The sequence below is a fragment of the Aquarana catesbeiana genome, linkage group LG03 (genome assembly GCF_042186555.1).
Source record: "Aquarana catesbeiana isolate 2022-GZ linkage group LG03, ASM4218655v1, whole genome shotgun sequence".
NCBI classification, from domain to species: Eukaryota; Metazoa; Chordata; class Amphibia; order Anura; family Ranidae; genus Aquarana; species Aquarana catesbeiana.
The window spans coordinates 283,855,165-284,136,291 of NC_133326.1; the positions used below are offsets into that span (position 1 = coordinate 283,855,165).

The following is a 281,127-nucleotide window of genomic DNA, read 5'->3' on the forward strand; positions in this document are numbered from 1 at the left end:
ATTTAACTCCTTCGCAAAACATGACTTAGTACTTGGTCGCAAAACCCTTGTTGGCAATCAGAGGTCAGATATTTCTTGTAGTTAACCACCAGGTTTACACACATCTCAGGAGGGTTTTTGCCCGACTCTTCTTTGCAGATCCTCTCCAAGTCATTAAGGTTTTGAGGCTGACGTTTGGTAACTCGAACCTTCAGCTTCCTCCACATATTTTCTATGGGATCAGGGTCTGGAGACTGGCTAGGTCACTCCAGGACCCTAATGTGCTTCTTCTTGAGCCACTCCTAGTCATGTGTTTTGGGTCATTGTCGTGCTGAAATACCCACCCACGAGCGATTTTCCATGTCCTGGCTAAGGGAAGGAGGTTCTCAACCAAGATATGATGGTACATGGCCCTGTCCATCGTCCCTTTGATGCGGTGAAGTTGTCCTGTCCCCTTAGCAGAAAAACACCCCAAAGCATAATGTTTCCACCTCCATGTTTGACGGTGAGTATGGTGTTCTTGGGGTCATAGGCAGCATTCCTTCTTCAAACACAGCGAGTTGAGTTGATGCCAAAGAGCTTGATTTTGGTCTCATCTGACCACAACACTTTCACCCAGTTCTCCTCTGGATCATTCATTAGCAAACTTCAGACTGGCCTGTACATGTGCTTTCTTGAGCAGGGGGATCTTGCGGGCGCTGCAGGATTTCAGTCTTTTACAGCGTAGTGTGTTACCAATTGTTTTCTTGGTAACTATGGTCCCAGCTGCCTTGAGATCATTGACAAGATAATCCCGTGTAGGTCTGGGCTGATTCCCAATCATTCCCATGATCATTGAAACTCCACAAGGTGAGATCTTGCATGGAACCCCAGACCGAGGGAGATAAAATAAATTGTCAGTTTCTTCCATTTGCGAATAATCGCACCAACTGTTGTCACCCTCTCACCAAGTTGCTTGGAGATGGTCTTGTAGCCCATTCAAGCCTTGTGTAGGTCTACAATCTTGTCCCTGACATCCTTGGACATCTCTTTGGTCTTGGCCATGGTGGAGAGCTTGGAATCTGATTGATTTCTTCTGTGGACAGGTGTCTTTTATACAGGTAACAATCTGAGATTAGGAGCACTCCTTTAAGAGAGTGCACCTAATCTCAGCTCTACCTGTATAGACACCTGGGAGCCAGAAATCTTACTGATTGATAAGGGATCAAAAACTTATTTCACTCGTTAAAATGCAAATCAATTTATAACTTTTTTGAAATGCACTTTTTTGGATTTTTTTGTTATTCTGTCTCTCACTGTTAAAATAAAATTACCATTAAATTAGACTGATCATTTCTTTGTCAGTGGGCAAATGTACAAAATCAGCAGGGGATCAAATACTTTGTTCCCTCACTGATGTCTAAATACTTCAACCCAGCTCATGGACCTCCTTCATTGATATTCCTGAAGGTTATCTGTTCTAATAGTCAGTTTGCAGTAGGCCAAGTGTTTCTCAGCTGATAGTGGGATTGATTTACTAAAATTGGAGAGTGCAAAATCTGGTGCAGCTGTGTGCATGGTAGTCAATCAGCTTTTAACTTGTTTTAATTAACCCTTAATTTAGAATGCCAGGAGGTGGGGCAGGGCTTATGGTCATGTGACCGCTGTGATTGACTGTCACGCCGGTCACGTGATCGGAAAGCTCCCGACCGCAAGCCAAAAATGGGAGCTTTCCGTTATCCGCCGCTAACTGTTCTTGGCACGGCCTATTGCACATAAATATGCAGCCGCATATTTGCGTGTGCTCGGCTCAAAGAGGTTAAGCTTTGACAATAAAATCTGGAAGCTGATTGGTTTTTATGCTGAGCTGCACCAGATGTTGCACTCTCCAATTTTAGTAAATTAACCCCACAATGTCCTCCTGAAGTCACAGGTGAACTTTAAAAGCGATCACTGGTCAAATTTGTTTTTCTTGGCTTTGGATTAAGTAGGGTAGAGTAAACAATTTGTCAAGTTTTTATTCTTGACTGTGTCCCCATTTGGGGATATTCTCCCTGACTTCTTGTCCTTGTGATATCCATACAAGAAATTGGGGGTGCAGTTGTCACTGGGACATGAAGATGTCGACAGTAATAAAAAATATTGTCAAAAGTTCTAAGCCATACTAGAAATGCATAGTGTGTTTGTTTTTTTTTAAACCTTCACTTCCCATTCATTCCAGTGCGTCTTTTCACACTGGGGCGGTGCGCTTGCGGGTCGTTCCGAAAAGTCCTGCAAGCAGCATCTTTCAGGCAGGTTGGGAGCTCTGTATTTAGAGCTCCCAAAACGCCCTGCCCATTGGAATGAATGGGCAGAGCTTTCATAGTGCCTTAAAAGTGCTTTGAAAGTGCTGCAAAACTGGAGTTTATAACCCTTTTTTCTGGGTGAAAAGCGCTGCTAAAACGAGCGGCGCTTTAGCGCCAATGGCTGGGCGCTGCAGTGTGAAAGTCTTAACTTCCATTTATTCTGCAAATGACATGGTGCTGCACCTGTGATCAGTTATGATGCCAGCCATTTGATGGCTTTACGGTTTACACAGGGAGGACTCCGTTGAGATCTGCAGGGCATCTGTCCGCTGATTGGGTCAATGTCACATCTGTGTCCACAGAGCAGACATGGACAGAGCTGGCCCGCTCTATGGGTGGCCGGTAGTAAACGGATTCCGCTGTCCCTTTACACTCGCCGGTCCATACGGACCTTCTGATCAGGTCCACCTGAAAAACTGACAGGTGGACCTGATTGGACCATTCATGTGAAAGGGGCCTTAGGTTTTATTTTATTAGCCTGCAGGGCAGGAGGGTGTCAACAGGACTACCCATGGAACGAAGTTTATCAAATTCATCAGGAACCAGCTGAAATTTGCAAAGTGTATGGCCAGTTTAAGGCCCCTTGTGAAGTGGTCTGTGTTTGGCCAACCTTAGTAATATGAAACTTTGAGGAACAAAACCAGCAATATTAAAGCTTTGAGGCAGCAGTATTACCCAGATCGTTTGGTCTTTGTTCTGGAGTAAAGGGGAAACTGCACATAAATTGGCATGGAAAAGTATTTTTCTCCTATGTGAAGTTTTTATGTTCTTACGCACATTTGTGATGATCTTTGCAATGCAAGTTTTTGCACATTAAACTACATTTGATAAACTGGATCATACAGAGTACGTGATGAGTATTGCATGAGTATTTCACCTGATTTTTTCTATGCCCATTTTTCAATGTTATGTTTACAGCTTGTGATCATGTAGTGGTGCCTTATGTTGTGAGAGACTGTAATCTGGTGTGCATTTACAATGGAGATGTATCTGTAAGTAGACATCCTGCAGCTCTTGGTGTGGAGTGGAAGGATGCTTGTTCAAATGTTATTTGTTTTCTAATCTGTAAAACAAAATGGTGAATAAAAATAGATCTTTCTAACAACTCCTTGTGTTGAACTTTTTATGTATAGTTTCATTTGGGGGCTCCCTAATTTTTAGAAGCAGCAGACAAATGAATTTGCTGACAGTAATCAGTTTTGGAAGGACTTACTGTAAAGCATTTCATACATGTACATCTGAAATAGGGTTTACATACACTTAAAAAAAAAAAAAAAAAAAACACACGATCAACATTTTATTTTCACACTTTTAGTCATACCAATATACTGTATATATAAAAGTATATTTGTTAAGCTCTGTTCAATAAGTGCAAAAAGTACCTGTTGACTCTGCCAGAAATCTTGTGAGCTAATAACTTCCTGTACACAAGGATTGTGGGAGATGAGACAAGTCTTTGAAATCTAAAGCATGTGGTGCCTACCTTATGTCTGTTATATTTCAGAGACCGTATTGTCAGGTAGGACTAGAATTTCTGGCACAGCAACAGTTAGTTATTGTTCTGCATTTACAGCACTGGAGGACTTTAAACATCTGTCCTAGAAACCCATGACTAGCTGTCAAAATAACTTGTATTGGACAGCAGGAGTGACTGTCAAACTGCAGCGGCACCTGTGTAAAATTAAACTTGCAGCTAGTTTCAATGTGAAAATACAGTTTATGGTTTACCCTTAATACTTTAAAAAAATGAATTACTTTTTTTTTTTTTGTAGTGCAAAAAGAAAGCATACCAGAAACATTGTTTTAGTGTCATTTTTCACAGTGCTTAATAAAATAAAATACATTTTGCAAGATAATATTGCCAAAGGGAAGCTTAGCTTAGTTGTAACCATAGACTTATCATGGCAATGTAAAAGTTGCTTCAGTACATAAGGGGTATAAAAGTATCAGAGCTAAAGTTGTTAAAGGGATAAAACATGGGGAAATGTGCACTAAAAAAGATTCAAGTCTTGCTTTGGCATGTTTTAAAGCGCAACTACTCTGCATCTAAATACCACAAAAACACAATTTAAATAATTTTTAATACTCAAACCAAACTCATCCATCCATGTTTTATGTTACTGTGAGATCACTTTGATAAACACCCCCAAGCATTTTTGCCCATTGCCATCTTGAGGAAAGGCACATAATATATGTAGTTTTTACTTCCTGGAATCCATCTGCCCTTAGCTTAGACGTGCAGGGAGGGGGTGTGTTTAGCTGAGAAAACCCCTCCTAAAAGCTCTGTGGATGTATGACATCACTTGCCTAGGCCTGGCAACCAGGAAGTAACTGAAGGAATGTTAAAAAAAAATAAAGTTAAACATTTGTAAATTATATACTTTCCTACATATCTATTTACTAATGCTATCAGCATAGGGATTGCAAATAGTCAATGTTGACTGAAAGAATGAAGTTCAGCTCTATGCTGAATTTAAAAAAAGAAGGAAGGGACTTTGGACTTTCTAGACACAGTAACACAAAATAAATTACAAAAAATATTTATTGAAAAAAGCATATATAAAAAACACTGATTATAAAAGCCACAAATCGTCTAAATGCATGAATGCTTAATAAAGTTGCTGCTGTACTGAACCATCTATATAGATAAGAGCTCGGACGTGTGGATAACCATCCAAGGTAAGTAAGGGTCCGAGAGTATGGCTGGACAGTAGATCAACGGTAAATTAATTCAGATTGGAAATGTGCTCAACATGTTGCGCGTGCCTATGCTGAATTTGTCCTCTGCTAATAAGAAAAAAGGCAGATTTCTCTGTTGCAATTTCCAAATCTTTTGATGGTTCTTGTCAACTTAGGACAGTTTAGTTGGGCCACACCTAAATAATGGCCACAGGAATTGCAAATGACAACATCGCACCACTAAAGTCCTCAAGAGATCAGAAAAAAAACTGGCAGGTGGTTAAATCTCTCCACCATCTCCAAAAAAGAGAAAAACGTGTTTTTGGTGGACTGGCTCTAAAATTGAATCATAACAAGTACAAGCCGGCAACTCAACAGCTTCTTTATTGGAAAACTTTTATTCAAGCATCATAGCAGTTTCATAATACAAAAACTGACGTGTTTCGGCCCAAGCCTTCATCATAGCATGAAAAAGGCTTAGGCCAAGCGCGGCTGAATTTTGCATTATGTAACTGCTATGATGCTTGAATAAAAGTTTTCCAATGAAGAAGCTGTTGCGTTGCTGCCTTGTACTTGTTATTGGAACCAGTGCCAATTTAATTAGCCAGAGCACCGACTACTCTGCACTATACAGCAGTAGATCTTGGGTGAGTTTCCTCTTGATAAAATGGAATGTGTGAGTAAAAACTACAAAGTTTGCTGCAAAGGATAGTTTCAAGTTGATACACCAAGCTTAGTGTTGCTGATATCACTTCCTTTTTGACAAAACAATAAACCAGTGTTAATTTCATTGTCAAAGTTTTCGTCAGCTACCCTTTTTACAGTGATGAAAACAAAACAAAAACTACACCACATTTTTGTCCACTGATGAAAACTGACGAAAATCAATGCCGTTTTTTTTTAAACTAAACGAAAATGTGATGGAGGGTCGTTTGCCCATGTTAACGTCTGGTTTCCCTGGAGCTCCGTCTGTGTAGAGCCTATTAGTGTAAGTCCGTAGCGTGCTCAGCAGTTAGCACTGTGCAGTATTACAGGCGTCCTCAGATGTTCCGTCCAAACTCTAGAGCAGCACTGTGCATTACAGGCCTCCTGACAAGAGTGCTGACTCATGACCGTCCAGAGCAGAGCACTGTGAGTGTGTACAGGCCTCCTCAGACCACCAGCATCCAGAGCCCTGTGCAGCATTACAGGCCTCCTCAAACCACCTGCGTCTAGAGGACTGCAGCATTACAAGCCTCCTCAGACCACCGGCCAAAACACTGTAGAATTACAGGTCTCCTCAGACCTCCATCCAGAGCACTGCCCAGTCACTGCACAGGCCTCCTCAGACCACTGTGCAGCTTTACAGGCCTCCTCAAACCACCTGCGTCCAGAGCACTGAACACTGTGCAGCATTACAGGCCTCCTCAGACCACCGGCCAAAACACTATAGCATTACATGGCTTCTCGGACCCCCATCCAGAGCACCGTGTGCATTACAGGCCTCCTCAGACCACTCTCCAGAGCACTGTGCAGCATTACAGGCCTCCTCAGACCCCCATCCAGAGCACTGTGTGCTTTACAGGCCTCCTAAGACCACTGTCCAGTCACTATGCAGCATTAGAGGCCTCCTCAGACCACTGGCCAGAGCACTAGTGCAGCATTATAGGCCTCAGATCACCAGCGTTCGGAGCACTGTGCAGTATTACAGGCCTCTTCAGACCCCCGTCCAGAGCACTGTGTACACAGGCCTCCTCAGACCACTGTCCAGTCATTATGCAGCATTAGAGGCCTCCTCAGACCACTGGCCAGAGCACTGGTGCAGCATTACAGGCCTCCTCAGATCACCAGCGTTCGGAGCACTGCAGCATTACAGGCCTCTACAGACCCCCGTCCAGAGCACTGTGTGCAACACAGGCCTCCTCAGACCACTGTCCAGCATTACAGGCCTCCTCAGACCGTCCAGAGCACTCACTGCGCATTACAGGCCTACCAAGTTCTCCCTAATTCAACTCCACAGATACAGAAACACTCCAATGATGGGCCAAGTCAAGCCAGTGCATCACAGCAAACTATTTGTACTACTCTTTTAAGTGCACAAAATACAAACTCTAAGCAACAACAGGCACTGAGGCCAGGGAGGAGGTCATAGCTAAATGGATTGTGAGCACTGGATTAACAGTCAGACTGATCTGCTGCTCTATGCGACCGCACACTGCTCCGATATCTTTAGTGTTGCAATGGAAGACTTGAAGACGTTCATTATTGATCTTGCTTCATCAAAGATTCTCTTAACACTTGCCTCCTTCTGCAATATCAACATCTTATGGCAATAGTTTTACACGAGATACAAATAAAGTGGAAAAATAACAAAAGATACACCAGTAGAGCAGATAGCCCCAATATCAATCATCTCATATACATTTGATTGACTGCAGTGTCATCATGTAAAAAAATAAGAATGGCTCACCGCAGAGCATCAATTTTGGACACAGTCTGTGTCACTTTCCGTCATGGGAGAGTCTTCCTCCCTAGAGTTGGGTGGTTCGTCTGCTGCTGTAGTAGTTTGTTTAAATGCTTTCACCATATTACTCCTACTGTCTGTTATCACTGTTAGGATCCTACTCTTTGGTATGTCCCACTCGTGCAAGCATTTGTCCACAGTGATTTGACTGTGCAATGTGTGGGTGCGCTACTTGTACAAGGGCCAACAATATATATGTGTTTAGGTTTATTTTGATAAATCAACAACAGAAAAGTAGCATTCACTTATAGCAAGGAATGAAGCTGTGACTCAAAAAAAGGCTATATTTTTGTAACAAAACTTGGTTTTACAGAGTAAATACATTATATGGAACGGCTAATCTGTGTCTGTGTAGTTTGTTCAAACCTTACCATAAATAATAACATATTAGGTTTTTTTTTTTACTCCAGGAGTGTATAATGAGTTCTGAAATTCTAGAAAAATGCTTAAATAATGTATTACAATTTTGACGAGGAGGATGTGATGTGCACAGGTGTAGAAAGAGGGGCCTGACAGTGGGGTGGAGGAGGTAGCGGAGGAACAGGTGTGCAAGGATGAAGGCGGGAGGGTCAGCGTGGGGTGAGAGCTTACGCTGGGCCCGGTCAACCCGCTGTTTGACACCGTAGCCATCTTCAGCTTTCAACAGGGGTCCCACACCCGAAGAGGACGCGCTACAGGAGAGCAAAAGTACAGGTGGAAGGTGGCAGGAAACCTCCCGACCCGCCTTGAGGGGTCGAGCGCTCTGAACGGTCCTCCCTCCGGAGCCCGGGCTCCCAGAAGCCCTTCGGTTCGCTGCCCACCGCCCGCTCCCCATGAGATCCGGTACTTTTTGGATACCTCTTACCTCTCTATCCTTCAGCCATAAGAGCAGCAGAGCGTAGACCGGAGGGACGGTTACTGGCTGTAGAATATCCAAGTGTATGCACGGAGCAGAGGACACACGGAAGCCTGTTGAATTGCAGAGCCCGGAGCCAGCACAGAGATCACAGAGGACGTCCCTGCCAGCCGAATAGCAGTGGAAAACCCGATCTGTAAGCCTGTGACCCCCGAACGCAGGGCGACCCAAGGTAGGACTACTTGAAGTTGAACTTTTGTGCAAAGATTTTTTTGTCAGCCACCTTGGGGATCATACGGGGGGATTAGCAGAGTAGATTAAAGCGGCAAGTGGCACAGGTAGAGAGTGCAAGAAGAAAGGCTGAGCAGAGGGGAAAAGGAATATGAAAGGCCGCTCCCACAGAGTGGCAGAACCCAAAAAACCAAGAGACAGTTTAAATACTAGCAACATTCAAAAATATTTAAAAGAATCCCAAATTAAAAGCCCAAGTATGGATAATAAGCAGCAAAGCACAAAAGACAAAAAGAAAGACTCTATGAAAAACAAAGGTGCGGTGGGGGGACCCCTAGAGGCGACATCTGTCCAGGACATGACCTGGAATTAAGCTCTGAAGTAAGCTTGGAGGCATTCCCAACAAAAACCGAGATGCAAGATATGTTTGCGAAACTAGAAAATGTACTAAAAGCAGAGGTTCTTGATATAAGGACAGATCTGGGAAACCTCCTGAAGCGGGTGGAAATGGTGGAGGAGGTAACAGAACAACATACGCTTAAGATTGAGGATTTAAAAAAATCAAGTCAAGAATCTTCAGACAGGTCAGCGGGAGTTGCTCCTAAAATTGGAGGAACAGGAAAATCAAAATAGGAGACAGAATCTAAGAATTAGATCCATCCCAGAGCAAAGAGGGGAAGATCTGTTCGCCATAATGAAAGAGATATTCAACCCGCTTTTAGGAAGAAATAAAGAAGAGGATTTAAAACTGGATCGGGTTCATAGGATAAGAAAGCCCCCAAATATAAAAGAGGATACACCTAGAGACATCATTGTGAGGTTTCACCAATATGAGGATAAAAACAAGATCTGGAAAAGCCTGAGAGGAGTCCAAGCGGTGAAATACAATAACAGTGACATACAGATCTTCTCGGATCTTTCTGCCAGAACTCTAGCAAGGAGAAGACATCTAAGGCCGCTATTGGATGTTCTGAGGGGGGCAAACCTGAAGTACAGTTGGGGCTACCCTCTAGCACTCGTGGTAACGAAAGAGGGGAGAAGTTGGAGACTAAATCAATTAGAGGACTTACAGGACTTCTGCAGGAATTTGAATATAGAGGTTCCTCTAATTCCAGGCGATGTGTTTTTCTGATGGATGGGAGGGGGGCGGGAGGGGGTATGGAGGTAGGGATGGTTAATGGAAAGGGGGTAAAAGGAAATAGGTGATGGAATAGAAATACTGTGCTCCGCCCTCCTCGGCCCATAGAAATGGGGGGAGGAGGGAGAACCAACCCACCCCACTGGAAGAGCTCAACCCTAATGCACGGGGGGTCGTAGGCATCGAAAGAGGTGAATTAGATGTCTCGGCCCCAAGGTCAGGAGATGGGAGGGGGGAGGGTGGGGTGGGGGGGATGGGGAGGGGGGGAGAGAGGTGGGGACCCCCGCAGATATTTTGTACTATATTTTCTTTTCGGGCAAGAATCCCCGGTCAAAAGGGGGAAAGGTGGAGGCGCCCTCGATAGTTACGGGAGAAAGCTCAAAGAGTAGTGGAAATGGAAGTTAGGTGCTTGTCGTATAATGTAAAAGGGTTAAATTCCCCAGGGAAAAGTAGTAAGGTGCTAAAAGAAGTACAGAGGTATGGCGCAGATATTGTTTTTTTACAGGAGACGCATCTGGTGCAGGAGGAAGGCATTAAGCTCGACACAAGGAATTATCCTGCCTGGATTTACTGTGATACACCAACCAAAAGGGCAAAGGGAGTGGTTATCGGGTTCTCCCAACGGACCAAATTTACACTGTTAGATAAGAGGGTGGACATAGAGGGGCGCTTTTTGTTTATTAAAATAAAACTCGGGGGTAAGATATATACATTGGCTAACATCTATTGCCCAAATAGAGACCCGATCAAATACCTCTCCCGGACCCTGAATAGGTTGGTGGAATTCCGAGAAGGGGAAGTGATTCTGGCAGGGGATTTTAATCTCTGTATTGATCCGGCCTTGGATAGGTCATCTGGAATAGGTGGGGAGGGCCATAATCAGTTGTCAAGTCTTAGGCGGAAATTACATGACAGCCACCTGATTGACGTTTGGAGGGTGCAGCACCCTAAGGAGAGGGATTACACCTTCTTTTCCCTGGTCCATGGGACCTATTCAAGGCTGGATTACTTGATGGTGGACCACAGCTTGTTGGACTCAATAGCGGGATCGAGGATAGAGACTATGACTCTGTCAGATCATGCCCCCGTAATAATGACAGTAAGGTTAGAGGGTCTTCAGAAGATCCCCTTTACATGGAGGTTAAATGAAAAACTCCTTGAGAAAGATAATATCGTTGAGAGAATCCAGCAGGAGATAGACGAGTTTTTCCTTAATAATGACTCTGAGGAGATCCCGGGGGCGGTAATATGGGAAACTTTTAAGGCTTACATAAGGGGGGTCTCAATATCGATGGGGGGAGACGAAAAGGAGGTACTTTCTGAACTAATTATTAAAAGGGATGAGTTGAGGGAATTAGTAGCAGAAGATTCTTTTAAAATTAGAAACAAATACCTCAAAAACTTTCATCAGAGGGGGAACAAGGTGGGGAAACACCTGGCAGCAACCGTAAGGAAAATGAAGGGCGAGAACTATATAGAGAAGATTAAAAACAAAAAAGGTGAAAGTAGATACACTACTAGAGATATAGGTGAGGAATTCAGACAGTTCTTTGCATCTCTCTATTCGGTGGGGTGGAGTGTAGTGAGTGGGGAAGAACACAAGTTGGCCGCATTTGCTGACGATGTACTCTTTTATATCTCTAATCCGAGAATCTCTATACCAAATTTGTTGGCTATCCTGAGACAATTTAGTGAGCTCTCTAACTTTAAAATCAACTTAGAAAAGTCAGAAGCGTTAAAAATCAACATTAATAAACATGAAGCTAGTAGACTAGCCGAGGTGTTCCATTTCCCCTGGAGAGATAATATAAAGTACCTGGGGGTAAAACTAGCAAGTTCCAGGGAAAGATTGTATAAGTTGAACTTTATACCCCTCTTGAATGAAATCAGAGCAGAAATAAAAAGAATATTTTATTGCCCTGTCTCATGGATTGGGCAAGTTAATATCGTGAAGATGGTGTTAGCTCCTAAGGTGTTATATAAGATGCAGATGCTACCCATTCCTATACCGCAAGATTTCTTCAGAATATTGACAGAAGTAATAAGTAGATACGTTTGGGATAAAAAAAAAGTCTAGGATAGCGTACACAGTGTTGAGTAGAGAAAAAGCATGGGGGGGGGGTTAGCTATCCCCGATTTTAGAAACTATTACAAAGCGATTGTTATATCACGGGCACTTGAGTGGGGGAAAAATAGTAAAAATAAAAGATGGGTTAATTTAGAGTTGGGGTTAAGCAATGCACGGTTAAATCACATGATATGGAATCCTCCGTGTCAGAGGAGCTTAGGGAAAGAAACGCACTATATAACGCACCTTACACTTAAAATATGGGACCAGATGCACCAAATTAATAAGTGGGAGTATAATTCCCCCTTGATTTTTTTAAAGGATAACGTGTTCTTCCCCCCCAGGGATGGAGGAGGTGGGAGGAAATTGGATATTGAATAAGGAAGCACAGTTAAGGGATATTATTAATGGAGGAAAAATTTGCACACAACAGGAATTAGAATCACAAAGGGATTTTTTGGTACTAAATGGGTGGAGGTATTGGCAACTCAAGCACTTTGTTCGAAGTCTGCCGGGTCCCTTAAGGGAAGAAGCGGATTATAGAGGGATTTAGAAGCTATTTTGTAGGGATTTGGTAAAGAGGAAGATTTCTGAAATTTATAAAATTTTGATGAGTAGAGGGTGGCTAGAACCACCGCCATTTTTAAAAAAATGGGAGGAGGAATTGGGAGTAAACTGTAGTAGTGAAACAGCGAAGAACATCCTGGGGGCAACGCATGGAACGGCATCTGACATGAAAACGATAGAGAGCAACTACAAGTGTTTAGCTAGGTGGTATATGACCCCGGTGAAGTTTAGTAAATTCGCTACGGACAGGTCACCCAACTGTTGGAGAGGGTGTGGGACACCGGGAAATATGGCGCATCTTTGGTGGAATTGCCCCAAAATTAAACTATTCTGGAAGGGAGTGATCGGGATAATAGAAGAGATAACGGGTAAGGTTATCAAGTATAACCCCTGGGATTGCCTGTTCCACGGGTCGGAGGGAGGAAAAAAAAGGTACAAATCCTCTTTAATGCCGGTGCCGTTAAATTCAGCAAAGAATGTAATCCCAAAGAAATGGCAGGAAGTGGAGGCCCCGAAGATCAGGGATTGGATCACTAGAGTGAATGAAACCTTCTTATTGGAGAAAGCAGAGGTAGAAGTTCAAGCAGATAGGGACCAAGAGGATGAAAGGGGCAAATGGGGCAGTTGGGTGGCTTTCAGAAAATCTAAGCGATATGTTGAAGTCATGATATTGTAATTTCCTTTCTGATGTCCGAACTCGAGCGCCCATGAATTGACATGACCACAGAGGAAGTGAAATGTCTGCGAGGGAAGGGGGGGGACGGGAAGGGGGGGGGACGAGAGGGGGGGGAGGGAACAATGGGGGGGAATTTTTATACAACTTAAGCTGAATATTTTGTAAAATAAAATAAAGATATTAAAAAAAAAAAATAATGTATTACAATTTTAACTAAGCACATTTGATTTTAGTCGACTAAAATGTACTGGAGATTTAAGTCCACTAATTATGACTAAAACCATTGCAGATGACTAAAATGCGACTAAAACTAAAATGGCATTTTAGTTAAAAGATTAAAATATGACTAAAACTAAATCGAAATGTGCTGCCAAAATTAATACTGCAAACGAAAATCCACAGTTTTTCTTTGGCTACAGATTGCCACTTCTGCCTTCAGGTAGTATTCAATTTGAATAAGGCTTGATCAATGCTACATCTTCACTCCTTGGATCACTAGTTGCTGACTGCTGGAATATATTTAAGTAAGGCTGCTATGTTCTTTTACAGCATTTCTGGTGAATAATATTGCTGCCTTTAACAAAGGATGATGCAAAGGGGGAAAAAAATAAAAATAAAAAACCCTTTACCCTGGATCACTACAAATCTGATTTGCTTCACTTCCTCACTATAAAGCTGGCCATACATTATAGAATTTTCTTATTCCATTTTCTTTAGATTTACCTTCAACCATGTAGTGCAAGGGCCTGCCTGCATACAAATTGAAAGTGTTTAGGTTTGATCACATATTATATGGTTTTGGTAAATCTAAAGGACAATTCTACAACACAATTGTATAATATCATATAATATAATTAAGACCTTCTTTCTAGCCTGTGGATTTCTTTGTAAACTAAGTTTACTGGTTCATGTATTCAGTCTGCACAGCAAAAGATATAATATGGTGCAACATTACATTTTTCGCTTTTGTTAAACACAATATTAGAAAATACATTTAATAAAGTTGGTTTAAAAATATCATAGTCAAACACTGTAGGCTTTTTTTTGTTAATCAGAATTTCATATATTACAAACAACATACAAATAAAATATTTACAAAAAAACTATAAACAAAACAATTAATTTAGGAATCCTATACACAACACACTATTAAATTTCAGCTGACTCTGCAGGGTAGCAAAATACTGAAGATCTGTTTGTCTCATAAGCTTCAGTGTAACAGGAAATGGCAGTTTCTATTTGTGAGATCCATTGTTTCTGTAAAATATATAGAATATGGTAATATTAGGCATGGCATTTATCCAGACTTGCTCTCATTTGTTAAGAGTTGTGGATGTGCAGTTTTTATTTCAAGTCTATCTCTGGTCCATCCCCCTCCCACACTACCCATTAACCTGTCACTGTGATGTTTGCCCTTACTTACCAGTAGTAAGGCATGGGAGGTGATAGGGCAACAATTGGCTTTACCAGAAATCAGATTCTGCAGGTTTAAGGGATCAGAAAGCTGTTAAAGGTACATCCAGGAGCCTGCATTTATTCAGGTAACCAGGGATTGTAAAGTCAGAAGGTTTTTTTTTCTTAATGCATTGTATGCATTAAGATAAAAAGCCTTCTGTGTGCTGCAGCCCCCATCCTACTTACCTAAGCCCAATCTCGATCCAGTGATGTTGCACGAGATGTAGTTCCACTACACAAAACAGGTAAGTATACAGTGGGGCAAAAAAAGTTTTTAGTCAGCCACCAATAGTGCAAGTTCTCCCACTTAAGAAGTTGAGAGAGGCCTGTAATTGTCATCATAGGTATACCTCAACTATGAGAGACAAAATGTGGAAACAAATCCAGACAATCACATTGTCTGATTTGGAAAGAATTTATTTTCAAATTATGGTGGAAAATAAGTATTTTGTCAATATCAAAAGTTCATCTCAATACTGTGTTCTATATCCTTTGTTGGCAATGACAGAGGTCAAACGTTTTCTGTAAGTCTGCACAAGGTTGTCACACACTGTTGCTGGTATGTTGGCCCATTCCTCCATGCAGATCTCCTCTAGAGCAGTGATGTTTTGGGGCTGTTGCTGGGTAACACAGACTTTCAACTCCCTCCACAGGTTTTCTATGGGGTTGAGATCTGGAGACTGGCTAGGACACTCCAGGACCTTGAAATGCTTTTTATGAAGCCACTCCTTCGTTGCCCGGGCGGTGTGTTTGGGATCATTGTCATGCTGAAAGACCCATCCACGTTTCATCTTCAATGCCCTTGCTGATGGGAGGAGGTTTGCACTCAAAATCTCACGATACATGGCCCCATTCATTCATGTACACGTATCAGTCGTCCTGTTCCCTTTGCAGAGAAACAGCCCCAAAGCATGATGTTGCCACCCCATGCTTCACAGTAGGTATGGTGTTCTTTGGCTGCAAATCAGCATTCTCTTTCCTCCAAACAGGACGAGTTGTGTTTCTATCAAACAGTTCTACTTTGCTTTCATCTGACTATATGACATTCTCCCAATTCTCTTCCGGATCATCCAAATGCTCTCTAGCAAACCTCAGATGGGCCTGGACATGTACTGGCTTAAGCAGGGGGACACGTCTGGCACTGCAGGATCTGAGTCCATGGCGGCGTAGTGTGTTACTGATGGTAGCCTTTGTAACGTTGGTCCCAGCTCTCTGCAGGTCATTCACTAGGTACCCCCAGTGTGGTTCTGGGATTTTTGCTCACTGTTCCTGTGATCATTTTGACCCCATGGGGTGAGATCTTGCGTGGAGCCCCAGATCGAGGGAGATTATCATTGGTCTTGTATGTCTTCCATTTGCTAATTATTGCTCCCACAGTTGATTTCTTCACACCAAGCTGCTTGCCTATTGCAGATTCAGTTTTCCCAGCCTCGTGCAGGTCTACAATTTTGTTTCTGGTGTCCTTCGACAGCTCTTTGGTCTTCACCATAGTGGAGTTTGGAGTGTGATTGTTTGAGGTTGTGGACAGGTGTCTTTTATACTGATAACAAGTTCAAACAGGTGCCATTAATACAGGTAATGAGTGGAGGACAGAGGAGCCTCTTAAAGAAGAAGATACAGGTCCGTGAGAGCCAGAAATCTTGCTTGTTTGTAGGTGACCAAATACTTATTTTCCACCATAATTTGCAAATAAATTCAATCAGACAATGTGATTGTCTGGATTTGTTTCCACATTTTGTCTCTCATAGTTGAGGTATACCTATGATGACAATTACAGGCCTTTCTCATCTTTTTAAGCGGGAAAACTTGCAAAATTGGTGGCTGACTAAATACTTTTTTGCCCCACTGTAACATGTTTATTTTTAACAAAAAAATAAAAAGACGAGACTTTGGTAGCATTTTAACCACTAGCTGACCTGCTGCCCTAATTATACTGTGGCAGGTTGGCTCTCCTGGGCAAATCACCGTAGCTGTACGTCGGCCCTTTAAATAGGCAGGGAGGCGCATGTGCCTGCCGTGTGACGTAGGAGCTAATGCACGTGCCTGGCAGCCGCGATGTCCGCCGGGCACCTGTGATCGCTTCTGAGTAAGAGAGAACGGGGATCTGTCAATGTAAACAGACAGATCCCCCGTTCTGTCAGGGAGAGATTAGAAACAGTGATGTCTCTCTAGTCCCAGTCACTACACTGCCCTCACAGTTAGATACACCTCCCTAGGACACACTTAACCCCTTGATCGCCCCCTAGTGTTAACCCCTTCCCTGCTAGTGACATTTATACAGTAATCCGTGGGTATTTTTAGCTCTGATCGTTGTATAAGTGTCAATAATCCCAAAAAAGTGTCAAAAGTGTCCGATCTTTCTGCCGCAATGTTGCAGTCCTGCTAAAAATCACAGGTTGCCTCCATTACTAGTAAAAAATTAAAATAATAAAAATGCCATAAATCTATCCCCTATTTTGTAGATGCTATAACTTTTGCACAAACCAATCAACATATTTTTACCAACAATATGTAGAATACATATTGGCCTAAACTGATCAATAAATTTGTTTTTTAAAAAACTTTTGGAAAATTTATTATAGCAAAAAGTAGGTAAGATAGGTTTTTTTTGTTTTTTTTTTCAAAATTGATTTTTTTGTTTATAGTGCAAAAAATAAAAACCGGTGATCAAATGCCACCAAAAGAAAGCTCTATTTGTGGGACAAAAAATACAATTTTGTTTGGGTACTGTGTCGCACGACCACGCAATTGTCAGTTAAAGCAACGCAGTGCCATTTCACAAAAAATGGCCTGGTCATTAAGGGGGAATATCCTTCTGGGGCTGAAGTAGTTAGGGGTGCTATGTCATTTCAACCATGTCAAGAAACTTTCTAGTGGGATGCTGGCAGCCTGCCTGCTCCACCTGATGGAGAGACCCATCCAGAAATACAAGGTTTCTCTTGCATTTCTGGTCCTGGCTGCTGCTTTGTTATACCTGGTAACTGTTCTTATGGTCTTTTGGGGCATTTCCCCCGGAAAGCCAGCTCAGGCAGCCAAATACACGTCAACCTCTGTTTTACGTTAAAATGTATATCTTCTTAAACTATTACATTTGTCAGCCTCAAGAAGTTACATTTCTTGGTTCTATGTAATGCAATTCTTATGCTCATACATATGTTGAGAATGTAGAACTATGATGCATTTACTAACTCTCTGCTCTGGACTTCAATGTAGATGTTACAAGTTATTCTCTAAGAAGCTTTTCTATAAATAAAGAATTAAAAAATATGTAGAATACATATTGGCCTAAACTGATCAATGAATTTGTTTTTTAACCACTTGCTTACAGGGCACTTAAACCCCCCTCCTATCCAGACCAATTTTCAGCTTTCAGCGCTGACACACTTTGAATGACAATTGCGCGGTCATACAACACTGTACCCAAATGAAATTTTTATCATTTTTTCCCCACAAATAGAGCTTTCTTTTGGTCACCTCTGCGGTTTTTATTTTTTGTTAAAAAAAATGTAAAAAGTCAGAATTTAAAAAAAAAAAAAAAATTTTTTATATTTTGTTATAAAATTTTAAAAAGGGTAATTTTTCTCCTTCATTTATGTATGCTGATGAGGCGGCACTGATAGGTGGCAGTGATGGGCACTGATTAGTGGCAATAATGGGCACTGATCTGGTACATTGATAGGCAACACTGCTAGGTGGCACTGATTGGCACCACTGGTGGGCATTGATAGGTGGCACTTGTAGGCATTGATAGGTGGCACTCATGGGCATTGATACGTGGCACTGGTGGGCACTGTGTGCACTGTCAGGTGGCAATGTCAGATGGCACTGGCAGTGGGTACTGGTGGCACAATTGAGGCATTATTGCCTCTTCCTCTTAAGGACCGATGTCCCTTGCTGATGAGTCGGTGATCGGCCTTTTTTTTCTCCTCGCACTGTCAGCGCGAGGAGAATAAAAACCTGATCACAGAGCTTTTGTTTTGATCATGTGATCAGCTGTCATTGGCTGACAGCTGATCACATGGTAAGGGGCCGGGACCGGCCCCTTACTTGGATCGGTGATCACCCGAGTCTCAGTGACTCGGTGATCACAGCACGCTCCGCGCGTGCACAGGGGAGGCAGTCATATGACTGCCTCCCGGGAATTCAGGTCCGCGCTGTAGCCGTCATTTAGCTATAGCGTGGATATCAAGTGGTTAAAAAACTTTTGGGATATTTATTATAGCAAAAAGTAAAAATTGTTTTTTTTGTTTATAGTGCAAAAAATAAAAAACGCAGAGGTGATCAAATGCCACCAAAAGAAAGCTCTATTTGTGGGGCAAAAAATACAATTTTGTTTGGGTACTGTGTCGCACGACCACGCAATTGTCAGTTAAAGCGACGCAGTGCCATTTCGCAAAAAATGGCCTGGTCATTAAGGGGGCATATCCTTCTGGGGCTGAAGTAGTTAAAGTCTCTCTCTGGTCAGGGGTGCTATGTCATTTCAACCATGTCAAGAAACTTTCTAGTGGGATACTGGCAGCCTGCCTGCTCCACCTGATGGAGAGACCCATCCAGAAATACAAGGTTTCTCTTGTATTTCTGGTCCTGGCTGCTGCTTTGTTATACCCGGTAACTGTTCTTATGGTCTTTTGGGGCATTTCCCCCGGAAAGCCAGCTCAGGCAGCCAAATACACGTCAACCTCTGTTTTACGTTAAAATGTATATCTTCTTAAACTATTACATTTGTCAGCCTCAAGAAGTTATATTTCTTGGTTCTATGTAATGCAATTCTTATGCTCATACATATGTCGAGAATGTAGAACTATGATGCATTTACTAACTCTCTGCTCTGGACTTCAATGTAGATGTTACAAGTTATTCTCTAAGAAGCTTTTCTATAAATAAAGAATTAAAAAAAATAAAAATAAAACCACGTTCTAAGCATAACGCTCCCTAGAATTTCTAAATTATATTTAACCACTTGCTGCACCAGCCAATTCTGACACTTTTCACATACATGTAAAAATCTGCATTTTTTGTTCACCTAATTACTTAGAACCCCCAAATATAATTTCTAAAAGCAAAGGCACTTGAGAAAAAAAAAAAATGTCAGTTGTTGCAATATTTTGTGCCAAAAAATATTTGCGCAGCAGTTTTTCATGCACAATTTTTTTTTTTTGGGGGGGGGGGGGGGGCAGCACACTTTAACCTCTTCCCATCCAATGTGCGTACAGTATATATACATTCTTGGATGGGAGTGGTGACAGCAATGACCGAGATATCATTTTTTAAGGCCAGCAATTTCCTGCAAGGTAAAAGCGTTTTGTTTTTTTTTGCTTTTTTTGTTTTTAGGTTTAAGAGACCTGGCAAGCACATAGTAACCAGATTTGGGTCCTGTTTAGATGAACACACAGGAGCCTTTACACATACTGGATGTTTTGATTAGTGCTTCTTTTTTTTTTTTTTTTTTTTACAGTATCACTATCCATTATGGTACATCACACTATAAAATAGGAGAGCTTGACAAACCTTTTCAGATTCCGTATGCGTTTGCATAATGAAGGCAGCGATACACTGCTGATAGCGATTCTCATGCTGGATTAGGAAAGCATTCCTCATTCCATATACTATTGAAGACAGAAGGAATCAGTAAATTAAGCCAATATAACAAGTTTACAGCTATATGTTCTTTAAGTATGGGTATTCTTCTGTATAAAAGCAAAAAAAATAGGATTTTTGTACTCACCGTAAAATCCTTTTCTCTGAAGTTCATTGACGGACACAGCACCTTTAATCTTGACCTTATGGTTATATCGCCACCTTCAGGAGAGGACTAGGCAGAACATGTAAAAACAGCAAAACTGCACAGTACCACCCAGGGGGCGGTCCTACTGGCTATAACTCCTCACTCTGCTTTCAGCAGCTCAGTTCGTCAAAAAGCAGTACAACATAAATAAGAGGGGTGGGTGCTGTGTCCGTCAATGAACTTCAGAGAAAAAGATTTTACGGTGAGTACAAAAATCCTATTTTCTCTTTCGTTCATTGACGGACACAGCACCTTTAATCTTGACCTTAGGGACGACCCCAAGCAGTGTAAAAAAAACGAGGGGTGGGAACAACAAGAAAACAAACTCCACCCATAACAAAAAGAACCCCTCAACAGAGGAGTTGCAACCTTAAACGGCCGCCTGCAAATCCTTGCGGCCGAAGCAAGCATCTGAAGATGCGCTCACACCAACCTTGTAAAATTTAGTGAAAGTGTGAACGGATGACCAGGTCGCCACCTTACATACCTGGGAACCAGACGCTTGATGTCGGAAAGCCCAGGAGGCACCAATTGCCCTGGTAGAATGTGCCGTGACAGGAAAGGGGGGCGCCCACCCCCTCATGGCATAAGCCTGAACCACGACCTGTCTGATCCACTGAGAAATGGTGGCCGGCGAGAGCGCCAGGCCCTTCTTCGGACCAACCACCGATACAAACAGCGAGTCCAACCTCCGGAAAGGAGCTGTAGCAGACAAATACACCCGCAGAGCCCGGACCACGTCCAAAGAATGCAAAGAAACCTCTTTGGGATATGACGGCCAAGGACATAAGGACGGAAGTACAATGTCCTCATTTAGATGAAAGGCCGAAACAACCTTTGGAAGAAATGAAGGCTGCGGACACAGCACCGCCTTATCCTTGTGGAGGATCAAGTAGGGAGACTTGCATGACAAGGCCGCCAACTCAGAAACCCTCCTGGCAGATGTAATAGCCACTAGAAACACTACTTTCTGAGAGAGTGTCAATAAGGGAATCTCCCTAATGTTTTCAAACGGCGGTTTCTGAAGCACAGATAGCACCAGATTCAAATCCCACAGAGGCAGCGGTGGTCGAACCGGAGGGGCCACATGCCGAACCCCCTGAACAAACGTACTAACCAATGAATGAGTCGCCAAAGGGCGCTGAAAAAGGACAGCCAAAGCTGATACCTGCCCCTTAATGGTGCTTAAAACAAGTTTCTGATCCACTCCTCGCTGCAAAAACAGCAGGATCCTGGAAACTGAATATGTATGTGGGCGCCACCCCATCTCCTCACACATGGAGATGTAGGCCTTCCACGTACGATGATAAATCTTCCAAGAAGAGGACTTCCATGTTCAGCATAGTGGAGATTACCGAATCCGACAGTCCTCGGTCCCTTAGCACCTGGCTTTCAACAGCCATGCCGTTAAAACCAGCGATGGTGAAGCAGAATGAAGTATTGGACCTTGCGACAGAGGGTCCTCTCGCCACCAAGGAACATCAGCCACCATTCTGACTATGTTGGCGTACCAAGGACGTCGAGGCCAATCTGGGGCAATCAGAATCACCGGAATCCTCTCGCCCTCCACTCTGCGTAGTAGATGGGGTAAGAGTTTGAGCGGGGGGATAATGCCCCCATGGAGCCACTAACTCGTCTGACGCATCTGCCCAGGGGTTTCTTGCCCTGGCCACAAACCTCTGTACCTTCTGATTGAGCAGAGAGGCCAAGAGATCCACATCTGGTGTGCCCCACCTTAGGCATATGAGCTGAAACACATCCAGATGTAGCAACCATTCCCCCTGGTCCAGCATCTGACGACTTAGGTAGTCCGCATGCCAGTATTCTACGCCCGGAATGTATACGGCCGACAGAGCCGGCACGCGCCGCTCTGCCCACTGCAGGATGTGAGCGACCTCCAGTGCTGCAGCCAAGCTCCAAGAAATCCCCCTGATGGAGTGCAGCGACGACAGAGCGAACTGATTCTATCCTGAACCATTGAACTTTCACAAAGCCGTTGAGGGCCTTGAGATCCAGGACCGGACGGACCCCTTCCTTCTTTGGGACTACAAACAGATTGGAGTTTAATCCCTGAAACCTTTCCGGTGTTGGCACAGGTACTATAACCCCGCGCAGCAGCAGGCCCTGTACTGCCCCGAACAGGGCCTCCCGACCAGCCGGAAGAAGATTAAGGTTGGAGGGAAAAAAATCTGTCTGGCGGACAAGAAAGAAACTATCTTGTAGCCTGATGAAACCAGTTTGCAGACCTACTGGTCAGAAGGGAGGGAGGTCCACCGAGCAGCAAACTCCCGAAGGCGACAGATTTGCTCAAAGGCTTGTTTGGCTTGCGAAACCAGGGATGCTTCTGTCCCTCAGCAGGCACCTTGTCAGACTGGGAACGCTTACCTGCTGACCCGGGCGCGCGATAAATCCGCTTCTGAGTGGAAAAGGAGGGCCCCTGCCTAGGGTGTGGCTCCTTACTCTTTCTGGACTGTGGGAGCAAAGTACTCTTCCCCCCAGTAACATTCTTAATAATGTCATCCAGTGAGGCTCCAAACAGCCTCTCCCCCTGGAAGGGCAAATCCGGCAGCGCTTTCTTAGAAGTCTGGTCTGCAGACCAGCATTTAAGCCAAATCAGGCAACATATCACCACTGCTGATACTGAGGCTCTAGAAAGCAAGGGGGTCGTATCTAGGGCCGAATCACAGACATACTTCAGGCCCTGCACCAACTGGTCTGCCAGTTTTACGCAGACCGGGGAAACCTGTTGCTTCTCCAACTCGCGGTGCAACAACTTAGCCCATTCAGTAAGCCTCCTAGCTGCCACAGACTGAGGGGCCCCCCCGCAGGACTCACCACCCTGGCCCAGGTACTGCGCTGTGCTGCCGCCGTCCGCTCTCCCTGTGCCAGCAACGAGGTGTTCTGAGTAGTTTTGCGTTGTTCCAGACTGAACCAGCCACACAGCGCTAGAGTAACACAAACTGAGGCTACTAGAAAATGGCCGCCGGCCGCCTCAGGAAAACGTCTGAGCGCGCTGGGAAAATGGCCGCCGTACTACAAGAAAATGGCCGCGGTTAAGAAACTGGCTACGGCTACAAGAAAATGGTCACAGAGCATGCGGCGGCCAGTTCCCACATGGCAACTCACAGCTATTCACAAAAAATGGCCCAAAAAACAGGAGGACGAGCAGACCACCAACCGCCCAGCGCAGCCCCCTGCCAGGACCCAGAGCCCCCCCTAGAGGACCCCCGGCCAGGCACGAGCTGCTCCATCCTGCCGAGACAGGTGGAACCATACTTACCCCTCCTGCAGGGACTGCTGGACGCATTCCACAGACAGACCCATCACCCAAGCAGTATGGGGTGGCTGTCGGCCACGGGACACTGTGACTTGGACAGCAGTAGCCCGGTCACATGTGTGCCCCGAAGCATATAGCTTGCTGGCCACCCCTGGATCAAACGGGACATGTCTTGGCCGACCCAGCGCGTAGCTAGGGTCTGCTCACGCTCGATGACCAGGCTGGAGAGACTACCAGGATCTATATTATCCAGCCTGTCACCCAGCCCGGCTGTTGATTGTAGATCACAGGAATCAAAAAAGAAAAAAATTCCAAGGACCAATGGTCCCCACAGGGAGCCAGGTCCTTCTCCTATACTAGGCAGAAAAAAACTGAGCTGCTGGAAGCAGAGTGAGGGGTTATAGCCAGTAGGACCGCCCCCTGGGCGGTACTGTGCAGTTTTGCTGTTTTTACATGTTCTGCCTAGTTCTCTCCTGAAGGTGGCGATATAACCCTAAGGTCAAGATTAAAGGTGCCGTGTCCGTCAATGAACGAAAGAGAAAAAAAAATTTTCACTCCAAAATATATCCTTTATAAAAGATACCGTGCACATTCATACTTGCGTACCTGTAACATGGAAGGCATCAATACTTTTTATGCTTAGCCTGTCTAGTGGAATAGGCTGGTCTAAGACTTTGCAGTAACCGCCTTCTTTCACTATGCTCTGCAGCTCTGGGTGTAAAGACGGGTACATTGTACAAGCTTCTATATTTGATGTTTTCTGGAAAAAATAAAAAAGACACAAGACAATTAAAGTTAAACGCCCTTCTCACTGCCTATCCTTGCGATAGGCCCCAACATTAAAGCAGAACTATATCCAAAAAATGTTTTGAATAGAGTAGGGAAAGGATTAGAACCAGCTTTATTGCTCTATGGGTCCCAATTGAAATTGCCCATACATTTTTACCTGGTGACCACAAAAGAACTGTGGGTAAATCCTCCAAATAGGACAGAGAGGTCAATAAACGCCTGATAGAGATTCTAAACATTTCCAAAAAAAAAACATTTGGCTGGAATTCCACTTTAACACCCTACCCAAAGACAAATGTCAATAATTATCTTGATTCTATGCTCACAATTCTAATCCATCTCGAATACAATGAACTGATTACTCTGACCAGACATTGTCCAAATTTTGATAATCTCCCATTACAGAGATTGTTAGAGCACACTCACTATGCATGAAAATGAAAATGCATTTAAATGTAGATATTACAATCATTTATATGTGGCTAGTTTAGGATTGGATTTTAAAATATAGGACATGCTTCATTTTTCTGCATTACACATGTTAAGCAAGTCCACTGTGAAAAGTAAAACAAACATGCATGTATCATGCAATTGTGTGCATTTTCTTCAACACATCTGCACCAAAGAAAATCTGTGCTCTGAATGTTTCTCCCTCGCCGTACAAAATGAACAAAAATTTGCATTACTGTGAATGCATAAGAGTGGAAAGGCCCCTCATAGAAAGTACAGCCGGTCATAGACGGTGCAAATTCCTTTCCTGCAATTACAGGACGAAAATACTAATACATTTACTGTTTTTCTATGCCAAAAACACTGGAAGTCTCAGGCCCCACCCTCCTTACCCCTATGGCTTAAAGGTGTTGTAAACCCTCGTGTTTTTTCACCTTTTAATGCATCTTATGCATTAAGGTGAAAAAACACCTGGCAGTGACCGGCCCCCAGTCCCCGCCCCCCCCGTTTTAATTACCTGAGCCCTGGAATTTCCCACGGTGGAGACATGATCTTCCTCTGCCCAGGGTTCTCAGCTCTTGATTGGATAGATTGATAGCAGTGCAGCCATTGGCTCCCACTGCTGTCAATCAAATCCAATGATGCAGTGCTGGGGGGCGTGGCCGAGCCTGGCATTCTGTGTCTATGGACGCCGAATGCTAGATTCGGGAGCACGCCCGCAAGGTAACCCTCTGTGAGAGCACTTCTCCTAGGAGGTTATACGATGCGGGGAGGAGCTACCAGCGCCACCGGGGGACCCCAGAAGAGGATGCTTGGGGCCACTCTGTGCAATACGAACTGCACAGTGGATGTAAGTATGACATGTTTGTTATTTAAAAAAAAACTCAAAGCTTTACAATCACTTTAATCTTTTTAACCAAGCTATACCTACTGTATGTATGTTATGTCCTGAGCGGGGACCTTCTTTTTTTGGTACACTATCTGGTATGGTCATGTATGAATAATCCCATATTTTTTCTTCTGTATTGTTCCGAGCTGCGTCTTGGTGCTGTGCCTTGCTGGGCACATTTTTTTTTTCCTTTGTTGTTAACACACGGGAAAAAAAATTATGAAGCTACCCTTTAAAAAAAGAAACTATGATGTCTGCATCATATCAGTGTTGTGTGAAAAGATTGCAATGCCATTTTCCCAAAATTGAACCAGAAATTGAATTTTCAATCAAGGATAAATACAACAGAAATGTTTAACATGCAAGGGAAACCCAAAACATCTCTTGCAATTGAAAGAATTTTGCATGGAGAATTGGTTACAAATTTACTGAGTCAATATCAGACATTGGTGGACAGTTAGGCTCGGTTCACATAGGGGCGACTTGTCAGGCGACCTAGTCGCCTGACAAGTCGCCTCCCGTTCTGTGCTACGGAACCGTTCTAATAGGAGCGACGCAAGTCGCTCCGACTTAGAAAAAGGTTCCTGTACTACTTTGGGGGCGACTTGGGGCGACTTGCATAGACTTCTATACAGAAGTCGTTTTGCAAGTCGCCTCAGAAGTCGTTTGCAGGTCGCCTCGCTGAGGCGACCTGCAAGTCGTGCCGCCCCTGTGTGAACCGGCACTTAGGCAACATGCCTACAAGAAGTCATTTCTGCTACAGGGGGCAATATCGCCTTCTAAAGCCAAGGATGTACTTACTTTTTCCACATATATCATTACATCTATTGGTATTTTTGTTGAATAAATAACTGCAAAGACAATTTTTACTTCTGTTTATTCCAAGTATATTTTCTGTAGGCACTGTTTAAATGAAGATCTAATGTTTGCCTGTTCAAAAATGTAAAAGCTAAGACTTTCCATGTGGTGTACTTACTTTTTCACATTACACACATATGTTGTGAAAAGGTATGTAAACAGCATAGATTTTAGAAAACTGAAATTATACAAAAGAAATGTAATTACCCTTTTGTTGCGTTTAATTTTTGTTATCAGCAGCAAGTCATCAAACAGGAGCAGGTATACATCAAGAAGACGTGTGCTTTCTAAAGAGAATAGAATCATATGCAGTGAGATGTATATTTTGATAAGGTGCTCCAACTGGTCATCACGATTCACAAAGGCTACATTCACACTAGGCTTCCTCATTTGGTTTAAATGATAGTCTTGCAAGCTTCCCAAAAAAACAAAACTAATTATATATGTACCAGAAACAGTGTGTGTGTGTGTGTGTGTGTGAGGTATTCAAAGACCAGCTGCTAGCACTGATCACATCCCCATATGCATGTGCACAAAAATAAGTATATAAGAGTGCAGCGCTGAATCATGAAATATAAACAAATATCAAAAATCATTAAAACAAGCAACATATAAGTGCATAATTAAATGTCCATACAATAAAGTGCAAAAAAGTCCATATCAAAACTGAAAATTCCACAAATGGATGTTGATTGATGAAGAACTAAAAGTAATAGTGAAATCCTATATATAAAGCTTCCAGACCACCAACGAATCACATCACTTATGCTCCCCTCCAATGGGTATAGGCTCACCTCTGGGAGTGCGACCCCCCAACTAAGCAGGGTCAAAAATGCCCGAGATCGAGAGCTGATCGAGATTTTGGATGTGCAGCTCTATGTTGCGCTTTAAACTCATGTCCGTATTAGTGTGGTGCGCTGGAAGCGCCCGCATACTGTGAGTACCCTGTATATTTTAATAAACGCATGTTAAAGTGTTTTAAACAATTCAAGCACTATTTGAGTTTTTTTTCTCTGCATATACTCTGCTGCTGACATACTGAGGAGGAGATCTTGGGAGAAGTTTTAGAAGCCAGCTGTGTTGGATATCTCACTTAGTCCTGGGGTGGCTCACATGCGTTTTAGGCTGGCCATACACTATACAATTTTCTGATTCAATTTCCTTTAGATTTACCTTCAACTATGTAGTGCAAGGGCCAGTCTGATTGCATACAAATTGAAAGGGTTTAGGTTTGACCTCATATTATATGGTTTTGGTAAATCTAAAGGAAAGTTGAACAGGAAAATTGTATAGTGTATGGCCAGCTTTAGACCCTGCTTAGTTGGGGGGGTCGCACTCCCGGAGGTGAGCCTATACCCATTGTGGGGGGGGCACGAGTGAGGTGATCATTGGTAGTCTGGAAGCTTTATATATAGGATTTCACTATTACTTTTAGTTGCTCATCAATCAACATCCATTTGTGGAATTTTCACTGTTTTAATGTGGACTTTTTTGCACTTCCTCATTTGGTTTATTTAAACACAGGAGAAATGAGCTAGGAAGTATAGACTTTATACTTCCCAGATCAAGATCTCCTGCATTTAATCGTACTTGCAGTTACATGCATTTAGACACGTTCAGAGTATCTAATCTGCCTCTGGGCGCACAAAATTTGTATTTCTCTAAACACAGATCAACAGAATGCACCTGAATGCAAGTAAACGCACAGTGTGACTCTTATCAATTAAGTTTAACTTTACTTTTAAGGTCGGCCATACATGGAGCAAATTTCTTTTGTGCAACCACAGGTTGCAAGAAAGCAATTTGCCCAATTCCCCCAACAACACAGACAGTGTTGATGCAGGAATCCCTCCTGCCTGGGTCATTGTCTTCTCCTGGCAGGGAAGAGAAGACAGTGATTATCGCTAGCGGCTATAGCTGCCTTTAGCGATAATCTCAGAATAATCCGGCAGGCTGGTTGTACCCAAGTTGATCGATCAATGACATTTAGCCTACCCATTAACAGTTCGAATCCCGGACGATTCCTGCTGAACCAGCCGAGATTTGAACCCTGTATGGCCGGCCTTGTTTTGAACATGCTTAGCATATGTTCACTAATGCTGATCTTGAGATATTAGTAAAGATCCATTTCAATACAAATTTAAAGAAGCATATATGAGAAAGACATTAAGAATTACCCTCATTCCCCTTATTGATTTGGCTCCAAGAAATGGGAAAAGTATTTTTTCCATAAATAGATACTCCTATAAGGCTGGCCATACATGGTTCAAATCTCAGCCGGTTCAGCAGATACGAACCATTAATGGGAAGACTGAATGTACCAAGTTGACTGATTGATCAACTGTCTTCTCCTGGCGGTAAAGGCCCCCCCCCAGGAACAGCCAATCGCTCGGCAGGAGGGATTCCCATCAGCATTGTCTGTGTTGATGGACTTGCAGACCCATGGTTGCAGAAAATAAATTTGCACCGTGTATGGCCTTTTTCTAGCTCAGCAGTAGAAAAAAACAACAACCGGAGTGCATGTAAAACATATCATATACAGTGCATCCGGAAAGCATTCACAGTGCTTCACTTTTTCCACATTTTGTTACGTTACAGCCTTATTCCAAAATGGAATAAATTCATTATTTTCCTCAAAATTCTACAAACAATTCCCTATAATGACATTGTGAAAGAAATTTGTTTGAAATCTTTGCAAATTTATTACAAATGAAAAAATCCCATGTACATAAGTATTCACAGCCTTTGCCATGACACTCAAAATTGAGCTCAAGTGCATCCTGTTTCCACTGTTGATCCTTGAGGCCAGATTCACACTGGTGCGACACAACTACTTTGGATCCGACTTTGCCCTGCGACTTGAAGCCAACATACGTCCGACTTTCAATGAACGGGGATCCGACTTGGATCCCCGTCAATACCAGGCACTGTGTTTGGTATGAATCTTGAGGGGGAACTCCACGCCTCCTCCAAGAGCATACCAGGCCCTTCGGTCTGGTATGGATTTTAAGGGGCACCCCCTACGCCAAAAAAACGGCATGGGAGTCCCCCCCAAATCCATACCAGACCCTTATCCGAGCATGTAGCCCGGCCGGTCAGGAAAAGGAGTGGGGACGAGCGAGCGCCCCCCCCCCCCTCCTGAACCGTACCAGGCCACATGCCCTCAACATGGGGGGGTGGGTGCTTTGGGGCAGGGGGGTGCCCTGTGGCCCCCCCACCCCAAAGCACCTTGTCCCCATGTTGATGAGGACAAGGGCCTCTTTCCGACAACCCTGGTCGTTGGTTCTCGGGGTCTGCGGGCTGGGGGGGTTTATCGGAATCCGGGAGTAATGCGGTGTGCGCGGAGCGAAACGACTTATGGGGCATGGTCACCGGGTGATGTAATCCGGTGACTCCGCCCCTTATGACGTCACATCCCATCGTGCCCCGGGCGGTGACATCATAAGGGACCCGGTGACCACGCCCCATGCCTATATATATAAGTCGTTGCACACCGCATTACAGTGGGAGAGAGCGTGTCAACATCAGAGGAAGAGAAGAGGGATGAACACGACGGAGAAGACCAGGCCACCGCTAGCAAAAGAGCAGGCAAAAGAGCAGAAGATAGCGGAGGAGCCTGGCATAAGATACCGGAGAGCGGGAGAAGAACCGGAGAGCGCGGAGAAGAAGGAAGAGACCCCCGAAGTCAGAAGAAGACCCCCGGAGCTGCCTAATAAATTACTTTAAAAACCTGTCTAGTGTGTTTTTTTATTGACACTTTTTTTTCCTAGGTGAATGGGTAGGGGTACGATGTACCCCATACTCATTCACATAGGGTGGGGGGCCGGAATCTGGGGGCCCCCTTATTAAAGGGGGCTCCCGGATTCCGATAAGCCCCCCCACCCGCAGACCCCGACAACCAATGGCCAGAGTTGTCAGGAAGAGTCCCTTGTCCTCATCAACATGGGGACAAGGTGCTTTGGGGTGGGGGGGCTGCAGGGTGCCCCCCGCCCCAAAGCACCCACCCCCCCATGTTGAGGGCATGTGGCCTAATACAGTTAAGGAGGGGGGGGGCGCTCACTTGTCCCCACTCCTTTTCTTGACCCGCCTGCGTGCTTGGATAAGGGTCTGGCATGGATTTAGGGGGGACCCCCGCACCGTTGTTTTGGCGTAGGGGGTTCCCCTTAATATCCATACCAGACCCAAGGGCCTGGTATGCACTTGGAGGGGGAACCCATGCCGGTTTTTTATTTAAAATTTGGCGCGGAGTTCCCCCTCAAGATCATCTGAGCACAAGTCGCATGCCAAGGTCGGATCATGCAAGACGTCGATCCGACTTTGATCCGACTTCAATGATATTCAATGGGCTGAAGTAGGATCAAAGTTGGACCAAAGTAGCACAGGGAGCATTTTTAAAGTCGGACCGACTTGTGTCGGACCAGTTAAGATGGCTCCCATAGGGAAACATTGATTTTCACACGTCATGCGACATGAGCTCCCAATGTCGGAGCGTTTGCCGCACCAGTGTGAACCCGGCCTAAGATGTTTCCACAACTTGATTGGAGTCCACCTGTGGTAAATTCAGTTGATTGGAAATGAATGGAAAGGCACACACCTGTCTATATAAGATCCCACAGTTAACAGTGCATATCAGAGCACAAACCAAGCCATGAAGTCCAAAGAATAGTCTGTAGACCTCCGAGACAGGATTGTATCGAGGCACAGATCTGGGTAAGGGTACAGAAAAATGTCTGCAGTATTGAAGGTCCCAATGAGCACCGTGGCCTCCATCATCCATAAATGGAAAAAAGTTTGGAACCGCCAGGTCTCTTCTTAGAGCGGGCTGCCTGGCCAAACTGAGCGATCGGGGGGACAAGGGCCTTAGTCAGGGAGGTGACTAAGAACCCAATGGTCACTCTGACAGAACTCCAGCGTTTCTCTGTGGAGAGAGGAGAACCTTTCAGAACAACCATTTCTGCAGCACTCCAGCAATCAGGCCTGTATGGTAGAGTGGCCAGACCAAAGCCACCCCTCAGTAAAAGGCAGATGATAGCCTGCCTGGAGTTTGCCAAAAGGCACCTGAAGGATTCTCAGACCATGAGAAACAAAATTCTCTGGTCTGATGAAACACAGATTGAACTCTTTGGCCTAATTGGCGTCATGTCTGGAGGAAACCAGGCACCACTCATCACCCGGCCAATACCATCCCTACAGTGAAGCATTGTGGCTGCAGCTTTATGCTGTGGGGATGTTTTTCAGCAGCAGGAACTAGGAGACTAGTCATAATTGAGGGAACGATGAATGCAGCAATGTACAGAGACTTCCATGATGAAAACCTGCTCCAAAGCGCTCTGGACCTCAGACTTGGGCGAAGGTTCATTTTCCAACAGGACAACGACCCTAAGCACACAGCCAAGATAACAAAGGAGTGGCTATAGGATAACTCTGTGAATATCCTTAAGTGGCCCAGCCAGAGCCCAGGCTTGAACATATCTGGAGAGATCTGAAAATAGCTGTGCACCGATGCTCCCCATCCAACCTGATGGAGCTTGAGAGGTCCTGCAAAGGAGAATAGGAGAAACTGCCCAAAAATAGGCGTGCCAAGCTTGTAGCATCATACTCAATAAGACTTGAGGTTGTAATTGGTGCCAAGGTTCTTTACCAAACTATTGAAAAAAAAGCTGTGAATACTTATGTACATGGGATTTTGTTGCTTTTTTAATTTTTAATAAATTTGCAAAGATTTCAAACAAACTTCTTTCACGTTGTCACTATGGGGTATTGTTTGTAGAATTTTAAAGAAAATAATTCATTTAATCCGTTTTGCAATAAGGCAGTAGCATAACAAAATGTGGGAAACGTGAAGCGCTGTGAATACTTCCTGAATGCACTGTACGTAAACGGAGGTATGCTTGGAGATAACTAATTCCTTTGAGGTGCAAAGAAACACCAGAAGCCCAGCACAACACAATGGCAGCTGAAGGCCTGCAGCATGTCTCAGCAATCAATACCTAGCATTTAAGACAAGGTGCAAACTTATGAGCCAGAAACTGTATAAATGTCCCAAAAGTGCATAGCATGAATATTTTGGGAATGCTGGTGATAATCCCTGCAAAAGTAATAAAAATACCTGTGTCCCATTGCAGAGATTTCCCTACACTTCCTGACAGCCAAACAGGAAGTGAGAGGAAATCTCAATAAATGACAGGAATATTTTTGAGGACCCCCAGGTCACAAAAACTAGTGTCCCCATTGGAAGATTTCTCCTCTCTAACCAAAACTAAAAAGAAAAATTTTGCCTATATTTATACTTTAAGTCTACAGGACATGAAGTGAAGAAATATCCTCTTAAAGTCTAACTAAAGGCAACATTTTTATTTACATTTTTTTGGTTTTGGAGTGGCGAGGGATTAGAACCCGTGTCACTTTTTATTGCGATCTGCATCACTGTTAGGGAGATTCCCCCTGCCTATTTGTCCTGCTTACCATTATCATTGAAAGTAAAAGGAATCGCACATTTTGGGTTGTCCCCAGAAAAGTAATAGAGGGGAAATCTTCCAATGGGGACACTGGTTCTGATGACCTATGGGGGCCCCCAAGGGATTCCCTTAATTTGCAGGGGTTTCATGTGACTTCCTGTTTTGCTATGGGACAGCAAGTGAAGGGGAATTTCTGCAATAGGACACGGATGGCAAAAAAAAAATATCTGACAGGGGTTATATATCCCTTGCATACTCTATCCAAATTAAAAACAAAAAGGTTTTGCCTATAGTTCTACTTTAATTACACACACATAGCCAAAAAAAAAACTACCCCCACTCTTTCTAAAATGCAAAAAATTATAAAGTTTTGACTTATAATATCAAAAAAGTGGTTCTTAGGCCCCTATGTCACTGTTAGATAAGAACATGTGTCCTAGTGTCTTTGCTTTATATAAAAAAATTAGATTTCTACCTGATTTCACAGCACCTCCCAGCGCTCACATGACTCCTCGGCTTTCTCCTCTTCCCCGTCTGACAGCTTCAGCCGGGGAGGAGGAGGAGAGAGCCGAGCAGTCACATGAGCGGTGGCAGATGCTCTGAAATAAGGTAGAAGTCTGCATTTTTTTTTTTATAAAGACCAGACACTGGGACACATGTTCTTATCTAACAGAGGGGATGGTATAAACATCATATAGTTTTGTAGCAGCGGGGAGGGGAACAGAGCGGCGCTAGTGAAAGCCGACAGGCAGGCAGGGGAGGGGTGAGAGAGGACAGAGGGAGATGAAGGGGATGAAGGAGGCACGTAAACTGACCAGTGTCAGCGCTTAGCAGCCATGATAAACCGTGGTTAGCTTACAGGGGGGAGGGCAGAACCAGCAAGGATCAGCCAAGTATTTCAGGTGATAGAGAGGCCCAAATTACACAGCACAAGCACTATGCTGTATAACATGCTTTAAGGGAACAAGATCCTTTTTTTTTTGTTTGTACGGTAACAAACCCTTTAAATTTTTGCACAGGGAACAAGCAACTATTGGAGGACAGGTTTTCAATCATGTTCATTTACACACCTGTAAGGGTAAGCCTTCCTTCATAAAGAAGCTGTCTGTTTGGTGAAGATAACATCGTCTCCACGTTCGACTCTTTGAAATAGTTTTTAAGGCCCTAAAAAAAAAAAATCCAAAAAGCAATCAAACCAGTTTTACAGATTTGAGATCAACTGAAATGTTCATAGTAAAAGAAGACCCACAAATATTAGATGACTGGGTTCTATTTTTTTATTTTTTATAATGATACAGAAAAATGCAAGCTCCTTTTCCTGACCAATACCAGACCTACAATACCTGGGGACTTAAATGATGAGCTCACTTTTTCTTTTTTTTTTTCTAAATTCCAGCTTTCCTATGTACTGATATACCATTAATGTACTTCTTTTTCCAAAAATAAAAAAAACAGCTTTCCTTTTATTCTACACATGCTTACTTCATTGTCTTTATTGGCTGCTCGATTAGTTCTGCCTTACTTCCTGGACAGACTTTAGGTCATGACACAGGAAGGAGTTGACCAGCTGATTTCATTAGCACACCCTGCATCATCTACCCTCAGCTGGTCAACTCCTTCGGGGAATCAGAATCTTGCAGTCCTTTTACAGCACAGCTCAGACTGGAAAAAGAAAGCAGCACAAGGAGCAAATCAATTGTGCTTTATTGTAAAGAAGAAGCTTATTGGAGGAGAGCAGAGTGACAGCAAGCTCATCAGTCTGCTTCTTCTCCATTCACTGTCCAGTAATAGGCTGGGAAAGTTATAAGACCTGTAAGTGTGCTGACGTGCAGCAAAGAAAAATAAGGTCTTCCCCCCTGCCTTGCAGTGCAGTGCTGTGTGGCAGAGTTGTGTAAATGTCAGGAGTGGATGAAATACAAATAAATACTTTAGCAGGTCAAACAGTTCCCAAGTCTGTATTTCATCTATGTATTTGGCCATTTGCCTGGAGTTTAACTTAAATATCACTATTTAGTGTTCAACACAAACGTCTATAAAATACCTCAGGAATAAAAAATCTTTTATCTCTCTCCCACAAGCAGGGCCACGCAATCACTTCCTGGAGTTGCTTGAATTTCTGTGACTTGTCCAGCAATTTCACTTTTCCTTCAAGATCTCCTACAATACAAAAGGTAAATCACTGTGATACCTTACACAAAGCAGTCTTTCCATACTCTATGCCATACCAGTAGTTCATAAGTGACATGGGACAACCTTCATAAATCTTGAAATAGCCACAGCAGAAGGTGTGTATGGTTAGAAAGAAGTCTGTGGGGACTTTCCAAGGTCCACAAGTGATTCAGTACATTAACATCAGTTGCGCAAATAGCAATTTTTGACCAGTTCAGATGCATGATCAATCTAAAGTGGAACTCTAGCCAAGGTGTTTCGGTTTTGATTGTGTGTGAAATAGTAAAACCTCTGATATTAATTTCTGTCTGTTTCCTTGCTGCTGAGATTTTTCCTCTATTCCTGTACAGATTAAAGGGAAAAGGGGGGTGGGGAATCCTTTCATCCCTTGAGTTGTGATTCTGCAATATGAACATTTTAAAGTGTTACTGAAGTTAGAATTTTTTTTAAAATTAAAATAACAAACATGTTATACTCATCTGCTCAGTGCAGTAGTATTGCACAGAACGGCCCCCGATCCTCATCTTCTTGAGTTCCCAGCGGCATTCTTGGCTCCTCCTCTTCTTTGTGTGTCCCCATAGCAAGCTGTTTGCTATGGAAACACATGGTGCCTACTCGCTCCAGACCTGTGTGTCTATGGAGCTGCGCTCAACTGTAGCTACAAGGAATATCTCCTAAACATGCACCGTTTAGGAGATATTGACTCTTTCTCCAGCCGGTGACATCACCGGCACATGCGCTCTGAAGGGGCGGCATACCCATGCTGTCTCTTTAAAGCTCTGTGCCGTGTTGCGGCTCGGCCAAACAGCTGGAGCCTGCAAATCCAAAATGACCGGGTGAAGATGGAAGCCCTATCAGTGGTGACAGCGTGCCACTGGAGGGCTTTGTTTTAAGGTAGGTCTCTCAAAACGTGCTAGTATGCGATGCATACTAGCACATTATGCGCTTAACATGCAGGGAGACTTTTTTTTTTTTTCAATATTTATGAGTTTACTTCCACTTTAAGTTCCACTTCAACAAAGCTACTGACTACCGATGTACAAGGTAAATCATTAGTAAAACTATATTCAATTAACCTTTAGTTTTGTGTTCTGCAGGAAGTTCAGGCTGAATGTCTGTTATAACCAGGCTTGATAAGAGACATGAATCATACCACAGAACAGGGTTGCTGGGCAGACTCAAACACTGCTTTGTTTTTGATCCTATGGCAAGAACTCCACTCCTGGAGACGGCATTGTTCATAAATGAAGGCGTGGATTATAGTCTAGATCTCTTCTACTAGAGGCTATTACACAATGGGGCATAAAATGATCCAGTACAGATTTAATCCTAAAGCCTGGACAGAATGTCGGTAGACATTTTCCGGTTAAAAAAAAACGGCTGACATTCTGCCCTTGTGTATCTCAGTCTGTCCGACAGCAGCCGACCGACTCCTGATTAGCGCTCTCAGCCAAATGCAGAGAGCGCTGATCGGAGTGTTCTTGCTGAGAGGCCGTCCCCGTCAGAACACAACAGCTCAACGGGGGAGATCGCTGAACTAACCTTGCATAGTTAGTACAGTGTTTACAACGCTGGGTTGCATAAAAAAAACTAATAGTGTGTACCCGACTTAACTTATATATGCAGATCTTATATACAGTATTTTAACTAAATTTTATCTCTTTGCTCTTGTTATCAGGACATACAGTATGTCCATTGTTTTTCTTTTAAATATGCTTGGGGCTGTTTCACATTACTTACTGATTGAGCTTTCCACCTTTTCCTTCATTGAATAGATGGATACCTTTTCTTCTGCATCACTACTTCTTTTCCATATATTCTTAAGGAGCAGGGGATATCGGGTCAGCCGATGTAGTGGAGCCACCAGCAAATCAGTGAGATGAAGTCGTTTACACTGCTCCTGTTGCTCACACCACTGTAAAAGCCATTATCACTATTAGATGTGGACAGAATATTGATTTTCTAGCAGTTTTCAGTACAGAGAGTGATCCCCTAACCCAAGTCCCTACGTTGATCAGATTAGATTGTACAGTGTATGGTGAGCTTTACAGACGTCCAGGGGCACACTTCTCTTGTTTTCAATTCTACAGCTCTGATCCATATAGGCTGTTATGCGATTGCTCAGCTTCTGCACACTCTGCCAAATGAGTGATCAATGCAAGAAGGTACAAAACAATACATCAGCAGAGGAAGGTCCTGGCTGTGTATTCAGTGAGAATGGTGTTTGCTGATTGTATGCGAGTATGGGCAGGCACAATCTCCGGGAGGGGGAGGGCAGGTGCAGGGTGTGTCAATGAGGTCAGCTGCTGAACTCCTTTCTATGTCTTTTAACAGTTTTCCCATCCCAAGTGTTGGATAACAGGAAGTAATGGAGGGGTTTTCTATGGAACACACTGGAAGTTGAGGTAAATTCTGGCCTAGAAGACAGGGAAAGTATTTTCTTTTTCTCAACAGAGGTACATTACATTAATGGTATATTTGTACATAGGGTATCTGGAATTTTTTTTAAAAAAAGGTGAACTTAGCCTTTAACCTGTGACTGGATTCCCTCTCAGCAAACTGTTTAGCAACCATACCAACTGCCATTACGGGAACAATCTACAAACTTGTATAAGCTCACACGTTTTTTAGGGAAAAGTACATACACAGAGGGGAATTTTTTTCTTAGTGAAAATTAACAATACTTTATCTTTAACACCAGATGGTGATCACATTTGTGCTCAAAAGTTTACATACCCTGGGAGAATTTATGATTTCTTGACTATTTTTCAGAGAAGATGAATGATAACACAAAAACTTTACTTTCACTCATGGTTAGTGTTTGGCTGATGCCATTTATTATCAATCAACTGTGTTTAGTTTTTTTAAATCATAATCACAACCGAAACTACCCAGAAGACCCTGATTAAAAGTTTACATACCCTGGTGATTTTGGCCTGATAACATGCACACAAGTTGACACAAAGGGGTTTGAATGGCTATTAAAAGGTAACCATCCTCACTTGTGACCTATTTGCTTGTAATTAGTGTGTGTGTATATAAAAGGTCAATGAATTTCTGGACTCCTGACAGACCCTTGCATCTTTCATCCAGTGCTGCACTGAAGTTTCTGGATTCTGAGTCATGGGGAAAGCAAAAGAATTGTCAAAGGATCTGCTGGAAAAGGTAGTTGAACTATATAAAATGATAACCAAGGAATTGAGAATGCCAATCAGCAGTGTTCAAACTCTAATCAATAAGTGGAAAATTAGGGGTTCTGCTGAAAACAAAGCACGGTCAGGTAGACCAACTAAAATTTCAGCCACAACTGCCAGGAAAATTGTTCGGGATGCAAAGAAAAACCCACAAATAACTTCAGGTGAAATGCAGGACTCTGAAAACATGTGGTGTGGCTGTTTCAAGATGCACAATAAGGAGGTACTTGAAGAAAGATGGGCTGCATGGTTGAGTCGCCAGAAGAAAGCCATTACCACGCAAATGCCATAAAGTATCCAGCATCAAGCCTCAAACCTTCTGGCACAAAGTCATTTGGAGTGATAAGACCAAAACTGAGCTTTTTGACCACAACCATAAACGCTTTATTTGAAGAGGAGTCAACAAGGCCTATGATGAAAGGTATACCATTCCTACTGTGAAATACGGAGGTGGATCGCTGATGTTTTGGGGACGTGTGAGCTACAATGGCACAGGAAATTTGGTCAAAATTGATGGCAAGATGAATGCAGTATGTTATTAAATACTGGAGGAACATTTGCAATCATTAGCCAGGAAGCTGCGCATGGGATATACTTGGATATTCCAACATGACAATGATCCAAAACACGAGGCCAAGTCGACCTGTCATTGGCTACAGCAGAATAAAGTGAAGGTTCTGGAGTGGCCATCTCAGTCTCCTGACCTCAATACCATTGAGCCACTCTGTGGAGATCTCAAACGTGCAGTTCATGCAAGACAGTCCAAGAATTTACAGGAACTGGAGGCTTTTTGCCAAGAGGAATGGGCAGCTTTAACATCTGAGAAGATAAAGAGCCTCATCCACAAATACCACAAAAGACTTCAAGCTGTCATTGATGTTAAAGAGGGCAATACATGGTATTAAGAACTGTGGTCTGTAAACTTTTGATCAGGGTCGTTTGGGTAGTTTCTGTTGCCATTATGTTTTAAAAAGAGTAAACATTGTTGATTGATAATAAATGGCTTCAGCCAAATATTAACCATAGGAAAGAAACGTTTTAGTTTTATCATTCATATTCTCTGAAAAATGGCCAATAAATCATAAATTCTGCCAGGGTATGTAAACTTATGAGCACAACTGTATGTAAACCGGAACAAAGCAACCAGCTGGATTTCATCTTTTACTTTTTAAGAACAATTATAAATGGCAGACATGACCAGTATAGAGAACAGTATGAGGCAGAGCATTTTCAGCCCATTTCATTAAATTGTCTGCATTTCATTGTAATTTTCTTCTCAGCCTTAGAACTGCTAAAAGGAGTAACAAAACCTGTTCCTAATTATGGAAAATATTGTATGGGGGTCAACATAGCAGGTACATTATGTGCAATGGAAAGAAATACTTTACTTTTATATATGCTGCAAAATCTTCCCTTTGCTTCAGGGTCTCCAGATAGATGACAGCAGATGTGTAATTGAGGCAGTAGATCTGATGACTTAAGCAGAGATTATCCTTGAAGTACTGCAACATCAAATGAAAAATCCAGCATTAGCCAAAATCACCAACGTATCTGACATATTACAAGCTGTACTTTAAGTGTATGATGTATACTTTACATCATACACTGCTGACATGATTCCTAAATCACAAAACAAAATAAAAAAGACAATAAATGCATTATTGTAATAGTAGCAATGCATTTGTTTAATTAACCGCTTCCGGAACGCCCACCTCATTTATTGCGGCAGGGTAGCCTGGCTGCGCAAAACAATGTACCTGTACAATGTCTCTTCTTCCGGTTCTGGGGCGCACATGCGCCGCCGGTGACCTGCTCCCACTGTAATTGGACACGCCGATCGTTGACAGGAGAGGCAGAATGGCGGTCTGTAAACAGACCGCCATTCTGTCACAGAGAAAAATGGAGATCTTGTTTTTCTGCTAAGCAGAAACACGGATCCCTGTTTTCCTCCAGTTAAGCCACCCCCCACACAGTTAGAAAGCGCTCCCTAGGAACACACATAACCCTTTGATCGCCCCTGATGTTAACCCCTTCCCTGCCAGTGTCATTAGTACAGTGACAGTGCATGTTTTTTAGCACTGATCACTGTATTAGTGTCACTGGTCCCCAAACAAGTGTCAGTGCCTGATTTGTCCGCCACAATGTCGCAGTCCCACAAAAAATCACTGATCACCGCCATTACTAGTAAAAATAAAAATGTCATAAAAATATCCCATAGTTGGTAGACACGAAAACGTTTGCACAAACCAATCAATATACGCTTATTGGGATTTTTTATTGGATATGTAAAGTAAAAAAAATTTTTTTTTTTTTTTAAATTGTCAGGTTTTTTTGTTTATAGTGTAAAAAATAAAAAACGCAGAGGTGATCAAATGCCACCAAAAGAAAGCTCTATTTGTGGGGAAAAAAGGACATAAATTTAATTTGGGTACAGCGTTGCACGACCGCGCAAATGTCAGTTAAAATAACGCAGTGCCGTATCGCAAAAAATGGCTTAGTCATGAAGAGGGTGAAACCTTCCCGGGCTGAAGTGGTTATGTTTTGCTGTAAAACCTGACATGGCAGCTGATTACAACAGTTTATACGGCCTTGACCAGATTTCACCCAAATGTGACAATTTGACAGTTTACAGAGTAAAATTATTGCAACAGGTACTCTCATTCCCCGTACACACGGTCAGATTTTCCGACGGAAAATGTTCGATGGGAGCTTGTTGTCGGAAATTCCGACTGTGTGTAGGCTCCATCGGACATTTTCCATCGGAATTTCCGACACACAAAATTTGAGATCTGGATCTCAAATTTTCCGACAACAAAATCCGTTCCTGTAAATTCCAATTGTGTGTACACAATTCCAACGCACAAAGTTCCACGCATGCTCGGAATCAAGCAGAAGAGCCGCACTGGCTATTGAACTTCATTTCTCTCGGCCGTCGTACGTGTTGTACGTCACCGCGTTCTTGGCGATCGGAATTTCCAAAAAGATTTGTGTGACCATGTGTATGCAAGACAAGTTTGAGCCAACATCTGTCGAAAAAATCCATGGATTTTGTTGTCCGATTGTCCGATCGTGTGTACAGGTCATTAGTGTCATCTGGCTGCTAGGATTTCAGATATTTCTTTCAACAACAATGCAGAGACAAGCTGGAGTCACTATTTTGCTTTTTAGTAGCTACTCATTTTTATAATTAAAAAAAAAAAAGTGACGATGTGTATTTGAACATTAAAAGCAAATACCTTTTTGGATAAGCTCCTTGTACTTTGTGAATCAATGTAAGGGTGCACTTATGGTGGCTAAGTCAGAACACGAAAGACACATAGCGGAGGAGAGCAAAAAAAAATCCCAAGAAATTCTTTAAGTAAATAAACAGTAAAAGAAGGAGGACAGACCATATTCTCCCCATAAAGAATAAGGAAGGGAATCTGGTTACAAAGGATGGTGAGATGGCAAAGGTATTGAATTTATTCTTCTCCCTAGTCTTCACAAGGGAATAGGGGGCTTCAGTAACCAAAACTGCCGTGCTTATCCTCATGGCACATCACAGGAAGCAACCCCACGGCTAACAGAGGACAGAATTAGAAATAGACTTGGAAAACTTAACATTAATAAGTCACCAGGACCAGATGGCTTGCACCCGATGGTCCTTAGGGAACTCAGTCACATAACTGACTGGAATGGTACCAGCTGATTGGAGAAAAGCCAATGTGGCACCAATATTTAAAAAAGGGCCACAATACATCCCTGGGAATTACAGACTAGTTAGCCTAACATCAATAGTATGCAAGCTCTTGGAGGGGATGATAAGGGACTATATACAAGTTTGTCGTAATGAAAACGGTATCATTAGAAGTAATCAGCATTGATTCATGAAGAATCCTTCTTGCCAAACCAATCTATTAACCTTCTATGAGGAGGGGAGCTGCCATCTAGATAAGGGGAGGCCCGTAGACGTGGTGTATCTGGATTTCGCAAAAGTATTTGACAGTTCCCCATAAACGTTTACTGTACAAAGTAAGGTCCATTGGCATGGACCATAGGGTGAGTACATGGATTGAAAACTGGTTACAAGGGCGAGTTCAGAGGGTAGTGATAAATGGGGAGTACCCGGAATGGTCAGGGGTGGAAAGTGGGGTCCCCCAAGGTTCTGTCTTGGGTCCAATCCTATTTAATTTGTTCATAAACGACCTGGGAGGATGGGGTAAACAGTTCAATCTCTGTATTTGCGGACGATATTAAGCTAAGCAGGGCAATAACTTCTCCGCGGGATGTGGAAACCTTGCAAGTAGATCTAAACAAATTCAACTACATGGCAGATGAGGTTTAATGTGGAAAAATTTAAAATAATGCATTTGGGTGGCAAAAATAGGAATGCAATCTACTCACTGGGGGTAGAAGCTCTGGGAGAATCAAGGATGGAAAAGGACCTGGGGGTCCTAGTAGATGATAGGCTCAGCAATGGCATGCAATGCCAAGCTGCTGCTAACAAAGCAAACAGAATATTGGCATGCATTAAAAAGGGGATTAACTCAAGAGATAAAGCGATAATTCTCCCGCTCTGCAAGACTCTAGCCTGGCCGCACCTGGAGTATGCCGTCCAGTTTTGGGCACCAGTCCTCAGGAAGCATGTGCTGGAAATAGAGCAAGTACAAAGAAGGGCAACGAAACTAATAAAGGGTCTGGAGCACATTAGTTATGAAGAAAGGTTACGAGCACTGAACCTATTCTCTCTGGAGAAGAGATGCTTGAGAGGGGATATGATTTCAATTTACAAATACCATACTGGTGACCTCACAATAGGGATAAAACTTTATATCAGAAGAAAAAAAATATTTTGTCATTCACAATACAGGATATATGCCATTCAATAGAAGAAGGAGCATATCATTGGTATTGAGACATAAATTAATAAAGTTCTCATTCAATGATATTCTGCAGGTCAGTATAGTGCATACAGAACCATGTAAACCAGAAGTACAAAGATTGACATATATATGATGACATAGCGTAACTAAGAAGAAAGACTTATGCCTCGTACACACGATCTGACTTTCCGACAACAAAACCGTGGAATTTTGTCCAAAGGGTGTTGGCTCAAACTTGTCTTGCATACACACGGTCACACAAATGTTGGCCAACAATTACGAACGTAATGACGTACTATGTGTTTTTTCAGCTCTTTAGCGCCACCCTTTGGGCTCCTTCTGCTAATTTTGTGTTAGTAGAAGTTTGGTGAGTGTTGATTCGCGCTTTTCTTTTCGCGTTTTTCATTTAGCGCTTTTCAGTTCGTTTCTGCATGGCTGTTCGTCAACCAACCATGTAGTGCGGAATCGGAGGAGATAACGTGTTATTTATTATTGGCTTTGGAGTTATTGCTTTGATATTATTTTTTTGGTTGAATAATGATTTGATTTGGTATATTTTCTATATTTTTGGATGCATAGAATGCACGTTTTGGTTAAAGAGGAGGGCCCATCAAACAAAAAAAAATTAAAAGTCAGCAGCTACAAATACTGCATCTGCTGACTTTTAATTGGACACTTACCTGTCCCAGGGTCCAGCGATGCGGGGGATCGAAGCCCCGCTCGTCTCCCCCTCCGTTCAGCGGCGCCGGCATTGCAACTGTGGGCACCGGGCTGTGGCTTCACAGCCTGGCACCCACTGCGCATGCGCGAGCGGTGCCGCGCGCCGTGATTGGCCGCTCAGTCACCTGGGACCTGTAATGGGTCCCAGATGATTGACAGGAGGGAGGGAGCAGAGCCTAGCCCTTCCTGTGCCGAATGGGAAGTGATGTCACCAGCCCAGGCACTGGAAGAGGCAGACTACGAGGGACCCCCTAGCAACAGGCATTTAGAGGTAAGTAGAAAAAAAAAAAAAATTCCAAATGTTTTTTTTTTATTTTTTTTAGGCACAGTCATGATTTTTTTTTTTTTAGGGTGGAACACTTCTTTAAGTTCTATTGGCAGATAGCATGTCTATTTTTTTTTTTTTTTTTAATGCACAAAAAAAAAAAAGTCTAGAGGATTAATACTTGGCTATATGTTTTACTTCAAATGACAGTTTGGGAGTAGGCAGTTACATTTAAAAAATACAATGTAAAATTGACAAGGGACACCAACATAGTTGTATCTTTGATTTTAAAAACTATAGTGGTGTTGTGGTAATTTGCACAAATTAAAAAAAAAAAAAAAACAACAACATAATATTATTCTTGATATCACTAGAAAAAAAAAGCCTTTGAAAAAATTTGTTTACAATAACTCCATCAGTATCACCAGCAAATCAGCTTCATTATTATCCCATTAAAGAAGAATAGAATTGTGCGCTGAATTTGGAGATTTCATCATTTGCCACGTCACGAATGTTAATTCTCCATTACAAACGCTAGTTTACAAAACTGATCGCTTCTGCTTCCGAGCATGCGTGTTTGTACTTTAGACTTTTGTCCGACTGACTTGTGTACACACGATTGGAAAATCCAACAACACACATTTGTTGGCGGAAAATTTGAAGACATGCTAGCCAAAGTTTGTTGGCGGAAAGTCCGACAACAACTGTCCAATGGAGCATACACACGGATGGATTTTCCGCCAACAGCCTGACATCCAACATTTCCCACTGGAAAATTCGATCATGTGTACGGGGCTTAACAGTTTAACCTATCCAAACTCTCAGAGCCCCGAGGGTAAACCAAAAAGAAGCAAACACAACCCACCAAAATCACCAATGCCATATGGGATCCTATGTAGTGTGAGACCTAGTCAGCCACTATTCTGGACTTCCTACATCATTCACCCCTGTAGGAGCCTGTCTCTAATTAGCTGATCCAGTGCTAATCCCCGGACATCCAGTCAGGCCTGCCACATTGAGTAGAATTTACATGAGACATTTCTATGTTGGCATGTCAACTTTTCCCATATCAATAATTTATTAACATGCTCTACCCACTGCCGCCTGGTGGGCACCCTGGGAACAATCCAAGATTGTGCGATCAGTTTACGTGCAACATACAGCAGTCGCAAAACCACAGTGTGAGCTTGCGGAGTTAGGGACTCCTTGTCCAGGGCACCCAGCAGGCACACAACCAGGTCACGTGTGATAATAAACATAAAAACCTGAGAGATCATGTGAAGAACCTCCTTCCAGTAACGGAAAAGCTTGGGGAACTTCCAAATATAAATGAGGTCGCCGTGATCTCTCTTGCACTTCGGGCAGAGGGGGGTATTGCGATTCCTCCATCTATGAAGTTGTACAGGAGTTCGGTGTACTCTATGTAGCAGATATAAATGGGATAATTTTTGAGAGGCAGATACTGACACCAAAGGGGCAGAGGTCAGGTAAAGATCCCATGTCTCCCCATCTATGGCACCTATATCCTTTTCCCAGCCATGTCTGCAAGGCAGCTTGGAGGAATCCTGTATAGCATTAAGGAAAATATTATAACTTCTAGAAATCATTCCCTTTTTATCGTCTTCCATAAGAATCCCCTGTATTAGAGTATGGTCAGTTACCTTAAGTTGAGCACATCTTGATTGTATCCGTACGGCATGTCGTAGTTGTAGGTATTTGAAAAAGTGGTTACGTGGGATACCAAACTCTGCTTGCACCTCCATAAAGGATTTGAGGCTTGGCCCGTTATATAACTGCGATATAAAGCGAAGTCCCGCCCTTTCCCAATCTCTAAACCCCCTGAGTTTCAATATCTCTCTATAGTTCAGATTTCGCCAAAATGGAGTATGAATTAGAAAGTCCCGTATTCCCAGCATCCGTTAAACATATGACCGTAGAGTCTTCAATAGGGTCACTGTGGGGGCCTTAGTGTCCAAGTGCATGAATCCCGCTTCCAAACACGCAAGGGCGGAGGCATCATCACCTGGTGGGCTCAGAAGTCTACGAATAAGGTCCATTAAGTCCACCATTCCCCAGGCCCCCAACTGTTGCAGCTGGGAAGCGAGGTAATAGGCTCTAGAATGAGGAACCACCAGTCCCCCCTGATCTTTGCTATATTATAATGTCGACAGACTAATCCGAGCTATCTTTTTACACCAGATCAGTTCTCTGAATTGGGAGTCTATCCTGGCAAACCACTGTCGGGGAACCCAGAATGGAGAGTTATTGAATACATATAATAATTGTGGTGCCCATACCATTTTGATGAGGTTAATCCTCCCCACCACTGATAATGGTAGTTTACACCAAATAGTAAATTTTTCACGAAATTTACAGAGTAGGGGAGTTAGATTAAGTTCAATGTATTGAGATGGGTCTGGGGTAACCTGAATGCCTAGGTAGCGAAAGGAGGAGACCACTTGCACTATTTCTGCACACTCAGGGAGGGGGGCTGTTATAGGGTCTATAGGAATCAGTACCGACTTGTTCCAGTTAATGGAAAAGCCTGATAATGCGCCAAAGGCCTCAATAAGGTAAACCCAGGTAAAGTAGGGTATCATCGGGGGCATGTCCAAGATGGCGCTGGGAGAGGATGTCTAGCGTCGGAGCTCCCTGCGACCAGCTTCTTCTCCTCCTGATCTCGGGTGCAGAGTGCACTGAATGCACCGGACATTGTTCCCCCCGGCCTCGGTACCACCTCTGGGGTATGCCAAAGTGAAAACCACAGCCTGCCACCCGACGCACAGCCCTGGTAGCTGCTGCCACAAGCAAGGCCGGAGCCGTGAGCTTGCCTGCTAAGCCTGTTCACATGGCTGCACAGACGGAGGAGATAGTCAGCCTCTGCCACGGCGGCTGAGTTTACGGCAGTGATGCAGGCGATCACCAATCTGACAGACAATATTGATCACATTCAGACGAATGTGGAATTCATCCGTAAGGATCTCGACTCCTTCGCGGCCGGGTGTCTGAGGTGGAACAGAGGGTGTCGCAGACTGAAGACACGGTACGTGACCATGTTGCTGATTTACATACCCTAAAGACTAAGGTCAAGGTGCTAGAAGCACGAGCTGAGGATGCTGAAAACCGCAACAGGCGGAACAATTTGCGCATTATCGGACTCCCTGAAGGGGCTGAGGGCTCCAATGCTACCACCTTTACTATGCGCCTCCTGCAGCAATTGTTTCCCTCAGCACGGTTTTCTCCATTTTTCACCGTGGAAAGGGCCCATCGTATACCCTCCACTAGGGGGCCTCAAAGAGCGCCACCTCGCACCTTCATTTTTAAGTTGTTGCACTTCAGAGACCGTGACCTGGTGATGAGGGAGGCCAGAGCCCTGGGAGAGTTGCATTTTGAGAATGTTAAACTGCTGCTTTTCCCGGATTATTTGTTGAAAATGCAGCGTCAGAGGAAATCATTTGATTCAGTGAGAGCGAGACTCCGGTTGGGGTTGCTATGTTGTCTGTTTGTGTTGTTTTGTTTTTCTACAAGTGGTGTTATATATGCTACTCTGGGATACCATACTCTACCTGTTATGTGTGGTGGTCCGAGCTCTGCTCCTAACCCTATCTCTGTTCATCATGTTGAACCTTAATTTGACTAGTGATTATGGCTAATTGCACTATTGTCTCTTAGAACACCAGGGGATTGAATTCCTCAGTGAAGAGGTCCCTGGTTTTTCAATTTCTGAAATCCTATCGCCCACAGATTTGTATTCTGCAGGAGACCCACCTGACTGGGATAAATTGTTGAGTTTTAAGAAAGAGTCACCATTACCACACCTCCTATACCAATTACTCCCAGGGGTTAGCATCCTGGTTCATAAATCCCTTCCCTTTCGACTACTGGCGTTGGAGCTGGACCCCGACGGCCGCTATGTTATATTACATTCCATGTTGGATAGCACATATTAATTTATTGTAAAATGTATTCTTTTCTGTAACTGTACAATTTTTGTTTGAATTATGCTTTTTATTAGACTGTCTATATATGTCTAACTGTGTCTATCTATCCTTGTACTATGTCCTAGGATGAACTCTATTAAACTTTTTTCCACCAGTAGTATCTTGAAAATCCTTTGGGAATAGAATGTAGAGGAATTACCCTAGACGTTACATTACACCATGGACTATCGATACAGTACTGGCTTCAGGTTAATTTTATTTGATCCTGATCAATTAGCCTATATACCCACTGACATGCCTCACGCAAAGTCCCGCTTCTATCCTCTCACTTTTTTGTACCAATAACATACTATGTTACCTATATATAATTTGTTTTATTGTTTAACAAAGAGCTTATGTTTATACATCCTTGTACATGTAACCAATGGACTTTCATTTTATTGTGCAATCAATAAACCTTTTTGACAAGAAGAATCTCTTCTGTCATAAAAAAAAAAAAAAAAAAAAAAAAAACACACACACACATCTGGGAACAGATAACATCAGAAAAAAAGAAAAAACCCCTTTGATATGGTGATCATATTTCATGTAGAAGCAGAGTGTTGCGACTTAGCAGCTCGAAGTTCTCCTTCCTCCTGATCCAGCCATTGTGCCACAGAAGTAGGACAATCAGAGAAGTGGATCTCTCCCAGCGCAACAACCCAGAGGCGTGCATGATACAGCATGGCACATTGTAGATTAAGATCTCAGAGCCTCTTGTTCACATCTATGAACTTTCCACGCTGTTTTTGTAGTTACGCAAAGAAGTCCAGGAATAGCAATATTTTGGAGTTGTCTATAGCCATAGCGCCACTCATGGTTCTAGCTTTGGAGAGTATAGTATCCCTGTTCTTGTAATTCAATAGTTTGAACAGAAACAGGCACGGGTGGTTGCCCGGTGGCAAAGGGCGTGTTGGGACCCTATGCGCCCTCTCAACTGCAAACAGGTGGGAAAAGGTATCTTTGCCATAGGTAGAGAGAAGCCATTGCTCAAAAATGACAGGATTTTTGCCCTAAGCCCACTCAGGAATACCCAGGGCGTGCACATTGTTGCGACGCATGCGATTTTCTAGGTCATCCAGGTGGGTGGCATGCTGGGCTGTGAGATGACAGTTGTAGTTTAGATCCCTTTACATGGGGGCCATATCATCCTCCACTGTGCTCACTCTGCCTTCAAGGGCAGAGGTGCGCTCCCGCAGTTTTTGCATATCATGTCGCACAAATGAGATTTCTGCCTTCACCCCTTTAAGTTCATCAGCGAGGGCAGAGATAGACATATTGCAGGACATTACAGCAGAGAATATATCACATACAGTGGGCTCCGGTTCCTCTGCATCTGGGCAAGATGCACGTGGCACAGCAAAAATGTCTCCAGGAGTACTCACTGTTCTCCACTCAGTGGGTGTTCTGCCTGCATCCTCAAGCGGGATGGTGTCATCGGTCTTGGATTGACCCCCTGAGACATCTCCCTGGGCAGAGGAGGAAGGCAGGTGCTCTTTGGGAGTTCTCCCACCGAAGAGGAGCTTCTGAGCAGCTTCTGAGCAGCTTCCTTGTATTTCTCCTTGGAGGAGCGTTGCGACCAGGCGCCATCTTGGACAGGATCCTCCATGAGGCCTCGGTTGTCTCTGAGCCATTTTGCCATATCAGCAGTGACAGTGGAGTAGCGGGAATGTGGGTCACAGGTGCTTGGACGCCGGTAATGTGGAGCTGGGGCCCGTAGAAGAACAATTTCAGGTGGGTACAGGATAATAGCACGGATTTTCGGCGGAGAAGGAGACAGATGCAACCAGCTACATCCGCTGCTCAGCCACACCTCCCGCGGAAGGGAGTTTAATAAGACACGTGGCCACTCATTAAAATTAGAAGAAAAGAGGTTTAACTTTAAACTACGTAGAGGGATTTTTTACTGTAAGAGCGGCAAGGATGTGGAATTCCCTTCCACAGGCGGTGGTTTCAGCGGGGAGCATCGATAGTTTCAAAAAAATATTAGATAAGCACCTGAATGACCAAAACATACAGGGATATACAATGTAATACTGACATATAATCACACACATAGGTTGGACTTGATGGACTTGTGTCTTTTTTCAACCTCACCTACTATGTAACTATGTAACCAGCTGTATCACCCTCCTCCCTGTAGGAAATCCACCTGATTAATATTTTTGATACTGGTGCCCACAGTAACTTCTTTTAGTTATGATATATGATGAACAGTCCAGTTGCCATGCTTAGGTGCCAAAATGCACAATTAAAGTAAACATAAAATCAAGTATAGCTTCAAACATTTCAGAAGAAAATCAAAGCACCTCAAAGAAACTCAGAAGTAGCCTTACAACCAGAAGATAAATTATAACCAACTCAGACGTTAAGCTGGGTATATACTAGTGCAATTCCGTTTTTCAAATCACTAGTGGGGTCAAATTAAACTGCAGTGATGAGAAAATTCGAAGAGGCGGGAAGGAAAACATTTCTTAAATGTATGAATTTCTAACAATATATATGGTTTTCGTTTGGTAAAGTCCCTTCAATCCAAAAATAAAATGTTAAAAGTGAACACATTTTCATTTGAAATTCTACTAGGGTATACCCAGCTTTAGTTGAAAGCATGTTAAAGTAACACATTTGCATACTGTATTCAATTTGCTTCAGAGTAACTTACATCATATTTAAAGCAAGAATAAATGGTTTGCAGGATCTTCAATGTGCTTTCATTTCCAACCTCAGAAATGAGGTTGCAAAAATTAGCTATCGGTGCTGTAGTCAGAGCCTAGATCGCAAAATGCGTTGGGATACATATTACATTTTAACAAACATGTTATTGAATAAAAATCATGAATTTGAATTGACTGTGTGGATTTCTTCCTGAGGTTGGATATGAAGGCACCTTGAAAATCCTGCATACCATTTATTCTTGTTCAGATTTGCATTTTTGGAAAATGGATATACCCAGTTCCAAATTGTTATACACCATATTTTTCAAGGCCTCTTTTTATAGCACACGTACTGGTAATCATGCTGCATCATCTATATGTACTCCTATGTCTTAGTTATTATTATACAGGATTTATATAGCACCAACAGTTTGTGCAGACCTTTACAAAATTAAGGCAGGCAGTACAGTTACAATACAGGAGGAATTAGAGGGCCCTGCTCATTAGAGCTTACAATGTAAAAGGGAGGGTCAAGTGATACAAAAGGTAATAAGTTTAGGGGAAGAGCTGAAGGCAGGATAGGCTTCTCTAAAGAAAAGGGAGCAAGAAGATGGGTTTTAGGGTATAAGGATTGGTCCAGCGAGGGCTTTTTAAATATGGGGGTGACCAGTAACTGTTTTAGTGGGTCAAAGAAGATGCTAGTAGAGAGGGAGAGAATAAAGATGTAAGTAGGAGCCTGTAGGATAGAGCAAGGTGACTGTAGTATTTGTGAGGGAACAGGTGGTTTGGTCCAGGGAACAGGTGGTTTGGTGGGCATTAGAAAAAAGTTTAGCAAACTCCTCTATAGTAGCAGGGTTAATTGAGAGATGTACAGTATTGGGTGTGGTATGAGACTGACCTTTGTTAGCAAATCTGCTAGTGATAATGAGAAAGTTGTCGGTAATCCCAGTTCCTTGCTTTCGATCATATTAAAAAGGCTGGTGGCAAAATTCAGGCTCTCCTAGAGAATAAAACATATATAAACATACCTCAATTAGGGGTGTTCGGTAAATGTACAAAGTGAAGATTCCCAGCATCTAACCTTAGTAACTGAAATCTTTTTTTAATGTAGGGTTCTGCACATTATGCTTTCACTTTACACTTTCCTTATAAACATACACTATATTACCAAAAGTATTGGGACACCTGCCTTTACACGCACATGAACTTTAATGGTATCCCAGTCTTACTCCGTAGGGTAATGATTAAGCACATTTCTGTTGTCTGAAACGCGTCTACCGTGTCTTCTGGTGTTATTTTGGATATCTTGATATTCCAATAAACTTTACTTGGAGCCCACATGAGGTGCAGCCATTTCTTATTTTGACAGGTTCAATATTGAGTTGGCCCACCCTTTGCAGCTATAACAGCTTCAACTCTTCAGGGAAGGCTGTTCACAAAGTTTAGGAGTGTGTCTATGGGAATGTTTGACCATTTTTCCATAAGCGCATTTGTGAGGTCAGGCACTGATGTGGATGAGAAGGCCTGGCTCGCAGTCTCCGCTCGAATTCATCCCAATGGTGTGCTATCGGGTTGAGTTCAGAACTCTATGCAGGCCAGACAAGTTCCTTCACACTCGCTCATCCATGTCTTTATGGACCTTGTTTATGCACTGGTGAGCAGTCATGTTGAAACAGGAAAGGGCCATCCCCAAACTGTTCCCACAAAGTTGGGAGCATGACATTGTCCAAAATGTCTTGGTATGCTGATGCCTTAAGAGTTCCCTTAACTGGAACTAAGGGGCCAAGCCCAACCCCTGAAAAACAACCCCACACCATAACCCCCCCTCCACCAAATGATTTGGACTAGTGCACAAAGCAAGGTCCATAAAGACATGGATGAGCCAGTTTGGGGTGGAGGAACTTGACTGGCCTGCACAGAGTCCTGTCCTCAACCAGATAGAACACCTTAGGGATGAATTAGAGCTGTGACTGCGAGCCAGGCCTTCTTGTGCACATCAGTGCCTGACCTTACAAATGCACTTCTGGAAGAATGGTTCCCATAGACACACACTCCTAAACCTTGTGGACAGCCTTCCCAGACGAGTTGAAGCTGTTATAGCTACAAAGGGTGGGCCAACTCAATATTAAGCCCTTGGACTAAGACTGGGACGCCATTAAAGTTCATGTGTGTGTATATCCAGGTGTCACAAAACTTTTGGTAATGTAGTGTATTTGACTGTTTGACCTTTTAACACAAGAATGCCAATTAAAATGTTAAGATTTGCTTAACCAAATATAATCTACTTTTTAATTATAATTCAAAATTAGGGATGCACCGAAAGGGTTTTTTGGTGTCGAAACTGATAATAAATCTTCCTTGATCCCGAAAACCGAAACCGATACCAAAACAGCACCGAAACCAAAAGTGACGGTTTTTAAAAAATATTTTTATACAGGAGATGGTCGGAGACTGGGGACATGGTACAGGAGATTGTCAGAGACTGGGGACATGGTACAGGAGATTGTCAGAGACTGGGGACATGGTACAGGAGATTGTCAGAGACTGGGGACATGGTACAGGAGATTGTCAGAGACTGGGGACATGGTACAGGAGATTGTCAGAGACTGGGGACATGGTACAGGAGATTGTCAGAGACTGCAGACACATTACAGGAGATTGTCAGAGACTGGGGACATGGTACAGGAGATGGTCAGAGACTGCAGACACATTACAGGAGATGATCAGAGACTGGGGGCATGGTACAGGAGATGGTCAGAGACTGGGGACATGGTACAGGAGATGGTCAGAGACTTCAGACATGGTACAGGAGATGGTCAGAGACTTCAGACATGGTACAGGAGATCGTCAGAGACTGCGGACATGGTACAGGAGATGGTCAGAAACTGCAGACACATTACAGGAGATGGTCAGACACTGGGGACATGGTACGGGAGATGGTCAGAGACTGCAGACACATTACAGGAGATGATCAGAGACTGGGGACATGGTACAGGAGATTGTCAGAGACTGCAGACACATTACAGGAGATGATCAGAGACTGGGGACATGGTACAGGAGATGGTCAGAGACTGCAGACATGCTACAAAAGATGGTCAGAGACTGGGGGCATGGTACAGGAGATGGTCAGAGACTGGGGACATGGTACAGGAGATGGTCAGAGACTGCAGACATGGTACAGGAGATGGTCAGAAACTGCAGACACATTACAGGAGATGGGCAGACACTGGGGACATGGTACAGGAGATGGTCAGAGACTGCAGACACATTACAGGAGATGGTCAGAGACTGGGGACATGGTACAGGAGATGGTCAAAGACTGGGGACATGGTACAGGAGATGATCAGAGACTGGGGACATGGTACAGGAGATGGTCAGAGACTGCAGACACATTACAGGTGATGGTCAGAGACTGGGGACTTGGTACAGGAGATGGTGAGACTGCAGACATGCTACAAAAGATGGTCAGAGACTGCAGACGTGGTACAGGAGATGGTCAGAGACTGGGGACATGATACAGGAGATGGTCAGAGACTGGGGACATGATACAGGAGATGGTCAGAGACTGGGGACATGGTACAGGAGATGATCAGAGACTGCGGACATGGTACAGGAGATGGTCAGAGACTGCGGACATGGTACAGGAGATGGTCAGAGACTGCAGACATATTACAGGAGATGGTCAGACACTGGGGACATGGTACAGGAGATGGTCAGAGACTGCAAATGTGGTACAGGAGATCAATGCAGCCTCACCAGTGTCCATCAAATGCAGCTTCACAAGTGCCTGTCAGATGCAGCCTACCAGTCAGTTGTAGCAGCCTGTCTTTGTCCGTCATGCAGCCTCACCAGTGCCTGTGTCCATATGTAGCAGCCCACCAGTGCCCATGCCATGCAGCCTCACCAATGCCCATGCCCATGCTATGCAGCAGCCCACCAGTGCCCATGGCATGCAGCCCGCCAGTGCCCATCATGTACAGCCTGCCAGTGCCCATGCTATGCAGCCAGCCAGTGCCCATCATGTACAGCCTGCCAGTGCCCATGTTATGCAGCCTGCCAGTGCCCATGTTCTGCAGCCTGCCAGTGCCCATCATGTACAGCCTGCCAGTGCCCATGTTCTGCAGCCTGCCAGTGCCCATCGTGTACAGCCTGCCAGTGCCCATTGTGTACAGCCTGCCAGTGCCCATGTTCTGCAGCCTGCCAGTGCCCATCCTGTACAGCCTGCCAGTGCCCATGTTCTGCAACCTGCCAGTACCCATCATGTACAGCCTGCCAGTACCCATCATGTACAGCCTGCCAGTACCCATGTTCTGCAGCCTGCCAGTGCCCATCATGTACAGCCTCCCCAGTGCCTGGTAATGCTATGTCATGCTGTGTGTCAGATCTGAATCCCCGTGCAGCCAGTTTCATCCCAGTACGCCCCTCGGAGTCTCCCCTCCCTCCTCCTCCTCCTCCTTTCACTCCTGTCCTACACAGCCTCCCCAGTGCCTGGTAATGAATGTCACGCTCACACGCTGTGTCAGAGCTGGATCTGAATCGCCGTGCAGCCGATGTCCCGCCTCCTATGACACATGGCACAATGATTCCTAGCATTGGATCAGAGTGCCAACTATCACAAGAGGCGGTCTAGGAGACGGGACATCGTTACATCGGCTGCACGGCGATTCAGATCTCTGACACACAGCGTGTGAGCGTGACATTCATTACCAGGCCCTGGGGAGGCTGTGTAGGACAGGCGTGAGAGGAGGAGGGAGGGAAGACTCTGAGGGGCACGCGGGATGAAACATGTGCGAAACCCGGCGGGATGGCCCCGCCCCTTACTTCGGCACCAGTATCGGCAAGAATTCTCTTTCGGCTTTTTGCCGAAAGGGCCGTTTTCGGCCAATATGTTTCGGTGGCCGAAATTTCAGTGCATCCCTAAAAAATTTAGAAGACTGGAAGAAATCTCTAAGTTTGAATTTAAAACATCTAAGGAAGGCTGAACACAGATGATGTCACTTTAATAAAGTTTATTTCACCAGACTGGACTAGACCAGACCAACACCTCTGATGTATTTCACCCCTATTAGACTTAAAGTGGATGTAAACCCAATTTTTTTTTTTTTTATCATACTGTAGAGTATAGGATTTCCTATCATTTGAGCCCAGTCTTGCCACACAGAGGTAATCCATCTCTGAGCAATCCTCTTTTATTGTTCAGTGAGAAAAATCTTGACAAACTGAGAAAAACTTTGTCAAATCCTCCCCCTTGCTGTGAGTGACAGGTGATTTACATCTCGTGCACTAGCCTAAGACACAGGCATTATTTTTTAATTCCCTCCCCCACTCCTTTCTTCAGCAGCTCTGCAAGGATTGGCTGTTCCACACCTCACCATGATTTGGCATGCTGAAGTCATGTGGTTACTTTCCTGTCTTTTCACTGGATGTTAGAGATCATAGCATAGCATGTTCAGTGTAAGAAATACACAGGAGAAAATGCATATTGACAAGGGGAGTGTAGAGGTGGGCGGGGAGTCTACTGACATCACGACTCCACCCACCGAGCTCCAGACAACAGACCCGCCCACAGAATCTGCAGTTTTCGGGTCTAATAACAGACAGAGGAGACATTTGACAGGTAAAGATACATGCAGGAGGCATGTATATCCTTATAGATAACCCCTATGGCAGTAGTTTAGAAAGGACGACATTGGGTTTACATCCACTTTAATCATAGAGAAACATATATGATTAAGCCCAATATCAATGAAACGTGTCAGAGTGCAGTGCACATGCTCCGAGAACATCACCAGCTGAAGCAATAGTGAATATCACCTAAGTGCTACATGTTTAGGAGATATTCTTTGTACCTACAGGTAGGCTTTATTAGAAGCTTACCTGTAGGTACAAGTGACTGAGAAGTAGTAAATAATTTTCTATTGAAAACAGTCGTAGCCTCCCTGGCGGTTTTCCCGAGTGTGGCTCGGGGTTAAAATTCAGTACCATTAGCGGTAACCCCGAGCCACACTCGGGATCGCATTGCAGGATCCTGGGGCGGCGTTACTTACCTTGTCCCCGGGATCCTGCGATGTCCCCCGCAGTGTCCGAGGGCTCCGTCCTCCTCCGAAGCCTCTCCATGCCAGGCTCCGTTCCCTGCGAGCGGCGCGACGCACGGGGGCGGAGCCTGGCGGCAAATTCAAAAAACTGTCAAAATCATAACACATACAGTACTGTAATCTTACAGATTACAGTACTGTATGAAATGATTTCACATCCCTTTTGTCCCCAGTGCTCTGGCCCATGCCCTGCATGCAGTTTTACATGATATACACTGTTCTTTCTGCCTGGAAACTGGAGATTGTCCATAGCAACCAAAAAGTGTCCCTTTACGTCAAAAGTGGCTTTAGACCAGCTAGAAAACAGCGATAATAAATTAGAACACTTGCAGAATTGAGCGATAGTGAATTGTGGGGAAATTTATTTTATTACTATTTTTTAAAAATTTTTTTAATTATTTATTTTTATTTATTATATTATAATTTATGTTTTTGTGTTTCAAACTTTATCATACCCGGGATATCTACTAGACTCTGGTTTGGACAGATTTAAGTGTGTTATTGTTAAGATTTACAGACCTACAATATAAAATGCCAAATTTCCATGCAAAATAATTGTACCGCTTTCAGCACCTAAAATCCGAAATAATCATACCGCCAGGGAGGTTAATATAGTAATCACACAACACAGAATGAAGCAGACTAGCATGGTTTTGGTTCAGGTAGGGTTCAGTTTAAGCTGAATTTTAAAAGATTAGTCCGTATGCATGTATTGTCAATTCTTAGAGAACTGGTCCTTTCACAACATTACCAGACATCGGCTGTGCACAGGACAAAATACATTCTGGACAATCAAGGAACGCCTACATGCACCAATCCAGTCATCTCAGGATCAGATTTGGGTAGAGGATTAGGTTTTCCCTATATATAATCCCATGCAGTTAGGTCTAAAGCAACCTAATAAAAACAAATTACTACCCATCAACCAATCCTAATTATACATAGAACATGCCAGTAAGGTGTCTTACTATCTCAGCAGCAGTTGTCTATATGTAAATAAATGGTATTTATTAAGGAAACATAGCAGGAAACATATTTACCTGGTTCAAATCCTCCAAATTAGCAAACAACCTAACCAGATCCACATCCAACAGAAGATCATTGTTCTGTAAGTGCTTTAGTCCATGAAAAAATATCTATAGCATAAAAAAGTAAAAGCATAAGTGCAGTGTTGTCATAAATGATATACAATATTTTTCATTAGCCGATAATAGAAGATGAATACAATAGTATCTGAAAATATTTAAACATGGAATGGTCCATTGCAAAGGTCTCAGACCAATGAAACCCGAGTTCTAATTCATTTTGCTTGTTGTGTGTGTATAAAGCTGGCCATACACTAGTAGATTTTTGTATGAACATTCATATGAAAATTCTCAATACATTTGCTAATGTCGTTTGGAAGTACTTCAAATTTTCTTTTACCATTCGATTTTGGAGTAAATGGACTTTCCCGAATAAAAACCACATTCATTTTTAGAAATTTGTTAGTTAGTTAAAAAAAATGTTCCATCTCGCTCTTTCAAATTTTCTTGTCACTGTGGTCAAAAACAAACATTGATTTGACCCCACTAATGATTAAAGTGGAGTGCGGGCCATTTTTTTCTTTTTTAAATAAACCCCTGTGACAGTCGCCGCTTGTACATTACAAATCGGCATGTGCTGTATAATATAGTTTTCGCCTTTGTGTAGGTCTTAGGACTTACTTTAAACTCCTGGTCCAGCAAGCAGCCATCCCGATTGTGGACATATGAAGCCTGCTGGGACTCTCTTCCAGGATTAGGTGCAGCTGGCTACCCAGAATGCACCTCCCGATCTTGTGCATGTGCAGTGGGAACGAATCACTGGCCACTGTGTGTATAGTAGGTAAAATAACAGGATACTAGCAGCAGGGAGATGCTCATTGATTCCTGGGATTATTGACACTGCCATCCCAGGAGCCAATGGGAAAATGGAAATGATGTACCTCGCTGCGGGGAGGATGGACGGAAGTACAGCCTTTTCCCTCAACAAAATGTAAAAGATAAAAAAATAAATAAAAAACTATCCGAAAATGAATGGGGATGCAGTCGGCAATAATTGCAGCCGATGTTGTAAATTAGGGTGGAACTCCACTTTAAGAAAACCGAATGAATGTTCTTAAAATTAAACAGAATTCTGCTAGTGTGTGGCCAGCTAAACTCATATGTGTGCATGCTATATTGATCCCATTCTTCAGGAAATTTGTCATTTTTCAGGAGAAAGCCATTCCAAATCTCTGCTGAGCAAGCATGTTAATACCTATGGCGAGGAGCAGAAGTGGAATATATTGACACCTACTGGAGGAATCCTTCAGCAGATTATCTCTGTACAAGAAAATAACACTTGGACAAAGTTTTCGAACGTGTCTGATTTTTTCTATCCTTGAGGTCTGTTGGTTGAGTGTTCAACTGGCCATATCCAAGATAGTGTGGAAATCAGTTGAACTGGGCAACTATCATCTATCAGTATCATCATTCAGTTGGGGAATCATTATTATAGCAGATTTCAAAGGGATTCCAATAGTATGTCATCACCAACATAACGAAAAGAAAGATCGCTGTCTGAATACTCAGGGATGATCAAAAACAAACCTTCTATAGCCAAATCACCAACAAGGAAAGCTGCCCATTTTCAGACCAGTCTGTTATTGAAGAACTACTAATTAATTCCTTTAATTACTAGTGTACAGTACAACAGCAATTTAGCCCTGTAGTAATAGCTAATAGCTCTGCAGTTTTCCTGTTTCTTTTTGGCAAGATGTGGCTGGGTGGAGGGAGGAGCGGGATACCAAAGTGTGAATGACAGACACCTTATTGTGAGTAATATTTTTTTTATGTTGGCCTGCCAGTGGATCGAAGATCTTTCTCAGATGCGAATCTAATATTCTCAGTCTTGTGAATTCAGACAAGATTTTCCTTTCTACTATAGTTCAAATTAAAATGGCAGTCATTTGAAATGACAGATAATGATAAATTGATTGCATAACCCACATTTTGGGAAAGGAAGGTCAACATGACTTCAAAAGTTCCAAACTTCCAGAGTTCAAATGAAGCTGAATGGCCAGAAAGGCAGATACGATTGTATAAAGGCTGATCACTATGTATTTGCAGCTCCTGTACATTTGTTTCTGTTGTCCTCCCCACACTTCCATAATTCCTACATCTGTCAGATTTAGCCATCACTGTAAATAGGCGAATCTGTTGCAAACAAGATGCCTGTGTTGTAGTGTGACAGAATCTAGCCATGTATGATATGATTGTATGAGCATGAGCTATAAACACCTACAGACTTTATAAAGTGGATAATATCACTACATGGGGATTTTTTAAAGTATGATTTTTGTCTTTCAATAGTCTATTTTTACCCCATGATAGAGGCAATATATAGGTTTCGCAATTCACATACAGTGGGGAAAATAATTATTTGATCCCCTGCAGATTTTGCAAGTTTGCCCACTTACAAAGAGATGAAGGGTCCATATTTTTTGTCATAGGTGTATTTTAAATGATAGAGACAGAATATCAACCAACACTCCAGGGTGTTATTGAGTTGCAGTTCAGTAAGTAAAATAAGTATTTGATCCCCAAGCAAAACATGGCTTAGTACTTGGTGGAGAACCCCTTGTTGGCAAGCACAGAAGTAAAATGTTTCTTGTAGTTGGTTACCAGGTTTGCCCACATCTCAGGAGGGATTTTGGTCCACTCTTCTTTACAGATCTTCTCTAAATCCTTAAGGTTTCTTGGCTGTCGCTTGGCAACTCAAAGTTTCAGCCCCCCCCCCCCATAAAGTTTCTATAGGATTAAGGTCTGGAGACCTAGGCCACTCCATGACCTTAATGTGCTTCTTCTTGAGCCACTCCTTTGTTGCCTTGGGGTATGTTTTGGGTCATTGTCATGCTGGAAGACCCATCCACAAACTATCGAGCGATTGATGGTTATTTTTTATTTCTTTCATTTGCGAATAATCACTCCAACAGTTCTCTCCTTCTCACCAAGCTTCTTGCTGATGGTCTTGTAGCTCATTCCAGTCTCGTGCAGGTCTACAATCTTGTCCCTGATGTCCTTTGACAGCTCTTTGGTATTGCCCATGATAATGAGGTTTAAATGGAAGAAAGATTCTGTGGACAGGTGCATTTTCTACACATAACAAGTTGTTGTTAGGATCACCTTCTTAAATTGACAGGACTAATCTGTGTACCACATGAGCACTGTAAAACAGTCTGTGGGAGCCAGAATTATTGTTGGTTGGTAGGGGATCAAATACTTATTTTACTCACTGTACTGCAACTCAATTTATAACATTTGTATAGTTTTTTTTCTGGATTTTTGGTTGATATTCTGTCTCTATCATTTAAAATACTTATATGACGAAAATTATAGACCCTTAATTTCTTTGTAAATGGGCAAACTTACAAAATCTGCAGGGGATTAAATAATTAATTTTCCCCACTGTACAGGGCTATACAATACAGCTGAGAATGTTTATAAGTGTGCTAGGATCATATGGCAGATACATTGTTCAATATATATCTGACACCATTTAATAGGTTATAAGCACAGTCTAGAAAACATTCCCACACCCTATACAATTGGAAAACTACTTTCAAAATCCAAACATTAAAGGACATTCAATGAAAAAAAAATGTGTAACTAAACTCACCATTTTCAGAACTAGTAAATGCTCCAAAAAATAAGTACATTCAGAAGTAAAAAGCTCCCATACAGACTGTTTTCTTTTCCTATTTACTGCACTAGGAACCCCCTTAGGTTCAATATCATGCATGTTTCTGAATTCCTCCCAAGTTTTATCCTGTATTTAGAAGAAAAGCATAATAAATTATGATGATCTACCAAATAAATTAAACATTTTTTACAAATTATTGAAATCTGAACAAGGATACAGTAAAACTAGTTAAATGTGAAAATGACCAAAAACAGAATTATTCTGGCAGGATATAAATCTAACCATGGCTCTAGATATGCACACAAACAACATTTATGTTAATTACAATCATACATGAACTTAAAGCGCATCTGTGGTCAAAATGTAAAATTGTATATTAATTTCCACATTGTATTTTAATTTATTTCTAGCCTACTTCTAATAATCTGTCATTTGTAAACTTACTTTGTGATGTTCTCTACGCATTTACTTACCTGAATTTTGTGACACCTATTTACTATGGCAACTACTGCTGGGTCACAGAAATCCCAGAGCCTGCTTTCTGAACTACAGGGGTTCTGAGCAGCAATTGCAGGAGGCAGAGTCAGTACAGGAATTACTGTTTGCAGGCAGCAGGTACCATTGGATTTGTAATCCTTAGGAATTGGAATATGAATTGAAAGTAAACAGCAGAAGAGAAGCTTAAAAAAAACATGAAGGGGGTCCAAACAGTTGTGGAAAGAGATGGCCAGCTGACAGGCAGCAATCACAACATGAAAGATTTTTCAAGTAAACTTATATTGGATTGTCAAAGATAACTATTGTTTGTATTGTTATTACAATGCCGATGTTATAGAATGAAAGTGTATACTGTGACCATAGAACTCCTTTAAAACTACAATGATTTGTACTTAGCATTAATATTATTATTTGTGCATAATATTTATTAAAGTTCAGCCATAAGCATTTATGTACATTTTGGATAGAGGAGGAAAAGCTTAGAGCTTATGTTTGTGGCCTTTTGGGAGATTCTTCTTCACTGACCATTTATGTAATTGTTAGCTGATCATAAAGTGAAGGGAAATCTGCATACAAACCACATGAAACCTCTAGCCAAAACAGAAAAATACATTTTGGCTAGAGTTGGACTTTAATAAAACTCAGAATTTCCAAATATATATTTGTTATTTAAATATTACAGTATATTATTAGCCACTTAGGCTTTGCAACGATACCTTGACATTGTAAAAACTGTATTCACTGAAATCTGGTATCTTGAAAGAAGACAGGCAGTTTTCCAAATCTGAAATCTGTTTTTGTTTCCCTTTGATAAACTGAAAAGAAAATAAGCAACAGGCATGACATTTTTACAGTACAATTACCTGCTGACGTACAGTATAGAGTATTTTAATCTTGTTAATAACCCACTAATGATTAACAAATCAACCAACCAGATTTGAGCCTAATTCTGCTTTCACACTGATACGGTGCGGTTTGACCACACTGCGAGAGCAGCGCAGTGTACAAGTGAGTTAGCTGCACTTTCCCATAGAGTTCTATTAGGTCCTACAGTTTTGGTGCACTTTCTGAAAGCTCACAGCAGGACCTAATATAGCTCTATGGAAAAGAACAGCCAAACTGCACCAAACCCATGGGTACACTGCTTATTCTCATCTCTATGATATCTGAAAATAATTCCTAGCTGTTGGACCCCCTTGTACGACCCTATATAAAAAGAGCAAACAAAAAAAACTAACCTAAAGGCTATCAGTGTGGCACACCAGACTGGTATTTCCAAAACAAGAGGACTGCAAATATGCACACCCTGGTCTATGCTGATATCACCCTGTATGTCCTTTAACCCTGGCAGTGCTTGAAACTGGGAGCTCAAAAATTCCCTAAGCTTCAAAAAAAACAGTCCAATGATTTTTAAACAAATAAACTTTCATGGTAGAGGGTATTATTATTATTATTTGTATACAGGTTTTATATAGCACCAACAGTTTACACAGCGCTTTACAACTTGAGGGTAGACAGTACAAATACAATACACTTTAATACAGTAGGAATCAGAGGGCCCTGCTCCTTAGATCTTACAATCTAAGAGGGATTTTTACTTTAAATATCATTCCCATTTATATCCAAGTAACAATAAAGACCATTGTTAAAACAAAAACATAAAAAAAAAATGAGATACTCACTGATGTTTTCTTAGAGAAAGGCCATTTTGGTTTCTTAGCATCTAGATAAAAATATTGTGTTATTAATGCCTTCATTTTCACCATCGACAGTACTTGTTTTATACTTGATAAAAAATAATAATAGTGCGTTAATTATTATAAATTGAGAAGTAATTGGAATGCCCAAAAACACATAGTGAGATATTGTGAATAGATGGTACTATATATACAAAAGGACACCAATAAACAAAAAATTGTTTAAACAAAAAATTCACATGCAATCCAAGGTTATTATGCAGATTCTTCTGCGATAACCGTAAATTATTTCACTCCAGGATCCATGCCACACAATAATGTATGATTTGAAAAAAGATTAACACCGCTACCTCTGGGTGCATCGCCTGCTTACCTCATCAATAGACCCACTTGGGTCAAATCACGCTTTAGTGATGTACGTAAAGGATCAACCACATTGGAACAGACCATCCGCTGTTAAGATATAGGATCCTGTATATTCCTCTCTGTACACATTGGGATCCACTCCTTGGGGTTAGATGCTCAAAACAAACGAAAAAGCATCATTGCGCAAGATTGTAAAAACAATGCTTGTTTATTTAAACACAAAATAGTTCACACACTTGGTATATCTTCATTCCCTTGAGAACATCACATGACCTGTGATGCAACACGTCAGGAGGAGCCAGTGACGTCACTTCCGGTGGCTCGTATCCTTGGAAGCACGATGAGGAGGAGAGCTGTCTATGAGCGTTTTATCATAACACGATATACCAAATGTGAGTGGACTATTTTTTTGTTTACATAAACAAGCAATGTTTTTACAATCTTGCTCGATGATGCTTTTTTTTTTGCTTTGAGCATCTAACCCCAAGGAGTGGATCCCAAGGTGTACAGAGAGGAATATACAGGATCCCTTTACTTAACAGCGGATAGTCTATTCCAATGTGGTTGATCCTTTACCTACATCACTAAAGCGTGATTTGACCCAAGGGGGTCTATCAATGTGGTGAGCAGGCATTGCACCCAGAGGTGGCGGTGTTAATCTTTTTTTTTTTAATCACACACTTGTAATAATATTGTGTGGCAGGGAACCTGGAGTGAAATAATTTATGGTTATCACAGAGGAATCTGCATAATAACCTTGGATTGCATGTGAACTTGTATATAGCACATTTTTTCAAATATATTTTTATAATTTTTTGTTTAAACATTTTTTTGTTTATTGGTGTCCTTTGTATATATGTACCAACGATTCACAATATCTCACTACAGATGTGATTTTGGGCATTCCAATTGATTCACAATTTATAATGAATAGCACACTATTATTATTTTTATCACATATTTATTATTGGTGTTAGATCACTATCAAATAGTTGCAGCTGCTCAATATAACCACAATCAGTCCTTTTACATAGCAGCACTTGGGTATTTTATTATATACTTGTTTTATACTACTGGTATAATAAATCTGGAGTAATTGCTTTCTGTGTGTCATTACGGTATAGCTTGCCATCCTAGGAATATGTATTTTACCTAAAAAACACACTGACCAAACTGTCACCTAGATAATATCAAAAGTAGTAGTGTGGAACTATAGAACACACAACTTTTTTTGTCTGTTAAAAATAATTACAAGAACAGAAAACTTCTTATCCCCAAAATAGAAAAAGATGCTACTGGCATGACACACTTTAGTGTTCTGACCACTGGAAGCTGGAGAGGGTAATCAATGATTCCCTCAACCCCTCTCCTCAATACATTCTTATCCTCTTCCTTCCCCCTTTTCCCTACATACCCTTTCCTTTTTCATCCCTCCTCCTATTTCCCCCATTTATTTTTTTCTTTTCTTTCTAGTCCCCGAGAGTAAGGGGACCCACTTAATCTTTACCGGCTTCAGCGTGACACAGCCAGAGGAACTTGGAAGAGTCGGAGCCACTTCCTAAACATGGTTTGTTAGCACTAGATCCGTGGCATCTCACCCCTGCGTTTCTGCTTCAGCACAATAAGTTATGGTGAGATTTATAGAGAAAGTTGTTCCTCTATAGGCCAGGATTAATAAAGCCCACTCTTCCAACTTCCCCATTTTTCTTTTTTGTTCTGTAGTTCTTCCCTCACTCTTCTAGAGCATTTACATCTAAACATCATTACCCCAATGGAGAATATGTTTGCTGCTTAGAGATGTTTAGTCATGTTATATTTCTGTCTGGTTGATACCTACCCATGTGACTATACTCATAGAGTCATTTGTGTCTATGTACTATTCAAAGCTTTTCAATAAAACATTTATGTAAAAAAAAAAAAACAAAAAGAAAAGGATGACTCAGAGACCACCGTGTGAGTTTACTGTTTACTGAACCATTAGGGCAAACATAAGACAAGCAAAACATTAACAAGAAAGCAAACTTGTCAAAGCATTACCAATTCAAAAGAAGCGTATCAATAAAAAATATTCCATGTGAACATGTGACAAGCTCTGTCAAATTTGGCTGTAGGTGAGCTTCACAGGCACATAGAATAGTGCGTACAATCGTTGTCACATGTGAGTGCTGTTCTATGATGCGATACACCATTAGCACAGGTTGTAATGATAAGCCCAGGGATGCGTCAATGACAGTCTAGGTTTACAGGAAGTATTTGGCTGACTCTATATCTTTCAACTAGGTGTGGTGGCAACCAGTGGCAGAGGAGATCACAGTATTTTTCAAAGCTAGAGGGCAAAATCATGCTGGGGCTGAGCTTTCGGACAGAGCAGGAAATAATTAGAACCTCTGGTCATATTATTGCTGTCTGTGTCCCCAGTAAATTCACCCTCTTGAACTGTATACTGCTCACTGTCACAGGGACAGAAAGTGATGGGAAATCCAAAAGTTTAAGTTTTACTAGAACCTGAACTAAAAGGGGAAATCTTCCAATTGAGACGCTTGTTCCATTGATAACTGTTTTTCTCTCTCTTCCTGTCTTGTCTCAAAAACAGGAAGCCAAGGAAAATCTCCCTAACAGGACATATAAAACAGAAAATAAATCAGCAGGGATTCCACCCTTCCCTACTCTATCAAAAAAAAAAGTAGTTTTGGCTATACATACGGTTTAGGTGAAAACTGTGGGGGAGATTTACTAAAACTGGTGCACATAGATCTGTCACCAATCAGCTTCTAGATTTCATTATCAAATCTTAATTGAACAAGCTGAAGTTAAAAGCTGACTGGTTACTATACACAGCTGCACCAGATTCTGTGCGCACCAGTTTTAGTAAATCAGCAGACCCTCCTTATGTCCAAAACATCAGCAGACCCAAAAACATAGGCAGCTGAATTTATCTGCAAAACTTAACTTGTCTTTTTTTCAAATCTTTTATTGAAAGAAACATGAGAGCACGGGTCACAGCATTTACAGTTACATGAAAGGTGGCAGAAAGAATAAACCTCAGGTAGGGTAAAACAACATATCATGTCATGTACAGAGTGGCTAAATACGAGGATGCAAAATATAACAAGGATACATTTCGCTCTTAATAAGTAAGAGTCACCCTATGGCGTTTCTAGAAGATCATGGTTGTAGACCTCCACTACTAAATGCCTAAGTGTCTATTCCATTGCCTTTTAAAGTGCAGCAGTAAGTGACCCCGTGGGCTCCGTCTCAACTTTTCTAGATATTATAAACCGGTGCATAGAAACTAATTCTATAGACACTTTCAAAAAGCATAGACATAGGAAAAGGAAGAAGGGAGAGTTAGGAGGAGGTGAAGAGAGCCACCAAGGCCCAGAGAAGAGTGGAAGGTTGGGGGGGGGGGGTAGAGTGGGGAGGGAAGAGGGAGCGGTAAGGAGGAACGGACAGGGGAAGTGGGGGGGAGTTATCCCCATAAGGGTGTAACTAATGTGCATCTCCCGGGCCATAGTACATCCAGATAGGGTCATTGGATGGCATTAGGGGACTGCTGCCTGTTATCCTAGTTGTGTTAGGAAGGAACTAGTCCATCATGCCGCTTTCAAAAAGGGCCCACCCCTCGTCAGAGAAGGCAAACATTCCAGATTGTTCATGTCTTAGTGTAACGTTCCTGTTGGTGGTTCGGGATGTGAGGATAAACCTTAACTTTTCATCTGGGAAGGGGGACGGGGCCAAGTTTGACCTTGAAAAGGAAAAGCAAAGATCTGTGTTGCTGAATGTACTGACCATTTTGACATGAAGAACATCTACTTTTGCATTTTTCCATTATATGCTCAGTTGCAAATTGTAAGGTTTACTTAAAAAGCCTTGTTCATGCGTGTCCCATGCAGGGTCGTGTTTTGCCAGCACGGGGATGCACGTCTCCCTGAACTCACCCTGGCTGTGTTCGAAGCTGTGCACTTGTGCGGATGTCACATTGGGCACAGCTGCTGTGTCCATGCAGCCTTGTGTCCCAATAGACATATATGGGACTATCGGCCAGGGTAAACACACAAAACCTGTGCATTTCCATGCCAGCAAAACACAGCCCTGCACGGAGCATGCAAGTAATCAGCCCTGTGAATGAGGCTCAAGTAACAACCTGACCAGCCCAAAAGATTTTTTTGTTCCACAAATTCAAACTTCTATCCTACAAGGGGCCCAAGGGTATCTTCTGTGCCCTATAAAAAGCTTGTGCCTATTGCCTCTAAAACTTGTAGGTACTGAATGTCGATCATTAACTGTGTATGTTAAAATGCTTGTAGGATAACAGAATGAAGTGCATAAACTCTTATGGGATTTAATTGCATCTTATACTGTATAGATAGAAGGGACTATACCTCAGCCAAACTCCACTCAAAGGCAGATTATTTTAGCCAGCTTATTTGGCACTTTGTGAACTTACCTGCATTAGGCAACCATGAAGCATTGTACATATAATCAGAGGCGCCATCTGATACCAGAAGATCTCCTGGAAACACCTCCAGACCAGGTATGCTTAGCACTACTGAACTGCGTCGCCTTTCACTCCGTCTTTAAAAACAAAATAATATCATAGTTGTTACAGTTAAAGTGTAAGCCATTTGAGATCCTTTAGGGTATATGCTGTACTCCTCATATACTGTTTACTAATATATGTATGATGCGGGTGCTACAGCTCCTTTAGTATATGCATCAATATGTTTTTATAGCAGATCGGTTTCTGGACTATCTGCCTTATGTTTATTCTCATCTTACACATAATAAGTCTATACAACTCATTATTAATATATTGGACCATAGGCTTTCATCAAGGTCTGGTTACAGTGCTGGTTGCCCTTTACAAACCAAATATGTGAAAGATCAAAGGTCCCCGCAAACGCTTATTTCAGCTAATACTCTCTGACTGACAAGTGTTAATTAACTTTAACAAAAGTAGTTGCGGGCCTTTCTCTGATTATTTGCCCAACTGCTTTGATGAAGGACGATTACTACTTATCTTTATTAAAATTCCAGTATAATTGAAAAAGTAGAATGTCTCTACAACTAGAAAATTTCGTAATGGTGAATTTTACATTTCTGGCAAGAATTCAGTGGGACTTGTCATGCAATTTTTACTCTGCATATTTTTCTCAGTATGGGTAAATCAGAGTTATTTTTATCCACTGTATATTACTAATAATATACTATTTAAGAAAAAGTTTAGGAACCCTAATTATGTGGATTTCTCCATGAATGACTACTAAAATAAAGTCCAATCTCCTTCTGCATCACAGTAATAGACAAACACAATATTTCTAAACTAATAACACACAAACAGTAGTCTCTTATGCCTTTACTAAATACAATTAAAATGGTTTGGGTCAATTTACTTTATTTAAAGCTTATACTTTTTTAAGTAAATTTTCATACCTTGTGTTTAGTATTTGTAGAAAATCTTTATTTTACAAATAGGTGCTTTCTAAATAGAGACCACAGAATAAGCTGTATTTAAACTCTTTGAACTACGTGGGACCACTTGAGCCCTAGCCCTCGTTTTTCAACGATATAGAAAAACATTTCCCACAGGCAGGAGATGTCATTTTTGTGAATGATCACATAAAGAGGTGGGCAGTAGAGCCACTGTGATTGTTAAAACCTTCTACATCACTATGGTCAGAATAATTCAAATTCAGTGGGAAAAAAATGCATCTCATATATACACAGGTTAGGTTCACAATAAGGCCTCATGCACACTGGACGTTAAAATAACGTTATAAAAATGTCAGTAGCTTTGCAGTGAGTTTTTCAACTTTTTTCAACATTTTTGCAATAGCATTTTTTACGGTTTATTAGTGTTTCGTTAGCGTTTTTTTTTTTCAATGGAAAAAAAAACGTTAAAAACGCTGGTGAGCGACATTTTTGAGCATTAGAGCGTTTTTACAGCTGAAAAACGTCTCTCAGAACCCACTAGTTTTGGGTTTTTTGTACAGCTCAAAAACACCACTGCCCAAAATTGCTGATAACAGCCTATGTGTGCATGGAGACATAGGATAACATGATGGAGAATTTAATGACTGTAGAAAAAAATTTCTACAGCCAAAAACAGCTGCTGTAAAAATGTCAAAAAATGTCCAGTGTGCATGAGGCCTAATTCTTATCATCATGCTTTCAGGTTTTGCAAACCACGTGGTGCAAAAGCACTGTGCAGTTTCCATGCCACTGTGTTTTTAAAAAGGTGCAGGGACCTTTTTTCTGCAGGTACAGCAGCCTATTCACAGTAATGGGCTACTGTATTCGTGCAAACATGGCACGCAAAAATTACATATATGTGAATATAGCAACTAAACTGCTTTTTTTTAACCATGCAAAACAAAATGTTGTTTCTTCCATAAACAGTCTTTATGTAGCTCATGGTACAAGTCCTTAAAGTGGACCTTCAGTAATTTTTTCAACTTTCCATCTATTAAATCTTCTGCCCTTGTTGTATTTTAACTTTGGATAGTAAAACATGTTTTACAGTAAATGCCTTATACAGCCCACTTCCTCTTTCTTGTCTGGTCATTAGCTTAGGCTTATGACATCATGCACAGCTTTTTCTCTCACTCCCGTGAGAGTTTGCCAGGAAGGGAGGGGGGGATGAGTCATAAGAGGGCCAATGAGAGTTGTACAGCTGGAGGTGTACCTCTGTGTAAATCCAGGAAGTGAACAAGCAGCAGCTTGGGGTAAAACTCCTTTCACACATATTTAGGAACGGTAAATTACTTTCCTTTATAGAAATGCAGGCCAAATTTAACTTGCCGGATAACTTTCTATTCATACCTTCAATTGCGACATGCGGTTGCGGCGCAGGGGGACACTGGTGGATGGACATTGTCGCCCACTCCTGTGTTCCATGTGTTGCAGTCCAGTAGTGTAACTAAAGGAATTATATCCCAATGCTACCAGATGCTACTAGCAAGACACCTGCGGGTCTATCCTTGCAATGCAGCATCTGCTGGGAGGGGGACCTTGGCCAGATTACAGGTGAGCAGTGGAAGGAGGCCCTACAAACCATATCCACGTGTTCCCTTAATGTTGCACAAAAGGTTTCCCAATTGTTCATAGCACTGAGAGTGTACTATACCCCGAAAAAGCTGTATAAAATAGGCAGGGTGGCAGATCCTCTATGTTCCCGGTGCAGACAGCACGAAGGGGACCTCATTCACCTCCTATGGAGATGTCCGAAGCTCCATCGGTACTGGAGTGAAGTGATGGGCACACTCAATGGGGTATTTCAGACAAAGGTTCCCATAGATCCTAGGTGTTGTATACTGGGGGTCCTGGAAGAGGAGATCCCTGAGGAATCGGTCAGGGTCGCGTTCTCCAGGGCTCTATTCCAGGCCAGAAAACTCATCCTCATGGGCTGGAAATCTACGCGGCCACCCACTAGCGGCTCCTGGGTGGAACATATGGGACAAACCCTCATAAGGGAAAAATACATATACCAACACAGGGGTTGCCCGGGCAGGTTTGAACGAATTTGGTCAAAATGGCTAGACACACCAGGATTAAGCCCGAGAGAGCTAGTGATGTCCAGACTCCTGCAATCTCTTTAAACAGGATGAGGGGATGCATGACAGAATGTATAATATAGGCTGTGCGGGCAGGGGGGTGGAACCGGGGAGAGGTGACATATTGATGGTTGGAGAAATGCATTAGGTTGATAGATCAGTTGAAACAAAATACTGTATACATGAACATGAGCCGAACAGGAAATAACAATGTATCTTTAATTGCAAACCAAGCACTGATTATTGTTGGAATAATATGTGAATGTTCACTAAAACCTTTTTTGATTTAAAAAAAAAGAACAAGCAGCAGCTTCAGCTGCCCACAGTTAAAATGGATGCAGCCAGACTTAGTGGAGGAAGATTTCTGTAGCATATTTGGCAAGTACAGAATCACAGTATATATAAAATAATATGCAAAGTGGTTGGAGGGAAGCTTCAGAATGGCAAAGAGGTTTTTATTACAAATTATGTGAGCAGACTGCGGTTCCTCTTTAAAATTAACTGGTGCTTTTCACAGGCAGGGCAAAGTAAATGTTTAACGCAAAGCAAAACTGTAGCTTCACTGAACTTTTACATAATGCGTATGACTTGTACATTATGGTGAGCTCAACTCTTGGTTTGCCCTTTTCCAGTACTAACAGTTTAGAGCTGCCCCATGCCAATCGTTATGCCTCCACTTCTAGGTTTTCATTGTTCTTCCTTGGCCATTGATGATGTAATTTTTCTGACACTTGGCTGAGAGTGTAAAGTGCACTGCACATGTACCGCAGGCAGAATACAGTATGGGAAAAAAATTCTAGGAGCAGGACAAAAGGTTTTTTGCAGAAGAAACAAACATAAATAAATCTCTTTTTTTTATAAGTATAGTTATGCATTAATTGCTGCCCTACCCAGCTTTGCATAGTTTCCATTCCTACACAGCTCTAGTCAGTGGCCAGCAGCAAAAAGTACACAGTACTTCTGAGTACTACTGAGTCCCTGTTCCTCAGTAACAATGCTGGCGCTTGGTCACTCTGGCACCCAGCACTGTCACCTGGTGGCGGGGAGTAGCTGTGTACAAACGTATCAAAAAGAGGTGGTTTCAGTAGGAATAGGACGATCATTGCTTCATGAATAATCGTGCATTCTTAGGGTAATAATGTAGAAGACAATCTGGAGTTGAGCACATTTATGAACTGTTAGGTGAAATTGAATTTGTGTTTACAAGGTTTCATGTGTTCATGTGTAAAGCAGTCATATGTGATGGAAAAGCTATCACTCTATAGATGAGGCTGATTCAGGTGATTACTGTAGCAAGCTTGTGAAAGTTCAAAGTTTTCGTATTCACTAATACGCTCAGATTGAGAAGTGTTTATTAAACGTTAACACAGGAAGTTGCTGACCTCTCTCTTATTATTTTGCCTAACTTCTTTCTTAAAGGAAGATTACTACTTATCTTTATCTTATCTGTACAGTTATCTCAGTTACAGTATTTCATGTAGTAACAAAGTTTGGCCTAAAGCCCTGTACGTACGGGCCAAATATCGGGCGGCATCACCCGGTTCAATAGACACCGGCTGATATTCGGCCCGTGTGTACTGCAGCCAGTCCAACAAGGGCATGACCATAAAAACCGAAAGAAAAGAGAAACAAGGGCGCACCAGCCTTGTGCATTATCTTTTAAAACATTTATTGAATAAAAATAGTAAAAAGAAACAACTCACAAGCAATTGGTAGAGGAGGCACAACATATAGGTGCACCGACAAACATCATGCGACTTGGGATGAGCGAAACCTTCCAAAGATCATGGAGGAACGCACAGGCATCACAATCAGCTAACGCGTTTCGAAGGGAACGTCCCTTCTTCATCAGAGCTATGCAGTGAACTCTCCCTCAACAGTCCCCATTTATAAGTGCCTGAGTGTCAGTGAAACAGGGATGGGATATGGGGCTCCTCCCCCTCAAAAGATCCCTCCCTCCTAAGCCCTCCAATCATACGGGCAAAACTCCAATTAATATACAGAGAATAAGTGGTGGATCATGGTGTGCTATGCACACAGAATACAAAAACAGCAAGTAACTTAAGGTGTATCAAACATACCAAATATAGACCATAGTGAACAGTAACAACAATGGTGAGATGGAATCCCCCGCTTTAAACATCACCAATCGCATCGAGAGATGTACAAAGGTATGGGGCCATGGATTCCCACTCACCAATTTTGCCCGTACGATTGGAGGGCTTAGGAGGGAGGGATCTTTTGAGGGGGAGGAGCCCCATATCCCATCCCTGTTTCACTGACACTCAGGCACTTATAAATGGGGACTGTTGAGGGAGAGTTCACTGCATAGCTCTGATGAAGAAGGGACGTTCCCTTCGAAACGCGTTAGCTGATTGTGATGCCTGTGCGTTCCTCCACGATCTTTGGAAGGTTTCGCTCATCTCAAGTCGCATGATGTTTGTCGGTGCACCTATATGTTGTGCCTCCTCTACCAATTGCTTGTGAGGTGTTTCTTTTTACTATTTTTATTCAATAAATGTTTTAAAAGATAATGTACAAGGCTGGTGCGCCCTTGTTTCTCTTTTCTTTCGGTTTCTACTAGGATATCCCCATCCTTGAGGGCAGCAAGGCCTTGGTTGACGTATTATTTATATGGTGATCCACCTGTGCGCAGGAGTCGTTTTTTCTTTTTTGCCATGACCGTAAAAAGGTCTGCCGACCGACTCCCGGTCAGCGCTCCCAGCCGATGCCGCCCCCCCAGAACATTCTGTCCCCCTGTCAGAACACAATAGAACAACAGGGTATATCACTCCGACCTGAGCTATCAGGTTTTTTTTCCTTCAGCCCACTGGGTTGAACAAAAATAGAAAAAAACTAGAAGTGTGTATGAGGCTTTAAACACTGGACTGAAAAAGTCAAAACAATACAATGGACAAAGGTTTGGGAAATCCCATTAACAATGACTATAGATTAGTAAATAATGATCATGATTTGTAATTGTTATTTTAATGAAATGTATAATGAAATACACATGAATATTGGTTATAGGAAATCAGGTGGACACTGATATACATCTCTTAAAATTTGTTTAGAGGTTTAGAGTCAATTCTCTTTTAGATATATTGTACATGTTAAAGAGATTAGCTTGACGTTAATTATTAAGAATGTATATTGATGGCCAAACACAAAACAATGAACAGATGAACAATGACAAAATCAATAGTTTAAACAGTCTTTCCCTTGAAAAGGCTGTTTGACACAATCAAAAAGAAAACTGATTTGGTCAAATTCAACTACATGTATTCGTCACTACTATGTGGGCTCACCCTTCACACACTTTACCTGCACACTCTGGGTGCTGTCCTTCCTACCACACTGCTTCTCTTGCATATATACCCCACGGCGTACCCTTCCGTTCTCCTATTCCTACATATAGGCCACCATCATACCATCCAACACTCCTCACCTGCGCATACTGCCTACTGTCATACCTTTTACACTCTTCGTTTGCACATACTGTGCCTTCTCATACCCAGCATACTACCAATCCTCTCCCTTACATACTTCCTTCTTTCATACACTCTGTACTTTTTTTCTGCATATATTGCTCATCTTATACCCTCTGTATTCCTTTCCTGCTTACACTGCGCCCTCTCCTACCCTACAGCAACCCTCTTCTGCATATGCAGGCCACCATCATACCCTTTGGCACTTCTGTCCTGCACATACTCTCCGCTGTCATACCCTCCATTCTCCTCTCCTGCACATACTGCCCCTTCTCATACTCTTCGGCAATCCCCTTCTGCACATATGGGCTGCCATTATACCCTCCAGCACTCGGCACCTGCACATACTGCCACTGCCCCCCCCCCCACCTTTATACTCTGGGCACTCGTTTCCTGGACTTACCACTCCCTCTCAAACTCCAGCAATCCTTTCCTGCACATAGTGCTCCCTCTCCTACCCCCATCTGTTACTCCACTCCTGAGCAAATGTCCCCCTTTTATATCCTATACACTTCTCTCCTACACACACTGGATGCTTTGATACCCTCTGTAACCTTCAACTTCATGGAGTTTGACTTTATTAAAAACTTCAAGTTTTACGGGATTAATTATAAAACTACTTTACTTGTAGCTCAGCCCCCCTACCAGTTTTTATTGTTTTTTTTTGTTTCCCTGCAGCACACAGGCAGATCAGTGTAGAATGTGTTCATTCTCTGTTCATTCAACAGACGTACCTCACTGATCATGAAGTTACCTCTCACAACTTTATAGGTTTCAGATAAAATATGGGCCCTTGCAGGGGCGTAACTAGAAATAGCAGGGCCCCATAGCAAAATGTTGTATGGGGCCCCCCTGCAAACAGCCCCCCCACAGCTGCCCTAGTGTCAATGCAGCGTGACCTGTGCCCCATGCAGCGTGACCTGTGCCCCATGCAGCGTGACCTGTGCCCCATACAGCGTGACCTGTGCCCCATACAGAGTGACCTGTGCCCCATATAACGTGACCTTTGCCCCATATAACATGACCTGTGCCCCATACAGCCTCACCTATTCAGAGGAAGAGGCAAGCCACCCGGATCAGCAGAGAGCGGGATCGCCCACTGTAATAGCTTTCATTTGAATTTCCCGTCTTCCCGGGGCTCATCGTCACATAGCCCCACCTCTTGGCCCGACGCCTTTGATGACGTCACATGTCCCGCATTGGATCGGCATTCTCTCTATCAAAGGCGCCGGGCCAAGAGGTGGAGCTATGTGACGTGAGCCCCGGGAACACTGGAAGTTCTAATGAAAGCTATTACATCGGGCAATTCAGCTCTCTGCTGATACGGACAGCTCACCTCTTCCTCTCCTCTCTCTTCCCCTGGCTGGGAGACTGTGCCAGCGGTGCTCTCATCCTCACCGGGCCCCACTCGGCTGCGGGCCCCATAGCGCCCGCATGGGTCACTATGGTGGTAGTTCCGCTCCTGGGCCCTTGATCCTAATACATCACATTTACCACACAGCTTTATTTACTTACATGCATTGCCATTTTAGCCATTCTACATTGTTGGAAAGTGGCAATTATACAGTCGGATGTAATTAGCTAATGTAATATATTGTTAGTTATGACATGACAGTAACCACCCCACCCCAAAAAGAATATTTGGGGAGGGAATGGTTGTGGTATGTTGTTGGGCTTGATATGATGGTACAAAATAAATCTAAACTGGCTCTTTGACAGAATCAAAGTTGTTACCAAAGGAACAAAACACCAATATGAACTTTATTGACTTGAAATGTTATGTACATCGTAATCTGGATATGTCCGTGCTCCATTTACATTTATCTCAGAGCAGAATCTGTACTGCAAATAAGGTCCATTGAAGCCTGGGTGAAACTCCTGTGAAGTGTAGAAGAACCAAAAATGACTTACCAGAGGGTTTAGCTGAGCAGAAAGCCATTTATTTCTCTTAGATGGGAAAAAATAAATGTGTTCATAGACATTAAATAAATATTTGCAAAATCTGCTTCTTTGTGTTTGGATAAGGACAGAATTGAAAACCGTGCAATCTATGCAGACATCCCCTAGCTGATCTCAGCTTGGTTGGATTTTTATCAGATAATTGCTATTTTACCAAGAGAAGGTCAGGCTGTATTTCTACTTGGTGACTAAACAACCAATACAAGCATGTATATTTATTCTGTGATCATAGTAAGGAACAAATATTAATGAATAACTTCATCTCAAGTCTAATAAGACCCCACGCACACTGGGCGTTTGCCCAGCTCTCCTAAATGCCTTTTCTTCCTGGCTTGGACAGAAAAAACACTTGACAACTGGCAACAGGTTTAGGTGCCTCAAGCACTTAGGTGTTAATTCATTTCATTGGCCAGAATAATAATTTATTCTGACTATTGAAATTAATTAACCCTCAAGTGTTAAATGTTAACACAGGTTTAGATGTGTTAATACGCGTCAAGCAATTGTTCTGCCAAAACACTGCTGCTCCTGAACACGCTGGCAGCTGTTTTTTTTTTTTTTTTGCCTTTAAACGCCCATGTGTGCATGGACACATACACTATATTGTAAAAGTATTGGGACACCTGCCTCTACATGCACATGCACTTTAGTGGCATCCCAGTGTTAGTCCGCAGGGTTCAATATTGAGTTGGCCCACCCTTTGCAGGTGCTTCAAGCGAGCTTTGTCATAAAGTTCTATGGAGGCTTTGAAGACATACCACTAAAGCGACATGTGGTATATTTTTTGAAGTAAGTAGCCCTTATGCCGTGTACACACGACCGGACTTTGACAGCAAAGGTCCGACGGAACGAATCCTCCGGACAATCCGATCGTGTGTGGGCTTCATCGAACCTTTGCTGTGGAAAAATCAGACAGACTTTAGATTTGGAACATGTTTCAAATCTTTCCGACGGACTCGAGTCCGGTCGAAAAAACCATTCATCTGTATGCTAATCCGACGGACTAAAACCGACGCTAGGGCAGCTATTGGCTACTGGCTATGAACTTCCTTATTTTAGTCTGGTCTTAAGTCATCACGTTCGAATTGATCGGACTTTGGTGTGATCGTGTGTAGGCAAGTCCTTTGTGTCGGAACTCCGTCGAAAGTCTGTCAAAAAAGTCCTTCGGAGTTCAGTCCGTCGATAGTCTACTCGTGTGTACACAGCATTAGGGCTAGTTTACACTTGCTTCGAAACAAGGCTTCAGACAGGCTTTGTTAAACACCATTCAAATACCCTGTCACTAACTAAAATAGCTTACAGTCCTGTTTAGAGCTTGCTTTTGCTTTGCTTCAGCTTTGCTTCAAAAATTATACCCCATGTCGCTTTAGTGGGGCCTCAAAGCCACCATAGAACTCTATGGCAAAGCTCGCTTGAAGCACCTGCAGCTTTGAGAGGCTTTATTTCAGCTTTAGCTTCCCTTTGTTTTGGATAAATTGCAGGCATGAGATATCCATACACACACACAGGGCATCTGCCAACCTTCAAAAGAGCATCACTAAAGCTTCCCCGAAGCATCACCAAAGCTTCATCGAAGCACCACCGAAGCATCGCAAACATATCATAAAAGCATGTTGAAGCGGTAGGCACTTTAATGTGTGTTGAAGCAGAAGCAAGCGTAAATGAGCCCTAATAGCTGCAAAGGGTGGGCCAACTCAATATTGAACACAACGGACTAAGACTGGGATGCCATTAAAGTTCATGTGCATGTAAAGGCAGGCGTCCCAATAATTTTCACAATATAGTGCAGGCTAACATGGAAGGACGTTTAAAGGTAGAAAAAACAACGTTCAGTATGCATGAGGCCCAATAAGTTTTGCAGATACAGCAGGGGAGAAGGGGAAATCTCCAAATCTAGCATTTTATATGCTGTCTAAACATTGTACTATTTATTTTTGTCAGGTTTATTCACTTCTGACGAAGGTCTTCAATTTCCCCAAAGTATATAAAAAATAATTTCATGCAAGATAGGCAGATTTAAAACTGAATGGGACTCTCATTGCTAATGGGTACAGGCAATTATAGAAAACCAGATGTCTTCCCAAAGACAAAGACAAAGACGATAGGCAGGGAAACAGACCTGTTATTTCTAGACCCCACGCTGCTTCTTATATAGTGTACCTGACAGCCTAAAGCTGCGTACACACGATCAGATTTTCCGACGGGAAATGTGTGATGACAGGCTATTGACGGAAAATCCAACCGTTTGTACGCTCCATCAGACAATTGTTGTCAGATTTTCTGCAGACAAATGTTGGATGGCAGGCTTTAAAATTTTCCGCGGACAAATGTCTGTTGTCGGATTTTCCAAACGTGTGTACACAAGTCCATCGGACAAAAGTCCAAAGTACAAACACGCATGCTCGGAAGCAAGGACGAACCAGAAGCGGTCGGTCTTGTAAACTAGCGTTCGTAATGGATAATTAACATTCGTGATGTGTCAAATTATGAAATCTCGAAATGCAGCGCACATTTCTCTTCTTCTTTAATGGGATAATAATGAAGCTTTGCTGGTGATACTGATGAAGTTTTTACAAACTAATTTTCAAAGGCTTTTTTTTTTCTAGTTATATCAAGAATATTATTATGCTTTTCTTTTGGGCAAGTTACCACAACACCATTATCCCGTAGTTTTTAAGATCAAAGATACAACTATGTTGGTGTTCCTTGTCAATTTTACTTTGTTTTTTTTTTTTAAATGTAACTGCCTACTCTCAAACTGTCATTTGAAGTAAAACACATAGCCAAGTATTATTCTACACAATTTTTTTATTGTGCATTAAAAAAAAAATTAGACATGCTATCTGCCAATAGAACAAAAAGTGCATTCTATGCATCCAAAAATATAGAAAATATAACAAATAAAATTATTATTATTCAACCAAAAAAAAATAAAAGCCTCATGCATGTGTCCTGCTTCTTAATATAGGGGGTCAACAATGCCAACAGTTGGTGTAAGCAGGGGTCCGTCATCCGGAGATAAGTCCGAAAAACAACCGGATTATTCTCCTGGAGCTCCCGTAGCAAAGGCATATGACATAATTGGTCACGATTAATAAAGCAACCAATTTTTGGTCCAAGAACTCCTCCTCCTCCTGTTCCTGGACTGGACTTGGATCAAAGCAATAACTCCAAGGCCAATAATAAATAACACGTTATCTCCTCTGATTCCGCAACATGTATTTTTGATAAACGGCCGTTCAGAAACGAACTGAAAGTACAACATGAAAAGCTTGAAACACGAAATTTGCAGAAAGAGCCCAAAGGGTAGCGCTAAGGAGCTGAAAAACCAAGTAGTACGTCACTACATTCGTGTTTGTTGGCCGACAATTCCTTGCCGTTTGTATGCAAGAAAAAATCCAGGCACACGCCTTCAGACAAAAGTCCGAGGTTTTGTCTGCAGAAAATCTGATCGTGTGTACGAGGCTTAAAGCGGAAGCAAACCCATCCATAAAACAGTTTCATTTCCAGCACGTGCCGGAAATGTAACACTCCCATTGGTTGTGCTCCTCAACCAAACTGTCAAACCATCCAATGGCTGGTGTCTAAACTGATCACATGTGCAGCATCATGGCAGTTGTAGATTAAACAAAGGCAAAGATGGCAGCTTCCTTGGCTGAAAACAATAGGAGGGTTTACTTACACTTTAAGTTCATGTAAGTGTGGTTAACGCCATTATACTCTTTCCTTAGGAGCCCCATATGGGAACATTAATTATGTCAATTTTGAATGCAGATAGAAACGTTTAACTCTGGCACACCTCCTCCTACATCACAATCTTGGTCACTCAGTATTATGGGTGGCCGCATTGACCAATGCTAAAATTTAAAGTGTTACCAAACCCGCAGCAGTAACATCAGTCTGTATATGCAGTAAAGCATTCGTATAATGCTCACTGTGGAACCTAAGGGGTTAATCCTCCGCATTGTGTAAAAAGGCTGTTTGCTCCTGGCTTCTCTGATCCACCCCTCTTTCCATTGTCCCCTGATAATTTCCATAATGTCTATGGAGTCAGGCTCCACATATGTTTAGTTTGGTGGGTATTGCTAGAGAGTTTTTTTTTTTGGGAGAGTGCATGTGATTAGCATAGGGCCAATGAGCACTGTCCAGACAGAGGGTCAGGGGTCTTGCAATGTCATGCAGGTCATGCAGAAAACTCCTCCTACAAGCTTTAACCAGTGCTTGGCTGGACACTGTATAACGGAGAGGATATTCAGCGCTGACAACAAACAGGACACAGATATAAATAAACTGCTAGCAAACACTAAAGGTAAATCCAAAAACCTCAATTAAACATATGCATCTAGACAGTGCTGCGCAATTAATAAGTGTCCATAAATGATCAGTTGGTGTGTGTTTATCTTAAACTAAATGGAAAGTGCAGGTGACACACACACAGGAGACAAGGATCTCTGATCCGGTGACAGTGACCCCTCCACCACACATGGATGGCCTCTCACCTCAAGGAGAGAAAGGTTTTGAGCTTCTTAGATTGCTACTTTCTCAGAAACAAAGGAAAAAGAAATGGTTAGAAAGCCAGATTAAGGAGATTACTGATCGTATTGAAAGTTTGAAGGATTCTACTGAATTTATTCAATTGTCAGGAGAATTAAAATCCAAACTTATCAAATGGGACAAAGAAGCACGGGATAAAAAGAGGAAGAAATTCCTACGTGATCTCAATGATTTTGGTGGTAAACAAATTTTCAAATGGCAATTTCTGGAGATACCACCACCTGGGAATCCTGAGAGATTATTTATGGACACCACAGAATCTTTACCTAATGTTCCCACTCAGGTGAATCTCACTCAAGATGCATCTGGGATTCTACCCCAGCAAACCCAAGATGCATCCATCAATTATACTACCCCTAGACGTGGAGGCCGTGGAGCTCCGAGATCTAGGAGGCGTGGCCGAGGTAGAGGGAATCATCATCCCTATCCGGTTCGCTCATATAATAATTATGAACAGTATCCACCTCACTCAGATGATTATGCATGGAAAACTGTACCATCTAGAGGAAGGGGACAATCACAGGGTAGGGGTAACTATGCATTCAGAGGAGCCCCAGTCCCTACTTATAATAGTTATGCCCCTTTACAAAATCATTGGGAAGATCAACAATTTAGTCAGGACCATTTTTTAGGTCAAGAGAGGACCCCTTGGAGGGGACCTCCTCCGCACACCCCGGTTTAGGTGAGAGATACCAAAGATCACAGGATCCCTCAGGATCAAAGAAAAGGTCAAGCCAGCCTAAAAAGAAAAAGCAGAGAGAATGCAGGGGGGGGGGGAAGATGAGCCCAAAAGGCAAAGACCCCATTAGGCACCGGGATATTCAATTTAAGTGGCACTCCCTTAACTGCAGATGAAACGTTGGTTCTTGATAGGGGTTTAAAGTTTGCTCCTGTCCATAACCTGAATAAATTTCAGGCTTTTATCAATGTACAGAAATATATTCGTAATCTAAATATTAAGAAATATTTTCTTTCTAACCCAATACAGCAAAATTCTTCCCAATCTCAATCTGGCCCTATGCATTCCAATCTTCGGAATCGATCAGTTTTCAATCCTTTGTGTAGTGACAATAGACATCTGGAGGTTTTTAGGAACATGGTCTGTCATGATCTTGACCAACTTAAAATTAAGAAGGTCAGAGATTCCCAAAATATAAAAAGAGGTATATCCTCTTTAGAACAAAGAAAGGATATAGTGATCCGGCCGGCTGACAAGAGTGGGGGGTTAGTTGTACTTAGTAAAGTTTACTATCAAGCAGAAATGTTCAGATTACTGAATGATCAGAATACTTACCAATTACTTAGGGGTGACCCTATGCTGGCTTTTAAGAATAGTTTGCATTCTTTGGTAGAAGATGGTAAAAGTAAGGGAATTCTGAATCCCAAGGAGGCATCCTACCTTGATCCTTTTTATTGTTGGACTCCTATTATTTACATTCTACCAAAGCTGCATAAAAATCCTGACCAACCGCCTGGCCGCCCAATTGTGAATGGAATCGATTCAGTCACTTCCAGGCTTGGCTAATATCTCGACTTTTTCCTGCAGCCACTTGTTACCAAAACTAGGGCCTTTCTACGTGATACCAAACAGATTCTTCAAATATTACATACTCTTCCATGTACCTCTTCCAGTATATTGATCACCACCGACGTAGGATCACTATATACTATTATTGACCATAAGGAAGCCTTGAATTCAGTAAAATGGGCCTTAGCAGCTACTGATCTCTTAAGGGACCATGTCTCATTTTTATTAGAGAGTCTGGAGTTTTGCTTGCTGAATAATTATTTTTGGTTCAATGGGGAATATTTTTTGCAGATACGAGGCATAGCCATGGGTGCCCGTTTTGCTCCCAGTGTGGCCAACTTGTTTATGGCCCACTGGGAGGAGGATGTTATATTCCATGACCCTCCACCCCAATTGTCATGTTATAGGAGGCACATTGATGATTTGATAATGGTCTGGGAGGGTGATATGTCTAGTTTTCAGGTATTCATGGACAAGTTAAACAATAACAACAAAAATATTCAGCTCTCTTGGACAATAGATCAGCAACAGATCACTTTCTTAGATCTGGAAATTTTTAAAAGTGAGGTTGGTTTTCAGACTAGAAATCACTTTAAGGCCACTGATAGGAATGCTTATATTCCACTAACCACCTGCCATCATAAGTCATGGTTGTGTAATATCCCGAGAGGCCAATTTATTCGGCTTAGACGCAATTGTACGTCAGATGATGACTTGTTATCACAATCTCAGATTTTAGCAGCCAGGTTTAAGGAGAAAGGTTATACACAGTCCATGATAGATTTGGAAATTGAGAGAAGTAAGGTCCACAGATAGGAGTACCATAGTGGCAGATAAGGTAAAAACTACTGAAGGGGAAGACAATACAGCGGGGTATAGAGTGGTATTGGATTAAACTTGAAAGAATCATAGTCAAACATTGGCCAATTCTTAAATGTGATCAGACCTTGGGACCAGTTCTTCCCCAACACCCCAGGTTCATTTACCGTAAAGCCCCCTCCCTTCGTGACCGTTTGGCACCAGGGGTAGTTGACCCACCCATAATTGCAGATAATGGGCTTTTCAGTTTTCTGTCTGGCTTTTATGCGTGTGGCAGATGTGCTACCTTCAGGAAAGCCAGTAGAAACATCAAGAAGCGGAAAGAATTTGTTTCTAGTGTTACTCATAAATGTTATCAGATTGAGGGCCTCATTACATGCTCATCTGTGGGGGTGGTTTATATGCTGGAGTGCGACTGCGGCCTACAGTATGTGGGCCGCACCTCTAGAGCACTACATGTAAGGGTGGGAGAACATATTAGTAACATCAAAAGGGGAGTGAAGACCCATAGTGTGTCTAGGCACTTCAGATTATGTCATCAAAGAGATCCTAAATGTCTTAAGTTCTGGGGGATAGAAAAGGTCCCCCGTCATTGGAGAGGAGGCCACTATATTAGACAGTTGAGTCGCAGAGAATCCTTCTGGATTTATGAAACTAAGGTTTTGTTGCCAGCAGGAATGAATGTAGATTTCGATCTCAACTGTTTTATCTCCAATAGATAGGTTTATGATTTTTATATCTTTTTAATATTCTTTTTTGTTTTATGCTAATATGTGTCATTTTTGTAGTGTCATTTTTTATAGTGTCATTATTTATAATGTAATTTGTCATTGAGATGGCCATGGTCTGACGTCTGCGATTTATTTAAAATTTATTATCTTCATTTTTTAATTTGAAATAAGCAATAAGTTGTCTAATAGAAAGAAGGATAAAGAGAGTAATTAATCCTTTGTAGGTGGTGGACTCTTCTCTTTCTTTGTGTTTTATATTTGTTTTTATATACTAGAGGAACGACTGTTCTCTATAAGTAATTTTATATGAATTATCACTGTTTCTCGTACCCATAAGCACAACAGCACTTTTTATGTATCTATTCCTAGTAACAGCCTATTGGTTTCTGTGAGATGAATCGGTCATTCGACCGCTGTATCTAGTCTCCTGATTGGCATGTTGTTGGTTACCTTGACAATATATTCTAACAATGTGGGCCGTCTGCGTGTATCCTGCCCCACGCTGAGGAAGTCCCGCCTTTGGACGTAACGCGTACCGGGGTCAGGTGTCATGCATGACGTCACCCACGGTCATCTCTTTTGATACTATCTCACGCTTGTCCGCCGGCACTTGGATCTGAGTGCGGCTGCATGTAAGTGTAATACCTTCTTTTATATATCAATAAATTCCATACAGAGAGCACTAGATTGCGTTATTTCTTTGCATATACGAAATTACTGATCTGGATGAGCGCTGGAACTTGCATCTGTGGACTGCTCTGTTAGGACTGCCTCACCTGCTAATTGATTCCTGCTATGTGACCTGTTTCAGGTCGAATCCTTAAGGTTAGAGGCCATCCATGTGTGGTGGAGGGATCACTGTCACCGGATCAGAGGTCCTTGTCTCCTGTGTGGGTGTCACCTGCACTTTCCATTTAGTTTAAGATAAACACACACCAACTGATCATTCTTGGCTGGACACTGCTAGAAGTCACAAGACTGCTATATACTGCTGATGAGAAAAAGTATTTAGCAGATTATATTTACTAACATAATTGCATTTCCATGTTCTGTGTACTATGGGAGACCAGATATAGTGAATGCAGGGTCCTGGGTTAAGTAACACTTTAAAGAGGAGGTCCAGCCAAAAAAAAAAAAAAAATCTAAAAGTCAGCAGCTACAAATACTGTAGCTGCTGACTTTTAATATTAGGGCATTTACCTGTCCAGGGAACCCGCGATGTCGGCACCCCAGCTGATCTTCAGATCGACTCCCAGGTGCTGCCCCTGCCATTCCTGGTAAGGGAATCAGGCAGTGAATCGCTAATTGGCACGGTGGCGGGGAAGGAGGAGGGGGGCCAAACTTACGGAAGATCGGGCCGCAGCCCATCTCCCGGAAGTAGGGAAGGGGACCTGTCCCCCCCCTCCTCCCTGAAAGGTGCCAATTATGACACCAGAGGGGGGAGGAAGCATATAAGCGGAGGTTCCACTTTTGGGTGGAACTCCGCTTTAACTTTCTCAGCTGAAGCCAATATTTATGTTAATATTTAAAATGGGTTTACCTTACAATAAATCTATACCCAAACTGTGGACATTAAAGTTTCCACATCTTTTGTTAATTTTTGCTATGGTTTGCTTATATTAGAAGGCTGGCAAGATTCTGCTCTCTATAGAAAGCCACCGTTGACACCTGAGCATTTTGTAGCCTGAAGCTCCTAAATGCTCAACAACCAAAATCCTATGTACAGTATTTCAATGGTGTTCACATATGAGCACTCTACGCTACGTGAGCTACTTTTGAGGCAGAACTGGGCTTCCAGTCCTCATAGTTTTGAATGGGAACACCTGAAAACATGTAAATCTAGCGTTTTCATGCACTTTTTTCAGGCCTTTGTACAAGCTTTTTTAGTCAGTAAGAAGCGGACTCCTCTTCCTAGTACTTTCCATCTGCTAAAACGAAAATACCTGAAGCTTGAATACATGTGTAAAATGTTTGAAAGACTCTTCTAAAACACTTGTGTATGTGTGCAAAACTCTCAAAAAATAGAGCTGATAATCACTCTGCTCAGGTGTGACTGCAGCTATAAGGAGTTCTGATTTCAGTATCTTCTGTTGTGAATTTTAGAGACATATCTCTCCACAATGCCTATAGCTACAGAGCTGAATACGGTCTTGTGCAAAAATGTCATTTTATTGCTTGTTCAGAATATGTAAATACTGTAATGTTCAAAGTCTTGGGCTGGCCTTTTAAGGCTGAGCAAAACTTACATTGCCTTTACCTGGAAACAACAATGATTGGCCAGCTCATGTTTAGAGCACCTGTTGCACACATCATCAGTGGTCGTGATAAAGGATGCTACCTGGTATACACTTCTGCCTGACCCTCCTGTGTTATCAGACTCCCTGTTACTTCTTGGTCTGCTCTGACCTGCTCCATCTATGCACCAGTCCTTGCTGCCCAGCAAACATCTGCAGTGGTGCACCACATGTACCAGCCATCCCGCTCTGCCCAAGGTACTGCTCATGGTATATGCTGTCAAATATTGAATTGTCTGCATATGTAGCACTTCTCAACAGTTTTGCTGTCATCTATACTCCTGACTTGACAAGTCTGAGCACGTTTACTTTAACTCACCTATACTAAAATCAACCTTGCATAATAGGCACCTAAATGGTGTGTCTATCTATGCACATGGTCTGATCTTTAGACTAATATCCTATAGCATTTTTGGTTCCTAAAGATAGGTGGCTGCATAAAGTTTAAAAGCCTATTTATGTTCATGTTTTATAAAAATGCATGCATTCCCAAACATGTCGGTCATGCTGAACCATTAAAAAAAAAAAAAAAAAAGATGATAAAGATGACACACAATCTCTTCTGTTTCTGTGCAACATTTTTCAAAAAGACAAAAAAGGATCTAAGCCTATGCAATTGGTGCAGCTCTTGTTTGCGCAGGCACAGCAGCCCATTCATTTGAATGTGCTGCAGTACCTGTGTGAAATGCAAGAAAAAGGACCCTCACTTTTTTAAAATCACATGGTACTTTTGTACCATGTGATTTCCTGCAGCCAGAATAAATGCTGTGTTTTCAGATGTGTGGGTTGAAAATTAAGAACAGCCCCACACATCTGCTAAATAGCAAAGCAGTTTGCCTATTAGTGTGGGAATGTGTGCGATTTACACACATTACTTGCACCCACATGTATGTGAACCTAGACTGAGGGCATGGGTGTCAAACTCAATTTTATGGTGGGCCACATTATTGGTGCCTCATAGGGCCAGTTGTATCTGTGAGATATAAAATTTATCCAGGGCTTTTTTTCCTCAGAGAATAGGTGCAGGAACTCAACCAGGCCCCCCTCCAAAACGCATCGAACAGAGGGCGTGACCAAATTGCACTAACACTAGGAGAATCTTAAAGGGGCAAAAAATATCAGGAGTGTGTCATGTTCAGAGTTCAGGGATGCGCTATGTAGAGAGTGCAGAGTTCAGGGGTGCACTACATACAAAGTACAGGGCAACGGGTGAGCTGTGTATAGAGAACAGGGTTGCGGAGTACACTACATACAGAGTACAGGGTCTAAGGGCATGCTATGCACAGTGTGCAGGGTTCGGGCATCTTTTACAGGCTGTCCACATCTCACTTTGTGACAGACCTAGCCGGGAGAGAGACTTTTGGAGGGGACTGAATGCTAGTCTCTTGCCGATCGATCGTGGGCCCTGGCATTGGGGGAACGGTGCTCTTTGTGAGCTGTGTGCCTGGGGACCCTTGAGGTGGTATTACTGTGGATTCGGGTCCTGGTCCCCCAGGACACACAGACTCTGGGGACCCTGGATTTGCCATATTAGAAATAGTGGCTGATTCATAATGCTGGGACAAATACTGTTGGGAGGTGCTGGTGTCAATTCCAGCCACCTGTCTGTCTGTTGCCTGCTAGAATGTGTATTGTAAATAAGTCTCTAGTATGGGATCTAAGAGTCGTTTGATCCCCATTGTTGTTTGTGTTAATTAACTCTGCTATTGTGATAATGTTCATTGGGTTTTCTGAGCTACAAGACGGCCAGTCTGGCCTAAAGGTCATGTCTGAGTCATCTAGGCTGTCTAAAGGGATTAGTTAATTAGCCCATGTTAATTAGGTTTCTGGTCACAGGTGTATGTTCAGAGTAATATGAGCAGGAGGTACACACCTCCTCTTTTATTATATAAAAGAGCCTGTATTTTTCAATAAAAGAGATTCCTGTTTTAACTTACATACAGCCTGCCTGGTGTTTGTTCTGAGCTATCACAACTGGGTTAGAATGGCACATAGCTGTAGTTCTAATCCCGGAGCACTGGATGACCGAACAATCAGATGTGCGATCTGCAATCTGATTCTATAGCAGCAGAGGAGTGTCGGGAGAGTGGAACCGAGCAAGCAGGGGCTCGTTACATACTTTCACCAGTCCTCAGCTACGACCTCTGTGCCACTCTCCCATCCCCCACCTATGCACAGATCTCCCTTCACAGCCCTCATCTCTCTCCCCCACCCCCTCAAAAAAAAAAAACCTTCCTCAGTGACAGTAGTGAGTGGGGAGCGGAGGGCAAAAGCTGAAGGTGGTGTAACAAAGTTCTGCCACGTGTCAGCTGAAAAAACCTGGGTGCAATGGCCACATGAAATGGTCTGGTAGGCCAAATTAGGCCAAAGGGCCTTGTGTTTTACACATGTGCCTTAGGGAATTAAATTGCAGGTTCACAGGTTTACTTTAAGTTGTAAGCTTTTGTTAGCTATGCTTGTTGCCTTTTCTCTTTAAGAAAAACAACGCTACACCTATTGTGTATTTGACTTACAATGCAGGAGCTTTCCTTGATATGAATAAATATGTACTAGCATAGTACAAGACAAGCATATACCTGCTTAGAATAAACCAAAGTTTGTTTTCTAGCAAGACTAAGTTAACACAACTAACACAAGCCTTTGTTATGAAAAAAGCCTAACCCTCTTTTGATAATTATTAGATACAGACTGGGACAACTGGAAAACCATGATGTATTGCTTTTGGCAACTGGTCAATAAAGGAAACTGAGTATAAGAAAAACACATGGTTTAGTCTGACACAGTCTAGAAGTATCAAACAGGAGTTTAATATATTAACAGATATGTGTGCTGCATCTGATCGGCCATACTAATTTTTTCCAGGTGACTGGTATATAAAGTTGAACACGTGTATTCCCCACATATGCAAGTTTAGAGAAACTCCTAACTAAAACATAATTTCAGAGAAACAAGAGTGAGTGGCAAGAGTGGATTCCTGATATTGATAGACATGGGGAAAAGGCCAAATTATGTCCTTGAGCTGCTTTAGCATTTATATTCATGTATAGTCAAAAAGAGGAATTCTGACTAACCTGTAAATTCTATATCTTGGCATACAATATGGAACACACCCAAACCCTGGGTTATAGGCTTGTACCTTCAGGTGATTAAACACTGGCAAAGCTTTAGAGATCAAACCCCGTGGGTGCCACCCCTATAACCCTACTTCCACTCCACAAGTCTTCAGTTTTGTAGCAAAGAATTCAGAGTAAAATAGGGAATGGAAGAAGGGGTGGCCTGTGTCCTGTACTGTACTCTAAACCCAGCCATAGATGACTCGAATCTCGGCCAGTTCAGCAGGGACCAGCCAAGATTCTAACCATGTCTGGGCAGGCTGGTTTTACCCAAGTCGATCCATCGAACAACTTGGGTACAACCAGCTTGTTGGACTTTTCATGCAATTAGTGCTATAGCAGCTATAGCTGCTAGTGATAATCACTGTGTGTTCTCCCAGCAGGGATGACTCCCCGTGGCCCCCCTGTTGGGAGAACATAATAGCTCAGCGGGAGGGATTCCCCCCCCAACACTGACTGGAGGGCTCAACACATTTTCTTTCCTGCAACCCGTGGTTGCAGGAAATAAAATGACCATCTATGGCCGGCTTAAGAAATGGAAATTACAGGCAAGTCAAAATTCCTCTCATCTTAATTATACAATACAAAACACAGGAAAAGTTTCATAGACCCAGGAATATCCGCAGGCAATGAATGAAAAGGGTGGGCAACAACTAAACAAACTAAGAACTGTGCCAATGGGCCCAACAACAAGGATGGGGAGATCCAACTTCAGGGTGTCACTGCAAGAACCTTGCAGTTGTGCATCCTTAGAAGATTGGACATTCACCTGGTAAAACTTTGAAAAAGTATGAACAAAGGACCAGGTGGTGGCCTTACAAAGCTGGACTTTAGAAGCCTGGTCCTGAAATGACCAGGATACTCCATGTGTAAAACCACAGCAGGAGGTTTGTTCTAGAGAGTGTAAGCTCTAGCGATCAGATTTATTTTCCACAAAGTGAATACATTCTAAACATAGCCCCAGTTTTTACAGTAACAGTCTGAGATACAGGGTGACCCTGTCTTACCTGTCTACGATGCTGGACTATAAACAGAGCTCAGGCTTTGACCGTCACGGTGGGCATACCCCTGAATGGGTCTTTAGGGTCTAGGCTGCATGCATAATTCTCTACCTAGACCTTTGCTGCATTATCTTTTAAATGAAAGTAAATTGGTTAAATAACTTTTTTTCCAAATAAAAGAAAGGACTAACTGCATCCAGCCCCACAAATATTAAAGTGTTACTAAACCCAGTATGAAAACAGTTCCTGCCCCCCCCCCCCCAACCCCACAGTTTATAAATCTTCTCTTTACATTAAAATACTGACACTATATACCTTTTTGGCTGATCTGTATACCACGGTCACATGATAAACTGCAAAGTTTGTCCAGAGCTGTGTGTTCAGGTAGGAGGAGATTTCCACTATAGCCTGTATACACGCCCACATGTGTGATGTCAATATCATGTGACCTGGCTAGCTCTGAGAACAAGGAAATCTCTCCAGCATAAAAGACACAACTGAGCATGTGCAGGTTGGCTACCCTGCCTGTGTGTTAGCTGGCCTTCCCCAGATAGACAGTGCAGGAGGGAAGGATCTATGCATACAGGATCAAAGAGCCTTTTTACACAATGCAGATGATTAATCCTTTAAGTTCCACAGTAAGTATAACAAGCATGCTATTCTGCATATACACACTGATTTTACTGTGGGTTTAGTAACACTTTAAGAGATCTATATAATAGTTTGCGGTAAGTTAAAGTGGAAGAAAGTATTCTTTAAAATGTTCCCTGCACCCTCCTCCTACCTATTCTGCCTAACCTGTAAAAAAAAAAAAAAGTGCGTCCTTTTCCATTTTTAATCTGCTCCACTCCAGTCACGTGATCCTGCAGCTCTGGCTCAGGAAATGCTTGACAAGACCTGGGAATTCTGGGAGCCGTGACATCACCTATAGGCTCCCATGGCCCAGCCTTTGTTGGCGCTCCCTCCTCTCTACTGCAGTAGCTGCTCACAGACACTATTGGATCATGTAACCATACCAGAGCACAGAGGCATTGCTAGGGGGTGGCTACTGGGGCTATAGCCCTGAATCTAGGGCCCATAGCCCCGAGTCACTAGGGCAGGGGTCGGCAAGCCCCTACAGAGCGATCATGGAAAACCACTTCCCACGAGTAAAAGCCAGTCTAATATTCAGCGGCTGTATCTGAGAAGCTGTGCGGCTGGTTCCCGACCACCTCCTTCACGCTGACATTGGCACTATCGATCTGTGCAGTGAGGGTGTCGGATGCCGTGGGGTCAGACAGCGCAGTAGTGAGTGGCAGCGGCTGTCTTTTATCATCTTGGTCATGGCCAGGCTTCTGTATGTTGAGTGTGCATCTGTTGTCTCTGAGCACTGCTTATAACTAAGTAGCCATGCGACTAGCTGAAGGGGAGACCATGTTGGCTGTGGCTGGGGGTTTTTTTTTACAGGTTGGTTGTGTAAGCAGTGGTGTCACTACAGGGGCGGAGGGCTGCTGTGCTTAGAAATCTCGGGAGTCTGGTATTTTCCTGCCCCTGCCTTATGCAGCTCAAAGTGCATACAGGGAGGAGTCCACTCCCCCACTGCTTGCAGAGAACATACTGCCAGGCTGAGTGCACAAGTGACAGATAAGAGTGTTATCTCTCCCCCCTCGGCTGAGAGGCATGAGCACCTGGAGCTGCATGCAGGAGTTCTGGATGCCTTTGCCCTACAGATGGTCACTTTACTCCTAGATATTTTGCCTGTTCCAGGTCACAAAGCTCTGCAACCCATAACAAGTTTTCTGATGAAATGCTCCCCTGGGATAAGGTCAGCAAAGAGACACAGACAGTGCTTGAACAGAAAGGAATGCTCAGGTCCAGGACAAGGGGAGGGGGAGGGCGGGGTCGGGTAGTGGCAGCCTGGCAGTGAACTTCAGTAAACAGTAAAGTTGGGACAGAAGTGACAGCAGCAAACAGAAGAGAGCTTGGGGGAGCAGGCTCTGCTGTATTCCACCTCCTCCATCTCCCCCTCTAGTCAGAACAGTGCTGTATTACGCATTACTGCCCACCCTGCAATCTGCCCTCCCACTTGCCCTGCACTGTGCCAACCCCCGGCCCGCTCTGCACTGCACCCACCTGCCCAGCCTGTACCCTAATGCCTTCCCTGCACTGTACCCTCCTGCCCGCCCAGCACTATACCGTCCTGCCAGCCCTGCACTGTACCGTCCTGCCAGCCCTGCACTGTACCCTCCTGCCTGCCCTGCACTGTACCCTCCTGCCTGCAGTGCACTGTACCCTCCTGCCTGCCCTGCACTGTACCCTCCTGCCTGCCCTGCACTGTACCCTCCTGCCTGCCCTGCACTGTACCCTCCTGCCTGCCCTGCAACTTCTTGCCCACCCTGTACTGTACCCTCCTACCTTCCTTGCACTGTACCCTTCTGCCTTCCCTGCACTGTACTCTCCTGCCCGCCCTGCACTGTACCCTCCTGCCCATCCTGCACTCTACCCTCCTGCCTGCCCTGTACTGTACCCTCCTGCCTGCCCTGCACTGTACCCTCCTACCTACCCTGCACTGAACCCTCCTGCCTGCCCTGCACTGTACCCTCCTGCCTGCCCTGCACTGTTCCCCTTCTGCCTGTCCTGCACTGTACTCTCCTGCCCATCCTGCACTGTACCCTGCTGCCAACCCTGTACTGTACCCTCCTGCCTGCCCTGCACTATACCCTCCTGCCCACCCTGTACTGTACACTCCTGCCCACCCTGTACTGTACACTCCTGCCCACAATGTAATGGCTTTGGACGGTGTCAGTGTTTCAGTTGCACAGGAAACACTTTCAATAATCTCTCATTATCACCTATAGAATATATAGTTAGTTTCATTCTCTTCAACCAAACCCCTTTAAAAAAAAAAAAAATCTAAAAGCAAATTTGGGCAGAACGTTCCCCACCTCTGTTCTTGTGCAATTATTCAAATTTTTTAAAGTGGATATAAACCCACTCTCATTCTTTCTAAATTACTGCCATAATGGTTATCTATAAGGATATACATGCCTCCTGCATTATCCTTACCTGTCAAATGTCTCCCCTCTGCCTGTTATGAGACCCGAAAAAACTGCAGATTCTGTGGGTGGGTCTGTTGTTCGGAGCTCGGTGGGTGGTGTCCTGATGTCAGTAGACTCCCCACCCACCTCTACACACCCTTGGCCAGGCATCGATATTTCTTACACTGAACTTCTGCTGGTCTCGTGAATTATGCCCCATGATCACTAACATTCAGTCAAAACCCAGAAAGGTCACCACATGACTTGAGCATGCCCAATCATGCTGAGGTGTGGAGCAGCCAATCCTGGGAGAGTTGGAGAAGAAAGGAGGAGGGGATGTGAGGTACACAGAATGCCTCTCTCACACTGGTGCATGAGATAAGGAAATCACCAGTCACTCACAGCAAGGGGGAGAAAGGGACATCTATTTCTCTGTCTGACCTTTTTTATCTCACTGAAAAAAGATAACAGGACTGCTCAGACATGGATTAACTTTTCGTGGTAAGACTGGGCACAGATGACATTAAATCCTATACTGTACAAGCCTTAATTAAAAAAAAAAAAAAAAATTGGGTTTACATCCACTTTAATTAAATGTACCAGTAAATAATATTCTGGAAGATTCATCATGTTAATAAATTCACAATGTAGCAAGGTGGGGCAAGTAATTTGTATATAATTCCTTGAAATCACTGTAACTTCTGCCAGAGAACCATCTATCTCCATGCTGTTAATTTTGTAAGGGTGGACCACAACTGGATTCCTGCTCTGTTCCTCCTGAAACAGTCCAGGGCTAAAAGGCATATTGCAGGGACTACACTCATCTGCTACCTTGCTAAAAGGGTACCAATTTACATACCTGGTAAATCAGAACAGTATCCGTGTAAAATGATGGGTTTGTCAGATGCTTTTTATTAAGAGGCAAATTTGCAGATGCCAACCCACCAGACTGGGCAAATGCCAGTGGAGGGGGTTTTAACCACTTTAGCCCCGCAGGAATTTACCCCCTTCCTGACCAGAGCACTTTTTGCGATACGGCACTGCGTTGCTTTAACTGACAATTGCGCGGTCGTGCAACGTTGCACCCAAACAAAATTGATGTCCTTTTTTTTTCCAGAAATAGAGCTTTCTTTTGGTGGTATTTGATCACCTCTGCGGTTTTTATTTTTTGCGCTATAAACAAAAAAAGGGCAACAAGAGCAACAATTTTGAAAAAAAGCAATATTTTTTACTTTTTGCTATAATAAATATCCCCAAAAAATAAATTAAAAAAATAATTTTTTCCTCAGTTTAGGCCCATATGTATTCTACTGCAAAAAAAAAAAATCGCAATAAGCGTATATTGATTGGTTTGTGCAAAAGTTATAGCGTCTACAAAATAGGGGATAGATTTATGGCATTTTTATTATTATTTTTTTTTTTATTAGTAATGGCGGCGATCTGTGATTTTTATTGTGACTGCGACATTATGGCGGACACATCAGACACTTTTGATATCATTGTCATTTACACAGCAATCAGTGCTATAAAAATGCACTGATTACTGTATAAATGACAATGGCAGGAATGAGGTTAAAACACTAGGGGGCGATCAAGGAGTTAAGTGTGTCCTAGGGAGTGATTCTAACTGTGGGGGAGATGGGCTACCTAGGACATGACAGCGATCACTGCTCAATGACAGGAAGCAGTAGATCTCTGTCATGTCACTAGGCAGAACGAGGAAATGCCTTGTTTACATAGGCATCTCCCCGTTCTGCCGCTCTGTGACACGATCGCGCGACACCGGCGGACATAGAGTCCGCAGGTCCCACAGAGCACGTGGTGGGCTCGCGCCCACAATGCCGCTTCTTAAAGGGGACGTATCTGTATGCCCATTTGCGCAGCCGTGCCATTGTGCGGATGTATAACGCCGTGCACTGGTTGGCAAGCGATTAAGGTTTGCGCATCTGCGCCACAAAATTCCTGCACTATGCACATTGCTTTTTGTTTGTACTGTAAACTGCACTGAACATATTAAGAGTTTCAAATACATTCAATGCAATGTTTCCCACTTTCTGATCCACAGGTAGTGTATCAAATTAGAACCCAAACTTTTCTTAGAAATGGTTAGCAGATCTGACTGGAATCAACAAAATAAAACAGTCTGTCCTCCTTACCGTGACTGGTGGAATTCCTTCATCTGCAAGACAAGAAAAACGTGAACTGCTTACTTTTCTTGTCATACTTGAGATTAGCTTATGCTGTATATAGAATACAATGGCATACACGTTATACATAGATACACACACAAAACACTAAGCTTTAATTGTTTATCGGGAACAAGTATGCAGATAGAAATGTATAATGTAGTCAGGCAGCTAGCAATTTAGAAGAGGACAGCAAGGCAGCATCCAAGTTCTATAAAGAGTTAACTTTAAAGCATAGCCAAACTCACAAACAAAAATGTAATATATTGCAGTTTACAGTTCTTAAATCTGGTGGTTGCATTCCTTTTTATTTTTTTCAAGCTAAGCAAATACAGAAAATGCTGGTTGATCTTGCCAGGAATGTAGCATCCTTGTCACTTCCTCTGAGCTGCACTGAAAACTATCATCCTTTTTTCTTTTTCTTTTTTTAACTAACTTTTGCATAGTACTGTAACACCATTCAAAACTGTGGCAGACACAATTAGCCCACGCATCTGCCATAGGTTCATAGGTTCAGTGCTCTGATTACAATTAAGTGCCACCAATGCCACTTCCAGCAATCAGTGCCAACCAGTGCCAGCAATCAGTGGCCAGTCAGTGATGGCTATCAGTGCTGCCCATTAATGCTGCCCATCAATGCCACCCATCAATGTCCACCAGTGCCGCCTATATGTGCCCAGTACCCACCAGTGCCACCCATCAGTGCCGCCTATCAGTGCTCATCAGTGCCACATACCAATGCCACCTATCAGTGCCCATAAGTGCGGCATATTCGTGCCTCCTCATCAGTGTCCATAAGTGCTGCCTCATCAGTGCCCATAAGTGCCACCTCATCAGTGCAGCCTATCAGTGCCCATCAGTGAAGGAGAAAAATTACTTATTTACAAAATTTACTGACAGAAAGTAAGAAAAACTTTTTTTTTTTTTTCAAAATTTTTGGTCTTTTTTTTTTAGGAAAAAATAAAAAACCCAGGAGTGATTAAATATCACCACAAGAAAGCTCTATTTGTGTGAAGAAAATGATAACAATTTCACATGGTTACAGTGTAGCATGACCGCGCAATTGTCGTTCAAAGTGTGACAGCGCTGAAAGCTGAAAAATGGCTTGGGCAGGAAGGGGGGTGTAAGTGTCCTGTACTGAGATGGTTAAGGATAATCTCAAGGCACCCATTAAAATTATGGACAGTCTTGAGGCAACCCGTTCTAAATTTAAAAAAACGATTTGAATAGTTTTACATAATGCAGCAACAACCACACACATACAGTATCTCACAAAAGTGAGTACGCCCCTCACATTTTTGTAAATATTTTATTATATCTTTTCATGTGACAACATTGAAGAAATGACACTTTGCTACAATGTAAAGTAGTGAGTGTACAGCTTGTATAACAGTGTAAATTTACTGTACCCTCAAAATAACTCAACACACAGCCATTACTGTCTAAACCTCTGGCAACAAAAGTGAGTACACCCCTAAGTGAAAATGTCCTAATTGGGCCCAAAGTGTCAATATTTTGTGTGGCCACCATTATTTTCCAGCACTGCCTTAATCCTCTTGGGCATGGAGTTCATCAGAGCTTCACAGGTTGCCACTGGAGTCCTCTTCCACTTCTCCATGATGACATCACGGATCTGGTGGATATTAGAGACCTTGCGCTGCTCCACCTTCCGTTTGAGGATGCCCCACAGATGCTCAATAGGGTTTAGGTCTGGAGACAAGCTTGGCCAGTCCATCACCTTTACCCTCAGCTTCTTTAGCAAGGCAGTGGTAGTCTTGGAGGTGTGTTTACGGTCGTTATGTTGGAATACTGTCCTGCGGCCCAGTCCCTGAAGGGAGGGGATCATGCTCAGCTTCAGTATGTTACAGTACATGTTAGAATTCATGGTTCCCTCAATGAACTGTAGCTCCCCAGTGCCTGCAGCACTCATGCAGCCCCAGACCATGACACTCCCACCACCATGCTTGACTGTAGGCAAGACACACTTGTCTTTGTACTCCTCACCTGGTTGCCGCCACACACGCTTGACACAATCTGAACCAAATACATTTATCTTGGTCTCATCAGACCACAGGACATGGTTCCAGTAATCCATGTCCTTAGTCTGCTTGTCTTCAGCAAACTGCGGGCTTTCTTGTGCATCATCTTTAGAAGAAGCTTCCTTCTGGAAGACAGCCATGCAGATCAATTTGATGCAGTGTGTGGCGTATGGTCTGAGCACTGACAGGCTGACCCCTCACCCCTTCAACCTCTGCAGCAATGCTGGCAGCACTCATACGTCTATTTCCCAAAGACAACCTCTGGATATGACACTGAGCATGTGCATTCAACTTCTTTGGTCAACCAAGGCGAGGCCTATTCTGAGTGGAACCTGTCATGAAACCGCTGTATTGTCTTGGCCACCATGCTGCAGCACAGTTTCAGGTTCTTGGCAATCTTTTCAAAGCCTAGGCCATCTTTATGTACAGCAACAATTCTTTTTTTCATATACTCAGAGAGTTATTTGCCATGAGGTGCCATGTTGAACTTCCAGTGACCAGTATGAGAGAGTGAGGAGCAATAGCACCAAATTTTACAAACCTGCTCCCCATTCACACCTGAGACCTTGTAACACCAACAAGTCACATGACATCGGGGAGGGAAAATGGCTAATTGGGCCCAATTTGTACATTTTCACTTAGGGGTGTACTCACTTTTGTTGCCAGCGGTTTAGACATTAATGGTTGTGTGTTGAGTTATTTTGAGGGGACAGCAAATGTACACTGTTATACAAGCTGTACACTCACTACTTTATATTGTAGCAAAATGTTATTTCTTCAGTGTTGTCATATGAAAAGTTATAATAATATATTTACAAAAATGTGAGGGGTGTACTCACTTTTGTGAGATACTGTAAGTTAGAGGTGATTTATTCTTCCAAAGCAAATACAATTTTGCTCACTGTTACTAATTAGTATTCCATGTTTCTCCTCTTCCTCAGTTTCACCCCATCAGCCAGCTAATGTAACCCCAGTGCTGATGGAGAGGGGAGAGGGGAGAGGGGCGGGGGGCGGGGGGCGGGGTCACACAAGGATGCTGTGTAGGTGACCAACATCCTTCTTACCAGCTGATGACATCATTGGTTGTTAGGATGCCGGCAGCTAGAAGGTTGTAATGACACATATTGAAAACCCGTGGCTTAGTGTAACTAAAAGGCAGGCTTGATCCACCCACTGGCTTGTATGCAATTTTTGGTCAATTTTTAGGCATTTTGCCAGGGCACCCCTGAAGAAACCTCAAGGCACCCTGCTTAAAAAAGGCTGGTTTAGATACACTTTAAACTGTATGTGTATATTAGTGCCAATAATGAATTTCCCATTAGGGGTAAAAGCCCCAAATTACTGGCTATCCAAATTATTTCAAGCTAGATGAGCATCATTTTTTTTTGCCTGTCCTAAAACAAGGAAATAAACCTTTTCAATCTGAGAGAACTTACAGATATATGTATGGGTAGTGGTTTGTTTCAAATATTGGTAATAGCTGTATTATACACCAGTAATGACCACACAGTTTGCTTTCATGTGTCATTAAATGTTAGTGAATGCATTAAGCTCAGATAAATACTGGTAAGTGTTTCATATTCATAGCTTTCAGAACTGGTAGAATTTCATTAGAAGTCTGTGTTTCCATTCTTCTTGTGTAACCCAATATTTGATTGCTTTGATGCCAGTGTGACTTTGTTTAACAATAATATGAATTGAACATAGTGCCAGGAATTACTAGATTTAAGGACTTCTACTGTATAACCACAAGCTGACTCATTAAACACACATGACAGTTAATGAGAGAATGATACTGTGCCAGCATTTCCAAGCGCTTGTTGCTAAGAATATTGACAGTTGGATATGTGATTTCATTCTTCTTTCAGCCTGCAAACATGACCTAGTTCAGCAGGGACACAATGTTCTGCTCCTGTGTTCCCATTCATTTCCCAAATGGAATTAAGAAAGGCTGAATGTAATAACGGCTGTTTGTTAAGACCCTCTGTGACACTGTTGGGACGCTGTAACTAAACAAAGATCTAATGAGCACACATAGTTGAAATTCTGATTCCACCTGCTCCCACACTCAGCTAGTTTAAATTAAAATCTGAACAAAAAAAACAAAAAAAAAAAAAAAATTATATTTATTCCATGTATGATGTTTAAACGGTCCCTTTCGCCGCCTTGTAATCCTCAAAGTAAAATCTGACAGGGAATCTGTATAAAGTATACTTACAAAACCTTTGCCTGTTGTAGTGATGAACCCTAGATCAGAAATGATATCTGTAATTAAACAACAACTTTGACACTGCTGAGAGTGTTGGCATGAGAGCCATTCCAATTCAGCTATATCTGCTGATCTGGAGCACATCGCTGCAGCAGGCAGGGTTTTTCCAAGTTCTCTTATGCCGCGTACACACGATCGGACTTTACAGCATACTTGGTCCGGCATACCGGATTTCGTCGGACAATTCGATCGTGTGTGGGCTCCAGCGGACTTTGTTTTCTCAAAAGTTTGACGGACTTTGATTTGAAACATGTTTCAAACCTATCCGACGGACTCGAGTCTGGTCGAAAAGTCCGCTCATCTGTATGCTAGTTCGACGGACAAAAACCGGACTCTAGGGCAGCTATTGGCTACTGGCTATGAACTTCCTTGTTTTAGTCCAGTGTACGTCATCACGTACACACCGTTGGACTTTGGTTGATCATGTGTAGGCAAGTCCGTTCATTCGGAAAGTCCGTCGTAAAGTCCGTCGAAAAGTCCGCCGGGCAAAGTATGCCGTAAAGTCCGGTCCTGTGTACGAGGCATTAATGAAGGTTTTCTGACAGTCTTTAGTTCAAGACACTGGTGCTCAGCTTGCTGCCCAAGGGCCACATGCGGCCCTTTGGTACTTGCAGTGCAGCCCTTCGCACACCCCAGCAGCCAGCACTGAAAGCATTCATTCATAAAAAGGCTATATTGGCAATAATCTCTAGTAGTATCATATAGCATGCTCCCAGTCTCTCGTTATCCCCTGTGGTGTGTATTACAACCACCCATGTTACAGGTCTGTAATCTTCTCCTCTCGTATGTCTGAAATATCTGAAAGTCTTCTGTCATATACTGTAATATATAAGTAAGTAATGTATAATGTGCAGCCCTTTTGGAGCTGTCCGGGCCATAGTTGAGACCTCTACGCCTTGCAAATTGATTACCACTGGTATAAGGAGTAGCAGGTGGTGACAGGATCCCGATGTACTAGTATAAGTACCACCCTCTACATAATCCCCATTTACAGCAGCACTCACACTGAGAGGGAGGCTCAGCACTCTTAAGTTGGCCATAGATGGTTTGAATCTCAGCCTGTTCAGCAGGGACCGGCTGAGATTTGAACCATGTATGGGCAGGCTGATTGTACCAAAGTTGATCGATCGATCAACTTGGGTGCAACCAGCCTGTCAGATTTTACATGCAATTATTGCTAGTGACCATTATAGGAGCTAGCAGTAATCACTGTATTGTTTCAGCGGGCATAGCTCCCCCCGCTGGGAGAATACAATGGCTCCGCGGGATGGATTCCCCCATCAAGACTTACTTTGTTGATGGGGGAAATCAAGCAATTTTCTTTCCTGCAACCCGTGGTTGCAGGAAAGAAAATGGCTCCATCCGTGGCTGGCTTTAATCGAATAGAGCTGTATCAATTGCTTAATATTCCCAGTCTAACTTTGTGAACATACCTTAGATCTCATTCACACAGGGTGTACTATACCATATACCCACACAGGGCCATGCTACCTGCATGAGAATGCACAGGTGTTTGTTCATTCCCGTACAGGCAGTCCCACTGATGTCAATTTGAAAACAGCAGCTGCATGGACACAGCCACTGTATTCCAATACAACATCCGTGCGAGTGCATATCCCTGAACCCACTGTGTGTGCATACAGTATCTCACAAAAGTGAGTACACCTCTCATATTTTTGTAAATATTTTACTATATCTTTTCATGTGACAACACTGAAGAAATGACACTTTGCTACAATGTAAAGTAGTGAGTGTACAGCTTGTATAACAATGTAAATTAGCTGTCCCCTCAAAATAACTCAACACACAGCCATTAATGTCTAAACCGCTGGCAACAAAAGTGAGTACACCCCTAAGTGAAAATGTCCAAATTGGGCCCAATTAGCCATTTCCCCTCCCTGATGTCATGTGACTCATTAGTGTTACAAGGTCTCAGGTGTAAATGGGGAGCAGGTGTGTTAAATTTAGTGTTATCGCTCTCTCATACTGGTCACTGGAGATTCAACATGGCACCTCATGGCAAAGAACTTTCTGAGGATCTGAAAAAAAGAACTGTTGCTCTACATAAAGATGGCCTAGGCTATAAGAAAATTGCCAAGACCCTGAAACTGAGTGGCAGCACGGTGGCCAAGACCATACAGTGGTTTAACAGGACAGGTTCCACTCAGAACAGGCCTCACCATGGTCGACCAAAGAAGTTGAGTGCACATGCTCAGCTTCATATCCAGAGGTTGTATTTGGGAAATAGATGTATGAGTGCTGCCAGCATTGCTGCAGAGGTTGAAGGGGTGTGGGGGGGTCAGCCTGACCGTGCTCGGACCATACTCCACACACTGCATCAAATTGGCTGCATGGTTGTCGTCCCAGAAGGAAGCCTCTTCTAAAGATGATGCACAAGAAAGCCCACAAACAGTTTGCTGAATACAAGCAGACTAAGGACATGGATTACTGGAACCATGTCCTGTGGTCTGATGAGACCAAGATAAACTTATTTGGTTCAGATGGTGTCAAGCGTGTGTGGCGACAACCAGGTGAGGAGTACAAAGACAAGTGTGTCTTGCCTACAGTCAAGCATGGTGGTGGGAGTGTCATGGTTTGGGGCTGCATGAGTGCTGCCGGCACTGGGGAGCTACAGTTCATTGAGGGAACCATGAATGCCAACATGTACTGTGACATACTGAAGCAGAGCATCCCCTCCCCTTGGAGAATGGGCTGCAGGGCAGTACTCCAACATGATAACAACCCCATACACACCTCCAAGACAACTACTACCTTGCTAAAGAAGCTGAGAGTAAAGGTGATGGACTGGCCAAACAGGTCTCCAGACCTAAACCCTATTGAGCATCACTGAGGCATCCTCAAACAAAAGGTGGAGGAGCGCAAGGTCTCTAACATCCACCAGCTCTGTGACGTTGTCATGGAGGAGTGGAAGAGGACTCCAGTGGTAACCTGAGAAGCTCTGGTGAACTCCATGCCCACGAGGATTAAGGCAGTGCTGGAAAATAATTGTGGCCACACAAAATATTAACACTTTGGGCCCAATTTGGACATTTTCACTTAGGGGTGTACTCACTTTTGTTGCCAGCAATTTAGACATTAATGGCTGTGTTGAGTTATTTTGAGGGGACAGCAAATTTACACTGTTATACAAGCTGTACACTCACTACTTTATATTGTAGCAAAGTGTCATTTCTTCAGTGTTGTCACATGAAAAGATATAATACAATATTTACAAAACTGTGAGGGGTGTACTCACTTTTGTGAGACACTGTATACATTATATTGTCAAAAGTATTGGTACACCTGCCTTTACACGCACATGAACGTTAATGGCATGCCAGACTTAGCCCGTACGGTCCAATATTGAGTTGGCCCACCCTTTGCAGCTATAACAGCTTCAACTCTTCTGGGAAGGCTGTCCACAAGATTTAGAAGTGTGTCTATGGGATTGTTTGACCATTCTTCCAGAAGCGCATTTGTGAAGTTAGGTACTGATGTGGACAAGAAGGCCCGGTTCACAGTCTCCACTCTAATTCATCCCAAAGGTGTTCTGTGGGGTTGAGGTCAGGACTCTGTGCTGGCCAGTCAAGCTCTTCCACCCCAAACTCGCTCATCCATGTCTTTATGGACCTTGCTTTGTGCACTGGTGCAATCATATTAGAACAGTAAGGAGCCAGAAAGTTCCCACAAAGTTGGGAGCATGAAATTGTCCAAAATGTCTAGCTATGCTGACGCCTTAAGAGTTCCCTTCACTGGAACTAAGGGGCCAAGACCAACCCCGGAAAAACAACCCCACATCATAATCCCCCCTCCACCAAATGATTTGGACCAGTGCACAAAGCAAGGTCCATAAAGACATGGATGAGCAAATTTGGGGTGGGGACACTTGACTGGCCTGCACCCGACAGAACACCTTTGGGATGAACTAGAGTGGAGACTGCAAGCCAGGCCTTCTCATCCAACATCAATGCCTGACCTGACAAATGCGCTTCTAGAAGAATGATCAAACCTTCCCATAGACACACTCCTAAACCTCGTGGACAGCCTTCCCAGAAGAGTTGAAGCTGTTATAGCAGCAAAGGATTGGCCAACTCAATATTGAACCCTACGGACTGAAACTGGGATGCCATTAAAGTTTATGTGCATGTAAAGGCAGGCGTCCCAATACTTTTGGCACTATAGTGTATGTTCTTTGTCAAACATTATTTTGTTTGTAGAATATTTGTAAACTAGTCAAAAGGAAAAGACATCTATCAGAAATATATTTAATGCCGTATTTCTGTTTAAAGTAGAACTATAGGCAAACATTTTTCTTTTTTCATTTTGGATAGAGTAAGGGAGGGCTATAACCCCTGTCAGATTTTTTTTTTTTTTATGCCACCTGTGTAGCATTGCAGAGATTTACCGTCACTTCCTGTCTCATAGCCAAACAGGAAGTGAGAGGAAATCCTTGCAAATTAAGGGAATCTCTTGGGGACCACCAGGTCACCAGAACTAGTGTCCCCATTGGAAAATTTCCCCTCTACTACTTTTCTGGGGAAAACCCAAAATGTGGGATTTTCTTTTACTTTCACTTTCAATGATAATGGTAAACAGAAAAAAATGAAAGGGTGAATCTCCCTAATGGGGACACAGACAGCAATAAAAGCCTGACAGGTGTTCTAATTCCTCTCCACTCTGTCCAAAACTAGAAAAAAAGTTTTGCCCTTAGTTATACTTTAAATCTTCAAAATAATAAACATAGCTTACCTCTGAACAGCTGTGTAGCCCTTCAGTGTCCTCTTTTGTTTCAGATGCAGATGTTCCATTGTAGCTTGGGTTTGGAGACTTTTCATCATCGGTATAATTAGAGTGGAGACCAGGTTTGCCCAAGTGATCATTGGTGTGGTTTAAACTTTGAGATACACAAGAGCCATTGTCCTGAGAAGAAAACACCAGCGTACTTTTACAGCCAGATACTGCTATCGAGGCTGGATTTTTCTCTAAGTGCTCTGATGAACTTACCGAGACAGATTCCTCTTTGTGAGTTGGAAACTTGGAGGCATCAAAATAGTCCTGCAAAGACATGAAGTTCCCAACTGTGTGCTTCCTCAGCCTCCTCAGAGTGGGTGAGGTGGATATCCTCGCAGGTGCTTGTCTGTTAAATTGGAATGGTGTACTGTAGCTTACATCAGCCTCTGTTGAAGGTACCGTAATAATAAGTGAAGGAATACGATGTGCCTTCTTGCACTTGTTTTCTACGGGGGCTTTGTCTTCTAGAATGAACGTGGAATCCATTAAAGTGGATTCACTGCCTCCATTTTTCATATTCATTTCGTCCATTGTAATATTTGAATTGGTAGGCGGGCAGAGACTGAAGTTAAATACGTCATTGTGATCTTCTATGGAATAGTCCATAATTGAAATATACGCCTCATCATCCATGGCTGGGAAAAACACCTAAACTGGTTCCAGCATTTTTCAGGCACACATCCTGTTCCTAAAGAAGGAAGGAGAACAACGTTATAAAAACAGAAAACTGAATCTAGCTGCTCACACCACTGGCAGTCCTCATGAGGACACTGAATCATTCTGCCATTGTTATATTACTCACTGATGATACACATTAACACCATGTGTATTCCTGAAAATATGGTTTGATGTTTTTGGTACGTGAGGATAAATACTTAAAACGATGATTAAGCTATGATCTTCAAGAGGAATCTCATTACATAAGAACAGCTGTTTCTACACTGACAAATGTATTTTTCTTATGACTGTGATTTATGGCTTGAAAACATTGCAGAACTCTATTTTATAACAGTAATGGGTGCTTTTATTCCAGAGGTGACACTGCTTTTCGACATCTGTTATGAGGACCAGTTGGATGATTTATGACAGCAAGCATGCCAGCATAGCAAATTGAAGTCTTCCAGGACCTTCCTTCTTCTCTACTAGATTTATTAATCACTGGCACCTTCCATGGTATATGCCTCATTACTCACTAATGGAAATTATACCTTTACTGCCTATGGAGTGCAAAACAAAACATCCACATAGCAGATTTGTTGCATTGAATATCTGAGCACTTGCTTCTGTGCATGCAACATTCATCAAATGCATACATCTCAAGTAAGGACAGACCTATGAAATGGTCACTGCAGCTTCACTTTTATGCTAAAACTTAAAATGTATATATAGCAAAAAACTTTTTTTTTTTTTTTTTTTAACGTGGGGAAAGATTTGAAACTCCAGTCCAATTTTTATTTTATTTAGCAATGGGAATTCCAAAATGTTACAGTTGTTACCTGAGCAGGACTTTTGGGGAAATACTTTAATCACTTGTGGATCGGCCGCCTGCAAAGTACTCCAGGCAGGTGGCCCACACAGGCACAGCGACGTACCTGTACATCGCCGCCTACTTCTGGGTTAAGGGCATGTGTATGCGCGCCCCTCAGCCGCTGTGATTGTACACAGCAGAAGCCTGTCAGCAAGTCCTGGCCAATGATTCACAACCAGGACCTTCTGTTTGGCTGTGTCCGATCACAGCCCAGAGCTCTGTGTTGACAAACAACACAGAGCTTTGTACAAGGAGGACAATCAAAGCAGAGCAGGGATAAGAAATTTAGGCCCCATACACACTATTCGATTTTCTGCAGATTTTTGTCTTCAGATTTACCAAAACCATGTAATACAAGGGCCTGTCCGATTGCATACAAATTGAAACTCTTAAGGTTTGACCTCATATTATATGGTTTTGGTAAATCTGAAGACAAAAATCTGCAGAAAATCGAATAGTGTGTAGAGGGCTTTAGGGATCTAGTAGTAAAAGCAACACACTTTACACACATTACACATAGGACACAGATTTAACCCCCTGATTGCCCTAAATGTTAACCCCTTCCCAGCCAGTGTCATTAGTACAGTGACAGTGTATATTGTCACTGATCGCTGTATTCTTGTCACTGGTGATGTCAGTGGCAGTTAGTCGGTTCCCCCCCCAGAGTCAGTGTCAGATTGCCGCCGCACTATCACAGTCCCATTATAAGTCGCTGATCATTGCCATTAGTAGTATACAAAGGATTTTCCCCCTTTCTGATTTTTTTTTTGCATATTTGTCACACTTAAATGACTCAGATCATCAAAAATTTTTATTATTACACAAAGATAGCCCAAGTAAATACAAAATGCAGTTATTAAATTATGGTTTCATTTGCATTGCTGTGGAGCAATTTTGGCTCACTCTTCTTTGCAGAATTGTTTTAATTCAGCCACATTGGAGGGTTTTCCAGCATGTGTAAGGTCATGATACAGCATCTCAATTGGATTTAAAGCGGTTGTATACCCGCTGGGTTTTTTTTTTTTCCTACACCTGCAAGGGAAAAGGCATAATGAGCTAATATGCACCGCATACTAGCTCATTATGAGATACTTACCTTGTCCCGGTCCTGAAGCTGCAAAACAGCCCCAGACCATCACGCTACCACCACCATGTCTGACTGTTGGTATGATGTTCTTGTTATGAAATGCTGTATTCGTTTTATGCCAGATGTAACAGGACGCACACCTTCCAAAAAGTTAAATTTCCGTCTCATCAGTCCACAGAATATTTGCCTAAAAGTCTTGGGGATAAGATGTTTTTTGGGAAATGTGAAATGAGCCTCTGTGTTCTTTTTGGTCAGCAGTGGCTTTGGCCTTGGAACTCTCCCATGGATGCCATTTTTGCCCAGTCTCTTTCTTATTGTTGAATCATGAACACTGATCTTACCTGAGGTAAGTGAGGCCTGCAGTTCTTTAGATGTTATTCTGGGTCCTTTTATGACCTCCTGAATGAGTTGACGTCATGCTCTTGGAGTAATCTTTGTAGGCCGGCCACTTCTGGAAAGGTTCATCACTGTTCCAAGTTATCTCCATTCGTGGTTCACTGGAGTTCCAAAGCCTTATGCCGCATACACACGAGCGGACTTTTCGACCGGACTGGTCCGACGGTCTATCCAACAGACTTTCGGCGGACTTCCAACGGACTTTCCGAACAAGCGGACTTGCCTACACACGATCACACCAAAGTCTGACGGATTCGTACGTGATGACGTACGACCGGACTAAAATAAGGAAGTTGATAGCCAGTAGCCAATAGCTGCCCTAGCGTCGGTTTTCGTCCGTCGGACTAGCATACAGACGAGCGGACTTTTCCATAGGAACTGGGTCCGGCGGAGTTCCGACATAAAGATTTGAAACATGTTCCAAATCTAAAGTCCGTCAGATTGACTATTGATTCAGGTCGATTTGTCCGCCGGACCAGTCCGGTCAAAAAGTCCACTCGTGTGTACGCGGCATAAGAAATGGCTTTGAAACCCTCCCTAGACCAATACATGTACATTACTTCGTTTCTAATCTGTTCTTGAATTTTTTTAGATTGTGGCATGATGTGTGGCTTTTTGTGATCTATTAGTGTGCTTCACTTTGTCTATTTATGTGATTTCTTGATTCAACAGGTCTGTCAGTAATCAGGCCTGGGTGTGGCAAGTGAAATTTAACTCCGCTTTCCAAAAAATTGTGGTTAATCACAGTTCATTTATGATTCAGCATGGGATGGGGCAATTACTTTTTCACATAGGGCCAGGCAGGTTTGAACAGCTTTTTTACCTTAAAAAATAAAATAATCATTTAAAAACTGCATCTTGGATTTACTCCGGTTACCTTTATGTAATATTAATTTTTGTTTGATGATGATATAAATCAATTAAGTGTAAGAAATATGCAAAAAAAATAAAAAATCAGGAAGGGGGCAAATACTTTTTCACAGCACTGTATACCGTAGTTTGTAGGCGCTATAACTTTCACGCAGACCAATCAATATACACTTATTGGGATTTTTTTTCATCAAAGACATGTAGCAGAATACATTTTGGCCAAAATGTATGAAGAATTACATTTTTTTTGGATATGTTTTATAGCAGAAAGTTTTTTTTTCTCCAAATTGTTGGTAATTTTCATTTATAGCCCAAAAAATAAAGAACCCAGTGGTGATCAAATACCACCAAAAGAAAACTCTATTTGTGTGAAAAAAATTATAAAAATTTTGTTTGGGCACATGGTTGCATGACTGCGCAATTACCAGTTACCAGTAGCGCAGTGCTAAATAGCAAGAAATGACCCGGTCACACTCTTGCGAACACAGAGATTGCATGCGATTCGCACCCGTATTGCTGTTCCGATCACAAACGATGTCTGTGCAATGCGAGCATACAGTTTGTATGGCTGAACTCGCATTGGATTCGCACAAAAAAGGTGCAGGGACTTTTTTTTCCCGCACTGGAATCAGATCGCATGGGACACCCATGCGATCTGATTCTTGTCCGAATCCACAGTTCGCACTGCGATCTATGAACCGATCTAAATGAACTGTGAACTGCCTGTGGGAGAGATGTGATGCGGGAACAGACACTGGAATTGCGCTGGCTCCTGCATCGCTATAGTGTGAACCCAGGCGAACGTTGGTAAAACCTTCCGGAGCTGGTATAAGCAACCCTTCATCAAAAAAACATGTATCTGAAGGGCATTATAAAATCAAAAACATAAAAAAAAAAAATGTAACCTCAGAACCCCCACACTGTGCATGGCATTGCTCCCGTCCACTGCATGTCTATTGGTGCAAAGCCCTTCTAAATCTCAGACAAATATCATATTTCCAACCATTATTTTGTTTACTTGGGTTGTAAAAGTGTTGCAATAAAGCTACTTACTGCAAAAAGAATCTACAAACACTAAAAATGTGAGGGCGCTACACTTCAAGAACCACTGTCCATACAGGGGGTTTGTGGGCTGTGTCAAAAGAAGGTTTGTCCCTTTGGCACATAAACAAATGAATTCATGTGCTAAAAACTGTGAGGGAGATTTACTAAAACTGGTGCAAACAGAATCTGGTGCAGCTGTGCATAGTAAACAATCAGCTTCTAGGTTTTATTGTCAAAGCTTAAAGTGGTTCTAAATGCAGAAGGTTTTTTATCCTTATGCATTAAGATAAAAAACCTTCTGTGTAAAGCAGCCCCCCCCCCATACTTACCTGAACCCCATCTCGATCCAGCGATGTTGCACGAGAGCCTTGGCTGCCCGGGACTCTCTGTCCTGATTGGCTGAGACATAGCAGTGGGCGCCATTGACTCCCGATGTTGTTAAAGACAGTGAGCCAATGAGGAGAGAGAGGGGGCGGGGCCAAGCCGTGGCTCTGTGACTGAATGGACACACACAGCAGTGTGTTCAAAACCACTGCACAGAGCAGGTAAGTAAAACACGTTGGTTATTTTTAAACCAAAAAAAAACAAGTCTTTAATATCACTTTAATTGAACAAGCTGAAGTTAAAAGTGGATTGGCTGCACCAGATTCTGTTTTCACCAGTTTTAGCAAACCTCCCACTGCGTGTCAGCACATGAGTTTGTCATAAAGCGGGAGCATGCATTCCAAGATTAGCAAACCTGCTGCTGCCTAAGCTGGCCATACAATGCTCAAACTTCAGCCAATTCTTGTGAATCAGTTGAAATTCAAGTCATGGATTTTCCGGCGGGGAGGACAGGGCTATCATCTTCACCCAGTCTTCCTCCTGAGTTTGTGGGCTCCAGCCGCTTGAATGACTGAGCCATGATGACGTCACTCCTGCACATGCTCACAGGAGTCACAGCTGCACCACAGAGCTCTGAAAGGATGGCATGAGTATGCCATCCCTGCAGTGCACATGCACATGAATATAGCTGCAGAACCAGTGAATATCTCCTAAATGGTGCATTTTTAGGAGATATTCCTTGTACCTATATGAAAGCTTTATTATAAGCTTACCTGTAGGTACAAGTGTCCAAGCAGTGTTTACTATCAATTTAGAGCAGTTGTATGCCCTGGAAGAAAAGGAAAAAAAAAAAAACTATAAGGCAAAGGCATGAATGCCCGCACCGCCTGCCAGTCACCGCTGAGGGAGACGGCATATTCCCTCTGCATTTCTTCTGGGTTTGCAGCTCCAGCGCTGTGAGTGGCTGGAGCTGCGTGGGAGTCCCCATTCCGACAAGGTGCTCTGAATTTCTGGCAGCATCTGCCGGACCACCTTCAGAGAGCATGTGCCGCTGACGTCAACGGCCGCATGCAAGGGGAATACTGTATCTCCTAAACCATACAGGTTTAGGAGATATTCATTTTACCTACAGGTAAGCCTTATTATAGGCTTACCTGTAGGTAAAAATGTGCAGGCGGAGTATACAACCACTTTAAAGCTGATCTCTATGTTTTAATAAATAAACAACAAATAAACTACGGTACTTACTTCACTGACATATGCAGCAGCTGTCAGCGCTCTATGAAGTGTATGTAGCCTTAGCTATATACAGTGAACAGCACAGTGTTCCGGCATCAGTACGGGAACTTCCCATCTCACTCATGCAACAAAGTAGATTCCAGCAGAGCACTGCTCAGCCTTTCACCGGAGGCCTTGCATTCTATGAATGCATACAAAGCTTCCTCTGATTCGCTGAGATGGAGAGGTGGGCAAATGACGCCAAGATCTCTGACTCAGCCAATCAGAGAAAGCATTGTATTCACAGAATACAGATCTCCTTGTGAATGGCTGAGCAGCACTCAGCCTGACTCAATTATGTTCCAGGAGCAGAACAGAAGTTCCCATCCCTCTGCTGGAACACAGGGCTGTATATTGTATATAGCTGAGGCTACATACAGCGCACACAGCTGTTGCAACTGTTATGCCGCGTACACATGACCGGTTTTGCCGTCGGAATAAACTCCGAAGGTTTCTCCGACGGAACTCCGACGGAATTCCACTCAAGCGGTCTTGCATACACACGGTCACACAGAAGTCCAGAACGCGGCGACGTACAACACGTACGACGGGACTAGAAAAAGAAAGTTCTATAGCCACTAGCCAATAGCTTCGGTCTCATACTTGCTTCAGAGCATGCGTCGTTTTTTTGGTCCGTCGGAACAGCATACAGATGAGCGGTTTTCCCAATAGGAATTGGTTCCATCAGAAATATTTAGAACATGTTCCATTTCTAGGTCCGTCAGAATTTTTGAAAAAAAAAAGTCAGATGAGGCCTACACACGATGAAAAGCTTCCGTCTGACTTTTTCTGTCGGACATTCCGCTCGTGTGTACGCGGCTTAAGTGAAAAAAATAGATAGTTTGGACCTGCTTGGCCACTAAAACATGGAGTTTAACTTTAAGTGATTGTAATTTGGGCAGGAGCCAAAGTGTATCACCATTAAGGAAAATGTTCTAAAATATGATTGAAAATTCTAATTCAATCTCAAAATTAGATTAAAAGAAGATGCAAATTGGATGCATACGGCTAGCATAACAGTAAAGTTTCTTGTTTTCTTCTAATGTTCATGCTTAGCCTAGTATGATTTCCTGAAATAAAGGAAATCAAATCAAACATTGCGTACTATACCAGTTAACAAATATACAATTGTACTGAGCAAATGTGCTAAAGCTGAAGTTGCGTTCAACACATAAGCCATAATTCTGGGCCGCAAGTTACTTCCGAACTCCCGCGAGGCACAAACAGCCAGATGTCATCATTATGAACTGGTCCAAACCCTTAACATTTATATATATTTTGACTAAACAAGCTCTTGCCAAATCCTGGAAATCCCTGGAAATGACTCAATTTCTACAAAGTCAAAAGCCGTATGAGACCCTAGAGAGGGGCAGAGGAGCTGGACCAGCACAGAGTATATTTAAACACTCCCAGAAGAGGAGAGGGTTATGCCATGAAAAAGGTGGCTGGGCCACAGAACAGACTCTTCCTGAATAGTCAACATTTTCAGCAAGTTCAAAGGCATATTGCAAATGAAAAAAAGAAATTATAGAAAAGAAAAAAACATGGAAAGTAAGCATCAAAATGATTGAATTTTTCTATTATTTTACCGGAATGTTTTTAAGTTTAAGTGACAGAATCTGGATTTTATGTTTTTTATCTGTGTATTTAGCAGTTTGGCTGAAGTTCAGCTTTAAAAATACAACCATTGTTCAATCAAATTAATAAACAAAATGATCTGGAGCTGTCAGAAATAATGCAAGTGAAATCTCCCAACATCTTATATGTGAATATACGTGTGAAATGTTAGCAACATACAAGTACTTCAATGAGCAGATCTATGGTATTATTGCCAGTGAATTACACATCGCCCTTTTCCTGTTTTCACGTATTTGTTTTGACATTTCTCATGGACAGCACCCAGATTTCTCAGACATGCCCTGCACAGAAATGTAGAAGAATTAGTGTTCATTTGTGACACCGCACTGCATCAATACAGCTGAAATATGTGTTAGGTAGGTAACTCATTGTCAGCCATAAGGAAAGATAAATACTTTAAATAACGCTCAGGTCAAAGTCACAGCCCTTAACGCAATCCCTTTGCCATCACTGTAATAGAGAACTAATAATTAAACAGTTATGTCCTAAAGCTGATCTGCTCATCTCACAGAATATTTCAAATACTACAGTAGATCCAATGAGCCGTTCAATAAAAATGACGGGATGAACTTAACCATGTTGTTAAAGATACCATGCAGGTAGTTAAACTGACAGTCAATTTAAATGCCTCTAACCCACATGTGATGATCTGCATAGAGAAAAAGAACTATCTCATCCAACAATAACAGCCAGCTGTCAGAACACAGACTGGCTACCAGTGTTAATTTTAACATCACATTTTGATTTAGCAGTCATAGTCTTTTGACTAAAATGCCATTTTAGTTTTAGTCGTATTTTAGTCAACTAAAATCTAATGGGTTTAGTTAAATGGTAATGCATTATTTAAAGGACAAGTTCACTTTGAGCCTGTAAAGCATTGTACCAGCAATCAGTAGATTTCTGGTGCCATACAGGTCTCCTCCAGATCTGTCATAGTATCTGCTTGCCCGTACGCACAAGAGGAGAGAACGAATGACCACATAGCTCCACAGCACTGTGGTAGTTCATTGAAAACTACAAGCCGACAGCCATAAAGGAACCTTGTCGTTTTCCCATTTACAGAACACTTTGAATGGATGACACAGCCCGGTGGGGGGAGTCCCGCTTGGCCATGTTTGTTGCAGTGTGACAGCTAGCGGGGGGGTGGGGGGGTGGGGAGGAGAAGATCCCCCGCTGTTAGGGTAGGGAGCGGGGATCAGTGCATCTCTGACATGTTACACCCTGAATATGGGTGTAACATATAACATGTTACAAAAGGTGCACTTATCCTTTAAGTATTTCTCTACAATTTCCAAACACATTAGATACTCCTGGAGTAAAAATTTAATAGCATGTTATTACTTATGGCAATAAAGTCTTTGAGGGGAAAAAAATAAAAATAAAATACAATTTTCACCTGCATAATATGCTAGTATGCACTGTATACTAACACATTAGGAAAGATTTACCTTTAAAATGAAGGCCTCTAGTGGCACGCTGTCACTGCTGCAGAGGCGTCCATCTTCACCCAGTTTTACTTCTGGATTTACGGACTCCGGCCTTCTGATTGGCCGAGCCGTGATGATGTCACACCCGCACATGCTCTCAATGAACAGCACAGAGTTGCCATTCCTTAAGAGTGCAAGCGCTGGTGACATAAACAGCTGCTGTTCGCTAGAATATCTCCTAAATGGTGCACGTTTAGGAGATATTCATTTTACCTACAGGTAAGCTTTATTATAGCTGTAGGTAAAAAAAAAAAGAAGTTTACTACCACTTTAAGGTTTAAACATGCATTACAAACACAGATTTAGCCTTTGTGATCTATAGCCAGTGTTAATTTTGACATCAAATTTCAATCTAGTTTTAGTCATAGTCTTTTGACTAAAATGCCGTTTTAGTTTTAGTCGTATTTTAGTCGACTAAAATAGTGTTAGCTTCATCGTCGAAAATATTTTTGACTAAATTAACACTGCTGGCTACTGCAAAAAAATGTTGTGCATCATATACAATGTCCAGTGAATACATGTACAATTAGAAGATATCATTTGAGGGTCTAAGTGACCGGAAGCCTTCTTGTTTTCTCAGGTATAGTATAATCTTTAACCCGTCAGAGCCCTTTAAGGGGTTTAGAAATGCCGGGAGGCAGAGCTTATGGTGAAGTGACCGCCATGATTTTCTATGACGGCAGTCACATGATCAGAAAGCTCCCGATCGCAAGCAGCAAACAGGAACTTTCCATTAGCCACCACTATATGTGCTCGGCACAGCTCTATCGGTGCTCGGCAAGCAAATATATGGCCACTTGGCACGAAGGCCTGGCTGCTGAGAGGCCACATATTTTCTTGCGCTTGGCACGAAGAGGTTAAGGGACATTCAACCAGCCATTTTGGTAAAGAAAAATGTACTTGTACATTAATAAATAATTACAATAAATGGATGCTTCAAGTATAGGCAGTACGATCTGTTTAAAGGCCCCTACTCACAGGTGTCGAAAATGGGGCACTTGGCAAGTGTTCCTAACAGCCACAGCTATCAATCCTTGCTGTTTTCTTTACAGCAGTATTAAACCCAAAAACAAACATTTATTAAATTGCAGCTTAACAATTCTTATGCAATGGCTGCATTCGTTTTATTTTTTTTTTGTCTTTTTTCCCAATATTTTCACCTGTGATCCAGCCAGTAAGTCTGTTACTTTTCAACTTCCTTTAACAGATCAAGTTGTCCAGACAAAGATGCAATTAGAGGAGTGAGACAAAGCATTTACAACTGATAAGGGTGCTTTTATTCATTTGTGTAAAACTTTTATACTAAATGGAAAAAACGGTTTGCTAGAGTTCAGCTTCAATTTCTAAAGCATGTAGATGGTTTGAATCTCAGCCGGATCAACAGAGATTGGCCAAGATTCAAACCGTGTATGGGCAGGCTGATTGTACACAAATCGATCCACCACGGTTGAGTACAGCCACCATGTCGGATTTTTAGCATGCAATTATTGCCAGTGGCTATAGCCGCTATCAATGATCACCTTGTTCTCCCGGTTGTGACGGCTCCCCACACACTCCCACTGGGAGAACACGATAGCTTCATGGGAGGGATTCAGTGTTGATGGGGGAATCAAGCGATTTTCTTTCTTTCAACTTATGGTTGCAGGAAAGAAAATTGTATTGTCTATGCCTTAGTCATCTAAATCTGCTAGTCTAATACTACCCTCTCCCCAGACTGACAATGCTGCTGTCCAAAGGTGTCTGTTTTACTACTTCACCCAGAATGCAGACACCCTAAGGCAGGCAGTGTGTTACTGGCAGGATCATCATCAGGTGAAATAAAGGGGGAAAGAAAACGAATGCAGCCATCGCATGTAATGATTGGTGGGCTGTGATACATTACATTTTTGTTTTTGGGTTTAATACAGCTTTAAAGATGCAAGGGTATTTCAGGGTATTTATCCTGGCCTGGTGTCCTTGCCTTCCTAAGACCAAAAGAAAAAAAAGAGGCATTGGATACAGAGTTGCAGTAAGACAATCAAGTTATCATTAGGTGCACTTGGTCCAAATAGGCGGCACCCAACAAAAGGGGAACACCCCTTGGAAAGGAGGGACAACCCAGAATTGAAAATCCATGTTTAAAAATTCTAATGAGAGTGCCAAGCATCACACAAACATTCACACCATTTAAAGTGGTTGTAAAAAAGAAAAAAACATGTTGTACTTACCTACGATGTGTAATGGCTTGCACAGAGCAGCCCCAAATCTCTTCTTTTTGGGTCCCCCATCAGCACTCCTGATTTCACCCCCCTGCCAAGTGCCCCCAATAGCAAGCCTCTCACTCCCAAGCCATACTCCTGTGACTGAACAGTGTCCATTCACACACAGAGCATGGCTCAGCCCCACACCCTGCTCTCTTCTCATTGGCTCACCGCTGCTGTGTGATCCAATGAGGAGAGAGAGACTCAGGAGAGCCGCTGCTCTCATGCACATCACTGGATCGAGATGGAGCTCAGGTAAGTATAAGCTGCCTTTGGAACCACTGTAATGATCAAATTAGTTCACAGTAGGAGGGCACAGAACAGCCAATACATTTCGGGGGTAGAACAAACTCCCCCTCCTTCAGGGCTATAAGAAAAGATATGAAGGATATAAAAATGGGTACGTAAGTAAAATCTATATCAATCAAGTTCACAATAAAAAGCATCAACTGATAACAGTTATTATTTTATATAATATATTCTATAATTAAATATATTTATCAGTGACTTGCTGTTTTTCATTATGCAATCCATGGATAAAATGAACTACAAATTTATGCATGGATGAGAACTGATGGGAATTGGTATTGTTTTTTGTTCTCATGTGATGCCGACTTTTACAATACTGAAGCAGGAAACCCTCAAGGCCCTTGTACACAACATACAATGTAACTGATTATCTAAATTAGAATCACAATGACATACTCATCCCTTGTATTATTCCTATGATGTTCAAACATGTTCTCAGGTCTGACTCTTCGATAATGACCTAATGAATCATTTAGGGTCTATTTACATATTTTAACCTATGGCCATTTGTCTCCAATCTCTACTTGTCTCTCCAGTGTCTGATTGCCTTGCATTGTATATTCCCCTTAAGCCACGTATTTCTGTCTGTCTGTCTGCTGAGATAACATCATAACCTGTACTTTGTATTACATAACATGACTCACAGCACATATCTGCTGGACAATGAATGTAAACCAATCCATCCCTCAATGTGAAACTCTGGTGCTATCTTCCTAAAAGGTCAGAAAACAGAAAGCTAAGATTGTTTTACATAAACTCAGTATTACATTTAGTCCTCATGCACACGGACGTTTTTACAGACGCTTTTTTGAGCGTTTTTTGCAGCTTAAAAACACCTGTCTATGTTAGTCTATGGCTTCATGCCCACCTAGGCGTTTTTGAGCTGCAAATGGCATAGACGTTTTTAAGCTGTAAAAAAAACCCAGGACCAGTGGGTTCTGAGGGACGTTTTTCAGCTGTAAAAATGCTCTAACTCTGATAAACGCTCAAAAACGTCGCTCACCAACGTTTTTTAACGTTTTTGATCCATTGAAAAAAAAAAAATGCTAAAAACCGCTAACATGGAAAAACGCTAAAAATGCTAATAAACGCTAAAAAACGCTATTGCAAAAACGTTGAAAAAAGCTGAAAAAAGTTTTAAAAAAATTACTGCAAAGCTACTGGCATTTTCATAACGTTATTTTAACATCCCGTGTGCATGAGGCCTTAAACTTTGCTGGCTTCTTTTATGCTGGGTACCGCCTATACAAATTTTGCTATGTGGGTTGCCCTGTCAGACAGAAAATTTCACAGCAGCTGCATTCAATCAGATGCAGACACTGTTTGGGTTTTCTGCCAGGCATCGGCAAAATGAAAAACGGCCATAGCAGAAGAGTTCTCCATCCACGCTGTATATCAAGGATGAGGAAATCTGTTCCATAGGTGAACAAAAATAATCTATGTGTGTATAGTCATCTTTAGCTGGAAGGAGCACAAGGAAAGTATGCAAAGTTCCTGAATATTCCTATAGTACTGTATATCTTCTAGGTAATCAATCGAACTTTATTGGAACGGAACCAAAAATTGGATGGTTTGCTATGTTATAGATGGCCATAGATGGTGTGAATTTGGTTGCAGGAAAGAAATTCACACAGTTCCCCCATCAACAAAGTGCCGACAGGGGAATCCCGCTTGCTGATACATTGTATTCCCCCAGCGGGGGGGGGGGGGGGGGTTAAGCCGTCCCCCATGGGAGAAGACAGTAATTAATGTTAGCGGCTATAGCAGCCGTTAGTGATAATCGCAAGTAAAATCTGGCAGGCTGGTTGTACCCAAGTTGATGGATCGATCAATTTGGTACATTCAGCCTGCCCATACACAGTTCGAATCTCAACCACTTCCTTCTTAACTGACCAAGATTCAAACGGTCTATGGCCAGCCTAAGGCAGACCATATGTGATTCTTTTTTTTTTTTCACATAACCAGCGGGTTGAATGAAAATAAATGAGCCAATTCCCACATCCACACATTTGAGGTGAATGAAAGAATCCTTCCTGCTAAGCTACTGTATTCTGCAGGCGGGGAGCCTTCCCTGTCGGGGAAAAAAAAGAGTACCTGTCACTGCCTATTACTGTCAAAAAAGAAAAAAGAAAAATGTAAAAGGACAGTGTAAAAATAAAAATGTTAAATGCACAGAATATTGGCTATCGGCCTGGGAGGTGTCCAAAAAATATCAAAATATCGGCACCTACAAAACTATATTGGTTGATCCCTACAACACATGCTGATGTGGGTTATGATACACGTTGACATTCAATACAAAATGCACAACACACATTGACATGCACTTTGAAGCTTTTCCATTGATTTCAATAGAAAACACATTAGGGGAAAATGCGAAGAAGTCATAAAAGAAAAAAAAAATGCAGTGTTGAAAACCACCAATCCCCACATATAATGTGAATGAGTATATATAATGCCAAAGAGTTAGAGAGTTAGAAACTGCAGATAATGATATAGAAGATTACTTGGGTCTGTAGACAAGCTACAAGTGTGGCTGGAGAATGGAGTCATGCTGCTGAAGATAGTATGACTTTGGGGGTATATTACAAAATGCTGCTGTTAATGCTGGCAATAGAAATGCTTGTAGCAGAGTATAGTTTAGTCCCCGAGAAGGTTCGTACTACGTGGATGTGGTGGTGGGCCAATAGCGACTCAGCCAGCTCTGGTGGTGGGATAGTGTGTCCACCCTTCCTATGGTTTTATTGGGGGATGTACTGTCCCTCTTTTGTGGTAGCTTTCAAGCACGTCTCTCCATTTTTCTACCTTCTCTCCCTTTCCTTTCCTTTACTGAAGAATCATATAACTGGGTCTGTCACCTTTCACACTGTTCTAGTTTATTACCTTGTACTGTGTTTTTGTATACTGTATACATTGTCTTTCCATTGCACAGCTATGATCTCTTTTTCATATATGGTCCTCATTGATTGTGTGACATATTGTGGAAAGTCTCTTGCATTTACATCCTCATGTATGTTTGTACCCTGGTATTTGTTTGAATGAAAAAAAAAAGTTATTTGATCTAAAAGCCAGGAGCCAGAGGCTGCATAACAACTATGAAAGAACCAAATGTGGCCGTCCAATCACAAGTTTGGCACCAGGTAGTCAGAACCTTTTTCAGGTTTTTAACAATGTCTGGGTCCCTTTTTTTTTTGTTCTGGTGACCACTGCCCCTGAGAGTGGGAGAGAAAGTAAGGTTAATCTCATCAATTGGGTTACAAATAACAATAAAAACCTGACAGAGGTTCTAATCCTCCCTATATCCAAGAAGAAAGTTTGCCTCATACACGTGCTTAGATTTTCGGGCAACCAAGCGTCTGTTTTTTGTGGCATGCTCATGTCGAAAGTGATGAGGTTACTCACAATGCGAAAATTTTCATACGACAGAATACAACGTCAGAAGTGGCGTAATGTGTTGAAAAGTTTTGTATGTATTCTTTCATTTCTGAGCATGCGTAGTCTTGCTCTTACGATCTTTTTCTTACGAAAACCATACTAATGAAACAAAAATCAGACGTTGAGTTCACATAGGAGCGTAGTTTCACGATACAAACAAGATCATGTAAGCGAGGTGCTAGTAAATTTGATTGTATTATTTCTAGCTATAAAGTAAAGTCAAATTAATCTCAGTAGAAAGCTGTGTTTCAAAGAACACAATAACAATGTCCAGATTTAGGATATATACTCAATTGTTCATAAAAATAAAAAGTTCGCCCATACAAAAAAAAAAAAAAAAAAAAAAAAAAAAAAAGAAGAAGAAGTTCAGATAGCTTTGTAAATAAAAAAAATGTTCCTAGGCAGCTGTACAGAGCAAAAAAAAAAAAAACGACATAGACATAACAAGAGTGACTTGCACGGTAACCAGCCAAACAACACCCAGCCTAATCGTTTTTTCTTTACAACTAGGAGAGGCCTATTACAGACCATTAAAACACTTATTTACTAGTTTTATAAGGCCAATGAAACCATTATCCACATGACTAATCACATACCATTCATAGTTTACTTTTGTTATTATGTGTAACTGAATTCTGATGAAGGATAATAGACCAGATACAGTTTGTTTAGATCCATGATACTGTAATTATAGAAGATTTATTTGGATTGTTGGCAAGGCTGAAGCTGACCATATATATATACTAGTAGATTTTCAACTGAGCGTTTGCATGAAAATTCTCAGTACATTCGACCTGACAAATGTCATTCAAGAGCACCTCACAACTTCACTTGCTTTTAATATTTTTGTTAATTCAATATGATTTTGGAGTGAATGGACTTTTCCAAATGAAAAACTACACACTGTAAGAAATTAGCTTGTTGGAAAATGTTACTACCCCTACTCCTTTAAATGTTCTCATCATTGCAGTTAAAAACAAACATTGTTTTGACCCCACTAACCATTAGAAAGTCGCACAAACATTCTTAACATATAAAATATTTTAACCAAAATTCTAGCAGTGTATGGCCAACATTAGTTGCCCGCATGTTTTCTATAAAAGATAGCAAGGGGCCCAGTGGTACCTCGTGGAGAACCATCTAACCCATTGGAGTGATTTTTTTTCTGACATTTATGATACATAATCATATTGGTTACTTCTGTTCATACAATATTTACTAACCAATGTTGTCTTTATCATGCTGCCCAAAGCATTAGTTAGTAAGATGCACTTTTATATAGGCTTCACCTTCTATCATTACCCATGATATGATCGTTACAGTGAAAATTGAAACCAAAACGTGCCATTTAAAGCCAGCCTGTACTGATAAGAGTCAACCCAAGGAAAAGGTGTTCCAATTCGTATACCACGATGGACTTCTGGGTGAGGTGCTTGTTGTTTCTTGGGGATATTCACCACTTCACCCTGGTATGTGAATTGGAGCACCCTTTTCTCCCGGGTTAAATATAATGGTGTATAGGACAGACATTCAATTTTGCCAACACCTGTTGAGATTGCTTAAAGCAGTTGTTCTCAACTCCTGTCCTCAGGACACACTAACAGGCCAGATTTTAAGTATTACCTTGGGGAGATGCAGACTAGAATACTACAATCACTGAGCAGCAAATGTTATCACCTATGATATTTCAGTTTGCTTGCAAAACTGGCCTGTTAGTGGGTTCTGAGGACAGGAGTTGAGAACCAATGGCTTAAAGCAATGTAAACCCACCATTTCATATTCCTGATATGAGCCTGCTGTACCATGTACTTGTATGAAAAAGTATCCAGTTCTCTTTGTATTGCTTTCCTTGTGTGAAATCCCAGGTGTTCGAGTTAGTCTCTGTGCTTTCCTATTAAAAACTGACCACATTAGGCATGAGAGCACAGAGCGGTCAGTTCTCTAGCTGTGCTGTGAACTCTTCTTCAATGATCACACTTGTTCTGACCCCCCCCCCCCCCCTTTAACGGCATTTTACTCCTGTAAAAATGCTACTCAACCCTCGTCATACACACTGAAATCTTTTCAAAACCACGTATCTAGCTTCATATGATCCAATAAAAACCCGTTCCTCCCGACTTATGTTGTTTACACATAAAAGACAGGGTGACCTTGGAGTCTCCAATTTCAACAAATATTTTGCAGCTGGGCAAACTGCCCCCTTGACCTCCCTGTGGGTAGACCTGGACATATTTTGCTGCTCACCAGTTGCTGTTTGCTCATATCCTAACATTACCTAAATTTAGACCCGCTTCTATGAGCCCTCTCATGAGGCATACCCTTGCTATTTGGGACTCCACTAAATACTAATACTAGTAAATTGCTCTCGCCACACTTCCTTCTCTCACCCCTTCTGGGTAACCTGATATTTACTCCGGGACTGAAATCCTCCGGAGCCTTCCATTGGTGGCACCTCCATAATTTTTTTTGTGCACTTTCATCTCTCAATGGCCACAACATCTACACTTGGGTAGAAATTAGGGAAAAATACCATGCCCCCTCCTCTGAATTATTTCAGTTCCTACAAATAAAACATTGGCTCTCCACTAGAGCTGCACAATTCTGGATAAAATGAGAATCACAATTTTTTTGCTTAGAATAAAGATCACAATTCTTGCGGCGTAACATCATCTTTCTCATTACACAAAAAAAAAAAAAAAAATTGGGCTAACTTTACTGTTTTTTTTTTTTAATTCATTGAAGTGCAATTTTTCCCCCAAAAAATATGTTTGAAAGACCGCTGCCCAAATGCAGTGTGACATAAAATATTGTTACGACCGCCATTTTATTCTCTAGGGTCTCTGCTAAATATATATTATATTAATATATATATATATATATATATATATATATATATATATATATATATATATATATATAGATATATATATAAAATTAAGTAATTTTCTAGTCAAGAAGGCATACTGATTTGGGGGGGGGGGGTTACTTTAATGTCTCGTTGAACCCTCTCCAAGATACCTCTAATGGCGCACCCATTCCCTATAAAGCACTATGATCAATTAAGTCACAACTGTGTGACCTATTGCTTCACGACTCCTGGCGTACACTAGACCCCAATGGTAGAGACTTTACCTTTTTCTCTAACCCACATCAACGATACTCAAGAATCGACTATCTGTTCATTTGTCAGAAAGACTTACCCCTACTTCACCAAGCATCTAACGACCCCATGTTCTTATCGGACAACCACCCAGTCTCCATGTCCATATCCTTCCCAAAGTTGCACACCCACCCTTCGATTTGGAGGCTAGACCCCTCTCTACTTACGGATCCCTCTATAGTAGCCGAGGTTAAACTTCATCTCAGGCAATATTTCATAGAAAACAAATCTACAGTCTTTCTCTGTCATCAAATGGGAAGCTCATAAATGCGTAATAAGGGGCATTCTAATTGCAGCTGCTGCCAAACGTAATCAAGAAAGACAGAGACGCTCTCTCTGAACTGACTGGCCGCATCCAGAATCTAGAATGCGCACACAGACACAAGCATCAGACACCTTTCAAGCCCTTCTACAGGCCAGGTCAGAAATTTTAGAAGAATTGGACAAAAAAATAAATCGTAAATATATATCTTATCTCAGAAATTCTTTTACGAGTACAGTAACAAATCTGGAAAACTCCTAGCGAGAGCCCTACAATCCAAGAGAACAGCCTCAACAATACACTTCATAATTGACCCATCAGGCCATAAAACCAACTCTAACCCTGACATTGCTAAGCAATTTGTCGATTACTACTCACAATTATAAAGCCTATCCCCAACGGACTCCTCTAAGGCAGATAAACCAAGACAGCAGCTAATCCATGATTTCCTACAAAAATATAGCCCTAACCCAATTTCGACTTCTATAGCACGAGATCTAGAATGTCCACTATCAGCAGAAGAAGACAAAATAGTGCTTAAACAAATGAAACCCAACAAGAGCCTGGGCCCAGACGGACTAACCGTGGGATAATATAAAACATACACAGATCTCCTCCTCCCGTTCTTTCTCTTTTAACTACTTTGCATATCCGACAGAGCCCCCTCGAGACCTTCACTGTGATCTCAAAATCAGGGAAAGATCCCTCCTCAGTCACCAATTATAGACCTATCTCATTATTAAATGTTGATCTAAAATGGTTTGCTAAAATGTTAGCCAACCGTATACTTCCCTTGCTCCCTCAGCTCATCTCCCTTGACCAAGTTGGTTTTATACCAGACAGAGAAGCAAGGGACAACACAATCAAGACGACCAATATTCATCACTGGATAAAAGCTAACCACCACCAAGGGTTTCTCCTTTCCCCTGACATGGAGAAGGCATTTGATAGAGTGGCTTGAGACTGCATGAGGGAAATGCTCAAGGCTATAGGTCTCCGACATCGATTGTTAAATTTTATCCTCACACTGTACTCCATTCCCACAGCGAGAATTTGCATAAATGGCCACCTATCGAATGCCTTCTCCATCGAGCGGAACACGCCAAGGGTGCCCTCTCTCCCCTTATCTTTGTCCTCACCCTCGAGCCACTACTCAGACTCTTCAGAGCAAACCCTGATATTAAGGGCGTCTCAATAGCTCACCATAATCGAAATCCAATGCCCTAAACAACACACTGCCACAGGAAACATATCAGCAATGTCAATCTAACTTTCCCTTTAAAGGGAACAAGCACACGATTACGTACCTTGGCATTCAATTACCCTCCTCCCTTGCAGACCCTTATTCTAAGAAATACCTACCGTTACTGCAAAATATACATCGCGATTTAAAGTGATGGTCTATTGGTCTCTTTTCATGGTTTGGCAGGGCTGCAATTGTCAAAATGAACATACTTCCTAGAATCCTTTACTTACTTCAAACCATACTGATAAAGCTTTCACCTGCCTTTTTCTCAACGTACAAGAGTACCTGTACTAACTTTCTATGGGGCACCTCACATCCAAGAATCAGTTATTGTAGGCTGACGATTCCCAAACTTAGGTATAGAACTCCTAGATCTCCAGAAGTACCATAGAGTCTGCCAATTAACAAGAATAATTGATTGGAACGTTCACTCCAAAGTCAAGGCATGGGTTCAGCTTGAACATGCTATGTCCCCTTCCCCGCTACTCCAACTAGCCTGGATCGACCCTAGACAAACTCCGGCAAACCTGCAAAAATCACCGTTAATACACCCAACACTAATCTCCTTCCAAGAAACTTGCCGTAAACACAAAATATCCTTAATGTTAGGCATTATGACACCAATTCGCCATAACCCGGATTTCCCACCAGGAACCTCCACAACATTCCTTTCAGACATTTGGCCACACCCTCAAACCAAACAGAACAATTCTATGAGAAGAGTTGCCTTCTCATACTATAGACACTATCCCCCCGGAGGACAAATCAATTATTTCCACTGTGGTCTTACCTGCAAATCTGACACTTCCTTGAAGGGTCCAAACCCCGACACAATTGACATCTCACCCCATTCGAATCGTTATGCCTGAAAACGGAACCCCAGAGACACCTAATTTCTGACAAATATGCCTTGCTATTTGCTGAATGCAACCCCAAATCTAACTTAGCCAGTCATAAATGGGAAGAAGAACTCTCTATTGACTTATCAGACCTAGAATGGGAAAATATCTATACATACATCCACAAAAGGACGATCAATGTCTATGTACAAGAGAATGCAATCAAAATCTTTTCAAGATGGTACAGAATCCCCCGCAGGTTACAAAAAATATCTCCATCTCTCCCCCCGCAATGCTGGCATTGTAACAAGGAGCTGGGTTCGCTTTTACACATCTGGTGGACATGTCCTAAGATACAACCATACTGGAAAGAGGTTCACCGTCTCACAAACCAAATTACTACTTTTTCGCTTGAATTCTAACCAGCGCAATTCTTGCTGCATCATTCCTTGATCTCAAAAAATTACCTTCACTCATTTGCCATTCATGGCGTTCCCCAGAACCACAGTCTATAGCCGAATGGCTTAAGCGTATACAGAAAACGAGAAACTTATACACCAAGCGAAGGACACTCCCTTCAAATTTCAGAAAATATGGTCATGCTGGTTGAATTTCGTCATGACCGGCAAATACATTCAACACCTTGAATGTGAAACACCTTCAACAAGTTCTAGCGGGAGAGGAAGGTAGAATTCACAGCGTGAAGAGAAAAAATAGCCTATTACCAGCTCTGTTTACATCACATGAACAGCTGTCATTGTCTGACAGCTGATCACGTGGTAAGAGGTCAGCATTGACCCCGTACTCCGATCTGTGATCAGCTGAGTCTCATAGACTCAGCTGATCACAGCACGCTACACGCGCCCCAGAAGGGGGGGGGGGCGCGCAAGCCACTCAAGCATGGGAGGGTACCATATGACAGCCTCCCGGCAAAGAAGGTCTACGCTGTAGCCGTCATTTGGCTATAGCGTGGATGGGAAGCGGTTAAAAACGCATTGGCTGGGAAATCACATATTGCTTTTGCACCATGCAATTTCCCTGCAGTTCCCGCAGCTGCAAATGAGCTGCTTTTTTAGATGCGTGGGGGTGCCATTAAGAATGATTCACTAAAAGAGCACCGTGTTTTTACTGCGGGCGGTTGTGGGTACGGGAATCACTGCGATTCCCACACCCGCAATACTGTGAACCAGGCCTTATAGTTCACTTCACACAACTGCTGTGGTGGTATGCATTGAAAAAAATAAAACATGCTCTACTCGTTTTGAGCACAGTGGGATGCAAAGTGGTACACCACATCCTGGTGTAGCGCTGTGCACTAACTTGTGCTGCTGGGGTGAATGGGCCCTAATACTGAATGTTTTGGCTTTAAATATTGGGATTTAAGGCAGCACACTGTCATCTTTCCATTGGACCAGTGGTCTCCAAACTGCAGCCCTTTGGTTGCCTTTTCTAGCCCTTGGGGCACTTTTCCTCCCGCTGACACCAACAATGGGCCTAATTCCTGGTACTGACATCAACAGTAAATTACTATTTCTCCCATTGACACCAACCATGGGGCACTATTTCTCAAACTGACCAACTATGGGGCATGCTTCCTCCCACTGACACCAATGATGGGGCACGATTCCTCATACAGACACCAATGATTGGGCACGATTCCTCCCACTGACACCAATGATGGGACTCTATTCCTCCCACTGACACCAATGATGGGACTCTATTCTTCCCACTGACACCAATGAAACCAAAAAATTAACAGCAACCACTGCCACCAATGAATGAATTGGCCGCTCACCTCAGGGAATGACCATAAGGTCAGACAAAGCTTTAAACTTCAATGGCTAGCTTCTAGGGTCCCCGCTGTAAAAAATTTAAAACTCGGGTAACATGCCTCTTGACCGATAATCACTGAGAGAGAACAAAAATACCAATAGCGCAATATTGTCAGTAAAGTATAACACATTTATTCAATAGCTGCTTACAGTAAAGTTTGGTACGATCAGGTATAGAGAAAAACAGTCGCCTCCGCACCACACTTCCGTACACTGTAGACACCCGGAAGTGACGTCACAAGGCTCCACCTGACGCGTTGCGTCACTGGTCACGTGACTTCCTCAGGGATCTGAAGTAATACCCTGAGGTGAGCGGACAATTCATTCATTGGCGGTGGTGGTTGCTGTTTGAAAAATATATCCAGTGAAACCAAAAAACAATCACGATATGAACTGAGCAGTCATATATATATATATATATATATATATATTCTTTGCAATTGGACTTTATATTTTTTCACTTGGACTTTATTTTAATATTTGTGTTTGAATTCATTATGTTTTGCAATTTATGTTTATCCTTATGAATTTGTTTATTTCCAGCTAATTGAGCCAGCGCACCATTCTATACACATTACTCATTTCACGCAAGTGTTAGAGTGCACATTTAAATGGTTGCAGCTGTTCGTTTCATTTGATATATTGCTAGCACATGCTCAAGTCTAACACTATTCACGAAGAATATATTGAGAAATTGAATACTGTTCCATTTTACTATAAACACACAGTCTTGTGACTTTCCCCTTTGTTACCTACATTACATAGTTTGACAACAATAATTCAGGGAGGTGATGAAGGGCACATTGAGTGACTCACATCATACTCAGTGAGCATGTGTTGTAGATGTGGCCTGCAGAGGCTGGGAGCTCTTTATTTTCTACTAGATTCACAATGGATAACAAGGCACAAACATCCTCAGCTTCTGCCCTGAACATGTAAATTACAACGAAGGATGAACCATACATAATAACGTGACATGGAGGGGTTGTCTTGACGAATATGTATGGGCATATTGACAAAACTTAAAAACCAATTTGGTTATAGCACATGATAGACTAATTGCACATTTTTACACTAAAAGTTCTTGTTCTATTTCTCCTCTTAGCAGAGACCCCAAATGTAGAGTTTTGCACTACAATACTGGAAATAATTCTAGTTTTTAGACCCTGGGTGTTTTAGCGATAGAAATAGTGCCTGTAAAGCACCTGAAAACCGCCTCCCATTCATTGCAATGGGTGCTTTCACACCCGGACGGTGCACTTGCGGGACGTTAGAAAAAGTCCTGCAAGCAGCATCTTTGGGGTGGTTTGGGAGCGCTGTATACAGCTATCCCAAAAACACCCTGCCCATTGCAATGAGCGCTTTCGAATCACCTGAAAAGCGCCGCAACACCGGAGTTTTCAACCCATTTTTTAGGGTTAAAAGCGCCCCGCTAGTGGCCGAAAAATGGTGCAAAAGCACTGTTTAAACAGCGGTAAAGCGTCGCTAGAACGAGCAGCGATTTACCTCGAACGCACAGGCAGCCCCAGTGGAAAAGGGGTCTTATGCCACGTACAGACGATCGGAATTTCCGACAACCAAACCGTGGATTTATTTCTGACGGATGTTAGCTGAAACTTGTCTTGCATACACACGGTCGCACCATTGTTGTCGGTATTTCCGAACGTCAAGAACGCGGTGACGTTCAACACGTACGATAGGACTAGAAAAAGGAAGTTCAATAGTCAGTGCAGCTCTTCTGCTTGATTCTGAGCATGCGTGGAATTTTGTGCGTCGGAATTGTGTACACACAATCGGAATTTACGGCAACGGATTTTGTTGTCCGAAAATTTGAGAACCAGCTCTCAAATTTTGTTGGTCGGAAATTCCGACAAAAAATGTCCGATGGAGTCTACATGCGGTCGGAATTTCCGACAACAAGCTCACATCGAACATTTGTTGTCAGAAATTCTGATCATGTGTACGCTGTATTACAGTGCTGTTTCTTTTCAAGCTGAATTCCAGGTAAATATAAAATGTGCAAATAATGCAGTTCTGTACTGAATAATTAAAGTGGTTGTAAACCTCAGACATGGAATATGAACAAAGCATATCCCACTATAGCGTGTGATTGTCTCAATACAGAGCACCAAGTGTGATTTCTGTCTGCTGCCCTGTTCCTCTGCTTCCTGCACAAGTCACTTCTGACAAGTTTTCCTGAAAGCAAAACAAGGTGACATGAGAGGGATGTCCAGAACACAGCCTGTGATTGACAGCCTCAGCTCTGTTCTTGTGTGCTGTGTGAGGGGAGGGGGGTGATCCTTAGCTCTTACTGGGCTCTGTAGAGTGGAACAGCTCCCCACCTTCTGTTTCCTGAAAGCTCAGACACACTGTATAAATTCTACACTTGTAACAGCTTTAGAAATGAAAAGACTGCAGATAAACAGGTACAACTTATATAGGAGGATGTGTTTCATCCCTGTGTATCACCTGGGGCTGGTCACTTCACTGGGTATATGTAAGGATTTACACCCACTTTAAATTTATTTGTAAATGCAAGCAGTGTAATTACTTGAATCTGACTTGGTATCAGCATCTTGTATTCCCTGCACAACAGGGCTCAGACTAGCAATTAGAGAAGTAGGCAATTAGTTGTACAGCAGAGCTCATGTGCTCCAAATACAGAAAGGTTTCTTCACAGTAAGAGCTGTGAAAATGTGGAATAGACTCCCTCCAGAGGTGGTTCTGGCCAGCTCAGTAGATTGCTTTAAAAAAGGCCTGGATTCTTTCCTAAATGTACATAATATAACTGGGTACTAACATTTATAGGTAAAGCTGATCCAGGGAAAATCTGATTGCCTCTCGGGGATCAGGAAGAAATTTTTTCCCCTGCTGTAGAAAATTGGATCCTGCTTTGCTGGGGTTTTTTCGTCTTACTCTGGATCAACTGTGGGTAAAGGATTGTGTATATGGGATGAATTTTTTTTTTTTTGGTTGAACTAAATGGACTTGTGTCTTTTTTCAACCTGACTAACTATGTAAAAATGATCATACAGGAAGAGGAGGAAACAAAGAGATGAGCGCATTACTCTGCTGCTTCTTCTTCTTTCACTGTCCAGTTAAAGGAGGGGGAGGGACAAGACCTGTAGTGCACCTAAAGTGGGAGAAACGTCATCGCTGCTCCGGCCAATTACACAGCTCAGTTTGCAAACCCGGAAGGAAGACCGGGTGAAGATGGGAGAACCTGCAGCGGTGACAGTGCGGTGCTAGAAGGCTTCGTTTTCAGGTAAGTTTAACATAATGCGCTAGTATGCGATGCATACTAGCACATTAAGACACTACCTTTCAGGTCAGGAAAAAACACCCAGTGATTTACTACTGCTTTAACTGTGCGACAGAACTGTGTAAATCTCAGGAACAGATGGACAGAAGTACAAACCCTAGGCCAGGTTACCCCAGGTTAACTGTCCCCCATGTATGTATTTTTCTGCCTGTGTAGCTTCAAATATTCCGACACTGAATTATTAATTTACTAATCTAAAGTGTTACTAAATCTTCAACAGTAAAATCAGTCTGTCTATGCGGTAAAGCATGCTTGTTATACTCACTGTGGAACCTAAGAGGTTAATCCTCTGCATTGTCTAAAAAGTCTGTTTCATCCTATCTTCTCTGGTTCTCCCCTTCTTCCACTGTCCTCAATCCATCTCCTGATAGTACAGAGCCTTTGGAGTACACATGCTCAGTTTGGTGTGTATTGCTGGAGAAAGTTTTTTGTTTAATTTCTTGGGAGAGAGCATGTGATCAGCACAGGGCCAATCAGCACTGTCCAGATAGAGAGTCAGGGGTCCTGCAGCCTTATAAGACAGTCAGAGTAAAATGAAAACTCCTCTGAACTAAAGTAGAGCTGAAAGAAGTCACAAGACTGCTATATACTGCTGATGAGAAAAGGTATTTAGCAGTTTATATTTAGTAAAATAATTGAATTTCCATGTTCTGTGTACTGTGGGAGATCAGATATAGTGAATGCAGGGTCCTGGGTTAGGGACACTTTAATTAAAGATATGGCAATCAAATCAAGCTAAACCCTACCTGCCTGTGTGGAGTGTTTCTGAAATAATCCTTTTTTTTTTATTTTTTTAACCAATACAATGAATATTTTCCTCTGTCTCTCCTGGCAGTGAAAGGGCTAGAGAATAGCAGACTTGCAGCCAACAGTAAAAGTTTGTAGAGGAAACAAAGATTCAGTGATCCCTGTGAGCAGAGCCCAGTACACAGTACAACACATGAAGCTGTCAGCCCTGTTCTGTTACTGAATTTAATTACAGTCAATAAGAGTCTCTCAGCATGGAGAACTTATAGGGGGTCAATCTGCATGCACTAAATTACCTCAGGCAGTCATTCATAAATGACGGCTCCATAACTCATTGAGGCTGACAATGTGTAATCAGCGGCGCAGGCATATTGCTCATACTGACATGTCAGCCAGGAGCAATGGCAGTGGCCAATAGGGAATCTGCATGCTATGTGCTTGTTAAAGTTAACACAATTGTTAACATGCGTACAGTGTAAAATACGGCAGAAATTACAGGCCCGGATGCAGCTGTGTCCTTTTCCTTTTAGCTGCGTGGAACATTTCCCTTGCTGTACATGGCTGTGTGAATAGGCCCACAGACCAGCATACAGCTGCGTACAAAACTATACATCAGCGTGAATGAGCCCCTAATTTCTTTGGGCCCCTAAATACACGTCAACATAGTAAAATTCTTGCAGGCTGCGGCCTGTATTAAAGCAGACGTTCATTCTGTTCTGTTACTTCCCTCCACTGCACTCCTCCTTCCATCCTCTGTAGGTATCATGCGGTTTTGTTCATTTTTTGTTTAGGCAAAAATGTCCAGGTCCCGCCTCCCTATGCACAGCAATCGCCTTAGGCCCAGGTGCTTTGATGGGGGGGGGGGCAGAGCCCCCATGCCCCAAGCACCCCCCCATGTTGAGGTATGCTTGTTGCCCCCCTTTCCTGCCAGGCTGCATGCTCGGATAAGGGTCTGGTATAGATTTGGGGGGGGATAACCCCATGCCATTTTTTTTTTATTTTGGCATGGGGGTTCCCCTCAAAATCCATACTAGGCCCATGGGTCTGGTATGGATTGGGGGGGGGGCCCACATCATTTTATTTTTAAATTCTTGTGCTCATTCCCTCTTGCTCCCCCCTTCCCTTTCCTTCGCTCCCCTCTTCTCCCCCCCCCCTCCCCCTCCTTATCAGGCCGGATTGAAATTGGTTACTTACATAATTTTATCTACGATGGTATAATACTATAATGCAATAAGGTGTATTGTTAAGTGATATTTCTGACATCTGCACAACTGGAATATCTGATAAACAGAGACTACAGGTTGAAGGTAGATTTTACTGTCATTATCCTCTCTACTTTGAATGCACTAAATTATCTTGTAATGTAATGCTGATTTGTTTAATAAAAATTTTCTGTTAAAAAAAAATTCTGGCGAGGAGTTCCCTATAAAATCTGTACCAGACCCGAAAGGGCCTGGTACTGATTGGGGGGACCCCCACGCCGTTTTATTCACAATTTTTTATTGCCAGCAAGGTTTTTTTTTTTTTTTTTTAAATATCAGTTGTCAGTAGGAAACCCCGCTGACAGCTGATGAGTCATCTGTTGTTAAGGACGTGGTGGCCAGCTTCCAGGACCGCTGTAAAGGTAAACGTTTTTTCACCTTAATGCATTCTATGCATTAAGGTGAAAAAACTTCGGACAATACCGCCACCCCCAGCCCCCCCATTTTACTTACCTGACCCCTCGAAAGTCCCGCGCTCGCTCCCGACATCCCCTTCGCCACTCAGCCTGGCCGCTGATAGGCTACAGTGGATGGATTGAAAGCAGCGCAGCCGTTGGCTCGCGCTGCTGTCAATCACATCCAATGACACGGCGCGCTGGGGGGCGGTGCCGAGTGATACAGTGAGCGGCTATAGCCGCCGGCTGTATCACGGGAGCGCGCCCGCAAGAACTAACCACCATGCGAGGGAGCTCGCATTAAGGTGTTGAGTCCTTGCGGGGAGGAGCTGAAACAGCCACCGAGGGACCCCAGAAGACCAGGTTCGGGGCCACCCTGTGCAAAACGAGCTGCACAGTGAAGGTAAGCATAACATGTTTGTTATTAAAAAAAAAAATAATAACTTTACAACCCCTTTAACAACCAACTACTGATAAAGACACCGGTGGTCGCCGTCTCAAAATATTTGCATCTGAACGGCATCTAAATTGCAGCTGGTTAAAACAGGTGTTTTAAAAATCTGCAGTGAAAACGGAGGGGATATTCTCACCGGACATGTGTGAACCTAGCCTTAAGGTAAGTGGGGGGTGGAAAAAAAAAAAACAGAACGGGGCCAGGCGGGTGCAGATCCACTTAAAAAGGAGGACAACTGTCTGAGAGTGGAGTTCCTCTCACTTTGGGAGATGTTCTCTTTTTTTTTCCCTGTTCCATCTCTAGGACAGGAAGTGAACAGAAATTACCTCAAATTGCTCACAGAATTGTTGTCAAGTTAACCAAAGCAATTATTGCTACAGCCCTTAGGAAAATACAATTATTATTATTATACAGGATTTATATAGCGCCAACAGTTTGCACAACACTTTACAACAAGACGGCAGGCAGTACAGTAGAGCTTACAATCTAGAAGGGAGGGTCAAGTGATACAAAAGTTAATAGCTGTGGGAGATGAGTTGATGGAGAAATTAAAAGTACCGTTGTCAGGTGGGGACAGAATAGGCTTCTCCGAAGAGAAGGGTTTTTCAGGGATCGTCTAAAAACCGCAAGCAGATTAGGAGACAGCCGTACAGATTGGGGTAGGGAGAGCCATAGGATGGGAGAGGCTCAGGAAAAGTCCTGGAGGTGGTAGGTGATGAGGGAGCTAGAGAGCAGGAGGTCTTAGGAGGAACGAAGAGAACGATTTGACCCTTATTTTGCTTTATTTAAATTTCAAGTGTTTTTTCCTGAAACGTCACTCTTTAAATCAAGGTGCGTGTTATACGCCGATAAATACGGTAATTGATTTCTGCTTTTTTTTTTTACCAGACTGCCCAGATGCTGATAAGAAGGATATTGTTGCACGCTAATGCCATAAATGAGAAATTCCCCAAGCACGAGACGTGTTTTTCCCTTTTTCCCCTAGTTATTTCTCTGTATTGCCATGTTTCCTCAGTTATTGCAGTGCGTTAGGTCAAACCTGTAAAAGTAGCTGGGAATTGATCTTAAGTCGATACGTCAGTATCTTTATGAAAAAAAAGAAAAAAAAACCCTGGTTGTAAAATGTGTGGTTTGTCCTGGATTTTTTCTACTGCAAAGTAGATCATACCAGTGAGTCATATGAAATGACGACAGAGCGGATTTTCAGAAATTCCCTCATCGTTAGTGTATTAATACTTAGGGCAGATTCCTAATTCCATTTTCATTAGAATGACTGCCCTAAAAATCCTGAAAGCTAAAATCTGATTAAAATGCCATGCGTAACAGCACATAGCAGGTATCTGCTATAAAATGCGGGAAAAAAAAAAAAAACAATATAGTGTAAATGTTTCATCTCATGTAAAGAAAACCTAATTCCAAAATACCCATCTCAGAAGTAGCTTCCATACTCCAACAATTACAGCTATTAGAGGGCCGTGTCTGTGTGCAATGGGGCCCCCCGTTCTCTGTAACTGCCATGCAGAGGGTAAGTTCTGATACATAAAACAAATTGTTCCCATATAAAATAAATACTGATTTTATGTAAGTATGTTGCTTATTGTTCTTGCTTCCTATGTAAAGACAGCCCTGGGCCCCATTACAGACATACAGTCTACTGTGACTATTGAGCCTTTCCTCATACTGCCATACCAAATGCTAGCTCTAGGCATTAAAAACTAAAGTCAGCTTTACTGTGATATCCAAAAATATGCTGCCTGACAATGTCAGAACAAATACTATTAGATGATGCAAGCTTATTTAACCACTTCAATACAGGGCATTTTCACCCCCCTTCCTGCCCAGACCAATTTTCACTTTTCAGCGCTGTCGCACTTTGAATGACAATTGCGCAGTCATACAACACTGTACCCAAATGAAATTTTTATCATTTTTTTCCCTCACAAATAGAGCTTCCTTTTGGTGGTATTTGATCACCTCTGCGGTTTTTATTTTTTACGCTATAATCAAAAGAAGAGTGACAAGTTTGAAAAAAAAAAAAAAACACAATATTTTTTACTTTTTGCTATAACAAATATCCCATTTTTTTTTTTTTTTTAAATTTTCCTCAGTTTAGGCTGATATGTATTCTTCTACATATTTTTGGTTAAAAAAATGCCAATAAGCGTATATTTATTGGTTTACAAAATAGGGGATAGTTTTATGGCATTTTTATTATTAATTTTTTTTTTTTTACTAGTAATGGGGGCGATCTGCGATTTTTATCATGACTGACAGATCGGACACTTTTGACACCATTTTGGGACCCTTGGTATTTATACAGCGATCAGTGCTATACAAATGCATTGATTACTGTATAAATGTCACTGGCAGGGAAGGAGTTAACACTAGGGGGCGATCAAAGGGTTAACTGTGTGTCCTAGGGAGTGATTCTAACTGTAAGGGGCGGGGACTCACAAGGGGAGGAGACACATGATAGGTCTCCTCTCACCTGACAGGACATGGATCTGTGTTTACACACACAGATCCACCGTCCTGGTTGGTTAACGGGCAATCGTGGGTGCCCGGCAGACATCGCTCCTGAACGCAAACGCAGCTAAACGCGGCTTGTAAACGCTGCTAAGCACACGTTTTTAAACGTGGATTACTAGCTGTGATTTTCCAGCGTTCGGGAGAGGTTGAGAAACGTCCCGTATATATGAAGCCTAACACAATCTGAACATTCTAAAGAATAAATAAAGCTGAAGACAGCAGATATACAAGTAAAACTTATGTAGGGAGATTTGTTTCATCCCTATGTATCATCTGACGCCGATCACTTCCCTGGGTATATTTGAGGGTTTACATCCACTTTAAAATGTACAGTCTGGAGGAAAAAATGGAAAGCAGAGACATGGATGAAAGAGTGTGAATATGGGTCAGGAGGGCAATATTTTCTATATGAAGCTAAGGTTAAGAACATGGGGATAGGACCTCAAATGAGCAACAAATACATTTCAAAACTAATCCTAGTATTATTTTACCAAAAGTAGTTAATGCTTGGAATAGATTTCCAGCAGAGGTAGTGAGTTAGTCAACAGTAAATGGATTGAAACAAGCTTGGCACAAACATAGATTTATACTAAAGACAAAAATTTATGGGGCAGACTTGATGGTCTTTTTTTCTGCTGTGACTTCTTCTATTTTTCTAGCATCACACAACCACAATCCTAGTACTACGATCTTAGCACCCCGACCCCAGTACAGTACTACGATCTCAGCACCCCGACCCCAGTACAGTACTACGATCTCAGCACCCCGACCCCAGTACAGTACCACGATCTCAGCATCCCAGTACAGTACTACGATCTGAGCACCCCAACCCCAGTACAGTACCACGATCTCAGCACCCCGACCCCAGTACAGTACTACGATCTCAGCACCCCGACCCCAGTACAGTACCACGATCTCAGCACCCCGACCCCAGTACAGTACTACGATCTCAGCACCCCGACCCCAGTACAGTACCACGATCTCAGCACCCCGACCCCAGTACAGTACCACGATCTCAGCACCCCGACCCCAGTACAGTACTACGATCTCAGCATCCCAGTACAGTACTACGATCTGAGCACCCCAACCCCAGTACAGTACCACGATCTCAGCACCCCGACCCCAGTACAGTACTACGATCTCAGCACCCCGACCCCAGTACAGTACTACGATCTCAGCACCCCGACCCCAGTACAGTACTACGATCTCAGCACCCCAGTACAGTACTACGATCTCAGCACCCCGACCCCAGTACAGTACTACAATCTCAGCACCCCGACCCCAGTACAGTACTACGATCTCAGCACCCCGACCCCAGTACAGTACTACGATCTCAGCACCCCAGTACAGTACTACGATCTCAGCACCCCGACCCCAGTACAGTACTACAATCTCAGCACCCCAAACCCAGTACAGTACTACAATCTCAGCACCCCAGTACAGTACCACGATCTCAGCACCCCGACCCCAGTACAGTACCACGATCTCAGCACCCCGACCCCAGTACAGTACTACGATCTCAGCACCCCAGTACAGTACTACGATCTCAGCACCCCGACCCCAGTACAGTACTACGATCTCAGCACCCCGACCCCAGTACAGTACTACGATCTCAGCACCCCAGTACAGTACTACGATCTCAGCACCCCGACCCCAGTACAGTACTACGATCTCAGCACCCCAAACCCAGTACAGTACTACGATCTCAGCACCCCAGTACAGTACCACGATCTCAGCACCCCGACCCCAGTACTACGATCTCAGCACCCCGAGCCCAGTACAGTACCACGATCTCAGCACCCCAGTACAGTACTACGATCTCAGCACCCCAGTACAGTACTACGATCTCAGCACCCCGACCCCAGTACAGTACTACGATCTCAGCACCCCGACCCCAGTACAGTACTACAATCTCAGCACCCCAAACCCAGTACAGTACTACGATCTCAGCACCCCGACCCCAGTACAGTACTACGATCTCAGCAACCCAGTACAGTACTACGATCTCAGCACCCTGACCCCAGTACAGTACTACGATCTCAGCACCCCAGTACAGTACTACAATCTCAGCACCCTGACCCCAGTACAGTACTACGATCTCGGCACCCCAGTACAGTACTACAATCTCAGCACCCTGACCCCAGTACAGTACTACGATCTCAGCACCCCGACCCCAGTACAGTACTACGATCTCAGTACCCCGACCCCAGTACCATGATCTCAGTACCCCGACCCCCAGTACCATGATCTCAGTACCCCGACCCCAGTACCATGATCTCAGCACCCCGACCCCAGTACAGTACTACGATCTCAGCACCCCAGTACAGTACTACGATCTCAGCACCCCAGTACAGTACTACGATCTCAGCACCCCGATCCCAGTACAGTACTACGATCTCAGTACCCCGACCCCAGTACCCCGACCCCAGTACCATGATTTCAGTACCATGATCTCAGTACCCCGACCCCAGTACCATGATCTCAGTACCCCAACCCCAGTACAGTACCACGATCTCAGCACCCCGACCCCAGTACAGTACTACGATCTCAGTACCCCGACCCCAGTACCATGATCTCAGTACCCCGACCCCAGTACCATGATCTCAGCACCCCGACCCCAGTACAGTACTACGATCTCAGCACCCCGACCCCAGTACAGTACTACGATCTCAGCACCCAAGTACAGTACTACGATCTCAGCACCCTGACCCCAGTACAGTACTATGATCTCAGAACCCCGACCCCAGTACCATGATCTCAGTACCCCAACCCCAGTACCATGATCTCAGTACCCCGACCCCCAGTACCATGATCTCAGTACCCCGACCCCAGTACCATGATCTCAGCACCCGACCCCAGTACAGTACTACGATCTCAGCACCCCAGTACAGTACTACGATCTCAGCACCCCGACCCCAGTACAGTACTACGATCTCAGCACCCAAGTACAGTACTACGATCTCAGCACCCCGATCCCAGTACAGTACTATGATCTCAGTACCCCCGACCCCAGTACCATGATCTCAGTACCATGATCTCAGTACCCCGACCCCAGTACCATGATCTCAGTACCCCAACCCCAGTACAGTACCACGATCTCAGCACCCCGACCCCAGTACAGTACTACGATCTCAGTACCCCGACCCCAGTACCATGATCTCAGTACCCCGACCCCAGTACCATGATCTCATTACCCCGACCCCAGTACCATGATCTCAGCACCCCGACCCCAGTACAGTACTACAATCTCAGCACCCCGACCCCAGTACAGTACTACGATCTCAGCACCCCAGTACAGTACTACGATCTCAGCACCCCGATCCCAGTACAGTACTACGATCTCAGAACCCCGACCCCAGTACCATGATCTCAGTACCCCGACCCCAGTACCATGATCTCAGTACCCCGACCCCAGTACCATGATCTCAGTACCCCGACCCCAGTACCATGATCTCAGTACCCCGACCCCAGTACAGTACCACGATCTCAGCACCCCGACCCCAGTACAGTACTACGATCTCAGCACCCCGACCCCAGTACAGTACTATGATCTCAGCACCCCAGTACAGTACCACGATCTCAGCACCCCGACCCCAGTACAATACTACGATCTCAGCACCCCGACCCCAGTACAGTACTACGATCTCAGCACCCCGACCCCAGTACAGTACTACGATCTCAGCACCCCGACCCCAGTACAGTACTACGATCTCAGCACCCCGACCCCAGTACCATGATCTCAGTACCCCGACCCCAGTACCATGATCTCAGTACCCCGACCCCAGTACCATGATCTCAGTACCCCGACCCCAGTACCATGATCTCATTTCCCCCGACCCCAGTACTATGATCTCAGCACCCCGACCCCAGTACCATGATCTCAGTACCCCGACCCCAGTACCATGATCTCAGTACCCCGACCCCAGTACTATGACCTCAGACCCCAGTACTATGATCTCAGTACCCTGACCCCAGTACTATGATCTCAGTACCCCGACCCCAGTACCATGATCTCAGTACCCCGACCCCAGTACCATGATCTCAGTACCCCGACCCCAGTACCATGATCTCAGTACCCCGACCCCAGTACCATGATCTCAGTACCCCGACCCCAGTACCATGATCTCAGTACCCCGACCCCAGTACCATGATCTCAGTACCCCGACCCCAGTACTATGATCTCAGTACCCCGACCCCAGTACCATGATCTCAGTACCCCGACCCCAGTACCATGATCTCAGTACCCCGACCCCAGTACTATGATCTCAGTACCCCGACCCCAGTACTATGACCTCAGACCCCAGTACTATGATCTCAGTACACTGACCCCAGTACTATGACCTCAGACCCCAGTACCATGATCTCAGTACCCCGACCCCAGTACCATGATCTCAGTACTATGATCTCAGTACCCCGACCCCAGTACCATGATCTCAGTACCCCGACCCCAGTACCATGATCTTAGTACCCCGACCCCAGTACTATGATCTCAGTACCACGACCCCAGTACTATGATCTCAGTACCCCGACCCCAGTACTATGATCTCAGTACCCCGACCCCAGTACTATGATCTCAGTACCCCGACCCCAGTACCATGATCTCAGTACCCCGACCCCAGTACTATGATCTCAGTACCCCGACCCCAGTACTATGATCTCAGTACCCTGACCCCAGTACTATGACCTCAGACCCCAGTACTATGATCTCAGTACCCCGACCCCAGTACTATGACCTCAGACCCCAGTACTATGATCTCAGTACCCCGACCCCAGTACTATGACCTCAGACCCCAGTACTATGATCTCAGTACCCCGACCCCAGTACCATGATCTCAGTACCCCGACCCCAGTACTATGATCTCAGTACCCCGACCCCAGTACTATGATCTCAGTACCCTGACCCCAGTACTATGACCTCAGACCCCAGTACTATGATCTCAGTACCCCGACCCCAGTACTATGACCTCAGACCCCAGTACTATGATCTCAGTACCCCGACCCCAGTACTATGACCTCAGACCCCAGTACTATGATCTCAGTACCCCGACCCCAGTACTATGACCTCAGACCCCAGTACTATGATGACAGGTGCAGAGCCTCAGGACGAAGGTAAAATGAGTTGTGTAAATGGAATCAGCTGACAAGCAGAGCAGTGCAATGAGCTGATGAAGGAGAAGTCGGCAGGTGCTGTAGTTTAGTAACACACATATGACAGACAGACTAGTCGGCAAGTCCCGGTATAACAATAGTAATTTCACCCTAAGGAGCTCCCCATTCCCACACTTACATGTTGAGTCTCCCGAACATTCCATCCCGCAGTGTGCCGGTCTCAGCACTCCCTCCTCCTGATATCACAGGCGGCACATGTCTTCACTTTGTACTGTACACAGCGCTGTCCCCGGGCCGTCACGTGACGCGGTGTGCTGTCTACATCCACAGAGTGGTGGTGGTGGAGGAGCTTCTATGTGTGGAGGAGCTTCTATGTGTGGAGGAGGCTTCTATCTGCTGAGCTGGTTTCTCTGCTCCTGGTGACAGAACTAGTCCTTGTTCTTAGGAAATCCCAGCCGTTTGGTATGCACACCCAGCCATAGCCTGGAGACCAGGGCTGCCTCAAGGGGGATCATTTAGCATGTTCTGTAGAAAATAAAGGGCATGAGACCAAAATAGTTATGTGTAAACAACTTGTCACCTGTCATTCTATTCAAAAACAGAGATTTTCTGCTTCCCCTCCCTTCATGTCCACATTTCACGCCTAGGCGTCTGTGACGTAGTATGGAACACATGTCTACTGCCTGCAGACTCCTGGGATATGAGCATCCTCCATCCCACAAGTCTTCAGGCTAACCCGAGAACAATGGGAGGGTGTGTGCCGCTAATCGCACCCAGCGCTAGCTGAGGAGTCCTATTGGTTACAGGTTATGGATACTGTGGCAATATGTAAACAAATTGATCCCCAACGGGAACAAATTTGTGTAGCAGGAAATTGAACCCCAGCGGGAGCAAATTGCTGTAGCAGAAAATTTTGCATGGCTGCAAGACACTACAGTACCCAAAATTGTCCCCTGGCTACACTTTAAAAGTTTTTACAGCTCATCAACTTAGGCTGGCCATACATGGTTCGAATCTTAGCTGAATCAGCAGGATCCGGTCTAGATTCAAACCATTAATGGGCAGGCTGAATGTACCAAGCTGATCGTTCAACTAGGGTGCAACCAGCCTGCCTGATTCGCTTGCGTTTATCACAAGCAGCTGCTATAGCGGCTAGCGATAATCACTATCCCGCGCTGAAATGGCTTCCCCTGCCCTCCCATCAGAAGACAATGGCTGATTCCCTTGTCAGCACTGTCTGTGTTGATGGGGGAATTTCTTTCCTGCAACCCATGATTGGGGTTGCAGGAAAGGGGGGGTTGCCAAAAGAAGCAGAGCACCGTGCTGCACCTGAAGTGGTAACTGAACTCCGTACATGCTGAATGGTTGGTGGGTTTACAGGCATGACACAAGCTCGGGAACCTTGACAGCCGAGCAGGGTCAACAGTGGAAATACATGGGGGATACAGGATTTCACACCGGCTGTAGCATGGAGATCGGGGGGGGGGAGTTGGGGGTCTGTCAATGGAGGCAGAGCGTCAGTAGTTGGGTAGTGGAGGGGGGTTGGGGATCTGTCAGTGGAGGCAGGGGGTCAGTAGTTGGGTGGTGAAGGTCTGTGAGTGGGGGGGGTTGGGAATCTGTCAGTGGAGGCAGGGGGTCAGTAGTCAGGTGATGAAGGTCTGTGAGTGGGGGTGGTGGTTGGGGATCTGTCAGTGGAGGCAGGGGGTCAGTAGTTGGGTGATGAAGGTCTGTGAGTGGGGGGGGGGGGTTGGGGATCTGTCAGTGGAGGCAGGGGGTCAGTAGTTGGGTGATGAAGGTCTGTGAGTGGGGGGGGGGGGTTGGGGATCTGTCAGTGGAGGCAGGGGGTCAGTAGTTGGGTGGTGAAGGTCTGTGAATGGGGGGGGGATCTGTCAGTGGAGGGAGGGGGTCAGTAGTTGGGTGGTGAAGGTCTGTGAGTGGTTGGGGATCTGTCAGTGGAGGCAGGGGGTCAGTAGTTGGGTGGTGAAGGTCTGTGAGTGGTTGGGGATCTGTCAGTGGAGGCAGGGGGTCAGTAGTTGGGTGGTGAAGGTCTGTGAGTGGGGGGGTGGTTGGGGATGTGTCAGAGGTGGGAGGGGGTGGTAGTTGGGGTTGGGAGAAAGGCAGTAGGTGGGGCGGAGGTCTGTCAGTGGGGGGCGACAGTTGGTAGGATTTGTTTTGCAGTGTGGGGGACCGGCTCTGAGGGTGCCTGCCCCCCCCCCCACCTTCCCCCAATCCCTGGAGGAATCGGTTGCTTGGTCTGGAATACCCGGGCCTATTGTTTGTCCAAACCTGGTGAGTGGTCTTGCCTCCGCCCCCTTCCTGTAGCTTTCTGCAGGAAACCTGTAATGGGTGGGGTTTGCTGGGCCCCCTCCCACAGCTCTGCTGTCTGTACAGCACATTGAAGATGTCACTGCTACTTTGACAAGTAATAACTGGGTTTGTAACTGCATTTGGTGCATGCAACATGGATTTATATTCTTTTCCGCTATTCAGAAATTTGAATGAAAGCTGGTGACAGGGTCCCTTTAATGGTTGCCATAGACGCTTTATTAATTTTTTTCGATCGATCTCAGTAATCAATCTGTAGCAGCGGTGACCTGTCCATTAGGGGCGCACGGGTGCCCCCCCCCCCCCCCCCCGTCCATGCATCCAGCCCCCTGATCTACATACAGGGCGCCTCACTATGGAATCCAATGGGGGGGGGGGGGTTGAAGCATGAGATTAGAGTCAGAGGCTCTAATAGGCTTCAAAAAAGGGTGGGCTCGGGTCGCAGTGCTCTGCACCCAGTTGTGTGACGATAGTGAATGAATATTCACTATTTTCAGACTAAATCTCTTCATGAGACCCATTTCCCGATTGGCCAAAACGTCAGGTGATCCTATTGGGTACCTAGGAGGAGGGAAGAGGCGACGCACGGCCGTGCTGGAGGAGAGGACACCGTAGCCGCAGCCCACCACCTGCCACCTAGATGGGGTCCCGCCGTGCTCGAAGACACTGGAGCCGCAGTCCGCCACCCGCCTCCTAGATGGGGTAAGTGCTGGACCGACCGGCAGACAGCGGGGGGGAGGGGGGGGTGTTTGTCACCCACCCCCCCCAAAAAAAAAAAAAAAAAACAGCCGCCACTCATCTGTAGTCAGCAACCCAATTGATACGCCAAACACAAGGAAGTGGATTTTAGTTTGATAAATTGGAAGTTCGATAGTTGGAAGTTACAATAGTAAGTTATTCATCACATCTCTGTTTCCATCGTGTAATCTCATAATCTAATCAACTGAAATATGATCAGATTCATGACCAAAACATCTCAGTGTTGCTAAACTTTGCCAAACGAACGATAATTTTAGACTCTGGCTGATTGACTCTTTTTGAACAAATCCAAACTAAATAAGAATCAAGTTTCAATCAATCAGAAAGGAAGCTATGGCTTTTTGATTAGTTGCCGATTCGATCATTTTGTCCAGCATAAGAGAAAACTGCAAAAAACCTGCAGTGCAAAGGATATCCCACAGTATTACAGGTTATGGAAATTACTTTTTATCTTATATGACAATTATCATATATTGTATTCGGTATAACTTTACATTATGGCATGTCATACGATACCTTGTTTGTTAAATCTCTTTTGTACGTAATTTCCCTGAAGGCATACGTGATTTATTTGCTGACGTTGTAGGTCTGAAACCAGTTTAACAGTATAGACTATTTTTAAACTATTTTCCTCTGGGAAGTTGTATTCATAATTACACAATTAAGAGAACTTGATGAGGACAATAATATATAATAGGAGGCTATCATTATTACACTGCTTTTATGGAGAACTTCAATGGAACAAAAGCTTTACCTATTCTGCTGCCTGAAGCTATGGCTGAATGGTCTACTTTTCATGCATTGCACTGCTTACCATAAATATGCCTTTCGTTTAGAATGTATAGCTTTTTTTTTTTCCTTTCTGTAAAGAGCATTTTCGAGAAAGCATCTTCATAGTTAACAATAGGTGAAACCCCATACTGCTGCTTATCCTACTTGGAATTACAGTGCCTAGAAAAAGTATTCATACCCCTTGAAATTCTCCACATTTTGTCTTGTTACAACCAAAAACGTAAATGTATTTTATTTGGATCCTATGTGATAGGCCTACACGAAGTGGCACATAATTGTAAAGTGGAAGGAAAATGATAAATGGTTTTCCAAATTTTTTACAAATAATATGTGAAAATTGTGGCGTGCATTTGTATTCAGCCCCCCTGAGTCAACCACCTTTTGCTGCAATTACAGCTGCAAGTCTTTTTGGGGATGTCTCTACCAGCTTTGCACATCTAGAGAGTAACATTTTTGACCATTTTTCTTTGCAAAATAGCTCAAGATCTGTCAGATTGGATTGAGAGCATCTGTGAACAGCAATTTCAAGTCTTGCCACAGTTGCTCAATTGAATTTAGGTCTGGACTTTGACTGGGCCATTCTAACACATGAATATGCTTTGCTCTAAACCATTCCATTGTAGCTCTGGTTATATGTTTAGGGTCGTTGTCCTGCTGTAAGGTGAACCTCTGCCCCAGTCTCAAGTCTTTTGCAGAATCTAACAGGTTTTCTTCTACGATTGCCCTGTATTTGGCTCCATCCATCTTCCCATCAACTCTGACCAGCTTCCCTGTCCCTGCTGAAGAAAAGCATCCCCACAACATGATGCTGCCACCACCATGTTTTACGGTGGGGATGGTGTGTTCAGGGTGATGTGCAGTGTTAGTTTTAAGTCACACAAAAACATTTTGCTTTTAGGACAAAAAGTTCAATTTTGGTCTCATCTGACCAGAGCATCTTCTGCCACGTTTGCTGTGTCCCCCACATGGCTTCTCGCAAACTGCAAATGGGACTTCTTATGGCATTCTTTCAACAATGACTTTCTTGACACTCTTCCATAAAGGCCAGATTTGTTGTCCTGTGGACAGATTCTCCCACCTGAGCTGTGAATCTCTGCAGCTCCTCCAGAATTACCATGAGCCTCTTGGCTGCTTCTCTGATTAATGCTCTCCTTGCCCGGCCTGTCAGTTTAGGTGGACGGCCATATCTTGGTAAGTTTGCAGTTGTGCCACACTCTTTCTATTTTCAGATGATGGATTGAACAGTGCTCCATGAGATGTTTAAAGCTTGGGTTATTTTTTTATAACCTAACCCTGCTTTAAACTTCTCCACAACTTTATCCCTGACCTGTCTGATGTGTTTCTTGGCCTTCTGTTGTTTGTTCAGTAAGGTTCTCTAACAAACCCTTGAGGGCTTTACTGAACAGCTGTATTTATACTGAGATTAAATTACACACAGGTTACACAGAGCTTCACAGGTTGCCACTGGAGTGCTTTTCCACACCTCCATGACGAAATCAGGGAGCTGGTGGATGTTAGAGACCATGCGCTTCTCCACCTTCCATTTGAGGATGCCCCACAGATCCTTAATAGGGTTTAGGTCTGGAGACATGCTTGGCCAGTCCATCACCTTTACCCTCAGCTTTTTTAGCAAGGCAGGGGTTGTCTTGGGGGTGTGTTTTGGGTCGTTATCATGTTGGAATATTGCCCTGCAGCCCAGTCTCCGAAGGAAGGGGATCATGCTCTGCTTCAGTATGTCACAGTACATGAGTATTCATGGTTCCCTTAATAAACTGTAGCTCCCCAGTGTCGGCAGCACTCATGCAGCCCCAGACAATGACACTCCCACCACCATGCTTGACTGTAGGCAAGAAACACTTGTCTTTGTACTCCTCATCTGGTTGCCGCCACACACGCTTGACACCATCTGAACCAAATAAGTTAATATAGGTCTCATCAGACCGCAGGACATGGTTCCATGTCCTTAAGTTGCTTGTCTTCAGCAAACTGTTTGCGGGCTTTCTTGTGCATCATCTTTAGAAGAGGCTTCCTTCTGGGACAACAGCCATGCAGACCAATTTGATGCAGTGTGCGGCATATGGTCTGAGCACTGACAGGCTGACCCGCCCCACCCCTTCAACCTCTGCACTCTGCAGCAATGCTGGTAGCACTCGTACATCTATTTCCCAAAGACAACCTCTGGTTATGAGACTGAGCACATGCACTTAACTTCTTTGGTCAACCATGGTGAGACCTGTTCTGAGTGGAACCTGTCCTGTTAACCACTGTATTGTCTTGGCCACCATGCTGCAGCTCAGTTTTAGGTTTTTGGCAATCTTCTTATAGCCTAGGCCATCTTTATGTAGAGCAACAATTTTTTTTTCATAACCTCAGAGAGTTCTTTGCCATGAGGTGCCATGTTGAACGTCCAGTGACCAGTATGAGAGAGTGAGAGCGATAACACCAAATTTTACACACCTGCTCCCCATTCACACCTGATACCTTGTAACACTAATGAGTCACATGACACCGGTGAAGGAAAACTCACTTTTGTTGCCAGCGGTTTGGACATTAACCACTTGCCGACCAGCCACCGCAGTTTTACTGCGGCAGAATGGCACGGCTGGGTGAAACAACGTTATGTAACGTCGCTTTTCCCTGTGGCCACTAGGGGCGCGTGCACGCGCATGCCCGCTGTTTGGCTTTGGAGCCACCGGGCTCCCGCAATCGCTGCTGACACACTGAGAACAGGATCTGTGTGTGTAAACTCTGAGGGGAGAAGAGACTGATCATCTGTTCATACACAGTTATCTCCTCTAGACAGACCCTTCCCCCTTCAGTTAGAACATAGAGAGGGAACACAATTAACCCCTTGATCGCCCCCTCGTTGTTAACCCCTTCCATGCCAGTGACATTTTTACAGTAATCAGTGCATTTTTATAGCACTGATTGCTGTATAAATGCCAATGGTCCCAAAAATGTGTCAAAAGTGTCCGATGTGTCCGCCATAATGTCACAGTCTCGATATAAAACGCAGATCACTGCCATTACTAGTAAAAAAAAAAAAAATAATAATAAAAATGCCATACAACCATCCCCTATTTTGTAGTCGCTATAACTTGTGTGCAAACCAATCAATATACGCTTATTGCGTTTTTTTACCAAAAATATGTAGAAGAATACATATCGGCCTAAACTGAGGGAAAAAATTGTTTTTTTTATATATTTTTGAGGGATATTTATTATAGTAAAAAATATTGCGTTTTTTTTTTCAAAATTGTCGCTCTTTTTTTGTTTATAGCGCAAAAAATAAAAACTTCAGAGGTGATCAAATACAACCAAAAGAAAGCTCTATTTGTGGGAAAAAAAGGACATCAATATTGTTTGGGTGCAGTGTTGCACGACCGCGCAATTGTCAGTTAAAGCGACACACTGCCGAATCACAAAAACTGCTCTGGTCAGGAAGGGGGTAAAATCTTCTGGGGCTTAAGTTAAAGAGGTTGTAAACCTCCATTGGTAAGTTGTACCTATAGGTAAGCCTATAATAAGGCTTACCTATAGGTACTGTAAATATCTCCTAAACATGCGCCGTTTAGGCAATATTTGCTGTACACTGCTCTGATGATGTCATCGGCGCATGCGCTGTGAAGAAGTGGCTGCCCGTGCCGTTTTTTTCAATAGCTAGTACCATGAACGGCGGCTCCCGCGCACAAGTGCGGGAGTGACGTCACATTACTCCGGCCAGTTATGCCTTGCATAACTGGCCGGAGTTAGTTTGCCTTGCAATGCCACATTTTAGAAGTAAGCGAGGCTACCTGTGAAATCTATAATTGCAGCCTTTCAATGAGGGGGGGGGGGGGGGGGGTCGTGCTTTTCTTACAAAAAGAATAGGTCCCCTTCAGGGCCCAGCTCCAGCTAGAACTTCTTTATGAGTTCATCAGGTTTTCAATTGTTATCTGTGTCCAACTTAAAGTAGAACTAAAGGCAAATCTTTTTTTTTTTCATTTTTGATTTGGAGTAAAGGAGGCTTATATAACCCCTGTAAGGTTTATTTTTGCCCTCTTTGCCCCAATGGAGAGATTTCCCTTCACTTTCTGTCCCATAGCCAAAACAGGAAGTGAGAGGAAATCCCACTAAATTAAAGGAATCTATTGGGGACCCCCAGGTCACCAGAACTAGTGTCCCTATTGGAATATTTTCCCTCTAACAACCCAAAATTTGGGATTTTTCTTTTACTTTCACTTTCAGCCTAGGTTCACACTGCTGCAGGTTAGAAATCATGTGAGTTCAGCTGAACTCGCACGATTTCAAATCGGCAATGCAGTCCGACTTTGGGGGCAATTGAACAGACATCTGTGCGGGTTCTTGCACAGATGTCTATTTAAATCGCCCCCGAAGTCGCCAAAAGTAGTACAGGAACTACCTTTGGGAATCGGTGCGGCGCCGCACCGATTTGGATTGCGCCATTGCCGGCAATAGCCGCCGATTTGGCATGCGATTTGAAATGTCAATGTTATTGTGGGCTCAATGATAATGGTAAGCAGGACAAATAGGATGAATCTCCCTAATGGAGGCACAGACAGCAATAAAAACTGGACAGGTCTTCTACTCCCTCTTCCTCCCCCCCCTTAAAACTAAAAAACAGTTTTGCCTTCAGTTATACTTAAATCTGGCCACAGATGGATCAAAATTTGGCCGGTGCAGCAGGAACCAGATGAATTTCGATCCATCTATGGCTGTTCCCCCTTGTTGGAAAATTTTTCTGGATCAGCTGGGCAGCCGGTGATCATTGTATTCTGTCAATGGAGGAGTCTTGCTGTCAGAATACAATGGATTGGATTGGGGACTTTGCATGTGTGGATTGGGAAATCCGCATCCACACACGAGCCAAATATGGGGAGACAACGGACGTTTTTAGACAACGGACCTTTTTTTTGAACCGGCCCGTGTGTATATTGCTCTTTCTGGCTTCTGTTGGACGTGCATGCTGGAAGACCAGCATCTAACTGACTCCCAATCAGCGCTCTCAGCAGGTGTAGGAAGCATTCCAGGCTACTGGAAGCGTGAATATATGATGCAGGACAGCCTTGTTAGCAAAGTAATGGTGGCTCAGTATCCTCTATTGGGGCTGAGCACATTCCATGAATAAAGAAGTGACTAAAACATTATCAGTTACACCAGTATCTTGGACATGTAAGCATGTAATTTGTTGAAATTTGAGTTACTGGGTCATAGCGCTTATCCATATACTCCATTATGGATAAGTGATTATTTCAAACAGAAAAAGAAGAAGTCTTTTCTTAAAAGGGGTATGAAGGTTGCCTGCAAAAGAAAATCCTTAATACTCAACTCTCCAGGGAGTAAAGCTGGATACACACTAATTAATTTTCTGTAGATTTTTTCTTTCAGATTTACCAAAACCATATAATATGAGGTCAAACCTAAAGAGTTTCAATTTGTATGCAATCGGGCAGGCCCTTGCACTACATGGTTTTGGTAAATCTAAAGGAAAGCAGACAACAAAAGTTGTATAGTGTGTATGAGATCTTAGTCCTCACTTCACTGTTTTTAAGAGCTTTAACCTCCACCAGATTCTTCAGAATATGACACATAAAAGGCAAAAGTTATTCTGGTATTTTGTCTGATGACGGAGGAGTTGCTAGCAGCCAAAAGAGAGAATGGGATGCTACCTGCCCTAAATTGGAGTGTTTCTAATTAAATTTAGTAGCTAGGCTGTGGCCAGCCTGAGCTCCATTCACAATTTTCTAGACTCTGGCTCTGCTAAGCTCAGTTTGTTGGTTGCTTCTGTTTTTTACTGCTGAAGAGGTTCCAGTAATCAATGAGGGAAGGACAATCAAAGAGTTTTCAATATTTACAAAGGGTTCTCTCTTTCGTTCCAGGGCTTCTGCCTGTAGAGGATGTCAATATGGAGTGTCCTTTCTACTTGGATCTTGCCTCATTTGGGAGCATGTGCTGGAGGTCCAGGACTTCACCTTCTCTGCTGAAGTGCATATCTGGAGGGAGCTGGACTAATGTATGACTACCTGGAAGAGTGTCACGGAGGAGCTGGGCAGAAGCTACCACTGGACATTGCAAGGATTTATTGCCCACAAATCAAGGTAGCTTTGACTAATTTCAGAGGGTCAAGGGCTACACTGTTTAGAGAACATTCCATTACAACTTAAGAAAGACTGATTGGTCTTACAGTTTAATAGATGTGTTGTAGAATTGAAATAAATTGTGAAAAGTCACTAGCGCTCAACTAATTTTTCTCCCCATCAAACACCCAGAACCTGAGATGGAAATGCACACTACCTAGAGGGTCATTCTGCATCACCCCAAGAAGAGTACTACATGACTGTAGTGCTACCCCCTTTGGAGCCATTGGATAGGATGGGCCCTTTGTTGTTTGCCTCAACCTTCTCAAGAACCTCAGCCCCTCTGACACACCAGGGTGAGTGTGCAAACATAAAATATTACAGGAAATCACTGAAAGTAAAGTTTAGTACCCAATAATCGTGCTATATCAAAGAAAAAAGGCACCAAACCAGGTAGTAAAGGCAAACGTAATATAATGTCATGCAATACAGTTGGTAACTAGGTAACAATAAAATGGATTAACAAAGGTAATAACACAATTTAGCATAAAAAATGATTAAAAGTAAGGACTAGGCCTGAGATGACATTTGGCATCCAGATCTGCATAAACAGTAGCAAGGCCACCTTAAGTGCATTAGTGAGCAGTAGTCAAGTTTAATCTACCGTGTGTTAGAACTATGCTACCAGAGTGCATTTATGGCGGTGATGCTAGTTCTAAGTTGACTGGGTATGCACTGTCCAAAAGAAAAGGAGGATGGTAGCGGGCTTGCATAATAAATATTATGGGAGGGGCAGTCCCTTGAGATGTCCTTCTGCCGGCTATCGTTGGGGCCATTTAAGAGCGTCTTTGCATTTACTGACAGTCTCAGTTAACCTGCATGCAGTATAGGTATAGTATAGGTATGGTATAACCTTGGCACAGGTGCAATGTAGATGTGGTTCAGTTGCATATATTGATATAGGTGCAGTCTAGGTTTGGAAAAAGTGCAGTATAGAGTGCAGTATGGGTGCTGTATGGATTGGTTGCACTTGGTGTTCTGCCCTCTGCAGCTCAGTCCCTGTAAGCGGGTTCAGCAATGGGCGAATAGCCCTCCCATCAGTCCCCAGGATGCCACGGTGACCTCTCACTGTAGAAAATGGGGGTCCGCCCAGTCTCTCCCTGAAAGCCTCTGGTTATCAGCAGTGGGAAGTTAGTGGATGCTCCAGTCTCCCTGCTGCAGAGGTGCAAGTGCTGTGATGTAGACGGTGCTGTGCTGCCCCCAGGTGTCCACACTCACAGTTTTAGGCTTGGATCTCCACTGGTATGGTCCTCAGCTCGCAGGGGAATATCTAGACAGAGGTTCCCAGGCAGTTTATTAAAAAGTATCTCTCCACTTCTCCTACTGCACAGTGCCTATTGGGGTTTGTATAGTAAAGAGTTTATTCGTCCCAATATTTGGCTGCTGTCTCAAACTTCAACTTCCAGAAGTCTAATGCCGCGTACACACGAGCGGACTTTACGGCAGACTTTGCCCGGCGGACTTTTCGACGGACTTTACAACGGACTTTCTGAATGAACGGACTTGCCTACACACAATCAACCAAAGTCCGTCGAATTCGTACGTGATGACGTACGACCGGACTAAAATAAGGAAGTTATTAGCCAGTAGCCAATAGCTGCCCTAGCGTGGCTTTTTTTCCGTCAAACTAGCATACAGACGAGCGGACTTTTCGACCGGACTCGAGTCTGTCGGATAGATTTGAAACATGTTTCAAATCTAAGTCCGTCCAACTTTTGAGAAAACAAAGTCCACTGGAGCACACACATGATCGAATTGTCAGACGAAATCCCCTCTGTCAGGCAAAGTCTGCCGTAAAGTCCGCTCGTGTGTACGCGGCATTAGCAATTTGCATAGAAGTCTATGGGCTTGCTTGGCTTTAACTCTCCCCCTACTTGCCAGTGAAGAATCATGCAGCATAACATCTGTATTATCTCAGTAGAGGGAGAGAAGAATAAAAGACAATGGGGTTGATTTACTAAAGGCAAATCCACTGTGCACTACAAGTGCACTACAAGTGCACTTGGAAGTACAGTCGCTGAAGATCTGAGGGGAAGCTCTGCTGATTTATATCATCCAATCATGTGCAAGCAAAAATGCTGTTTTTTTATTTTCCTTGCATGTCCCCCTCGGATCTATGGCAACTGCACTTCCAAGTGCACTTGTAGTGCACAGAGGGGTTGATTTACTAAAGACAGATAGACTGTGCACTTTGCAGGTGCAGTCGCTCCAGAGCTTAGTAAATGAGGTAAAGCTTCACTTTGCAAAGAGTACCCAATCACATATAAGAAAAACAAAACAAAAAAACAGCATTTTTGCTTGCACATGATTGGATGATGGAAGTCAGCAGAGCTTCTGTTTATTTACTAAGTTCTGGAGCAACTGCATTTGCAAAGTTCACAGTCCACTTGCCTTTTAGTAAATAAACCCCTATGTCTCCTTCTCCAAATTGCTGTAGCCCAGCACCTAGCTTCATAACGCATAACGCACTAAGAGAAGCCCATCAATCATCAACAAGAACTGAAAACAGTGCAAGATTTTTTTATGCAAATACAAAATGCAGAAGTCTTGATCTCTTTCTAAACAAACTGTTCAAGGAATCCCAGGTTACCATGATTTGTTTCATTAATTTCTAATTATTGGTTACTGTTCAATGCACATTACAACTAGCCTTTGGTTACTCCTGCTATATGTATCTTGCTGAATAAGCCTGTTAGCCTGGCTTCACTTATATGCATCATTATGCTGCATTTTTTTTATATTTTGGGCATGTGCATTGTCATGCGTTTACATGCGTTGTCATTCCATTGATGGATCAAAAATGACATGAACTTTTTCAGCCTTTGCACTTTAAAGCACCGCCCAGATGTGGACCAACATAATAACAAACATTGGCAAACCTGTGCACAAGTCAACATACAATAAATGGGCCCATAATTTTTAATGCTACATACTTCTGCTATCTACAAGTTAACATCAACTACAGACAATTATGGCAGTTTATCCATAGACTGGCAAACAAACTAATGAGCAAATTAGCTCATAAAGAATATCTCTAGCCAAGGTTTGTAAAACATTTCTATAAAATAAAATTAACAGGAACTGTTCTAAAAAATTGTATATTTAATATTAAAATGTTTAAGCTCTTTTTTTCCCCACAAGCTGGTTATTAACATTTCCCGTCATGATCCCCCCTGCCAGGGACGCAGTAAAAATGTTTCTCCTTTTAGTGTGAATGGAGGCAGTTGGCTCTCAATCCTGCCTGCCACTGACAGCTCTGGGTCCTTATAGATGATCAGCAACAAGTCAGAGTGGTTCCTGAATCAGCATCAGTATCAGCCTGCAGATGAACACTGCCATCGTCAGGCTGCAATGCCGCAATTTTACAAACATTTTTTTACATTTTCATATATTTGTCAGCCTATAATAAAAAAACAGGGTTGTTATTAATATTAACCACTTGCCGACCGGCTCATGCCGATATACGTCGGCAAAGTGGCACGGGTGCGCAAATGTACGTCACTCTGTCATCGGCGGCTAGCAGGTGCACGCATGCCCGCCGTGCGCCACGAAAGTGTGCCCGCGGGTCTTGTGGACTCGATGTCCGCCGGTGGCCCACGATCGTGGCACGGAGAGGCAGAACGGGGAAATGTAAACAAGGCATTTCCCTGTTCTGCCTAGCAACATGACAGGGATCTACTGCTCCCAGTGATCGGGAGCAGTGATCTCTGTCATGTTCTAGTGAGTCCACCCCCCCCTACAGTTAGAACATGCTGAGGGAACACACTTAACCCCTTGATCGCCCCCTAGTGTTTAACCCCTTCTCTGCCAGTGACATTTACACAGTAATCAGTGCATTTTTAAAGCACTGATCGCTGTATAAATGTCAAAGGTCCCAAAAGAGTATCAAAAGTGTCCAATCTGTCCACCGCAATGTCGCAGTCATGATATAAATTGCAGATCACTGCCATTACTAATACTAAAAATGCCATAAATCTATCTCCTATTTTGTAGACGCGATAATTTTGCGCAAACCAATCAATATAGGCTTATTGCGATTTTTTTTTTTATACCAAAGTTATGTAGAAGAACACATATTGTCCTAAATCGGGGAAGACTTTATATATATATATATATATATATATATATATATTTATTTTTTGGGGGGGGGATATTTATTATAGCAAAAAGTACAAAATATTGCTTTTTTTTTTCAAAATTGTCTCTCTTTTTTGTTTATAGCGCAAAAAATAAAAACCGCAGAGGTGATCAAATACCACCAAAAGAAAGCTCTATTTGTGGGGAAAAAAAGGATGTCAATTTTGTTTGGGTACAATGTCCCACAACCGTGCAATTGTCAGTTAAAGCGACGCAGTGCCGAATCACAAAAAAGGGCCTGGTCAGGAAGGGGTAAATCCTTCCGGGGCTTAAGTGGTTAAAACAGTGTACCAAATAAACATCTATATGTCCTGTACCAAATTTGACCTGGGCATTTAATTCAACAACCACTGGTCTCAAAAAACCTGCTCCACCAAGCACTAAGTCGTGTTTTGCTTGGGGATCAAATACTTATTTTATTCACTGAACTGCAACTCAATTTATAACATTTGTATTATGTGTTTTTTTTTTTTTTTTTTTGGTTGATATTCTGTCTCTATCATTTAAAATACACCTATGATAAAAATTGTAGACCCTTTATTTCTTTGCAAGTGGGCAAACTTACAAAATCTGCAGGGGATCAAATCATTATTTTCCCTACTGTAGGTGTTAGCAAAAAAAAAGTAGTTATCATCGCAGTTGTTTATATAGTAAAGAATCATGAAATGAGAATAAATTCTTTCTTTATCATGAAGAATGTAATATGAGGAATGTAGTGGCCTGTTGCAGCAAGAGTTGAAATCAAAGATGGACAGAAAGTGGAAAATATGGATCTGGAGATCTTGTTACTAGTGTCCCAAAGAGATACAGAAAACCAGTGTTGGACTCATCCCACCAAATTTACTGGAATATCGTGTTTGGTTAGACTAACCCTTTTATTAACTCAACATGCCAATTAATCCCAAGTCTCTGAAAGTTCAGAAGCAAAGTGGTAAGCTCTTAGCTCTATTGTCGTTGTCGGAAATTCCGATTGTGTGTACACAAATCCGACGCACAAAGTGCCACGCATGCTCAGAACAAATTAAGAGAGGAAAGCTATTGGCTACTGCCCAGTTTATAGTCCCGACGTACGTGTTTTACGTCACCGCGTTCAGAACGATTGGATTTTCCGACAACTTTGTGTGACCGTGTGTATGCAAGACAAGTTTGAGCCAACATCCGTCGGAAAAAATCGATGGATTTTGTTGTCGGAATGTCCAATCAATGTCCGACCGTGTGTACAGGGCATAACAGTTTTTTTCATTCAACCCAGTGGGCTGAATAAAAAAAAACCCGAAGAGCTCAGGAGGAGCCGCTGTACTAACGATCTGATGTTAGTACAGCAATCTCCTCCGCTGAACTACTGTGTTCTGACAGGGGGACAGCCCCCCTACCAGAACACACCGGTCAGCACTCTCAGCTAGTGGCTGAGAGCACTGATTGGATGTCGATTGGCAGACCTTTTTGGTCATACCCCTTCGAAAGAAGCCGGCTGAATGGCTGTCTTCTATCGGACCGGCTGCCATACACAACCTTAAGGCTGGGCATAAAAGAACTAAAGTTGCCTATACATGCTAATCTCACATTATCTTCAATATCTTTAAAAGGTCGGGCTTGCACACACACAAACCAAACCATTATTTGCTCTTGGTAAATAGTAATTCCCAATTAGGGCTGTAATATCACGCACACACAGGGGATGCTGCCAGTGCCAGGACAAGGTCCTCTGTCCCCCAGCACCCCCCACAACCTGGAGTCTTTAATTTGGCGTAAAAAAACAAACATAACCAAAATGCTAAGGGAATTAAGGTTTTTTGTAAATAAGTTTATTAATATTATATATATAATAAATGAATCCAGAGATGTACAGTACTAGACAGTGGTGGCCACTCCATTAGGGGCGCTGCCCCTCTAATTCATGCGCCCGGCCCCTAATCTACATGCGAGGCCCGGACGCATGGATTTCAATGGGTTTTTTTTTTAAGCACATGATAAGAGCCCGAGCCTCTAATTGGCTTCAAAAAAGGATCGGCTCAGGGCTCAGAGCACTGAGCAAAGCGACCGTATTGGCCGGGAGCAGAAGCAGGGGGAAGCGGTCGAGGAGGAGACACAGGGGGAAGCCGCCAAAGCTGCGTCTGATCTGAATGGGATAAGTGTGGGGCTGGTGGGCAGACAGGCGAGGGGGGGGTTTGTTTGCTGATCGACTGACCACAGAAAATGGAGCACCAGCTGCCACTGGTACCAGACCTGTCAAACTGATAGTTCAGTCCTACAGATTACACAGGGAGAATACAGCTCTCCCTGTGTAATCATTGAAGCTCTGAGACAACCGGGCACTGTGATCTAAGCAGGTGACTGTCACACTGAGAGCAGAGCATAGTGCTGCTGGTTACATAGGCCAATGTTTCTCAACCCCAGTCCTCAAGTACCCCCAACAGGTCATGTTTTCAGGCTTTCCATTATTTTGCACAGGTGATTTCACTGCCTTAGTAATTACCACAGCCATTTCATCTGAGGGAAATCCCGAAAACATGACCTCTTGGGGGTACTTGAGGACTGAAGTTGAGATACATTGACAGACAACAGAATAGTAATAGATGGGCAATCTTCCAAGGCGGACACTAGTTCTGAGGACCCTGGTGGCTACCAGGGATTTATCACATTTTTCCTCTTAATTCCTGTTGTGGCTATGGCGCAGAAAAGAAAGGAAAATCTATTTAGTGGGACATAGAGGGGGGGAAAAAAACCTGACAGGGGTTATAACCCTCTTTTACTTACGCTATCCAAAATAAGGAAAAAACATTTCCTTCAGTTCTAATTGGTGGTTTCTTAGGCCGGTTTCACACTGATCCACTGGCTGCAGTGCAGGTATACCAGTGGTTTTCATGCAGTTAACCCGTGCCTTCCCATAAACATTTATTGGATCGGGCATTTTCTGAAAGCACACCTACAGTCTTGCGTGCGGGACTTTTATTGCACTTCCAGAAAATGCACTGTAATGCTACCCCTGCAAGGGCTGCTGAATTTAACTGTTTTTTTCCCAAGCAGTACAGAGGCCACTAGTTACTCAAGTAAAAGTGCATTAACTCTAGTAAACAGACAAAGGGTTGACCTTTTAAGATTTAGCAAATAACAGAACAATCTTTTCCCAAAGTAAATGTGAACACTGAATGGTCTACTCCCTCAAAGATGAAGACCATGAAAAGGGATGGGGGGGGCACACTAGCTTCTGGTTACATTGTTCCAACATATACTTACTGGTACCCAGTGTTATTTCAGGACACTAAACAGTCACAGGGATCACTTTTAGGATCTCTATTCACAAGTCCCCAGGGCAGCTGCCTCCTTTCAGCTTCCTCCGGACACCACTCAGTGAGAGAAGCAATCTTTCTTCAGACCAGATCCCTTGAAGAAAGCTTGCTGTCAGATCCAGACTGCTTCTAATGTAGGTCCCAGCACTGTAGCTCCTGAAACCTTGAGGAACAGCAACCCATTTCTTTAGCTGCCTAAGGGGCAACAGCCCCCGCCCTCCCCCCAGGCTGGGAACTCTCTTTCTGGGGAAAAGACCATCTCTCCAGGGCTTCAGACTATTTATCTGCTGCCCAGCCATCATCTGGGCACACCTCCCCAGGGATTGGTTAGGCCCTGATCAATATTCAGGCTGGTTATTTGAATTATATCTCCCTTTAGCTCTAGAGCAGGGGTCTTCAAACTTTGGCCCTCCAGTTGTTCAGGAACTACAATTCCCATCATGCCTAGTCATGTCTGTGAATGTCAGAGTTTTACAATGCCTCATGGGATGTGTAGTTCCGCAACAGCTGGAGGGCCGTAGTTTGAGGATCCCTGCTCTAGAGGCAAGGGGATGCAATCACATTTCCAGCATGTGAAATCCTGAACAGACCAAACCAAACAATCTCTTCTCCCTTGATTACAGAAGGAGCCCAGAAATTAATTTACCTAGCAACCTAACTAGGCGGGTGATACAGCACCAAAACCACCGATTTTAAAAGAAGTCTATGGGAAAGCGTTGATAACCCTCACGAAAACCGCAGATACACTGCCCTGCCAAAAAGCAAGCAGATCAGCGTGAAACTCTTACGCTTAGAATAACAAGGCCAAATTATGATGCTAGACTCAGAAATTGACTCTTCATAATGTTAAATAAACAGTAAGAGAATTCAAAAGGGAAAGAGTGAAATATTTGTTAAAGCCTTTCAGGAGGAAGTACAAACAAAAGCTGTTACAGAAGGCAGTTGGACAATTAATTATGGTTATATACACTTATAATTACATTTCCTCCTGCTTACTCGGTTGAACAGACTTTAATTTACTGCTTCAGACTTTTGCTGGGTGTTTTAAGATGGCCATTGTTGGTCAAATGATTCATTATTAAAGGTTCATTAGTTAGACTAAGGACAGGGTTCCATGCAGGTGGCTTAACAATCACAAATAAAATACCATGAACTTAATTCCACAGGACAGATTTTGTACAAACTTGTTTATTATGGACATCATTTTGATTATGCTGTAATTTATACCTACAATCTCAAGCAAGGCTCTCTCAATAACGTAGAAAAACATTACAGCATAGAGTAAATTATGACATTTCCTTAAGGAGGACAAATTACAAATGAACATTTGCAAGATTTTGAATATTCAGCCTTGAAATAATGTAGCTGTGCAGGCTGATGCACTCATTCTATTTTACAACTTATTTAGCCGTACTTAACTTGTCTGTGTCTGACTGCAGCTTGACAGTGAGGAGACAGAAGACACCTGAAGTCTGAGATCCCATTTCCATCATGGTTATGCACATTTTTGAGGCTACAGAGTGCTAAATATTGGGTGTGCTTTAAAGGGGTGTGGTTAAACGGAGCAGGAGTCTATGCACGATATACACTATCTTCAAAAGTATTGGGCCACTTGCATTTACACGCACATGAACTTTAATGGCACCCTAGTCTTATGCCCCGTACACACGGTCGGACATTGATTGGACATTCCGACAACAAAATCCATGGATTTTTCCGACGGATGTTGGCTCAAACTTGTCTTGCATACACACGGTCACACAAAGTTGTTGGAAAATCCGATCGTTCTAAACGCGGTGACGTAAAACACGTACGTCGGGACTATAAACGGGGCAGTAGCCAATAGCTTTCGTCTCTTAATTTATTCTGAGCATGCGTGGCACTTTGTGCGGCGGATTTGTGCACACATGATTGGAATTTCCGACAACGGATTTTGTTGTCGGAAAATTTTATAGCAAGCTCTCAAACTTTGTGTGTCGGAAATTCCGATGGGAAATGTGTGATGGAGCCTACACACAGTCGGAATTTCCGACAACAAGGTCCTATCACACATTTTCCGTCAGAAAATCCGACCGTGTGTACAGAGCATAAGTCCGTAGGGTTTAACTTTGAGTTGGCCCACCCTTTGCAGCTATAATAGCTTCAACTCTTCTGAGAAGGCTGTCCACAAGGTTTAGGAGTGTGTCTATGGGAATGTTTGACCATTCTTCCAGAAGCGCATTTGTGAGGTCAGGCACTGATGTTGGATGAGAAGGCCTGGCTCGCAGTCTCCGCTCAAATTCATACCAAAGGTGTTCTATCGTGTTGAGGTCAGGACTCAGGCCAGTCAAATTCTTCCACCCCAAACTCGCTCATCCATGTCTTTATGGATCTTGCTTTGTGCACTGGTCCAAATGATTTGGTGGAGGGAGGATTATGATGTGGGGTTGTTTTTCAGGGGTTGGGCTTGGTCCCTTAGTTCCAGTGAAGGGAACACTTAAGGCTTCAGCAAACCAAGGCATTTTGGACAATTTCATGCTCCCGACTATGTGGGAAAAGTTTGGGGATGGCCCTTTTCTGTTCCAACATGACTGCACACCAGTGCACAAAGTAAGGTCCATAAAGACATGGATGAGCGAGTTTGGTGTGGAGGAACTTGACTGACCTCAACCCGATAGAACGCCTTTGGGATGAATTAAAGCGGAGATTGCGAGCCAGGCCTTCTCATTTAACATCAGTGCCTGACCTCACAATTCTGTAAGAATGGTCAAAGATTCCCATAAACACACTCCTAAACCTTGTGGACAGCCTTCCCAGAAGAGTTGAAGCTGTTACAAAGGGTGGGCCAACTCAATATTAAACCCTACAAACTAAGACTGGGGTGCCATTAAAATGCATGTGTGTAAAGGCAGGTGTCACAATACTTTTGACAATATAGTGTACATTGCACTTTGGTCAGCATTATGTAACATCAGCCCCTTTTCAAACCTTAGATCAGGCTCCTTTAAACTACTTTTTAGACCCCGAATAGCTCCTCTTCAAACTTTAGACCATCTTCCTTTAAATTCGTTTTCAGACCCCCGATCAGCCTCTCTTTAGATCGCAGATCAGACCCCTTTAATTTTCAGATTCTCCAATCAGCACCTCTTCAGATCAGACCCATTTAAAGCAGAACATTTAAAGCAGAACGCATATTTTTTTATGTTTGTGTTTACAAGCTCCCGAGGTATATCCTACATGGTGTTCTGTGAATGGACAAGGGGGAAAAGGACAAAAAAAACATTACTTTACTGTTCATGTATGAGAGTTGCAGCTTTCATAAATGCAACAGGTGGAAGTACAGCTAGACCCGTACTATTCAAACTAAATAAAAGATATCAAAAGACACAACAGCAATCTGTGTTTAGGATAGAGTGTAGCTCAGGAAAGGAAACAATTGTTTATGGATTCTGGAGGACTGTCCTGGGATTTTAAAAATTCCCGTAACTCACTAGATTTCTGGCAGGTTCAATACATATTTTTCTGTAATTGCTCTATCTTTAAAAAAAGAGATAAACCATGGTGAAACATTCATGAATTGCAGAGAGATATTGAATGTGCTTTTTTTTTTATTTTGCCTAGACTTATACTCTAAAGCCTCGTACACACGGTATGATTGTTGGCCAACCGAGTGTCTGATTTTTGTCAAAAGGGCATGTGCCAGGATCTTGTCTTGCATACTAACAGTACACGATTGTCGTGCCACAAAGACGAACATAGTGACATACTACAAGGAATTTCAGCTCTTGAGCGTCACCCTTTGGGCCCCTTTTTGCTAATTTCATGTTTTGTGATCATTGATTCCGAGCATGCGTGTTTGTACTTTCGACTTTTGTGTGACGGATTTGTGTACCGACCATACGAAAATCTGACATTAAACTGTGGTCTGCCGAAAATTTACTAGCCTGCCATCCAACATTTGTTGGCCTGAAAGTTGGACAACAATTGTCAAAAGGAGTGTACTAACGGTAGGATTTTAGGACAATAGTCTGTCAACAGACAATCCACTTCCACCAATCGTACCGTGTGTACGAGGCTTAAGACTATATACACTCACCGGCCACTTTATTAGGTATACCTGTTCAATTGCTTGGTAACACAAATTGCTAATCAGCCAATCACATGGCAGCAACTCAATGCATTTAGGCATCTAGACGTTGGGAAGACAACTTGCTGAAGTTCAAACCGAGCAACAGAATGAGGAAGAAAGGGGATTTAAATGGCTTTCAAAGAGGTATGGTTGTTGATGCCAGATGGGCTGATCTGAGTATTTCAAAAACTGCTGATCTACTGGAATTTTCACGCACAACCATCCCTATGATTTACAGAGAATGGTCCAAAAGAGAAAATATCCAATGAGTGGCAGTTGTGTGGATGAAAATGCCTTGTTGATGTCAGATGTCAGGGGAGAATGGGCAGACTGGTTTGACATGATAGAACAGGCAACAGTAACTTAAAAATGGGCTACAGCAGCAGAAGACCACACCGGATGCCACTCCTGTCAGCTAAGAACAGGAAACTGAGGCTACAATTTACACAGGCTCCCCAAAATTGGACAATAGGAGATTGAAGAAACATTGCCTGGTCTGATGAGTCTCGATTTCAGCTGTGAGGGTCAAAATCTGGCGTAAACAACATGAAAGCATGGATCCATCCTACCTTGTATCAACAGTTCAGGCTTATGGTGGTGGTGTAATGGTGTGGGGGAAATTTTCCTGGCCCCTTAGTACCAATTGAGCATCGTTTAAACGCCACGGCCTACCTGAGTATTGTTGCTGACCATATCCATCCCTTTATGACTACAGTGTACCCATCTTCTGATGGATACTTCCAGCAGGATAATGCACCATGTCACAAAGATCAAATCATCTCACCACTGGTTTCTTGAACATGATAATGAGGTCACTGTACTCCAATGTCCTCCACAGTCACCAGATCCCAATCCAATAGAGCACCTTTGGGATGTGGTGGAACAAAAGATTTGCATTTTGGATGTGCACCCGACAAATCTGCAGCAACTGCGTGATGATATCATGTCAGTATGGACCAAAATCTCTGAGGAATGTTTCCAACACCTTGTTGAATCTATGCCATGAAGAATTAAGGCCGTTCTGAAGGCAAAAGGGGGTCCAACCCAGTACTAGCAAGGTGTACGTAATAAAGTGGCCTGTGAGTGTATAACGAGACATAAGCTCAGTCATGACTATTTCTGTTTGCAGACATGCTTGTTGTAACCAAAAGATCAGTTATTTTTTTATTATTTATTAAAAAAAATGAAATTTCCATTGAAATAACAGAAAAATTAAAGGCAGATGGATGTGGTATATAACAATCAGGTATAGCAGTAAAACATTTATGTACAAATCTCAATCAAAGTAATGGACAGTAGTCATACAAATGATCAAATAAAACATACATAAACAGTATAGTAAAATCCCTGTTTTCCCCATTGGGTTCTAGCTGTAAACAGGCTCCAGCTAATATATTGATCACAGTTATAATGTTGCTTTTGTTACAAACATATATCTTTCCCGATAGTAACTATGACATCTACATTGATTGATATGTTTAATCAGCTGTAGCTGAAGCAATCACAAACATGAAAAAAATGACATAAAAACACACCTTGCTATTGTCTGCTGATTTTATTATGTACATCCTTTGTCAAATATTACTTATACTGTTTTACCCTTTCTTTTCCACCTTTATTTTAAGTGTCAGCAATCATTTTATATCAATGAAAGCAAACATATTTTCAAAACAGTCTAATCTATGCACATAGCTATGCAAACCTGATCTCATGAGGTATAACCACAGAAAGAATACTTTCTTGGCAGTAAAGACAAACATATAAAACGGGGTGGCTGGATAATAAAAAGTATTTTGAACTTTCCAATATTTCAAAACAAATTTGTTCAGTTCTGTTAGTGTAAATGGGAAATATGATACAACTTGATTTGAAGTGCTCAAAACATAAAAGAAAAAAAATGAACAAGGAAACTCTTCTGAATTGTACAAAAGCAGGACAAATAGAGTCATACTATTCCCTAGTATTTCAGTGACTATCTATGTAGTTATTAAATCCATTGTAAAACCAAAGTTCAATGCCTGAAAAAAAATGTGTTACATGTATTCAAAAAAGGTTTACTTGCTTTCATGGCCTGTTTGCTCTTACAAAATATGAAACAGTTGTTTGTACACTGTTGTTTGAAATGAAGTGGACTTATTCAGTAGCACATATATTAACTGGAGGAAGCCAAATTTTCTGTCATTTTTTTTCTGAAATTCTGTTTTTGTTATTTGTACACTATTTAATTGTATTCATTTGGATATCAGTAATGCAGATTTGTCTGTTTCCAAGCCGGATGTTTTGTACAGTAAAATACCTTGTCTTGTAGCAATCAGCTGCTGCTTAAGCTGGCCATACATTATACAATTTTCTTCTTCAATTTACTTTAGATTTACCTTCAACTATGTAGTGCAAGGGCCTGCCCGATTGCATACAATTTGAAAGTGTTTAAGCTGGCTACTCACTATACAACTTTTATACAATTTTTTTGTACAACTGTCCTTTAGATTTACCAAAACCATATAATACGAGGTCAAACCTCAACACTTTCAAATTGTATGTAATCAGGCAGCCCCTTGCACTACATACAGTGCCTTGAAAAAGTATTTCCACATTTTGTCATGTTACAACAAAAAACGTAAATGTATTTTATTGGGATTTTATGTAGACCAACACAAAGTGGCACATAATTGTGAAGTGGAAGGAAAATGATAAAAGATTTTCCAAATTTTTTACAAATAAATATGTGAAAAGTGTGGTGTGCATTTGTATTCAGCCCCCCTGAGTCAATAGCTTGCAGAACCACCTTTCACTGCAATTACAGCTGCAAGTCTTTTTGGGGGTGTCTCTACCAGCTTTGCACATCTAGAGAGTGACATTTTGCTCATTCTTTTCTGCAAAATAGCTCAAGCTCTGTCAGGTTGGATGGAGAGCCTTTGTGAACAGCAATTGTCAAGTTTTGCCACAGATTTTCAATTGGATTTAGGTCTGGACCTTGACTGCGCCATTCTAACACATGAATATGCTTTGATCTAAACCATTCCATTGTAGCTTTGGCTGTATATTAAGGGTCATTGTCCTGCTGGAAGGTGAACCTCTGCCCCAGTCTCAAGTCTTTAGCAGACTCTAACATGTTTTCTTCTAAGATTGCCCTGTATTTTTCTCCATCCATCTTCCCATCAACTCTGACCAGCTTCCCTGTCCCTGCTGAAGAAAAGCATCCCCACAACATGATGCTGCCACCACCATGTTTCACGGTGGGGATAGTGTGTTCAGGGTGATGTGCAGTTTTGTTTTCCGCCACACATAGCGTTTTGCTTTTAGGCCAAAAATTTAAATTTTGGTCTCATCTGACAGAGCACCTTTTTCCATGTTTGCTGTGTCCCCCACATGGCTTCTCCCAAACTGCAAACGGGACTTCTTATGGCTTTCTTTCATCAATGGCTTTCTTCTTGCAACTCTTCCATAAAGGCCAGATTTGTGGAGTACATGACTAATAGTTGTCCTGTGGACAGATTCTACCACCAGAGTTGTGAATCTCTGCAGCTCCTCCAGAGTTACCATGGGCTTCTTGGCAGCTTTTCTGATTAATGCTCTCCTTGCCCGGCCTGTCAGTTTAGGTGGACGGCCATGTCTTGGTATGTTTGCAGTTGTGCCATACTCTCTCCATTTTAGGATGATGGATTGAACAGTGCTCTCTGGGATGTTCAAAGCTTAGGATATTTTTTTAACCTAACCCTGCTTTAAACTTCTCCACAACTTTATCCCTGACCTGTCTGGTGTGTTCCTTGGTCTTCATAATGCTGTTTGTTCACTAAGGTTCTCTAAGAAACCTCTGAGAGCTTCACAGAGCAGCTGTATTTATACTGAGATTAAATTACACACAGTTGGAATCTATTTACTAATTAGGTGACTTCTGAATGCAATTGGTTCCACTAGATTTTAGTTAGGGGTATCAGAGTAAAGGGGGCTGAATACAAATACACACCACACTTTTCAGATATTTATTTGTAAACATTTTTGAAAACCATTTAACATTTTCTTTCCACTTTACAATTATGTGCCACTTTGTGTTGGTCTATCACATAAAATCCCAATCAAATACAGTTACATTTTTGATTTTCAAAATGACAAAATGTTTAACTTCAGATTATATGGCTTTGGTAAATCTAAAAGAAAAGTGTACAAGGAAATTGTATAATGTGTGGCCAGCTTTAACCACTTGAGCTCTGAAAGGTTTTAACACCTTCATGACCAGAGCATTTTTTGCTATTCCACACTGTGTTATTGTAACTGGTAATTGCGTGGTCATGCAACACTGTACCCAAATGAAATGCATATAATTTTTTTCACACAAATAGAGCTTTCTTTTGGTGGTATTTGGTCACCACTGGGTATTTTTATTTTTGCGATATAAGTGAAAAAAGACTGAAAATTAAAAAAACAAAAAACAAAAAAAAAAAAAAAAAACCCTGATATTTTCTACTTTCTGTTATAAAACATACACTATATTGTCAAAAGTATTGTAACGCCTGCCTTTACACGCACATGAACTTTAATGGCGTCCCGGTCTTAAGCCTCGTACACACGATCCAATTGTTGGCAGGGGATTGTGTGATGACAGACTGTTGGCCTAAAATCCGACCATTAGTACGCTCCTTCAGACAATTGTCCAATTTTCGGCCAACAAATGTTGGATGGCAGGATAGTAAATTTTCGGTGGACAACGGTCTGTTGTCAGACTTTCGTATCGACTGTACACAAATCCGTCACACAAAAGTCCAAATTACAAACACGCATGCTCAGAATCAATGCTCACCAAACACAACATTAGCAGAAGGTGCCCAAAGGGTGGCGCTCAAGAGCTGAAATTCCATGTAGTACGTCACTACGTTCGTGTTTGTTGGCCGACAATTGTGCGCCGTTAGTATGCAAGACAAGATCCAGGCACACACCCTTTTGACAAAAGTCTGACTCTCTGTTGGCCAACAATCTGATCTTGTGTACCAGGCTTTAGTCTGTAGGGTTCAATATTGAGTTGGCCCACCCTTTGCAGCTGTAACAGCTTCAACTCTTCTAGACCATTCTTCTAGAAGCACATTTGTGAGAGCAGGCACTGATGTGAACGAGAAGGCCTGGCTTGCAGTCTCCGCTCTAATTCATCCCAAAGGTGTTCTATGGGGTTGAGGTCATAGATAGAAAACTGTCTAAAAGACAAAATTCAGAGAGTAGTGGTTAATGATTCTTACTCCGAATGGTTGGGGGCTAAGAATATGCCTGCATCAGACATACTAGGGGGAGTGCAACTGGGGGAATCAATGGTGGAGAAGGATCTGGGGGCTTTGGTAGATTATAAGCTCAATAATAGCATGCAATGCCAAGCTGCAGTTTCCAAAGCGAGCAAAGTCCTTTCTTGTATAAAGAGAGGTATGGGCTCCAGAGAGAGAGATATCATTTTGCCCCTGTTCAAATCATTAGTAAGACCTCATCTGGAATATGCAGTTCAGTTTTGAGCACCAGTTCTCAAAAAGGATATCAGGGAACTGGAGAAAGTGCAGAGAAGGGCAACCAAACTGATAAGAGGCATGGAGGAGCTCAGCTATGAGGAAAGATTAGAGGAACTGAATTTATTCTCTCTTGAGAAGAGGAGATTAAGGTGGGATATTATCACCATGTATAAATATATAAGGGGTCCATATAGTGAACTTGGTGTTGAGTTATTCACTTTACGGTCAACACTGAGGACAAGGGGGCACTCTTTACGTCTAGAAGAAAAGAGATTTAATCTCCAAATACGGAAAGGTTTCTTCACAGTAAGAGCTGTGAAAATGTGGAATAGTCTCCCTCCAGAGGTGGTTCTGGCCAGCTCAGTAGATTGCTTTAAGAAAGGCCTGGATTCATTCCTAAATGTACATAATATAACTGGGTACTAACATTTATAGGTAAAGCTGATCCAGGGAAAATCCAATTGCCTCTTTGGGATCAGGGAGGATTTTTTTTCCCCTGCTGTAGCAAATTGGATCCTGCTTTTCTGGGGTTTTTTTCCTCTTCCTCTGGATCAACTATGGGTATAGGATTGGGTATATGGGATTGTATGAGATAGTGTATCAACAGCAGAAGGCCACATAAGCTGCAGAAATGTCAGATAAAGATTCTGGAGGTGAAGGCATAGAAGTACACTTATGGCGATTTGAGTCAGCAATCATAGCTGCGATTTCGTCCATAAAATCAAGCATAGCTGTAGAAAACTCTACCCTGGATAAGGTAGAGGAGGGTACCACACCTGATGGATCTAAGGACAGGGCCGAATTAACATAGGGGCTATTGGAGCTGCAGCCCAAAAAAAAAAAAATCACAAAAAACAAATGACTTCAAGGGTTGTGACTCAGCTATCAGGGGTCACACATTTGGGGGGTAGGTAGCTGAAGACCTACCCCGCCACTGGTCAAAATTTGGGGCTCCTATCATCTATGGTTCCGGAGATACGGGGCTCCTTGCGCAGCCTGTCAGAAGCTACATACAGAGTGACCAGTTTATATACAAGCTGGCACACTCTGCAGCAGACTGAGAGGATTAGCTCACAGTGCCTCTCACTTCTTGTCAGAGGCACTGAGCTCAATGGACAGCTTGGAGCCTGCAGAGTTTGACAGGCAGCACCGCCTGTCAAACTTGCCTATTGATTTCAGTGGGGCCGCTCTGAAACTGCAAGTTAAACTCACTCGCAGTAGCAGCATAGTCCAAGTATGTAAAACCAGGGCTTTTTTTCAGGGGGGAACTTGGTGGAACTCAGTTCCACCACCTCTGGCTCAGACCCTTTGGTGCCTGCTCACCACAATCACTTGTAAACACAGAAGTCTTGTTTCTGTGTTTACAAGTGACAGCTCTGCACTCTGTATGTAATGCAATCCTGGTATTTAATGCCCCTTTAAGACCCTTCTACTGTTTGTGAAATATGACCACACCCACTATTTGATGTGATTTGGAGGGTGTGTGGGGGGAGGGGTTTTGGGGGGTCGTGGTTGAGTTCCAGCACCTATTGTTTGAGAAAAAAAGCCCTGTGTAAAACTACCATTCAGCAATGTAAAAAAAAAAAAAACAAGAAGGCGCCAGTAGCACCTCATGAATGCCTGTCAGCTGCTGCTATACCACTAGTTGAAAAGCAATCCACCACAGATCACTTTTGAGTAAGTGTGGGAGTAAGCATTGCTGCAAATGTGAAAGAAACTTGAAACACATCATCCATTTCACACTCCCCACCAACCAGGTCACTCCCCAGCCACTTCCCATGTTAGTCACCTCCCTTCAGCTTAAATCACAGGTGACCATTTCCCAACCTGCAGATGACAGACCCTACTCAAAAAAATTTCACTCCCAGTTACTCCCCCACCCGCTGATTCATATCCCTCCAAGACCACCTCACACCCCCTGCTGACAGACCTCTCTCCCCAGCCAGATGGGGGAATCACTCCCGCAGTGTTATTGTGTTCTGCCAGTGGGGAGCCTTCCCTACCCACAGAATACAATCATCAGTATTGCTAACCATAGCTGGCAGCACTGATTGTTTTGGGAAAAAACGGACAGGCTGGTTGTACTCAAGTCGATCAATAGATTGACTATGGCTCTACTGTACATATTACCCTCTGTAATACCCCCACACTCCTCTCCTGTACATACTGCCCACTGTCATACCCCCCATACTCCTCTTCTGTACATACTACCCTCTGTCATACACCCCACACTCCTCTCCTGTACATACTGCCCACTGTCATATCCTCCACACTCTTCTCCTGTACATACTGCCTACTGTCATATCCTCCACACTCCTCTCCTGTACATACTGCCCACTGTCATACCCTCCACACTCCTCTCCTGTACATACTGCTCACTGTCATAACCTCCACACTCCTCTCCTGTACATACTGCCCACTGTCATATCCTCCACACTCCTCTCCTGTACATACTGCCCACTGTCTTACCCTCCACACGTCTCCTGTACATACTGCTCACTGTCTTACCCTCCACACTCGTCTCCTGTACATACTGCTCAGTATCATACCATCCACACTCCTATCCTGTACATACTGCCCACTGTCATACCCTTCACACTCCACTCTTGTACATACTACCCACTTTCATAAACTTTCTACTGTACATAGTGCCCACTGTCATACCCTCCACACTCCTCTCCTGCGCTTACTGCCCACTATCATACCATCCACACTCCTCTCCTGTACATACTGCCCACTGTGATACCCTCCACACTCCACTCCTGTACATAGTGCCCACTGTCAACCCTCCAGACTCCTCTGCTGTGCATACTGCCCACCCTCATACCCCCCACACTCCTCTCCTGTACATAGTGCCCACTGCCATACCCTCAACACTCCTCTTCTGTATATAATGCCCACTGTTATACCCGCCACATTCCTCTCCCTCATCTGCACATACTTCCCACTTTAATACCATCCATACTCCTTCCCTATGCTTCTTACCCACAAAAACCGTTCTTTAAAATTACATTGAAAATCCTCAATGTTAACAGCTATAGAATTGGCACACTTTTGTTAGTTCAACTAAAGGCAATCTTCTCAGTTCTCATATATATTCTGCCCATTCTTAGTACTCATTTAATTTTATGATTACTACTATGATGTATAGAGGAACATAGGGGATGTCAGCTACTCTAAATATACTACTGGTAAAAAAATGTGGCACTGCCAAAGGGCCACCAAGTCAGTAGGGGGCCCCATGAGAGGCTCCTGGGATCCTGTGATATTAAAGCGGTAGTAAACTTTGCTAACATTACTACTTTTTAGAGGCCTTGAGGTAGGTTATACCATAATGTACTAGTATGCACAGCATATTAGCACATTAGGATACATTTACCTGTCACACTGAGCCCCCCAGCGCTACGCTGTGATCAATCCAGCGGGTCTCGGCCCCTTCCATCTTCACCCGGTTTTTCTTCCGGGTTCTGTGCCTTCGGTCACTTGCCTTGGCCGGGCTGCATTGTTGTCACTCCCACGCATGCTCATGCGCATCCTCTCTCTCTCATCCCCCCTCTCTCTCTCTCATCCTCCCTCCTTTACCCCTCACCCTCTCTCATCCCCTTTCTCTCTCTCTTATCCTCCCTCTATCTATTTAATTTAATTTGTTCTAACAAAAAATTGTTTGCATTTTTATTTATTTATTTTTATAAAAAGCCCCACCAAAATCCTCAGCACAAGGCCCATGGTGTTCTTAATCTGGCCCTGTCTAAGGAGACTCCAAGGAGTGTGTGGGTTAAAGTAGGGGTCAACAATACAGGTTGCTGGTGCCAGGTGGTTCCACTGTTAGTGGATTGCAAGCTGCAGACACCAGATTCAGCAAACAGCTTCCCCTGCACTTGGAATCCAAGAAAAAATTGTGGGTGCTTACAAACCAGCTGCTGAGAGCATGAGAGGTATAGTGGCTGGAGGTGACTATATCACTGTAGGCAGCAGCAAGGACTATAACCTGTGCCCCTTGCAAATAGGATAAATGTGGGAAGAACTACCTCACACTAAAAAGGAGGGGATAAAGTGTGGAGTGCACACACGCAATGCTGCAGCTAGTAATGCAGCACTAATTTCCCCAGCACACTGACCTTTTTTGCAGAAACTGATGAAACAGAGGGTAATGGTGATACTTAACAGTACCAGTAATGGAGTGGTTCCCAACACTCAGACACATGATAAAGGAGTCCTCAGAGATTTACTACAGTCTTGAACCTGGAGAGTGCTCTGCTGCTAAATAACACACAAGGGGCCAAAAAGCACCACAAGCAGAGCCCAGTGCAAGAGGTCACTTTCCAGGTTTACTTCTTCCCATCAATGAACATACTCAAAAAGTGAGACTGGATCACACAAGAGGTTTTGACATGGCTCTAGAACTGAAGATTGCTCTGCAGTTAACTAACAATACACAAAGGTCTGGAAAGCACCACAAGGTCACATTGCAGACTAGACCCACAATTTTTGGTCCACCTGGGTCCAGGTAGAGCTTCCCAAGCTATTGCTGAGAAAACGCCATCTTGGATATTTGCAAAAAGAGCTGAGCTCAACAGCATGCAAATTAAGTATTGCTTGAAGTAATAAGATCTTAAAGCAGCACTAACCTGAGGCACTATACACTAGAATTAAAGATGTGGAGTTGATGGAGAAGATGATGGCCAGGATGCAGGACAGGTTGGATGCTCATGACAAAGTATGGGAGCTGTGGCACCCTAGGGAGGACCCTCCAGGTCCCGGTAAATGAGCTTCTACGGTGACTTCTCCCCTCTTCTTTCCCTACTCTCTTCTATTTCTTTCTTCTTCTTTCCATCTATTTTTTTTCCTTTTGTTGATATATGTTACCATGTGATGTTAATATGCACATATAATAACTTCGGACATGTAACCGCAATTGTCTTGGAATATACTATGAGAAGTACTGAGCATATGTCTGAAATACTAGTGTTTAACACGATTTGTATTTTCTCTACTCATTCTTGTAATGTTCAATCTGATAAAATAAATGTTATTTGAAAAAAAGCAGCACTAAACTCTGCTTTGTTACTTTTACCTACAGGTAAGCGTATGATAAAAACTGTGGGGTTTATTTACTAAAGCTGGAGAGTGCAAAATCAGGCTCCCTTCTGCATAGAAACCAATCAGTTTCCAGGTTTTATTGCCAAACCCTAACTGAACCAGCTGAGGTTAGAAGCTGATTGGCTATCATGCACAGCTGCACCAGATTCTGAGTAGTAGTTCCGGCTTTAAAATCTACGCCTGTGTGTACTCACATGTATATAAAGGTAAACCAGCACTGACATATACAGCTTGACTGCTTGTAGGGAGAGATCCCCACACTGTCGCTAGCGATCCCAGAGCCGGCATGTGTTCAACGGACCCCGAAGTGGCATCAGCAGCTCAAACCTCAATGCATTTTGCGCATGTTCGTGTCATCATACGTTATTTCCGGGTCCACTGAACGCACACCGCCTCTGGGATCGCGAGCAGCGGTGTGGGACCTCTCCCTACAAGCAGTCAAGCTGTATATGTCGGTGCTGGTTAACTTTTATGTACATGTGCGTGTAAACAGTTTTTATTCTTATTTCTTATGCTCAATAAAACGTACTACACTATGTGTTCCCTCCTGATTTTTTGGATCACATAATCCTGGTGATTCAGAGCACTTAGGAGAAGATTCTATTCCAATCCCCCCATGGTTTGGATCTGGGTTTTGCATAGCCTGATGGTCACTTTGCTGGCCGAAGTGTTTTGGTGAGTGCGGAGTGTATATGCATGTGGTGGAACACTATAAAAGATGATTTGGGCACTTAGCACTTTGAAAAGTATGGTGTTTGGCAATCAACTACAGTAAAACCTTGGATTGCGAGCAGAATTTGTTCCTGAAACATGCTTGTAATCCAAAGCACTTGTATTGTATATTAAAGCAAATTTCCCCACAAGAAATAATGGAAACTCAAATGATTTGTTCCACAACCATTTATTCATAGGTCCTTCAGTTTATAGTAGAGGTCAACCAATATGGGTTTTTCTCTGGCCAATGCTAATATTTAGAAATCGCGGCTGCCGATGGCTGATATATGATGCTGATTTTTTGGGGCCGATATGTTAGGCTGATTTTTCTTTTTTTTTTTCCCCTTCATCTCATAAAATCTAACAGTTAGACCCCTTTCACACTGGGGCATTTTTCAGGCGCTTTTGGGCTAAAAATAGAACCTGTAAAGTGCCTGCAAAACGCCTCCCCTGCAGTCTCAGTGTGAGAGCCAGAGTGCTTTCACATTGAGGCGATGCGCTGGCAGGATGTTAAAAAAAAGTCCTGCAAGCAGCATCTTTGGAGCGGTGTATACCGCTCCTCCACCACTCCTGCCCATTGAAATAAATGCACCTGCAAAGCGATTCGGCAGTGGCGCTACACGGGCGCATTTAACCTCTTCATTGGCCGATTGCTGGGTTATAAGCGCCCCGCTAGCAGCCGAATAGCGCCGCTAAAATGACGGTAAAGCGCCGCTAAAACTAGCAGCGTTTTACCGCCAACGCATGCCCGCTCCAGTGTGAAAGCAGCCTTAAGTAATAAGTGATACAGAAAATTTAAACATTTATTAAACAAAACAAACCTCCAATCAGTTCACTTGTATGTATAATTTAGATTTAAAAACTATATCTTAAATATTAAATACACACAAACAGGTAATCAAAACTTTTGGACGAAAAAAAAATGGACTACCTTTACTGTTTTAATTTTTTTTTTTAATTCATTAGCGTATTTTTTCCAAAAAAAATTGCATTTGAAAGACCGCTGCGCAAATGCCGTGTGACATAAAATATAGCAACAACCGCTATTTTATTCCCTAGGGTCTCTGCTGAAAAAAATATATAATATTTGGGGGTTCTAATTGATTTTCTAGCAGAAAATACAGGATTTTTAATTGTAAGCAATAAGTGTCAGAAAAGATTTAGTCTTTAACCACTTGCTTACTGGGTACTTAAAACCCCCTCCTGTCCAGACCAATTTTCAGCTTTTAGCGCTGTTGCACTTTGAATGACAATTGGGCGGTCATACAACACTGTACTCAAATGAAATTTTTATCATTTTTTCCCCACAAATAGAGCTTACTTTTGGTGGTATTTGATCACCTCTGCGGTTTTTATTTTTTGTTAAAAAAATTGAAAAAGACCAAATTAAAAAAAAAAAATGTATATATTTTTTATATTTTGTTATAAAATTTTGCAAACAGGTAATTTTTCTCCTTCATCGATAGGTAGCAGAGATGGGCACTGATGGGTGGCAGTGATGGGCACTGATGGGTGGCAATAATGGGCACAGATTGCTTACACCTGATGGCAGCACTGCTAGGTGGCACTGATTGGCACCACTGGGCATTGATAGGTGGCACTTGTGGGCATTGATAGGTGGCACTTGTGGGCATTCATAGGTGGCACTGCTAGGCACTGGCAGGTGGCAATGACAGATGGCACTGGTAGGCTCAGATGAGGCATATGTGCCTCCTTCCTCTTCGGGACCGATGTCCCTTTAACATAAGCCGGTGATTGGCTTTTTTTTCTCCTCACGCTGTCAGCATGAGGAGAAAACGAAACCGATTACCAAGCTTTTGTTTACATCATGTGATCAGCTGTCATTGGCTGACAGCTGATCACATGGTAAGGGGCTGGGATCGGCCCCTTACTTCGATCTGTGATCATCCGAGTCTCCGCTCTCACAGCGCCCGCGGTGCGCGTGCACAAGGGAGGACGTCCCATGATGTCCTCCCAGAAATTGAGGTCCGTGCTGTGGCCGTCATTTGGCTATGGCCCGGACCTCAAGTGGTTAAAGTGGAGGGCCATCCTAAAATAAAAAATTGCATGAAAAATCCTAAAAAAATAAAAAAAAAAAAAACACATTTGAAAAAAAAAAAGTTTAAACTTACCTAAACCCTTGTTGCTAGGCAGTCTTTCTAATCTGCCTCTTCCTATTCTGCGGCGTGTCCTGCTCCTCGGTGAGCGGGCCCGTTGCCTTCTGGGAACTGTGTGTGTTCCCAGAAAACCACGGGGCCATTCAGAGAGCGCTGCGCCGCTCGCGCGTGCGCAGTAGGAAGCTGGCAGTGAAGCCGCAAGGCTCCACTGCCTGTTTCCCTTACTTAGGATGGCGGTGCCGGGACCCGAGAGCCTAGGGACGGGTCGGCCTCGGGCGGCCGACATCGCTGGCACCCAGGACAGGTAAATGTACTTCTTTAAAGTCAGCAGCTACAGTGTTTGTAGCTGCTGACTTTTAAAATTTTTTTTCGCTGGCCGGAATCCCGCTTTAAATTGAGAACTCCTACACACGAGTTCAGTCCACTGATAAGTATAAACATTGTATCTCTTTTTGCTTCTTTTCTCAGACTTGGCAGGCTGCCCAGATAGGAGAGACTCGGGAAGACTTCAGGCAACTTTCATTGACTTCTATTACAGAAGTCATTTGCAAGTCGCGCTAAAGTTTTAAATCGGCCTCTTTTATCAGGACAATCGGCCGATGCTGATTAATTAAAAAACGCCAAATATCGGCCGATATATCAGTCGACCTCTAGTTTATAGTTCATATAAAAAGATCATAGCAATGTGATCAGGTTGTGTAACCATAAAATGTTCATCCACAAATGACAGCCTCCACAAGGAGATTAGAAGCAAAATCCAGCAGGAGCTACAGAGTATAAAAGAGAAGAGAGGCGCCTCTAAGTGTAGCAATATGTTGCTAAATGTTGTACCTTAAATGTAACCACATTGCTACACTAAGCCCCGGTTCACACAGGGGCGGCACGACTTGCAGGTCACCTCACCGACTGCCACGGCGACTTGCAAAACGACTTCTGTATAGAAGTCTATGCAAGTCGCCCCAAGTCGCCCCCAAAGTAGTACAGGAACCTTTTTCTAAGTCGGAGCTACTTGCGTCACTCCTATTAGAACGGTTCCATTGTACAGAACGGGAGGCGACTTGTCAGGCGGCTAGGTCGCCTGACAAGTCGCCCCTGTGTGAACCGGCACTTACAGGCGCCTCTCTTCTCTTTTATACTCAGTTGTGATGCTACTTGTATATCCAGACATTGCTTGTATATCAAGTCAAAATTTATTAAAAATGTTTGCTTGTCTTGCAAAACGCTCTCAATCCAAGTTACTCTCAAACCAAGGTTTTACTGTATCAGTTGTTTGGACATTTAAAATTTTTTAAAAAATGTTTACATTTTTATTTTATTTTTTTTTATACATTTGTATATGGTTTGTATATGAATTGTGTGATGTCAAGGTAGCGCCTACTTTCACTATTTATATATAGACAAAAACATATGAAATGCATGCAAGGAGCAGCAGCAGGGTGAAACAATTGTCAATGAACAAAAACACATGCATTTTCACAATTCAAAGTATTAATCCCTCCTAAGATAAACTTTAACAATGTTGTCATAAATTAGAAAATAATTTTGTTTTAGGAATGCATCTAAAAAAACTACATTATAAGAAAGAAATGATATAGTGTATATGCACAATGAATAATAACTACATTCTTCTACAAAGCTATTGCTTTTATTTCAGGTTCATTAAGATTCTTACATTTTCTTAGCCATTAGTTTAAGGCCTTATATGTTTATTTTTAATGAGAAGTCAAAAAAGTGACCATTTATAATGCAGCATTGCTTTGGGCATTATCCCATTGTTAAACATTTGAGCTGTTGATTTCTCCTGTCAACAGTCCAGGTGACGCAGCTCAGGTCTATCATTGGCCTTCACTTCAGGAAAGCTGGTTAGAGCAGGTGCTTTCAAAGGCTTTTCACTGTTCTGGGTTAAGCCGTACACATAACCAACTTTTAACCTTTGTGCAGCAGACTTACTTTAAAGGAAACCTATACTTTCAGTACAATTATCTTTAAAACATTTTTGAAAAAAGGTGATCCCCGCACTACAATGTGTTTTGTGCTTTATATAGACTGCTGCTGATAAAAAGGGATGTGTGTTCATTTTAAGGTGTATAAGTATATATAACCAGCTCTCAACAAAAAAATGTCTTTATTTGTTTTTAATAACCTCTTTATTTGTTGAGACAGCGCTGGTTATATATACTTATACGTCTTTTAAAAATTGCCCCCCCATTTTGCCAGCAACTCCCCAAATCTCAAACATACTAGTCTACTTTCTACGGAAATCATATCTGTGTGGCTACTGGGAACCTCACAGCCTATCCATAAAAAGTCTCTCAGGCCTTGCTCGTCTTTTACACAAGTACCTCCATTCATTCCTATTCATTTCACATATAAACTGGAGATTCTTCCACACATGCATGGAAGAGGCAGAAGCAAGGTGCTTTGTACATTCTATACACGGGCTGTATGGTTTACAGTAGCTACACATTTTTAAAAAGTGCAAGGCCTTGTGGAATAAAAAAAAAAGAAAATAAAAATAATTTTTATTTTGCATAAACTAAGATAGAACTTGTTATTAAGGAATGGAATTGACCATATATTTATGTTTTTCATTTTTCACTTTTATAGCAACTAAACAAGAAAGAGAAGCATAAAAATCCCTTGCACTGATTTTCCTGAAGTGTAACATTTACATTCCTAATCATAGTTGGATAGAATCCATCAGGACATAAATATGGGAGCTGCCATTATTGACTTGCTGCCATTCTTCTTCTTGGCGTGTCACTGACCTGCCACAGGTACAGTATGTACGTGACCAGGCTAAATGAACATTCTATTGCTACTTAAATAAATAAAAAAACACGCAAACACATTAGGAAAAGATATAAAGAAGAAGAAGGAATAAAGAAATCTTAACCACATTACATTATTTCTAGACCCGTTGTTGGCATTTCCACGTATTTTATAACAGAATGCATTTCAGTTGCATATGTGGGATTCGGGTTATGAATCAATTTCCATATTTGGAATCAGGAAGGAATTTTTCCTACTTTGAGAGATAATTGGCAGAAATGTCTCCAGGGTTTTTTGTAAGGGTTGGATCTTTGCTAGGGATCTATGACCATAGTTTACTTCACCTTTAGTGGTCAATAAGGATAGGCTCGGACGTGTTCGCACACTCCACGTGCAGAGCCCACCAGGAAGTCGGCATGGCGTTGCACTAATCACAGGCAGTGAGACATTTTCCCGATGTGCGGCTGCAGAGATCGGGAAATGTCTCACTGCCTGTGATTAGCGCAGCGCCATGCCGACTTCCTGGTGGGCTCTGCACGTGGAGTGTCCAAACACGCCAGAGCCCATCCTTAGTGGTCAACTTTTGAGGACAGTTTTTGTACATTGCTGGTACTTGAGTGATTCCTTGACTTAAAGTGGAACTAAAGTTTAAAAATAAAAAATTGCCAACAGGCAGGGTCCTTATTGCAGAAGAGACATGCAATGTCTCTTCTGCAATAAAATACACTTACTTGGTTGTTTGCAATACCCTCTAGTATGTAAACTGAGCTGCGTATGCTCAGATTACATACTGGTACACCGCCTGTGTGTTGGGATTACTGCACTCCTGCGCACACAGAAGTGACATTATCCCTAACCAGCAATCAAGATGGCTAAAGACTGGCACCCAGAAGAAGCTGTGGAGAAGATGTTGGCATGGGCATGAGGGACCTCATGGGCATCGGACTTTTGGAGCAAAAGTAAGTATTTTTTCCTTTAGTTCAAACTTTAAAGAAGTATAGTCAAAGCTTTTTCGGCTATACTTCTCCTATGGATCACCGGAGTGCAGTGCAGTCCTTTTTCAGCCAACAGTGGCGGCTGAAGATCGCTGTCGGCTGACGTCCAGGCTCTGGAAAGATCCCAACCATATGGTCGGGATCCACCTAGGACCCTGGACCGTTCCCCTGCATAGCCAGCACCGGGAGTGGGAGGGTGCAGAGCAGAGAGCCAGAGACTGATAGAAGAGGGATGAACCGAGCTGATTACTCAGTTCTCACTACAGAGGCAGGGACAGATGCAGCATTGAATCGATGCTGCATTCACCCAGGTGAGTATGTATGTTTTGTTTATTTAGAAAGCCATACTTCTCTTTTAAAGCCATTAAATAGCTGATGTCTTGTTGTCAGGAGCGTGTTGATCTCATTCCAGCATCCTGGTCTTGGCTGTGGTGCATTCTCCCTGTCTGCCTGTCCACCTGCAAGGTGATTGATGTAGCCTGTCTCTGGGTGGAGACCAAACCTGATTTAAACCAGCCAAGCCTGCAGTCTCACGCTTGTGACAGCATTTGTAACACATGCTCCAAGCTTCCTGGTTTCTGTTCCCATATGACGGCTGCCCTGTGCGGAAGATCTCTACACCTTCTTCATAGTCTATGGACTTTATCTCCCATACCTGTTGGACACTTGTCTATTTATGTGTGTAAATATATATAATTGATTTTCCTCCCCATTCCAAACCCCCCCCCGCCCCGTTTTTATCTGACTCATTACTTATGGAATAAGTGTGTTCAGTTATTTGCGCATATACTTGTCTTTTCCTGTTTGTCTGCCCTGCCTGCTAGTTTGGATTCCCTTGTTGACGACCTCGGATCGAATATCGAATAATATCAGTAAGGCAGAGGTTGGTGTCAGTAGGGCAGAGGTTGGTGTCAGATAGCAGTGGACGGTGTCAGTAGTGCAGTGGATGGTGTCAGTAGAGTAGAGACTGGTGTCACTAGAGCAGAGGACGGTGTTAGATAGCAGTGGACGGTGTCAGATAGTAAAGGACAGTGTCAATAGGGCAGAGACTAGTGTCACTAGAGCAGAGGACAGCATCAGTAAGGCAGAGGACAGTGTCAGTAGGGCAGAGGTTGGTATCAGTAGGGCAGAGGTTGGTAGGGAGTAGGGAGAGGATGATAATTTGTAATATTTGATTTTTTTTGTATTTTTTACAATAGTATTTTTTTAAATGTTTTTTTAAGAGCCCTGTTGGGGGGCTTTGGTGCAAAATCTGGGGTCTAAACTCACTTTTGAGACAGAGAAGGGGACTGAGGACAAAGATTCACCAGCCCCTTTTCTCTGCAGCCTTAGCTGCACTGGACAGTAAATGAATGGGAGGTGCTCTGTGCTGAGCAGCTTCCCATTCGTTCACAAACGGAAGCATAGTAAACACAGTTTACTATGCTTCAGTTATGCAGAAACACAGTGAGTGATTGCTTTGGATCACTCACTGTGTTCATTCATAAAAGGATGGGGCCATTAAATGACCCTCCCCAGGATTCGATCATTCTCTTCGCTCCCCCATTGCCCCATAGTTGTACTTGGGGAAGCCCCTCTTCTCTGGACACACTGCCCACCATGCAAGGTCCACCCGGGGAGAACTATCCACCCGGAGGATCTATAAGTATTCAGGATGGGGGGAAATCTGGAGTTCGGGAGACATAACCTGAAACCTCTGACCACAGCACCGACCCCAGACTACTGATCTACCATTTCAGACCTCTGAGGGGTGGGGCTGCACTTTTCTAGCCCCCTCCCCATTGGAGAGACTGGAGAGGTGCCCGGAGTATGTGTGAGTGTCTGTTGGACTTGGAGCATAGTGTCATCTTTTCCTGTACACAGAGCTGGAGGAAGTCTTATGCCCCGTACACACGGTCGGATTTTCCGACGGAAAATGTGTGATAGGACCTTGTTGTCGGAAATTCCTACCGTGTGTAGGCTCAATCACATCCATCGGATTTTCCAACACACAAAGTTTGAGAGCAGGCTATAAAATTTTCCGACAACAAAATCCGTTGTCGGAAATTCCAATCGTGTGTACACAAGTCCGACGGACAAAGTGCCACGCATGCTCAGAATAAATAAAGAGATGAAAGCTATTGGCCACTGCCCTGTTTATAGTCCCGATGTACATGTTTTACGTCACCGCGTTGAGAACGATCGGATTTTCTGACAACTTTGTGTGACCATGTGTATGCAAGACAAGTTTGAGCCAACATCCGTCGGAAAAAATCCTAGGATTTTGTTGTCGGAATGTCCGAACAAAGTCCGACCGTGTGTACGGGGCATTAGTGCTCGCTGTACACGGTGACATAGGGAACTGATCTGCATGCTGGAGAGCATGGGCTTGTGCATGGGGTGTGACTGGGTAAAACCTAATGATTAGGGTGTGCCCAGGCACACCCAACGCCCCCCGTGCTCACGCCTATGACTGCACCTTATTTTTGATTTCCAAAGGCTAGTCTAGGATTCATGAGGATTTTTTACAATTGCTTTGTAAACATTTTTAACTGCTATTCTGCATTTTGTTAAATAAAGAAATTAAAGTTTGTAAATTATTTCTACATTACATTCACAAAAGGTGATGACACCTAAAGTGGTGCCGGTCCAGTACAGCTGTTCTGGGTCAGAATGGAAGTGGGTGATTCTGGTACTTGGCTGGTTCTACGTCTAAATCAAAGTCCGTTAGCTACTTTATGGCCCCCCTCACTTGAGACCAGTCAGTCTCTTGCAGGACCAGAAGATATGAAGGATAGTACCTCTTTACATCAATAACAAGTACTCATCGTCTCAGTAAAGATTTTTCTGAGAAGAATTTCTTCTGTTTTTTTTTTTTAACTCTTTGTAGTGACCCCAGTGGTGGCTTGTTAAACCAGTTCCCACACTGGAGGGCAACTGTACATAGATTTCAGCAATAGAGGGTTCGAAATCCCATATGTTTGGTGAACAGGCAGAATTTTTTTAATTTTGGATAGCGTAAGGGAGGGTTATAGCCCCTGTCAGTTTTTTTTGTAATCTTTATCCCATAGGGGAGATTTCCTTTTACTTTCTTTAGCCAAAGCAGAAAGTAATAGAAAATCATTTCAAAGTGCAAAAATCCCTATAATTCTGGAATTAGTGCCCCCAAGTGAAATGGTGCTACCCCTAGAGGTGCCGCTGAATTGCTTTTTGATTTCTCATAAGATAACACCTTGCTCACCCTGCACTTACCAACACACCTTGAGGTACAGCAAATAATTTATTAGGCCAAGCATAGCCTAATGCAGGGTACACAATATGAGCTTGGCTGAACGAAAAAAGTTTGCAAGGAGCTCGCTGTACGAACTATGCAATGTTAATACAGCAGTCTCCCCACTGAGCTATTGTGTTCTTACTGGGGTACTGCCCCCGCACCAGAACACACCTGTCAGTACTCACCATCATTGGCTGCGAGCGCTGATCGGATGCTGATTGGTAGCTGTTTTTCCAGCGTGACAATGCGGCAGAAGCTGTACGTTCGGCCAGCTTCTGTCAGACAGGCTGCTGTACACATGGGCCGAATGTTGGCCACTGTCTGTTGAACCAGCCAATATTGGGTCCATGTGTACCAGGCTTAAGAAAAGAGAAGATTAGTAAGTGTACTTATACTATCAATCAACAAGACAATAATGTCATTCTAGGAGATATGATTAAACACCTGCAGTATTCTAAATAACAGTAATGAACAGAACTGAACTATGTTTTCCAACTTGCTATAACAGTCCCTGTTTTGTCACACTGCCCAGTGTGGTCGGCAAAGTTGGGGCCTTGAGGACAGCACATAAGTTACCAGCAGACAAAAGATTGAAGCGTATAATTTTAGTCTTTTACCAGACCCAGGGTGCTCTCTTCTGGGTCTCCAGACATATGCTCTGATTCAGTATAAGTCGAGTCAATCCAAAGGGGCACTGGATTGCTCATAAATAAAGTAGAGTTAAGGCAACCACACTGGGGCAGAACTATTTCATGGAACCAAAAAACAAGAAAAGTCAGTGACCAAGAAGCCTCTCACCACATTATGCACTTTCTGAAGTCCAGGTGTTTCCACATAGGTTTGTGAAAGAGTCCTCCTTCTTAAGCTAGCACCCAGCGGTAGTAGCAACCAGTCCTCTCCTGATGTTCAGGGGTCTGCTGATGGTCACAGTCACCGCATCCAGCAAGTGAAACACTGATCCCCAGTGTGGGCTCTCAGGATCCAGGTACCCTCAAGTGTAATATTGCACAGAGTATAATGGCAGCAGCAGTCTCTGATCTGCACTCTTCCCCCTAGGCAGCACAGCATTACATCGCTCCAGCTAATTATTATAGGCTTACCTATAGGTACAAACAATCCATGGAAGTTTACTTCCTCTTTAACTTATGGAGTTAAAGTGCTTGTTAACCCCAAAAATAAAAAAAACAGATCCTGTTCCCTTAAAGCATGCTATACAGCACAGTGCTTGTGCTGTGTCAATTGGCCCCCTGTAATTCCTAAAAATACCTGTCTGATCCTGCCTAGCTATACCCTCCCCTTTGTAAACTGACCACGGTGTATCATGGCTGCTAAGTCCTGACACGCCTCTGTCATCCGCAGCCTGCTGTCTCCTCTCTGCTCCTGTGTCCTCTTCCCCCCTCCCCTCCTTGCCGGAGGCACCTGAGCGCCGGGAGCCGATGTGTTAGCGGTACAGATAAGCATATTTATTATATAACACAGGCACAGGGGCACTTATTGTAATATTACAGAGGGGATAGGAGCATTTTATAGAAGTGGGTTAACAACAACTTTAAGCTATTAAACGAAATAAATACAGCGCTGGCTAGGTGGATAAACAAATACTGTGCAATAGCACTAGGAACATACGAAATTAATACAAGTGCTAAACATATGTAGGTGCCATAGAATGTAAAGGAATTAATTATAATAAACATATATTGGAAAAACAATCCTACAATATATGCAGCGCCAGCGATTAGCCTTAAAACGAGAAATATGCGCTGCCGCTGCTATAAAAGTGCTGATAGTTGATATGTGAAACAAAATAAATAAAATGCTGGCTATGTAGGAAAACAAACACTGTGCAATGATACTAAAATCATACAAAATTGTTACCTATTATTATGAAAGTGCTGAAAATATGTAGGTAACATAAATATTAAACCATGTATATTGGCAGAAACAATCCTATTAATCAATGATGAGAGCAATCCTTCAGCCTATGATAAACAGTCTGTCACCTGATATGCTGATAAGCTGTGATTCAATGGAGACAAGGGAGATGACTCTGGATCATAGTTCATATGATGTATGCTTCAGGTTGCAGGATTTTCATGATCACCCATAAAGAATATGAAGAAAAAAACACTATGGTGAAGTACTGTGGAAACAGGATATCAATTGCGCATAATAGTGCTATTTACAAGAATCAAGTGGTGAACAGGCATTCGGAGAAACTTCCGCGTTCGCCGCTGTAAGCGTGCTTTCCTCGGAGACAGGAAGTGTCACTGGTTTAGGACGTGAGCCGGATATTACGTCGACGCGTTTCGCCCCTCCTCCAGGGCGTCATCAAAGACAGAACATCCAGCCCACGGATGGTCTAATATATAGTAAAGGTAAACTCCTCCCTAAAGGAGGAAAAAATGAGTGACAGCCAATTACGATGGGTGTGATCACCCACTTTTCCTGATTCATCATGTCCTGTTAAAACAACAATCTTTATTGATAAAAACGACTTGAACACAACATTCAAGCCGTGTTATAAAAACATAAACATATATTGATAAAAAAATATATTTTCTTATTGACAAATAGGTCTCTAATTAATATAATTTTGCCTCAAATATAATTCGGAGATATAATGTCATTATGAACATAAATAAATATTCTACTGTTAGTATACAATCTATATATGTATATAGGAAGATCAATCAGAACGGAAGGGGTCATAACATGACATTCCTGATACTAACTGGACTCCAATAAATTTAAAAAAAAATTGCAAATAAATAAACACAAAAATTAATTGTAAATGGAAATATAAAATGAAAATATGAATATATATGTGAAAAATAAAATAAAATCAAGATAAAAATAAAAATAAAAATACAAATAAAAATAAAATTGAATGTAACCAATTATATAGAAGGTAATAATGATCTACCTATGTCACCAATTAAATAGGAAATAATTTAGATCTAGCTCGATATTGAGGCCATAAGGGTTAGGTGACATAGGTAGATCATTATTACCTTCTATATAATTGGTTACATTGTTTCCTTTGGTCCCTTACTGAAAATCCATATGGAGATAGAAAGTGACCTAGTCGTGTTTGCTGTTTCCGACTGGTCACTTTGCCATCTATATGTTTTACATAATTTATTTTCTGTATCATTATTTTATCATTACATCTTTTTTTATTTTTTATTTTTTTATTTTATTTTTATTTTTATATTTATTTTTATTTTTATTTTTTATTTTTATTTCATTTTTAGCTTTATTTTTATGTTAATTTCAATTTTCCTTTATTTGTATTTTTATTTTTATCTTGATTTTATTTTATTTTTCACATATATATTCATATTTTCATTTTATTTTTCCATTTACAATTTATTTTTGTGTTTATTTATTTGCAATTTTATTTAAAATTTATTGGAGTCCAGTCAGTATTAGGAATGTCAAGTTATGACCCCTTCCGTTCTGATTGGTCTTCGTATATACATATATGGATTGTATACTAACAGTACAAAATTTATTTATGTTCATAATGACATTATATCTCTGAATTTATATTTGAGGCAAAATTATAATTAGAGACCTATTTGTCAATAAGAAAATATATTTTTTTATCAACATATGTTTATGTTTTATAACACGGCTTGAATGTTGTGTTCAAGTCATTTTTATCAATAAAGATTGTTGTTTTAACAGGACAGGATGAATCAGGAAAAGTGGGTGATCACACCCATCAGCCGTAATTGGCTGTCACTCATTTTTTCCTCCTTTAGGGAGGAGTTTACCTTTACTATATATTAGACCACCCGTGGGCTGGATGTTCTGTCTTTGATGACGCCCTGGAGGAGGGGCGAAACGCGTCAACGTAATATCCGGCTCACGTCCTAAACCAGTGACGCTGCTTCCTGTCTCCGTGGAACGCACGCTTACAGCGGCGAATGCGGAAGTTTCTCTGAATGCCTGTTCACCACTTGATTCTTGTGAGTAGCGCTATTATGCGCAATTGATATCCTGTTTCCACAGTACTTCACCATAGTGTTTTTTTCTTCATATTCTTTATGGGTGATCATGAAAATCCTGCAACCTGAAGCATACATCATATGAACTATGATCCAGAGTCATCTCCCTTGTCTCCATTGAATCACAGCTTATCAGCATATCAGGTGACAGACTGTTTATCATAGGCTGAAGGATTGCTCTCATCATTGATTAATAGGATTGTTTCTGCCAATATACATGGTTTAATATTTATGTTACCTACATATTTTCAGCACTTTCATAATAATAGGTAACAATTTTGTATGATTTTAGTATCATTGCACAGTGTTTGTTTTCCCACATAGCCAGCATTTTATTTATTTTGTTTCACATATCAACTATCAGCACTTTTATAGCAGCGGCAGCGCATATTTCTCATTTTAAGGCTAATCGCTGGCGCTGCATATATTGTGGGATTGTTTTTCCAATATATGTTTATTATAATTAATTCCTTTACATTCTATGGCACCTACGTATGTTTAGCACTTGTATCAATTTCGTATGTTCCTAGTGCTATTGCACAGTATTTGTTTATCCACCTAGCCAGCGCTGTATTTATTTTGTTTCATATATCAAGTACCAGTACTTTTTTACAGCAGCGGCAACGCACATATATATATATATATATATATATATATATATGCTAGCCATACATGGCTCAGTTTTTTGTAAACGATCACCTTGTAAAACAACCCATTCTCTTTAAAATTGAAATGAAAGACAAACATTTGTGTATAAATATAAAAAAAAAACATTATAGATATACATTTTCCCCTTTTTTATAAGTGATCACATTCCCTCTGTTCCCTCTGTTTTCATCTGCATAAGAGCTGAGGGGAGGAGAAGCAACAGTCCACTGATCTTTCCAGTGAATGACTGTGCATAGGAGGCATGTCAGGATAAGTCTAAACATTGGAGGAGAGCAGGCTGAGTTCCCAGCACAGCTAGTAAACTGACCACACCGTGCTGTCCTGCGTAGTGTGGTCAGTTACATAGTAGGTGAGATTGAAAAAAGACACAAGTCCATCAAGTCCAACCTTTTGTGTGTGATTATATGTCAGTATTACATTGTATATCCCTGTATGTTGTGGTCATTCAGGTGCTTATCTAATAGTTTCTTGAAACTATCGATGCCCCCCGCTGAGACCACAGCCTGTGGAAGGGAATTTCACATCCTTGCTGCTCTTACAGTAAAGAACCCTCAACGTAGTTTAAGGTTAAACGTCTTTTCTTCTAATTTTAATGAGTGGCCACGAGTCTTGTTAAACTCTCTTCTGCGAATAAGTTTTATTCCTATTGTGGGGTCACCAGTTCGGTATTAGGAATATTGAATTCACCTCTCAAGCATCTCTTCTCCACAGAGAATAAGTTCAGTGCTCGCAACCTTTTCTCATAACTAATATCCTCCAGAGCCTTTATTAGCTTTGTTGGCCTTCTTTGTACTAGCTCCAATTCCAGTACATCCTTCCTGATGAATGGTGCCCAGAACTGGACAGAATACTCTAGGTGCGGCCGGACCAGAGACTTGTAGAGCGGGAGAATTATCGTTTTATCTTTGGAGTTGATCCCCTTTTTAATGCATGCCAATATTCTGTTTGCTTTGTTAGCAGCAGCTTGGCATTGCATGCCATTGCTGAGCCTATCATCTACTAGGACCCCCAGGTCCTTTTCCATCCTAGATTCCCCCAGAGGTTCTCCCCCCGTGTATAGATTGCATTCATATTTTTGTCACCCAAATGCATTATTTTACATTTTTCTACATTGAACCTCATTTGCCATGTAGTTGCCCACCCCATTAATTTGTTCAGATCTTTTTGCAAGGTTTCCACATCCTGCAGAGAAGTTATTGCCCTGCTTAGCTTAGTACCGTCTGCAAATACAGAGATTGAACTGTTTACCCCATCCTCCAGGTCGTTTATGAACAAATTAAACAGAATTGGTCCCAGCACAGAACCCTGGGGACCCCACTATCCACCCCTGACCATTCTGAGTACTCCCCATTTATCACCACCCTCTGAACTCTCCCTTGTAGCCAGTTTTCAATCCATGTACTCACCCTATGGTCCATGCCAACAGACCTTATTTTGTACAGTAAACGTTTATGGGGAACTGTGTCAAATGCTTTTGCAAAATCCAGATACAGCATGTCTACGGGCCTTCCTTTATCTAGCTGGCAACTCACCTCCTCATAGAAGGTTAGTAGATTGGTTTGGCAAGAACGATTCTTCATGAATCCATGATGATTACTGCTAATGATACCGTTCTCATTACTAAAATCTTGTATATAGTCCCTTATCATCCCCTCCAAGAGTTTACATACTATTGATGTTAGGCTAACTGGTCTGTAATTCCTAGGAATGTATTATGGGCCCTTTTTAAATACTGGTGCTACATTGGCTTTTCTCCAATCAGCTGGTACCATTCCAGTCAGTAGACTGTCTGTAAAAATTAGGAACAATGGTCTGGCAATCACTTGGCTGAGTTCTCTAAGTACCCTCGGGTGCAACTTATCTGGTCCCGGTGATTTATTAATGTTAAGTTTTTCAAGTCTAATTTTAATTCTGTCCTCTGTTAACCATGGATGTGCTTCCTGTTATGTGTCATGAGGATAAACACTGCAGTTTTGGTTACTGAACCCCCCCGATTCCCTCGTGAAGACTGAGGAGAAGAATAAATTCAATACCTTCGCCATCTCTCCATCCTTTGTAACCAGATGTCCTTCCTCAATTTTTATGGGGCCAATATGGTCTGTCCTCCCTTTTTTACTGTTTACATACTTAAAGAATTTCTTGGGATATTTTTTTGCTCTTCTCCGCTATGTGTCTTTTAAGTTTTATCTTAGCCGTCCTTATTGCACCCTTACATTTCTTGTTGCATTCTTTATAAAGTCTGAATGCTGATGATGATCCCTTAACCTAGTATTTTTTGAAGGCCTTCTCCTTTGCTTTTATATGCGTTTTTACATTGGAGTTAAGCCATCCAGGACTTTTGTTCGCTCTTTTAAATTTATTACCCAATGGGATGCATTGGCTAATGCCCTTATTTAATATGCTCTTAAAGCAAACCCATCTCCTCCGTGTTCTTTGTTCTTAAGATTTTATCCCAATTTATGCCTTCTAGCAAGGTTCGTAGTTTAGGGAAGTTGGCTCTTTTTAAATTCAGTGTCTTTGTATTCCCTTTATGTTTCCTATTTGTGTGATTTATACTGAAACTAATTGACCTGTGATCGCTGTTACCTAAATTGCCCCGTATTTCCACATCCGTGATCAGGTCTGTATTGTTGTAATCAATAGATCCAGTAATGCTTTATTTCTAGTTGGTGCGTCTACCATCTGACCCATAAAATTGCCCTGAACGACATTAAGGAACTGGCGAGCCTTAGATGAATGCGCGCTTCCCTCCGCCCAGTCTATGGCTAGATAATTAAAATCCCCCATTATGATAACACTTCCCATCCTTGCTGCTAATCCAAATTGTGATAGGAGATCTGTCTCCACTTCCTCCCTCAGGTTAGGGGGCCTATAGCATACTCCCAGTATTATTTTCCCCTTAGCTTCATCCCTTTGGAGCTCTACCCATAGGGATTCCACCTCCTCCCTAGCTCCCTTAGTGATGTCATCTCTCACATTCACTTGTACATTATTCTTGATATACAGGCATACCCTTCCCCCTTTTTTACCCTCTCTATCCTTGCGATAAAGGGTATACCCTTGAATGTTTGCCAGCCAATCATGAGAGCTGTTGAACCAGGTCTCTAAAATTCCCACAAAATCCAAATCCTCCTCGTACAACAGTATCTCTAGTTCACCCATCTTGTCCGCCAGGCTCCTGGCATTGGTGAACATGCCACATAGTTTAGACCGGTTGCATATTATCCTCGTATTGGGTGTTCCGATATTGCAACTAAGACTTACTACTATACTTACCTTGGGTTTTTGTGCTTTGGTCAACCTACCACTAATGCCCCCAATACTGCCCTCTGGAATATGTTCCGCGCTGACTATCTCTACCTCTGGACCCTCCCTCCCATCACCTAGTTTAAAAGCCCCTCTAACTTTTTGGCCATCTTCATTCCCAGCTGATCTGCACCCTCCTCATTTAGGTGCAGGCCGTTCCTTCTTTAGTACCAGTTATCGTCTGAGAAGTCGGTTCAGTCCTCCAGGAACCCAAACCCCTCCTTACTACACCAGCTCTTCAGCCACTTGTTTACTTCCCTAATCTCCCTCTGCCTTTCTGGTGTGGCTCGATGTACCGGTAGTATTCCTGAGAATACTAACTTGGAGGTCCTTTTCCTCAATTTAGCTCCCAAGTCCCTAAAATCGTTCTTTAGGACACTCCATCTGCCTCTGACTTTATCATTGGTGCCAACGTGCACCATGACAGCTGGGTCTTCCCCAGCCCCTCCCAGTAATCTGTCCACCAGATCCGTGATGTGCCGAACCCGAGCGCCCGGCAGACAACATACTGTTTGGCGCTTCAGGTCTTTGTTACAGATTGCCCTCTCTGTCCTTCTAAGAATTGAGTCCACTACCACCAGAATCTATCTTTCCTTTCCCTTTGCTTCCCCCCCACTCTCACTGGAGGAGTTTTTCCCCTGGCAGCTAGGAGAGTCCCTCAGCTCCAGCAGTGCTGGTCCCTGACTGGTTTCACCAATATCACTCAATGGAGCGTACTTATTGGGATGTTCCAGCCCTGGATGGGCCTCCCTGGAACTTCCCCCTCTACCCTTCCTGACTGTCACTTATCTACTCTTTGCTAGTGCCTGCACCTCTTTGTCTCCACCCGCCTCTGCCGGCACCTGCCGTGTATGTTCCTGGCTCTCCTTTAGTATGGAGGGACTTCTCAGTGCTGACAGTTGCTTCCCCAAATTCAGAACCTGGGCTTCCAGGGAAACAATGCGTTTACATTTTGCACAGCAGTATTCACCCTCGATCAGATGATCAAGCAACGCATACATGCCGCAAGATGTACAAAGAGTTGCCTATCCACGCCCGCCAGGCATCGTACCTATTAAATTTAATGAGGATTGGGATATCTTGTCCAAATTACCAACAACTAGCTTCCTGACACTAATACTCAAAACAATACACAGATACTCGCAGACCTACGCGCACCCGCAGACCTACGCGCACTCGCAATACACAAGTATACAGTACACAATACACAAATACTAACGATCCACACACACTACTCAGACAACACTCAGGTACTCACACTACACAGTTACTATGACCCCTGTTATAACCTCCTGTTTTAAACTCTGGTTTTAACTCACCACTTAGACCAGTTCCACTTGGACAGAGTTCTAGCAGGCTCAATATGAGTTCTACAGAAGATTATATAGGCCTTTAAGCACCTGTGAGCAATTAACCACTCCCCTTAACCACTCAGCAACCGGCCCATAGCCGAATGACGGCTATAGGGCGGTTGCTTAACTCTGGGGGGGCGTACTATGATGTCCCCTGGGGCGCGCACCCGAGAACATCCGTGACTGCCGGGTCCAGAGGACCCGGTGCATCATGGATCACGGTAAACGGCCACTGATCGCGGCCGTTTACCATGTGATCACTCAGTCAAATGACGGAACGATCACATGTAAACAAACCGGCGTCATGTCATGACGCCGGTTCCTCTCTCTCCTCTGTGTACTGATCGGTACAGCGTGAGAGGAGAGAGGGAGAGGTCGGATGGCAGCAGCGCTGTGGGCTGTCACATCCAGCCATCCATCCATGCTCAGCCATCCCTCTATGCTCAGCAATACCCTGCACTGCTCTGCAATACCCTGCACTACCCTGCACTACTCTGCAATACCCCGCAATACTCTGCAATACCCCGCAATACTCTGTCATACTCTGCCATACTCTGCAATACTCTGCTATGCTCTGCAATGCTCTGCAATGCTCTGCAATACTTTGCCATACTCTGCAATACCCTGCAATACCCAGCCATTCTCTGCAATACCCTGCCATACTCTGCAATACCCAGCCATACTCTGCAATACCCAGCCATACTCTGCAATACCCAGCCATACTCTGCCATACTCTGCAATACCCAGCCATACTATGCAATACCCAGCCATACTCTGCAATACTCGGTGATACCCAGCCATACTCTGCAATACTCGGTGATACCCAGCCATACTCTGCAATACCCAGCCATACTCTGCAATACCCAGCCATACTCTGCAATACTCGGTGATACCCAGCCATACTCTGCAATACCCAGCCATACTCTGCCATACTCTGCAATACCCAGCCATACTATGCAATACCCAGCCATACTCTGCAATACTCGGTGATACCCAGCCATACTCTGCCATACTCTGCAATACCCAGCCATACTCTGCAATACCCAGCCATACTCTGCACTACCCAGCCATACTCTGCACTACCCAGCCATACTCTGCAATACTCGGTGATACCCAGCCATACTCTGCAATACCCAGCCATACTCTGCAATACCCGGTGATACCCAGCCATACTCTGCAATACCCAGCCATACTCTGCCATACTCTGCAATACCCAGCCATACTCTGCAATATCCAGCCATACTCTGCAATACCCAGCCATACTCTGCACTACCCAGCCATACTCTGCACTACCCAGCCATACTCTGCACTACCCAGCCATACTCTGCACTACCCAGCCATACTCTGCACTACTCGGTGATACCCAGCCATACTCTGCAATACCCAGCCATACTCTGCAATACCCAGCCATACTCTGCCATACTCTGCAATACCCAGCCATACTCTGCAATACCCAGCCATACTCTGCAATACCCAGCCATACTCTGCAATACCCAGCCATACTCTGCCATACCCAGCCATACTCTGCACTACCCAGCCATACTCTGCAATACTCGGTGATACCCAGCCATACTCTGCAATACCCAGCCATACTCTGCCATACTCTGCAATACCCAGCCATACTCTGCAATACCCAGCCATACTCTGCAATACCCAGCCATACTCTGCAATACCCAGCCATACTCTGCAATACTCGGTGATACCCAGCCATACTCTGCAATATCCAGCCATACTCTGCCATACCCAGCCATACTCTGGAATACTCAGTGATACTTAGCCATACTCTGCACTACCCAGCCATACTCTGCACTACCCAGCCATACTCTGCACTACCCAGCCATACTCTGCACTACCCAGCCATACTCTGCACTACTCGGTGATACCCAGCCATACTCTGCAATACCCAGCCATACTCTGCAATACCCAGCCATACTCTGCCATACTCTGCAATACCCAGCCATACTCTGCAATACCCAGCCATACTCTGCCATACCCAGCCATACTCTGCACTACCCAGCCATACTCTGCAATACTCGGTGATACCCAGCCATACTCTGCAATACCCAGCCATACTCTGCCATACTCTGCAATACCCAGCCATACTCTGCAATACCCAGCCATACTCTGCAATACCCAGCCATACTCTGCAATACTCGGTGATACCCAGCCATACTCTGCAATATCCAGCCATACTCTGCCATACCCAGCCATACTCTGGAATACTCAGTGATACTTAGCCATACTCTGCAATACCCAGCCATACTCAGCCATACCCTGCCATACTCAGCCATACCCTGTAATACTCAGCCATACTCTGCCATGCGCAGCCATGCTCGGCCTTACTCTGCCATGCTCAGCCATGCTCATCCATACTCGGCTGTACTTGGCCTCTGTATGTGGCCAGGCTGTGGAAGTCTCACACATGTGGTATCGCCTTACTCAGGAGGAGTAGGAGAATCTATTTTGGGGTGTCATTTTTGGTATGTACATGCTATGTGTTAGAAATATTGTATAAATGGACAACTTTGTGTTAAAAAAAAAAATGCGTTTTAACCACTTCCCGCCCGCCGGCCGTCATACGACGTCCTTGACTTTGTGCGGGGATATCTGAATGATACCTGCAGCTACAGGCATCATTCAGATATCAGCTTTTTCAGCCAGCGATTCCCTGCACCATAAGAACAATCATAGCAGCTGTTCCACTGCTTGATCATTCTTACGGGAGGCGGGAAGGGATGTCCTCCTCCTCCCGCCACCCTCAGGTGCTTCTACCGACTCACTGCTACGATCGAAGCCAGGATCTTTTTTTTTTTTTATTTCAGGCTTCCCAGCCTAGAGGTGAGATGTGGGGTCTTATTGACCCCATATCTCACTGTAAAGAGGACCTGTCATGCCATATTCCTATTACAAGGGATGTTTACATTCCTTGTAATAGGAATAAAAGTGATCAAAAAAAATATTTTTTGGAAGAAAGCGTCAAACTAAAAAAAATAAAGTAAAATGAACAATAAAATTTTTTTTTTTAAAGCGCCCCTGTCCCTGTGTGCTCGCATGCAGAAGCGAAAGCATACGTAAGCCCCACCCACATATGAAAACGGTGTTCAAACCACACATGTGAGGTATCGCTGCAATCGGTAGAACAAGAGCAAAAATTTTGCCCCTAGACCTCCTCTGTAACTCAAAACATGTAACCAGTAAAAAATTTTAAAGCATCGCCTATAGGGATTTTTAAGTAGCGAAGTTTGGTGCCATTCCATGACCTTGTGCAATTTTGAAGGCTACATTTCTCTTCAATACAGGCTACATTCACATCTGAGCAGAAGGGCGTGCATTTCCTTGCAAGGAGTGTTTTTTTACTTGAGTATTTTAAATAAACTACCGAAGAAGTTTTACACGATTGGAGTCTTCCCCTCTTCTTTTTACTGTTCCATGCCGGACCTGTCAGATAACATGTAACATAGGGATGACTTCCTGGGAACGTGCTATTCAGGTGCCTTCTATTCACACTGACCGGCTGCCTGGGAGGGAAGTTTAAAAGATCCTAAAGTGTTCCTGTGTTTCCTGACTGATCTACTGAGCCTGTTTTGACCCCCCTGAATAAGGGCGGTTGCAGGCTTCCTGGTAAGCCTCCATCTTTTACCTTTAGGTGACGGGCAACACTGGTGGAAGAGTTTTGATCCAGAATCATTTAATTTCCATACGGATATCTTCACTTACGAACTTTTACATTTTGTCAATGGACTTTTTATTACTACTTGCACCTTATTAGTATAACTATTTATATGGGCATTACTATTTGCTATCATTATATTGCTATCAGTACACCTGAACAGCATCACAATAATATTGTATTTGATTAGCACTACTGCACTTTATTATACACCTTCATTATTTATGGCACCTATCTAGCGCTGCACTTATATTTTTTTATTGTTACTTTTTGTGCTCTTATGTTGGGGTTATAGTGTCCAGCTGCAGGATAATTTTTCTAATTAGTATTTTTCACTATCTTTGCACCTAGCGCAATTCTTCCCTTTTATACAATTTTGAAGGGTGGCATGTTAGGTATCTATTTACTCGGCATAACTTCATCTTTCACATTATGCAAAAACATTGGGCTAACTTTACTGTTTTGTTTTTTTTTAAAGCACAAAACTATTTTTCTTTAAAAAAAAAAACGCGTTCGAAAAATTGCTGTGCAAATACTGTGCGAGATAAAAAGTTGCAACGACCGCCATTGTATTCTCTAGGTTCTTTGCTAAAAAAAAAATATATAATGTTTTGGGGTTCTATGTAATTTTCTAGCAAATAAATGATGATTTTTACATGTAGGAGAGAAATGTCAGAATTGGCTAGGGTGCTCCAGAACGCCTGAAGGTGCTCCGTGCATGTTGAGCCTCTGTATGTGGCCAGGCTATGTAAAATTCTCACACATGTGGTATTGCCATACTCGGGAGTAATAGCAGAATGTGTTTTGGGGTGTAATTTGTGGTATGCATATGCTGTGTGTGAGAAATAACCTGCCAATATGACAATTTTGTGAATAAAAAAAAAAAGAAAAAAAAATCTTGATTTTGCAAAGAATTGTGGGAAAAAATGACAACTTAAAAAAACTCATTATGCATCTTTCTAAATACCTTGGAATGTCTTCTTTCCAAAAAGGGGTCATTTGGGGGGTATTTGTACTTTTCTGGCATGTTAGGGTCTCAAGAAATTAGATAGGCCGTCAGTACTTCAGGTGTGATCAATTTTCAGATATTGGCACCATAGCTTTTGGACTCTATAACTTTTACAAAGACCAAATAATCTATACCGATTTGTGTTATTTTTACCAAATATATGTAGTGGTATAAATTTTGGCCAAAATATATGAAGAAAAATTACTAATTTGCAAAATTTTATAACAGAAACGAAGAAAAATGCATTTTTTACAGAATTTTCAGTCTTTTTCCTTTTATAGCGCAAAAAATAAAGAACCCAGCGGTAATTAAATAATTAATTAAATAAAGAAAGCTCTATTTGTGTGAAAAAAAGGACAAAAATTTCATATAGGTACAGTGTTGCATGACTGAGTAATTTTCATTCAAAATGTGAGAGCACCGAAAGCTGAAAATTGGTCTGGTTATTAAGTGCCCAGTGGTCAAGTGATTAATTAGTAGGCTAAAGGAAGCAAAGAAGAAAAAACTAGCTGTTTAAAAAGTGTCAGAAAAAGGTGTTAAAAAGCTACAAGGAAAAGCCCCAAAAAGAACCTAAAAATGCAACCCAGCAATCAAAAAGCAAGACTTGTTCACTCTCCACTCAAGGTCCCCACTCTGGTTTTAACTCACCACTTAGACCAGTTCCACTTGGACAGAGTTCCAGCAGACTCACAAATGAGCAGCTGTAATAGGAAAACAGAGGGACTGACAGGAACAGCAGGGATTTCACACAAAGGAAGCAATACAAAGAGAACAAGAGACTTATTTTTTTATACAAGTACATGTTACAGCAGGCCCATATCAGGAATTTGCAATGCTGGGGTAGCAAACACTTTAAGTTCTGCTATTGACTCCCCCATTTGTGCTAAACAGTGTGGATGGAGAAATCCCCACTGCTGGTTATTTTATTTAGCAGCCATGGTATTTGTGAACATACTGTAATTGCACTATGGTTAAGAAATGCTTCTATTTATTGGCTGGCTTGCCTGGGGCCAGGGCTGTGATTATCAACCTGCCATTAGAACATAGCCCATTTGCTAAGCCTTAAACAGGACAGGGGATAGGAAATGGGGGCCAGTCCTGGTCCTAACCTTGGGCTACGTAGCAGACAGACACAATTATTCAATATGGCCTGACCTGTTCTCAGATAAGTGTATGGCAAAAATGAGTGCAATTTTCCTTTCAGCTTTTTAGTAATTAGTAGCAGCAAAAAACACAATTGCATTAAATATTGGTCAGCTGTTCGCAATGTTTTATATTCTCCATCTCTGCCTGAAAATATCTTCTTTGCTTTTTATTCTATTGTTGAATCATTAAAAGAGAGTAGAAACCTTCTTACTAGAGCCTCTGTCATCACTGGGGCTGAAGTGCTCTTCAGGCCACCAGAGGCAGGGGAGTTATTGAAGAGGGTGCCTTGCATCACCATAAAAAGTGTGCGTTTGTTGGGGGGATCTATAGAGGTGAACTAACCAGGACTGATAATGCATTGGAATTGAGCAGATCAAGAGAAATTCATTGTGAGGCCGTGTTCACACAGGTACGACAAATGCTCCGACATTGGGAGCTCATGTCACATGACGTGTGAAAATCAATGTTTTCCTATGGGAGCCATCTTAACTGGTCCGACACAAGTTGCTCCAACTTTGAAAATGCTCCCTGCACTACTTTGGTCCCACTTTGATCCTACTTCAGCCCATTGAATATCACTGAAGTCGGATCAAAGTCGGATCGCCGTCTTGACTTTGGCACTGATAATATATTGATAATATATTGATAATATTTAACAAGGGGGCTCCCAGATTCTGGCCCCCCACCCTATGTGAATGAGTATGGGGTACATTGTACCCCTACCCATTCACCTAAAAAAGTGTTTAAAATAAAACACAGTACACGTTTTTAAAGTAATTAGGCAGCTCTGGGGTCTCTTCCGACTTCTTCTCCCCTCTCCGGCTCTTCTGCCTACTCCGCTTATGTCTTCTAGCCCTCTTCAGTTCTTCTCCCTCTGTCCACTGTCTTCTGCCAGGTCTTCTCGCTATCTTATCACTCTTTTGCTCGCTCTTTTGCTCGCTCTTCTGCTGGGTCTTCTCCGCTGCCTTCTCCCTCTGTTCTTCTTCCGATGTTGACTCAACGCTCTCTCCCGCTTTAATGCTGGGTACGCGGTGTGCCACTACTTATATTGGCATGCAGCCTGGTACCGTTAGGGGGGGAAGGGGGGGCGCTTGCTCGTCCCCACCCCCTTTCCTGAACTGCCGGGCTGTGTGCAAAATGAATGGAGTTTGCATGTTCTCCCTGTGCTAGTGTGGGTTTCCTTCAGGTATTCCAGTTTCTTTGCACACTCCAAAGATATGCTGGTAGGTTAATTGGCCCCTCTAACGTAGCCCTAGTATGTGTGTGGATGTGAGATTGAGACCTCAGAATGCAAGCTCCTTGAGGGCAGGGACTGATGCGAATATAAAAAATGTAAAGCTCTGTGTAAATTGGCTCTATATAAATACCTGTAATAAAAAAAAAAAAAACAATGAAGCATAAATTACAGGGAACATAGGGGTAGAGTGGACGGAACCTGTTGTTGGGCTTTAACTTAGTAGTAGTTGATGGTAGTTAATCACACACAACTTTGAATTAATGTTCACTAAGTACAATTCATAAGTCAGTCTTATAGGCTAATCAGAGTATTTCCTCTGGTTTATTGTATAAAGAGCCACTGATAATATATTGTTATCATATTGTCAATTGGTTGAAACAGGTATAATGGTATAGATGAGCTAATATATTTGGAAAACAGTCTGTGAATTACTTCTGCTTTACAGTGAGTCACATAGCATCTCATTGCAGTAATGCACAGCAATAGAATCAGAGCAGCCTGTGTCGGTAGACTATTCTCATGCAGTGTGAGCTGTGGCAGAGCATTGGGCTCAGAGTCCACCCAGATGTGTTAGAATAGCGAATGAATATTCGCTATTCTAACGCTGAATCGCCTCTCCGCCAACCAGAAAGCGCTGGTGTAAGACGCGTTTGCCGATTGGCCAAACGGAGAAGCATTCTGATTGGTTGCCAAGGAGGAGGGAGGAGACGGAAGCTGCTGAGCAGGGGAAGGAGATGCCCGCTCATGATGCCCGCAGAGGAGAGCCGGGGAAGCCGCCCATGGTTGAAGTTAAGTGCACCGACCTGACCCGCGCTGTTAGCCGCCCCCCAAAAATTACCACCAGCCGCCACTGTATTGCAATATAAACAATATTGATAGACTTCCATTGGGTTTTAGATAGTTTGTCAAAGTAGACGTAATTTTAAATGCTAAGTTCACCTTTGTTCACCTTTTTCTAAATTCCAGGTCCCCTATGTACCAATATAGCATTAATGTACTTTTTTTGCAAAAATATCAAAGCTTTCCATTAAAGGATAACTAAACCTTTCTTTTAAAAAACAAATGTCATGTCATACTTGCCTCCTCTGTGCAGTTGGTTTTGCACAGAGTGGCCCCAATCCTCATCTTCTGGGGTCCCTCAGCAGTGTTCCTGGCTCCACCTCTTCTTAAGTGCCCTGTCGGAGAAGCGCTTTTTCTCGGGGCACCCATGCGGGCGCGCTCCCATGTCCTACTACTGCGTCTATTGACACAGACAGCAGGACTCGGCTCCGCCCCCGGCTCCCATATCATTGGATTTGACTGACAGCAGCAGGAGCCAATGGCTGTGCTGCTATCAATCTATCCAAGCAGGACCCGAAACTCCGGAAGGAGTGGGTGTGCTCGTCCCCAGGAAAGGAACAATCAGGCTCAGGTAAGTAAAACGGGGGCTGTAGGGGGGCAACTGCACTAAATAAGGTTTTTCACCTTAATGCACAGAATGCATTAAGGTGAAAAACATTAAAGGTTTACAACCCCTTTAAATCTACAGACATTTACTTCACTTGTCCTAATTAATGTTTCCAAATGTATCCATTGCTTCTGTCTTACTTACTGGTCAGGCTTTAGGTCATGACCCAGGAAGGAGTTGACCAGCTGACCTCGTTAGCACACACCCTGCATCATCCATCCTCCTACCTACCCAGCCATCCCCAGCTGCACGTTTTTTTTTTTTTTATACAATCTTGTGACAATATACATCATAAAATTGACTTCATGAGGATATTTATGAAAACAAAAATAAAGAACAATTCCGAAGCATACAGAAGAGTCATTAGAAAATACTGATCAATTACTGTCTAAAATAACAAATATATAAAAAAGCAGGGGAGGGGTATACCTGAGATTATTGTTCATGTGAGGCATGGCAACTTAGATTGGTACCAAGTCCTGTGATAGCAAAATATGCCTATGGGTTTTCCAAGCTTCCCATCTACGCTCAAACAGGTGCATGGCTGTAGGGTGTACAAGATCCTCTCTATTATCATAACCGTATCAACTCTATCTAAAATGGAGGATAGGGGTACCACTGGGGACTTCCAATGAAGGGCAATAGCCCATAAGTTGGATACACAAATAGTCTGTATAAGACATTTCGCCTAGCAGAAGATACCTGGGATTGATGCTCCAAGGAGACACATTGAGATTGTGAGATGTAGGGGAGTACCAGAAATCGCAGATGAAATAGCAGTCACTTTCTTCAACACTGGAGAAAGTAGCCCACACTCCCAAAATATGTGTTTGAAGGTACCTAGGAGCTGGCATCCCCTGAAACATAGTCCAGACATTCCCGGGAAGATGGCTTGGAGTCTGGAAGGAGTATAATACCATCTGATCAAATACCTTATAGGCCATTTCCCTGACTGCCAACAATTTTGTACATTTGTGTAAGTTATCCAGCATTGTATCCCAATCCTCCGGAGCGAACTGTTCATCACAGTCAGTTTCCCATTTACTCCTATATGGAAGCTCACTAGAGAAACATGAAGCCAATGCCGTTTTATAGAGGACTGAAATGAGGCCCTTTCCTCTGGGAGAGTCACAGCAGATCTGTTCAAAGGATGTAGGTGGGGAGGATGGGTTAAGACTATAATGGGAGATATAAAAGTGTCTTATTTGTATATAGTAATAGTGTTCCCGAAGAGAAATTTGTTTCTGTGAGCGGTGGAGATCAAACATGACGAATGTATCTCCTAATTGGAGATCTCCTAAGGTGACCAGGGAATTAGATTTCCACCATGAGAAGCTTTCCGGGTAGTTGAAAGCTGAGGTAAATAAAGTGTAGCGCTGGTAGATTTTCATCTACCGCTTATAGGTAAATTTAGTGGGTTATCTGTTTTATACATAGTCAGATTTAGCCTCTGTTCCAGTTTGGCTGTGTTGCATGCAATTTCACACTGTGCCTGTGGGTGTCATTGTCACCATGGGTCGGTGTTGGAAAGGCAACGCGCTGAAGCATATGGGTGCTCTTCTGTCCCGGAGATAACTCGGTGGAGGTGGTCCTCCGAGTTGCATTCTGGGAGAGGGTATTTATGGGACAGACGCCATGTTTTAGGGCTGGTTTTCATTCCACCTGCTGGCCCTCCTGGCCGACAGGTATGTGTTAGGTGTACTACCGCGTGGTCCTCTGACCGGGAGGACCACGTTGCTGCAGCGTGTGGGTGGGCCCAGAAGCCTGTCTGGGGCCTACCACAGCGGCGAGGGAATGGTCCTGTGCTGTCTGTCCTACGGGAAGAAGCTGGACAACTGAGAATATCCCAGGGGAGGGCCTGTCATGGAAGGATCATGCAGAGTGCTGGTCTGGAAAGGGGCCTGGTGACTCAGTTGGAGGACGCATCCTGAAGTTAACCTACCGCATAGTACTGCCGGGTCGGCTTAAAGGTTCTAGTGCTGTGTTTGCTGTCCATCGTAAACCATTACATCCTGTGGCAGAGGATCGTATGGGTTTCTATTCCATTCAAGTCTGTGGCAGAGACTTTTTTTCGTGCTGCGTGCCGGTTGCTAGGTTAGTGAGAGAAACCTATCCGGGTGGGCAAAGTTTCATCTCTAAAAGGAGAGTACATTCATCTACAAGATTCCAATTCACAATTCTACATCAAGAAAAGGTATTTGAACTTCCCTGCAACTCTTCTTCTACCTCTTTCCTGCTACTTCCTTCAGCTACTCTTTATTAAAGCATTGGAAAAGATACTCAAGTGTCTGGTGTCTACACTGTCTGGTATTAAACTCAACGGGACCCTAGACCCGGTTCTGGTGAAATTGAGGTAACAAAGGTGACGGTAACAGCCCGCTTTAAACCAGCAGCTCCACTGTGAGTTAGTGCTACAAAGGGTTCTCCTAAAAAGGACGAACCTTGGGGTGCAGATGAAATCAGGCCAAGTTTACTTTTATAGCGGTTCCAGAGGATTAAAGATTGCGTTACGATAGAATTAAGGGAGGTAAGTTTATGTGCAGAGTTGGAAGGTGACCATAATATATATGTGAGGCAAGGTCGGATGGAGTCGGATTCAAACTTCACCCAGGATACCCTTGAATCCGGGATATTCCATTGAGCTGTGAAAAGCTGGGCTGCTAAAAAAACAAAAAACAAAGATTCCTTAGTCCTAGGCCCCCTGTAGCTTGAGATTTATATAAAACGTGTAAACCTAGGTCTTTTGTTCTGCCAGATAAATATATTAACTTCTTGTTGCAGCTTGTCAATAAAAGTTTTGGGGATGGGGAGGGCTCTAAACAAATATAGCAGTTTTGGTAACAGGGTCAATCAGTGATCACCCTTCTCACTAAATACACAACATACAATCAGATTGTATAGTGTATGGCCACTTTTATACACCTAAAATTACTAGTTCCGCTTTCAGTGCCATTAATTGTTAATAGCATACCAAACACAGAAGCAAACGTACATTTTGCCATTTGAAAAAACTAGTTGCAAATGCTGCAAAACGCACAGGAAAAAACCCACTAAATGCCAAAATGTCCCATGAGCAACATGTAGTGCAGCCAATTGAAATCAACAGGCTGCCCTATGCGTGTCACAGAAAAAACGAGCCACAAAATGTGCGATCCCACTAAGCTAGATGTGAATGGGGCCTTAAACTGAAATTGGTGTGATAACACAAGAACAATGAGGCTCCATTCATATCTGTGCGTTTCCTTTCATTTCAGAAATGCACTGCACCAATAATCACAGTAAAAACGCACCAAGCTCCACTCTAAAAAAAAGTTCTGAAGCTTCTTTGGGGCGATTGTTCCGTGTAGGGCAGCCCATTCAGGTGGGTCGGCTGCCCTATGTGTGATGAGTGAAAATGCTCCAAAACGCCCCCCTCACGGGAAAAAAAGCCATGTGGGAATGCGAGTTCCCGCTATGCAGAGATGTGAACGAGGCTTGACAGCTGAGTGTTTCTGTCCACTCCCTCCTATGTACTTGTATAAAGATGGCCATACACTATGCAATCTGATTGTATATTGTGTATTTAGTTCAGCTGGTCAACTCCTTCCTGTGTTACAACCTATTGTCTGACCAGTTAGTAAGGCAGAAGCAATGGATACGTTTGGAAACATGGATGAGGACAAGTGAAGTGAGTGACTGTAGATTTAATGGAAAGCTTTGATATTTTTGCAAACAAAGTACATTTATGCTATATTGGTACATAGGGGAGCTGGAATTTAGAAAAAAATAAAAGTTGAACTTATCCTTTAATTCCCAAGATATTCTGCCAGAATATCTGTGTTGCACTAACCATAAACACTGCAATCTGACTGTCCAATCTTTGTACAAACAACATTACCTGGAATTCATAAAGTTTGGACAGTATACCCTTAGACAGAATTTGCAAAAGTGTTTTACGTGTGTTTTAAAAGTGTTGCAGAGTGCGCCAAATTCATGTACTTGTCTAGAACTTTTAGAACGCACGTGAGACACTTTCACAAAGTCTGTCTGTGCCAAGTAATCTCTCTGTAAGCCAAAGGAGAGTTGGCTGTTGGTCTTACCTAGGTCCACTTTTGTAAGATACAAACTGTCAGTATTTTTGTTTCAATCTGATGCAGGTGCATTTTACAACTACCTGAATTTGGCGCATTAGTCTCTGTCAGAACCAAAAGTGTCTCAGATGCTTCATGAATTTGGGGCCGCACATTAACAAGAGGGATTAACGCCAGAAAAGTGGCGCAGCAGCTTTATTGAATTTCCCCTATTTTGTAGCCATCTTGCCATAACCAGGAGTATCTTGCTACATTTAGATTGCTTGGCTGAAATCAGTCAGTCCTAATTTGTAATCTGTCTTTGCTTAGTTACCTTAAATTCAGGCTCCATTTTGACAATGGGTGTCACTGGCACCTCTGACATTAGTGTGAGGATACACAGTGGGCTTGGGTTAAGAATGTTCACATTCTCTCCTAGCTAACCACCATTGCCAGTAAAACATCATGGGGAAGGATATAAATATTTTGGGTGAGCTGGAGCAAGGTCTCTTCCCCTGGGCTTTGTGTTGGCTCTTTGGGCCTGCCTGAATAGGCCTTTATGTAACTAGGCCTGGAACTTAGGCCTGTAGCTGTCTGTGTCTGGAGAAGACTGGCCACAGGATGGGTTCCCAAAGGAGTAGGTTGATTCTCCTGGAGAAGAAAATTTTAGCTGCCCACAATGTCTGCTGGAAGTTGCTAGAAGACAGCAGAGTCTGTCCTGATTTAAAGGTCCTTTCCTGTGCAGCAGCTTATGGAGACCTGGACTTCTGCAGACGTTCTGGAGCATTTGAAACCCTTTACTTCTCTCCTGCAATATGTAAGAAATACATCTACCTTTTCTTTCAAGAAAGTGACTTGTAGGTGGGGTGCATATAGTAAAAGTCAGCAGCTACAGTATTTTTTTTTTTTTTCCCCAGGGCAGAACTCCGCTTTAAACTATCAAGTCAATCTACGTATATTTCCAATCAGACAGACTTTTGTACAACATATTTGTTGGTAGATCTAAAGGAGATTGTGCAGTCAAATTGTTGTAAGATGTGTGGTGAGCTCTAGTTAGTCCCCGTAGTAAAGAGTGCTGTGCAGGTATTGGAAGAATAAGTGGCGGAGCAAAGTCCTCAACCCTGAATTCAATGTCATAAAAAGAAAGCATACTCTACTGAGAAGTAATTAGGCAGAAAATGAAAAAACAAATGTTATATTGTAGTCACAATGTACTAATAACACAGAGTGAAGCAACCTTGATATAGAAGAGAGAAAAGGTGAAGTGTGTGGCCACATCATGCTGAACAGTGAGTGTGTTCTGCCAAGTAATGTGTACATAGCCCATGAGCCTATTCTCTGTATATACTACATTAATTTAGCACTGTTTTTCTACCCACAAAAAATGCTTCAAGTACTGTGCCACCAGCAAAAATCTAACAGGTGCAAATACATCTGAAAATAGAGTCATTTTTTTCAATTAAACTCTTTCTTTGTATTGTAACTTACAATCACCAAAATGTAGCTGTAAAATTAGCTAAACACCACTAGGTGGCATTCATCTCAAAGACAAGTATAGTGTATGCAAACCATGCATTGGGTAAGCTAAGAGATAAACTAGTAGTTTGCCACTGCTGGCCTTTTCTTCTGAAAATGTTGATTGCCTGGCTTACTGATGCAATGCCTGCAGTACATTCTGACCCAGAACAAACAAGAAATTCTGAATTTCCTTGACTTTTATTTGCTTTGTGTTTGTTTTATGTCATTGATTAAGAAATATCAAATCTAGGACTTGCGCTTTCAGAAGGAAGCCATTGGCATTACAAGTGATTAACTCTTTGGGGGCATCTTGCCAAAAATGACATTTTTGTTGCAGAGGATGTCCAAAGTAGGACTTGTATCTTCTGGGAAAATCATTGAGCCAATCACACAAGCAGGAAATTACATTTCTGGGGGATGTGCCATACATCAGTGGTGTACAGAAGACCCCCAGGTTGCCATATTGCATTGAATTTTACAGAAAATTACGACTGCAGATTGAAAAAGAAAGGTAATTTTTAAGAACATTCAATTACAAATTGGCTTGTGTAGCAATTATATATGCAATATTATTTTGTATTGCTATTTTTTCCCACAGGGAGTTACTCTTTTTAAGGTGTATCTCTAGACAAAACCTTTGTTTAGTTTTTGATAGAGAGGGTGAAGGGTTAGACCCCCAGTTTAGTAATTGCTATCTGTGTCCTTACTGGGGAGATTCACCCCTCTTTTTGTACTGGTGACCACTGTCACCATGAGAAAGTGAGGTTCCAAAATAAGGCCGGCCATACATGATTCATTTTCTTTCGTTCAACCAACGGGCTCAACAGAAGAAAATTAATCGATTCTCCCATCCACACATTTGAGGTGGATGGGTAATCCATCCCGTGGAGCTCTTGTATTCTGACAGCGGGAAGATCCCTCCAACAGCTATCGAGGCCCCTGCATATTCTGCGTCCAGGGCACATGTTCCTTCTGCCCACCCCTTGTCCCAGCCCTGGCTCCCATCACTTATGAAGTTATTTTAACAAAAGCTACCCATACTTTATAGAAGACAGTAACTTTATTCTGACATTTTTGGCTGGTTTGGATAATGATATGCAAACTATCTGCAAATGATGCATGCTGAGGCTCCTTTAAGGGAATATTCGACAAGATAGGAAATCTTGTATATTCAAAACAGATTTCGCCCTGGAACCTTTTGTGTTTCCCGAACTCTCCCAGTGGGATGATGTCACTTTTACTGCTGTCTACGCTTTGTGTGCCTTCTGTTGATTCCCATTTGAGGGAAAAGTGGGGTTGACCTTATTTCTAACTATATGGTCCATCATAGAAGGTGTGAGTCATTGCACAGAGAGAGGTGGCATGGAAAGCACAGCTATTGTAAAAATGGAATTGTATGTGATAAACCCACAGGGATAAATGTCTCAAGATTGGTAGAATAACTAACTGCACACATAAAAAAATCACACATGGTGGACTAATATTCATGATTATTTGCAATGGGGAACTTTGGAGGTCTATGTAAAAAAATTTTAAAAAATAGTTTTGCAAATGTCTTAAGCATTCCCACAGGCGCAACGAGTGATTGCTGTATTTTGATATGAGCACTAGTGGCTATTTATTGAGGCATTGCAGGAAAACACTGCATTATGGCCACTAGATGGGGCTGATCATCATAGGACATAGTCACATTGCAAACGATATGACAATCATTTGTTGCACTATTGCAAATGCTTAAGACATCCAAACAGCAAATTTTTTTATACGTGGACCCCTAAATACTGTATTTCTGTTTTAGCACAAATTGTTTGTTTAGTACTTTTGTAACTGAACAACTGACAAGACAATTCACACAACCCCTCCAAGTGGTTTTATACTTTTATACTATTGTTTTATATAGGTTAGGTTCTTGCTGGCTTGCTTTTTACATTCATAATGTAATGTATTCAGCCAAGACAGCTAATTGGCGGAAGGGCATACATCCCGTCTCCTCATAGGCAGAGACTTTTTAGAGCTGTTCTTTGAATAGTTCAGCTTTCTGCAAATTTATTTATAGCAGTGATGGGAGTAAGTCACACATGTGCAAGTCACAAGCAAGTCTCAAGTCTCAACCTTCAAGTCACAAGCAAGTCCCAAGTTACTGTGGCGAAAAGCAAGCAAGTCAAGTCAAGTCGAGTCCCTGCTAGAAGTCAAGCAAGTCAAGTCATTTATTTTGGTCAAGTCACAAATTAAGTCAAAATACTGATCTACCCGAAGCTGGGACTCGGGGGGAGCTTTCTTTTGTGGTGGGGGGTGGGGGGCTTTTGCCTAGGCCAAGACACAGCACTGGTGGTGCCAAGTCATTGCAAGTCAAATAGCCCAAGTCAAAGTCAAGTCGCAAGTCATTAGTGACAAGTCAAAGTCAAGTCGAGTCATTTATTTAATTTTGTCAAGCACGTCGCAAGTCCTCAAACAGGTGACTCGAGTCTGACTCGAGTCAATTCATGTGACTCGAGTCCCCCACCTCTGATTTATAGCATCCTCCCCAACACAAAACTCAGGCTGGTTTTATCTCAGTTGATGGAGAACTTGTCAGTAAGGATGAGCTCCGGCGTGTTCACACAGCCCACGTGCAGAGCCCGCCAGGAAGTCGTCACTGCGCTGCGCTAATCACAGGCAGTGAGACATTTCCGATCTCTGCAGCCACGCATCGGGACAATGTCTCACTGCCTGTGATTAGCACAGCGCAGTGCCGACTTCCTGGCGGGCTCTGCACGTGGGCTGTGCGAACACGCCTGAGCTCATCCTTAGTTATCAGGATGATAAACAGAAGAACGGAGCAGGAGAAAGCCACAGGGCATAGTGCTTTGAAGAGAGATAAGAAAACACTGCAGATATATGTGCCCAGCTCAAATTTAATGAATTTCATGAATTGGGTTTACATCCACTTTAAAAATCATCTGTCAGGAGCACAGAGGAGGGGGCCAAGAGGCTGCAGTAAGAGTGTGTAAGAGCTGATTGGAGGAAAGGCACACACCCCCCTCCACACAGCAGAAGAACTGTGTTCTGAATAGGCAAGCTGTCTGTTGAGCTCTCCCCCTCCCTCCCGACACAAATTTATCTCATGTGTCAGGGCAACTTCTCAGAAGTGACTCATGTTGATAACATAGGAACGAAGCACCAGAGAGAAACGACATTTAGAGCTTTGGAGAGAGATAAGTAAACACCACAGATATGTACTTTGCTCGGATTCCATGACTGAGGTTCACAACTACTTTAAGACAGGTGGCAAAGAGGCGACGTATCTTTTACTGCCATACTGATGTTCAATCTGAAGCCGTCCTCCTTGTTCCAAACAAATGACATCGCAACTCGCCAAAACTCAAAACATGAGATACCACAACACAATAGCGTAAAGGAGTCCTCAATGTAAGAAAATAGAATTCAAAAAGGTCCAAAAAAATCTTTTTAAGCCGTGCTTTTAAGAAAGATTTCTTTTCATTTTGTTCTTTTTCTTAAGAGCCTAACAACACAACAAGCCACCATGGAAAATCATTAACTTTAGTGCAGTCAGTTACAAACCCCTGATTACTTTGCTCTTAAACTCTGCAATGTTTAGTGGACCCCTCCAGCTCTTCAGATTTTTTATAGCATTTCATAAATAGCAGATTGTGAGGGATTTCTAATTAGATCATAAAAGCAAGAGCCTCTGGGTATTTAGGTGAATGCACATAGTGATTGCCTGTACATACTGCACGTAAAGCACTGTAAATAGAAAAGAACCAACCTGAAATGCATATGGAACTGTTTACAAGAGGCACTCAAAGTCTATAATAATTATCTATGCAAAAAGGAAAAAGCTTTTGAAAGGATTTCTTTTAAGACTATTTTTATCTGCTGTGACCCTCCGTGTTTTTCTTTTATACCAAACAGCAGCAGTAAAGAAAAATATGTGCAAGACCTAAAACATAATTTAAATAGTACTCTCCTCAAAGTTAAAAGGTACTTTTCAATCGCCACATGTCAGTAAAGTATGATAACATACCTGGCATTAATTATCTCGGTGGAAGAATTTTCCATTTTGCTTACACCCCTAAAGATTTACCTGGCTTATTGCTGCTCGCTGTAGTAAAGCACACTTTATCCATGGGGTATGAGAATGTCTTCATTGTCAGACTTCTGTAACATGCACATTTTTATGAGTTGTTGGGGGAGAAATGACTAGGGAAGCAGGATTTTAGCAGATGTTTTTTTTTTTCTTCAGTCATAGATTTCCATGAAATCTGGATGGAGACACTTTTTATTAAAAAAAAAAAAAAAAAATCCTATGTGCGAACATGTTAGCATTCACACAAATGTCAAGTACAGTCCCCATAATGTTTCTAATAATGGTAAAAATGTCATTTTCTATGTATTTCCCATGATCATCAGCCCCATCTAGTGGCCATAATGTGGTATTGTCCTAAAATACCAAAATCAGGAAAATACCATACTATGACCACTAGATGGAGCTGATGATCATAGGAAATACATAAAAGATGACATTCTATATTACAAACATTACGGGGATTATACACAATGTTTGTGCGAATGCTAGGACATTCGCACAACAAATGTTTTCTAAAACGACCCCTAAAGAGATGGCTCCACAGAAGTTAATGAGCGCGTAGCTGGGGCCAGGAAGATTTCATGTTGTTAACATTGCAAATAGTCACAGCTGTTTGATTCAGGTATGCAACTGGTACAGGGAGGGGTGGGATAACTTGGTTCAGGGAGACTAGGTAGGGAGAATAAGACTACCTTACTTAAAAATGCACTTATCCTTTAACTTGGGTTTGAACCAGTGCCATCTGCCACCGCAACAAAGCAACTTGTAGATCACATTAGAGCATAAGTGTGATGATGTAATTGCCTGAAAGCAAAAAAATTAACATAATTAACATATGCAATGTTTTATTGTGTGTGGGTGTGCATCTGATGGATGACTGTAGTTAAAAATGGCTGCCGGACATTTAGTCCTGTAAGCTTACCATACGCGTTACAATCTTATTGTACAATCTCCTAGATCAGTGATGGCGAACCTTGGCACCCCAGGTGTTTTGGAACTACATTTCCCATGATGCTCATGCACTCTGCAGTGTAGTTGACCATCATGGGAAATGTAGTTCCAAAACATCTGGGGTGCCAAGGTTTGCCATCACTGTCCTAGATCTAGCCACAACAATGCTTTGCAAGGGACTGGATACAAATTGATTGGATAGATTAGACAGCCCTGAAATACCCAAATTAGAAAAATTCCTCAATATGACCACTAGATGGAGCTGATGATCATAGGTTGGTGACTATAGATTGATTATTTCTATTGGAAAAGAAATCGCTCATTTATCGAAGTGTGTATGGCCCCCCATAAAAGTGATGGTATATGGGGGATTATGTAAAGCTAATATAAGAATAGATTTAGGTCTACATCTTGTGCAACATCACCTATAGACAGCACTAGCTGAATTTAAAAATACCTTTAAAGCATAAAACGAAAGGAAACATTTTGGCTGGAGTTGTGCTTTAGGGATCTTTTTAAATGTATATCTTACTGGACTAAAGTCCTGCTTTTTTCCATGAGTTTCATACACACGACAGAGACCTGCAGTATTTCTGCACTTGCACCAGATCTCCCCTAACAGGAACGTCAAGTTCATGGCACAGAAGCAGAGAGGTGTGCCTGCAAATAAGATAAGACTAGACTGGAATGGACTAGCATGTATTTTTTTAATTTATTTTTTTAATTATCATACAAAGACATACTTTTGCCTAGGTGAAGTGAAGATCCTAAGCTTAAGGTAAGCTTATCTTTCTGACCATAATTCATCTTACACCCATATTTATTTAGGCTGTAACATGAAACATGGTCAGAGACCACAGCCTTCCACTCCCAAACTGCCCCCTACTTACACAATCTGGGGGGTTCTTCTCCCCACTGGCTCCTGTCATATTTTAATTTAGTGTGGCTGTACGTGGAATCTGTAAATGGAAAAAGCCCTATCCACCACTGTTCTGCAGGGAGTACAGTTCTCACGTCACAGGTGCAGTGTGCTGCATGGGGATGGGGGCAGAAGGGACACATGCCCCAGGCACATTGTGCCAGCATAAAGGGTGAGGCACCAGAGGGCTGCCGCAGTGTCGGCGATCGCTAGAACTGAGCCTCCAGGGCACTTGCCCACATCTCCTGCGAGGTGCCCCTGGGTCCCCAGCGTAGTGATAGCCAGCACCACAGCAGCTGACAACTCTCCCCGCTGGTTGCAAGTTATAGCAACAGTTAAAGTGTTACTAAACCCACAACTGTATATGCAGTAAAGCATGCTTGTTATGCTCACTGTGGAACATAAGGGGTTAATCCTCTGCATTGTGTAAAAAAGGCTGTTTGATCCTGTCTTCTCTGTTTCTCCCCTTCTTCAACTATCTCAAACCATCTCCTGATAGTACAGAGCCTTGGGGACAAGCTGCACATGCTCAGTTTGGTATGTATTGCTAAAGAGTTTTTTTTTTCTTGGGAGAGTGCATGTGATCAGCACAGGGCCAATCAGCACTGTCCAGACAAGGGTCAGGGGTCCTGCAGCCTTATAGGACAGTCAGAGAAGAATGAAAACTCCTCCTACAAGCTTTAACCAGAAGCTGCTAGAAGTCACAAGACTGCTCTAACTGCTGATGAAAAAAGGAGCAGTTTATATTTACTAAAACTATTGCATTTTCATGTTCTTTGTCCTGTGAGAGACCAGGTATAGTGAATGCAGGGTCCTGGGTTTATTAACACTTTAATGTCAAAGCCTCCAGGGAATCTTTCCCTTGGCTCCTCATTGGAGAAAGATCTTCTGGCATTGATGTCCCGGTATCTGAGATCTGTCCTGGGGAGGGGGGGGGGGGGAGTAGCAGGATTTGTGCTGGGGGGATTTAGAGGAAGGGCATTTGCACTAAAGGGGGAAAGAATAAGAGAATTTGGCTTTGTGCTTAGGGATTGGGGATGGGGGTATTTATGCTGGAGGGGATTAAGAGGGTTTGTGCTGGGTGGAATTTGGAGGCAAGAGCATCTGTATTGGTGGGGGGATTTTTCATACCTCCCAACTTTCTGAGATGGGAATGAGGGACACCTATTCGCAAAAGTATGCAGGCATAGGACGCACCCTATTCCTTTATATTGACTTTTGAAATTTACAAATGCAGCAATTTAGAAATTGAATGAAAAGTTTAGCACTGTCAAACACGTTTTGATAGATAAGTAGTGCATTTTATATACATCTATATAGATCAGACCAAAATTGGGACAAATGGGGAAGAAAGAGGGACTTTGTTCCAAATAAGGGACAGTCCCTTGAAATCAGGGACAGTTGGGAGCTATGGGTTTGCGTTTGCAGAGAGGATTAGGGGGGGATTTGTGTTACATGGGGGGGGGAGTTCTATACCTCAGTACGGATCTGAGCTGGAGGAATAGTCTGCAGGAGCCAGACCATTGCACTACAAATCCACTGATCACAGCTGCAGTGCAAAAAAAAAATAATTTTTTTTTTTTTTCTTTTTGAGTGTATGTAATTATTTATTTATTTGCAAAAGGTGTAATTCTCCTTTAAGCTCCGGTAAGTAGGTAACTCCTAATGTAAATTAGAAAATCCAAAGTTTTTTCAAAGAAGCTCTTTCAGAACTTGTCAGTTCATTTCTGCAGCAGAAGAGAATCTGTGCTTGGAGCCTTTGATTTTCAGCCCCGGAGGTATTTTAGACGATCTGTGTAAATATTTAATGTACTCATTTGTAACACTATAAATGCAAGGAGCCTTTAAAAGGATTTGCTGAATTCCTCTGTTTTTAAAGTCGCCATTCATTTTCTCCTTCTACAACTCTCGCAGACGTTTGTGCTTGGTGTATGTATACAGAGCAGCTAAAAATAGAAGACAGCCCAACAACCGGCCTGCCATTGGCTGGAGAAAGGGAGCTCTTAGCCAATCCCAGACAATGAAAGCAGAACTAATACACTGTGTGTGAAATTTTATCCTGCGTCAAAACAGCCCCAAGGCTGTAGAAATGATTCAGGCTGAGATTTAAAATGTTACAGATATCTTATTACTTGTGAGCGGAGAACAAAGAGGCTGTAAGCTGAGTGGGCGATTCTGTCTTTAATGGGTGTTAATGTGCTCCAGAGTTGTGTAAAGGGAGCATTGTTACTAAGGACGGACGGCGACTCTAGTCTAATTCATAAAGAAAAGTATCATGGCAGGTCATTTACTAACATTTAAAGTCACATATGATAGGCTGAGGCTTTAACAAGCGCTGGGTTTGATCTGATCACCTGTCGTAACATGTTTGAAGAAGTAAATAAAGGCTGCGGTGTCAATTGTTTAGAAGAAACCTCTTTAATATAGGATTATAGGATATTACAACTTGTCAAGTCTGTCTGTTGAATGCATGAGAAAATGTATTTGTGCTGGTCACAGAGATGATGAGACAACTAAACCTCTTTCCAACCACATAACGCATATGTGCGGTGGCAGGGAGGGTTGGCTACAATCACGATGGTGGCTGAGCTTTCTGTGCTATGAGTATGATCACTGCATGCTCCCAGCACAGTGGTCAAGCTGTCACAGACATCTCCCGTTGTCGGTTTGTAATCAGGAGCCAACAGGACAGGCTCCTGATGATGTGACCACTGTGACAGCTAATCATAGTGATCACATGACCCGGAAATCCACATTGGACTTTGTCCACGTTAAAATCCAGTAAAGGGCCACTGGGAGGGAACAGGGAGGGGCCCAGCTGTCCCTCTTAGCCTGACATCTGGGCTCCCCAAAAACTGCCCAGCGAATGCAGCATTGATTGCTGTAAGCTCCCACTCTCAGCAGTCCAATGCCACCATCTTCTCTTCTGACATCATCAGAAAGCTAGCTGTTCCTTCTGTGTTCTTTGAGTTGGCCCGATCATGATGCATGGTGCTCATAAGGTGGAGTGTGGAAAATTGGGTGTCCTGGATAACAAAAAGACTTTGACAAACAGTATATGACTGGCTCTTGAAATGTGATTAATGCACCACAGCAGCACTTCAGAAGAGGGAAGCATGCTCTATAGCAGGGATATGCAATTAACGGACCTCCAGCTGTTGCAGAACCACAAGTCCCATGAGGCATAGTAAGACTCTGACAGCCACAGGCATGACACCCAGAGGCAGAGGCATGATGGGACTTGTAGTTTTGCAACAGCTGGAGGTCCACTAATTGCATATCCCTGCTCTATAAGAAAAACAAAGCAGAGAAGAAGGCGCTTCTAAGTGCAGTAATAAAACACTTTAATACCAAGGAAGGGTTAAAAACACTAACAAGATGGAAGTGAAAAACAGGCATAGTAATGAATACATAACATCCAGTGGGATGCCTCCTGGGAATAAACACAGCTTCAGGTGGATCCGTCCAATCTGACGTCACTTCCAGTTGCCTGACAGCACAGTGTTTACCACCGCTGGTCAGCTGAAACTTCTACCTGCAGCTGTCTTTACTCCCAGGAGGCATCCCACTGGACGTTATGGATTCATTGATATGCCTGTTTTTCACTTCCATCTTGTAAGTGTTTTTAACCCTTCCTTGTCATTAAAGTGTTTTATTACTGCACTTAGAAGCGCCTTCTTCTCTGCTTTGCTCCTTTGCTCCTCATATGGTGGAGAGTGACCTGAAGCCTCCTGGGATGCATGATGTCAGTATCCGTAATACATATGCAATACAATACATCTGTAATACATATTTTTTTTCTGTCTGTAATCAAATATGTTTTTTCTTATTTTTTGTGATGCCTGTGTAGCACCCTCTAGTGTGCTGCTAGAATAGTGCAGGCAAATTTATTAGCTTAAGGTAATGTGAGTCTGAATCTGGGGCAGGGTTTACTGTAGGTCAGGCTGGATGACTTACAGAGGCAGGTCTCTGGTGCCTCCCCCTGGATCTGGAAGTTTGGGGAAACTTCTAGAATTTATTGAGCGGAGGCCAGGAGGGTTGCTCTGCATACTTGAGGGAACTTGGCCAATCGCCAGGCAGAGGACCTGGCAGGGTGGCTGAGTCAGCCCTTAAAGAGGGACAGGTCATGCAAGCAGGGGGTCGGGTGGAAGATGAAGGCTGGCCGTGGCTTAAAAAGGGATTACTAGGTCTAGTAGGGTCTTTTTTCTCCAGGCAGGGCTCGGGCTGGCTTAGAAACATCCTTTCAGCATCACGGTTTGACTAGGAATCTTGCCTGAAAGCAGTGGGAGCAAAGAGGACAGAGTAAGTCAGCACACCCAGGTATTTTCAAGATTGAAAAACAAGTTTCCTCTAACTGGGACTTTGAATAGGGCAGGTAGCTAATGAAGTGTTAAACGAGTATTAAAAAGTATAAATCTTTTAATAAAGTTAGTTAAAAGAGTGAGCACATACATAATATGAAAATAGATCTTGCAATGAGACTCTGGAGGCTGGTAGACATGCAATACAGTAAGATTGTACAAACAACAACCACAAAAGATCTGTTGAACTGATAGTGAATACAACAGAACTACCCGACGCGTTTCAAGATTTGCAATGGTTGCCTTCTCTTCATTAGGGGTATATGGGATTTATCGCAGAACGCAAAAAACATCTGCAAACGAATAAACAAAAATACATTGCATAAAAATAAGTGTACAGTGGAAATGCAGCTTCATAATAATCAAGCATATCTTCACATCTTATCTTATATATCATTGCTTATAAACTGACCGTACAGACTGTATAGCTGTTTGAATCAACCTGTATCCAGATTATTTAACTTATGCTGCGGTTGTTAGCCCAATTGGCCCTCGGCTCAGTGAGATAGATCAACACATCATCCAAAATGCGGCAGATCCCAAAGCAGGAAAGGAAATGGTCCCTCACAGAGGACACCCCGGTATGGCCCTCTGAGAGAATAGTGACAAAAGAATAAAAAGCCACTGGAATCCACTTGTGTTAATATCAAAAATATAATAGAAATAATTGATCAGCCGATACGTCTGTGTGACGGGTTGTCTCCCTGGTAGCAGAGTAATAGTCTGGTGAAAGAAAAAGAAGAGTTGGGACCAGAGCAGTCCCAGGACTGCCAACAATGGGAGAAACAACAATGCAACAATGCAACTTTATTGATATATGCAAAAGGCTATAAAAATATATATAATATATAATTATAATTATATTATATATATAAATATATATAAATATATCTCACTAGTGTGGCACCAAGGCCTTATGAGTGAGATGGGTACCTTCACAAAATTCACCAACAACACTAACATGTATAGCACACTGTAGACAAAAAATAATAATAAACAATGTTGTTACTTTAAAAACAAGCATGCTGGCACACCCTCCCCCACATGCAAACCAACCCTCAACGGTAGTTTCCCTGTGGTAATGAGTTAAAGACCCTGAGCATTTAAGAATAAGAGTCCTGAGTTTTCAAAGTGGACACAACAACCCCCCCTAGACTGACATCATTTAACTGTATACATTGATGCCCTGGCCCGGGCTTAATGAGTAAAGGGGAGAGAGTTAGTAGGGATACACCGGAGGCAGTGAAATCGTAGGCTGAATGTAATAGTATGAAGTGTGCGGCTAGCAATGGAAGTCCTGCCAGTATGGAGTTTGATCAAATGACAGAATGTCCATACATAATTCATTCCATAGGTCTCCAGAATTCCAAAGAAAAGCTGAAGCGCACATTAGGTATACACAGTTCATTCAGCTAGTGCAGAAAGCTGTAGACACATGCAGTAGTGGTTTGAAGTATCGAGCCATTGCGGCCCAGACTAGTAGCTGCAAGCTATAACCTTAAGTCTCAGTATGTGAAGTTACACATAACGGGGAGGTGACTATCCACATGGGGTTCTTACCCTTCCCTCGTCTGTGATTACTGGTTCCTCTCTGGGGATGTCTTGCACGCTGAGATTCCGGCTAATCAGGCAGAGAGGGGCTGCTGACATGCAGGCTTGGAGACTTCCGTGTGTCAGGCAGGACTACCACTCATTTGCATGGAAAGCAGTAGGTCAGTTTGTGTCTGGTTCACTGCACTGATGGTGTCATTGTGTTTGGCCACTGGAGGGAGCTCTTAGGTAAATCCATAGCAGCGCTCATTCCTTTGGTATAAAAAATAGCAGAGATCGTCCCGCTACTGTCAGAGATAAAATCACTGGGATGCGAGGGGTGGCTTCCAGTGTCTCTAGCATCGCTACGTTGACGCGTTTCATGCTCTAAACAAGCACTTCATCTGGACCAGTGGTTTGCATGTGGGGGAGGGTGTGCCAGCACGCTTGTTTTTAAAGTAACAACGTTGTTTATTATTATTTTTTGTCTACAGTGTGCTATACATGTTAGTGTTGTAGGTGAATTTTGTGAAGGTACCCATCTCACTCATACGGCCTTGGTGCCACACTAGTGAGATTCATATTTTTATAGCCTTTTGCATATATCAATAAAGTTTATCATTGATCAATTCTGTTGTTGTTTCTTCCATTGTTGGCAGTCCTGGGACTGCTCTGATCCCAACCCCTCTGAGAGAATACCCTCTATGTGGCCCCATAAAAAGAAAAGAAAGAAGGATAGTTATCCAACTGATATACAAACTGAAATGTTAAAAAGCAAAAAGACCTAAGGAAATTATATGAGTTACATAAAGATCCTATCTAAAGGACAGTTTGTGTGTGTGTATGTATGTATGTATATATATATATAATATATGTAAAAAGCATACACATTTTTAATGGTAAAGGGAGAGAGACACTCTCTGGGGATGCCCAAAGGGGGGGAAGGGTAATCTATGGACGATAGGTTAACCTATTAGCCCTATGTGTATAGAGCATTACTGTGCCACCAAAAAAGTATATATGTATATACATGGATATTAGTAGAAAAATATAGTTAAACAATTTATATCTACCTTGCCGAGGAAGAGCCAAAGTGTGGGCGGAGAGAAGGATATCTGGGACCAAAGGCCTGCCAATGCTATCCAAACAACAGAATACACCAGGAGGCTTGCAAGGACCAAGAAATGGTCAAACAAAACAGCCTGCAATCTAATGCCAAAAACAAACGAAAGGACGGAGATCTAAACAAAAGTTAGGTGGAGCTGAACAAGCCTGGTGGCTGATTAGATAGAAGGCCAGGTGGTGAGGTGGCAGGTATTTTCAAGAGGAAAGAGGGAGAGGGGAGAGACTGTCACATGTAGCAAGCTTTCTACCAAGAGGGGCTAATAGCTTCTAGTCAGTAATAGACTTTTGCTACTGATCCACAAAAGACTGTGTGTGTGCAGGAAGGAAAGCAGTCCAGGATCTTTTGTATAGAGGAAGGAAGTTGTCCCCTTTTTTGTTGTTCTTTGATTCGAGTTGGGCATCCCATATATACTGTACCTTCTCCCCATCCAAGTTGTTACCCCTAATAAAACATCAAAACAAAGCCAAGGGACTGACTTCTTGTGTTTGGACACAAGCAGAGAAATGCGTTTTCCCTGGCTGTGCAGGAAAAGGGGAGCTAGTTACCAGTAGCCACCTGTGGGGGTAATGCTACACCTGTATAAGAAATGGAAGGGGCAGTTTTCATCACTGAGACAGGAAAGCACAGGAAGCTAAAACCTTGTCAGGGTTTTAACCCCCAAAAAATGTTTTGTTTTTGCCTGTGTTCCCTTTGGAGGGATTCATCACTTCCTATCCTAACTGGAAGTGAGGAGAAATCTCCCCAACATGGGCAAACGGGTCAATAAAGCCCAATGGAGAGAAAATTATCACCCCATATGCTACTGATGACCCGGTGACTTATCTCACTTTAGAGGATTAGTTCACCTTTCATAACATGTTATATGCTACACCCATATTCAGGGTGTAAAATGTACTGGCACTTGCACCCCCCCCCCCCCGATCCCCCATTGTGAAAGCAAGCAGGAGATCTTCTCCCACCGCTCACTGTCACAATTTTTTTTTTTAAATGTGGCCATGTGGGGCTTCACTTGTACTGTGAATGTGAAAACTACAAGTACCGACAGCCTTTGCAGCTGTTGGCTTGTAGTTCTCAATAAACTACCATGGTGCTGTTGAGCACTCTGGTAGTTCATTGATTCTTTATGTCAGTGTGAAACTGCCTGCCAGTGTGATTTATGAGCAGGTAGCTTACACTGACAGAGGAGTCCTGCATGGCACCCACAATCTGCTGATCGCAGGTGCAATGCTTCCCAGGCTCCTACAAAAAAAAAAAAAGTAAATGCACATTCTTCTACCTGTAAAACGTGCAATTATTATTACTATTATTTTTTTTTAAGTGAACGTATCCTTTAACCCAGACATGGGCGATCTTCAGTATCTTGTAATTACATGGAGCTAAAAATCACAAGGTGCAGCAGAAAATTATTATCCATTATATCCTTAGTGGCAAAAAAAAGCGCCAATCTTTATGAATGGATCTATCCCGAACCACCTCTTCCTGGATAAATGGATGTTTGTTTTTCAGTTGGATTGGACTGAAACAACAGTGTGAAAGAAACACAGAGTCAAATATTCTTTAAAGTATAGAAATCATTTATTGATATTTTATAAACTTCAACTAAGCAAAAGATTATACATAGCCTTTTGTTGACTTCTCAGTATACTATTAGAACTCTTTTTTTTTCAATCTGAATTTATTAAAGATTTTCATATAAACAAGATAAGACATGGAAACAAAATACTGAGCAAATAGATAGAACAAATCCAACCTATAACAACAAGTACAGAAAAAAAATAATATCACTTAGGCCCCTTTCACACTGGCAGAGTCCACCAGAGGATCTGCCTGCTCAGCAAGGGACCTCTCTGATGATCTCTGCTGAGCAAGCATGACAGGTCCGTAATGCAGAGCAAACACAGACACAGTCCGCTCTCCTCTCTCCTCTATGGGCTGTCAAATGGAAACAGACCGCCTGTCTGTTTCCATCTGTCTGTCTTCCGATTCGCTAGATGGATAGGGAAGGATGGGGACACTGCCCCTCCACAGAGAGCAATGGATGGTCTGATCGGGTCTGCCTGAAAAACAGACCGGGCCCTACTCTATAGACAAAAATGACTGCATGTAAAGTTTGGAGAACAGAGCTGACCCCACCTAGGAGCACATATGGATACATTAAAAGGCTAATCAATGCGGGATAGTAAAAATTAAAAGAAAAAGGACAAAGGGAGTAAAAAGCAATAGGAAAAAAAAAAAAAGGTGGAGGGTGAACATGAGAGAATGACCAAAAAGGAGGAGGAAAAAAAAAAAGACGAACATTGCACCCAGAGGAAAAATTAATACTAAGGGCGAATGATTTCACTTTGGTGTCCTGTGAGGACATCTTTCAATTCTTGAGAAAGTCTAAAGACCTTTCAGGAGGGCCAAGTTTGGAAATATTGGCCATAGGTGCCCCGTTCAGGTGCATTGAGAGCCTCCATATGTTCAATATGGCCCATCTCAGAAACCCATTCCAAAAGAGTTGGAGCCTGTATCAGTTTCCAGTGGCGTAGGATAACTGCCCGGGCCACTGTAAAAAAATGCTGTAAAATGTTTTTCTTAATATGTTTAAGAGTACCAGGAATAACAGATCTGGGGAGAGTTTGCTATAGTAGTATCAGTGATTTTCACGTAAAATCTCCAAGATCGAGGTCCAGAACCTATGAACAGGAGGGCAAGCCCACCAAAGGTGGGTCAGGGCACCCTGACTCTGTTGACAACGCCGGCAGAGATTAGTCATAGATGGATAGAGTCAATGTAGAATGGTTGTAAGTTTAATGGATTTATCCTGGTCTTCCGATGGGATATATGTATGATTAGAAAACGAATTGCACGCAGGGACTGAGGTTTTAGAAAAGACAGAGTTTCTCTTGCCGTGAGAACCTACCTGCTACGATATTTTTAATGAAACTTTAGTCGTGCTTTAAGAAAAGGACTCTTATCTGCACTCTTAGGTACACTTTCTTTTGTAGCACTCCAGGTGACTCAAAAACTGGGGTGAATTATTCATAAAGGCCAGAAATGCAAAGCTAAGCTCTGCTTTACCCAATCCTGTGCCTTATTATTAGTCAGCCAACACAATGATGGACCAATGGTGAAGCATGGAAGGAGCAGGCAACAACTAGGACTGCTGAGCACTGCTTGGAATCTGTAAAACAGAGTGCTATGGGTTTTGGGGTTGCCTGGTCCCCTATAGAACAAAACTGAGCAGTCAGCAGGGGGTGTCTCCTTTTGCATGTAAGTACTGATTTACTAACATTAGGATTACTCAGTTACACCTAAAAGTGCACTAAACATAAGTGTTACTTATTTCTTTTACTTATGTTTTTACCAGATTTAGTGTGTGTATGTTTTTTTTTTTCCTCCAAAATTGATACTAATATGTACAATGATAACCGTTCCTAAACAGTTTATTACAAATTTTTCTGGTATAAATTTTTTTCTGTTACAGGTACACTTATAGCATTTTATAGCATTTAGCCTGCAACTAATCACAGTACAGGGTGTAACCAATCTATTTGCTGGAAACAAGGGAGGAGTACATTTGTTTATTTCTTTTTATAAAACATTTCCTAGAATATAGACTGCATGGACCAGAACTGTGAAATATGTTTATACTGGAAAAATGCCAGTTCTTTCCAGAAAGGAATGTGCAATAAACTTTCCTGCTTAATAGGAACATGCAGCTGGTGACAGACGCCAGAGACATATCTACAGAACATGTGCCACTGATGAGTCTCTACAAACAATACAAAGTATCCTATATCCTTTCAGGAGGACAATAAATGCATGCCAGGCTTAATTGTGAAGCATACAGTATTAGGGACCCATAGACATAGGAAGTTGGTGAGCTATGAAGACATACTCTGATCACCTGCCTGTACCTTTGCACATTTATCTCCAAACCTTACTTTTCCTGTCAATGGAAATTGGAGAGAAGGCAACATGAGTGGCAACGGTATATTCACACTGGTAGACTGGTAGACTCCACCAATACCACTTTTTTCAGGGAGAAACAAAATTAGAAGCTGGTGCAGTTTTTTTTTTAACTTCCTGATCTCCTTATAGTTTCAATAGACAGTGGCTGGCCAATTGGGCTGGGGGCCGCTTGCAGATTTGAAGTCCTTGCCCTCTGTTGAAAGAAATATTGAGATTGTCATCGATGATTTGGTTTTATTAAATCTAAATTTTCAGACAAGCAGCTAAAAAGACAGATAAAATAGATATAAAGAAGCTATTATCTATTAAGGATTTCTATGTCTGTCCATCCAGTTCTACTATGGACACGGTTCTCTCACAAAGCACAGCCTGAAGGATGACATCACTTTCTCTGTTACAGTTAAAGCCAAACTTTACCCATAACAACTTGATTAAAAATAATGTTCTTTAACAAGGAGCATACATTCCACATTAATAATTATGCCACCAAAATTAGTGTGTGCTGTAAATTGCCTCCAGCATTGTTCCTATTTGTTCTTGCTGGAGGCTGCCATTTTGCTGAAGCCCAAAACCCCTAAACACAGGTATATCTTTAGGCTGTCAGCAGATCGGCCTCTACAATTTTGGCACATATATAAAAATGGCCTAAAATAGGGAGTAACTGAGCATGTGCAGAGCAGGGTGAGTGCATTACTGGATTTTAAACAGTATAGGCACTTATGTTTTAAAGTCTTACATAGCTATACCTGCAAAAGGGGCCAGCATGAAGTGTTCAAGCAGGACTACATTTTTTGACTAAAGTTCCACTTTAGAGTGAAAGGCAAGTCAAAACCTAAGTAAGCCTAAATCTATTTCCATCCCTATTCTAAACCTATTCTATCTATCCTATAAAAGAAAAGATGCCTATACTTACTAAATTTGAAGTTGCTCCGGTCTGGTCACATGAGCTCTTCAGTGTTGGCTTCAATTTAGAGGAGAGATGGCCGACAATGGCTGCAGAGCCTGTGTGATGATGTCACCCATAGGCTTACTATGGGGCATCTGCTGTCGGCTGTCCCTCCTCTACACTGAAGCTGGCGCTGGGACCCGAACGTGTGACCAAACCGGAGTGACTTCAGAATCAGTAAGTATAGGCATCTTTTCATTTACAGTGTAGCTGGAAAAGGCTTAGAATAAAGGGTGGACTTGATTTAAGCTTAGTTAGGTTTTGACTTGCCTTCCACTTTAAATTCTCTAATTAAGCACTGGTGTCATCTACCCAACCCCAGCCTGCAGACTTGTTCCATGTTACAACATTTTCATGAGGGACACCTAATTGGCTGCCTCTTTCTCTACCAGTCTAATTACTGATTTACAAAGGATTTAAAAATGTGCCATGCGCCATGGTGCCATTCATTTTAAATGGTGCACTAGTGGACTTCTATATTGGGGGCCAACACACCCACACTGCAGTGTACCACAATGCACGGCATAGTTATGGTGCGTTGGATTGGAAAAATGGTGCAAGTTAGCTTTTAGCTGCCTTGGCAGCCAATCAGATAAATGCTGATGCTCATTAACATTTGTTCTGTAACATACTACAATGCAGTGCAAAAGTGAGACTAGGTCCTAAAGCACAATTGCATACCTCCCAACTTTTTGAGATGGGAACGAGGGACACCTATTAGCAAAAGTATGCAGGCACAGGACACACCCCCTTGATTAGTTGAACCCACGAGTGCTTTTTTTTTTACCACTACTATAACTTTATACTGGCTTTTAAAATTTACAAATGCAGCAACTTAGAAATTTGGATGAAAGGTTTAGCACCAGGAAACACTTTTTGAAAGATAAAAAGTGCATTTTATATACAACTATATAGATCAGATCAAAATGAGGGACAAATGAGGAGGAAAGAGGGACAGAAGAACTTTGTTCCAAATCAGGGACAGTCCCTCGAAATCAGGGACAGTTGGGAGCTATGCAACTACCATAAAGCACTGCAAACAAGTTGGCCCGTGTTTGTGATAAGCAAATACGGCTGCTGCTATGTACATGAAAAATGTTGAGAAACAAGGTATATATTTCTTATATACTGTATACTCTGCAATTCTGCTGCTAAGAGCCAGTACCCCTTTCAGAGAGACAAGAGTTGTCTTCATTTCCTCTTTAAACATAATGGGGTTAATTTACTAAAACTGGAGAGTTCAAAATCAAGGTTAACTTCTGCATAGAAACCAATGAGCTTCCAGGTTCTATTGCCAAAGCCAAATTGAACAAGCTGAGGTTAGAAGCTGATTGGTTTCTATGCAGAAGTGAGCCTGCACTCTCCAATTTTAGTAAGTAAACCCCAATGCACCTCCGTGTTGCAGACAGATACATTAATTTGAATAGTAAAACTCTCACTAGGAATAATATCCCTCCTATGATCCATGGTTGGCCTGAAAACTTCTTCAAATTCTTTGATTTGTTTTGAAGTACCATTTTAACTAATAATATCTTAACCATATTATCTTAAAAGCGAAATGTGATTTAACGTCTGCGTAAGTGTCAGCTTTGATTAGCCATGTACCAATCCACGTGCTTGTTTCCTAAGAAACGTTATAGTAGTAGTGCAGACAGAATGTGGTCATTTACAGTTATAGAGAATACATCATGCTCTTGGGAGCTGCAAAGCAAGGATTATCAAGCCTATGATTAGCTTGGTGTAGATTGAAAGAAGGCACTAACACACACTAATGGTACTCTGCAGCAACATTAAAGTCAATCAAATGAACTTGCTCAAGTGCAATCTCTTGAAAGCCAGCTTCATTATATTACTAAACTGTTAAAAGTGACATTGTTTTGTAGATCCTGACCTTCGGTAAAATAGCCCATGCTTCATTTTACCCAGTCATTTGAATACATATTGAATTCCCATCACAGTGATACTAGATTTTAATGGTAAAACAGTTACGCATCTGGAACATTACTTCCAGTGATGTCAGAGGCCTGACCTCCGAGACATTTACATTGATAGGCTGCAAGCAGATGTTCATTGATTCATGGATACTGTAGTAACCACAATGCTATGCTATATAATTACACAATATACAGTATAAATACATAAGTGTGCACATTTGCGCATAGAAGGGTTCATGACAATGGATGTTGTCTACTGTCTAAGGAAACAGACAGTGGCTAGGTATATAATATACAGTAGATAGTCTGTGAAGGTTCTCAGTTACCCAGGTCATGGCATAGCTTGTAGTGCAGTTGAATGACATTAAGTAGCACTATCTATACAGTATATTATACACAATGGAGAAATGTTGCAAATATAGCATACAGCATAATGTATAATGTGCAGCCTTATGGCATATAGAATCTACAGCAGAGTATACTGATCAGAGCACTGTGCTGCAAGGAATGTGCGCAACAGAATACAGAGTGGAGTGGTGTGCTGCATTGCGCACAGCATGGTATAAAGGTTGATGCAGGAGTGTATCATGTACAGCACAGTATACAGGGTGAAGCAGTGTATCATGTACAGCACAGCATACAGGGTGAAGCAGTGTGAAATATGCCATATAAAGCACAGTGTACAGAGTGGAGCACGATAAGAAAGAAAAAGAGAGCGCACCGGCCTAGTGCATTATCCTTGAGAAAATTTTTTATTATAAACAAGATTCAAATCTACTCACAAAGGTAGAAAACATTGCACTGTATACAGTCACAAGGCGATTAATCCACTGGTAGCAGTTTCCAGGTCTTTTTAAGCTCGCTGAGGGGTGATGCCGAAAAATTGAAGAAAAAAACAGGTTTTACTACCTTTGTGAGTAGATTTTAATCTTGTTTTTAATAAAAAATTTTCTCAAGGATAATGCACTAGGCCGGTGCGCTCTCTTTTTCTTTCTTATCGTTTACTACTAGGATAATCCCATCCTGGAGAGCAGCAAGGCCAAAATTCACTGTCCTTTCTGAACCCTTGGGATCATCTAGCTTACACACCTGTGCGCAAGAGTATTTGCTTCTGTAGTACAGAGTGGAGCAGTGGGAAATACATTATATACAGCACAATGTACAAACTGGAGCAGTATGAAATATGTACTATGTAAAAGGCTGGCCTTTGGCTAGCCTGGGTTTGTAGGAGGAGTCGGGGCCATATAATCCCCTCCCTCCTCTCCTACGTACTCGTCGGCTTGCATTTCCGGGTTGGACAGCAGTCGATGGGTCGTTTCCGGTTCCGGGGCAGGTGTTTCTTGGCAGCAACGTGGACGTTCGGCATTTGGGGGTCTGTATAGGTCCGGTCAGCCTGGCAGCGGTGGTAGCTCAGGTTTGACCATGTTTTTTCCCGCTCCACACAGGTATCGGTTCCCTTATATTGGTCGGCGGACGTGCAAACAGGCGGCGCTCCTCTTCTCCTCAGCTGGGGCTCGGTCTCTCTAAGTTCCCTTACGGGGATTGTTACATACGGTCGCAGCGGCTGACTAAGGTAAGTCTGGGGCCAGGGGACAGGAGCAGGGGGAGGATGCATTTAGGTGCTGCTTTCAGGGGCTCATGTATGCTGTGTCATCAGGATCAATGTGGGTGCTCTGTCAGGTACTGCTGCACTAAACTGCCTGCTGAGTCTTGTAGTTCCACAGCTAGGGACTCATGCAGCCTCTCAGGCTGCCACTAAACTTGCATCACTAGTATTTTTTCCAGCCTAATCAGACACGCTCTATTTTAGTCACTGTCTGTCGCCATAGTCCTGTCAGCATTTTTTATTTTACTCCTTTGCTTTCTTTCAAAATAAATGTGGTTGGTATGTCATGGGGTTGCGCTAGGTCATTTCCAGCTTCACCTGCACCAGAATCCTCAATTTCAGGCATCACTAACATTGCTCAGGCAGGCCTGCTGAGTCTGTTAGTTCCACAGCTTGGTGGCCACATTAGCCCTTTTGGGCTGCCACGATACCATGCGATCGACTCCATGTCACATCTCACAATCGCATCAGGGGGCGCTCAGCCTAAGTTATCCTACCCCTGGTTCTAAAAAAAAAGAAAAGAAAAAAAACACGTTCGTTCGCAATTGCTTTCACCACAGCTGCACCTTTCGTTCTCTCACTCCAGTGCTCACATTCACTCTGGTCAGGTGGTTTACTTTGGTCGGCAGGTTGTTAGGTTGTTTTGTCAGCTTGTATTTTTCTTCATTTTGTTCAGTACATGCGTCATGGTGTTGTTACAGTTGTCACTTTCATTCAGGGACAGCAAGGTGTGTTCTGTGTGTCTTTCGTCCAGGGGTCATAGCTAGGGTCTATACATACCAGGATCTGTCACGTCTACAGTTCCGTGCGGGGGCTGAGGTTTCATTTTTAACGATTGTAATATTTGCAATCTTCTCGCCTGTACATCATACGTCATACGTTGCACGTCATGTACATTCCTATTCCTGCCTACAACAGTCCGTAGGTACCAAGCCCTGAGTATTTGTTTTTAATTGCCTGTCTCTGTGCAACAGGTTACTCGGGCTTGCGCCTCACTCACGTAGAGGGTCATGGTCATTAGCGTACTTACGCGCTGTTTGTATTCTATTCAGCACCACTCACGGTTAGGGACAGTTGAGGCTCAGGGCATGGTTTGGGCTGACTATATCCAGTTGTTTTTTCCACAGATTGGAACATGTCACATGTGTCAGAGAGTGACGAATTTGCCTTTATTCCGCCTACTCCAGTCAGGGGCTCAGAGCATGGAAGCACTTCATCCCTAAGGAATTAGACTATCCCTAAACTTATTGCTGAGCTCCGACGCAGGGGCATTCCATTCCCAGCCACGGCCAGGAAAGCGTAGCTGTTCAGACTCCTCTGTTCTAACCCATCTCAGCCACAGCCTTCTACTAGTGCGGAGCACGTGTCTTTGATTACTTCATTGACTCAGATCCACGCTCTGTTAAACACACTCTCCACTTCTGTCCAGTAGTTACAGGACAGGATGGATGTTATGGAGGCCCTCCCAGCCAGCGTGGTAGCTACAACAACTTACGCAGATCCTGGGCCATCTGGGTCCTCCTTAGGTAACACGAGTGTGCCGCTACCTCTGGCTGTTCCATCTCCTTTGACCATATTACCATCTGTTTCTCCTGCCCATTTTATTCCTGCTAACCTTAAAAAGGATATTTTGGAGGGAAAGGATGTCAATTTGGCGTCCTTGCTCATAGCATCACAGGACGTCGTGGAGAACAAGGCTTATGCTTGCGGGGAAGTCTCGGTGGTCCTCAAAACCCGTGATCCGAGGCTTAATCGCAAGTTGAGCATTGCTGAATTCGTCCTTGCTTTCGGTATCTACAGGGATGTTATTTGTGCAGTCAGTCCCGGTAGAAAGGAGGAGATGGACCTTTATCTCCACAAGATGGTAGATTTGGCCCACAAATATGGTGGTTCCGCCTTCTATGATTACCACCGATCTTTTTCGGCTAAAGTCGCTACCACTTGGGCACAGTTTCAGTTGGTCTCATGTTGGAGCAACATTGACACTGAGCTTTTTTGTAGGCATTTTGCTAGTCAAAAGTCTCCAACTTGTGCCAACTGTCAGTCATTTGCCCACACCGCCAATTGGTGTCCTAACCTGGATCATCCGGTGGCTTCAAGGTCCAACAGGCCAGGGTTCAGTGGTTCTTCCACAGGGCCTTCTGGGCAGTTTGATAAACTGGGCAGGCCCATCCATTTGTTAGAAAAGGCTCAGCTGTGTAACAATTTTAACTATATGGTCTGCAATTACAACCAGTGCAGACTCCTCCATATTTGTGCCAACTGTTTCAGGGCACACCCCATGTCTGCCTGTCCCATCAAGGCACCCAGTTCCTCATGACTGAGCCGAGTTAATATCTAGTTTTTTGGTTGTTGCACCACCCTTCCCTGGCTCTAAGGCAGTTTCTGGTTGAAGGCTTTTCTGAGGGGTTTCATAAAGGTCTTATCACCCTACCTTTGCAGATGGTGGAATGTGCCAATTTGTTGTCTGCTGCCGCCAACGCCCGGGTAGTAGATGAATTATTGAAGGATGAATTAGCCAAGGGGTTCGTCATTGGGCCTTTCGTGTCCTCACAGTTTAGCATGTGGAGGGTTAGCCCCATTGGTGTGATAAGAGGTAAATTTTCTAATAAATTTTGTTTAATCTATGTCCTGTTGGTTTCCTCATTCTTCACCCATACCTAGTTTAAATTCTCTCATTCCTTCAGAAGAATTTTCATTGCAATATTCATCGGTAGACTTAGCCATCCAATATATTTTACAGTTGGGTTAGGGCACATGGTTGTCTAAGGCAGACATTTCAGATGCCTTCAAATTACTTCCCATCAAACCATCTCTCTGGCAATAGCATGGGTTCAAATGGCGGGAGCGTTATTACTTTGCTACCAAGTTGACGTTTGGCTCCAAAAGTAGTCCTTGGCTCTTCAACACATGTGCCTCAGCTCTTAATTGGGTTTTGTCTTCTCAGTTGGGGTGTGGCAAGGTCATTCACTACTTGGATGACTTCTTGTTATTAGAAAGCCCGGCACAGCCTCCCAAGGACCTTGCTGCACTCACGGTATTGTTCACGGATCTGACTGTCCCCTTAGCTGCCCATAAGGTTGATGGGCCTGCCACTGTAATTACCTTTTTAGGTATCACCTTAGATTCTGTACGCTTGATCGCCAGTCTACCTCAGGACAAGCTGGTCAGGATCTGGGGTGTCATACACAGTTTGGTCAGGTCCCCAGTGTGCTCTAAGAAAGACTTGCAGTCTTTATTAGGTATGCTAAATTTTGCCATGAGGATTATTCCTCAGGGCAGGGCAATTGTTTCCAGGCTTTTGGCTCTCCTTCCTCTCTACCAAGATCCTGATTCGGCGGTGCAATTGCAGGCCAATGCTCGGGCAGATCTGCTGATGTGGGATCAGTTCCTGGATAAGTGGAATGGGATCTCCATGTTCATCCATCCACCTACGACATTTTCTCCCAGAGTTTTCTCGGATGCTGCCACCTCGGTAGGTTTTTCAGCTGTGTTTGGGGGTCAATGGCTAACAGGCCCTTGGCCTTCGGAGGTGTCGGACATTCCCAGGTTTGCCCAGACATCAGCACTTTTTGAAATGTACCGACTGTGGCTGCAGCTATCACCTGGGGACCATCTTGGTCTGGACACACAGTGGTGTTCTTCACTGATAACTGGGCCACCGCTGAGATTATCAACAAGGGTAGATCCGGTTCTCTCCTGATAATGTTGTTCATGCCCAGGTAGACGTGGTTGGGCCTCAGGTATAATTTGCATTTACAAGGGGAGTTCATTAGTGGGGTCTATAATGTGGCTGCTGATGCATTATCTCGTGCTGATTTCCGGCATTTCTTCCAACAGCTTCCAGAAGCGGATCAGTTGGGCCAGCCGGTTCCGCCAGTTGCCCTGCTGACATTGGATTAGTCGCACTCAGGGCGCAGGCATCCAGCTTGGTGAATGCGTCACTGTCAAGGAACACGCTTAGGGCATACAAGACAGCATGGAGGTGTTTCAGTGGTTTCAGGTCCCTCTATCCCTGCAATTGCGTGGGGGATGTCAAGTATATGATGTCTTTCATGGCCTATTGTCATAACAAGTTGTCACTATCATTTAATACCATTAAGCTATACCTTTCGGGTATTTAGCATTTCTCTTCACTTTGCCATCCTGACAGACCGTCCTTTTTTGCAGCTCATCCTATTAAAGCCAAGCTTAAAGGTATCCAGAAAACACAGGGGAAACCAGGAGTCACACGCTTGCCTATCTCCGGGCAGATGTTCTGTGATCTAGCAGATTTATTGTCCTTTTCCCCTTTGGGTTGGGTCCCAGTTTGGTTCTCAAGGCGGCAAACTTCCTTAGCTACTTTGATTTCCTCAGACCCGGGGAGGTGTCCCGAGCGGGTTTGCACGCACCAGTTCTCCTCAAGGGGAGTCTCACCAGGTTTCCTGATCACTATGCTTTTCAACTCCCCAACAACAAGAACCGGCAGTTTGGGCAGGGTTTTGGGGTTAGTTATTACGCTGCCAACACTGTCTGGTGTCCTTGTTTCCAGCAGCCCTTCACGATAGTCCATTGCTTCCCTTCCCTACACATGCTCTGACTTCCAGTCAGTTTATCGCTCATATTAGGATTCTGATTGCTAACTTGGGGTTGAACCCGAACCAGTTCTCAGGTCATTCTTTCAGGATCGGTGCAGCATCTACGGCATTCAAGCAGGGGGTCCCATCCCATGTCATCCAATACACGGGACGCTGGCAATCATCTTGCTATAGTCGGTACATTCCTGATCCCCATGTGGATGTCAAACGTGCTTTTGCTACTTTGTTGAATTAAGTTATTTGTCATGTTTTCATTAAATTACACTTACTGTACCTAGTTGTTCTCTCTTCTTGCCCTCTTTTAAGCTTACTCCCACGGGCGACCATGGCACACCTCAGGTCGCCACAGGTGGGGTTACGTCTCCTCCAGTATCCTGACTCTGACTACAAGTAAAAGGCTGGCCATTGGCTAGCCTGGGTTTGTAGGAGGAGTCGGGGCCATATAATCCCCCCCCTTCTCTCCTACGTACTCGTCGGCTTGCATTTCCGGGTTCCCTCCCGCCCATTCCCCAATTTTTTCCATATTTCATACACAGGGTATGCCCTCTTTTAAGATTACTCTCATGGGTGACCACGGCACACCTCAGGTCGCCACAGGTGGGGTTACGTCTCCTCCAGTATCCTGACTCTGACTACAGACAACACAATGAACAGAGTGGAGCAGTGTGAAATATGTAAAACACAACACATTATATACAATGTATCAGTGTGAAATATATAATATTAAGTACAGTGTAAAAAAAAAAAATTAATAAATGCAGCGCTAAGTGTGATGTGGGCAAAGAAGTGAACTGACGCTCTATATACATATAAACTGTGTATAACAACAAGTATTTACACGTGGCAGTGTACTGTGTGTAACAACAAATATTTACACGTGGCAGTAGTACCAACCAATGGGGTGAAAGAACAAGCTCCAAAGACTAGAGGCAAATGTCCATGTTGGAGTAATAGTTCATCAGTGCAAACAACGTGATATTTCTAGTGAGTAGAAAAAAGACATATGTGGATGGTGTTTGTAAATCAAAAGGTAATCTTCATGTATTCTGAGTCCACACATAAGTAGAAGGGGTGAATACGCTTACCAGAAAGGGTGGACACACTCACCATACAGCGGAGTGTCAATCAGGCTTATGGATCAAACGATCCTAGGGGTGCTTGCTGGGGGGCACTGGTAGTAGGTTCCAATAGTCTCATTTGGGGCGGAATTGGATGGAAGATGGTACTTGGCTCTGCAACAGATGGATGGATGGATTCCTCTGATGATTGTTGGTTTCAGTGACTTTGACATCAAAGGATCCAGTTAATACAGCATACCAACTTGTGCCAATATCACCCTGGCAATACACTGTCTCCATGTGTTCATCTCTGAACAGTGTACAGAGTGAAGCTGTGTGAAATAAGTAATATACAACACAGTGTGCAGAGTGGAGCAGAGTCAAATATGTAAAATACAGCACAGTGTGCAGAGTGGAGCAGTGTGAAATATATAATATACAGCACAATGTACAGAGTGGAACCTGTTGATGACTGGACCGCACAGCAGGAGGTAAGAGGCGACTACGGTTCATGATGGGCTAACACAGACCGCAGCCACCGCTTACCTCCCACTATGCGGCCATGCCTGTTCCCTCCGGCTGGCTGCAGGGCTGAACTGAGTGTCTCTCTCACACAGGGGCTCATCCTCAGAGCCAGCACTGACAGTTGCCTCCCTTCTCCCTCCTCATGAATGGGAGAGGAGACAGAGTTCATCTTCATCTATTCCTCCTCCTCCTCCTCCCACCCCTCTCCTCCTGTGTCTGCCCCGCCCACACTCCTGAGTCTTCATTCTGGGGTGAGTAAGCTCACCCTCTCTCCTGCCTCCCAGTGTATAAACTAATTTAACCCCTTCATGCCAACAGTACACAAATATGCGGCCTCTCGGCTGGTGGGCCTTGGCGGCAATCGGCTGCATATTTGTTTGCCACACTGCAAACACAGCTGTGTTGAGAGCACGCAACCTGCTGATTACCTGTGGCTAATGGAAAGCTCTCAGTCGCTGCTTGTGATGGGGAGCGCCATGACAGTCAATCACAACGGTCACATCATTAATAAACCCCACCCCTCCTGGTATTAGAAACCCCTTAAAGAGCCAGGAGGCGCCGGCGCAGCGGTGTTAAGGGGTGCTCTGTGGACTCTAATGCAAGGGGGGGCTTTGGTGTGCAGAGACCCCCTTACTTTAGAGTTCCCCTTTACACCAGAGTCCACAGCATTCCCCCTTCCATAAGAGCCCTCCCTTAAATCAGGGTTCCCAGAACACCCCTTACATCAGAGTTGCCCTTTACATTAGAGCCCCCCTTAAATCAGGGTTCCCCTTAACATTAGAATTCACAGAGCTTCCCCTTACAGTGTAAGTGGAAATTCTGCAGACTCTAAGGGGAGCTGCGCGTACTCTGATGTAAGGGGGGGCTCTGTGGATTGTGATGTAAGGGGGGGCTGTGCAGACTTTGATGTAAGGAAGCAGGGGATGGGAGGAGCTGGTGATCTGCACAGTGAGCAGAGAGTAAAAGAGGACACTGTGATTAGAAAGAAAAGGGGGGGTTGCAAGGGGAACTGTGATGGGGGGCTGGGATTGCCAGGGGCACTGTAATGTAAAGGGGACACTATGATAATAGGGGACTGCGCTGTAAAGGGGCACTGTTACAGTGCAGTCCCCTTTTATATCACACTTTATATCACAGGCTTTGAATATCCTGTCACCAACCACAATTTAAACTTGTACAGCACAGTGTAAAGAATGGAGTGGCACTAAGCATATTATTTTAAGCACAGGATAAAAGTACGAAATGTTCATCCAAACAGAAACTTTTCATAACACAATATTCATGATGACATTATAAATTATATTTATAAATTCTTGCTTTAAGTTAGTGACTGTGACATTTAATGGTTGAACTTGATGGATTTGAGTCTTCTCCCAACCCATGTAACTATGACAATAAGTCAGCCATGTGTAGAAAAATAGCTTTTCCCCTAGCGTTTAACATTTTCAGCCAACCTCACAGTTGCAATGATTCTGGAATGAGGCCATAAAGTAAAACTCTTCTGATATGTGATGGGATATGTAGGTCAAAGAGTTAAAGTATAGAGTTACTGGGCTTTCTTGGCATGTTTTACAAGTTGGGCATACTCCATAGAAACAGTTTTTTTTTTTTTTTTATCTTTAGCATTTGTCCAGTTGCTGTTTTCATTCTTTTTTGCCTAGGAGAAGAACACTCCATTCAGAAGAAAACATTTATTCTGTTGCCTAAGACATCATGAAATCAGGCTGACACTGGCCTTGGTGCCACCTGCTCTCGCCATTGTTTTTCAGCACACAAAAGGATGCTGTTTGTTGGGCTCGATTGTGCCAGAGTACAGCTCTGCTTTAAACCAGACTGCAGAGCATGAAAGCAATGCAGACATGTCAAACAGATGTACAACTGCACATAAAACTTTATACTGGGAGGATCTTAGAAAAGAGGTCAGACATAGATTACAACCCAGCTGTCGCATTCTCAAGAAGTGGCATGGATGCTGATAAACACTAAACTCTATTGGAAACTCCAGCTGATTTGCTAGCTGCAATATCCATTACAGTTCCAAAAGGGGCCCCCTGCAGGGGGCAAGGACTGGATTCGAAAGGGGGAATTCCAAAACTTTAATAATTGTCCCCTCTTCCCAAACAATCAATAAGTAGGTCAAGTCATCAAAACCATACGTGAAATTAATGTCCCAATCATAAGATTCAAAATGATTAACTGGACAAATACGATTATGAATGTTAATGTGAAAAAATAAAGGTTTCTTTGTCGGCTGCTCTGGGGTAAATTATTCTACCTTGAATCATCATACTGTCTAGGAATGCTAAATGCTTAGTTTTGAAAGAATTGAAAATTAAGTAGACTTGAAAAATGTCCAGGCATTGCCCCATTTACCCCCAACCTTCCATCTACCCCTCTAGATCAGGGGTCTCCAAACTTTCCAATTAAAGGGCCAGTGTATTGTCCTTTAGACTTTATGGGGGCCAGACTGTGGCCAGTGGAATAAGGAAATGTCCTGGCATTGCCCATGTTTACCCCCAACCCTCCTAATGCCCCTCTAGATCAGCGGTCGCCAACCAGTGGTCCGCGAGAAAAAGTTGGTGCTCTGTGAAGAAAGTTGGTTAGCAATTTTTATGTTTATTATACTGTTCCATTATATTCTGATTCGTCTTCGTGCCACCGACACAGGATTGCTGACAAGTTTTGCCTCAAATTCATGTTCCCTTCCATGAACGACGACAATCGCACTGACAACAATATTTCTTGTTTAGTTTTAGATTCAAATAAAATAAACCCGCAATGAATGAGAAAAAGTAACCAAGCTTTTTGCATTTGTTTGGTAATACTTTGCATAATTAATACAATGGAAATTTTATGATCATTATTCTATAGAGGATTGTACCTTTTAAAAAAAAAATCATGTTAGTGGTCTGCGAGATTCAAAATTGTGAGATAGTGGTCTGTGAAGTCTGAATGGTTGGCGACCGCTGCTCATGCCCCACTACTGTTCTTTTCTTTTACCATCCACTGTAATGAGAAACAGCGTTTAATATTCCCTGTGACATCAGCACCAGGCTTGGAAAATTCTTGCAGCTATTGATGTAGGCTCACCTCCAGAACTACATATCCCAAGAGCACTTTCTCACTTTCTACAGTGCCTGGGTATTATCTTGGGAGTCAAGGCATTGTTATCTTGGGAAATAAGTCAACATATGCATGTAGAGCAGGACAGCAAGTGCAGGGTTTGGCTGGCCATACATTATACAATTTCTTGTACAATTTTCCTTTAGATTTACCAAAACCAAATAGTATAAGGCCAAACCTAAACACTTTCAATTTGTATGCAATCAGGCAGGCCCTTGCACTACATAGTTGAAGGTAAATTTAAAGTAACATGAATAAGAAAATTGTTAAATGCACAGCTAGCACAGAGTTCTGCAGTCCAGCAGGCAGGACTGAGAATGCTGGTTGGGATTTCATTGTAGCAAACGGGAAGTTAGGAGCACACTGGATTTCTGGCAGATCAACAAGTATTTTTTTGTACTTTGTGATATTTAACTGCAAATGGAGAGTTTTCCAAGGATTTAGTTTACTCAGTAAAATCTTTTTTTTTTCACACCTTTATTCACCCAAAAGTCAAAGTAACTTAGGGGGTCATTTACTATAGCGATGCAGCGCTAATTAGCGCTAATTACCGTTAGCGCTAAAACAATATTCACTATAGCGCTGGTAAAAAAAAATACTTCCAAAATCTAATTTACTATAGTTCCCTGAAACCAAATAGCGCCCAAACCCTTACTCTGCTAAAACCTGAAGTATTGCACATGGAAATAATGTTTAGAGCATGATATAATTGCCTAAATAGTACTCAAATATGTGGTATATTGTTTAATGATAATCTGCTTTTAAACTGTGTGAAAAAGAGATAAATTCCCCGTTTTTGTATAACTAGGTGCCAACACAACAGAGTTTGCTCAGACCTGCAAATAGCTCTCATTTGAGCTCCAATGTCTTTTTTACAGGACGCTATAGTAAATACTAAAATGAGCGCTGTCTTAAATAGCATTTTTTGGAAGTGAAAATCTGCGCTATTATAGTCCAATGCAAGTTTTAGCCATTGATTCTAATGGAACAATTTTAACTTCCCCAAATAAATCCTTTTAATGGTGAGATGAAATGTATCTTTTTCTGAAATAAATTTTCCTTTGCAACATTGCTGCTTCTACTAAGGCCCCTTTCACACTGTCGGACCGTTCAGGTCCGCCTGTCAGTTTTGTAGGCGGACCTGAACGGGCGCTCCATGCTAGCCTATGGAGCAACGGATGTCAGCGGTGACACGTCCGCTGACATCCGACCCGGTCCGATCCACTAAAATCAGATGGATAGCCCTACGTTCGCATCCGTCCCTGGTGGATCGGATTGGATGAGATCTGATGAAAACGGACATCCGTTTTTGTCCGATCTCTCCATAGCAACTCAGTGAGCAGAGAGGGACCTGTCATCCGCTGGCTCAGTGGAGATCAACGGAGAGATCTCCCGCTGAGCTGGCAGACAGAGGCAGACTCCGTGGCAGCAGATCTGCCTCGTGGGAATGAAGCCTTAATCTATTTTGTTTTTAAGAATGCTAGAATGTGGAATGTTTTGGTAAAATATTTTTTTTCTCTGTCACTTTCACTTGTTACTTTCCATCTCACAACAATCTTTACCCCAAACTCACACAGGCGTCTTTATAATCCACAAACAATACCATTGCTGATGCAAATTTAAAATGATTCACAATTTTTTGTGCTTTATATTATTTCCAAATAATCATAATTTGAGCCCAAAAAATGTAATATGTGTACCAACATCAAAAATCAAAATGTAATTCCCCAGAATTTGAGGATAATATCACTATTCACTACTAATATTACTATACACTCACCCACAAAGAACCACCAAATATCACAGAATAAATCAAGAAGAATAACTCTTGAGTAATGTAATTCCATCACCTGTATGTCCAAAGAAATGCAGTATTTATGTGTATTTATGTGTATTTATGTGTAGTAGGTTTTCACACGTGGCAGCTCCGTGGCTTAGAGGTTAGAACTTATGCTTAGCATCCCTGAGCATCTGGGTTTGAATCCTGAACATGATGCTTCATGTAGAGAAGTTGTCTCATCTCCCAGGTCTTAAAATTATGTCTAAATGTAGTATTTATGTGTAGGAGGGTTCCACAACCATTGTAAATCTAGCCAAAAGTATTGGGACGCCTGCCTTAACACACACATGAACTTTAATGGCAGCCCAGTCTTAGTCCGTAGAGTTAAAAATTGATTTGGCCCACCCTTTGCAGCTAGAACAGCTTCTGGGAAGGCTAGAAAGGCTGTCCACAAGGTTTAGTGTGTCTATGGGAATGTTTGACCATTCTTCCAGAAGTGCATTTGTGAGGCCAGGCACTGATGTTGGATGAGAAGGCCTGGCTCAGAGTCTCTGCTCTAATTCAGCCAAAAGGTGTTCTATCGGGTTGAGGTCAGGACTCTGTGCAGGCCAGTCAAGTTCCTCCACCCCAAACTCGCTCATCCATGTCTTTATGGACATGTGTCAGCCTTGGTTCACATTGGTGCGATTTGACATGTCAAATCTGTGGCAATTGCACTGTTCTAATTGGTGCGGCACCGCAATTTCCAAAAGTAGTTTCTGTACTTCTTTTTGGAGACTTCGGGGTGTTATTTTTATTGACACCAGTGCAGAAACCTGCACAGAAGTCTCTGAAATGCTCCCCCCGCAGTCAGGACTGACACGCGGGAATTAAATCGTGTGGGTTCAGCTGAACTCACATGATTTCCTCCCGCTGTCGGTGTGAACCAGGTCTCAAACTGGGCCTTTGTAATTCAGCTTCTGCTATCCCAGGGACACCATTTCTTATCAAACTCCCTTAAGTTTACCTTCAAATATCATTATATGTAGAAATACAGATTCGCATATCTGCAAATAAACAAAAATAAAAAAATTCTAATTGTGGTTGTGATCAAAAGAGCGTGGTTTCACCTTCTGACCCTGAAATGAGTCATTGCAATCACATGGAAGTTCCTGTGCTGGTCAGGATCTCCATCTAGGTGGACATGGTGAGGTCCCTCTTTAGCAAAAAGGAGGTGCTGTTCATTTGCCGAGATAAGTGTAGGAAATGTACTTTTGCTTACTCAATGTGGGGGTGGATGTGGTAGTTAGATTTGCTTCTGGCCCACACGTCTGTGCACACATCACTTCCTGCATTTGTACTGCTTATGTTAATCAGTAAGGACTATGCAAATATAAATGAGTGCTTCTTTATATTAAAATATATATGACTTGTTTCACAGTTGGGTGACTTTTCCATCAAATTTGGACCTCCGAGTTGCGTGACAAGTTGTACCCCATGATTCTCAATGATAACCATTCATATCTGTGCTACTTCAAGTTGCAACAACTTCAAAGTAGTCCCTGTACTACTTTGGTGTGACTTGAGGTACATAAGGCGCAATATTACACAGGCATTCCCAGAAGTTGGGGCCAAGTTGCAGCAGCAAAGTGGCAGCAAAATAGTGTGACTTTCAGGTCGCAGCAGTGTGAATGAGATTCAGAATGGATAATACCTTTGAATTAGGCCCTATTCTCACTTGTGCATCCTTCAAGTGGGTCAAATTCATTCCTGCACTATTTTGGTTTGACTTTGATGCGACTTGAGGTCCATATACCGCAAGATTACACAGGCATTGGTCGCACAAGTGCAAATGGGGCCTAATTTAAAGGTGTTATCAATTAATCTCATTACGTTCCTTTCACACTTGGCCGACTTTTCATACAACTTGAGGTCCAAGAGGACCCTTTCACACTTGTGCAACCTGAAAGTCCAGCGATTTTGGAGCACTTTTTGCCGCAAATTTGATGTGATTTGAAGCAATGCCAGTGTAATCTTGAGGTCTATGGATGCAGGAGTCGCAGAACAAGTTGCACAAGTGTGAAAGGAGACTTAGGGCCGGTTCGCACTGCTGTGCTGTCCGACATCGGATGTGATTTGCCCCGCACTGCAAATCACATGCGATGTCTTATGTGATGCAAACTCAGCCATACAGATTGTATGGTTGAATTTGCATCACATTCAGACCAAACTCGCACAGGACCCTTTTTTTGGTCCGCAGCAGAATCAGATCGCATTGGGTGTTGTCTGAATTTGCAGTTCGCTCTGCAATATGCAAACTGATTTGGGGGTGTCATTAGCTTTCTACTGACACTCCCAGCAGTTCGCATATGGCAGTGTGAACTGCCTGTGAGTTGTATGCGATGCGGGTTCCCGGATCACTCCAGTGTGAACTGGCTGACCCTAGGTTCACACCTATGCATTTTTTAGTGCGTTTTGCAGTTTGCAGAAACACTCTACAGTCCATTTAACATGGTTTCCTATGGTACTAGTTCACAACTATGTGTTTTGCGGTCAGTGCATTTTTGGAAATGGTCGGGGACTTTTTTCATTCGATTTGCGGGTAATAGATTTTAATGGAACTGCATCAGAAACGCATCTGTTGCATTTGTGATGCGATTTTTGATGTGTTTTGCAGTTATTATTTTCACACTGTATATAGCTGGTTACTAAACGGGGGGCCGGGAAGCCAGCCACCGCGTCCTTAACAATCAATGAGTCATCAGCTGTCAGTGGCTTCCCCACTGAAAGTAAAAAAAAAATTCCAGGCCAAAAACACGCAAAAAAACTGCATGGCCCCCCCGTCTATACCAGGCCCTTCGGGTCTAGTATGGATTCGGAGGGGACCCCCCATGCCAAAATTTAACATAAATGGCGTGGGGTTCCCCCCAGGTCTACACCAGGCCCTTCGCGTCTAGTATGGACCTGGAGGGGAACCCCCCCCATGCCAAAAGTTAAAAAAATGGCATGGGGGTCCCCCAAAATCCATACCAGACCCTTATCCGAGCATGCAACCTAGAGGGCCGCAGGAAAAAAGGGGGGATGAGAGAGCGCCCCCCCTCCTGAACCTTACCAGGCCACATGCCCTCAACAAGGGGAGGGTGCTTTGGGGTCCCCCCCAAAACACCTTGTCCCCATGTTGATGGGGACAAGGGACTCATCCCCACAACCCTTGCCCGGTGGTTGTGGGGGTCTGTGGGCGGGGGCTTATCAGAATTTGGAAGCCCCCTTTAACAAGGGGGCCCCAGATCCTGCCCCCCCTAGGAAAAGCAGTGAAATGTGCCAAAAAACAATAGCCGGTTTTTGACAATTCCTTTATTGTAAAATAGCTCTGAGCATGGGCATCCGCAGAACTTTTTTCAGGTGGGGGGGGGGCATAATTTTAACGTCATCCATTCTCTGACCCTTTTTGACAATGTCGTCATCACATTATCATGGTCAGAGACTGCAGTTGTAGTACAGAAGATGGTCAGAGACTGCAGACATGGCACAAGAGACTGTCAGAGACTGCATACATGACCCAAGAGACTGTCAGAAACTGCATACATGGCTCAAGAGACTATAAGAGACTGCGGACATGGCAAAAGAGACTCTAAGAGACTGCATACATGTGGGGTGACAGAAAGAGAGAGAGAGAGACAGAGGGGGTGACAGAGAGAGGGGGTGACAGAGACAGAGGGGGTGACAGAGGGAGACAGAGGGGGGTGACAGAGAAAGAGGAGTGTGACAGAGAAAGACAGAGGGGGGTGACAGAGAGGGGTAAGGGGGGGTCAGAGAGAGGGATCCCCTAGCCCTGTCCCTCAAGTGCCCCTATGTCCCAGTGGTGTGTGTAATGCTCAGTACAGTACCTTGCATGCCAGTAGGATGTCCATGATGGCCAGCAGCTGGCAAGGCCCGTTTTCATTCTGGGTGAGGACAGGAGGTGCTCTGTTCCTTCCATCAGATCTATGATGTGACATGGAGCGGTCCCTGGCTGCTTGCATTTCCTGCCCCTCCTTGTTCTCTGAATGCCCGGTTAGTCTGTCCTCCAGGCCTGGGAGCAGTGAGGAGGCTTAAGGAGTCCAGGGGTTCCAGGCTCTGGGAGGCGCGGGGGACGTTGTGCCCGCTGTTCCTAATGTCTTGCTGCTTCTCTTTTTTCATGCGGCTTCCGTCTCCTGGGCCGCTCGCTCACACTGTGTAGACCGGGTGATGTCATCCTGCCCACTCCTTGAGGCCTTCTCTGTCCTGCTCCTTGCACCTGTCACCGGCCCTGCTAAACTGTGTACAGGTGCGAGCAGGGCCAGCAGCCGGCCTTAGGATAAAGACTGAGTGGGAAAATCCTTATCCGATCCCTGATTCCAGGGGGGGGCACTTGCCCCCCCTTGCACCTACCTACAGACGCCCATGGCTCTGAGTGGTCTTCTCCCCCGAGCCATGTCTCTTGCCGTCATCTTCTCCTGGTGCTGTCTCTCCTGCCATCATCTTCTGTCACCGTCTTCTGTCGGCGTCTTTCCCACTGCTGTGTTCTTTAAAGGGGGCGGGCTCTATGTGTGACGTCAATGGATGGTCATGCCCCATGGCTGTTTAAGAGACACCAGACAGAGGCGAGGAAGAACATGGCGGCAAGGAAGATACCAGGTAATAGCAATGTCCAGGGTTTATTTCCCATTCTTTGGCAGTCTTGTACTATTGAGCCAGTGTCATCTTTTGGGGACCATTTGGCTAGTTGTATGTTCTTGGTAAGAATTTACCACCATACCTCCAGCTGACACTGGTTCATGCTCCAGCTATTTTTTTTTTTTTACTTTGCTCCTGTAGTGAGAAACAGCTATTATTACCCCCCATGACATAAACATCAGGCATTTTGTTGTCAGCTCAAACAGGACGTTACGGGCACACTGCATTTCTGTCAGATTAACAGATATTCTTCTGTAGTTGCTGAATTTTTAACGGAAAAAAATTGTGAAATGTGCATGAATTGCAGATTGCAGTTTTTTTCATTTTGCTCTGAAACTCTAAAGAGACCACCACTTAGCCACTCTTCCTTTTCACCTCATCCATATTTAACCATTTAGTTTCACTATGGTAATTTCCTTCATAGCTCTGATTGTATGTAGTTAGAATTAAACTATGCTATGCTAAACTATGCAAGAACTATGCAAGAAAGATAATCTTTTTGTAGAGGACATGAAAACAGCCCCTTTCCAAATTATAATCTCGTTGAATTCCTTTGGTTTAGGAGGTGCTTTTTTTAGTTCTTTGCTGTAACTTATGTAGCTGCGTATCAGTAAAAACAAATTGTCCTATCTCTTAATTATTATACATTATTATTATAAATGGATAGCTTGTGAAGGTTGGAAATGGAGAAGGTGGAACTTGTTAGATTTGTTTTTATAAATTATAGTAGAGGATATGTTGGCTTCTTAAAGCAGAATGCACTTTTGTTTAGAATGTTTGAAATGACAAGTGTACTTTAAATGTGTGTCTGTCTATTTAGTATGCACACATTTCCCCATGTTTTAAAATGCAGCAGTACAGAAAAAATACCTGTTGATCTGGCAGAAATCCAGTGAGCTTCAAACCTCTAGTTATGGGCTGATAATGCTACCTCTGCTGCCTTTAAACCCCATGCAGTACATTGTGATGTGCTGCATCAGAAAACATGGCGCATGTCCACTTTTTGCTGTGCTGTAGTGCCCTTCAGCCTCCCCCAGCCTCATTCACATGGGCGTTTAGGTACAGAGCACCTGCTGGAGACTCAGTGGGATTTTTCAAACAACCCCATACAAGGGAATAAGGGTCTGACAACCCCTGAAGCCAAGTAATTGGACATGCAGTGATTTCCTTTGGATGATCAGCCCTGGACACAGTCTGCATCTAGAGCCAATCATCCACAGAGAACTGCTCCATGTCTAATAACATGTACGGTACTGTCAAACTTTCATTGCATGCAGCTTCCTGCGTCCAGTTGTTTGTAGAAACCCCGTTGAGCCTCCCACAGGAATTTATAGTCTGCACTTAAACGCATGTGTGAATGAGGCCTTGATATGACGGTACAGTCCAATATCCCCCTATTCCCTTGCAATGCAAGTCTGTGTGACTACAGCTGTAGTGAGGGGTGTGGCTATTACTCAGCTATGCCGGCATAGAGCACTGGCGTGTGAGAGCAGGAAGCAGAATTTTCATTGGCAGAAAGGATTATTTTAGTTGCATGCAAAAATCAGTACCAAATCATAACATGTGGCTGGTATAAGACTATAAAGAGATTAAAAGGTATCGTACTTCCACTGGGCTTCAATTGGTTGTGTAGCACAAGTGTAAATAACCCCATGAGTGATGTAACCTACTTGTGTGTAGGTAGCGCACAGTGCACATGTGTAGCGGTATACTGATCCTTTAATCTGAAAAAAAAAAAAATTATTCTGACTGAACTTAAGTGGGGCAAAGTTGGATAGTTAAAGTAATATTAAACACAAAAACTCAAATTGTACAATCAGGTCCATAAATATTGGGAGATCGACACAATTCTAATCTTTTTGGCTCTATACACCACCACAATGGATTTGAAATGAAACAAACAAGATGTGCTTTAACTGCAGACTTTCAGCTTTAATTTGAGGGTATTTACATCCAAATCAGGTGAACGTTGTAGGAATTACAACAGTTTGTATATGTATAATATAGAGTTTGCCAAACAACATCTAAAATACCCTTCACAGGTCTGGAACAACATCGTATGGACAAATGAGACCAAGATCAACTTGTACCAGAGTGATGGGAAGAGAAGAGTATGGAGAAGGAAAGGAACTGCTCATGATCCAAAGCATACCACCTCATCAGTGAAGCATGGTGGTGGTAGTGTCATGGCGTGGGCATGTATGGCTGCCAATGGAACTGGTTCTCTTGTATTTATTGATGATGTGACTGCTGACAGAAGCAGCAGGATGAATTCTGAAGTGCTTTGGGCAATATTATCTGCTCATATTCAGCAAAATGCTTTAGAACTCATTGGACGGCGCTTCACGGTGCAGATGGACAATGACCCGAAGCATACTGCAAAAGCAATCAAAGAGTTTTTTAAGGGAAAGAAGTGGAATGTTATGCAATGGCCAAGTCAATCACCTGACCTGAATCCGATTGAGCATGCATTTCACTTGATGCAGACAAAACTGAAGGGAAAATGCCCCAAGAACAAGCAGGAACTGAAGACAGTTGCAGTAGAGGCCTGGCAGAGCATCACCAGGGATGAAACCCAGCGTCTGGTGATGTCTATGCATTCCAGACTTCAGGCTGTAATTGACTGCAAAGGATTTGCAACCAAGTATTAAAAAGTGAAAGTTTGATGGATGATTGTTATCTGTCCCATTACTTTTGGTCCCTTAAAAAGTGGGAGGCACATATACAAACTGTTGTAATTCCTACACCGTTCACCTGATTTGGATGTAAATACCCTCAAATTAAAGCTGAAAGTCTGCAGTTAAAGCACATCTTGTTCGTTTCATTTCAAATCCATTGTGGTGGTGTATAGAGGTAAAAAGATTAGAATTGCGTCGATGTCCCAATATTTATGGACCTGACTGTATATATTGCAGCTCACCAGTTCTTAAAAGTCGTGGCTGCATTCGTTTTCTTTTTTCTTTTCTTTTTACCCGTGATACAATAACGCTTTTATTTTTCAACTTCCTTTAACCACTTAAGCCCCGGACCATTTAGCTGGCCAAAGACCAGAGCACTTTTTGCAATTCGGCACTGCCTTGTTTTAACTGACAATTGCGCGGTAGTGCGACGTTGCTCCCAAACAAAATTGATGTCCTTTTTTTTCCCACAAATAGAGCTTTCTTTTGGTGGTATTTGATCACCTCTGTGGTTTTTATTTTTTGCACTATAAACAAAAAAAATAGCGACAATTTTGAAAAAAAAAAAAATGTTTTACTTTTTGCTATAATAAATATCCCCAAAAAATATATAGAAAAACATTTTTTCCTCAGTTTAGGCCGATACGTATTCTTCTACATATTTTTGGTAAAAAAAATCACAGTAAGCGTTTATTGATTGGTTTGCGCAAAAGTTATAGCGTTTACAAAATAGGGGATAGTTTTATGGCATTTTTATTAATAATTTTTTTTTAGTAGTAATGGCGGTGATCAGTGATTTTTATCGTGACTGCGACATTATGGCAGACAGATCGGACACTTTTGGCACGATTTTGGGACCTTTCACATTTATACAGCATCAGTGCAATTAAACATGCATTGAATACTGTGTTAATGTGACTGGTAGTGAAGGAGTTAACCACTATGTTAGCGCTGTAGGGGTTAAGTATGTCCTAGAGAGTGATTCTAACTGTGGGGGGAGGGGCTGTGTATGACACAACACTGATCACCGCTCCCGATTACAGGGAGCTATGATCAGTGTCAGTGTCACTAGGCAGAATGGGGAAATGATTGTTTACATCAGCACTTCCTCGTTCTTCCTCTTCGTGAGACGATCGCGGGTATCCCCACAGACATCGAGTCCCCGGGTCCCGCGATCACGCTCATGAAGCTCCCGACGGGCGCGCGCGCCCCCAAGCCGCCTCTTACAGGGCAACGTACAGGTACGTGATTCTGCATTTACGTGCCTTCTGCCGACATATATCATCGTGAGGCGGTCAGGAAGCAGTTAACAGACCAAGCTGTCCTGCAAATGTGGCAGTTAGAGGGGCGGGACAAACCACTTTAACACAGACAAGGGTGCCTACAATGGTACACTTTTATTATGTAAAAAGGGAAAAAAAAATTCTGTAACTGCTTAAAAAATGTTAGCTGGAGTTTGTTAGTCATGTCCATCTAAATCTGCTGGTGCATCTACTGCTACCCTCTCCACAGACAGTCAATGTTGCGGCCCATTGATCCTCCATCCAGAGTGAAGACACCCTACACCGATGCTAATAGGTCATTTCCTGGCCTGTGTGATCATCACTGAAATGATGTCATTTTTGTGGTCAAAAAATAATGAATTGAAGTAGTTAAAATAACAACTCCCTAGTATTGTTTAACAATTACTTTGATTTATGGAATCATTCAGGTAAATTATTTTAGTTTAACTTATCCTACAAACATTATCATCTGTTGAAAAAACAGAAAAAAAAAATATTTCATTCTAATTCCTGTTTAGGAAACTAACATCAAGCTAACAAACTATAGTGCTTTGAGATGGTTCAAGATGAACTTTTTAAAGTAACCACTTGGGGGCCTCATATGACCCAAATTCTGACTCACAATGATTGCAAAACATTGTCAATGAACAAAGAACTGCCCACATAGCTTGGAACATACACTACTCAAAACAAGAAACAGAGAAGCATAAGTAGGCTTATGACAGGCAGGAAATAAATATAGCAAAATAAACAGTATCATATACAATGTGTGTGTGTCTTTACTGTATAAACAGTATATGTTATCGATAGATAGATAGATAGATAGATAGATAGATAGATAGATAGATAGATAGATAGATAGATAGATAGATATCTTAGATTGTAAGCTCTAAGGAGCAGGGCCCTCTGATTCCTACTGTATTAAAATGTATTGTAGTTGTACTGTCTACCCTCAAGTTGTAAAGCGTTGCGTAAACTGCGCTATATATATCTTGTATAATAATAATAATTATATATATATTATATAGATTCAAAGTGTATACTGTATACAGTGAAGATAGATTTATTGACCCCGTAGTAAGGAATCTGTACCATCTACAGTGTATCATAGGGAGCCAAGTCGAATTGGTAATTTAGGACGCTAAGCTTTTAAATAGTCTCTCTTTGCATTACATTACGATTATAATCCTCTTTTTATTCTCTTACAGTGTAGTTTTAGTGTTTTTAGTATCTTTAACTATTCATAGTCCTACTGAGTTAAGAACATAAGTCGCCAAGGACAAAGAAGGATTTATAAAATGTTTAAATTGCTTCTTTAAGAAAATGTGGGCCTGGTTTATACCTGATAAGAGAAAAAGTGTCATCTATCCTTGATTTGCTATACATTTATGACAAAATTATCACTTTCTATAGGATACCATTTACGGAAACTCAAAAAATTCAAATTTGCATTAAAAAAAAAAAAGAGGAACTACACTGCACCTGAGCACCACGAACCAAAATGCTGTTTAATTCGTTTTTAATATTCAAAGCAAACTCCCCCATCCATCCGTGGCTCTATGCTTTATTTTGCTGAGAAATCACTTTGAAAAACACCCCCCTAGCATTCACAGATATCAAGGATAACTTGCCACAAATTTGTGGCAGTGTTGGATTGTAAGTCTGGTAACTTTCTGCACATTTTCACTGGCAAGTTGTAAACTTGCAGAGCACTTGAAGCACAAATTCTAGTTGACACGTTTCCAATTTGTAGCAAATTTGCATGGCAAGTCTCTAGCGAGAGCAAAGTTGCAGTGGTGAATCTACAGCAAGAGCTCTGCAAGTCTACAGCATGAAAATTCAGACACAGTGACCCCTGTGGTGGGATGACTATTGCACAACACAACTGAACCAGAACTTGCACAATGTTTGCAAAAAAGTTGATCTGGAGTCATGCAATGCGGACTTGCTCCAATTGTGCAACAAACCTGTGAAGCCTGGCAAATCTAGCAATAGCTTAGGAAGTAATTTTCAAGCTTGCAGCACAATTGCTTGCTATCTGGGTTTCTGGCCGTGGACAAGGGCAGATAATAATCCCAGTATCCTATTCTCTTTGTATGCTTCCTTTGTGTGAAACCCCTGGTGTTCCTGCCAGTTCCTCTGCTTTCCTAGTAAAGAATGACCACACTAAGCTTGAGAGCACATCGTGGTCAGTTCTCTAGCTGTGCTGGGAACTCAGTGTACTTTCCTCCAATGATCAGACTTGTCCTGACTAGAGTTGGCACTTTTTCTACAAGCCAAACCCGGACACTTTAGCAGCACACAGCAAAATCTTTTTTTTTTAGTATACACTATAGGATTATAACAGACCTGGGACACATTTGGGCGCTCTAAAAAGAATAGTAATGTGGCGCACATAGTGCCCCCTCACCCTCCTGTCAGGTCTGGTTCTGAGCTACATTGGTATCTGAATATTATGTCCAGGTTTCAGGCGGACTAAAACCCAGACACCTGATTCAAAACCCGGACTGTCGGTGAACCTCGGACAGTGGCAACCCTAGTCTTGACACGCCCCCCCTACACAGCCATTCACTGGGAAGCTCAGTGTGCTGCTGCTTCTCCTCACTTCAGCTCTAATGCAGCTGAGAACAGAGGGAATGTGATCACTTATAAAAAAGGGAAAAAAATAATTTATAATGTTCTTTTATATCTATACAAAAATGTTTTGACTTTCATTTTAAATTGAATGAGTTGTTTTTCTAGGTGATCATTTACAGTCACTTTAAAGCAGGATGGACTTCTCAATCACATGATCATTGAGATTAACTGTCACAGTTGTCACATGATTGGCAACCTGTCCTGTTAGCTTCCAATGATAAAAAAAAAAAAGACCAGGAGCACTCTGTGACAGCTCATTCACTGTGCTGAGAGCCCACAGTAAGTGCCCTCTCAGCATAGAATCCTCCATCCCCAATGGACGCATATGTACAGTGTGTTGGCATTAAGACCCCCACTCTTCTGCTGCACATATGTGTTACTTGGTCAGCAAGAGGTTCCGTTCTCTCAGGTCAATATCACAGACACAGGGACTGATTGTCCTAAGTCACACACATCACCCACAAAAATGTACACATATAACAATCTCAATCCCAGCCCTTGCTTTTACAAACGTGTCCCTGTTCTCCAGCAGTTTGAACATTATGTTCTCAATAGTAGAACATGGCTGTTTCAATAGGGATGATAGTTCTCCGCTGGAGTAATGTTAGTGCCCACACAGTTCCCTTACTGTTTAAAACTGAAGTTTAGGTACGCATTTTATACAATAGCTCCATGGTTCCAGCTTGGACCAGCGTAGGTATACATGTGCCTTATGTAGTGGTACCCCAGTAGGGGCTGCTAAGTAGTGTGGCCCACCTGTCACCCTGCCCAGCCTGGCATTCACTTCCAGACACTCCAAGACAATGAACAAGTCCATCAGCTTTGTTTTAGTATTTTATTGAGGGGTTAGAACATTATTTGAACATTATGTTCTCAACAGTAGAACACGCCTGTGTCAATAGGGATGATAGTTCTCCGCTGGAGTAATGTTAGTGCCCACACAGTTCCTTTAATGTTTAAAACTGAAGTTTAGGTATGCATTTTATACAATAGCTACATGGTTCCAGCTTGGACCAGCGTAGGTACACATGTGCCTTATGTAGTGGTACCCCCGTAGGGGCTGCTAAGTAGTGTGGCCCACCTGTTACCCTGCCCAGCCCGGCATTCACTTCCAGACACTCCAAGACAATGAACAAGTCCATCAGCTTTGTTTTTGTATTTTATTCAGGAATTAGAACTTGGATGGGGTTAAGGAATTCTTGGGATGCCCAGAAAATGATTCTTGCATGTTTTGGGACAATTCAGATATTCTCCTTCTGCACAACACTTGCCGCAGACTATTTCTCCTTCTCCCTCCAGCACAGTTCTTTAGGCTCAGCCAGCACATGGTTAGGCCTAACTCTGCTTTCAGCCAGGCCTTAGCAAAGTTCCTTATTACAGGCAGGGACCGCGGACCCCTCTAGTGTACCAAGAAAAATAGGAAAGTCTTTAGTGCTAGCTGACCTTTCTGTTGGACTACTGATCCCAGTCAGCCCTTTGCAGACCCTGACAGCTCTCCCAGCTGCAGCAGCCTAACTTTGCCAGTAGCATCACAATCTCTCCTGCTGGCTCTACATCCATCTCCGACTGCACACTCCCAATCCTTTCCGGCATGGCTCTCCCAGCTCTCCCGACTGTGCCTACCATTCACAGACACCTGATGGATCCCTCCTGGAGACTTGCCCGGCAGTATTCCCCGCTGTCCTCTCCTGCTCCTGTTCAGGACACCCCTTGGGTTGTGTGGGGTTCCTGTTCAGCTCCGAGCCCATGGCCCAAGCCCCTGGCCCAATAGACAGCAGGCAGGCAGACAGAGACAGGAGAGGACAGGAAAGGAGAGCCGCCCGCCGGATTGCCGAGCGGGGATCTCATGGTGCGCGGCCGCATTGTAATTCCCACCTTCTGGAGCCTGTAGCGCCTATGATATACGTCACACATCCCACGGTCCTGACATTGGACCAGTGGGACGTCCATCATAGGTGCTGCAGGCTCCAGAAGGCGGGACCTGCTATGTCACTCGGCCACGCTCCGGGTCAGATCAGTCCCTGCTCAGGCTCGGGGCTAATAATAGATTTGTGAATGCCCGAGACCCGGGGGTTTTTGGGGGCCCACTCGGGGCTCCAGCCCCCCTTAGCCCCCCTCCCAACGCCACTGTGTAGCTGTATGAATGATATCATGTGGTTGTATGAATGATGTAATTAAAACAATGTTGGAATTAAGACTCAGCCTTAAAATGTATCTAAACCCAAACAAAAATGTACTATATTGCAGAATACCAGTAAGGTACACATGGAAGGGCCCTGCACACAGCAAACAAAACAAAATGTTTTTCCCATCGCAGTTACCAACTAGTAAGCAAAAGAACAGCAAAAAAAACAAACAAACACTGTCTAAAAATTTGGGTTTAAAACAGAGGTTTTAGTTCCACAACATTTGCAAATATATGTGGAAGCAGCACTGCCCCATCAAGGCCCCTCTGTATAGCGAATGTGCTAATTGTAGTCTATGAGAGTCTCCCTCTTGGAGCATATTTAACAATGTATATCTTAGGCACAGGTATGCCTGGAGGGAGCCCATTTCTCCTTAAAAATGCAGAGACACACCAGAAGATCAGCAAAGTACAATGGCAGCTGAAGACATCTAATGTGTCCTTGCACCATATCCAGTAATCTAAACAAAAATGGCGACCGTCCCAATATATAACTAGCTTTTATAGCAAGGTATACATGGAAGGCCCCTGTACAAAGTAAACCAAACAAAATGTATTTCCCTTTACACTTACCAGCCAGTCATCAAGTAAAAACCCAAAACAAATTACACTGACAATTTGCATTAAAAACAGAGGTTTTAGTTGCACAACATTTGCAAATATACACTCACTGGACACTTTATTAGGTACAGTGGGGCAAAAAAGTATTTAGTCAGCCACCAATTGTGCAAGTTCTCCCACTTAAAAAGATGAGAGAGGCCTGTAATTGTCATCATAGGTATACCTCAACTATGAGAGACAATTACAGGCCTCTCTCATCTTTTTAAGTGGGAGAACAATTGATGAAATACTTTTTTGCCCCACTGTACACCCTACTAGTACCGGGTTGGACCCACTTTTGCCTTCAAAGCTGCCTAATTTTTCGTGGCATAGATTTAACAAGGTGTTCGAAACATACCTCAGAGATTTTGGTCCATATTGACAATGATAGCATCACGCAGTTGCTGCAGATTTGTCGGCTGAAAATCGATCAATGCGAATCTCCCATTCCACCACATCCCAAAGGTGCTCTATTGGATTTAGATCTGGTGACTGTGGAGGCCATTGGAGTACAGTGAACTCATTGCCATGTTCAAGAAACTAGTTTGAGATGATTTGATATTTGTGACATGGTGCATTATCCCGCTGGAAGTATCCATCAGAAGATGAGTACACTGTAGTCATAAAACGATGGACATGGTCAGCAAAAATACTCAGGTAAGCCGTGGCGTTTAAACGATGCTCAATTGTTACTAAGCCAGAGTGTGCCAAGAAAATACCCCACACCAATACACAACAATACACCAACACTACTAGCCTGAACCATTGATACAAGGCAGCATAGATCCATGCTTTTATGTTGTTTATGCCAAATTCTGACCCTACCATCTGAATGTCGCAGCTGAAATCCAGACTCATCAGACCAGGCAACGTTTTTCCAATCTTCTATTGTCCACATTTGGTGAGCCTGTGCGAATTGTAGCCTCAGTTTCCTGTCCTTAGCTTAAAGGAGTGGCATCTGGTGTGGTCTTCTGCTGCTGTAGCCCATCTTCTTCAAGGTTTGATGTGTTGTGTGTTCAGAGACGGTATTCTGCATACCTTGGTTGTAACAAGTGGTTATTTGAGTTACTGTTGCCTTTCTATCATCTCAAACCAGTCTGCCCATTCGCCTCTGGCCTCTGACATCAACAAGGCGTTTTTTGCCCACACAACTGCCTCCCACTGGATATTTTCTCTTTTTTGGACCATTCTCTGTAAACCCTAAAAATGGTTGTGCGTGAAAATCCCAGTAGATCAGTCGTTTTTGAAATACTCAGACCAGCTAGTCTGGCACCAACAATGCATTGAGTTACTGCCATGTGATTGGCTGATTAGCAATTTGTGTTACCAAGCTATTAAACTGCTGTACCTAATAAAATAGCCGCTAAATGTATCTGGTATCCACATTGTCTTATCAAGGCCCTTTTGTCTAACTCAATTTCTAGCTTGGTTTTCTGTTCACTAACAAAGCTTGGCACTTGGTCTGAAAAATTCTTAGAAGGCCCTTCCACTGCTTTAAGCTGCACACTTTTCATTTGGGGAATGTTTTTTCTTTAATAAATTATGGTCCTTACAAAATTTTGCACCTCCAATACATGGGTTCATGGAATGGTCTCTCAGGGCTACAAACTAGAATTTTGCACATTTTAGAAGATTCCAATCAAGTTCCCTCGGATCTAATGTTGCTAGGTGTAATTTTCCCAGTTCCTTTGGCAACAGAGTTTCTAGGATATTTTTCTACTTCACTATTCCCATACCCAAAGGGAGCCCAACCTTGGATCTCAAAACTCTGACTGCCCTAATTTTAGTTCAGAAATTATAGACTGAATCAACCAGATCTGTCTTCACCTCCCAGAAAGATGCGGAATGTATCTTTTTTGTCTGTTCCCTACTGCAGTAGTTATTATTAATTTGGAACCACTAATCGATATGAGGATAGGAGTTGCCTATCTATAAATTTCCATGTCAACATCAAAAATGAGTACCTTATTGGACAATGTGGCTTTGACTGTTCAGATGTTACAACCGTTCGGATGGATCCTAAACTTCAGAAATCAGTCGTGGAACCAACTCGTCATTTGGAGTATCTAGGTCTTGTCTTTCTTTAGATTCTTCAAAGCAGATTACAGTTCTCAAGTCAAGTCCACTTTGCATGAAATAAAAAGACAATCCTGTCAGCCACCAATTCCTAGATGCTAAAACGTAAAAATAAAATACCTAAAGCTGCTAGCTTTACACACGTCACATATATAGTGCAAAAACAATTATAAATATATATACACTGCGCTAAAATGTATGTCTAAACGTGCACAGTGAATAACTGATCTCAAATTAAAAAAATAATGAACCAGTGAATTATAAATGTTAATACACATATATCATACTATGGATATAGTTAAAGTGCCTAGTGCATAACTGTGTATTACAAGCCAAAAAATAAATAAAATAAAAAATATTATATATATATATATATATATATATATATATATATATATATATATTAAAATCAAAAAACATATATATATTAAAAAAGCAGCAATATATCAAAGTGCTTCTGTGCTTTCATATAGTGTCCAAATAAGTCAATAATGACCATGCTTTCATGCAGTGTCCAAATACTGTGGGGACGGAAAGTATTCAGACCCCCTTACATTTTTCACTCTTTGTTATATTGCAGAAGTATTATACTTCCGCTCAGCACTTCAGCGAATGCACAAAGAGAAAATATACAACAGACTTCTGCAGAACACTAAACAGACTACAGGTGACCTGATTCTCCATCAAACTTTTTCATCTCTCATTCAGGCTTCCTCTCAATTTCACCACTCTGTATCTGTATCATGCACTCCCTACTTTTCCTTCTCACAGTTGCATCCTCTCTCAAATTCTCACTCCTTCACCCATCTTCTCCACCCCACAGCTTATATATATCACCCTCACTCCTGTCTTCACCTTATTACTGCACTTATCAGCTCCTGCTAATTCTGAACCCATATACCAATAAAACCTGAAGGCCACTGGGACGTGTCCCCCCCACATAAGTCACACTCCCATATCACCTCTCTCACCCTTCTGCTTCTCCTAACTTCTGGAGATATTTCCCCAAATCCTGGACCGCCATCATTTACCTTCGGCCAACATACCCAGCACCCCCCTTCCTCTGATAGCAGTCCACACAATCTCATTTCTATTCCTCTTCAGTCTAGAACAAGCCTCCCCTTCTCCTGTGCCCTTTGGAATGCCCGCTCTGTTTGTAACAAACTCACCACCGTCCATGACCTATCTCTATCACAAACTCCCTGAACCTACTTGCAATTACTGAGACCTGGATTCAATAATCTGACCTTCCTTCTCCTGCTTCTCTCTCCTATGGTGACCTCCTGTGGACTCACTCTCCCAGGCCTAGTGGACGGGAAGGAGGTGGTGTTGGAATCCTCCTATCCCCTCAAAGCACTTTTCAGGTTCTTCATCCACCCCCCTCTATGTCCCTCTCTTCATTTGAAACTCACTGTATTCGTCTATTTTCTCCAGTTTCATTGAGAATTGCTGTAATCTATCAGCCCCTTGGACCGGTATCAAACTTCCTTGACGACTTCTCTGCCTGGCTACCCTACTTTCTCTCTTCTGAAATTCCAACAATCATTCTTGGTGACTTCAACATCCCTGTTAATTTTAACACTCCCGCTACTTCTAAGCTGCTGAGCCTAACCTCCTCTTTTGACCTAAAACAATGGACTAGCACTTCTACTCACTCTGTTGGCAACTGCCTTGACCTCATATTCTCCTACCTATGCACACCGCATAACCTCTCCAATATTCCTTTTCCTCTCTCTGATCACCACCTTATTAGTTTCACTCTCTTCTTGTCTGCCTCTCCCTTGCCTTCCAACTACCAAACTATTACCCGTAGAAACCTTCACCATCTTAACCCTTCTCTTCTTTTTTCTGCTACAGATTGTCTTTACGACAAAATTTCATCCTTGGCCTGCCCCAACTTGACCATTTCTATCTACAATAGTTAACTGTCATGCACCTTGATCACCTTCGCCCCCCTCACTACGCACAGAATCAGGCCCCAACCACTACAACCCTGGCAGACAGACAATACCAGAAGCCTCAAAAAACGTAGCCGCGCTCTTGAGCGTCTGTGGCGTAAAACTAAGTCACAGCAAGATTTCAGCCTATATAAATCTGTCCTCCAAAAATATCATTCCTGCCTCCACACTGCCTCCACACTCACGTAGTCCCCGTCAACTCTTTTCTACCTTTACCACTCTAATTTGTCCTCCATTACCCCCACCCACTAACTTACTCACTGCCCAGGAGATTGCTAATCACTTCAAATATAAGATTGAGACAATTTGTCTTGAGATCTCTGCTCTACAGATATCTCCCTCACTTTACACTCCTTGTCCTCCTGCACAATCAATACTTCCCTCTTTTAACCCAGCTACTATAGAGGAAGTCACTAAACTTTTTTCTAATGCCCACCTAACCTCCTGCCCCCTGGACCCTGTTCCTTCTCAAATACTATGGGCACCATCTGACTCAATCCTACACTCCTTAACTCATATCTTCAACCTCTCCCTCTCTACTGGCTTCTTCCCCAACCCTCTAAAACATGCGCTAGTCACTGCCATACCAAAAAAGACCTCACTAGACCCCACCGATCTTAACAACCTAAGACCCCTCTCTTTACTCCCTTTTGCCTCCAAACTCCTTGAACGTTTAGTCTACATTCGACTGAGCGACCACCTCATTGAGAATAACCTTCTTGTCACCTTCTGTCTGGAATTTCGCCCGCAGCACTCCACAGAAACTGCCCTGCTAAAACTCACAAACGACTTACTAACATCCAAAATCAACGGTCATTATTCCATACTCTTACTCTTGGACCTTTCTGCTGCCTTTGATACAGTTGACCACCCCCTCCTCCTCAAAAAACTCAATTTGCTTGGTCTCAATGGCTGCACTCTCCGTTGGTTCGAATCTTACCTATCTCATCGCACCTTCAGTGTCACTTACAACTCCACTTCCTCTTCTCCAACTCCTCTTACCGTTTAGGTTCTGTCCTTGGACCTCTACTATTCTCAATCTACACGTCGCCCCTGGATCAGCTGATAGCCTCCCATGGCTTTCACTACCATTTATATGCTGATGACACCCAAATCTATCTCTCTGCCCCTCAGCTCACCCCATCAATCTCCTCACGCATCACTGATCTACTAACAGACATATCAGCCTGGATGTCAAACCACTTCCTCAAACTGAATCTATCTAAAACGGAGCTCTTAATATTTCCTCCCCCACGTGCCTCTTGCCCTGACTTCTCTGTCAAGATCAATGGCACATCTATCAGTCCATCCCCGCATACCAGGGTGCTAGGGGTAACCTTAGACTCTGAACTGTCCTTTCAGGCCCACATACAATCCCTGTCTAAATCAAGCCGCCTTAGCCTCCGCAGCATTTCCAGAATACGGCCCTTTTAAACTAATGACACCACCAAGCTTCTAATTCACTCCCTGGTCATCTCTCGCCTCGACTACTGCAACTCCCTCCTCATTGGATTACCTTTACATAGACTATCCGCCCCTTCAGTCCATAATGAATGCCGCTGCAGGACTCATCCACCTTACCAACCATTCAGTGTCCTCCACCCCTCTCTGCCAATCCCTCCACTGGCTTCCACTCACCCAACAAATAAAATTCAAAGTACTAACAATAATTTACAAAGCCATCCATGACTCTGCCCCCAGCTACATCACTAACCTAGTCCCAAAATACCAACCAAGCCGCTCTCTTCGGTCATCCCAAGACCTCCTACTTTCTAGCTCCCTTGTCACCTCCTCCCATGCTCACCTCCAGGATTCCTCTAGAGCTTCTCCCATCCTTTGGAACTCCCTACCCCAATCTGTCCGACTGTCCCCTAATCTATCCATCTTTAGGCGATCCCTGAAAACCCATCTCTTCAAAGAAGCCTATTCTGCTAAAGTAACACTGTTTTAATTCCTCCATCAGCTCATCCCCTCACAGCTATTACCTTTTGTATCAATTGATCCTTCTTTTTTAGATTGTAAGCTCTAACGAGCAGGGCCCTCTGATTTCTCTTGTACCAAATTGTAATGTAACTGTAATGTTTGCCCTCATGTTGTAAAGCGCTGCGCAAACTGTTGGCGCCATATAAAACCTGTATAATAGTAATAATAATGTCAGAGCAAATGAGAATCATGAGGTCAAAGGAACTGCCTGAAGAGCTCAGAGACAGAATTGTGGCAAGGCACAGATCTGGCCATGGTTACAAAAAAATTTCTGCTGCACTTAAGGTTCCTAAGAGCACAGTGGCCTCCATAATCCTTAAATGGAAGACGTTTGGGATGACCAGAACCCTTCCTAGAGCTGGCCGTCCGGCCAAACTGAGCTATTGGGGGATAAAAGCCTTGGTGAGAGAGGTAAAGAAGAACCCAAAGATCACTGTGGCTGAGCTCCAGAGATGCAGTCGGGAGATGGGAGAAAGTTGTAGAAAGTCAACCATCACTGCAGCCCTCCACCAGTCAGGGCTTTATGGCAGAGTGGCCCGACGGAAGCCTCTACTCAGTGCAAGACATATGAAAGCCCGCATGGAGATTGCTAATAAAACACCCGAAGGACTCCAAGATGGTGAGAAATAAGATTCTTTGGTCTGATGAGACAAGATAGAACTTTTTGGCCTTAACTCTAAGCGGTATGTGTGGAGAAAACCAGGCACTGCTCATCACCTGTCCAATACAGTCCCAACAGTGAAGCATGGTGGTGGCAGCATCATGCTGTGGGGGTGTTTTTTCAGCTGCAGGGACAGGACGACTGGTTGCAATCGAAGGAAAGATGAATGCGGCCAAGTACAGGGATATCCTGTACGAAAACCTTCTCCAGAGTGCTCAGGACCTCACACTGGGCCGAAGGTTTACCTTCCAACAAGACAATGACCCTAAGCACACAGCTAAAATAACGAAGGAGTGGCTTCATAACAACTCAGTGACTGTTCTTGAATGGCCCAGCCAGAGCCCTGACTTAAACTTAATTGAGCATCTCTGGAGAGACCTAAAAATGGCTGTCCACCAACGTTTACCATCCAACCTGACAGAACTGGAGAGGATCTGCAAGGAGGAATGGCAGAGGATCCCCAAATCCAGGTGTGAAAAACTTGTTGCATCTTTCACAAAAAGACTCATGGCTGTATTAGATCAAAAGGGTGCTTCTACTAAATACTGAGCAAAGGGTCTGAATACTTAGGACCATGTGATATTTCAGTTTTTCTTTTTTTAAAAATCTGCAAAAATGTCAACAATTCTGTGTTTTTCTGTCAATATGGGGTGCTGTGTGTACATTCATGAGGAAAAAAATGAACTTAAATGATTTTAGCAAATGACTACAATATAACAAAGAGTGAAAAATGTAAGGGGGTCTGAATACTTTCCATCCCCACTGTATGTCATTAATGACCGTGCTGAAAACAATGCTTCACTAATCCAATATTGATAAAGGTCCGTGTAATCCAAAAGCTGTGATCAAAGCCGTGCTAAGGTGTCATCACTCAGGTGCCCCCCTTAGGTAATAAATGCTCACCTTGGAGTGTGCGACTTTGCAATTAAGCTAAGTCAGAACACGCATGTGAACCGCATCTGGGCTCTATAATGGTATTGGGCTCCTGGATTCCTTAGCATACACCAACCAGGGTATGAAACAGGAAAAACTCAATAGTGCAAGTACAGTTTGAACCATTTATTAAATAAAGCAAAAAAGATCCCCTTCAGAGGTACTCACACAGATTAGGTGTGTCAGTGCACCACTTTATAGTAAGCCTATACTGGTGTATACCAATGGTGGTATCGGGATGATGCGGGCGTCCTCCTCAGTGCACAAGATGCCTGCTGTGCCATCCTGACCCCTCCCCTTTAACTATATCCATAGTATGATATATGTGTATTAACATTTATAATTCACTGGTTCATTATTTATTTAATTCAAGTCCACTTTGCATTAGAATCTTGGACCTAATGGTAGCCTCCTTTGAGGCAGTCAATTTGTCCTCTTTCTCTCCTGACCTGTACAACACAATGGTCAATCAAGTACATGGGCAGACTGACTTATTTGGCACTAAGGACCAGGTTTTTCCTGACCTGGTAGTTTAGGCCCCTTTCACACTGACAGACCGATCAAGTCCACCTGTTCGTTTTTCAGGTGGACCCGATCAGACAGTCCATTGCTCTCAATGGTGCTGTGGATGTCAACAGACATGTCATCTGTTTCCAGCCTATAGAGGACAGCGGGCTGTGTCTGTGCCCACTCTGCCTCAGCGGAGCGGACAAGGGCCTGTCATCTGCCTGCTCAGTAGAGAGATCCCTTGCTGAGCAGGCACATCCGCTCGTGGACTCTGCCAGTGTGAAAGGGGCCTTTGGAATTCAGTTCTGGAATTGGGGAAGTCCTTCCTTCTAATCTTTTGGAGGCTCCTCCTCATGTTAGATTCCAGCCTGTCTGTACAGAGGACTTGAGTCCTGAGTACCCTGTATTTACAGAGTACTTGATTGTCGTAGAAGTCTCATCTCCTGATCATTTCCTGAAATGTTGGGTGAAATGCCTGTCTCTGCAGCAATGGAACATTTTGTTGGATTGAGTCAGACAAAGCCACGATGGTGACGCTTGTCAACCATCAGGGAAGTATCAGAATTCTAATGCTGCGTACAGACGATCGGACATTCCGACAACAAAACTGTGGATTATTTTCCTTCGGATGTTGGCTCAAACTTGTCTTGCATACACATGATCACACAAATGTTGTCGGAAATTCCGAACGTCAAGAATGTGGTGACATACAAGACGTACGACGAGCCGAGAAAAATGAAGTTCAATAGCCAGTGCGGCTCTTCTGCTTGATTCTGAGCATGCGTGGACTTTTGTGCATCGGAATTGTGTACACATGATTGGAATTTCCGACAACAACTCTTCTTGTCGGAAAATTTGAGAACCTTCTTTCTCTCAAACAGTTGTTGTCGGAAATTCGGACAGCAAATGTCCGATGGAGCCTACACACGGTCGGAATTTCCAACAACAAGCTCACATCGAACATTTGTTGTCGGACATTCCGATCGTCTGTACGCGGCATTATGCTCACAGACACTTTTTTTCTTAGGGCTACAGCTCTTAATAATTTCTGATGTTGTATTGTCACCCTTTCCGTGTTTTCCAGCTGGACTACCATTGGAGCAAAACAGGATTATTTTTTTACAGTGCTCTACAAAACTAAGTATTCTTTGGTGAGAGTTTAGCTTTACTTTAATTTAAAATAACGAGATTCATAAAAATTATTGTGTCTGTGTCCGCTACTGTTTGTCTATCCAGTGTTCACATGAAAGACTTATAATAGCCAAAATAAAATATTGTAAATATCTCAAACTTCTTGATGGATGAATGCTTACATGACGTCAGAGGTGACCTACTTTTCATAACAGCCAAGGGTAAACCAACTAGAAAAAATATTCTTACATAACTATCCTGCTAACCAGTAACCACACAGCCTCTTATTCTCACAATAGAAGAAGATCCCAGTATGATTTGGTTCATATAAAAGAAGGAGCTGTCATATTTCTTCAGCAAAATCTTATCAGATGTCCAGCTACAAAAAAGAAAATATCATGCATTTATTCATAGCAGGCTATTTGTCATTAGGTAAAACCACTTGGTTTGATCACTAAAACAACATTTTAGTTTAAAGAATATAGGGCTTAAAATGCTATTTTTATTTCCTTAGCATGCATTTATAAAAGTCCTGCAAACAGAATATCTTAGCTTAAAGGGGATTGCCCAGTCTCACTGATTTAAAGGATAAGTGCACTTTTACACATGCAGTGTTCTACCATTTATGCTGGGAAATATTGCCATAGACGTTTATGAGGGTTGACAGCAAAGGCACTGTGAGCCCTAACAAGGTTTGGCTGCAGGCAAATAACATTGTGGAGAACCTTGGTAGGATGGCAGGTATACACCTGGAGCAGAGAATGGTGAGTTAGTTTGGGTAGAATGTACAAATACACTTATCTTTTTGTGTTTTTTTGACAGTTTTATGATAGTATTACAACATTTTTGCTTTACTGTATACCATGCCTTCAACACTTCTGATTAGAGATAAGTACATTTTCATATATTATTGGCCTCTACATTACATACATATCAGGAAGATCAAGGTCAGTTCACTAGTTATCATGATGTGGTTACATACTTACATAGATTTTAACCACTTCAGCCCCGGAAGGATTTACCCCCTTCCTGACCAGAGCACTTTTTACAATTCGGCACTGCGTCGCTTTAACTGCTAATTGCGCGGTCATGCAATGCTCTACCCAAACTAAATTTGCGTCCTTTTCTTCCCACAAATAGAGCTTTCTTTTGATGGTATTTGATCACCTCTGTCGTTTTTATTTTTTGCGCTATAAATGGAAAAAGACTGAAAATTTTGAAAAAAAAGGATATTTTCTACTTTTTGTTATAAAAAAAATCCAATAAACTAAATTTTAGTCATACATTTAGGCCAAAATGTATTCGGCCACATGTCTTTGGTAAAAAAAATGTCAATAAACGTATATTTATTGGTTTGCGCAAAAGTTATAGCGTCTACAAACTAGGGTACATTTTCTGGAATTTACACAGCTTTTAGTTTATGACTGCCTATGTCATTTCTTGAGGTGCTAAAATGGCAGGGCAGTACAAACCCCCCCCAAATGACCCCATTTTGGAAAGTAGACACCCCAAGGAAATTGCTGAGAGGCATGTTGAACCCATTGAATATTTATTTTTTTTGTCCCAAGTGATTGAATAATGACAAAAAAAAAAAAAAAAAATTTACAAAAAGTTGTCACTAAATGAAATATTGCTCACATAGGCCATGGGCATATGTGGAATTGCACCCCAAAATACATTCAGCTGCTTCTCCTGAGTACGGGGATACCACATGTGTGGCACTTTTTGGGAGCCTAGCCGCGTACGGGGCCCCGAAAACCCAGCACCACCTTCAGGATTTCTAAGGGTGTACATTTTTGATTTCACTCCTCACTACCTATCACAGTTTTGAAGGCCATAAAATGCCAAGATGGCACAACCCCCCCCCAAATGACCCCATTTTGGAAAGTAGACACCCTAAGCTATTTGCTGAGAGGCATGGTGAGTATTTTGCAGCTCTCATTTGTTTTTGAAAATGAAGAAAGACCAGAAAAATTTTTTTTTTTTTTCTTTTTTCAATTTTCAAAACCTTGTGACAAAAAGTGAGGTCTGCAAAATACTCACTATACCTCTCAGCAAATAGCTTGGGGTGTCTACTTTCCAAAATTGGGTCATTTGGGGGGGGGTTTGTGCCACCTGGGCATTCCATGGCCTCCGAAACTGTGATAGGCAGTGAAGAGTGAAATCAAAAATTTACGGCCTTAGAAAGCCTGAAGGCGGTGCTTGGTTTTCGGGGTCCCGTGCGCGGCTAGGCTCCCAAAAAGTCCCACACATGTGGTATCCCCGTACTCAGGAGAAGCAACAGAATTTATTTTGGGGTGTAATTTCACAAATCCCCATGGCATGTTTGAGCAATATAACATTTAGTGACAACTTTGTGCAAAAAAAAAAAAAAAAAATTTGTCTCTTTCCCGCAACTTGTGTCACAATATAAAATATTCCATGGACTCGACATAACTCTCAGCAAATAGCTTGGGGTGTCTACTTTCCAAAATGGGGTCATTTGGGGGGGTTTGAACTGTCCTGGCATTTTATGCACAACATTTAGAAGCTTATGTCACACATCACCCACTCTTCTAACCACTTGAAGACAAAGCCCTTTCTGACACTTTTTGATTACATGAAAAAATTATTTTTTTTTGCAAGAAAATTACTTTGAACCCCCAAACATTATATATTATTTTAAAGCAAATGCCCTACAGATTAAAATGGTGGGTGTTTCATTTTTTTTTTTCACACAGTAATTGCGCAGCGATTTTTCAAACGCATTTTTTGTGGAAAAAACACACTTTTTAAAATTTTAATGCACTAAAACACACTATATTGCCCAAATGTTTGATGAAATAAAAAAGATGATCTTAGGCCGAGTACATGGATACCAAACATGACATGCTTTAAAATTGCGCACAAACGTGCAGTGGCAACAAAATTAATACATTTTTAAAAGCCTTTAAAAGCCTTTACAGGTTACCACTTTAGATTTACAGAGGAGGTCTACTGCTAAAATTACTGCCCTCGATCTGACCTTCGCGGTGATACCTCACATGCATAGTGCAATTGCTGTTTACATTTGACGCCAGACCGACGCTTGCGTTCTCCTTAGCGCGAGAGCAGGGGGGACAGGGGTGCTTTTTTTTTTTTTTTTATCCCCTATGATAGCAATAGGTAGTGATAGGTACTCTTTTTTGAAAAAATTGGGGTCTATTAGACCCTAGATCTCTCCTCTGCCCTCAAAGCATCTGACCACACCAAGATCGGTGTGATAAAATGCTCCCCCAATTTCCCAATGGCGCTGTTTACATCCGGCGAAATCTAAGTCATAAAATGCTTGTAGCTTCCGGTTTCTTAGGCCATAGAGATGTTTGGAGCCACTCTGGTCTCTGATCAGCTCTATGGTCAGCTGGCTGAATCACCGGCTGCATTCTCAGGTTCCCTGTTGAGACAGGAGAGCCAGAGAAAAACACAGAAGACGGTGGGAGGGGGGGGGGGGCATTCCCTCCCACTGCTTGTAAAAGCAGTCTAGAGGCTAATTAGCCGCTAGGATTGCTTTTACATGAAAGCCGACCGCTGGCTAAAAAGAATGATACCAAGATGATACCTAAACCTGCAGGCATCATTCTGGTATAACCACTCAAAGTCGTGAATGGCGTACCTGAAGACAAAAAAATGGTTAACAATAAAGCACAGTAAACGGTATAAAGTATAAAAAATTGCATACCTGAAAAGCAAACATGATAAAACATAATAACAATAAAACATTGCAGAATAGAATACAGTAAAAAAGAGCAGAACAATAGAGAGAGAATAGAGAGAGAGAGAACAATAAAACGACAACTATTTTTTTTTATTTTTGTTTGTGTTTTTTTTTTTTTTTTTACACTTTTTTTTTGTAACTGTAACTTTTATAACTGTAACCGGTTCCAGGTTCGGGTCTCTCAAAATGCGATGGCATCTTGGGAGACCCTGTGAAAGTGTGCCTAGTCTGTGCAATGCTGTACCCTACGCTAATACTCAACTAGTGAATGGTAGCGTTCAAAACATTCACCAATGCAAAGACCAGGATTATCAGGACAGGAGGGACAATAATAGCGGGTGTCACGTCTATATCCGCGCTTGCTGCAGACACATCTTTTTTGGGGGGGTTCGTTGGGTAGGGGTACTCGGGAGGACATATAAATGCCTCTCATGCAGCCGACTGCATTTGGTTGGGGATGTGAATGGGGGAAGTACGGGCGCTGCAGAAGCGGTGGGTTCACAAATTAGGATTGGCGAATGCAGCAGGAAGGGCACTATGGGCACGACAAGCCTATGTTTGTCTTTTTGGTGGCAGCGGGACACTACTTGTGCTTGCCACCTCACCAGCTTGAACTGCACTTATGGGACTCGCCACGTCACCAAGTGTTACTGCAGTGCTGGTTTGACTACAACCGGGGTGTACTAGGCCGCTGGCGCTTGCCAGTTCACCAAAATGCTACAAAAAAAAGTGACAGTGATTGATCGATACTGCACTTGGGTGGGCTGGGCCAGGCGGAGGGGCAAAACGCAGGTGCTAGCAGGTATCTGGGCTGATCCCACTAACACTGCGTTTTTGGGAACCCTAAACTGCTGGGGACGCTAGTATAGATCTGATCGGATCAGATATTGATCCGATCAGATACTATACCACTAAGGGAGGCGTATGCTGCGTGTGTGGGTGTTAGCGGTACTGGCGCTAATCTGACGCTGCCTGGGGCTGGTGCTTGCCAGTTCACCAAAATGCTACCAAAAAAACTGTTAGCGATCGCAGGGATCAGGCCTGACTCTGCGAACGCTGCAGTTATGCGTTTAGTGTTTTGTAAGTGACAGTGATCGATCGATACTGCACTTGGGTGGGCTGGGCTGGGCTGGGCGGAGGGGCAAAACGCAGGTGCTAGCAGGTATCTGGGCTGATCCCGCTAACACTGCGTTTTTGGGAACGAACCCTAAACTGCTGGGGACGCTAGTATAGATCTGATCGGATCAGATATTGATGCGTTCAGATACTATACCACTAAGGGAGGTGTACGGTGCGTGTACGGTGCGTGCGTGGGTGTTCGCGGTACTGGCGCTAATCTGACGCTGCCTGGGGCGACGCATATCACCGCCGGGCGATCAGGGGGCTAAACCTTTATTCGGTAATAAACGGCGGGTGCCCTGACACTATATAAAATAAACAAACTAACCAGCGTCACCCGTAACAGTTATACGGTAATCAGTGGTGAAAGGGTTAACTAGGGGGCAATCAAGGGGTTAAAACATTTATTAGATAGTATATGGGGGTCCCTGTCGCTATAAAACTCTGACGGTGAACCTAAATATTTACGTTCCTAACTAGCGTCACCAGCGACACTAATACAGCGATCAGAAAAATGATCGCTTAGCGACACTGGTGACGGGGGGTGATCAAGGGGTTAAAACTTTATTAGGGGGGGTTAGGGGGGTACCCTAGACCTACAGGGGGCTAATACTAACTGTCCTACCACTGCTAACTGTCACAAACTGACACTATGCAGTAATCAGGAAAAAAAAAAAAAAACCTGCTTGGTGTCAGTTTGTGACGGGGGGGGGGTGATTGGGGGTGTTTAGTGTGCCTGGCATGTTCTACTGTGTTGTGTGTGTGTGTTGGTGCACTTACATGTCTTCTCTCCTCGGCGCTGCAACGGAAACTGGCCAGCCGAGGAGAGATGACATCACATCCTCTGCCTCTGTGTACTATACTGAGGCAGGGGATGTTTCTCATTGGCTGGGAGCGATCGCGAGGGGGGGGCCACGATCGGATGGTCTCCCCCTCATCTCTGATCGCTTCCAACCAAACGCCGACTGCCGATGGCACCGGGGGGGGGTCCGATCGGACCCCCCGCCCGCGGGAAGGCAATCACGTACCAGGTACGTGATTTTGCCTGCCCGTGCCGCTCTGCTCACGTATATATGCGTGAGGCGGTCGGCAAGTGGTTAAAGATAAAAAAAAAAAAAAAAAGCAAAGGTCCATCTAACTGTGGGACTGGCTATCTGTGGTTTCATAGTCAGCTCCCAACCGTGCATGCACAGCGGTGCGTTGCCTCTGTGAATGATCTCACAGCCTACTGGTACCTGTGACGTGTCCCAAGAACCAGGTGGGGGCCGAACTTCTGCTTGGATTGCCTAGGCAGCAAAATCAGGTACGTCCCCCCCCCAAAAAATGTCCAAAAGTTAAAAAAGGAGGAACAGAGGATGCAGACAAGCAGAACTTCCCTTTAAGGGTGAAATTCTGCTTCAACCCTCTCAGCTAATTCCACACCCTTGGGGAGGGAGTTCCACATTTTAACTGCTCTAGCAGTAAAGAACCCTTTTCACAACCTAAAGCAGGGTATACACGTTCATTTTTTTTCCTTCAACCAGCAGGTTCAAGGGAAAAAAAATGACAGATTCCCACATCAACACAATCAATGAGTGATGCAGGGATCTCTCAAACTGCGGTATTGTATTCTGACAGTGGGGACTCCCTCCCATTCATTAGAAAACACTGATCAGTGCTGCAACCATTGACTGAAAGTGCTGACCGAATGCTGGTTTTCCAGCAATACTGTTCGACCAAAGCCAGTTGTTAGACCTGCTTATGTCAAACAGTTCGACGGACCGAAAGTTGGCCGGTTCCTGCTGAACCAACAGTTATTCAGTCCATGTATATGTTAAACCTCCTTTTTTCTATTCTCAAATCGTGGCTGCGTGTCCTCTTCAGGGACCTTAGAGCAAATAGTTATTTACAGTCACTGAAGTCACTTTTGATATATTTGTACATTGTAACCAAATCCCCTTTAAGCGTCTCTCCTCCAGAGTACTGTAATTTACGTCATTAATCTTCATAGCTGAGTTCCTCCATCCACTTTATTAATGTTGTTGCCCTTCACTGAACTTTTTCTAATTTCTATTTTCCTAAGGATTGGTGACCAAAACTGAACTCAAATTCAAAATGAGGCCAAATCATTGTTTTAAAAAAGGAGTAGAATTATTGATTTATCTCTGCAATGTATGCCAGTTTTAATGCATTTGAGCAACTTGGCAACTTGGAACCCCTCCTAATGTGTACTGTATTTTGCATTTGTATTTTTAGCACTATCACATTACACATGCATTGTTGTTTGTTTGCCCTAAAATTATTTTGTCCCTTCCTCAATCCATAGCTAGGAAATGCTCTGTATAGCTAGTCTTATGCTCATTTCAGTGTGTCTTTAGTTTCTATTCTGAGCACGTGTAACTGCTGGAGCTAGACATACTATGATTTTTGATCTATTTGATGTTCATCTGAGAAAATCTGCACACATTTTGGATTAAAGCTTTCTATGATCTGCAAGATGTCATTTGGATTGAGTCGCTGTCTACTAATTCTGCTGAGTCTGTAAGCTACAGCTATCTTGCCACAACTGGAGTAGTTATAGAGCTCACACTTGCAGTGCTTAAATTGGAGAGGCAGAACAGGCACAGAGTTGTATAGCGTGTTTCAGTATTGAACCTCATCTGCCATGTAGGTGCCAAACTTTTATCAAGGTCCTTCTGTAATGATGCTATATCCTGTGCTATGGTTATTCGTCCAAGCATATTGTATGGGTCGGGAAAAGTGGACTTTCAACTAGTCTTTAAACTGGTTGTAAAGGCTCAAGGTTTTTTTACCTTCATGCACGAAGGTAAAAAATCCTTCTGTGTGCAGCAGCGCCCCCAACCCCCCCAAAATTTACCTGAGCCCCATCTCGATTCAGCAATGTGCATGAGAGCCTCAGCTTTCCCAGGTCTCACCTTCCTCATTGGATGAGACAACAGCAGTAGCCATTAGCTCCAGCTACTGTCAATCACAGCCAGTGAGCCAAAAAGGAGATAGTGGGGGTGGGGCCTACTGTGCTTCGTGTGTGAATGGACACACAGAGCAGCAGCTTGGGAGCAGCTTGTTATGGGGGCACTAGGCAGGAGGAAAGGGCCTGGAACACCAGCGGGGGACCTGAGAAGAGGAGGATTGGAGCTGGTCTGTGCAAAACCACTGCACAGAACAGGTAAGTATACATGTTTGTTATTTTAAAAAAATAAACCTTTAATGTCACTACAGTATGTCACATGGCAATCATCATGAATACATGTTTTCTTGACACACAGTTTCACAATTATTTCTATTATTTGGAATATATAATACAGCATATATAGGTGCGTGTTTATACATAATATATACAATTATATTTTACCCACACCAGCATTTCTTATGTTAATTTTATGCTTTTGTCCTACAGCGGCCCTCTCAGCAATACTTGATATCATTCATCCCAGAACAAGAACTTTTGTGACACATTATATCCAGTTTAACCAAGGGCTCAAATTAAAGGTATACACTAGCTGATACTTCTTTAACCAGTTCTGGACCAGCCGCTGCAGTTTTACTGTGGCAGGTTGGTCCGGCTGCGCGAAATCACGTTAGTAGTATACGTTCCGCGTGGCCGGCGGGGGGCACGTGCGCCCCCCCCGCCGGCCGCGACGATAGGATTCGATCAGGAACTGATCAATCCCCAGGCCCAGGCAAATGAAATCTGGCCTGGACCTGGTGATCGCTCCTGGCAAATGAGATCCTTCCCCTGCATGTGTAAGTGTAAACACAGCAGGGGAAGTGATGTCATCTGTCCTCGTGTCGGTCTTTTTGTTCCAGACCGAGAGGAGAGAGCATCTAACAGTGAGTTGCACCAACACTACACTGACACCAGGTCACATAGGCACACAATTCACCCCCCGATCACCCCCCTAGTTAACCCCTTCACCGCCTGTCACTGTGTTACCCAGTACAGCAATCATATTTTTTTTTGATCGCTGTACTGGTGTCATTAGTGACAAAAATCAGTGTTAGGGTAATTGGCGTTAGGCCCAGATAGGTCTAGGGACCCCCCCAACCCTCCCCCAAATAAGGGTTCAACCCCTTGATTACCCCCTGTCACCTGTGATCACAGTATAAGTGTCACGGGTGACACAGTTTATCTTTTTTTTTAATAGCGTCGGGGCACCCGCCGTATTGTACCCAATAAAGGTTTAACCCCCTGATCACCCGGCGGGTGATCAAAGTTAGGTTTTAGCGTCAGATAGGGTCTATGTCGAATACGGGAGGCGTGATGCAGACGTGAGACGTCTGACGGGGGAGGGGCCCGAAGGTGGCACCGGAGTGGAGGACGGAGGCGTGCAGGATGGAGCGGGTCGGCGTGCACGGGTCGGCGGCGAGGAGAGAGACTGCTGTCGCCTTGCGCACTGAGTGACTGAGAGGACGCTGCTGGCTGCTCTGTCACACCGGCAACGGAGTAAGAAACGGACCCCCACGTGGAGTGCTCTGCGGGGGAGAGAGACAGGCGTACGGAGCTCCAGGGCTGGTTGAGTGACAGGAGGGCCAGCATAAGATCCACTATGTGCCAGCGTCTCACAGCAGAGCCCGTGCAACTACGAAAATAAAGTTACTGTACAGCGGCATCCCCCCTGTCCCATCCTGCTCTGGATTTGGCTGTTAATAGTACAAGAGGAAACATTACAGCATATTGTAAAACAAGGAATTGGTGAGTTAAAAGCACAGAAGAAGATCACCTCCCCAGGTATGATTATTTGATGTGATGAACTGTTAAATGACAAATGACAATGACCAGAGAGCCTTGATGTTAAATAAAGGTGGAGGAAGGAAAGGAAAAGGTCATATAAGAGACTGTTCATAAATCCCGGTAATTAAATGCTTAATTGCAAAAAAGTATCATCAGTAGGGAGGTGGGGAGCCCGCAGAAAGGGATATAGGAATCTGAAAGGTATAGAGGCGCTGTTTAACGCCGGACCCCCTGCTAGACGGAAACTATTTACAGTTTAGTAGTTCCAGCAGTGAGTGTTATACAGAGCAGCAAGGGTTGAAGACTGGACGGAAGGCGGGTATGCGACTGTTGCTTAGGATTTGAATTATCCAAAGCAAGTCCAGGTGTAGCATGAGAGAACGCAATCAGAAAACAGCTGAACCCAAAACCCCCAGGGAGAGCCTCAATACAAGTACAATACAGAAGTACCTCAAGGAAGTGAGTGCCAAAAGTCCGGCTGCTGACATGAAACAAGCGGGAACGAAAGATAAAAAAACTCAGCTAAAACAAAAAGGGGGACAGAGGGAGAAGCCCAGAGAAGATATGGAGCAAGAGGGCGCTGGTGCTATGAGCGATTCAGAGGAGCTAAGAAACGCTATACCCTTTATAAGTAAAACAGAGATGACAGAAATGTTCACTAAGTTGGAAAATGTTATTAAATCAGAAATATTAAATGTTCGGTCAGACATGAGTCATCTGCTGCGTAGAGTGGAAGAAATAGAAGAAGCCACGGATTCCCAGGCGAAAGAGATACAGGATTTAAAAGAGCGAATGAGGAAAATGCAAGACGATAACCGTTTATTGATTTACAAACTAGAAGAACAAGAAAATCAAAGTCGAAGACAAAATCTACGAATAAGAGACCTCCCTGAACAACAGAATGAGGACTTAAGGAATAAAATGCAGAAAATTTTCAACCCGATCCTGGGAAGAAGGGAAGATCAGGTTCTGAGGATTGAAAGGGTCCATAGAATCAGAAAACCTCCGAATATAAGGCAAGACATCCCAAGAGATGTAATAGTTAAATTCCACTCATATGAAGACAAGGAGAAGATATGGACCAATCTTAGAGGGGCTCCCCCTCTTAGCTTTGATATCAAAGAGTTAAAAATCTTTTCAGATTTATCAGCGGAAACATTAGCAAGAAGAAGGCAATTAAAACCCCTGTTGGATCAACTGAAGAAGGCTAACCTAAAATATAGTTGGGGGTTTCCAACATCCCTACTTGTGACAAAAGAAGGTAGAACATATAAAATGAGGTTCCCGGAGGAAATGCGGGACTTTTGTGGAAATCTGGGGATCACACCACCAGAAGTACCTAATTGAGGAAAATGGAAAAGAGATAAGAGGACAAGGGCAAGAAGAAGAGAGGGATGGAGGACTTCTTTCAGAGGACTCTTTTTTTTTTTTTCCCTTCCTTCTCCTAGCCCCCCACTTATTGGGTGGGAATGGAGGGGGAGACTGTAGACCGAGACTTGTGATTATGATCTGAGGTGGGGTGGGAGGGGGGGAAGGGGTAAAGGAATATGGGATAATAGCAACATAAAAGGCTCAGAGCTGGAGGAGATATGGAGGAGATCTACGACCCGATGGGTCTGTGCGCCATGGCCCCGCTAGCCCTCTTCCCTGTCATATAAGGTGGCGGGGGGGCGGCAGCGGTGGCCACCGGAGGAGTGTCACCCCTGGGAAAGAGGCTCGCGATATGAGATCCAGACGGATTCATATGTGAGGGCTGATGGCTGGTAGGGCCAGGAGGAAAGGGAGAGGGAGGGGGAGGTGGGGTGGGGAGGGGGCGAAGTAAACTGCAGAGAGGGAGTACACAGAGGTCGGTTGAGAAAGAGAGATGGAATATATGTATGTTTGAGTTAAAACTATTGTCCTACAATGTTAAGGGTCTGTACCCCCCAGGGAAAAAGACATAAGTTTCTCAAGGAGCTCCAGCACTACAGAGCGGATGTAGTATTCCTCCAGGAAACACACTTGACCCAGGAATCAAATATAAAATTATATTCTCCACGATTGCCCACCTGGTATTATAGTGATACACCAATAAGGAGATCCAAGGGTGTGGCAATAGGGTTTTCTGGCTCCGTGAAATTTTCAGAAGCGGGGAGATTGACGGACCCAGAGGGCCGATTCTTATTTCTTAAGGGTATGTTAGATAAGAAAAATCTCACATTGGTGAACGTTTACTGCCCTAATAAAAACCCGACTGTATTTCTAAGGGGGATGCTTTCCAAACTGGCGGAATTTAGGGAGGGAGAGGTGGTGCTGGCGGGGGACTTTAACTTCTGTCTGGACCCTGATCACGATAGTACGTCTCGGGCACAGGGGACAAGTAAGGCTCAATTGAGTATGATTAAAAGACGGCTACTGGAAAACCACTTAATAGATGTGTGGAGGTTGCAACACTTAAGAACCAATGACTATACCTTTTTCTCCCCTGTGCACGGGATGCACTCGAGGCTAGATTATATAATGCTGGATCACAGTTTGATGGATCTTGTTGAGGAGTCCAGAATAGAGGTCACTTCCTTATCAGACCATGCGCCAGTTACATTAAGGATTAGGCTCACAGAAACACAAAGACAGTCATATTCATGGAAGCTAAATGAAAATTTATTCTTGGATCCCAAAGTGTTAGAAAAGATTAAGGAGGAAATAGAATTTTTTTTCAGAGTCAACGATACAGGAGGGATCTCACCGGCGGTGCTATGGGAGACGCATAAAGTGTATATAAGAGGGGTGTTGATATCCATAGGGGCTGGGCTGAAAAGAAAAAGAAGAGAGGAGAGGGAAAAGCTCATCAGGGAAATCCAGATATTAGAACAGAGTCACAAAAAATCAAAAGGCCAATGCCATGACAGCTACCGACAGTTGCAAAAAGGGAAGAGCTGAGAGACAACATGGAACAAGATTCAAAAAGGGCCCTAAATAAACTATTAAAGGATAGATACGTCTGGGGCAATAAAACAAGTAAACTCCTGGCAAGGATACTGAGGAAGAAAAGGGAGAGGAACTATATTATGAAAATACAAAACAAAAAAGGAGAAATAGTAGGTACAAGTAAAGGAATAGTGGAAGAGTTCAGAAAGTATTATAAAGATCTATACTCCATCAGACAAAAGGGACTAGGAGAAAGTACAAAGGAGGAGAAGATGGAAGGATTTCGAAAGGAGACAGAGGTAGTAAAGGTCTCTGAAGAGGAGAGAGATCTCCTCGACAGACCAATAGAAGAGGGGGAAATACTTGAGGCTCTAAAGAGTATTCCCAAGGGGAAAAGCCCCGGTCCCGATGGATTTACCTCACTATACCTGGAAAAATTTAAACAGATACTAGTACCCAGATTAAGCCACTATTGGAATGAACTGGGTCCGGATTGCACAATGGGGGGAGATGCCCTGGTAGCGGCCATAACATTAATTCACAAAGAAGGCAAAAATAGGGAGCTGTGTTCGAGTTACAGACCCATTTCATTATTAAATGCTGACGTAAAGTTATACGCCAAAGTCCTGGCAGGAAGATTAAGAGATAAAATGACCACCCTGGTGCACCCAGATCAGGTGGGGTTTATACCGGGAAGGCAGAGTAGAGACAATGGAGTGCGGTCAGTACTCCTGGTAGAGTCCACCAAACGAGGGGGGCCCCCAGTTCTATTCCTGTCATTGGACGCAGAAAAAGCGTTTGACAGGGTAGACTGTGGGTGGATGATCAAAACCCTTGAAATAATGGGGATGGGCCAGAGGTTTATTTCCTGGGTGAAAATACTATATACTAGTCCAACGGCATTTGTGAAGACAAATGGAGTGTCCTCAGAGCCCTTCCGGATGGAGAATGGCACTAGGCAGGGGTGTCCATTGTCCCCCCTCCTATTTGTGCTAACCCTAGAACCTTTATTATCTGCCATTCGTAGAGATCCAGACTGTAGCGGGGTAAGGATAGGATCAGAAGAACACAAATTAGCGGCCTTTGCAGATGATGTGATGTTTTTTATTACAAACCCTAGGATTACGATCCCGCATATTCAGAAGATTTTGAAAAGATTTGGGGAGATCTCAAATTTTAAAATCAATCTCGGGAAGTCTGAGGTGCTAAATGTGAATGTGAGAAAGGAGGAGGAAAAGAACCTTGCAGGGTCGTTCCCCTTCCCTTGGAGGAAAGTGATTAGTTATCTGGGGGTCAAGTTATCGAATAACCTGAAGGAATTGTATTTGAACAACTATATCCCTTTGCTGGATGAAATTAGACGAGAGGTCAGAGTTCTGGCTTCTCGCCCTCTTTCATGGATCGGACACATTAATGTGGTGAAAATGTCTATAACGCCCAAAATACTGTACAAGTTCCAGATGCTTCCTATCCCTCTCCCTCAGGTGTACTTTAGGGCCTTAAGGGGCCTAATATTGAGGTTTATCTGGGGTGGCAAAAAAATCTCGAATTGCTAGATCGGTTCTGAGTAGGAGGAAAGAGAAAGGAGGACTGGCGCTGCCTGATTTGAATAAATATTATAAAGCGGTGGCACTTACACGAGTTATAGAATGGTCAAAGGGGGGTCTAGAAAGGAGGTGGGTAAATATAGAACACAGTATGAGTAGTAAGGATTTAAGTCACATAATTTGGAACCCACCCAAATATAGAGCACTAAACACAGAGATGGCGACACTAACACATGATGCTCTGAGGGTATGGGATCAGGTTCACATGCAAAATAAGTGGACATACAATTCACCTCTGATATATCTTAAAGAAAATAGTTTTTTTGAACCAGGGAAGAGGGAGGTGGGAGGGAACTGGATTAAAAGGGATAGTTTACAAATAAAAGATGTTACTAGAGAAGGGAAAATATGCACTTATTCTGAATTAAAAGAGAAGCCTGAGAACCTTGCTATTGATCCATGGAGGTACCTCCAGCTGTCTCTATTTATTAGGAAACTGCCGAAACCACTCAGAGGGGCTGGAGATTACACGCCCCTGGAGCGGCTCTGTGAGGGGGAGCAGCAGAGGGGCCTGGTCTCACAAATTTATAAAATTCTGAGTGAGAGTGAGGAGATGGAGGTGCCCCAGTATATTAAGGCTTGGGAAAGGGAATTAGGGTCACGGTGTAGTAATTTCACATTATTGAAAATTTGGAAGATGTTACATAAATCAGCAGTAGACAGCAAGAGGACTGAGATAAACTTTAAATGTTTAGCAAGGTGGTATGCCACCCCAGATAAAATGAATAAGTTTGATCCAGCAAAATCAGATGAATGTTGGAGGAAGTGTGGGGCAGTGGGGACGATGGCGCATATTTGGTGGGAGTGTGCTGCCATCAAAATCTTCTGGAAAAAAATAATGGAACTGATTAAAACTATCATGGGCAAAACTGTGGCAGAGGATCCATGGGTATGTCTGTTTCATGGTACAGAGGAGCCCATCAAGCAATATCAAAACTCTGTGGTCCCCATACTGTTGGACTTGGCCAAGAGACAGATCGCGAAGAACTGGTTAGTACCAGATAGTCCAAATATCCGAGATTGGCTCTTCAGTATAAATGAAATATACAACATGGAGGGCATGGATGGAGAGGGAATTTATCTGGATGAGGGGGAGAACCGGGTGGACAAATGGGCAGGATGGCGGAAGTATAAAAGCTCATGGAGTTATCTGGAGGAGGTGACAAGGTGTGACTGACTGAGAAGGGATCCAGGAAAGTCCATGTCCAACAGGAGTACCCTAATCTGCAGAGGGGTGGGGGGGTGGGGGGGGGGGTTTGAGGGGGGAGAAGGGGGGGATAGAAGTGGGTTTGTAAGGGAATGTTGTTATTAAAGGTGTGGTGTAGTCTCTCTGTTGGAGGGGAGCTACATACCGTTGTACTTTTGTATTGAAAAATTTATATAAATAAAGATTTAAAAAAAAAAAAAAAAAGATAGGGTCTGCGTCGCCCCAGTACCGCTAACACCCACGCACCCACCATACGCCTCCCTTAGTAGTATAGTGTCTGAACGGATCGATATCTGATCAGATCTATACTAGCGCCCCCAGCAGTTTAGGGTTCCCAAAAACGCAGTGTTAGCGGGATCAGCCCAGATACCTGCTAGCACCTGCGTTTAGCCCCTCCGCCCAGCCCTGCCCAGCCCACCCAAGTGCAGTATCAATCGATCACTGTCTGTCATGGTTATGCAATAGAGTTTTGTCTGTCAGCTTACCTGTCTCCATGTGTTCATCTCTAGAGACCAGCTGACTCTCACCTGACTGCTTTTATAATCTCTCCTCTAGCATGGCTCCACCCCAGCTCCCATCAGAGAACTCTATATTAACCTCTGCACTGCAGGCCAGCCCTGTTGATCAACCTTTGTGTGTTTTGGCTTCCTGTTTCCTGCCTGCCGTGTGCTCTACGTTTATATCTGTTACAGACTTTGGCTTGTTCTCAACTATTCCTGTCTGCTCGTGACCCTGACCTTTGGCGTGTCCCCGACTATCCCTGTTTGCCTGTGACCCTGAACCTTGGCGCAAACTCTGTTGTCCTTGTCTGCTTGTGGCCCCGACCTTGGCTTATTTCCTTACTATCCCTATCCTCCTGTTGCCTACTGTGGATGTGAGCTGGGGGACCCCTGGGGCTCGTGACCTGGAGCCAGTTGCAGCCCAGTCCATCCTCACCACTAGAGGCTCTGGTGAACACCTGCTGGCTCTTAGACACCGTGCCCCAGGGAATCTTACGCTCTAACCCCGGTGGGATCCGTGTTGGTGTTCCAGCAGCTCTGCCTTCCTTACCACCCTGACTCCCATCCGCAGCAGTCAGCCGTAGGGTCCACTACCTTGCGGTGCACTCCTGATCCCAACGGTGTGCATCTGTCTCACCTAGCCTCAAGGTGACCCATCACTTACAAAACACATAACTGCAGCGTTCGCAGAGTTAGGCCTGATCCCTGCGAACGCTAACAGTTTTTTTGGTAGCATTTGAATCAGTCGCTAACAGTCAGGAGCTTTTTTACCTGTGAGTCTCACTACTGTACCAGTAAATTTAGAGACCAAAATGTCAAATCGAAGGTACAGTAGTGAAGAGACCTACACGTTTCTGAGCATGACAGATAGTGAAGAGGAAGTCATTCATCTGTCAGATTCAGGCTCAGAATACGAACCTGGAGACAGCAGCGGCACCCTGACAGATAGCTCTGACGACGGAGGTCCCTGCCAAGGTCAGGCATACCAGACCCCGATCTTCTTCTGCTGTCGTTGAGGTGCAAGAACCGCAGGTCCCTCTTATGGAGCAGAGAGCCAGTACTAGCGCCTAGACATGTGCAGGATGAAAAAATTCGTTTCGTTTCGTTTCGATTTGTTATTTAACTAAATTCGTTTAGTTAAATTCGTTGCATTCATTACATTCGTTTTCGGAATTCGAATTTCGAAAAAATTCGATCGCATTCGAAAAAATCTATCAAATTCGAAAAAATTCTACCACATTCGAAAAAAACTATCAAATTCAAAAAAAATTTTACTACATTCGAAAAAAATATCAAATTCGAAAAAATTCTACCACATTCGAAAAAAAACTGTCAAATTCGAAAAATTTCTACCACATTCGAAAAAAACTATAAAATTCGAACAAATTCTACCGCATTCGAAAAAAACAATAACTGAATTTGAAAAAGAAAACTATATATAACCATTTGGCGAAATTTGAAATTCGTATAGAATGAAATCGAATTCCAATAGAAAAGATTAGGATAGAATAGAAAGTATAAAAGAATAGCATAGAAAAACAATAGAACAGAATAGAAAAAAAGATAATATATTGTATTCTAATCTTTTCTATTTGAATTTGAATTCATTCTGTACCAAATTCCAATTTTGGAAGATGGTTAAATATATATATTATATTTTTTTCTATTCTGTTTCATTGTTTTTCTATGCTATTCTTTTTTATTCTATTCTAAACTTTTCTATTCGAATTTGAATTCATTCTAAATGAAATTCGAATTTCGGAAGATGGCTTCTGAAATTCGAATTTCGTATAGAATGAATTTGAATTTGAATAGAAAAGAATAGACTAGAAAAA

The 281,127-nt window shown here is 43.0% G+C and overlaps 1 protein-coding gene and 1 long non-coding RNA gene across 3 annotated transcripts in view; both read right to left on the reverse strand.

The window, feature by feature from the left end:
* Nucleotides 1-13,343: 13,343 nt before the first annotated feature.
* PLEKHG7 (pleckstrin homology and RhoGEF domain containing G7) lies at nucleotides 13,344-142,726 on the reverse strand. 2 transcript variants are annotated; one of them, XM_073620184.1, is made up of 18 exons: nucleotides 142,479-142,726; nucleotides 105,721-106,195; nucleotides 105,466-105,636; nucleotides 96,379-96,401; nucleotides 68,613-68,740; nucleotides 63,785-63,825; nucleotides 62,819-62,917; nucleotides 61,581-61,730; nucleotides 57,941-58,036; nucleotides 51,704-51,805; nucleotides 39,713-39,826; nucleotides 36,871-37,045; nucleotides 35,003-35,118; nucleotides 34,032-34,125; nucleotides 26,711-26,790; nucleotides 24,124-24,277; nucleotides 19,964-20,061; nucleotides 13,347-14,257 (listed from the first exon to the last, which is right to left on the reverse strand). In XM_073620184.1, exons 2-18 carry the CDS (start codon nucleotides 106,138-106,140, stop codon nucleotides 14,150-14,152), a joined length of 2,169 nt encoding a protein of 722 aa, XP_073476285.1. In that variant the 5' UTR covers nucleotides 106,141-106,195; nucleotides 142,479-142,726; the 3' UTR covers nucleotides 13,347-14,149. The 2 variants fall into 2 exon arrangements, with proteins under 2 accessions (XP_073476286.1, XP_073476285.1); XM_073620185.1 differs by lacking the exon at nucleotides 105,466-105,636 and having other exon boundaries at nucleotides 13,344-14,257.
* Nucleotides 142,727-224,394: 81,668 nt separating this feature from the next.
* The window catches only part of LOC141134528 (uncharacterized), a 228,072-nt gene continuing 171,339 nt past the window's right edge, over nucleotides 224,395-281,127 (reverse strand). The window contains exons 2-3 of the long non-coding RNA XR_012243188.1: nucleotides 256,203-256,363; nucleotides 224,395-224,825 (exon numbers count right to left, since the gene is read on the reverse strand). This is a non-coding gene — a long non-coding RNA (uncharacterized lncRNA). The remainder of the gene's footprint in view (nucleotides 224,826-256,202; nucleotides 256,364-281,127) is intronic.

Coding starts and splice junctions, on each gene's coding strand:
- PLEKHG7 (XM_073620184.1), bottom strand. CDS start 106,140: ATGGATGATGAGGCGTATATTTCAATTATGGACTATTCCATAGAAGAT. Junction 62,918..63,784: donor CTTTCTCTAAGAAAACATCA/GTGAGTATCTCA, acceptor TTTTCTTTTCAG/TTTATCAAAGGGAAACAAAA. Junction 37,046..39,712: donor ATTTTGCAGCATATATAAAA/GTAAAGTATTTC, acceptor TGGCTTTTACAG/TGGTGTGAGCAACAGGAGCA.